The sequence below is a fragment of the Malaya genurostris genome, chromosome 3 (assembly GCF_030247185.1).
Source record: "Malaya genurostris strain Urasoe2022 chromosome 3, Malgen_1.1, whole genome shotgun sequence".
In the NCBI taxonomy this organism is placed as follows: domain Eukaryota; kingdom Metazoa; phylum Arthropoda; class Insecta; order Diptera; family Culicidae; genus Malaya; species Malaya genurostris.
The window spans coordinates 205,976,907-206,265,264 of NC_080572.1; the positions used below are offsets into that span (position 1 = coordinate 205,976,907).

General features: G+C 36.8%; 1 protein-coding gene across 6 annotated transcripts; it reads left to right on the plus strand.

Moving 5' to 3' along the window:
* Positions 1-16,310: 16,310 nt before the first annotated feature.
* Positions 16,311-154,622, plus strand: LOC131434897 (homeotic protein distal-less). 6 transcript variants are annotated; one of them, XM_058602144.1, is made up of 9 exons: positions 16,311-16,425; positions 17,009-18,454; positions 43,276-43,451; positions 70,476-70,666; positions 143,604-143,748; positions 144,302-144,397; positions 144,485-144,686; positions 152,570-152,673; positions 153,045-154,622. In XM_058602144.1, exons 2-8 carry the CDS (start codon positions 18,354-18,356, stop codon positions 152,634-152,636), a joined length of 978 nt encoding a protein of 325 aa, XP_058458127.1. In that variant the 5' UTR covers positions 16,311-16,425; positions 17,009-18,353; the 3' UTR covers positions 152,637-152,673; positions 153,045-154,622. The 6 variants fall into 6 exon arrangements, with proteins under 6 accessions (XP_058458127.1, XP_058458128.1, XP_058458132.1 ...); XM_058602145.1 differs by having other exon boundaries at positions 16,311-18,454; positions 144,302-144,400; positions 144,503-144,686; XM_058602149.1 differs by lacking the exon at positions 152,570-152,673 and having other exon boundaries at positions 16,311-18,454; positions 144,302-144,400; positions 144,503-144,690.
* The last annotated feature ends 133,736 nt before the right edge of the window (positions 154,623-288,358 follow it).

Here is a 288,358-nt window from a genome sequence, read left to right on the forward strand (position 1 = left end):
ATAGAATATCATGAAATTTCAACATCTGTCTTTTAAAGATTAGTATTAACTGAAAACAGAGGTGACTGCAATAAAACTAGCGCCATCTATGTGTTAGGCCCGGGATTTTCAGCCCATGTGTTAGTAGTCTATAGTTTATGTTCAACTAGGACGTACGTTATTTTGTTTAAATCGCGAGAAACATTCATTCCATATCTTATGATTTTTAAGGGAAGTGAATATCGACATAGTTTTGCATCCCAGAACGCGTGTGGATGCATTTGAAAGTGAAATTTCTGGAACATCGTACAAGTTGATAACGACTGTAAGTCGTAACAAATAATACTGAATAAGTTTTTTTTTGCAATGACACAACATATATTGGCGAAGCCAAATGAATGAAAACCTAACAGAAAAGATGATTTATTGGAAAAAGATACGTTCAGAGACAGGACTCGAACCTGCGTTCTTTTGCATTCCGTGCATACGCGCTACCATTTCGCCACTCTGAATCTTGTTTTAGTCACTCTAAAACGCCAGTCAGACGCAGTAGCACGTACATCGAACATGGTCTACGGCTTTACGTCATACCAACTAAAAATTAATAAATCGAATACTGAATAAGTTAATCAAGCTAAAATTATCAGAATTCAGTGTGATCATTTTTTGGTATGTACACGTTATCTTGAAGCCAATTATTAGTCGGCAAGTGATCTATCCATCGTCGTGCGAATTTGTATGATCTGATCGCTGGCATTCTTCTTTCGACTATGAATATTAAACCTGCGTACCTCGTATCGGCTATCAGCTCCAATGGAAAACTGCACTGCCGTGGACCACCCCGGGTACGAAATACAGTGACCTCGGAAAGACCTCCAAAGCAATGTTTGTTAATGTAAACCACTCCGATTGCGTCTGGATCACCACAGCGAGACTATCCGAATTCGTTGATCGGTGTGACTGTATCGGGATCAGCAAAAGAGAAACATAGTTTAATTTCGGGAGGCGTTCCTAGAGGAAGAACTCCAATGGAGACGCACTGTCGGACACGCAAACTCAGTTCAAAGCTGATGCGACTAGTCGGAATAGGATACGATAAAAAACGCGTCTGGCAGGCCGCGCTTTTATCTTATAATATTAATCAAATTAGAGCACCTCTCGGTTTCTTCTCTCGTCTCTCCACTGGCATTTCGATCAGCCGATATTATTTCCGAAGGGTCAATATCGCCGAAAGTGATTTCTTTTTCATTTGTTTGATGCGGGATCCACTACTGTTTCGTTACAGTTGTTATTGATTCAAGGCTAATCCACATGTAGACAGTATCTCGGTTTTCTTTTTTCGATTCATTTCGAGATTTGTCTACCAGAAGCAGCAAAAAATATCGAGACTAGGTTTCTTGATCTCGGACCGCAGATGAAACATTGTTATTATACCTTCCGGGTTCATTCATGCTGCTTCATTTCGTCGAAGATCTCTCGCCAAGATTCCGTCCGGCCAAGAAGAAACCGACTTCAATCGGCGTTTCGAACGGGCGCGATGGTTCGTAATGGTGAATGTGGAATCAAGGTTATCTGAGTTGAAGTTTACTTCGAACTTCCTCGGAGCACGCAAACAAAGCACGCGCTTGCGGTTGTTGTTACTCGCGGGGGCCGAAGCCATTTATTCGTGAAAAACAGGTTTCTCAAGAAGATGCGCACCTACCCCAGTAGCAATGCGCAGTGGGTTTTATTACTTTTTAGAATGACTTTTTTTTTGGTTGATCGTAAAACAGTGAGTAGTTTCAAGTTCAAGAACTGAAACCGCAAGCTACATACGAAAGCATGCCCCGAGGAAACTTTCTGTACTTATAAAAGGCATTAATCATTTCTGTTACCCAGCGAGTTTCGCAGTGTCATAAAATGGAGCTAGCCCGGTTCTGCCGAAAAACGAAACTGCACAAGGAAACCGATACATCAAAAGCAAAAAATAAAAGAAATAATTATTACTTCATCTTGTTAAATAGAGAAACGCCACCAGGAATTAGCCAGAACCGAAAAGAGAGTTCGGGATTCGGTAGAAGATGACTTTGCCCTGGGCGAATGGATTTACACAAAAATTCTATCGTGATGCCGCCTTAAGGCAAAAGTTTTCCTTTTCCTTTATAGTTACAGTTTTGCCGGTGCTGCTGCCACATTCGATGGTCAAATGATATGTTTTTCAGAGTGGTGGTCGCTCAGTTAGTCGAAACATGTTCGTTTACTACATGTTTGGAGTTCTTAGGAAAAGCCAACGTGACGAAGATTATTAAACCGTTATTCGCTAATACTAATAAAAAGAAGCTAGTGTATGTCAATCAATGGTGATTCACAATTTGAATTCATGGTTTTGGAATTTTTTTCACTATTTATTGTTCATATTTTTTTTTGAGTAGCTCGGGATTAACTAGGTGAGGTGAACAGTAATTTTCTTGACCGTAAAAATGACTTATTATCCTATGTTACATTCCCATTCCGGTGGACATGACAAATTTTAGCGCGTTACTGCCATTTGTTTAGTTGTGACCAGTGTTGATAATAAATCAAAATTTCTAGCATCGCGACTGAAATTTTTAACAAGTGATTTTAGACAAAAAATCATCAAGCAAAAAACTCACTGAAGATAAGTACACTACTGATTTTTTGCAAACGCTATTCTCACTGAAGCTGATCTCATATGGCAAAAATCAGTTTTCAAAAGTTCACTAGCGAACATTCTCTCCGATGATATTTTAGAAAAAAAGTTCGCACATTAAATAGAGCTGAACAGAAGATTTTTGTAAAATGAAATTTCATTGCCGTTATAACTCAACCCTATGCAGAATTCATGATGAATAAATTCCTGAAAATGTTCAGTGCGCCTGAGTTGTTTGAAATGAAAAAAATGCTAAATTTTTAGCTTTTGAAATTCAATGCTCTGTTTATAAGTGGATCAATAGTGGTGATGTGTTCGAAATTTATTCAGCAATCACTACGGTGGTGGAGTAATATCATTAAAAAAGCAGCAAGTGATGTGATTAATAAGTGATGTAATGAGAATAAAAACATTAATAAAAAAATAAAGTAACACATGGAACAATAAGTCCCGAGACTAAAGCAGAGATGGCGCTCATAGTAAACCAGTAACCACGTCTTTCTAGAGTACTAACCTTTGCTTGAAACAAGTCACAATTTTAAGTCGATCCGACCAGAAACAGCTGAGTTATCGAGGTTGTAGTAAAGTCGTTTTGAAGTTTGTTTAAAAAAGGGAAAAAAACGAGTTTCGTAAATAAAAAAAAAATTGGAAAAACGGAACCATTTTATCAGGTGATTATGTTCATGAATAAAAAAATTTTTTTTGACAAAAAAATGTTGTTTCCATTGTTAGTCTCGGGACTTATTGATCCATGTGTTATGTTTTGCAGCTGATTAGAAAATAATTGAATATCACACGCAGAAGTAACAGGAGAGCAGGCTATCGCTTCGGCAATTCAAACGTGCCATTGAAACGCTGTGCCTGCTGTGTGTTCGAGACATGCAAAATGCTGCGCCGCTGTTACTCCTTAAACTCATGCTAATTAGCGTTTTATTATATTTAATCTAAATAGTTGCACGAAATCACTCCGAATCACGAACTGAAGCGTAGTGGAAATTCATCATCGAAACATCATCGGAGAATTTTCTTCGTTTCGATTATCTCTTTAGCGATATTTCTGCGGGTTAAAATTCGTCATCAAGTTTTGCTTACACAAAAAATCACTTGTGAACTTCGAGGTTCAGAGTTTTGTGTACGCTTGTTTCATGAATGAATATTTCGGAAGTGATTTTTTTTCAGTCACTTACTTTCCTTTTCAGAAAATCTCTTGAACTGATATTTTCACGAGTGATAATGAAATGCACTTTCTCTGATCAGGATTTTCCCAGCACTGGTTATGACATTATTTTGGAGAAGTAAATCAACGAAGAAAACTAAAGAAAAGATTTCTTCATATTACCCTCAAAACTTCGATAAAGTTATTGAAGATGCGGTTACACAGAAAAATGTAAAAAAAACTGTGAGCAAACGATGCCACAAAGATTAGAGTATACATGTTATGTTCCCGGCGATATACTGCAGATAAAAAATGTTTCCTGCCGCTTGGTGCCGCGCATGCTGACTCCAGACCAACAAATCTTACGCGAGTCCACTTCGGAAGGTTGTTAGGTCTGTTTGTTAGTTATCAGTTCATGAAGCTTCAATATTACATTAAGAGAATGGAATGGGCAATGAACAGAGCTTGACAGAAGTATTCCAAAACGCTCTAAAAAGGCTCGATGGGTCGCGAAAGCTATGGAGCCGATTTTCTGGAACTGTAATGGGATGCTTTTCGTGGATTACCTTGAAAAAGAATAAAAATCTGCTTAATTTATCTAGTGGTGTAATAATGTCTTTATTTTGCCATTTAGAAAGTGTCATTACAGCATTTGTTGACTTTTGATTCAAATATTGGGTCCGTCCAGATTGATATGGGTAGTATCGTGAAGTATCAGCAACCTTGAACTTGATCGTTGGCCTCTGAGAAAATAGAATGCGGATAAAAAAAAGGGCGATATCTTCGGACTCGAATGTGTTCGCCATGAGCCTTGGAAACATATAAAATGTCACACAAGTAGCTTTCAAACGCGTCTCAGATTATCGGAGTGGGTTCAGACATAATCGAAAAAAGTGATTTGTCGGTTACGATGGTAATAAGATTACATCTCCTAAACCCGAAATGTTCGTCAAAGCCATTCCCATCTTGATCAATGACCTCATAGTAAAATTTAAATTAGTTTGCGCAGAGCCATATCCGAGATAATTGACAAGCAGTGAAGAGTGCGGTTTGTAGGTTTTGTCACTTTTACGATTATATACCCAAAATCGAATCTAATATTGGCTTTCAAAAAAGCCTTAAATGGTTAGCCTTAAAATTACGGCATGTTTGAATTTACGCCAAGCGTAATAATTTAATTAGTTTGATTAATTTAATTTTGTCATTTGTTCATTTTCATTTACGCCAAGCGTAATAATTTAATTAGCTTGATCAATTTCATTTTGTCCAAGAGTGTAGTTAAAGGTATAATCATTTTTAATCCAAATATTTTCCCATCCTCGTTATTCGCCTAAATTGGTTACTTCATGAAACTCGAAAATTCTCTTCCTTTGTTTCCGGTTTCTTCCGATATATGGTATTCTATATTTTGGGTCGTTGTTGGTGAAACATAGGTGTCATTTAATTTCGTTGTATTGATCCTCGGAACTGCGTTGACGTTTTTTTCTAGATGGTTCTATCAATTAGCTTCTATCGAACATGAAAGATGTTGGCGTACAAATCAAATTTGAAGCCACCGTTTGCTTGTAGAAGTTTAGGGCGATTGTGCTTTAACACTTCGAACTTGTGAAATGTGGTTTCAAAAGACAGCTACAAGCGATAGTTGTTCGATGAAGACGACACGCAAAAGCAACGAAAGCTTACTCACCAGAACTTGCCCTTGCCGACTATCATCTCTTTTCCTTGTTGGACCACGCACTTTCTCTGACCATCGCTTCGATTCTTACGAAAATTTGGTTATTCACTCAGTGGTTAAGCACCAGTGGTAATGAATTCTATTAGTAAAATTGTGCAGGTAACAATGGAAAATATTTCGGATGAGAAAACTTTATCGATCCCCTTAATGAGTTTTAATTTAAAAAATTTAGGAAATCAATCAGGAGTACATCTAGTACGTGACTGATAAATTTTAATCGGATTCGACTTTGGGTAGCATAGGTAGCATAAGGCGACGTGCGTTAAAGATGCTAAGCATTTCACACTTGTCACATTGAAAACGAAATATTGAAATCGTAACAAGTTTTTAGAACTGTCCCAATATGTAGATTTTGTTAGTTGATGCCATATAAATTTATACAAGCTATATCCGTTCCGGACTTCTTTTCCGGAATTACCGGAACTAGCGGTCAAATATTCTAAAATATAATTTTCATCAATATTGCATATTGACGCTAATGGAATAGGCATCATTGCACCACTAGTAACGCATGTAACGTTTCGTAACGCCTATAAATTACCAAAAGTTAACGTTTCATAACGCTTCGTAACGCCTATAGCTTATTAAAAAGTATCGCATGTAATGCTTCGTAACGCCTATGATTCACAAAAAAGTAACGCATTGTACCGTCTATTCCTTACTAAAAAGTAACGCATGTAACGCTGCGTAACGCCTATGACTCACAAAAAACTAACGCATGTAACGCTTCGTAATGCCTGTAACTCACGAAAAAGTAACGCATATAACACTTCGTAACGCCTTAAACTTACAAAAAGTAACGCATGCAACGCTTCGTAACGCCCAAAACTCACAAAAAAGTAACGCATGTAACGCTTTGTAGCACCTATAACTTACCAAAAAGTAACGTTTCGTAACGCTCCATAATGACTGTAACATACTAAAAAGTAACGCATATAACGCTTTGTAACGCCTATGATTCACAAAAAAGTAACACGTGTAATGCATCATACCGTTCATAACTTAATAAAAAGTAACGTATGTTACTCTTCGTAACGCTTATGACTCACAAAAAATGCATGTAACGCCTATAGCTCACAAAAACTAGCGCATGTAACGCTTGTAGCTTACAAATGAGTAACGCCTGTAGCAACTATAAACGCCTATAACTGACTAAAATGTTACACTTCGTAACATCCATGACTCACAAAAAAGTAACGCGTGTAATGCTTTGTAACGCCTATAACTCACTAAAAAGCAATGCATGCAACGCATCATAATGCCTTACTTACAAAAAGTAACGCACGTAATGTTCCGAAACACTTATAAATTACCAAAAAGTAACTCTTCATAACGCTCCGTTACGCCTATAATTTACTAAGAAGTAACGCTTTGTAACGACTATTACTCACAAAAAAGTAACGCATGTAATTCATAACATCTATAACCTACCAAATTGTAGCGAATGTAACGCGTCGTAACACCTTTCATTCTAAAAAAGTAACGCATGTAAAGCTTCGTAACGCCTATGACTTTAAAAAAAGTAACGCCTGTAACGCTTCGTAACACCTTTAACTTACTAAAAAGTAACGCCTGTAACGCTTCGTAACGCCTATGACTCACAAAAAAGTAACGCATGTAATTCATAACGTCTATAACCTATAAAATTGTAACGAATGTTACGCTTAGTAACGCCTTTAACTTTAAAAAAACGCATGTAATGTTTCGTAACACCTTTAACTTACAAAAGAGCGACGTATATAACAGTCGTAACTCGTTTAATGCAAGAATTTAAACCTTATGGTGGTTTTAACATTCATAATTTCTACAAAATAATTCATGATTTGTAACGTATGCAACGTTTTCAAGCTTTTTTAGCGTAACGCTTGCCATCTCACGATAATATCGAGTGAAACAATTTGTCAAATGGAACATTTTTCCATATTGAGGGCGGATATACCGTGATGGGTAAGTCGATGCCTTTCCCGTAACCCGCCTGGGTTCGATTCCCAACCCCGCACATAGAAAGTTTTTCTAGCCCAAAGGAACTGCAGATTTGTAACCCGAAGGAACAAAAAAAAATCCATAGTACCTCTACTCAGGCGTTGGCTCAGATAGACTTCAAAAAACTTTGTAACGTATATAGCTTTAAACTTACTAAACAACTATTTTATGTTTTTGCCTTTCTCATATAGAAAGGTTATGCAACCACTTGAAAAACCGACTAGTGAAAATGAAAGTGTCATATACCATTCGACTCAGTTCAACGAGCTGAGCAATGTCTTTATGTGTGTATGTGTGTGTGTGCGTGTGTGTATGTGTGTGTGTATGTGTGTGTGTGTGAGTGTGTGTGAGTGTGTGTGAGTGTGTGTGTGTCAAATAATCTCACTAGGTTTTCTCGGAGATGGCTGAACCGAATTTGACAAACTTAGATTCAAATGAATGGTCCCGTGGTCTCATACGGAATTCCTAAATTCAATCGGATCCGACTTCCGGTTCCAGAGTTATAGGGTAAAGTGTGTTCAATATTGTACACCGTCACTTAAATCGGCGAAACAAAAAAACAATCTCTTGGTTTCTTTCAAAAATCGAAGCGAAAAATTTTGAATAGAATACCACAATATTATATGTACATGAGAAAGGCATCATTAAACCACTAGGTGGATTAAAACAGGTTTTATGTATTGTATCAATGACAATGTATCATTGTCATTGTCATACTACTCCTGTTTTATGATCCATTTTATGTGGTTTTGACTCTATTCTACTTCGTAGGGCCTGTCACTGCGTGCTTTATTGGCAGTGGAGTTTTGACCATTACGTAACTCTCAATACCTCTATCTCACGGTGTAATTTACAGGTTCAACAGCCCCATGATATTTCTTAAAGTTTTTTTTTCGTTTCTGTTTTCCCATTAAATATATCTAATATACATCTATTAAATGGAAATAATTTTTGTTTTTGAATGGAATAATTTTTCTTTTTGTATTGATTTAGTTCATTCCACTAACCGCTCGCAAAAGTAATTTTCAATCAATTTACAGATAAATCTGTTACGTTATCTTCTTCATCTGATGTCAGTTATGTTAGCATGACAGGCGGATGATTTCTTAGAACAAATCTTTCGATGCATTTTGCTTCTTTTAACGAAGTTTCTGCAGGAACAACTGTATCAAATGAATCATTCAAATTAATTCGTCTTCTTCTCTTTTTGAAGCATTTCAAGTTGGATGGCAATTTACAAATAATATTATAAAGGAGTCAAAATTCAACAATTATGTTAAATAATTATTTTAAATTCAATTGCTCGATCTTTAAAGTTGAATAAAGGTGAATTTTGTAATTTTCCAAAAATTCACAAAATTCATACATTTCCTTAACCAAATGTTAAATTGAAAAGTGAACCACATTATTGTTGAGTTGACATTTTTGTCCAACGGAAAAAACAAACATCGAATTTTGCCTACAAATAAATATTTTCAAGGGTGATTTTAGAAAACTCGCAATATATCAATTTAATTTTTTTATGATCAGGGACCGAAATGCAAAACATTTTTAGGGGAATTTTAAGCATAATAACCAAAATGAGAAAAAAAATCATAATAAACTTTCTACTGGTTTTTTCCAGTTCCATTTTCAAATAGTCCAACGTGTAGCTCTGTTGTAAAAAACTTATTTACAATTGATCTGGTTCTAACAGATCAAATCCACATTTGTAGCGAACTGATTACTAGTTCAGACTTTGAACTCAGATCATCTTCCAGTTAATTTCAAATGAATCAATAATTAATCCAATTAGGTCCATGTTCAATTATCATAAAGTTCATTGGTTCGAATATAGATCACACATGCAAAATAATGTGAATCATGAAACGGGAAACTCGGCTGACATCAATACAGCAATAAATTAGTTGATTAGTTACATAATTGAAGCTAGGAATCTTTCAGTTCCCAAAGCTTAAACTAAATTCAATTCTCCTGTCATCGATGACAATCTTCAGCTGCTCATTCGTTTGAAGAATGTTCGTCGACAATATCAACGTTCTCGTGACCCTACTATAAAGTCCTTGGCGAAGGATTTACAAAAGGAAATTGAACAAAGGGGTACTCATTTACGGAATAAATATTTAGCTAAAGAAGTTGAACTAATTAAAACTTCCAAACAAACAACGGAAACTAATTCCTGATCTCAAGGAAGGAAATCAAATACAAAACAAACGACGAAAAAGCTCAAAATCTCGCTCAGTAGTTCGAGAGTGAACACAATTTCAATTTGAGCGTTGTTAGTCCTATCGAAAACGAAGTCTCTTTTAAATATGGTCGTATTTCAACTCAAGTATTGTTATAACATTATCAAGACAAATTTGGATGAATGGAATTAATTCAATCATTAAGAAACCTAAAAACATGAAGGCTCCTGGTAATGAGGGAATTTTTAATATTCTTACAGTTTGTTACATAAGAGCGTGATCACGACTACTCGAGATCGGTAAAGTGGAATTGTGTGAGGGGCAGTAGTGTCCTTCATGCAATGCGAGGATAAACCAGCTGACTAATGTTTACAATTTGATCTTAGCATTTTTCCAAAATGAGTACCGCGTACGCTTCGCGTTTCGAAGTAGTTTTTTTGTACTCGCACCCGAAGGGTCCCAAAATAATTCAAGGTGCGGTCATCAATATTTTTCACCTCTTTAAAACGATTCACCCACTTACTCACAAACTGTTTTGATTTTTGCATGTATTGCACCGCGGCACCTTGGATCATTTTGGGAACCTTCGGGTGCGACTACAAAAAAACTACTTCAAAGCGCGAAGCGTACGCGGTACTCATTTTGGAAAAATGCTGAGATCAAATTGTGAACAATAGTCAGCTGATTTATTCTTGCATTGCATGAAGGACACTACTGCCCATTGTGTTAAAAAAATCACACCATTCCACTTTACCGATCACGAGCAGTCGTGGCCACGCTCTTATGAAACAGACTGTTAAAAAATTTCCTGGTGTTGCGTCGAGACTCTTAGTTAAAATTTCGACAACTGTTTTTCATTAGCTTACTTTCCTAAGAGCGAACAGTGTCAAAACTAAATAAAATGGAGGTTGAATCCGGGGTAAAATAAAAGACAATAATAAAAAGACACTAAATTGTATTGGAACAGCGGACAGAAAAAATGTGCGAGCTTGCCATAGTTGGGCAAGATTATAAAGAAGAGAATGATATCCTGCCACTGGATCTAGCATATAATTATTTAGGACTAAAAAGACGAACGCAAGTGCATTTCGAGTACGTGTTTGATAGCATCCACTATTATACGCCGGAGAACAAAATAATTACCCGACAATGGACTGAAGTCACCCTTCAAAGTGGAACGAGCGCCTGGAAGAGAGGCTCAATGGGACGGAGAGATCATGATGCCGGTTTTCTGGGATTGTCATAGTATACTTTTGGAGGAATACCTCAATGCAAGTATTAGCGTGCATTAATGGAGCGATTAAAGACCTAAATTACTATGGCAGGGCCTTATACGAAGCACATGAGCATCGCTACCATCGTTTGGAATTTTAGACTGCTACTTCCGGATCCTGATACCGAAACCTGTATAGACAAGGTAAGTTTGTCAACTAATATGACTTTCAAATTTAGAAGATGTTTTCCGTTCTCCACGAATCGAAGTAAGGGAGCTTTCTCGTATCAATTCTCAAACTCTATCACAAGTCTTGTGGATTTTTGTGTTCTAGAAATGGACATTTAGATGGTCTCATGTGCGACTGCAATGGCATGACAGTAAACTTTAAGGAATGTAATACAATAACCTTCTCTCGGTCACAGTCACTAGCTTTATTCAAATACTTAATAATGATAGTTCCACTGGAAAAGATTAAAGTTTCTGTTAAAACCGCCGGTAAAAGGCGAAAATTATGTAGGGAAGAGTGTTCGGTTACCGGCACCCTTTCCATTTAAACTTATAACTTCTGACTAAGTGAACAATCTGCGGACATATATACATCAATGGAAAGCTGAAGTGCCTGGCTAACAACTGAATAAGATACTAAGTTGATTCAATCGATTGAAAAAACTTCATTATCAATTTAGTAAAGTGATAAATTTTGGCCATTTCAAAACAGGTGTCGGTAACCGGCACCCCAGAAATTTCGCTAAAAATGGAAAAATATAAGTAAAAACTGCAATTATTCAAAAAACAGAATCTATTCTTTTCGGAGGCGTTTCGGACAAAAGTCTTCATTGTCTGATGGTGACTTCACCTTGGTTTTCTTGGCTAATGATTTGGATGGTGACACCTTTGGTGTTGATTAGGCCGGTCTTCTGCTTCGCGGGAATGAATACGTTGCTGCAGTCGAATTTATTGGCTTCTTATCCACCAAGCAACATTTAAAGGTTAATCAGTGAATTCAAATTAATTTTCCTTGACTTGGACGATTTGTTTGAAGTCGCCATGGCTAACAGAACCAGAGAACTTAAGTTTTTACTTATATGACGGATGTATTGAAGCAGTCAAGTTGTCCACGTGTTGCATATCACCCGAGATGCCAGGTAATACAATAAGTTTAGTTAGAAAAAATGAAAAGATGGCTCCAATTTTCAAAAGTCGAATGTCTGCAAACAATCGAATTTTCAAAAGTCTGTAAAAAGTCCTTAGACAAAAAAAGGTTTACATGTCAACTAAGGAATTTGATAATTTACAGACAAATTTGCAGACTTAACATCTCTGCATATCATTGACAATTTTTCACGATTTGTCGAAAAAAATGGGATGCCGGTAACCGAAATCGGTAGACATTTTAAAAATGACGAAAAAAAACTTTGGTTGCGAAAATTTTGATAGCATCCGGTATTAAATCACGAAATTGATCCATTTCATTTCATAAATATTCAATCCACTCACCTTTTCGATGGATGCTTTTCAATTTATGATACTTTAAAAATAGAAATAAAATGTTTTGTACTGGTTTTCACGCAATTAAAATTTTGTTTTAAGCACAGCAAAAAGTACAAGCGTCTGTTGTTGATGAGCTTCCATTTCCCTCCTGCGAGTGTTGAGGGGCACTTTGTTCGTGGCTCGTCTCGTCCTCCATTGCCGCATCGGCGGTTTTGTTGTTGGTTTCCGTCTTCTTTTTGTTTTCCTTGTTGTTCGCAGTCTTGAGCTCGTTGCTAGTTGCTGTAGAAGCGCCTTGTTGTACATTGGTTGCAGTTGTTGGTTGGTTTGATGGTAAAACAGGAGTACTACGCTCACTAGTTTTCGTTGTTGAACGGTTGACCTTGTCTTTGGTGGAAGATGTTCTTTTCGCAGTTTTAGTGCAAGGTTTACTATAGTGTGCAGATTGTTCACAAAACTGACATGTAACCAGCTGATTTTCATAGGTAATCAGCGTTTTACACGGATGTGTCCCACCTTGACCACAAATGATGTAAGATGGAATTGCCTTACGTAGATGCATACGTACCACTCGTACGCCATTCCGGATGCCGGGGAAAAAATTCCGCCATACTTCTCTTTCGATGGAAAGAACTTCACCGTAGTGCGACATGATCTCCCGAACGGACTGATCGGTGGCCTGCGGGGGAAGGTCATGCACGCGTACTTGTATGGCATTGTCCACCATGTGCACAGGAATTTTGTATTTAATGTTGTCACACTCAACGCTGTGCACCTCGTTGTTTACCGAAGCGAATGCAATTGCATCGCTTTCACGTTTAAACATAGTGTACACACAGTTAGGCGCCTTGTTGAATTGAATCTCACTTACATTATTAGCGTCTAGATGCATTCGTTCTTTAAGTAAGATTTCAATTTCATTTGCTGCTGGTCTAACTTTGCAACGCTTGAAATCTATATAAATTGAATTCGGTCTTGCAGGCCAAGTTTCAGGCTTTGTTAAATCGCATTTGACCATTCCGTACACTCTATTGTTCACTGCACTGTATTGTCTTTGTTTCTTTTGCTTCGACCGCAAACGATTTTCGACTGTGTTAGGTGAAATGCGAGGACGAACTGAAATAATTGAATTCTTTGTATTCTCTTATTATGAGAAGTTCTATGCACTGTCTTAAGAACAAATTAATTTAGAAACAAACGTTCAGACCAACCATGCTTTATGCAGTGCCAATTTGGTCAAATTGTTGTTCCACCATGAAGAAAATGCTTCCAATGCGCAGTGGGGAAAATGGACCAAAAACGCGACGATTTTTTTGGAGGCATGATATAGCTGATCACAAAGCACTTTTTTTGGTGTAAAATGGTCAGTAAAATCGATTCCATGAATTTAGAAAGACCGCACGAAACGCTATCATGTTCATTTTACCCCAAGTTCCCTTTTTATACTGCATTGTATTCAAGTTTAACTATATAACATGAAACCGAAGAACTTGCAGAAGAGCGAATAGAGTGTTTCCGATGTAAAAAAGTCTAACAAATCGATTGCATATAGTTTTATTGACAGCAGAAAACTCATTACACCGTTTTACCCCATTTCTTTTCTAGTTATAATATTCAGTTGAAATATGATCTACAATCCAATACGATCTATCAATATTGGTTCATAATACGTGCAAAACAACTGTGATCCAATTAAACACAACGGAAACGACAGTACTAGCCTGTTTAACCCGTTTTACCCCAATTTAATTCATAAATTGGGGTAAAACGGGTTAAACAGGCTAGTACTGTCGTTTCCGTTGTGTTTAATTGGATTCATAAATTGGGGTAAAACGGGTTAAACAGGCTAGTACTGTCGTTTCCGTTGTGTTTAATTGGATCACAGTTGTTTTGCACGTATTATGAACCAATATTGATAGATCGTACTGGATCTTCTTTTGGATTGTAGATCATATTTCAACTGAATATTATAACTAGAAAAAAATGGGGTAAAACGGTGCAACGAGTTTTCTGCTGTCAATAAAACTATATGCAATCGATTTGTTAGACTTTTTTTTACATCGGAAACACTCTATTCGCTCTTCTGCAAGTTCTTCGGTTTCATGTTATATAGTTAAACTTGAATACAATGCAGTATAAAAAGGGAACTTGGGGTAAAATGAACATGATAGCGTTTCGTGCGGTCTTTCTAAATACATGGAATCGATTTTACTGACCATTTTACACCAAAAAAGTTATTTGTGGCCAGCTGTATCATGCCTCCAAAAAACTCGTCGCGTTTTTGGTTCATATTTCCCCACTGTGCAATGATTCAAACCAAAATTCTGAGAATGATCGTGAAGCGATCTCTTTTGTTTACTACAAATGATTTGCACTCACACACAAATATGGAATTATTAGATGTAATGTCACATTGTATTCAAAGGATATTCCAACAAAAATCGATACAATCTTAAATTGAATCGGTTCGCTTTTCTTTAGTAAGTTAGTTCATAAGTAACTTTGCCTCGTTACCCATTACTATTTTCTCTTTAAAAAATAAAAAATTTGCGAATGCAAATAATAATGTCCTCAAGGTAAAAACCAAATCATGTGTATAATAACTAAATCTTAACTTAAATTTTAACGATTTCAATTTAATTCATATTACAATAAAAATACACTAAAAAACTTGCCTTTGAAAAATATGACCGGAGTGCGTCAGATGATATTATTTTTCTAAAGAAAACCCATTAGTTTATGCATCCACTATCGGATTAGTTTGTTTATTTTTTGTACCGATGGAACAATAAAATAATGTTGAGTAAATTCCATTTTTCCTATGTTGAATCAATTTCATGAAAACACCGGTCTTGGTTCAAAGTGCACCAACATTTATGTGTGGTTCAATTTCTTTAATCCTAGTCTTGCCTGGTTATGGATCAAGTTTCATTGCAGTATCTTTGAACACTTTAACACCGAACTCAGGCCCTTCTTTGGCCGCCTATGTCCCGGAGACAGCCAACGGCGGTGACCAGAAAGCTTCACGATTTTCGAACAGCGGTGCAGCAACATCGCATAAACAAAGCTTCCAACCAGACTCGTTCTCTAATACATCTACAACCGACACCGCAAGACGCTGCTACCACCACAAGCATTTTTCGATGAAGCTGTTGTGTGACTGTGCTACCAACCGGTCCTGGTGGAAGTGGGTGGTGGGATGGGTGCTTATGCGCAAAAGAAGGAAGCAAACGAGAATGCATCATGATGTTGTTTCTCTGTTTGCACAAGCGTACTGGACACACACACATCTAGACGCGTCTTACGAATCGTATGTAATGCAACAGTACGATGGTGTTCGTGACGGTCATATGCACAGCCGAAAGGGTTCCGAATGAAGATGTAGATGTGTATTGGTGAAGCGTTGCACAACTTATTTTCGTTATGCCATGTCGGGTTATTCGCTTTGATATGGGCTTCGCTTTGCATTATTACGGCAACAATCGGAGAATATGTTGTTCGTTGCGGTGGTGCAGCTCCGGAAAAAGAAACGCCTACGAGAGCATGTGTTCGGGACAGTGGCGTTCTGTGGGGGGCAAGCCCATTTTCAAAAATTTTTCGATGATCCAAAATGTCATAATTGAACGATTTGTAAACCACGTGTATTCGAAAATTTGACCAAAAATAAAAAAAAAAAGTTTTAGCACTCTAGTCTGTGAGAGGTGGCTTGCACTACGCCTGTGGTGGGACTCATGTTGAATAAATTACGTGCGAAGAGGATGACGAATAAAGGGGCGGAGCTTGCACACAAGGGAACAACCAATCGGGTGCTTCGGGCGCACATAATGATAGTGCCACGCTGTGTGTTTAACGATCGAGCCCAACTGTGTTCGGGTCGTTTCTCAAGTGTGCTCACAGTCACTAGTCTTTAACGCACTTTGTTCGTGGTTGGTCGCGCAACGAGCGTTGCTTTTTTAATAATTCCCTTGGCGCAAAACCCGTCGTTGACGTGACGCACCGAAAGGGACGACGGTGAAGAGAGGAAGATAACGAGTAATAATAATCATATCGTCGGCGGGTTTCGAGCGAAAAAGAGAGCGAGAGTGAGCGGAGGAAGATACCCCACTAATCACACGAAAAAAAAAGAATCTGCTTGTACACAATTTTTCATGTTATTAATGAAAATAGTATTAAACATTAGGCATAATAAAAAGTACGAAACGGATGGGTTAACGTCAGGCGGAGTGAAGAAAAAGCAACATCAACAGAAAACATTAAATAGCAGAAACATAAATACATACATCTTCGCTGGTAGATTACATACAATTTGGAAAACTAATATTATATGCCATTAAAAATCTTAGCGATTCAGCTCGGAATTGTTTTCGATTATACCATTACGGACCTGGAAGATATGTAATTTGGACACCCGTCTGTTTTCGGGGGATCGTTTCTGCTCGGCGACAATTAGTGACAATTGTTGTTTGTGGAGTGTCCCGGAGAACCGCCCGGTGGAAGGGATTTACTCAACACTCAATCGCACATAATAATAATCATAATAATCAATTGTCTGATAGCTGCGATTAGTAGTGATCGTTTGCGCGCGCTCCGACTCTAGCTTTTTTTTTCTTCCCAGCTGTTGGTATGAGTGATAATTTTCACGATTACGTGAAGACAGTGTCAAAACAGTAATTAGTTTAAATTGAAGCGATAAATTAGTGATGTTTATGTGTAGTTTTTGCTTCCTCGCGATTGACCGTACTGTGGTGGTTGTGTGACTCCTACTAAGCACCAGTGATTCGGAACAGACGAACAGCTAGTCCGTGGTCCACGAGTGTGTGTGCCCCGTCATTACCGAAAATTAGGGTTAATGTAATTGATTCTTAGACACCCGGAGCCTTCTTTGACCGGCTTGTGAATGAAATCGGTGGCCGTGAAAATTGTTTCAATTATTGCTACGATAATCACCTCTAATCGGTAGAAGGAAAGGAGAATTTTGCTTTCGTTTTACGCTGGTAGAATCCTGACTAAAACTGCGAGAAGGTAGTAGTGATCCTTAAAGCAGTAACGGGACAGTTTTTTCATAGTAGCGCCCTTCTGGTGTTCCTAATTATTAATTAGTTGTATTGTGATATTAATTTTAATAACCATAAATGAAGAGCGGCTATTCCAAAAACGCGGAGATTTTGTTGACAGATTAGCACACCCACGTTCGGTGCTAATATCAAATCATCACCTTCGAAATTTGATCACCGGGGTGGCGACGGCGAATCGAATCTTGATCTCGACGAAAATAACAAAGCGAACAACAGAGCAGGAACACATAATATCTCCGCAGGGAGTCTCTTGCTTCGTAAGTGCGTGCTTTTGAACCCCAGGAAGTGTGTGAAAATATCAACAAATTCAAACGAAAGAAGAACCCGCAAACAGAGAAAAAAACAAGGGCCAAACAAGCTCAGGGATATCAGAACTCGGTGGTGACCTGGATGGATTAGTGAGAGGAATGAACAAATTCGAGATTCACGCATAAACATACGAGAGGATCCTTGTTGTGTCCCGAGAAGGTTATTTTTTCCGAAGTGCATTCAAGTTTTTTTTTGCATTGAAAGGAAGTGATCGCTGAATGCGCTGTTTCCGAATGGTGTCAGTGTGACAGAGGTTCCTGGAAGAAAACACCCGGATGATCAGTTGACGTACGTGAATAAAAATCAGCATTTAAAGTGCCCAGTAGCAACGGAACAAAACACCGAACAAGTGAAGTGTGGTGAGTTGTGCGTTGGGAGTGCGTGTATGAGAGAGCACCTCGCTGGGTTTGCTTCTCAGGTGCCAGCGACTGCTTGCCGTTGAGTGAACACGGGTGAGTTTACTCCAACGGCATTACGATTCATTTCGAAAAAGTGGCCTCGATCGGTGCCAACACGCTCAACTTCACGGATCTGGGGAGCCCTTACGAGGGCCCCCCTAGTACACCGCAGTCCGGAATGGATGCACCGGATGCACCGCACACGCCAAAGTACCTCGACGGTGGAGCAACACCGGCGGGACCGGGCAAGTCCGCCTTCGTCGAGCTGCAGCAGCACGGGTTAGTGTTACGAACAGATTTGATATTATTTTTATTTTTTTAGTGTAGACTTTTTTGTGCTTAGTCGATCTGATTTCTAAGTTAGGTACAAGCAGTCGTAATCTACTTCAGAAGATACTGCTTTTGGCGCTAATTTGCACAGTTTCCGTAATGCTTCATTTTGTGTTATTAGAAGATTATCGGGAGATTAATTGATATAGAAGTTTGCTTCTTGAAGCTAGCTTACTTCGTTATTCTTCATTCAGTGTACCAAGGTTAGAAAGCTTGGTGCTCGCGAAAATTTAAAAATTTCTGTTTAATTCTCGACGAATGGAAGTGTACTCGTCCTGCTTCGAAAAATAAATAAAATAAAAAAGGGTTGGCAAAGTAGTTTTTTCTTTGATTACATTACTCTTCACATTACTTTTTTATATGCTAAACGAACAAAACTCAACTAAAAACGAAGCTTTTCTGTTACAAACGAACTTTGGATAGTGTAAATAAGAAGCAGAACATTTGGCCTATACAAGATATAAAAAGAGATTTTTTGTATTGTCTCCTCGGAAGAAATTATTTGTAGGGGTATTGTACCAATAATCATCTCACTAGCAAAGCCATCATGTGATAAAATAAGAAACAATCTAGTAGAAATAGTTCAAACGCGACGCGAAAATTTAAAGTAAACGCATTAATTTTCATCTTACTACAACAGAACAATTTTCAGTTTCTTAACAATTATGTTTCAAGTTGTTTGATGTTTTTTTCATGTAGAATTGATGTTTTTTTATGGCGAAAAAGAGTTAAATTGAATCAAACTGTATTCTTGGTGTCAATAGGATCCATAGTACTAACCATGAAATGATTCTGTACACTAAGAATCGGCTGCGAAGTCTATTGAAACAGAAAGGCCAAATTCCACAAAAGGAATGTAATGCCAAGACTTTCCTTTGCTTTACTAAAGGAAGGATTCTTACTAGTATCAGTAGGACCATAGCCCCAGTCTAGCAATAGCTCTATACGCTATGAATCGGTTGCGAGCTCCGTTGAAACGGAAGGTCAAATTCCACAAAAATGAAATGATATACCAAGGCTTTACTTACTGATGAGTCGAAGACTGTACACCTATCACAAACTATGGGGACTATTTTCAACCCCTAAAATACTATGTTCCCTACGACGATGTAACTTGTTTTGGCCGTAAGGTTCGTATGATTCTATTGACGATTTCTTTTATTGGTTAAGACGTAAAGTCGTCTTGAACTTAGTTTAACTTTAATCAGTTACCAAACAGGAAAACACTGACGAAACAAACAGCAGAAATGAAAATGGGCAGAATAAATACTGCTGTCTAGGCAGGACCCGAACCCATAACTTTTCCTATTCAGGGAAGCCACTTTGCCAAATAAACTATCCGGCATGTGAAAAACCACACATAATGCAGTCTAATCGAGCAGAACTTCTGTTAATTATCAGCAATGCCCTTGTGAAGTTCTTTCACAAGCAAACATTCCACACAACGAAATCGTCAATTCAATTCATCATCTGTTCCCGCTCGACATTGATTTGAATTTTTTTCCGTAGTCTCTTCTACCATTTTTTATGGTAGTTTAAAAGGAAGTTCAATACTTCCCCGGATAGGAAAAGTTACGGGTTCGAGTCTTGTCTCGCAAGTATTTATTTCTGCTATTTGTTTCGTCAGCTCGCTTTTGCCATCTGTTTACCCGCTTGGTGCTGATAAAAAAGTGCGGTTGGTTGGCTACGTCACTTCTACGATCTTATCGCCGGAGCCGAAATGGTCAGCTATTTGATCTTCAAATAATCCAAAATTCAGTAGTAGTTGCAAACGTGCTAAAGCCTATTGAAATCGGTTCAGTTACCTCCTAGAAAACTAAGCATTTAGAAAAACGTGAAAATTCACAACGGAGCGTCCGGTTTAGCCCCGGTATCCTTTGTGTTTTTACGAAGAAACAGCTTAAGCAAATTTATTCAAACTTTTTTTCACATTTTAAAGCATCATTTAAAGAATATGTAGTTAAATTTCCGTATATTAATATTGAAAATTGAGGCGGTAACAGAGGATTTCCCAAAACCTCTTTTGAGAATCATGTTGCGCGGTGAACACGATATCTCGGCGTAGAAATATCTGAAATCAAAAATGTTCTAACATTTACTTAAAGTACGAGTTATTTCTCCCTTCCCCGTCGTTCTCAAGTAATTATTTTGATTTTTGAGCAGTTTGTGGCATATTTAAGCAAAAAACGCGATCTTAAGCTAAGTATTCCGCCAATTTTGAGGTGAAAAACTACCAAAATATGGGAATGGATAAATTTCAAAAACGTAGTGGGGAGGCATTTTATATCAAGAAAGTATGTTCCAATTTTGAATAGGATTGGCTCAGTAGATTTTGCAGGATCGTGTTCACAGACTTCGACAAAATGGTTTTCAGAAAAACGCGTTTGAATTTTTTTTCTCAAAAAGTAAGCAAAAGATATTTTTGGTAACTTACACTGAATTTGATTGAATGATTTGAAATTTTGACCCAATTTTTTTGAAATGTTAAACTACAAGAAAATGTAAAAAAAAAAACGATTTTCCGAAACTGTTTTTCCCTAACCCCGTTTTAAGTCAATTATAAAATGGATACTTTCCATTAAACGGCTTTATAATCAGAGCTTTCCAAGTACTTATATAGATATTTCCATTCATATGCAAATTGATAAACATGTTCTGAACTTTCCCCGAAAAAAATTTTTTTGTACTCGCCTGAGCTTAGCCGAACTGTATAGAACGCTATGGGTCCCCGAAGCTCTGATCAAAAGGCCTTTTTTTTGGCAAATTCTATTACCTTTCTAAAGCGGAAGGCAAGAATGATTAACTTATTGATTTATTTTCCAACTTAGCAAAAATTTTAATGTTTGAAAATCATGCTCTTGTCTGACGTAAACCGATGCCTGAACACATTCTATCTCAGTCTGACCCAATTGGGTTTTTATAAGCTCGGGAAATTTTATATGCTTGGGGAACCAAACGATCCAAGTAGGCGTACGCATTGGACGGGAAATATTTATGCTCCCATCAATGCATTTTAGAAGAAAGTTTTATTAATGTAGTTTTTGTGATTGTACTTCTAAGCTAAGTATAAGTAAAATTTAGTTCATATCTATGTTAATTTCAAACAGACGGGCTCATGAAGCCTTTTTACAGGAATGGTATAGTCGGCGAGATTGTTCTAAATTTTATGTAATTTTTTGCATGTAATGATGAAAACATACTTTTCATTCTCGGTTCCAACTTATACCATGGTTGTATCGCAAGTTTAGATTGAATCCCAGACCTCATACCTACCCAAATCTCCAACTCCGCGACATCTATGAAAGAGAATGATGAGTCGTCGTCCTTTCGGAAAGAAGGCAAAGCACCAACTTTTCTTCTTCTTCTTATCCTTCAACCTTCCCTGGGAACGAGGGAGATGGAGGCGGTTGGCAATGATGGCTATCATGCTGTTTGAGTAGAAATGGCATCAATTTCCAATACTATTTTCTAAGCAACTCTTATTTGACAATCAGCAGAAAATATGATGATATCAGTGTGCAATCCGCCACGATCATCGTCACAACGCAACGCTTGGAAAAATGATTTTGAAAAGCGAAATATTGATTAGTGAAATTCACCTCAGATGTTGCATTTCTAGCTAATATTCAGAAAATAAAGATTTCTTTATCTTCATGTTTTCGTTAAGTAAGGAACAGAAACCGATATTGAATGAATAGAACTGTTCTTGTGTTTCAATTTACATTGTACCTGCATAGCAAATGGTGATTGTAGCTTCTAAGACAATTTCGAACCAAAAATTTTAAAAGTACCTTGCTTGAGAACAAAAGTAGCCACTTTCAACCTTTCTAGAAATTCATTAATTGTTAGTTGGTTGGTTTTCACGTCAACGTATGGCATATAAATGAAAATGAATTGAATCGAAACCTCGGATGTTCGAGTTAAGTTGTGTATTTCTGAAATAATGATATTAGAGTTCCTTGTGCTTAACCAAACTGACTAACAATTCATTTAATTTGTATAAAACTTAATTTAAATTCTTCAGTCTAAATTTACCGGAGAAATAACCTAAGTTTATATTGCAATGTATATTTGGCGCATTTTTTTGAACTGTTGGATGATTAGTTTGATTGCCGTATAAAGCCGCCCTTGGAATAGTTTAGCTTCAAATAACTTTACAACGATAAACAGGCTATTAAAGGCCTAAAGGAAATGAAAATTTTCCACAACCGCAACTTTTTCCTATCTGTTTTCTGTTATTTGCTTCAACAATTGAACTACCCTGTGATGAATGTGATGGAGCACAATTAGTTAAACTATTTTCCAACTACTTTACTTACTCAACAAAACGTTACAGATTTTAGGAAACGACGTACAAAACTACATGAGGTTATTATTATCTGTTTTTTTTTAATTTAGAAAAAACAACGGCTAGCGTTTTCATACTGGCCACTCTTTTTCTCTAAGTGGCCACAAATTGAAATTTATTGTAATAATACATTAGCTCACAATTCTTACTTTGTCGCAATTTTTTTCATAGCTTTATTGAGACAAAGCCCTTCTTAATCCACCTAGTGGTGTGATAATGCCCTTCTTTTACCATTTAAATAGTCGCATAATCACATTTATGATACTATACCCTAATCTAATAGTAGCTTTCGAACGTGACTTTCGTCTAAGACTTCCGAGTTCGGTTGGTGCACTGAAATCTACTACGTTTTGTCAGTTAACTCACATACATGATTACATTTCCCGAACCGGGAATGCTTGACATAATTTTCCAAACCTAATCTGATACCACATCGCAGCTTTTGAATAAGCCTAAGTTTATCAAAATTTGTTGATTATCTTCGAGAGGTAGAAGCCGATAAGAAAAGTGCAGTTAGTTGATTACGTCACTTATACCATAACATCTCAAAAAAGAACAGCTTTTTGATATTCAAACTTAAACAATGGCTCAATAGTTGCTTTCAAACAAACCTAAGCTTGTTGAAATCGGTTCAACCATCTTCGAGAAAATTGAGCAGTGAAAGAACAACGCGTTTTATCGGTTACGTCACTAATGGCATTATATCTCCGGAATCAGAAGTCACAGCCATTTGATCTTTGAACTTGATCAATGATCTAATAATAGTTTTCAAACAAACCTAAGCTTGTTGAAATTGTTTCTGCCATTTCTGAGAAAATTGAGTGGTAAACAAATTCGTTGAAAGGTTCACGCAAATACTTAAACATACATACACAGACATTTTCCGATCTCGTTCTAGTTCAGTCGATACTTTGAATCTCCGAGGCTCCGTTCGAATGTTGGTTTTTCCAGTAATTCTATAGTCTTTCTATAGAGAAAGGAGAAACAAATTGATTCTGGATAAAACTGTGAAAATTTCTTATTAAACAAATTTATAACTGATTCTCGTAGTACGTGAAGTAGCATTGCTAGTTAATCGATATGATTCACCCAAAAAGGCATGTCATTTAAATAATGTTGCGCATATTTAGACATTTACAGTCAAGATTCAGACTAAAAATAGGAGTAGAACTTAACCAATGATTAATGGACTCTGTTTCAACGTTATTTTTTCTGTCTACTATCGTAATGTGCCCAGTTGTCCTTACTCTAAAAATCGCAAAGCTGCGGACTGTGATCGACTGTTTCCACAGAACTCGTAGCCGAAAAAATCCAGAAATGAATAACGAATCATCAGACTTCGCTTACTCCGATCTTTGTACACGTTTCTAGTATGACAAACCGTGTACTTTGCAAAGATATATAGACCAATACGACTCACGATTGTTTTTAAGGGTGGATTATTCGAATCGTTGTAGCTCAAAAACTGTTAATTGTGCACTAATGATGTCCAAAAAGAAGTTGTAGGAATTCAATTTGGTACTTTACAAAACTGAAAAAGAAAGTTGAACGTTTTTTAAAGAATCAGATAATATGTTATATTCATATTTTTTACTTTTTCGAACCCGAACCCAACCAGTACCCGTTTAAAATAAAAAAAATTGTCACCCGTACCCGATAGACATTGTTTGAATCGTAAGTTTTATTAAAAACCATCAGCGATGCAGAACTAAATCGGATTGCATTGAATTTTCATAATTTTCATAGAAAATTATATTGAAACGTAAATTTTTCAAATTTAATTTTTTATTTATTTCGTTAAGCAAGTGTAGACTACATATAAACGGTTTACAATGTTTACTTTGATACTACGCCACTACTTGATTGTAGTGGCGTATTATTCGATTGATTGGGCTATATTTTGCATAATTTGTTGTAATGTTTCTTTCTAAAAATAATTTCCTGGTTCGTAATTGACGGCTAGGTATATAAAAATTTAATTGCGATAATAAAGAAGGTGATTGAATGCGTTGAGAAATAATGTCGCTGATAAAATAAAGCATTGCAAGGTCGTGGCGTTCTTTAAGTGTTTGAATATTGATGAGCATGCAGCGTGCTTCATATGGTGGTAGAGGAAATGCTGTCCAGTTTAATTTACGAAGTGCATATAAAAGAAATAGTTTTTGAATAGATTCGATGCGTTCTTCGTGAATAATATTATATGGATTCCATACTAGGCTGCAATATTCCAAAATAGGTCTGACATATGTACTGTATAATAATTTAATTGTGTATGGGTCCTGAAAGTTATGAATGAAGCGTTTAATAAAGCCCAGCATGCTATTTGCTTTATTGATTATGGTATTGTAGTGTTCCACAAAAGTGAGCTTGGAGTCCAAGATTACGCTTAAATCTTTGACAACTTTACATTTTTCTACAAGTTGATTTCCTAGATTTATGTTTATAGATATAGATTCACTTTTCCTGCTGAAAGTTATTGAGTTACATTTTTTTTTACATTGAGTTGGAGTAGACTTTTGCAGCACCAAATGTGGAATAGATTGATTTCGTTCTGGAATATAACAGTGTCGTTGATATTTTCAATGCCCATGAAGAGTTTCATGTCGTCTGCATATATAAGCACTTTTAGATTTTTAAGTATGAAGGAAATGTCGTTTATATGTAAAATGAAGAGGAGAGGCCCTAAGTGAGAACCCTGAGGTACGCTAGAAGTTACAATAATTGGTTCAGACAGTATGTTTTGGAAGCGAACTACCTGTACACGATTCGTTAAGTATGATTTGAGCCATTCCAGAAGATTTATTTTATACCATATTTTTATACCATATTTTATACCATATTTTTGCATTCAGAGTGAATGCCATAAATTCTTAGAGATTTGTTGTAGTTGAGCGGTCTTTAAAAAGCCATGTTGTTTGTTTGTTATTATATTTTTAAGTTGATGAAAAAGTTTTTCGTTTACAATTGTCAAGTAACTTTATGTTGATTGCCTACTCCAAATATATGCATGAAAATTGATGTAAATTAGTAAAATATTTTAATCTGTGTAGTTCTACGATTCCTGTTGCCATTAAGGATCTTTCCAGGTCGAGTTTTGAATTCACAACTGGAATGCGAAACAAGCACCTTAAACTCTGAATCATCGAATTTAGATTTTGAATTCCGTTCAACATTTAAATTTTGCAATGCTGTATTCTCTCGTGTTTTTGGGATTTAGACTGTTTAGTTAATGTCTGAAGATGTTTGATTTTAGCATGAACATTTCATATTTACACGACCTCCAACTTGTTTACATGAGTGACATGAGTACGGTTGCAACTGTACTGATTTATTACACCCATTCATCAATAAATCACAATCGACGTTCGAAATGGACAAGTTCTAGTAAGAATCATCTCAATTTAATAAATAAACAACATTCGATTACAGTACCGCAAAACGTAGCACTAGATTTGTAGCATTCCAGCGAATTCCACCGAACCGTACCGTTTTAATGCAGATATTACCAGGTTACTACGGCTACTCATTTGGCGGCTTCTATGTGTTTTATGTGTTGCTGTTGCCGGTAGGGTAATATTTACAAGTTGCCTTGATCTCGTGCTAGATTAACATCGTTCGAGTGAAGCAGCAGCAAACCCATATTTTATTTGTCTAATAATAATCATTTCAAAGCGCCGCCATTCGCCCGCCCGCCGGGTACTTCGCGTGTGCTTCCTGCGCTTTAATTTGAGGTAATAGATCTGGTTCCACCATTGATCCGATGTTCGAATAATGTTGTGGCAGGGTAATGCGGCGGTGATGCCAACTGGTAATAGTAGAAAACTTAATGTGACTTTACAGCGTGAAAATACTGCCATCACTCTATTGGGTTAAAATAAGAGTGTTGTTCCAATAGAATAGTAATGATTTTATGCGATGTCTAATTCCGAACAAAACCAAACATGAAACCTGATCTGCTAAGGTGAGGCATCGCACAGAATTACACTGGAGTACTTGCTGTTGTTGTCTGTGAGTAAATACTTGGCGGCTTCTGTAGAGCACCTGCTCACAACCGAGAATGTGGATGTGTGTAAGGAGATAAGTGTTTTTGGATTCGTTCGATTGCTTGCTGTCGGTTGTTTAATTGTCAGTTTATTTGTTTTTCTCTTTGCCTGAGGATAAACAAATCCGATACTTTTGCTGGGTCATAAAATCATTTCACGCACTCTGATTCGCTAGTGCAGTCGTAAAATGGAACCCTTCGGCACGGAGTGATACATTGTTGCCATTTTCTGTGTGCGTGTGCGACTGAGACGGATAAATCAAAATGTCTCGCATAATTTTTCCAACTGAATACTCAGACGAGTACCGCCGCATATTTTTTTTTTTCGTTCTTACGACGTTACGTGATTGATTTATGCACACTTGAGGGAGCGGTGAATTCGTTTCGTTTTCTAATCATTATACCTTGTTTTCCTGCTACAGTTATCTATTCGGAAAGCCACGGTTGTAGGGGCTCACTACAGACTGTGCACCGGGAAAACTGCGGAACGCTTCGTACGGTAGTGAAGGAAAGCTCAGTTTTATTGTGCTTGATTTATTTATTTACCCTTTTACTTCAGACCGTCGTGTTAAAGTTAGGTCAAATGCCTGTAAATGGACGATGTTGGCGGAAGAAATACGGTCTCTCTTTTACTCCGGAATGACATTTGTAGCTAGTAATTAGTGCACAATGGTTATTTCAGTTCTTTAGAAAATATATTGCATGATTGATTTATTGCTGGTACCAAACAAAACGAGCTGAAATTCATTCTACTGACTGTTTGTGTTGTATTGCATTTGAGAATGTCTAGTATTGAACGTTGTGTATCATTCAGAATTGAAATTCATTGCTGACTCTAATCTACCGATGAAGATGTTTTGTAGCCCTACTGAAACTTCATGGTTCTATGACAGCATAGGAGCTCATCTGTTGTTTTGCTGGAAGAAATTTCATTGCGATCTTGTAAGCCGATTTTCTGGAAATCTGCACCGCAGAAACTGTTATTGAAAAACACACAAACTATAGAGACGAATAACCAGGATAAAATTTTTTACTTCTATAAATTATGAAGAGTAGTTCCCAAATGGATCACTGAACGTATTCAAATACAAGTGAATATTCCAAGCTTCGAAATCACAAACGTTTTTGCACATTCAATACCAGTTTTCGTAGTTCCATTGTGAATAAATCGTTTGAAATCGTCTAAAAAGTCTAAAAAAATAAAATATTACTATTACATCAATTATTTAATTTCGACTTTAATCTATAATGGTCACATATATTGTCATGGAAAATCAACGAACTAAGCAATGAATCTTAAAGAATAGTGATTCCCATTGATTGGCGGGAAACGGAAATAAATACAATCGCAGTGGACAAGAGCTTGATGCTTTGCTAAAGAAGTAAATGCATCTCGATTTAAAGCATGTGCATTGCTTCAACTGAACAGCATGTGACAAGTTAAAACGGTCATCTAGTGCTGGACCCGATGGAATCCCATCTGTGGTAATAAAAAACTGCTCTGGCAGCCTATTAGTTCCACTATCCATTATATTCAACTGCTCCTTACGTCCAAGAACATTTCCTGAAATATGGAAGAAATCCTATATGTTTCCTGTTTATGAAAAAAGGAAACAAGTGTACAATATCCAACTACCGCGGAATAGCAGCTTTGTGCGCCGTATCTAAGCTGTTTGAAATTAAAGCTCTGGATTTTATAACACATAATTGCTCTAACTACATATCTGAGACTCAACATGGTCAACATCTCAAAGTTAAATAGACTAGGATTTAACGGGTCATTTCTGAATTGGCTTTACTCATATCTTACTGATCGCGAAATGATAGTGAAAATAGGAGACTGTACAACCTTACCATTCGCCATTACCTCTGGAGTTCCTAAAGGAAGTCACCTTGGACCATTTACATTTTTAACTTATCTTAACGATCTAAATTTTTCGATCAAGTGCATGAAACTATCGTTCGCCGATGACTTCAAATTATTTCATGTCATCAAATCCACAGCTGACGCAGAGTTCCTACAATAGCAGTTGAATAATTTGACTAACTGGTGTAATATCAACAGAATGGTTTTGAACGCCTCCAAATGCTCCGTCATCTCTTTTAGTCGCAAACAGTCTATAGTCAGTTACGACTATAATATTTCACAAATTGTTCTGGAACGTACATCGTCTGTGAAGGACCTTGGTGTCCTCCTGGACTCTAAGTTAAATTTCAAGGAACACATTGAGTTTACTATCTTCAAAGCCTCCAAGCTGCTAGGATTCATTTTCTGCGTTACTAAAGAATTCGATGATGTACATTGCTTGAACGCATTATATTGTGCCTTAGTTCGCTCTACGCTCTAATACGCCTCGGTTGTCTGGTCACCGTACTACCAAAACGATATCCAACGCATTGAAGCAATTCAACGGAAATTCGTTCGATTTGCTCTGCGTCGGCTTCCAGATGCAAACTGATTGACCTCGATTTGTTCTCTGTCCTTCGCGACGCCAGCAAGGCTACTACTGATCTCCTCCAATCAAGAATAGACTGCTCCGAGCTCTTACAGCTTTTACAAATAGATGTCCATTGCCGTAATCTTAGAAACTATTCTTTTCTTAGGACCCCCTATGCTAGAACTAATTATGGGTATAACGAGCCTTTTGCCAGAATGTGCCGAATATTCAACCACTGTTCTAATTCATTCGACTTTAATCTATCACGAAACGTTGCCAAGAAATTGTTCCTAGGGTTACTAATTTGTTTTAGTTTTAGTTAGTTTAGAAATGCTATGTTTAAGTGAAATATATCATTTGGATGATTGTAATCTGTTGATGCTAAAGAGGATGAGGTTTTATGCCTGTTGGAGAGCAAGTTTGACAGAAACTAACTCCACCGAGCTTTTCCCTGCTCCAAATGAACAAATAAACAATAGGAATGATGTAGTATGCATGCAATTCTATAAGGAGTGCAAATCAATTGAACTTGCTAAAAAACAATAACAAGAATACACCATATCAGTTTACATGGAAGGTAATGCTATTGAATTATCTGTCCACAACTGCAAGTCGCTTCCCAAATGTGAACTTATAGAAAAAAAAAACGTATAGATAGTTTTCCTATCCGTAGATAATTTTAATAAAACTGCTCCAAAAGTTGATTAGTCAATAGTGGTATATATTTATATAAAAAATTTTGTGTATTAGTGAAATTGTAATTGTTTTTTTTCTTATGAAAAGAAAGCAAACGAACTATAGTCTATGATATACAATTTCAAATCAAATAAGATACGATAATAATATATTACATAAATTTAATCATTTAATCAGAAACAATTGATATAAATGTTCGATATTTTAACTATCCATAGTGTATATCCATATCAAACTAAGCTATTATTATCTTTACGTTTTGTCTTAGAATTATGTCTTAGACAGTTTATGTTGAACTGTTATGCCACCTTGGGTTCAACATAAACCGTTAGATGTGAAATTATTGCTATTTGCAATGAATAACGTAAAAATCCGCTAGGCAGATGTAAAATTATTGCTCACGTCTACGGATATTAACAACGAAAGCCTCCTGTTTCTGAACAGTTAAATAAAAAAATTGATAAATTATTCTAGAAATTTTTAAAAGTTTAAACTTCTTCACGTTTCGCCTTCGGCTCATCAATGCCTAAAGCAGTTCAAATTGAACTATCATCTTCGCCAAACTGTTCAATTTAAACCACTATCGAGGCGTAAAATTTACACTACACTTTTTGAATACTACTTTTGAATGTCTTGGACGTACTTTATAACTGCTCATGAAGAACATATGTACAAGTAACTTTTCTTCACAAATCAGATTTTATTTGGTCTAGGAATGTTTCCGGTGTTCACGAGTTCAGGGTAAAAATGCTTTTTTTAATGTTCTTTTTCGTTTTCCGTCGTTTTTAGATCAAGAACAAATCGAGTCCAACTAGTTCCTGATCGCCACAACATGCGACCGAGCGTTGTCGTGATGATAAATGTAAATGTAGAGGACCTACGTTCTCCGTTGCTCTGTAGAAAGAATCTTTTGGTAATTAAATTCAGTCGCTCTTCGTGTAGTTTTTCAAAGTGAACGTTGCTTACACGACGCGTTCCGATGCCATTTTTTTATGTACACTTGAAAAATGTTTCAAATTAGAGCAAGTACCTACTACGAAATACATGGGGAAGCCGAAGTAGTTCGTAAGCAAGTGTCGATGATTTTCTGAATCACAGGAGTTTCCAAAAAAATGATTTGAATGATGTGTTAGAAAACTATTAGCCAAAACATCATCCGACGGTGTCAAACCAGAATTGAAGCTGGGGACGACTGGGTTTGTTATTGTTGTGGCTCAAGGTATAACATACTATTCGATTAGTGATCTTAGTTTCCGTAGAATCGTAATACTAATCATGAAATTGTCCTAAACACTTACGAATCGGGGGCGAAGTCTTCGTGTATTAACCTCTTTTTTTTTTGGTTTTTTGAATTTACATTTACTTTTTCCTATGCCATTTAAATTGAACGCTTTTTATAATTTGCACGAATATAATCCCTATCGGTGCAGTTTGATTTCCACCAGCTGAGATCCAAATAAAATTGAAGCACATCAAGATCGAGAACAATTCAAAACAGTGCCATTTTGTTCATTTGTCACTTGTCCCGCGGATGGCTTTCTCATAAACACTTTCCATGCTTTGAAATGCACTAAGAATCTAGCACCGAAAAATGTAATGTCATGACTTTATTGTGCTTTAGTGGAATGAGAGTATTTTAATATAATAATGAGAGTCAGAGCCGCTTTTACAGAGGGGCAGCGGGGATCCTTGACGGGACTCAACGAACAAAAAAAAATAATTCAGTTTGTTAGGGACACCCAAATAAATTTGGATCCCGGGCTCATTAATACGTAAAAGCTACGCTGATGAGAGTAGAATAGTTTTTCGGTTTTTTCTGTTCAATCAGCCCATGACCCTATTCAAAGCTGCAGTAGTTTCTTTTCAACTGGTTATTCGAAAATTTCTAAATGAAACGCAGAATTTTATTAAAAAAATTGCATACCAGTTTTTAAGTTTTTTTTGAAAACATCTCATGCCAGGCAATATATTTCGTCCGAGACGGGAAACTGTGGCACTCAAGTAGAATGAACTTTTACGTCTGCTTAGCGGTTCATGTTGGATTTTAATGTACACCAGAAGCTCAATATGAACTGCTAATGCACTTATAATTCGAAGACGAAAAACAAAATAAAATATGATGTTGAGCCGACATGATTTTCGAACTGTTGAATTAAATAAAACCTCATTTTGGTTATTATTGCACGGAAAGACCGAAATCAGCATTTTGGTGAAAAAATTAGTTGATTTTCTGATTTTAGTTAGTTATTTTTTGAGACAACTAAAAAAATTTTAACTTTTGCTAGTTTTGATTTTTTAATTCTAATATCCTTAATAATAATAAAATATTTGTTGAAATTGTTATTTTTTTAGTTGAATTCACCAATTAAACGTGCTTTCATTTCTTAGTTAAGGCACACTTCATATCCATTCAACTAATTTTTTAGTTGAATTAGAGAAATGAAATGTTGTTTTCAACCAACATTAATGGTTGAATTGGTTTCTGCAATTTGCAGCTATATGGCGCTCTGTCACCGAAAAAAAGTTAATAATGACTACTAGCCACTAGATGGCACACTACTACCGAAAAAAAATTCAGTCGCGGTTATCTTTTCTACATTGACAGTTATAAATACGATGTTGTATTGGAGAGAAAGACATAAGCGAAACATAAACTTCTTTTCGAAAATTTTTCTTCTAAATCGCGGTTTTCTTCATTCGACTTCGCGAAATCGAATCTCTCACTGAAAACTTTGAGCACTCTTTCCACTAACAGTTTACGTCATTTTTACATATCGGTTTAGAAATTTGTATATGGATATATCGTAACACATGCGAAAAACATCTAAACAATTTGCAAGCAGTTTAAACAAGACTGTCCCTTTTAGCTTTTTAATGGATTGTTTTGCTTTGACACTTCTCATGAGTCTTTGGTTAATAACCTTGTTAATAAACCCAATTTCATTGTCGTTTTCTTTGTGCTGTCCTTCAATAATGATGGTGATAAATAAATAGAAACAAATTTTCTGATTTTAATAACAAAATTAGTTGTCAATGAGAATTTCGTGTTGGATTGAAATATTGCTGGTTTGTGTCCAGAATATTCGCCAACCAAACACATTCTCTAAAAATAAGAGTTTTTTTTTCAGCAAAGCAAATTCTCAATTTTAACTAATTTTATAGATATTTTGGAAATTTTTATGTTAAAATCAACTAATTCAAAAACAGTAATACGAATTAGGCGCAAAGCTAATTTCGGTCGTTCCGTGTGGGTATAACATTCAGTCATGTGGATCTCAAATTTAATTGATTTGTTTACTATTAATTGAACAATTAAATTAACATCAATCATTGTTTCATTGGTTTCAGAGTTTAATTCCTTAGTGATGTAGCAAAAGGACCTCTGAAAATGAAAAAAAAACTGTCCAGGTTTGGAGTTCTTTTGTTGTTGTTTTTTTTTAGTGCCGTTTTATAATATTTTCCTTGGTATGTGTAAAAACTGAAAACCCTCAGACTCTAGCACTCCTTGAAATTGAAGTATTCATAGTATATTAGAAAACATTTTAGACATTCGAAATATTTAAGTTTTCAAAAAGCTAGTTACTACCGATTCACATCCGCTAATTCTGTTTACAGCACCAGTCCAATTACTGTCGCATGACAGTAGGAACCAATGAATTCAATATTTGTATATTTAAGAAAGAGTTATCACGAAGCATTAAAAGTCTCGATATGTAGAGGAGACCGGGGCTGGTTCGCTAAATTTTGCTTTAGGATTTTTTTACTCATTCTAGTTATACTTTTCGATGAATGGTTTGCGCTGTCTTGAAGATACAACTTTTGAGCGTATTATCAAATAAAAATCAGGGAATAAGTTATTAACAACCAAATGCAGAGAAAAGGTTGGCCGAGTTTGATAAAATATGTGATATACAATCAGAATTCAACAGCTGAGATCTTCTCTCGAATTCCAGTGTGTAATACGCAACGTCCGTTTGGCTGTGGTTCGTACCTTACATATATTTTGTTTTGATGCACGAACAACCGGCTTGCACAGTCACCGGTTGCTTGACTGCCATTTTGTAAAATTTCAGGAATGCCTTCTAATGTAACGCAAAAGATCAGATAACTGACCGACCAACCGACCGACGCAACATTTTCTAATGAAACAATTTTCTATCGGTGAGTAGCTGTCACCGTGCAGGAATTCGCAGTTACTGCGGAATTGATTCGTCATTTTCGCAGTTAACCAATCGGGCATGCAATCAAACGCACGCGAGTGGCTTTTCTCACCAGCAAAATGACGAGATTAGTCGAACCGGTAGGGCCCGAGAAATGCGTGCGTAGTTAGTTTGGGCGTTCGAAGATCGAATTTCTCTATTCCTTCACTATTCTCAAGCTAAACCAAGGAACAATAATGTCGATAATTAGTTGCAGTGGTAAATGTGCACGGTTTGACACACTGATATTCCATTGGTTCGAGCGAAGCCTGATTAGAGCTGATAAGCTGAAACTTGAAATTGTGTGCCGAGCGCAGAGCTGTGCCGAAGTCAGAGAGACGAGTTTTTGCACACATGAATAAATCAAAATGCCGATGATGTGCATCCACTGATTTGGTGTTAATTACCTACAAACCGTATAATTAATTGCTTAATTGGACGGGCATCGATTTTTCAATGAATGATACAATTCTACGGCGGAACTCGTCGTCGTCGTCGGCGGCGGCGTCGTTTGGACACGCTAAGGTGGAATCGGCATCGGCAGGCGTGATTTATAAGGCACTATTGTTACGTGTAACTGCTTGCATTGAGCGAATATGAGGCGGCGGAAATGCCGCAGGTCTCTTCGCGCTGAAGCCAATTGACACATTTTCTCGATTGGTGGTATCTTTAAGCTGCATTTTCCGTGGCTTTAATGAGCGGAATGATATATCGCGTCGTTTTACTTTATATATTTTTTTATTACTGCTCACACACAACAATTTCAGCAAATGATTTTTTAAGGTCAGAATATCTAAGTATCTTATGCTGGGACATCAATATTATATTTAAAATGGACTCAAAAGTGAATAATTAGACACAGATCTCCGCTACGAATATGAATTTTATGGAAACGCATGATCCATAATATTACTAATTTGTAAAAATAACACCTGATGGGTCTGATAGATACAAGGTTCGTTCAGTCTTACTAATTGAAGAAGAAAGTTCGTGTTTCAATTTACATCACAAACTTTAGTCTACGAGCAATTCCAGTTAAACTCGTGGGTATTGTATTGTCAATGCTCGCATATCAGTCCCATATCGATTTTCGCCATTTGGAGTTAGCTTGATGTTTGAAGTCTATAATTTTTGCACTATAATTTTTGTACTAAAATTTTAGCTGAGAAAAAAATGTTTAGTTTTGATTACTTGTGAAGTTTCATAACGAGATATGGTTGACCGGCTGAATGCAGAAGTCGGATAAGTGCAATTTAGTCTAGGAAACTCGGGTAAGTATTTTTAAATACAAAAACCGGATAAAAACAAGGACTGTAAATCCTGGGTTTGGATTTTGTATGGCAAAAGTTGTTTAAAAACATTTTCATTGAAAGAACCGGACAAAAACAGATTCAAAACTTCACCAGTTCTTTCGGATCAAATTATATACTCCATTCGACTCAGTGTGTGTGTATGTGTGTGTATGTATGATACAAAAATGTGCACTCGTTTCTCTCGGCGATGGCTGAACCGATATTCAAATGAAAGGTCTCTTGGTCCCATAGGTTGTTATTGAATTTTACCCGGATTGAACTTCCGGTTCGGGAGTAACGGGGTAAAATATGCAACCAAGTGCAACATGATTTTGCTCAGAGACCGTTCAATCGATTTTCTTCAATTTAGATTCAAAGGATTTATAGCCCCATAGCCAACTATAGAATTTCGTTAGGATCCGACTTCTGGTTCCGGAGTTACGGGGTAAAATATGCAAAATGAACTAAAAAAATACATTTGATTTTCTCAGATACTGCTCATCCAATTTTCATAAGCTTAGGCTCAAATGAAAGACACGACAATGAAATTATGCCAAATACATTCAAATAGCCGTAAAATGCTTCAATCAGGCATGTATGATTAGTTTATGACCAAATACGTTGATTTTGGGTACACCAGAACATCGTTCTAGGCACCGGCAGTACAATAAAAATGCTCGTGTACTCAAAACCGGAAGTCACTCCAATTTCTCAGAAAGTGCCAGACCGATCTTCGCGAATTCAAATTCAAATGAAAAGTATTATGTTTTCATTGGTTGATTAAATTTTATCCAGATTCAGCTTCCGGTTCCGGAAATACAGGGTAGTGTGTATGAAATCGCTACCTGTCATATAGAGCGAAAAAGCAAAAACACGTCAAAATTCTTCTAAGTTTTGTTCAAAACTGTTTCAGTTTAATGGTTATGCTAGTTACTGGCCAAACAAACCGACTCCAGCTGTACCGGCTACCAGCTCCCGGTTCCGGAAGTACCGGAAATAGTGAACGAAAACTCAAAATAGAACCATCATTTAGAGTGAAAATGCGAAAAAACCGTCTCAAAAAATAAGACAATTTCAGAAATGTTTTCTGAAAATCTGCTCTTCAAAGTTAAAGCTGAAAAAATAACCAAAATATTTTTTAAAGTATATATCTTAAACTAGTATACTAAATTTTCGAAAAATTATGAGCATATAGGTAAAAGTTCGATTTTTTACATGAAAATTTCATATTGCATTGTTCATAAGAAAATAAAAGTTTACAATATATCAATAAATTCCTACGTGGTATATTAGACTATGTATTAATAACAGTCTCTTCAAATTTTGGAAACAATCGATAAAGATTTCTAACTGCTGTGAATTCGCCCGATTTTGAAGATCGTGTTTCGAGAAAACACGTTTAAGGTTGTCTCAAGATGCATTAAACGCGGCGCGAGGCGCCTTTTCAAACTGTCGTAAACGACCAGTTTGAGATTCGTTTTGACCACAAGACATTTACTTCTTATTCTAGAGGGCTTTAGGAAAACTTTAAGCTCACAAATTTTTTTTTTGATATTTTGGAAGTTCCATGGTGGCCTTACCCCTTAATTCACCTAGTGGTGTAATGATGCCTTTCTCATATCAATCATACTATCATATATAATACTGTGGTATTCTTCAAAGTAAGAATGAGAAAAGTGAGTGAGATCCATTTGGGAAAATATCACCACTGTTTCTGGCGCCTCCGGAATCGGAAACTGGGAATCAGGATAACCGAAATCAGTTTGTTTTGCCGATAATGACTATCGAATGGAGTAGTTTTCTAAAAGATCGTATACAAGTTTCAACACACTTTACCGTATAATTTCGGAATCGGAATTCAGATCGAGATGATATACATAAGTTTTGTATAGGACCATAAGACCATTCATTTGAATCTGAGTTATCACGCCGTTATTGAGAATCTCTGTCACTCCAATTTCTCAGAAAGGGCCAGCCCGATCTTCGCAAACTCAAATTTTAATGAAAAATATTATTTTTCCATTAGTTGAAGATCTTTTTACCAAATTGAAGTTTAATTTTTCCTTTTCGAAAGAGAGACAATTCAGCAGATTTACATCGGTTTACTATTTGATCTACTGAGAGCTGGTAAAACTGTTTCGTAGAAGCATACTGTTAAAGTGGTAAAATAAAACAACATTTCAAAATTTTCAGACCATGTCAGTGAAATGTATGCAAATGTTAATACGTTGTTTCTTTACAAAAACCGCTAGTTCTTCGACCGTTGATAGTTAATTGGTTAAATTTTACTGTTTTTTTATTTGATACAAATATCTCCTGCTCTAACCTCGTATACAAACGTATACACTAAACTTCGTTCGGTAATTTTTTCATCTTGTGACGAGTTTTAACTACCGAACATTCTTATTCTTCTGATACACCAGCACAAATAAGCATTTGTTGACAGTAGTACATCAAGGAAAAAACCCCTACCGAGATTTGAACTGCTGAGATTGGTAATCTAATTTAAGTGTGTAAAGACAAAATTTCGCTCAACAATTATTACATCTTTTGACTAGGTCTCAATTGCCAAACTGTCGACAATATCACCTCAACCGATGAATCAGCGAAAAGAAACGTTTTTTGACAGCAGTACTAAAAGACAATGCAGTAAGAGAAAGTTATATTTTGCCGATAGTTCGGTTGAAAAATACTTGCCGTGTGTATTGAATTACCCGGGTTGGCGGTTCAATGCATAGGGCACTGGTCTTAGAAACCAGATGTCGTATGTTCGAGCCTCGACCTGAAAGGATTCGTAGTGTCAGTAGAATCGTAGTATCAGCCATGCAATGGTTCTGTACACACTGAATCGGCTGCGAAGTCTGTTGAAACAGAAGGTCAAATCCCACTACAGGAATGTAATACCAAGGCTTACTGTATTGAATTACCGATTAGTATGATTTTGCAGTCATTTAAGAACAAGTAAACACGTGTTGATAACAGTACCTCAAGGTACCGCTGTGATGAAATGTTATTATTTTTTATTTTGAATTTTCGTTTCTACTTTGACTCATCAGTGCACTAGTAGTTCATGTTGAACAGCTAGCGCGACCTGACAGCTCAAAATAAACCGCTAGGCAGACGTAAAGTTAATGCTACTATTATTTTTACTGTAAGCAATATTTAATATCTAACTACTGAGATTTGTAATTCAATTTAATAGTGTAGATTAGTGATTTCCATTTTTTTATGTCCCGGGTTCTCTTGGAACCAGTAATAGCATTTCACCAGAGTGATATACGCTGGTGTAAGATTCTTGACTACACAGGGGATGCAAGAAGCGAAACATCACACAAAAAGGAAAGCACACTTCTTCTCAGTCGAATAGACCGAATTAGAGTGTGCAGCTGGCGCGAGTGAAACACATTCTCTTCGCATGAATCGCTCTCACGCGCTCTCGCCTAAATACAAAATTTTTCGATTTACTTATGGGTGAAAATGTGATTATTTACGTGTTCTCACTAAACAGATGATTAAAAATAGTCCTATATACTTGAAAATCTCGGATGAAATTTGAAATTGCCAATTTACATACAGATTTGATTTGGGTGAAAAATAATGAACAAATAGACGAATAAAATAACCTTTGATCAAAATTTATCGATTAATCTCTAAATCGAACCATAAAAACTAAAAGTTTTCCAAATATGTAAAGGGGGACGGGTATTGCGTAATGGGTTAGTCCGATGCCTTTCACGCAGCCCACCTAGGTTCGATCACCAACCCCGCACATAGGGTTAGAATGCTTTTCTGGCCCGAAGAGGCGAATGACCTTATGATTAAAACCTTTACAATTGAAACAAAAAAACGTGATTAATCCACCTAGCAGTGAGATGATACCTTTTTTTTTATCAATACGCATGTGTTTTTGCATGGATATTCTTAGGTGTTTTAGTTCTCATGACATTATTTTAATTATCGTCGTTTTAAACGGCAAATTGAGATTTTAATCACTCATTACCCTGTAATGCCGAAACTGCAAAACATATCGAATTTCAATCTTAGCGTGTGACAATCGATTGAACATTCCATGAGATGTCGAAGTAAGTTCCACTTTAGAGTTTTTCCTCATTATTTGGGGGTACATTAAAATTTGGGGGTACATTCCGAATCCAAAAACGATTACCGCTCAAACTGAAATAAATTTATTTAGTAATCGACTATCCAAATCTGCAAACCCGATAAACCTGATCAATTTATGTGAAATGGACATCTTTATACTAATTACCCTGCATTTTCTAAACCAGAAGTCGGATCTGACTAAAAAGTAAGAGGTTTTAGGGGACGGGTATAGCGTGATGGGTAAGTCGATGCCTTTCACGCAGCCTGCCTGGGTTCGATTCCCAACCCCGCACATAGGGTCAGAAAGTTTTTCTGTCCCGAAGAGGTGAATGACATTAATGTTAAAAAGCCTCTATAATAGAAACAAAAAAAAGAGGTTTTATAGGATTTTAAGACCTCTCATTTGAATCATAGATGATTCTTAGATTTCATTTGAATCTTAGATCGGTTCAGCCATCTACGAGAAAAATTAATTGCATTATTTTTATTTCGTTTCACATATCATCCTGTGGTTCCGCAATCAGAAGTCGGATCCAAACGTAATTCAGGAACCTTGTTTGGGAGTATACGACTTTTCATATAAATCTGAGTTTGTAGAAAACGGTTTAACCATCTCCGAGAAAATTGAGTGAAATTATTTGCCACACACGCATTTGCTGATCTCGACGAACTGAGTCGTATGGTATATGGAAGCCATGTTCTTCCAGCATTTATTGCTGTAAATAGTTTAAATCAATATAATTATGGAATTACTTCCAACTCGATAATGCTGGTATTATATGGTTTACAAATGCCATATTCGAAAGATTATGTTGCCAAAAATGAACCGTGCTAAAATTGGTCCGAGGCAAATTGTCATAAAAAAGGATGCTGTACACAGTCTTTTTGGTACTTAGAAACAATTATATGTAACAGTATAAAAAATCGTGTTTCATGTTGCTCCCAAGCATTGCTTTTTCATACAGCGCTCAAAATTCCTTCTACTGGAATAAGGCTTACACAAAAATATCGATATCTCCGTTAAAAATGGACGGATTTTAACAATCTATGGCTTGTTGGATAGGTATTACCGAGCGAAATCTAAGTCTGGAAACATATTCTGTTTTCAAGGTCAAATGTGACAGATACTGTCAAAAAACTGAAAATTTTGACATAAAACTTCGTATAACTCAAAAAGTAAACATCCGATCTCAAAACCATTCAATAGCGTTCTGGGTGACGGGGAGACCTTTCATTTGCGACTAGTTTGATCAAAATCGGTCCAGCCATCTCTGAGATCTCGACCTCTTAGTTGACAACACACTTACAGACACACACACATACACACACACACACACACACACACACACACACACACAGACATTTGCTCAGTTCGTCGAGCTGAATCGATTGGTATATGACATTCGGCCCTCCGGGCCTCGGAAAATTTTTCGAAAGTTTGAGCGAATTCTATACCTATTTTTTATATATATAAAAAAAGGTAAAAATGAAAACAGCACCTAACCAAACTTCGTCGAATTTAATATTTCATCTTACGATTTCTCTATGAATATCAGTCAAACATATCTTGGAGACGTACATTATTATTCATGAGAAAAAAATATAACAAACCAGCAATTTTTTCACATCTTTAAGCAAAATCTGAAAATTATCACCAATACTTAGTTCAAAGTTCGCCACTTCAGCAGCGCAGCGATTGTAGAAGAGTTGGCTAGATTCTTCAATAGAGTTACTACACCAATAGTCATCTCATTAGTAGAGTCGTCAAGTTATTTTGCAGGTTACTCGACTCATAATACAAAATCTTCGTTTCGGCTCTAGGAAACAATGTCGCAGAGATAATAATTTGACAATTCTGCAATGCTGTTGTTATAGCAACGCGAAAACTCGAAGCAAATGCATCTATTTCCCTGGTCGCACTGTCTGGCTGTAGGTTGTGTCAGTCTTGTAAGACGTAAATTAATACACTGAAAATCATTTTTACCTATTTTTGAGGAGAGATTACTCATGGTCGAGCTCTTCTATAAGCTACTCAAAATAAGGTCGTTATCTACTCAAACTTTGACTCGATCGTAAAAAATGGATAGCGTGCTTTGTTATGGCATAACACTTTGGGAAACTTGCATTTACCTAAATTTTGAGGTCATCACTCGTTACCAAAAATGATGCAATATATTATATTTTGGGTAGGTTTTGACCCAAAACTAGGTAGCGGCTGGTAAGAGTGTACATTTTTTTCTAGGTGTATCCATAAAAATCGCTTTCATGAATAAGCCACAGGAAATCGGTTGAGCACTCTAAAATAAACACTGGAAAAAAGGTCAATGTTTTACAAGAATTAGAGAAAAAACCAAAGAAATATGTATTGAAAAACTGCACGGGTTCTTAATATTTTTTCAATGTTTTATTTTGAACTTATTATTAAAACCAACTTTTGACGTTAATGAGATTATAATAGTAGTAGCAAACATTGTTCTAGTACTGAATTTATCAACTCTTCTCGCAACGATTATGCGATTTGAAAAGAGCACTTTTCTTGTATGATGTGCAACAAGTTTCTTGTTTCATATGTTTCACAACAGTAATATTTGCTAAGTTGAAACCGGAATTGAAACTGCTCAAATGATCTTGTCGTACAGTTAGTTGAAAAACCGGATGTGGAACTTAATCCATTCAGGTTTTTAAATTGGTTTCACAAGCAGTAATATGAATGAATTTTACATACCCTACAAAAATGTGTTGAATCAATTGTCTAACATATCTAATCTGGAGCAATTGAGAAACATGTCAATTATAACAAGTTTGGATTGTTACTTGGGTAGTGCCATTTTAGCAATGAAAAAGTTATAGTCATAAGAATTTTCCGGAATTTTCAAAATTTTAGATTCTTGATGAAAAATAGTCATTTATTTACTAGTTCTAAATTACATTACGAATTTATTCATAGTGATATTTCTCCTAGAAGTAGCCATTTAAGAGACTTTTATATGAAGTTTAAAGCACTCAGCATTTCGAATGGTTTGATGGCCAAATACGCTGAGATACTGATCCATACGTACCTAAGCTTCAGCAAGTTATTGTTTTTTTTTCCGGTTCACAACAAAACCACACCAAATTTTTGCACCCGAGACCCGAGCCTAAGCTGAATGAGATTTTCCAATTCGAACATTCGGAACGGATGAAATTATTTGCGCAAATTGTATCCAATCTCTCCTGTGTTTTTTTTATGTCTGTGTGATAGTGCTGGTGAGGTGAACAAATTGATTGATTTATTGTGCTCAGTGCGTTTCTTGCTCTTTGTTGTGCGAGTTGCATTTTCCCAAAATCTCACGCATGGTAAGAAAAAAAAATGGCAAGACCTAGTTTCTTTTTCCTTCGCTTGAACTGAACAGCGGACATCGGCTACTGATTCGACTGAAAATTGAAGGCTTTATTCTAAAATTAAGATATTACACAGTGAAAATTAAGCATTTTTCGTTTGCTGGTAAATTGTTTTGAAAAATTGGCTCCAATTTGGAGTTGGATTTTTCTCTGCGCACAATTTTCAAGCCGTAGCATAACGTAGGCGAAATACACCAGACGCGTAGCATTAATTTTTAGATAATTTGAGACGCTCATCTTTTTCATTTTCTCTTTTTCTCTGTTTCTTTTCAGGTATGGTGGCATCCGAAGTGGGTACCAGCATTTCAGTGCACAGGGCGGGCAGGATTCCGGATTTCCGAGTCCGCGAAGTGCGCTAGGCTATCCTTTCCCGCCCATGCACCAAAACTCGTACTCCGGGTATCACTTAGGAAGTTATGCACCTCCCTGCGCTAGTCCACCAAAAGATGGTAAGTGTAAACAAGTTACTAAGATACATTTTCGATAGTTTCCAAGTGACCATAATTCAATTGTGGCTTTTCCCCCTGCCATGGATCAACGTCCGCGTTGAATTTCATCGTGCAACACTGTCGGAAACCTGTCAAGCCGAACGAATAGAACTGACAGTCGTCACGATGACATACGATTGGTGGTGCAGACGTGGAAACCAGCAGAGAAGCACAAAATTCAATTTGCAATTATTTTTCGCACCTTTCTGCATATTGAACCATATCACATGATGGAGGCAAAGTAATCGAAGAGTAAATAAATCATTGATCAAAGGGTAGTGGTAGTGCATGGTATGGAGCAGCCGGAGCTGCTAGGTCTGATCGAACTTGGATACTATGGGAAACGCCGCGGAAAAACTGCGGTGCCAGCAAATTGAAGTTGATTGATTTTTATTAAAATCGATTGACTAGTCGTGTGCCCTGATGTATTGCACAGCTGACCCTCGGGTATTGCTTTTTCGTTAGTGGCGGCCACTGTTCGCCATCTGTTGGCAACGGGTTTTCGGACACGCACACAACTGTTGAACCGGCCTAATTGTAGCGTTATCGTATTTGGTACTCGCCATAAAATATTATTTATAGATGTGATATAAAATTAATTTAAGAGCTCAGCTGCAACGAAGCTCGTCTTTTTTTGTTCCTTCAAGGAACTGATGTACTCAAAAAGAAAGCAACTCGGCACCGTTTTCGCATCCATTCATTCGCATTAGAGTTTGGAGGTGTCAGAGCAAACCTGATTTTGTTTGAAAAGCCAATGCTCAAAACAAAAGCCAATGCTCACCCTTTGTGAGTTGCCAATTTCACGGTATTTCGGCTACGACGCTTCTCGCACAGTTCATGGTTGATGAATGTGTGGAAAATCTCTCAATCGAATTAAATTATGCGAACTTATTTAAATTTTTAATGCAACACGACGAAAATGACGAACTTCGATTCAAACGACAGCGGTGACACTGGTTCGACGTACCACCGATCACATGGATCGAGCCAAATTGAAGGTGCTTCTTTTCCATACAGGTCGTTGCATGCTGTATCAGGCGGTTTTTTGGTTTGGATTTTCATCGTTTTTATCTCTACTGATCCTGGTTGACGTTGTCGGGTTCGTCGCTTGTTTGAGGAACTTGATCTTGTACTGTTCGGTGTCGTTTGTTCGATACGTTTCTGATAAGTTGAAACATAGACGAGCTTTTGACATGAATTGTGATAGGAACTTCTGGGAGACGGAATTTTGAGCATCAGAAAACGATGCATTCGGTAGATTGACTGAATACACCTATGAAATTATTTGAATCTTAAGATTCTTATGAATTATTGCTACAGGGCTTTTTATCGTATTCTTAGAACTGAATATCAAAATTAATAATATCTTTTTTATAGTAAAATATCAAGTGTTTTCATTATTTTTTCAGTCGTTGAATTGTTTCCCGACTTTAAAAATCCTCCGAATTTTTCAGCCATTTTTGCCCTGCACATTTAAAGGTCTTAATGATTTTGGTTTCTCAAATTTTTCAAAATTTCCATCGAAAATTTCCTAAAACCACCCGCGCGCATGGTAGCTGGATGATGGCATTAACTTTAACACTTTAAGCAGTTCAATTCGAACTGCTCCGCACTGACGAATCTAAGGCGAAATGTAACGAAAATTATTCCACATGTGTTTTTTGTGTGAATATTCTTGGAAATTTTTAGTTTTCATGAAATTATTTTAATGAGCGTCGTTTCTAATGACAGTTTGAAATTTTACTCATTCATTGCCTTATGATTTTGGAACTACAAGATGAATCGAAGGTAGAAACTGTATGAAACATTAAAAGTATCCCTTTTAATCTAAACGTATGACAATCGATTAAGCATTCCATCAGATGTAGAAGTGAGTTCTTCTTTAAAACGGAATGGCGAATAAATTAAAATAGTTTTGAGCCCAACTTTGAAGATTTTTTTGATTATCGTCATCTTCTATGACGGTTGAATTTCAAAATTGAAAGACGGAATCACCAATTTTGTATGGGACCATAAGTTTATTTCAATTTGAAATGTTGTTTATTGAACTCGCTTATGCCTTTTTCTAGCTTTTCTATTCTCGAAACTTTCGGAAAAGGTATTCGAAAATCGGTGTAGCCGAAGTCATTTAAATTCGCCAAATGGATTGTAAACCATTTCATTAGATTCGATATTTTTGAAAATAAGTGGAGCCATCTTAAAGAAATCGTAGTGCGTTCCAAATAAAATTCTTGTGTAGTTGTCGTGATCGAAAACCGAATACTGGTAGAACTGAAATAAGTTTATTTGTTCTTCGACTCTCAAAACCTGTGAACCCGATAAAGTCGATAAATTTATGTGAAAATCTTTCATTTGAATGTTAGATGGACGAAATCGGTCCAGTCATCTACGAACAAAATGAGTGACATTATTTTAATTTCATTACATATATCATTCCGTAATTCCGGAACCAGAAGTCGGATCCAAATGAAATTCAGGAATCTTATATGGGAGGATAGGACTGTTCATATGAATCTATGTTTGTAGAACCGTGCTGAAATGGTGCTGTGCATATTTTTTAGTTTAAATTTGAGCGAATTCTATACCTATCGTTAATATTTATAAAAAACCTGTTTTAATCCACCTAGTAGTGTAATGATGCCTTTCTCATATTACTCATAACATCAAAAATATTACTGTGGAATTCGCAAAAACATTGAATAGAACTAGGAAAGTTTGTTCGGACTTAATCTAACGACCTCCACAAATTCTCTTTACCCTGCAGTTCCGAAACCGGAAGAAGTATCCACAACAAATTTAGGAATTCCGTATGAAACTGTAAGACTTTTCCTTTGAACCTATAAGCTTGTGAAAATCGATTTGGCCATCTTGAAGGAAAGTGAGTGAGTGAGTTTTTAATCACCATTTCAAATTCTTCCGAAACCGGGTTTCAGATGACCGGTATAACCGAAGTTAGTTTGTTTGCCAGCAACAAATATGACCTAAAAACTGGAACAGTTTTGAGCCTAGTTTAATCTAGAATTACTATCTCATGCTATATTTCGATTAACCCTGCAGTCGGGTTCGGACCATTTGGTCCAAAAATCGATAGTTATTTAATGATATTTCTTGAACAGTTGCATATATCGATTTCAAATTTCAGCTATGGTTTATTTTTTTGTAAAAGATGATAAATCAAAAATTTGAGTTAAAAAGTTTAATTATTTTTCGATAAAAATAAAAAGTTACATAAAAAAGGTTCGAGGACCATTTGGTCCATAGTATATTTTTCATTGATTTCGCTATAATGAAACTTTTTTTTTTTTGATTGCTTGGAAATTTCGATCACTACAAAGTCAAAGTCAAAGTCCTGGCTTTACATTCCTTTTGTGGAATTTGTCCTTTATATTTCAACAGACTTCGCAGCCTACATCACTCTATCACTACACGCCAAGCAAATCATGTGACGATTATTCTTGCAAACAAATTTATTACAAAAAGCACATTTTATGTCAGTTTTACTATTACAACAACCGCAATGGCCACGTTTTCGGCCGATTTGTGAGGAAGTCGGTGAGTGACTTGCTATATTCGAGCGAACAGTCAATGGAGAATCGGAACGGGATAAAATCGAGCTGGAAGAGGCCATTGATAGCGCTGATGTTGATCGAATATGTGTTAGTAAATCATTTGAAGCTTGTAATCTTGGCGCTCCCGTACGCCGTTTCATATATTCATCGGCCAAAGCAAGTGCGAGTTGTCGAAGAAATGTTGGACGTTTTTTACTTGTATCTCCTGTATACCATGATGGATCGATTTCAGAATATATTATATAGGCGTTCAATGCAGAAACATCTAAAATATTCGCAAATACTACGTTTGGCCACCGATTTGTTTTGCGCTTGACACTGAAGTAGCCTATCATTTGGTCGACCGTATCCACCCCACCTAATGAAAGACAATGAATGACAAGGATATAGTTGGCCAAAAATTAACAAAAACTCAAACCTTTTGTTGCATTGTAATAAGACACGATCTTAGGCTTCTTTTTTTCTCCAGCGTTATCAACATCAGGTGTATTGTGCATCGTACTCAGCAATACGGTTCCTTTATTTTTATGACTGATGTACGAGACTAATGTCGTTGTTTTATTGAAAGCAAATGTAGAAGAGTATAGCGGTTTCTTTTTAAAATCAAGTAATATGGCAGGAATAAATGTTTTATTCTTTCGAACTGTGCCGACCAATGTCATTTTTTTTTGCAACAGTTGTTCTCCGAGCTCTAAAGTTGTGAAAAAATTATCACATGTAACATTTTGTCCCTGCAATCCATCAACCAAATCCAATACAACACGTTGGCCTTGATTGCGTTCTGGATTTGCATTAGCTTCTTTTCCAAGATATGGTTGTATTTTCCAAACATATCCCGTTTTCGAATCAACTGCTAGCCAAAATTTCAAGCCATATTTGGCCGGTTTTGATGGCATAAATTGTCGGAAAGAACATCTTCCTCTATACGCCAACAATTGTTCATCGATTGTCACGTTTTCATGACAATTGTAAAACATTGGAAGGAGTTCTTCCCAGCGGTTCCACAAATCACGAATTGGTGCAAATTTGTCACTACTTTTCATTTGTCTTCGGCTCATCACATCATCGAATCGTAGTGCTCTATTGATCATTTGAAATGTGTCTTCGGACATAATCGCACGGAACAGTGGACGACCAAACATTTTATCGTACATTCCATGTATATCTTCATCTTTGCCACTGTCAATGTACAAACAAAGATATGAAAAATAAAATGTTTATTGAGAATCAAATAAAAATATAGTACGTACCGACTGACACCCGCAAGAATCAGAATGGAAAAAAATGCATGCAATGTGACTTCATCAATATCCCTCCATTTATCATCAAATTTGTTTCGACCATACTTATTTGTGTTCTCAATAATTAGTCTCTCCATTGTCGTTGGAAAAAATAAAGTGAATGAAGACAAAATATCACAGCATCTCGATACTGCAAATCTCGTTACACCTGGATGCGTTGTCATGATGTTATGTGCAGATGTTCCAATTGGCTGCGGAAAAGGAGTTGCACTCCATTGCAATTGATTCTTCGAAACAAACATGGGATCGATAGACAAAGCAACAGTTTGGTTGCTTATATTGTTATCAATTTCTTTTTCAATTTCTGGATCCGAATCAGAATCAGAATTATTTTCATCGGAAATTGTCGGTAAAAATTCAACATCCGATAGATCCAAATCACTTTCTTCTTCTTCAGAATCACGGTTCAATTGAATTTCATTTTCACGATCAGCTATAGTTGTACTTCTTGTTGAATATCTTTTATAACTTGCCATCTTATCGGAAACAAAAATCACGTCAAGAAAAAACAAAACATGAACACAAACTGCCTAGCTGATCCGCAGCTGTCATATGTTGGCGCTCACTTTACACACAGACTCATTTGTTTACATTTGAAAAAGTTATTATTATCAATGTCAACGCGCGTTTCTGGCTGTGCGTGTGTGTTATTTGGGAATATTTGTGTTAGCGAATATATTTCGTGTAACAAAATTATATAAAAAGACAGTAACACAAAAAATACTAAACAGTATAGCGTTTGTTGTGTATTTTCTATGGAAAATACACAACGGACCAAATGGTCCACGAACCTTTTTAATGTAACTTTTTTTTAACCTGACTGCAGGGTTAAATCAATTAAACGAAATCTAACAAACAAAGCGACCCTACGTTTCAGTTACTTCTGCATATGTAAGTCAATCTAAACAGCATGAATCGGCAGTATAAAACATGTAGTAGGATTATTACTCTTATTATTATTATTGACATCATTAACATACACCACCACTAATACTGCACTACCGGATGTGAAAATTTCGTATTTTTCAAATAAATTTGAATTCATTGACACTCATTTATTCTTTTGGTCGTACTGATCATAAATGCTATAATTTTTACTAACCGCAGCACCGTCTTTTACCAATATTACACACTAGTTTTCTTCATGGCGTGTACGAAACAGAACAAAGCACGCATCGTTTGTTTTGTGTTTTCTTCTGCGTTCGGTCTGGTACATATTGTCATTCTATATGGCGATCTGAAAACTTTTACACTTATCGCCCTGTAACTGCGTAACCGGAAGTCGGATCCGGATGAAATTTCACAGTAGATTTAAAGATAATGTGAGCTTTAATTCAAATCAAGATATGTGAAAGTCGGTTCGAACATCGCAGCGAAATTGAAGTGAGTTCTATTTTTTAAGTTTTTCTGCTTCACTTTCGGTGCTTCCGGAACAGGAAAAGGGGGGACCAGTATCGCCGAATTAAGAATTCATCAGATGTTATGGGATTTGTACCTGTTTTTGGGCATCGTTTGTGAAAAAATACTATTGAAATTGGTAATTTTCCTCTTATCACGCTTTAATTCCGGAATCGGAGGTCGGATCTGGAAAAAATGTTCTAGAAATTTTTAAGAAACTTTAAGACCATTTGAATCTTAGTTTGTGAAAATCGGTTGAGCTGTTTCAGAAAAAAATTAATGCACACTTTTTCTCTAATTTTCACATATTACCATGTAACTCCGGAACCGGAAGTCAGATCCAAATGAAATTCAATAGCAGGCTATAGGACCATACGACCTTTTATTTGAATCTTAGCTTGTGAAAATCGGTTCAGTCGGATCGGAAGTCAGATCGGGATGAAATTCAATAGCAGGCTATGGGATCATATCACCTTTCATTTGAATCCGAGAAAAGTGAGTGCATAGTTTTTTTACATACATACACACACATACAGAGAGAGAGAGAGACATTTTCTCAGTTCGTCGAGCTGAGTCGAATGGTATATGACATTCGGCCCTCCGGGCCTCGGTTAAAAAGTCGGTTTTCGCAGTGATTGCATTGCCTTTGCCTTTCTATATGAGAAAGGCAAAAAACTTTCAATGTAAACAACAAGTTACAACTGAAGAAAAATTTTAAAAGTCTTCACAGACCCTAATGGCTGAAGAAAACTCAAAAGTTCGTAACTTTATCATGCAATTTGAAAGAATGTACGTATTTCTCTGCCAGACAAAATGTGAAATGTGAAATTGTATAATAAAATCCTGTATTATTATCCCACCTGAACCACGTCCTAACCGTCGTCATGACCAATCCCGGCTCGATTCGATTGCACTCGCGGGATTCTAAAATGGTGGCATTCAGGATGTCACACTCTTCGATTCAATGGTACGTACGATTTTCAACGGCGCCACCGGATATCCGCTAGTGTTCCAGCGAGTGATGCCATTTGTGAAAGCGAACGGACGGACGACGACGTCATGGTCGGTTGTTGGGAATTGTCAAAAATCGCGCACTTTCCTGGCGTCCTTTTTACTTTTTTTTTTGATATTTTCACTCGTTCTATGTGGGTTCTGGTGTTGAAATGTAAATTTAATTTTCCATTTCAATGCCGCAGTCAGTCGACGCCGCCGCCGCCACCACCACCAACCGGAGGAACGACGCGGGCAACGCCCCTATCGTGCTAGACGCCCCCGGGTTGGCCGAGCTCGACAGGGTGAAATCGTTTGAACTGAGAACGAGGGTGTCGTTTCCCGAAATAAAAGCGCTCTTTTGTCATTTTCGCTTTGCTTTCTTCCGGCTGGATTCATACGGCTGTGCTGGGCGGCGGCAATATCCAAAGCATATGATCGGATATTTGAAATATCGTCGTCCCTGCAATGATGGGGGAATATGTCGCACCGTGCAGGGCTGTTATTAGAGCGGTTATACTCCCATCGAAATTCGTGACATATGTTCAACGGGATAATGCCTGATTATGGGTGCGAGGAGCGTATCTGCTGAGCGCACGCGTTCTCGGGAGGGGCTTGCTGGCATGCCGAAGGGGCATTTTGCGGATTTTGCTGCTTAGGGGGTCGACTGTGATCTGCAGTTTGGTTAACTAATTAGTCTATGAATATCAACTAGCGGCTTAGATTTGACAACACGGAAATGTTCTTGTTATGCGAGCAATTGGTTAATGCTTTTATTCAATTGTAATCTGATGTTTTGACTTGCAAATCAACGAGCTCCGTGGTTGCAATGTTCATCATGTATAATCAAGAATAATCAGGTGAAGTCTTTCAACCATTTAATTTTGAATGTTTATGGTACTTAATGTTCTGTATTTAAAATAAAAGAGATAGTATAATGTAACATATTATGAGAGGGTAGAAGCAAGCTACACACTAAATTTTTGTTCTATAATTTTTGCATATTTTGACAAGTTTTTAACAGCCCGACTACAGAACATTTTCATTCTACTGCTCCGGCAACCAATAAGCACATACTAATGCCGCATTATGAAGCAAATAATCGCTATTGGTATTTCAATCGCACTTGTGACTGAATTAAGGTTGACTTTGGCAAAATATACGACTATTCATAGATAATGCTAATTTATGGCTAGTGTGCATTCTGATAGTTGAATTCGGATTGATTTACAACAAATGAGCTTCCAGATTGCAGATATAGAGCTATGAGAATTTTCGGTGTTCATGAAAGACTATTTTAATGTCATTATTAGTGCTTACTGGTTACCTGTGTGATATATCAGCCCAATTGTTGACAGCAGTACTTCAAGGTACCGCTGTGACGAAACGTCATTTTTACTGAAAAAATCAAATATCGAGATTTGAACAGCTGAGATCGATAATCCAATTTAAATTAAAAAAAATTATTTCGTGAAATTAAGGTGTGGTCACCAAATTTCGCAGTGCAAATATTACTCTGTCGAAAGTTGAACAGCCGAAAATGTCAACTCTGAAGAGAAATCAGCCAAAGCAAACGTTTGTTGGCATCCAGTACTGAGAGGTACTACAGTAAGTAAACGTTTACTGAGAATTCGGTTGAAAATTACTATCCGAAATCAACTGAAATTGACAATTGTAAATGAAAATTATAGAGTACAGGTTGGTAGCGTACACACTTAATTTTGCTAAGTAATTATTACGTTTTTTGATAAGCTCTCAACAGTCGAACTGCTGGAAGTGCCAAGTCTATAGACCAAAAATCGAAAAAAATATTTTTTTACAGCGGTACCTACAGAATTTTTATGTTACACTTTTATGTTCCCGAACCGAAAGTCGGTTGCGGAAGAAATTCAATACCAAGCTATGGAACTATAAGACCTTTTATTTGAGCCTAAGTTTGTGCAAATCGGCCAATCCATCTCCGACAAAGACGAGTAACATTATTTGACACAAACATCATGCTTTTGCTATCAATATTAACTTCTCTTGCAATTATTTTAGCGGAATTTTTTAATGTTTTCTAAGTTTTTGACTTTCTCATATAGAAAGATTATGCAATTACTGTGAAAACCGACTGTCATATACCATTCGACTCAGAACCGGAGGACCGAGTGTCATATACCATTCGACTCAGTTCGTTGAGTACGCAAAATGTCTGTGTGTGTATGTGTGTGTGTATATGTGTGTATGTGCGTATGTGTGTATGTAACGTTTTTTTTGCACTAACTTTTCTCGGAGATGGCTGAACCGATTTTCACAAACTTGGGTTCAAATGAAAGGTCATACAAAATTCCTGAATATTGTTTAGATCCGACTTCCGGTTCCGGAGTTATGGGGTTATGAAAATATGTTTTCTAGCTTTTCTCATAGATGGCGCGACCGATTTTCATAAACTTAGGTTCAAATGAAAGGTCCTGTGATCCCATACGTAATTCCTAAATTTCATCTGGATTTGACTTCTGGATCATGAAATATAAGGTAAAGTGTGTTAAAAATTGTATACCATCACTGAAAAGGGCGAAAAACCGTAAAAAGTTTTCTAAATTGACCTCAAATCTTCTCCAATTAATAGTTTTTATCAGTAGACGGTCAAACAAATCGATTTCGGTTATTCTTTTTAGGAATCGAAGAAAATTATTTTGAAGAATACCACAGTATTATATATGATGGTATGATTGATATGAGAAAGGCATCATTACACCACAAGGTGGATTAAAACAGGTTTTTTTTTATAAGACAAGTGGCCTTGGCCATAATGTAAGATGGTAGAAGCTGTCATTTTCAGATTTGATTTTATGACTTTTCCATTTCGTTGCGCTTTAATTTATTATTTTTCGTACACAGAATTTTAATGCAGAATTTTAATCACCTGAAACAGATTTACAGATCTTGCTCCTAAAAAATGAAGTGGATATATGTGGCTATTTCGCTCGCTATACGAAATTGAACAAAGCACGCTGTGTGCATCGTTCGCAAATGCGGTGGTGTTTTCGCCTACCACACCTGCACGTACCGATGCGTACCGGTTTTGTATCGTCATTTTGTATGACGGTTTGAAAGATTTGACACTCATCGACATATAATTTGGGATCCGGAATGATGAAATTGCGCAGTATATTTTAAGATAACGAAAGCTTTAACTTGAATCAGGATTTAAAAAAATCGGTTCAACTGTTGCTTAGAAATCGAAGTCAGTTCTGTTTTTGGAGCTTTTTTTTTTACTATTATCGGTGCTTTCGGAACCGGAAATCGGGGATTAGTAGTCCAAAAGTAGGTTTATATATTCACCAACTAACAAGATCAACCAACTAGATAAATGTACCAGTTAGTTTTGCACAAATTTGCACCTCGTTTAGCCAGTTTTTGTGAAAAACTTTTGAAGTTAAAAATTTTTCACTTATCGCGCTGTAATATCGGAATCGGAAGTCGGATCTATAAAATAATTTAAATTCGATAAAATGAAGTGCTCATTATCTTATAGATTTGCACAGATTACCTTGTAATTTCGGATAAGGATGAAATTCAATAGGAGGCTATGGAACCATAAGACCTTTCGTTTGTATTTGAGTTTGTGAAAATCGGTTTAGCCATCTTTGAGAAAATTGAGTGACAATATTTGTTACATACACACACAGACATTTTACGTACTTGCCGAACTGAGTCGAATGGTATATGACACTCGGCCCTCCTTACTCAAAAACGGGTAAATGACAGATGTCCTAAATAATATGCGTGATCTGTTCAATTGCTTTTTCTGTTCGATAGCTCACAAATCGGTATACTTTACCTAATGTCGTTATATTTGGTGTATTTTACCGTTAAACGAACGCAAATGGAATGTAGACTAATGCGTCTTCGCCGTGTCGCTAACGTTCGTTTGTAGTTCGGCTTCGCTGCTGTTCTTTCAGACCAAATTAAGTTATAGAAACCGTGTTTCGTAAACTAAACAAACGAGGCGATTACAAGTTTTTGAGTAAAATCATGGATTCAATATTAAATGATTCAATTACTCTCCCCGAAGAAGCCGGTGCTTCTAACGATGGATCACCGATGGCTCTCTCAGTTTTCATCTGTGAAGAATTTGTGAAGATGCCTTGATGAAATTCGGCGATATGGCTCTTGGTGATTTGACCTATTCAGGAAGATGGCTCGCTTTAATTTAATTCATACTTATGGAAATATTCTGCAATTATTTTGGGTCAGTTGAGCATTTCATGTGAGGCAATATTTTGTATATTGAAAGGTATGAACATGTTCATTTTTATATTCATCAAAAATATTTTTAGCTTTGCATGAAATGTACAGTGTTACAAAACTTAAACAAGTGTCATAGCCTTGAAATAAATCATATTTTTCTTACCTTCGACCCTTTGTCAGATGTTCTTTCGAGTTACAAACAATGTACTTGAGCTTGGGAACAGGAAAAAAAAAAACAAATCTATTCCTTAGTTTGAAGGTGGTCAAAGCAGAATTTATAATGCGTCAGAATATTAAATGGCACTTTTGTTGCCGTGTGCCGCTCAGCTACACTCAGTGCACTGCACTGGGACTCGGAACGAGCGCCAACCTCATAACTTATTTTCGCGTGCTTTCGGTCAAACGAGCAGGCGATTTCAGGTGTTGCTGTTCCTCTTCCCGAAACCTTAACGTCATTTGCAGCATATGCTGCCCGGCAACGTCCCGTCAGCTAGTCAGTCAGTCAGTCAGTGCGGAAAGTTTGACATTTCCTCTCCGTGCACCTTTTTCTCATAAATAACATCGGTGCTACCTACTTTGAGTCAATCTAGAGTACGCGGCGAACAAAAACAAAAACCGGTACACACGACTAATTAATTGCCTTTGAAGGAACCGGGGAACACGATGTGAAAAATAGCAAAAACCCTGCTTAGAGTTAGAGCAGTCAGTCGGTCAGTTAGCCGGTCCATTGTGAAATGAATGGAAAAAAATCGCCCAGCAATATTTATGGGTAGTTTGATGACTTGAACAGCAGCCTCTACCTACAGCCCAGCAGTAGCAGGTCGGCCACGCAAAGGAGCGCAATTCTTCATTTCTTATTTACCATCGTCACAAGCGTAATTTGCCATCAAATACGAGGTTCTCCTCCGGCAGAAGGCGAAACGAACCGAAGGAAAATATTTGTCCAGCCGAATGAGGCGCGTTGTATAGTGCACTTGAAAAATCGTATTGAGCTAGTTATTACTCCTCCAGGGGGGGACTATCATTAGGGCAAATAGAACTGCTGATGACTCGGGACGCCTTCAGGAGCGCGTGTGTGTGTAAATTATGTAAAGAGCTTAGCGAATCTCATGGCACCGGTATTTAGGCTTACAGGTTGGGAAACGTTTTGTTAGTTCTGTTTATTATTGCTATTCATTGCCGGCTTACCATGGGCTTCCACGGTCTAAGCTGAGTTAACTCTGAATAATCGGCGCGTTTCGTGGTGGGATCGGTTTACTTTTCTACAAACACAGCTTAGTAAGTGATGAGGTGTTTATTCCACGTAGGGTTATGTTTGATGCATTAGAAGTTTTGTACTCCATGAGGACGGAAATGGAAATCGAGCAGCAACCGAAAGACGACGCTGACAAATTCAAAATTTGCGTGCTGATGAATCAAACAAAGCAAATGGATGAAGATCGTGTAGTTTTGTTTTATTAGATGGCAACATGAACTGATTGTTGAAGAAACACACACTGCATATAAGTTAATCAGGGTTTAGCTTTAGAATCACTTATCTTTGTTAAAATCAACCAATTACTTCAAATATAACTGCATCTTAAAATAATTTGCTGATTTTTATGATTAAACTGGATCCACTTGCTTTTGAAAAGAACAAAGACTTCACAAGAATGGGTAATTTGGTCACTTTTAAAACTCAGAAAAATCTTTCCATGAACAATGTTATAAAAGATTTACAGTTTTTTGAAGCGAATACATTTGTCCAATGTTATTTTACAATCAACATCTCTTATTCTTATCCTCAGTCTGTTTCTCGTTGACAACGTTGGATAGTAATAAAATTGTCTTCACACAAACGCATAAATTAACGTTTGTTTAAAGCATAAATTAACGTTTGTTTACTGCAGTACCTCATTACCTTAATCACGTTACACACCTTTGAAATAGTGCAAATTTACATTTGTTGGGACGTCATTCGTGCTTTGAAAATGACTCATTTTTGTTCAGTTAATCTAACACATATTCAATTCATTTTTTACTGTATTTTTTTAAAACTCGTTATTTTTACTAAAAAACTCAGATCGGTAATCCAATCTAAGTGTGCAAGTTTCAAAACATCGTTTGGAGTTGAATGCTTCTTCGAGAGGTTGAAAATTAACAGAATTAAAAAAAAACGCATTTCTCAGAGACTAACTAATTGATTCAAATGAGAGGCTCTGTAGTCCCATAGCCTGCTATTGAATTTCATCCGGATTCGGTTCCGGAGTAACGGGGTAAAATGTGCAAAAAAAAGTGTACTCGATTTTCTCAAGGACCGCTCAACCAATTTTCACAAGCTTACACGGAACCACCCGCGATCCCATTTCAACCAGAATATTAGTTGATTTTCTGAATTTGATTGGTTAAAATTTGGTACAACTAATCGATTGTTGTTTTAACGAAACTGTCATTTTTGTTTTTCGATTAGTAGAAACGATGGTTGAAACAACTATTAAATAATTGGTTGAAAATGAATGCTGCCAATTAGTGAGGACACATACCTTTCAATTTCAACAAATATTTTAGTTGAAATAACTGGCGTTGTTATTGAAACAAAATTCTGTCAGTTGAAAAACAAATCGGTTTTAGTTGTTTTCGACATTCCTATTAATTGAATCAACTCGAACAATGTTATTGATTTGCGATACTAATCAAAATATACTTACTGATATACGTCATGATCTATTTGAAATAAGTATCGTTGTTCCAATATAAACAGTATTTTATATTGACAAGTAATATTATTAGTTATTAACAGGGCTGGGAAAACTACCGATCACTGCTGATCTTAAGATGACTGATCTCGCACATTAAAAATCACGACTGATTTCATCACAATTGATCTTAACCAAGGAATAAATCATCGTTACGAAATCACAACTGATCTGATCTATGAGTGATTTTGATTTTTGTAAGATTTTTGTAACACCAAATCAGTAAACGTTTTCTAATTTGTCTCCAAACCTTTTTCAGCTCAAACAAGGTTCACTTTATCGCAACACCGCTGTTTGATAAACACTTGTCATGGAATCATAATTTTCTTCAAATCGAACGAACACAATTTTCCCAAACGCTTTAACCATCGATGTTGTTTTCATTGACATTTTGAAGCGACGTGAACAGAGCGATATCGCAATTTTATGATCGGAGGGTTCTCCGTGTAGGTTCAAACGAAATGGCTTATAATCCCAAAGAACCCAATCGATTTTCTTACGGATACTACTTTCTGTTTCGGAATTACTGGTCGATAAGTATAAATATTTCATTTCCAAAAGCATGTTTTTAAACATGAAACTTGAAAATCAAGCCAAATACTTTCAACTAGCCGTACGATTATTCAATTGAACAGGTTGGGTTAGTTTTTGACCAAATACATTGCTTCTGGATCTTCGTTCTAGGTTCAGAAAGTAGCGGAAGAAGTGATCATGTGCTCCAAACCGGAAATCACTCCAATTTCTAATGGAAATCTTCAAATGAAAAGTATTTTGTTTAAGTAGGTGTACAATTTTGTCCGGATCCGACTTCCGGTTCCGGAATTTCAGGATTGTGTGTGTATGGAATGGCAATCCGTCATTTCGAGCGATAATACAAAAAACAAGGAAATATTATTTTAAATTTGGTTCAAAATTGTTTCGAGTTGTAGGTTGTGATAGTTACTGACCAAACGAAACGGTCACAATTATACCCAGTTCCCAGTTCTCGGTTCCGAAAATAGTGGTCGAAAACTAAAAAAAACGGATATCTCTTCATTTCTCTTAGAGACGGTTGAGTAGATTTTCATAAATTCAGACTCAAATGAAAGATTTTACGGTCTCATAGATGGCTATTGACTTTCGTTCGTCATCAAATTCCAATTCCGGTACTAAAGAGTCATATGTGTTTAAAAATTCAAACCGTGTTCAGCGATCATGTAAAATAAAATGAAGAATTACTATGAACTTGGCTCAAAACTGTTTATAAATAGGAAAGGTTATGCTAGTGTATGTACAAACAAACTTTTTTGTTTTTAGTCTACATTCAAAGAAAAGTTTTTTGAAGGATCCCTTAGTAATATTGATGAAAACATGAATTATATGAGAAAGGCGTCATTTAACCACCAGGTGGCTTAAAACCGGTTTTTATTTTTGTAATATTTTTATTTTTAACTTTAATAATTGTTTGTAATTTAATTTAATGTAATATAATGAAATTGTAATTTAATTATTTGTGATTATTTGTTATATTTTGTTGTTAGCTTGATTATTACCTTTTAGAAATAGAAGAATTTTCCGCTAGAACGCTTTAAAACATTTGCTAAACTTCATGATTCTGAGAAAAAATAGACATTTAATTATTTAGGGGTTTTGGTACCGCATAGGTAGTGCACATAACTACTTTCTATTTTTACTTTTCGCCTTCGTCTCATCAGTGCGTCAGCAGCTTGTGTTGAACTGCTAACGACACCTAACGGTTCATGTTTATTTTGAACCGCTAGGTAGCGTTAGCAGTTCAATACTGCACTGATGAGCCGAAGCTGAAACGTAACAATAGTCATTTTATTCTGCAGATCAAATGCCATAGATTTGCTTATAGCAGTCAATATTAAAGGACGTGCTTAGTTCTCAAATGATTCTCAGTTCAAGTATTTTTTTCAATCAATTTCGCGTCATAAAATTTTCCTCTCACACAACATAACATGTTTTACACGCAATTTTGTGTGTACTGCGACGTTACAATTATGTGCATCTTATAAGTTGTAAAATCACATTTTTTTCGAAGTGTGTGGCAGTTTTTGAGATATTCGGAAGTTTAAATAAAAAAGGCGTTTTTTCTGTATAGTAGTACCATTTTTCCTGAGTCCTTTGTACCTCGAAAACTGTTAAATTATATTGGCTTGAATGATTTTGCAATAATTAGAAAACAAATAGAAAATTAAAACGCATCTCTAATTTATTTTGCAATATTTGGCTATATATTGTGTTATGTTTTTAGTATATATATCTTTTTTAAATTAAAAAAATCATTCTATAGGTATTTAAATATCTTCAAATTAGTAATGTTAAATAGTTGTTTAAACAATCAAATAGCGTTCTATAGCTCAAGGACAAGAAATTTGATGGTAATAAACTAGCTTCTAGGAGTTACGGTTCGTGAGATATTTAGGCATGGGTACTCATGTACTCAGATTTTCGTTAAATTGCGGAACTTTTTTAAGCTTTTAAAAATTTTATAATGAATTATTTTTTCATCTTTTTGTAGACTTGTTAAAACGGTTTAACAAAAACCTAAGTTCTTCGAATTTCATGTCTGAATATCTTGAGAGCGGTTATTACTAGAAAAACCTTTTACTTCTTAGGGCATTTTCTTTTTATTTGTATTTTACATCAAGATTTTGAAGTTTTGCATTTGCCTCTAAATTGTTTCAGCGTCTTTCCGTATTGTCTTCAATTTACAAAAAAAAAGCAATAATCAAATTAACGTCTAATGTTGGTTACATTAATATTAAGGTTGAAATAAAAATTTGGCTTAGTTGAGTTTTAATTGAAATATAACTTTGCTTCCGCCGTTTTTTTTCCAAAATTTAAAGCTTTATTGCGAAAAAGTGCTTACAGATGTATTATTCAAAGTATTGTCCGTCGCTAGCGACAACTCCCATCTTTCCGGAAATTTTCGGATCTCGGCTCGAAAAAAGGAGTCCTTTTTTGACGCTATCAATGAAGCAATCCATTTTTCCAACTCTTCGAAGGATTGAAAATGTTGATCTGTCAGGCCGTGTGCCATCGAACGCAATAGGTGGAAGTCAGAAGGGGCGACATCTGGGGAATACGGCGGGTGGGACAAGACTTCCCATTTCAGCGTTTCCAGGTACTTTTTGACCACTTTTGCGACGTGAGGCCGAGCATTGTCGTGTTGGAGAATGACTTCACCATGTCGCTCTTGATACTGTGGCCGCTTTTCTTTAAGCGCGCGACTGAGGCGCATCAGTTGCGTTCGGTAGTGATCTCCTGTGATGGTTTCACCCGGTTTTAAGAGCTCGTAGTAAATTGTTATTCATCTTTGAAAGTTTTTTCTCTCCCACCATCATGTTTGTCTTCGACATCGAAATCACCATTTTTAAGCCGTTGAAACCACTCCCGACACGTTCTTTTACTCAGAGCAGCATCACCGCAAGTTTCTGAAAGCATTCGATGCGCTTCAGTTGCATTTTTTTCGAATTGTAACAGAAAAGTAAAACTTCCCGCAAATGGCGAGATTTGGGCACATGAACAGACATTTTCGAGCGTGAATAATACGAAAACAAGAACAACTGTCACTGAAACGGCGATGACAATTCGTTAGGCACTGTACACACTCACTTTAAAGGCATTATCATCTATGTATTTTAACCAGCCTCATCGGCTGCTTCCGCCGGTACAGCCACCTATCGGAAAACGGCGGAAGCAAAGTTGTACACCTGATAGATACTCCAACCTTGAGATCATTAGTCTCTCGGCTATGAAACGCTCGTCTTTCTGAAACAATGTGCGGGGTTGGGATTCGAACCTAGGTGGGCATCGTGATAGGCATCGACTTACAAATCACTTTATATCCATACCTTTTATAACTGTTTTCTTAAACATAATTTTTATCAAATTAAGAGTTTTTGAGTTACAATGATTTGCTAAAAGTACGATACACCCATCTTAAAATCAGTCTTAAGTCGAATCGGTCTCTCCATTCGATATACTGAAAATACGTACAAAATAAAATAAAATTTCACTGATTCGTTCTAAATAAATGGTAAACTAAATGGAAAACCAAAACTCAGAATCCTGTCAAAAGCAATAGAATAAATAAACCGTACAAAAAACCATGTTCTCAAGATTAAAAAAATGTTAATGAGACTTTTCAACTGCTCCATATTTTATACTGCTAATTTTTTTTTTTATTTATAACTATTTTTATTCAGGCCAATTTGCGTATAGCTTTACGTGGCCGATTTACCCATGTTTTTGTTACACAATATAATTTTTTTATTGTTGGATCTCGTTGTCACCCTTCTTCTAGGGGGAGAGGAGCTTCCATTCCCTTCTAGCGAAGATTGGAGGTCATTTTGTCCGTTGCTCATATCATCCATTGCTACATCGTTGGAATTGTGAGTGGTTTCCGTTTCCTTGTTTTCATTGTTGATCGCAGTCTTGGGTTCATTTGCAGTTGCTGTAGATGCGCTTTGTACATTGATTGCAGTTGATAGTTGGTTAGATGGTGAAGGTGCTTTTGAAACAGGAGCACTGCATTCACTAGTTTCCGTTGTTGGGTGGTTGTCCTTGTTTTTGTTTGTTTTGTTTGTTTTCGCAGTTTCAGTGCAAGGTTTGCCGTAGTGTGCAGGTTGTTCACAAAACTGACATGTAACCAATTGATTTTCATAAGTAATCAACGTTTTACACGGATGTATCCCGTCTTGACCACAAATGATGTAAGATGGAATTGCTTTACGTAGTTGCATACGTACCACTCGCACGCCATTCCGGATACCCGGGAAAAAATTCCGCCATACTTCCTTTTCGATGGAAAGAACTTCACCGTACTGCGACATACATTCCCGAACATACCCCTCGCTGGTCTGCGGGGGAAGGTCATGCACGCGTACTTCTATGGCATTGTCCACCATGTACACAGGGATTTTATATTTAACATTGTCATGATCAATACTGTGCACCCCGTTATTAACCGAAGCAAATGCAATTGCATCTTTTTCACGTTTAAACATAATGTACACACAGTTCGACGCCTTGTTGAATTGAATCTCACTTACATCATTAACGTTTAGATGCATTCGTTCCTTAAGCAAGATTTCAATTTCGGTTGCTGCAGGTCTAACTTTGCAGCGCTTGAAATCAATACAAATTGAATTTGGCCTTGTAGGCCAAGTTTCAGGCTTTGTTAAATCGTATTTGCCCATTTCGTACACTCTATTGTTCACTGCACTGTATTGTCTTTGTTTCTGTCGTCGCGACCGTAAGAAATTTTCGACTGTGTCGTTTGCGATGCGAGCACGAACTGTTATATTGCTAATTGATTAGTACGAAAAACAGTTTGTTATCTTTAACGAAATTAGGCATTCCTATTCCGATAAACATTGTTGCGATCTGCAACAATGTTTTCTCCATGAACTGTATCCGTTAAGCGGTGTTCAAGAGATTAAATCTCAACAAAGCAAAAACACACAGGCCAGCAATAGAAAAAAAGAAAAAATACCCAATGCAAGCTCACCAGACACTAAAACCATATCATCGCCGAGCGTCGCATGACAGCCATCGGGTACGGAACATCACAGCCTACACACTATCAATCAGCAAGTTCACATCGTGATGCCAGCAAAAACTAATTTATTCCGCAAGTTCTCGCACTCACCCGGTTCGTACACTACATGCCAAATCTCATCAACATAAAAAGTGCGGCTCGCGGACTGATGGCAACGCAGATGCAGCAAATACTGGCGAAAAACGGTTTTCACTATGATGTAAGGGCGAGAAGTCGTTCGTAGCAGGCCGGCAGGTTACTGCGCGAACGCTGTCATCAGTTTAGCTCGGCCAGTTGCTTGCTTGCTGGTTGGTGAGTTAGTTGACAGCCGCGAGCGAAACCATCGATGGGCATAGACGCTAGCGGTGAACTTCCCGAAAACCAAAAACGCAGCAACGCAACCCGCTCGAAATGACGGGTGACCGTGCAAACGTGGGAGTGGGCGGACGTGTGGTGACAGCCCCCTCAAGATTATGCGTAACTCAGCTTGGTCGTCTGGTTCTGTTTTATGTATGCGAACGGCTGCGAACCGGTAGCCAGCTCCAAGTGCACGCATGCTGGGAGCGCTAAATCTAAGAGCCACGACGCAGCGGCAGCAGCGAAAAACGGCTGTATGTTGCACATAAATTAACATTTTTGATTAAATACGCTACGTTTATGCATTATATTCATTAAGACAATCGAGCGGAGTCGGTGATTTTTTTTTCTGCTGCTGCTGCCACTACTGCGGCTGCTGCTGCTGCTGCTACTTCACTCTTGTTTCGACGGGCATTGGCACGGTTCTTGTTGGCTACTGTGTGTAAGATTTTTATCATGGAACTTTCATCGAGCAAATCGTTTGCTGCTAATGTTTTATCCAACTACTCAAAAGTGTGTTTGTGCATCTGCTAGTGTAACCCAACCGGTAGCACAATGCTGTTTCGCTGTACGGACATGCCACTGGCTGTCATGTTCACCGTTGCTAAGTAACAAAATGCGTTTCATATCTACTACATGAAGTTGCTGTCGTCAGCATCGATATGCATATAATTACCCTTGAGAAGCGGTTGTGTTTAGCGGCGATCGTGTTTCTGTACGACAAGCTCAACATGCTCGGTATGACCTTCAAACGCTACAACGTGTTTAACACTGGTGTGTTGTTCTTAGAAAAGGCCTTTTCGCGAGACAAAGGAGGGGCACGTCTTCTCTAGACGGAAGATGCTCGAATTTATGGATGTATCGATGTCGATTATTGCAAGGAAATGTTCCCGTGCAGTTTGCAGAAAGCACTAAGAACGAACGATCAAGGATTTTTTTTGCTTCATTACCGCGTCGATTATACTGCGAACATGTCATGGGAACCAATTGGCAGTGTTGATGCACGCTAGAGCAAAACAAAAAAATGCAATAGGAGCTTGTCGAGTGGTGTCTAGAGGAGAAACAAAAGCATGGTTTCTTGATGGATAATGGAGGTCAAGTCAAATTTGAAACATCGTGTGACCGGAATCATGGCCATTACTTAAAACGCGAAAAATTTGTTCAGCAAAAGCATGATTAATTTTGCACCATAATTGAAAATGCATTGAGATGAGCTTTCCAACCAACATTTACTAACAAGGATTCTATCTGAAAATTTTCTTTGATTCAATTTGACAATTTGACGATTTTCTCTTAAAAGATTAGGGGTTAATGTACGAATAGACATCTCATGAGTAGAATCGTCATGTTATTTTAACGATTACCTATTCAACGAATTGTAATAAAATTAGATACAATCGCTTCGTTCCGGAAGAAGCAATATCATTGCTTCTCTAAGAAGCAATACTCCAGAAAATATAGTTCGACAATTGTGCAACACTACTGTTCTAGCGATGCGGAAACTCGAAGTGAATGCAACCTATTTTCATATTACACTTTGAGCCAATGGATCGAACAGAGACAGCAGATCTCATTCTAATTAATGATTTTTTTTTCTAATTAATGATTTTCGTATATGAGTTGAATGGAGATACCTTTACCTTACCAGATAATTTTTAAGGTAAAAATTTTGTTTTTTTTTTGTTTCGACCAGTAAAAATTCTCAAGCTTCATCACTGCCGGAACGGTAAACAAGGAAATTTACCGCGAAGAATACCAAAAGAAGCGTTGTTACCATTCCTACGCAGTCATGATGCTTCCTCACTACTGTTCCGGTTTGATTTGGCATTTAGTCACTATGCCAAAGATGTTTTGGAAGGGTATGAAGCACATAGAGTCCATGTAGTACCGATAGAGGCGAATCCACCTGACTGCCCGGAGTTGCGACCTATCGAGCGGCATTGAGCTCTCGTGAAGAGAGAAAATTCTAACTCAGCTGAATTGTTTGCAGAGAAGTCTGCACAGACACTAATGATTGGAGTGAACTTAAAAGTTCGTAGTTTCTTCGTCCAGCCAAATTCAGTAACGATAATCAGTTTTAAGATGACTAATAATGCACAATTAAGTGAATAAAAATGCATTTTGGATTGTACTAATAGCAAAATTTATTCCATTGCAAATGTTATCTGTGCAGATTTTGTCGCGAACAAACCTTAGCAGTAGTTTGGTGAATGAGCGCTACTTTCTCTTCTTGGATGGACGAGGCATGTTGAAAGCATTGCAACACTTGAACTATTTGTTTTATTTTCTCATCTCTTAACCCCTTAACGCTCATGCAGAAACATTTTTCCCTTCTATAAAAATCGTTATCGATTCTTCAGTTATTATTGAATCAATGTTTTTTTTACTAAATGTTAAAAAAAACTTATTTCCAAGGCAAAATAAAAATAAAAATAAAAATAGAACTGTCAATCTTTATTACACTAAAAAATTACGTATAGAAATAGAACAAATAATAAATGTGTTATGTGCAACAAGTACACGAAATTGTTTCGTAGAATACCATAACTAACATTTTTTTACTATTCTGATTACTAAAGCAATTGAAGCAATAAATTAAATTCGATTACTTTAAGCGGAAACAATGTTTGATATGAAAATTTAAAAAATGTTTTTTTATATAAAAAGTATGAAATTTAAAATTTTTTTGTTCAAGAGTTATTCAGTAGCGTTTGTTTTTTTTTCTTAATTATATCGGAGCGTTATTAATGAATAATAAATCGGTATGCTGTAGCAATTTAGGTTTTTTACCTATTTTTATATATATAAAAAATAGGTATAGAATTCGCTCAAACTTTCGAAAATTTATCCGAGGCCCGGAGGGCCGAATGACATATACCAATCGATTCAGCTCGACGAACTGAGCAAATGTCTGTGTGTGTGTGTGTATGTGTGTGTGTCCGTATGTGTGTTGTCAACTAAGAGGTCGAGATCTCAGAGATGGCTGGACCGATTTTCATCAAACTAGTCGCAAATGAAAGGTCTCCCCGTCACCCAAAACGCTATTGAATGGTTTTGAGATCGGATGTTTACTTTTTGAGTTATACAAAGTTTTATGTCAAAATTTTCAGTTTTTTGACAGTATCTGTCACAATTGACCTTGAAAACAGAATATGTTTTCAGACTTAGATTCCGCACGGTAATACCTATCCAACAAGCCATAGATTGTTAAAATCCGTCCATTTTTAACGGAGATATCGAAATTTTTCTGTAAGCGACTTTTCCCCCTATTCCAGCAGTAGGAGTTTTGAGCGCTGTATGACAAAGAAATGCTTGGGAGCAACGGAAAACACGATTTTTTATACTGTTACATACAATTGTTTCTAAGAACCAAAAGGATTGTGTACAGCATTCTTTTTCATGACATTTAGCCTCGGACCGATTTTGGCACGGCTCGTTTTTGGCAACATAATCGTTCGAATATGACATATATAAACCAGATGATGGCAGAATTTTTTTAAATTATTTTGTTTTAAACTACTTACAGCAATAAATGCTGGAACAACATAACATCCATATACCATTCGAATCAGTTCGTCGAGATCAGCAAATGCCAGTGTGACAAATAACTTCAATTAATTTTCTCGGAAAATTTCTTTTCTACAAATTCAGATTCATACGAAAATTCGTATGCTCCCAAACAAAGTTCCTGCATTATGTTTGGTTCCGACCTCTGGTTTCGGAACTACAGGATGATATGTGAAACGAAATCAAAATTGTGTAACTTATTTTTCTTGAAGATGGCTGAACCGATCTAAGATGCAAATGAAATCTAAGAATCATCTAAGATTCAAATGAAAAGTTTCAAAGTTCTATAAAACATCTTGCTTTTCAGTCAGATCCAACTTCCGGTTTCGGGGATTGTATAAAAATGTCTATTCCACATAATTTAATCAGGTTTATCGGGTTAGCAGATTTGGATAGTCGATAAAAAAATTAACTTTTTTCAGTTTTAGTGGTATTCAGTTGTCGATCAGAAGGCACCTAAAAATTTAATTCGTGCTATGATCTCTCAAAGATGTCTTAACTGATTTTCAAATGTTTTGAAACAAATGTAAAGTGTACAGCTACTCAGGTGAATTTATCTGACTTCGGCCATACCGCTTTTAGAATTCCGGTTCCAGTATAAAATCGTTTCTCAAAGCTCAATCGTTTTCTCAAAAAAAGCCTAATCAAATTTCAGAAACAAAAATTTTAATTAAAACAAACTTATATACAAAAATTAATTATTTTATCCAATTATGACTTCTGGTTCTCGAATTACATGATGATGAATTTTTAAAATTCAAACCGATATAGAAGATGACAATCCCGAAAAGCTTCAAAGTTGAACTCAAAACTGTTGTAATTTATTCGTCATATGGCCATACGAATCGGTTTGGGTTATGCTGGTTCCTGAATACCGGCTCTGGAAGTACCTTAAATTACCGTAAACTCTAGAGTGGAACTTACATATCATGGCATGTTTAATCGATTATCACACTTCTAGATTCAAATTCGATCCGATTTGCAGTTTCGACATTACAGAGTAATGAGTGATTAAAATCTCAAATTGTCGCTTAAAACGAGGGTCATTAAAATAATGTCATGAAAACTTAAACACCGAAGAATATTCATGCAAAAAACACATGCGGATTGATAAAAATAGGTATCATCTCACTGCTAGGTGGATTAAACACGTTTTTAAATTAGCTTTGGCATCACTGGATAGAAATAGTTATCTTTACCAATACTAAAGCACGTTGCGAAATTAAATTACTTTGAAGAGTAATGTATCGAAAGCACAAATATATGTTCAAAGATGTGTTTTTCTAGTAAAATTTTCATAGAAGAAGATAAATTTAGGAATGTTTCAAAAGTACAAAAATGGGTTAATAAGTGTTTATGGCCTTTCTCATATAGAAAGGCTTTGCAATCACTGTGAATCGATGTCTGAGGGCCGAGTATCATATACCATTCGACTTAGTTCATGGAGTATACAAAGTGTCTAAGCCTAAGCAGATGTGAGAAAGATATGCATTCACTTTGCTCCGAGTTGGCTGAACCGATTTTAACAAACTTAGACTCAAATGAAAGGTACTATTGTTTCATAGAAATTTTTTTAAATTTGTTGTGAATCTGACTTCCAGTTCCGAAATTACAGAGTTGTGAGTTAAAGAACTGCAAAGTCAATAATTTGCCTTAGAGAAAAAGATATAAAATTTATCTAAATTTTCAAAAATAGTTAATTAATTCTACTGGTTTAAAGTTCTAGTGAAGTGAAAACCACACAAACTCATATTGATTATGCCGGTTTCGGAAGTACTAGAAATAGTGGTCAAAATCTTCAAAATGGAACTAACCGTTTTCAACAAACTTAGATTGAAATGAAAGGTCTTGCAATACTACAGAATGTTCTTGAATCTTATTTTGATGTGGATTCCGGTTTTGCAATTACAGGGTGATTAGTAAAAAGAATAATTTCACGATTATTTTTATTTGAACTAGCTATATAATGCTTCGATTATGCGTGTGGATTGATGGTCAAAAAATTTTATCTCCCGATACATCGATTCCAGATTCTTGGCTCCGGAAGTACCGGAAACAGTTGTTAAAAACTCTTAAATGTAGCTCACATAATTTTCCCCGGGATGCCTAAGCAGATTTCCTCAAAATTAGGCTCAAATGAAGGGTGGCATAGTTTCACAGATTGCTGTTTAATTTCATCCGAATCTTTATTTATTTAAAATCTAATACCGTCATTTAGAGTTATGAGTCGAATAATTTATTCTAAATTTGGCATAAAATGTTATTAAATTGTAGATTTCGTTAGTTGCTGGCCAAACGAATTGATTTCGACCATATCCGCGTCCTGTCCCTAGTTCCCGAAGCGCCGAAAATAGTAGTCAAAAACTCTGAAGTACCATCATTTCATTTTCTCAGAGACACCTGAATCGATTTTCGTAAACCTGAAAGGTCTTTTGTGATAGAAAAAATTGTTCTAAATTGGGCTCAAAACTCTTTCGGATTTAACTAGAGCTAAATGACTTGGTTTAGGTAAAACTGGAATAACGAGTGAACGGAGACAGATGTGGTTTTACATGGAGGCAGCCATTAAGTCTGCTCTGTTCGAAGAATGGATTTTGCCTGTATTTCCAAAATTTTTACATCAAGCTCTAGTTCAACGACCGTACTCGTGACCTAACGGTATCTTATCTAGATCAAACTGCATAATATTTTTGCAACATGTTATATTTTCATGAAGATGAAATTCCCGCATATTGTCCGTCAGTGAAGGTATTCTGATTGTTTTTGACGTTTTCTCTTTATGTTACGATAAATTATTTCTCATACTCTCTTTTTGATTACTTTTCGAATCCAATCAAATGTTTATGTTCTACTTCATAAAAATTTGATCAAACTACTAGAATTGTCGTTTCCTTTGAATATCAGAGAGAAAGTAAATTCGAATTTCTTGAGTAACACTGCATCTGTTTTTATTTATTTACATTGTCCATATGAAAACGCATTGAATAGTTTATAGCGGAAGTCAATTGCATCAATCAAGTTTCCTATGACCATTCTACGTTTTCTTCAGTCTCTAGACGCCACTAGTCGTGCAACAACATCGTTTTTTTTGTCGAGAAAAACTAGGCCACCTGCCTGTGTTTGATCGATAAAGTATGCAAGAAGCGAAAGCATTATTGCACAGCACATCTACCAAACGTGAACAATTAAAAAACCAATCACTTGGAAATAGAATCGATCCTAGTCTGGTATTATTTAACACTAACCGTACTGTGTCTATTCTTGTTTTTGTTATCAAATTTCAGATTTCCTCTCGGATAAAATCGAGGACACCGGCCTGCGGGTGAACGGCAAGGGTAAAAAAATGCGCAAACCCCGCACCATCTACAGTTCCCTACAGCTGCAGCAGCTCAACCGAAGATTTCAACGAACGCAGTACCTAGCGCTACCTGAGCGGGCGGAACTGGCGGCCAGCCTTGGGCTGACGCAGACGCAAGTAAGTGTCTATCTTCTATCGTTTTTTTTTTGTTTTGTATGCCAACCTGTGACAGAGAATGGGAAATCAATTTCCACCAATCGGTCGATGGAAAATCCATCCACTCTATTTACCCTAGCCTATCTTCGGGCTAAATTGAATTATCAATAATTGTGTTAGACAGAACGCAAATATTTTGGCTGTAGTTTTTAGGGTAACCGGAATTTATTAGATTTATTAGGGCAAAAACCAAAATCGACATAATATGGCCAATTTGCTCCGACTGTTCGTTCGCTGTGGGAAACCGAGATCACCCCCCGCATGGGTTCGGGGCAACCTTTGGCAAGCACGTACCTCGACAGGAAAATATTAAAACGAAAGTTTTCCATTGCTGGCGACCCGGATAGAGATACTACGTTTTACTGAAATAACTTTTCCAAAAGCAAACTTAGGGGCTTATGTAGACCGTATCACTCAATCAATGTCCTGCCGTGACGGGCGAACCGGGCGGGAGTAGCGCACTTTGCAGGGAGTCGATGCGGTAAACAACTGTCGGAGCTCATACACCCCCAGCTGGGATGTGCTGTGCACTTGAGTTTTCCCTTTGGTTTTCCGACATTTTCCATATTGTTTGCGTTAGCCCATTGAAGGGATTTGCGTTTTCGGTGCTGTGAGCTCGCCTTGACTTTTATTTGAATTCAACATGACAATCGGCAGTTGAATGGAGTATTATTCTTTTTTAACTTTTACTTGCACCCCGAGGCTTGACACTGTTGAGAGGGTAGATTGCTAAATGCCACTTTCTGGAGTCTCTTTGATTTGGGGTTTTCCGAATGTTAGTTTTGTGGCCACCAAACCAATTGAACAATTTTGTTTTGTTTCGATGGAGGGAGACATTGAATTGAAATCGTGCATCCGACAGTTTCAAATTTGAATGTTTTCATATTTTTTCTTCTGAAATAGATATTAGTAGTTTGAAATTAGGTTGTGAAATGTGGGAGAATGAAAATACGATTTATGTATCACTGTGCATAAGTGTGTATGATAAATCATCATATTTTTCACGATAAATCATTTACGATTAGATATAAATCTAAATAACACAAAATATTTCCTTCTACCGTTGCATCATAACATCATGTATTCGAACATGTTTCGATAAGGTAATAATTTAGAACTTTCCTAGCCGTTGCCAGAAACGACCATGCGGCGGTATCATTAGGTGCTACATTTCTGCCAGCCGCAGTCGGTTGCCTCCAGTCAGCGCAAATAAACCATCGTTTTTTTTATGTAATCGCTACTGCAGTGGTGAAGTGGAAGACCCATTTAAGGCTTTTCTTCATTTTCAAATCGCTACCGCAATCAAAACTGATGGTATATGAATCTTCACTCGGTTGGAGGGGATTTGAATAGATTTGGACCGGGCTGGGAAAACGAATGAGATTTTCTCACGCTAAAAGCTAAAACAAAGGTGGGCACACATTCCTTATAGGTACAATTTGTGTGCGGAGAGTGCTAGCCTCGATCGCGATGAAAGAAAATGGCGGTAGCTTCCTTCGAAATGTTTCGCACAGAAATATGGTAGCAAGCTACCGAGATAAATTAGACTTGTCATCTTGAACAATCGAGGCAGAATTCGTTCCTTTCTTTTCTTTCCGTTTGCAACGGGTATATACAAGTATCGATCGTTAATTTAAATTAATTTAACCCCACACTCGTCCAGCGAAACACTGCGAGCTCCTTTCGTTTCTTGTGACTGGATTCTTGATTGGGTTAAATTGAATTAGCAGCAAACTTCGAGTGTCACACCGGTACCGCAGTGCGAAGCTGCTGCGTTATGGAACAGACTTACAAAAAACAAACATCGCTGTACCCGCCCACACGTGGGTCTCTATTCGGAGATCCGAACAGATTAAGTGCAGCTATAAATTATTCGAGGGTGCAATGCCACAACAGTACATTTATCATCGGATTAATTTGCGGCACCATTCGCGCGCGTTCAGTTCCACTTGGAACGCGTACAGAGTGAATATGAAAATGGAGAAACCAAGGGATTCAGATGGAAGGAAGACGACCTGCTTTGGTGAAGCCTGTCGCTTGAGACTTTTTTTCCGGTGAGGTGGTGTGGTTCCCTCCAAAATCCAACGACGCTGATGAGCACTGCGACTGGTGTAGTAAATGATTATTCAAATTTCGGAACCATGGTTCCGTCTGCGTTCCGTTCGAAGCAGAGTCAACCGCGCTAACCGGCGAAGAAAGGGCTTTATTCATTTCTTTTGTTTTTAATTTGAATTTATTGGCAGTGGGCGGGATTTTGGTTAATTCAATTTAGTTTGTTGAAGCTGTCAGGTTTCGTGAGCTGTGTGCAGAGTTGGCGGAATGATCAGTAGGAAGGTGCGCATGAACTGGTTGAATGTTTGATGATACTATTCCATAACATAACAACTCTCGGATACCGGATTCGACCGGTTTGGCCGTTTGGTTTAAGTTCTACTACCTTTGGATTCAATTCATACTGTACCCAATTGCCTACTTTTCGGATGATTCATATTGCTTTAAAACGGTTGGCTGAGTAACTTCGAGTGATGTAGTTCCTCCAATTAGTCATTTTCAAACTTTGGTAGTTCCGGCTCTTTTTTCGTTTTCCAAATCAAAATTTCCATTCTTGAACCGTACACACCACGTTCGCTCAGCTAGAGCATGTGAACCATACGATTCTGACCATCTGATTGTCATAGGTAACAAGTGATTTGTACGGGATTCTTGTATCCTGACCGAAAGTCACGTAGGTATAGGTATAGGCTTCTTTAAGCGCATGCGTAATAAACGTACTCCATTTAGAATACCGGGGAAAAAGTTCTTCCACTTTTCTTTTTCGATAGAGAGAATCTCTCCGTACTGGGACATAGTTTTGCGAATATAAGAATCGGTGACGCTTGAGGGGAGATCATGCACACGCACTTTTATAGCATATATACTGGAATGTTGTACTTAATGTTCTCGTGCTCCACATAGTGCACATTGTTATTGTCTTTTGCGAATTGAATTGCAACAACATTATTTGTCTTATTGCGTTGAAGTAAATGCACACGTTTAATGTCAAGATGCATTTGCTCCTTAAGTAAACCTTCAAGTTCTCGTATCGAAGGTCGAATTTTGCACTGCCGGAAGTCAACAATAATTGAATTCTTTCGTACCGGCGGTAGCTTTTGTTCGTTTGATTCACTCATTTCGAAATCGTTCTATTGTTCACTACACAATACTGTACTTTGTTTCTTCCGTCTCGAACGTAAGCGGTTTTGTTTTATGGACTGACTTGGATGAGATGTGAAAGCGAACTGTCGAAATCAGTATTGTTGTTTACGCTTCAGAAACTGCATGGCTATACCTTTCCAAGGCATATTAAGAAAGGTAAATCAATGAAAAGCAAGTTACGCCATCTGCAAGAAAACAGCACAAACTTTTTTATGCAACTTTCTGCTACACACATAGAATCATCATGTTTTGGAGTAATATATAATAATAATAATAAAATAGTCCATGTAGTAATTCAGGATAAACAATATCGATTTTACGTTTGCGTAGGACTTTAAAACGGCAGGAAATCTCTATTTTGTCTAAACAATTATTTTTCAAATACTAAAACTATAGATCAGTCTAAAATAATCTTTTGCGATGAAAGTATTATGTTGTATTATGTTGTTATTCAGGGGATACGTTGCTGTTACATAGTATATCTATAAATGGCAATTCTGAGTGTATAAGGAGAATGACGACAGTTATTTGTTTGGAAGAAACATTGTATGTCAGTGTTATTCTAAAAGAGCATACGTCCCGTCAAATCCAACATAAAGCGTGATAAATTGCCAACAATTCCTATGAAATTTGTTGAGTTGGCGCCAACATTACGTATAAGATGTCGTTAAATCGCTCTCCTCATGGTCCTGTTTAGGTATAGTCTAAAGTATATAATCGCAAAAAAGTATCGCTTGAGTGAACAATTTACTCTCCTTGTTTTTTATAAAAAAAAGGAAAACATCTAAACAAATCATTTTTCAAATCAAAATTTCCATAGAAACATAGCAAATAGGGAGCACACTAATGCTCTCTTCGAATTCGACTACTCTTATCGTCCAGACGCATTCAACAAATTACCATCTCAAATCAAATATGAGCCAATTATGTATCATAGCGACCGGATCTCAGGGTCGAATTACATTAAGCCGACTAGAAGAAGCCTACCAACTGTCAGTTTGTAATGAAGCGAAAAATTCAACTGTCACGCTACACCGGACTCTCGGTTTGCATAAAATATTCACTGACAAATAAATTTCCAAATTCCACTAATTGGTTTAGGGTTAACTCAAAATTAGGTGCACTTGCCTGCGATCTAATTACCGCAGCCCATAGTCAGAGTCAAAGCCCCTATTTCGGAAGGGTTTCGCATGGTGGTGTTGTATGACGCTGAGGAAGCGAAATTGGTCCCCAGCAAAGATATGTTTGGCTACTGGACTTTAAAAATGACCGCCGGCTGGTTCGCAAACTGAATCTATAGTGACCGTGATGGACCCAACCCATGTGCCTTTGTTCATTTTCCATGGTCATTAGTTCCAGTACAAGCTGAGCTACTGCTCCGTCGCAGCCTGTTTTGCTCGATCAACTTCCAGCGTATCGAAGATTAAGAAGGTGGGCAGTGATCTACGTAAAAGGTTTCCAAGAGTTTAGCTAAAATCATTAATGGATGATATTTAACTTGTGACCGTTTGCTACCTGAATTGCCTTGGCGCAAAGCACTTTGCTGCGTTCCCAAGATTTTGAAAGGTGAAAAGCAAATTTCATCGACGCCTCGGATGAGTGAAGCTTTCTTCATGAATGAAGCACCAGAACACGTTTGAATGATTGAAATTATCCATGTCTATAATTTAAAGTTGTCCGTCGACGGAGACTGCGAGTATACCTAACATTGTTCTACCGCTACGGTCTCCAATGCGGCTTGATTTGGAACACAGCGAGAAAGCACAGACGAGTTGTTACACATGAATTATAGTGTCGGTAGACCCGACAGCATCTCCCACTCTACAGAAGCTATCTCTTCCCACCAATGGAGCAGCTAGAATTACTCCCTCTTCCATGTTACCCCAGATTACCCCATCGAACGAGCAAACCAACTCGCCGAGGGTTCGAAAACTTGTTACTACTCCCGGACCGAGTTCTTTATTCCCTCGTTATTTCCAACTTCTACTCCCCACACGATTCTCAATCACATCAAATAAGAAACTTCATGTTCCTATACGCTTTTCATGCACTTCTTTACGCTACATGTACGGCGTAGCTCCCCGCCATGGAGCCTCTCGAATGACACAGCAACTGTTTATTACTTATGGTTTTTTCTCTCTTCAAGGTTTTTTTTTATTTCTGGTACGTTTCTTTCTACTTTGACGGTGGTGTGGTGCTCGGGTGTCTTTCGTTTCTTTTGACAACTCCCCTTCCGTGACTGGTTGTCCAGGCCCAGAACACACGGGCACTGAGTTGGGAGGTTACTTGGCCTCTGTTTTTTTTCTCTCTCTCCCTTCTCTGTTCAGTTCCCCTACCCTCTGCTCCAGTGCTCCGCCGGCTCGATACGAATGAATGTCCAACCAGACCAAGATTGGCAGGAAGAAGCACTGACTTTGAATAAAAATATTGAAATTATAATCGACTGTCAATAATAATTATATTTTTGTTGCTATTATTAACATCTTTTTTTCTGCTTTCCGCATCCCGCGAGGACCGCATGTTCTTGTGCCTTGTTTCGCGTTGTTGATTTTGCGGCCATTGTGTTATGGATGCCTTTGGCCGGCTGCTGACGATGATTGTAACTTCTGTTTAATGATCGTTGGTTTGCTTAGATCTGTAGTTTTGACCCGACTGGGGTCCGTGAATCATGGCTCTGTGGTGACTAGTTCGAGCCTATATTCAACTAAATCCGCTCGGATAAAACTTTTTGGGGGTTTATGCTGGAAGATTTGGTGTAGAGCAAAGTGAATGATTTTTTCTCATGCGGTGATAACTAAAAACCACCCAGCTTGACGTCATAGGGAAGCATTCGATCCTACGTTACTTCGAACAATGAGGAGATATCATAAGATGCGTTGTGAAATACAGAGTCCAATGAAAGTAGCTCGGTTGATTGATTAGAGCGTCTGTGAGGTGTTATTAATGATACCGAGACGCAGCGGGATATTTCCTTGCTGCGCGGCCAGTTCCGGCCTTTTTAAAGATTGAACGCTTCACATTCCGCTACTAATCACCGCGGATGATGGGAATATCGAAAAGATCGTATGCTTGTTATGATATAAAGGTTGCATCGAAAATCTATTGAAATATAACGATTTGTTCGGCAACGAAACTTTCGATTGAAATTGGTTTGCTTAGAGCTCTAATTGTAATCATAGGATATCAGTTATTGTTGAAAAAAGACGAAACAACTATTGTCTCTACATAGCCGCAGCCGTTGCAGTAGAAAAAGCCATAGTCGATCTCATAAAGTTATAGGAAAAACTATCAATTTATTGGGTTTAGAATAAATTAGTTTATAATGTTTCACAACAGATGTCACTATTGAAGTATTCTTTACATTTCTAGTGATGCGAAATATTTTACAGATAAAATTAAGCAAACTACGCCAATTACGAGTAGTGCTACTTTGATTCTGTAATTCGCAAGTCGATTTGTTTTTGTATATCTAGTGTAGAGACCCTGTCCTAAACGCGCGGAGAGGACGTCAAAAGGAACCAAATAAGCTTTCGAATGTTGAACCAAACAAGCAAAGTAAATAAAGATTGTTTGTTGCTGAAAAAAATCGAGATTTATCAGAGCTAAAAAGATAGGCAAAGAATTAAAGTACTGACATGTTATGGAGATTGGTTGTGATCAAATTCATTTGAATTTATTGTTTTCATAATCAAGTAACATGGATCAAGGAACAGGTATTCTGAACCAAAAACCAAAAAAGTAAAATTATTTCTCTGAAGGTAAGCTTCAACTAAACTCAAATAAAAATTTACAATCAATTCACTTGAAAAATAATGTGAAATGTATTCAAATGTCAAACAGAATCATCACCTAAGGTTTACATGAATTGTCCAAACGTCAAACAATCTACGTGAATTTCCGGTGTGAAAAATTCGAGTTTGAAAAAGGACGAACAGTGGTCCTTATATTTTTTTTAATTACAATTTTTTACTACATCGACCAGACCATTCCAGTATGGAAGTTTCTATTTGTTGGACTGGAGCGAGTGCCTGCGTGAGTTTGGAAGTGTGCCCGCGCTTGCCGAATGTTTCAAATAGGCCATTGGTCCACCGAAAAAAGAATTCAAAACCGGCATGAAGCTAGAGGCACTGAACCCACGTATTGTGACCTGGCAGTGTTGTGAGAGTGCTCCGATCTCGACTTCGGCTTCGGCTGGATGGCAGTGACAACAAAATCGATTTCTGGCGGCGTGTCGATTCGAACTTCCACGACGTTATCAGTTGTTTTTTTTCCAACCATTGAAATTCTATGTGAAGTTTGTTAAATAAATGTTTTATTCTACATTTCATGGATTTATATGAAAATCTATGAATTTGAAATAGTAATTCTCTGGTATCTAAATTTCATATGAACACTGCACTACAAATTATCACGAAAACCTAAGTGAAAAGTATGGTGCAAAATATTCACATAACTTTTCACGTAACTGTAATATGATTATTATATTCAGTGTAGGATTGCCTTTAAATATTGGCCATAACCGGAGAGTTTACCAAACCTTTCGGAAGCAATATATAAATCACATGCAGTCAAAAATTTTCTGTTAATTCACCGGAATGAAGTTTACCAAATTTCACCAATTTATGTTTCGAATTTTAAGGTATTTGAATAACAAAAAAAAAACTAATTAAACAGATTAATTAGTTTTGTTGTTGTTGTATTATTAATTAGTTGAGTTCACTAGGGCCTGATTTAAGATGAGCATTATCCTAATAAATAAATGAATAAATATAGGTTTAATCATTTATGGAAAATCGACTTCTTTTCCATTCGCGAGTCTCTTGATCACTACTTGCGTTGTTTTCGAAACTCAAAATTAGCAATCAGAATAATAAAAATTAATCTGGCTGTCAACTAAAAACATTCACAAATTGGAACCATTGGGACAAATTATGGAGATTTCATTAAATTTTTGCATATTTTCCATGTTTGAAATTGGTTTAACTCAACACCCTAAAACTCAGAAAACAAAAGCAGAAAAAGGATAAAATGCAATAATATCCAATGGAAACATACGACCTTTAATATAAATTGTCTAAGTAAGGTTAAAACCGGGTCTAACTAAACGATATGAAAAGTTTAGGTTGTGAAAATCTGTTTAGACATCTCTGAGAAATTGATGTTAATTCCATTCCGGAGACTTTTGTTCATTATTTTCAGTATTTTCGGAATCGGAATTCGGAGACCTGAAAAGTCAAGGTAGACAGACAAAAAAAAAATACTTGCAAATTAAAAAAGTTTTGATACCAATTTTGAAGATTTTGATTTTGAAGGAGCTTTTGTTCTTTTTTGCATCGACACTTTTACGGTTTGATATTATTTATTCAGTCATTCCGGAATCAGAAGCCGGATCGCGTTGAAATCCTAGATATATAAGTTATACCATAAAACCTTCTATTCGAATCTAAGCCATGTCGGAGAATTGGATATGAGTACAATGTTTAAGTTTTTTGACTGGTGCTTTCGGAATCTAAAACCGGGAAACGGTGTAGTCAAAGTAAGTATCAATTTACGTCCTCTAAGACCGACGTATTCGAGCATTAAAATACCATTTTTTAATAGCATATTAAACACAAGTTTTGTTAATATAATATGAAATATATATTTTTCAGCACCTGTGTGAAGAGGCTGACAGATTTAAGCCACTCTTGTAAAACTCAGTTGTGAGTTTTAGCGAGCTACGATCTCACTAATTGGGTCATATGCGGATTTGCATCTGTAGGCTGTGTAAAAATAACGGAATTTCTATGAATTTACAAATCAGTTTTAAGAAATTCGGATCTCTTTAAATCGTTATACATGCAAACATACTTTTGATATTGCAATTATTATTTCATATCTCCCATTAATCCCGGAACCGAAAGTCAGATTCTGATACAATTTAAAGGATTTCTATGAAAGTAAAGCTTGTTTTGTATAAATATAATTAGATGAAAATCGGTTCAGCTATTTTCGAAATTATTTGTTACATACACATATGTATACATACACAACCATTTTGCAATTTCAACAAACCGAGTGGAATGATATATGACACTCATTTTGAGCACACTCGTTTGGAATGATGATTTTCGAAGTGATTGCATCATTAAGAGAGTCAGATAAAGCAATTCTCCTTCCTGCCTCAAAGTAGTTGGATTTGTGCAAAAGGTTGAAAATTGGATGCCATATGAATTGATTGTTCTTCGGATTCTCGGAGTAACATTTTGCATCAAAACTCATAGGTAACAGATAGATATTACTTTCTATATCTCCGGGAATCGTCTCAAATTTTTCATGGAATAAGCAATAAGGTTTTTTTTTTTGGAATCGATTTTTGAAAGCTAATGAAAACACGCATATTTCATGTCTTGGACGAATTTTTATTAGATTTTTCTTTATTAGAATTTTCAGTACATGTTGTTGAAAAACGGTTTTTTTTTGTGAACGCGAAACTTCAATAAATCATTTCTCGAAAATTCCACGTATCATATTGAAATAAAAAATTACGTGCCAAATATTTTTTAACACCTAATCGAAAAAAATAGTTTTATGGAAATCAAAATCCGCCATATTCGCCAAATTCAGTTCTCAGAGACTGAAGTATTTTTCGAAGCTAATGAGAAATCGTTGAATAAAACCGGTGTAGAAATGTTGAAACGCCGTTGGAACAATTGTCTTGCTCTTTCAAGTGGAAGCATTGATGAATAATATCGAAATTTGGAAAAAATAATAGTTTTCTTTTCCAGACTGTGAACCGACGTGGTAAGATTAGTAATATGATTTCAGGCTCGGCTCAAACTTTTCGTATGTTTTACATAAATATTAAATTGATTCGGTTATGATGTGAAAGAATGGCATAAAACTGTGTCGTAGAATAAACTAAATTCAGCATACAACTTTCGCTCTCATCGAAAACATCGAGCACACACAGCAAGAAAACCTGCACAAAACCGCAAATCACCGATTACCGCCAAGGGGTATTTAATCGTGGGGACGAACTTCACCTGCAACGGTCATATCGGTAAACGATATCCATTAGCGGCAAACTGTTATCCCCCTGCGCGAAACCCACTCGATGGCGCCTCGGATGGCATGGCAATAAAACAATTATGGAATTAAATAATTGACATAAATCTTCGATCCTAGCCGCTGTCTGGCACCGAAGCCTGTAACCCTTGAATATCGAGTTCCATAATGTATTGGGAGCGAGCGCAGTAGACCCTGCGCTGCGCCTTGCAACAATTGGTAAACAAAAATTATTCGTTTATGATTATCACAATTACGCCCCATTACACGCAGGAACATGCTACCGCGAAGCGGTAAGGCGGAGCTCGCAGCTTCTGACAGTGGAATGCTGACTGCTTCGGCGGTAGTGCCACCTCACCGGTGGAGTGTTTCGTGGTCCGAAAGTAATGGCAAATTATCGCCTAATGTCTAGTAGCTACGACAGAAACCGTAGTCATCAATTTGTTGAATAATAGACTGGCTGCAATTGTTCGGTCTCGGACAGCTCAGGCGGGGTGCGGTTGGCGAAAATTATAATTCGATTTGCGGAACGCACGACTTGACTAAGGCTCCAACAGACCAGAGGCATTCCGAGTAGAACGAACGGGGAAGAAGGGAGCTTCGGTTTGTCGCACTCATACTTTTCGGTAATTGTTGAACGATGTCGAGTCGATGACAGACACCTACCTACCGATACGATACGGTGTGGCGTCTGGTTCACTCAACGGTAAAGTGGATGATAAATGCACTGCTATTACCGGAACAGTGAAATTAATTGCCAGCGGTATTATCGGCCCAATTAACCAACTGAACCAGCTTCTTTCGGCGGGGAGTGGATGCATGATTGGTTGTCACTGCTCTGGCGTTACGAGTGCGAACTATAATGTAATGATGAGAGTTCATGACAATTTGCAAGCGTGTATGCTGACTGATACCAGGCTTGATAAACGGGTTATAGATGAAGTCAGCTGAACTGTAATGACAATTAGTCGGCTAATCTTCGATTATTTGTTCGATTAATTGCTTTAGAACTACTTTTTTTAGGATTTTGCACGTTTCATTTTGAAGTCACGCTATGGCAAGCTGTCAGGCTGCGCTCCTTGTTTCCAGGCTTTCATGACAAGACCAGGCCGAAACTGTGTTTCAAAATCAATTCATCATCAAATACACTTTGATCTTAGCCTTTAGGCCGAGAAGCGATCAAATATAATTACGTCAATTATAAAGGTATGTTGACGTACGACTTGGGATCTGTTTGTGGTCATGTATTTGTATGTTTGTATCTGTTGTAAACAGATTCAGGTTTGTCCTACCAACGATTGTCTCTGTTCGATTGTATTGGAATTGTGTGCAAAAAGGTGTTCAGTTATCTTGATTTTTTCCAACGCGTTGGCATTGGTAGATCCGGGGTGGTAAGATGAGAAAGGGGATTTTCTGTACTGAAATGTTTTAGGTTCTGTAAACCAACATACCAGTAGTTGAACCATTCAAATACGTTAGAGTTTGCTTCTAAGTTATTGCATTAAATGAATTAGAGTCATGTCCTAATTGTTAGTCTTACTGCTTTCATACAGATTTTTCTTCTAATCTGATTTTACATCCTCTGGCTGTGCTTGACAGTGAGAAAGTAGTGTGGTCGTCTTTCAAGATGAAAACTGAAACAGCAAAGGTTCCGGACATGTCTAAACGGATCCAAATGGTTCTATTCGACTTGTCTGGAAGATTTTTGGCCGGAATAAAGTCCGTTAGTAACCGGTAGGTAAATTATCATGCCGGAAATGATTGTGGCATTGTTGGTGCTGTTGTTAGCCGTAGCGAAAATATCTTATTTTTGTATTTTCCTGTGGTCAATTCTCGTCACAGAAGCGCTGGGGTTGCATGGGGTTGGAGTAAAAAAAATCCAAAAGTTATCCGAAGTCTCTCAATGTCTACCATTGTGAGTAGGCTTTTGACGAATAGTTATGTCGTTTTCTCTTGAGAAAACTTAAACTGATCCAGGGTAGTTTAAATCAAACTAACACATTTCACTGGTTTTGGGTTCGCACTTAGCAACAGGGGGTTTAGCAAACCTGATATAAAACCAAGGTTTGAAACTGTCTAGATTTTCAGTTCAACAACGTTGAAGCTATGAAACTAGCTTCAAACAAACGGTTTGACAGCCGTTAAATTGGAAACTGGGTTAGGTTTCGTATCAAGCGAAAACGGCATTAGTTGACTGGCCTGGCCTGTGATTTGAATTAGAGTTTTTCGGTTTTGAGAACCAAGTAAGAAGGATTTGACTTTTCTAAAGACACGCAGATCTTCAACATAGACGGGTATGCGATACAATCATCGATACTGTAGTGGCTTTGATCAAATCATGTAAGTGAACGAATAAGAAACCTTTAAGGGCTAAATTGAGGCTATACGGCGGAAGATCTATTAATTCGAAATTTTGAACGTTCAGACAGTCATTTGTTTGCAATGTCGTGATTAGTCATAACTTCAGTTTGCCGGTTTGTCTTAATCGGTTTTAAGAAAACTTCTGGTTAACAAATGATTACAAATGTGTTCCGAGTAGGTGATTTTTTGTTGATCTAATGGACCGGTGGTGATATGTGCGGTTTTTTCGAAGAAATTTCTTTGCGTTCGTGCACAATGCGTCCATTAAGTTTAAACAAGATTTCTTGAGATTTTCAAATTTATTATTCGAAGCATTCTCCCTCCGATTTAATACATTTCATACAACGATTCAATAGTGATTCAAATGTTCCAGCTCATTAACTTCAAATTGGAAACAACGAGAAGTCACACGGTACCAAATCAGGTGAATACAGTGGGTGGTCCAACGCACAGACTTGATTTCGGACCACCAACTGACGAACAATGGTTCATTTGTGACTCGGAGCATTGTCGTTCAACAAATACCATTTATCTGGATTGCGATATTCGGGTTGACTACGATGGATTCTGACCATAAAATGTTTTTAAACTTCGATATAAAATGCGCTAGTGACCGTTTGACCAGTTGGAACGAATCGAAAAAAGTGATAAAGATAGTTTTGATTTTTGAAAGAGATTTTCGCGTTTTTTTGCTTGTGATGAATTTTTTTTACTTCCATTCCGAACTTTGGTGCTTAGTTCCTGGATCCTACCGAAAGCACCACATATTTTCGCCAGTAACAATTGATTTCAGGAAATTTGGAACATTTCTCCTCCGTCAGTGTGTGCGGCACAAACTTTCCACAGGGCTTTGTTTTGCCCAAATCCTCGTGAAGAATGAAACGAATCGTTCCTTTGCCGATGTTTTAAGCTTCTTGTATCATTTTTAGACAAGCATTACGATCATTCGCAACATAATCACGAACTTTTTCAATCTTTTCGGATGTGCAAGCTGAAATTGGTCTCCATCCTATCCAAGAAACGTTTTTTGACACAAAAAAAACATTTGCTCGAGACAAACACCGATCGCTGTACACTAGTTGCATCAATTGGAATGTTTCTGATGCACTTTTACAAAGTTTTGCGTAGAATTTAATGATCGCTCTTCGTTCCATGTTTCAAAATTTCAACGTCGAATGTAATAAAATATGACACGTAAATAGAGGAATGTTTAAGCGTTAAAATGCGTGTTCGAACACGTAGATGGCGCTAAGATCTACTGAGATATGATTCGTGTCTCGAAACTTAATGGATGCACTACTGTACAGGTTTGATCGGAATCGGTTCGCCTTGGAACAACCGTACAATCTACACGGTCAACTTGATGCTCCTAGAAATAAATACTAATGTGGCACTGCAAAAGTAAGTAAAAAAATAATCTAAAATTTGATTAAATTTACTGGCAAATACGAGCAAATCACCATCTTATTGATCTTATTTGCCCATAACTGGTTAAAAAGTATCTCAATAATTTACTTAGATTCTGAGTTTATGCACTTTTATTTGATCCTGGGTGCATTCTACTAAGCATCAAATGCACAAACTCATAATCTAGGTAAATTATTGAGATACTTTTAACCAATTATAGGTAAATAAGATCAGCAATATGGTGGTTTGCTCGTATTTGCCAGTAAATTTAATCAAATTCTTAATAATTGTTCTACTAGCTTTCTAAGTATACTACAAAAGTATTTATTTAAAGGTGCATCTAGTTTACCGTGTACTTTTGTTTAGGCACGGACTCATATACCATGATTCGTTGTCCGTAATGCACTTATTGATATCTTTTGAATCACCGTGATTCAACATTTTCGTTGCCAATCGACAAAGCTGTTTGAAAGCAGTATTGATTGTATGGAAGTTGAATTATTACCCTGACATGCCTGAATCTCACGGTAAGTCGTATGTCGATTTTTCAACAGATTAGACTACCAAAATTTTCCAGCACAACTGCGACGTTTCTTACGGGTTTTTGCTGTACGTCAAGACTTATTAAACATCTTTCATAGATACAAATCAGTCTAATGAACATTTTGTAGATGGACAATTTGGTGCGTTGAGGATCGAAATATTTTTCAGAGTTCATAACACTCTTGATTTTCGCCTCGATATTTCTCTACTGATAATTGTCGGCAGTCTCCAGTGGGCTCAATTCGTCAACCACTTTGATTAACGGTGGCAATATTCGTAGTGCTCCTCATCCAGAAACTTCACTGCTTAAGTATTGATCATGCTAAAAATTCATGTAAATATATATAAATGTAATGTAATGTAAAAATTCATGTTAAATTCATGTTATAGTAAGGGAAAAGCCCGTCGAAGCTTGAATTTTCTGTTCTCCTTCTCCAACAGGCATAAAACCATCACATCTTTTGTATCAACACATTACATTTGTCCAAATGATACGTAAACAAATTTTATAATTGCCTTCATTCAATTTACAAAGCTACCTAACAACTATTCATATCGACCAATTATCCTAATAAAACTAGTGGGAAAAAAAATTGTTTTATAAAATTATGAAATAAATTGACATCAAATTTATTAGAGCAAACATCGAAAACGCGACACATACTGGAAAACAAACCATATTTAGTTCTAGCACGAAGAATTCTGAGAAAGGGATTGAACCGCAAACTAAGCCTATGAATGTCAAAACTTAGCTGTTATGGGAGATTTTCACAATCAATTCGAGATTGGAATAGCTCCGCGGCGAAAACAGCTTTTCATGCACCTGGGCGGACAGATAGCAAATCAAGATGGATGAGCCTAAATCGATTATCGTAGCTTAAAAGATTCAATGAATCTCTCTAGGGCAGGCGACGCAAAGCAAAACGAATGAGCCTGAACTGAACAGTTTCAATGCGCAGCTTATCAGTTTGGTAATATGGTACCCAAACTACAACAGCCTACTCTAGTGTCAAGCGAAATAGAGCGCAATATGACGATTTCAAGCAGTATATGTTATCGAATTATTTTGAAATGCAAAAGATGAAACCTAGCATCTTGAATGCTTTGGAGAGTGTATATTCTATATGATCTTTGAAACTAAGTTTTGAATCCAATATCTTCTCCTAGATCCTTGACTGATGTCTCCCGTTTTAGTACTGCTTGCAAAATAGTGTAATCATACGTTATCGTGGTTCGTTTACGTGAGCAGGAGATAACGGAGAATTTGAGGGACTCAGTACCCTTCTGTTAACGTTGCACCGGTTAGAAAGTATATCCAACTGTGACTGTAAGAAATCTAAGTCATTCAGATCTTCGATAAGATGAAACAGCAAATCGGCAAATGATGGCTGCATACATTGCAATGCGAAATTCAGATCGTTTTAATATGGAGAAAATTTGAACGGCCCTAGATGACTTCCCTGAGGAACATACTCCGTCATACTACGACCAGTCAGATTTTCCATCTTATTCAATACTCACTACCATTCAAAATAAAACGCAAATCTCCAAATGATCAAGTGAACGCGCCGCCAGAGCCAATTTTTTCTCTTGGTCCTCAATCTGAACGTCCGTTTTCTGTGACGGCATCCATTTGTACTAATTTAAGTTGCAACAATAGCCACCATAAATGCCTCCAATGTTTGCTCCAAAATGGTCGAGCGTTATTTCAACTGGAACAGTGTCCCCAATGGCTTTCCATTTATCGTCTGTGAGTACAATAACTGGCTGATAACAATAAAAATCGACAGCCACTGTAGGGGCCCGGGCAAAGCTATAGACCGAATAGAAAAAGATGTCACCGCTTCCGGTTTCACAATTAAAATAGTCGCACTCGTTCGGCAGCAGCAGCCGCTGTCCAGCCCTAAAGAACTTTAAATAGTGTTTCTGCTCCGAGCCGAGCGAAGGTTGTGCCAAAGCTACGCACTCACGCAGAGCAACGAATCCCGTGCACTAAACTGGTTTTGATGAATGATCATAAATCATAACAAAACTAATTAAATTTAATACAACTCAATTGTGAATATGCTGGATGTGGTTTGACTGAGACGGGGTGAGTGCAGCGTTTGATTCGCGATCGGTTTGTTTTGGAGCTACAAAATTATGCTCTTAATCATTTACCGTATCGCGCCTTTTGGAAACTTCTGATCGCAATGGTCTCTTCTTGGAGGGGTAACTCTGAAGTCGTGCACTGAAATTGATATATCATTCAATTTTATTATTTTTTATTGCAGGCCAATGCGTATTTGTTTCGAGTCCTTGGGCCATTGAACGAGGGTTTACCTTTCCGATCGGTGCGATCGATCCCCTTGTTCGTTAGTATATTTTATTAATTAGGGTTCGTTGTGTTAATTCAATTTTACTACCGATTATCTGCATCGAATCGGGCTACCGAAGGCGCTCAAGTCCCCCAACAGATCAGAAACAGTAACTGCAATGATTAACACTTTTCTGGTAATTAATTTTTTATGCATATTCACTTCTTACCTTTTCCATTGCATTCCTAGTTTTGCTGCCGTTTCATTCCGGACTTAAATTTTACCGACTATAATTGAAACATTTGTGCCATCATGTGTCTCATTTCCAACGTACTCCTTTTCGTCATGTTTGGGTTTGGCCCGGACGGCACAAGGAGAAGCATACGGTCAGCGGTCACTAGTCCGGTTTCGGTTTTTCGGCACAGTAGAGGGAAAATAAAAAGGATTATTTGCCCCTGCGCCGGTGACCGGACCGTGGAGGTCGTGGATATGCGGAAAAAGGTACAAGCGGACTCATCACCGACTCCAGGTTTTTTTAGCAGGTGGTCGCAGTAAAAATTTACTAATTTGTTTTCATTACCCTTTTGCGAAAGAAAGACTGCTGCTGCTGCTGCTGTTGCAGTCAGCAGTTGGGTTTTTTTTACGATCAGGGACGCTTTGGCGGTCACGACAGATGAATGAATGAATGACGGAATGATGGTTTGGTTTCGGCTACTTTGGGATCACACTTTTTTTATAATTTTTCGACTACAGAGAAATTGAACCGTGTTTTTATTTTACATGTGAACAAAAACACGACAATAATGCTTTATGAACTCCTACTACAAGGAGGGTTGCTATTCATTTGTAAGGTACCATTCTTCTACAATTCCGCTGGTTGGCTGCCTCCGGTACTCAAAAAGCTTCACCGTGGGTTCAAAATTATCAGACGGAAACAGTGAGCAATGTCGATTCGGAGTTTTCACTTCACACTTGCCTGATTTGACCTACAACACGGAGACAATGTGACAAAGTCAGCTTTTTTTCCTCGCTGGCGGATGTTTTTCCATCCAACCAAAACACCATTGTGGGTAATTACGATTCATATATCACGGGATTTGGATGACATTTTTGAAACAGAAACAGGTGAATGGTGAAAAAATACACTATGAGCGAGCGCAACCAGCGTAATTTGGTTAGGAACCGGGGAAATTATTAGTAATTATATTTTCACGGGGTGAAGCGCCCAGGGCTAGCTTCTTCGGGAGAGATCAGCGGGTGTTCGTACGGGGAAAGGTAAATAGTTTTGTTTATTCGGTTGATAATTTTGAATAATCATTTTTGGTGGACGTCATTGTTGACGGCCAGAAAAAGCATTTATCACAGAGCGAAAATCGTTTCCCGTAAAGGTTTGATGTTTGTTGTTCAAGTACGTATGGTTGAACAATGGCGGTACAACGGAAACAAACTACGGTTTTCAATTGCGGTCCGTTCATATTCATATAACTAGTTGTCGTATGTTCGAGCCCCGACCTGGAAGGATTCTTAGTGTTAGTAGGATCCATAGTACTAGCCATGCAATGATTCTGTACACTAAGAATCAGCTGCGAAGTCTGTTGAAACAGAAAGGCCAAATTCCACAAAAGGAATGTAATGCCAAGACTTTGCTTTCATATTCTGAGTTGCACGATCGAAGAGAATAGTAATATTTATTTCGAGAAAAAAATACTCCAAACACGCACATTTCTTGTGGTGTGAGAAACTATGGGTATCCAAAGGCTCAATCAATCCATCCAAGCGATGTCAAACGTGTTACATTATCGGTTCCATGGACAGCTATTCAATCAATAATTCACTTTTCTTGCTAGTCCGATGAGCTAACTATGACGACATGCAAAGGAGCACTGGTAGGACTCGAGTTCTGATAGGTTACGTGTTATTTTCTTTTCCGTGCGTCAATAAATTATGAATAGCCGGAAAAGTGACCCGATTTTCCTGCCCCTTGGAAGCCCCACCCGTTGCAGCAAAATACAACGCAGCGGCTGATTTGTCCCTTTGTTGTACTCGTTGATTATCGGTAGGGATTTCCCGGGAACGATGCCACTATATGACTGCCACTATACTATTTTGTGGCGTTCAATGCGACACACTGGCGTAAAGTGACGAAATCATGTTGGTGCGTAACAATTGAAGAAAAGAATTATTACAAAGCGATTGTCTCGTGAAAATTCGTCGTTTGGCTCGGTTGCTTCCCCGGGGGTGATGGGATCTGATGCATGGTGACAAGGGAACAATGAGTCCGAATGGCAATTGAATGGGTATTGTTCTGATGGAACAACCGAGGTACCCAAATTACATGAAATCGAAAGAAAAAAAATCACATGGATAACTGGGAAGAGATACAGAAGTTGCTAGTCATTTTTGAGAAGAAATCAAACTAAGCCTTGGAAAAGCTTTCAGAACTGTTCGTGTACTAATAATTGTTGTTTAATTGAAACAAATTCGATCTCTTACTACAATTTTGATCTGGTTTGTTTGTTGATTTCTAAAGTTTCTTCTGTTTTTAATCGTGTTTTTACGTTACGAAATCACCCCTATTTTTCATAATGGAGTTGCCTTCATAACTATATCGCTCTCTATTTTCTACTATTGATACCCAAACGTCACTGTCATGCCAACGAAAGCCAGTTCGCCGAAAATGTCATTTCTCAGAGTGTCGTTTCGCATTTTACTTAGAATGAGACAGGTCGCCGTTTCCGATGGCGAGTCGGCGTTCAAATACTACATTGCATTTGCGGTCGTTAAGCGATATTTATGTTCTCTACGATATTTTTATTTCGAAAAAGGTTCTAGACGAAATTATTGTTTCGACGAAATATCCCTTTCGATGTAATGACCCATTTCGTGAATCAACTTCCAGGGAAATTACCTATTCGGTGAAATATTTTTCGGCTAAATGAACCGCTCTTCATACACAACACTTATTCCAATGTTCCCTCTTCATCCGCTTGATAGCATTGAGAGCACTTCTCCTCCATGAAAGAAGATAACAACAAGATATATTTTTTTGTCTTTTATCATTGTCAAATGGTCAAGTTTAGTTAAAGAACAAATGAGCCGAAAAAATTAATAAAAAACTTCAAAGATCAGCCCCATGGGGTTGTTCGAGCCATTGATGTGGAACAAAGCAACCAAAATTTCTAATGATCTACAATCAAACAGTTCAATCAATCGTCACGCTTTTGAATCCCAAATTGCACGAGAGTCTGCCTAGATTGATCTTGATTAGGAACCAACACCGAAATTATAGCCGTTTTATAGCCGACGGAATTACACCAATATCCCAAATGTATGCAATTATGTTATCTATAGTATCTACAGCACGTTTTGGCTATAGATACTCTTCTGATGTTCGTCCAGATTTCGTCGTCTCCGATGAAGTATTAAAAAAAACAGTAAGTGTTTTAATAGAAAAAATTTACTTAAATCCCATCAATCGAATTACGATAATTCATTTCATATAGCGATTGAATTGTGGCATTGTTCCAGCTACCAGTCCCGCTTCATGGCAAAGTTGGCATTGAATAGGTTCAAACGTTAAAAAGAGTCTTTCAAAGCAATTGACGTGTATCTACACAGTGAAAAATTATGAAATTTGCATGTGACGAAAATTTATACAGATCAGGGTCATTTTCCCGAAGGCCGTTTCACCGAAAGTCTTTTGGCACCGAAAGAGCAATTTCGACGAATGACATTTCGCCGAATATCTTTTAACCGAAAGGGTCATTTCGCCGAATCGTACAATTGTCTTAATATCGTAATTGGAATTAATTCAAAATTGAAACAAACGAAAGATCATAGCGTTTACGCCCCTTTTGATGATCTACAAATGTACTTTTGAAATATCTCATATATAAAATAACGGATATATTCATTTCCTCGCGTTCAATCCAGAGAGACTACTTTCTTGATTGAATTTTCCAAATCAATTTATGGTCCACAGAACCGAATTTCTAAGAAATTTGTTAACTTTTATAACAACTAAGTATCAAATCATGTGCTTTGGGTGTATCTACCAGGCAAATGTTCGCGGTGTTTTCCGTTAACTGAGCGCAAATGAAAAAAATATCCAATGCGGATTAGTCACTTTTTCGAAATGGCCGTTTAGGTGAAATGACCGTATCGGAAAAGCAACTTTCGGCGAAACGACCAATTTAGTGAAACGACTTCAGACCGAATGCCCCGCTCACAATCCACAAATGACGCAATTTGTTAAAATTAATAAATAATAGAATTTTACAGGAATGACCTAAATCTGAGCCAAACGAACTCAGTTTTTCATGCATATGGGAACAGTTCTGGAACAATCTGAAATGTGCAAGATTTACTAAAACGCATCAATTTGAACAAACTAATCATTTGGCCAACCATCCCAGAGGGTACTAGAATCGGTTACACAACTTCTGAAAGACTTTTTTGAAAAGACGCAAAAATGTTATCAGGCAAAACAAATTCTATGTTAGAATACTAAATAATCTGGGATGATTGGCCAAATTATTAGTTTATTCAAATTGATGCGTTTTATTAAATCTTGCACATTTCAGATTGTTCCAGAACTGTTCCCATATACATTTTTAGTTTTTTAGATAGAATACCTCAAATGGCAAAACCGACTTACCCCAAGACGATCTGGAATAACACCGGTGTTTTTGGACCATATCAACACCGAATCAGGCAGAATGAAATTAAAGAATACCCGGTTTTTCTGACACCAAATGCATCAAGATAGGTCAATTAATTCAGTAGTTACAAATTTTTGAAATAAAAAATCGATGAAAATCCCAACCGGAGCGTTTGAGTGCTAATGTCGTTTTCGCTTGATGCCAAAACTATCCCAGTTTCCACTCTAATTGCGGTCAAATTATTGTTTGAAGCCAGTTTCGAATTTGATTTGATTGACGATTCGTGTATTAATCGAGTCTGTTTTGAATCTTATTTTTATATCGGGTTTACTCACATACCCGTTGCTAAGTGCGAACCCAACTCAGTTTCGTGAAAAGTGTTTGCTTGACGAGTTTCCCTGAGTCAGTTTCAGTTTTTTCAAGCGAAAACAACATCAGAATCATTCCAGGTCGGAGCTCGAATATACGACAACAGATTTGTAAGAACAGCACCCTGTGTATTAAACCGCCAACCCGGAACCAAGCAATGTGCTTATGTTTAGTTTTACCAGAAAAAATATGTACTAGTGCTTCTTTAATTCGAATCGTAGTTGTTGACTCGGATTACATCGCTGTTCGTTCAAATATCGCAATTTAGTTTAATATTACCGGACCCAAAAATATCTCTCGAAATGTTGTGCTGTTTACTCTCTCCCCATGGAAAAATTTGAAAAATGCTCTGATTTTTCGACAGAGATTAATAAATTATTCGTAGCATCGTACAGCAAATAGCCCCGGCTAGCTATGATCCCGGAAATCAGAGCAGTCTTCCGAGCCGCAGCGATCTGTTGTAATGAGCCGCCTGCCTGCATGACCGGTGGGCATTTCGCCGTAGTTTTTATTTTTCTCTAGCACCTGAAACAGGGGCGTCATCCGGCAGGTTCTCTCTGCACGGGACAACCCCTTTCCTTGTTTTTCCCGCTTCTCTCGAAACATTCGCGGTTCATATGCATGCATAAATTAGAATAAGAAAAGGACCGATTGCCGCTCAAACCGGCCGAAGTAGCAACAAGAAAAAGAAACTGTTATTGGCGCCAACACATAAAACATATTTTTGTTGCTTTTGCCGGTCCGACCAACACAGCGTGGTCGATAAAGTATGCTGCCACTCTGGCCGGCTCCGTTAGAACAAAACTGGCCGCCGGTGCCGCCCCGAAAAAGCAGGCCAACGAAAAACGAATTAATTAAATTGGATTATAAGCAGAAATTTAACGCTCATTCACAACATTCGGAGATCGCCATTGCCATTTGTGGAGTAGTATCGGATTAAGACTCATCGACAACTGGCCACCGAAACCACGATTTTCTGAATGTCAAACAACGTCAATGAGGCGTAGTCAAAACAAAAGCCAGATTCGCAAATAACCGCCGAGAAGTACGTCACTAGAGATTGGTGCATAAAAACTCGATCCCCCTTGGCGGAGCACGTCAATTTCAATATGGGCAAACTATTTTCCAATGGAATTTCTCAGTGCGTGATGAGCGCGGGAAATCAGACAAAAAAACCGGCCGCCGGTGGGTCTTATTTGGCAAACGCCTTTTTCGACGACACAACCAACAACGCAACGAGGACCGTTTTGACAGAACTGAAAATGTATCGGTTTTTTTTATTGGTATCGGGGGACTGCGACGTTTTCGGTAAAGATTATGCAGCGATTATCCGACCAGGACCGTAGTCAGGTACCACGGATTCTCTGACAGTTCAACGGAGATTTCCATTTCAGGTCAAACACGGATGAGACATACGAGACAAGTTATACTGGCCGTAGTTGCGATGATAGTCAATTACGATTGCAATGATGCTACTTTGAATGAAGATATCAGAGCGATGATTAGAGACAGTGACAGCTACACTGAGGTGCCATTATCCACTGCATGTACCGGCTAATGCCCTATTTGGCCTCAACAACAAGTTGCAAACCGGCTTCTAACAGTAAACCCACATGATTAGAGTGCCGGTAGGGCCTCTACCGTCGTCGTGGTCGATCATTGACCGAGCGGAACCCATCACGAGACAGTCGGTGCTGCGTCGCATTGCCATACATACCATAAAGGCTCGCCCCGCCGAAAGTAGGAAGGAAAGTTGAAATGAAATTCTCGAAAATCTATCAGCGAAGGCAGGAACAAAACGTTATGATCGTCGGGGATGGACATCTCGGAAACCGAAAGCAGAAATAATAATCTGCAGAAATATCATCCGAACTCATCATGGGTTGTGTTTTTCGGGGAACGGCGACCATAAACCTCGCGGCTCTTGTTCGGTACAACCGGGCCCTGACTTCGACGACGACGACGACGACGGGTTAAATGAGAGAATTGAAGATCCTTCCAAAGGGGGCAGGCGCCTCGGCATCGATAACCGGCCGGACTAAACAACGCACTTCGGCGGCAGCGGCAGCACCGGACCGCGCACGTTGTGTCGAAAAAGTCCGAAAACGAGAAGATATGATTTTAATTGTTTTTCATCAAAGGGTGGTAACGTGTGGTATCGTCTTTGTGTTCATTATGAGCTGGGCTCTTTCTTTATACATATATATTTTTTTTTTGCTTTGTATCCGGGAGTTTTGAATTCGTGCGGACACTGGGATGCAGCGTGCCGAACGCTGGGAACTGGGAAAGCGAATTATACGCTTGTCCGGTCGCGATGGTCTTTAAACACTTTATTATGATCTCATTATAAGTTTCCTGGGATTCGGGGGAGGATTTCGTAATGGTAATTTGATATGTGGCACGATAACACGATGCTACGGTAGTGTGGTTGAAAACTTTGAAGAATTGGACTGCTTGACAACTAAAACCAACAAGTATGGTAATAAGATCAGTTATTTTCTCGGTCAGTTGATTGAATTGAGTTTTTTAGTTTTTCGGAATGATTTAAATTTTGAATTTGTTGATGAAGCTTAAATTATTGCTCTTTCAAATTTTTGTTTTAAAAACTGTTGCAAAGTTTTCAACACTCGAAGAATTAAATATACATCTTTCTGAGTCAAAATCACACAGAAGCTCCAAATATAAGCAGACCTATGTGAAAAATTTCTTAGTTGATTGTTCAGATATAGAAACTTGTGTTGAATACGGATATAATACTAATGAAAATGTGGAAAACAATTTGTATCAGAAAAGGAATGTTTGTTAACAGCGTTTATAACTTTTAATAGTATACTTTTAAAATGGATTGATTTTTTTCATTCTTGATCACCGAAAATGTTATTTATTAACGAAAAAAGAGGTTCCAAACGAGGTTTTGTTTGCTAAAAAAATTGTCCTCTGAGAATCAGGTTTTTTAAGCCCATTATGGCATGAAATTCAAGATGGCGGCTTTCGGTTTCCGATATTTTTCCAAAATGTTGAATTGGAAAGTTTGGACGTGATTACGTCTTACTTTACTATGGGGTGCATTTTTAAAATTCACTTTGTACAAGAATGGGCAGAACTTAATCGTGAATATCTTTTGTTCTATTTACTGCAGCATTTTTCGGGATAAGCTCATGATAAAATTTTCAGTAGTATGAGTTAATCACAAAATACTCCAATTAAAACCGCATGAATTGAACGAATCATCGTACAAAACCAGTCGAAATACTATTATAATTGATTTTCTCACCTCTAGCGAGATTGTTCATTCTTTGTTACAGACCAAAATTTTTGACATGATGTTTCTCATATAAATGAATTTAAACGTTGCATTTTTAATGTCTAATCGGGTTAGTCCCGTACACAACCCTGTAACTTTTTGCACCCGTGTGTGCCGCCTTATACCGTTGGAATTCTGTAAGTGAACAATTGAAAGTTTTCAAAATTTACACCGTTAATCAGCTAGTACGTACGTGTATCGATATTCGGAAGTGTAAAAAAAAGCACGTCAATTTTATTCGTTTCACGTCATCCAGTTTTGTCTCTTACATTACCCACCCGTTTTTTTTCTTTGCTTTGTATCACATACTGGAATTGATATAGACAGGTCCAGCTTACAGTCCGTATGGAGTTCTGCGGCAAAAAAGTGTTGCCAAGAGTAGATCCACTGAGTTTCTGCTCCCATGTCGTAAAAGGTCACGATTTCAGGAGTTTCTATTTTCCTATTTTTAGTTATTAGAACTATCCGTTGTTCCAACAAGTTGTTTCCATTTATTCTCAATTTTATGAGAGAATGTTTTCTTATCTATTCTTTCGAGCTTTTAGCATAGTCTACTTTGGTAAAATTATATTTCATCATTATATTATTTATTGTTCTTCATACTCTATAGGTTATGGTGAGCTCAAATCATGTGCATTTCTCATCGCTTGTTCTCTTTGCATGATTCGTTAGAGGATCTTTCAATGAAAGTGTTTATTCCTAAGAATTGTTTGTAGTTCTCCCTATTTCATACGCCTCTTTTTCTAACTTAATTTAATTATGAATATTCCTGCATATTCTAAGCTGTCTGGATGGTGGTGAGCCCGATTCGTTCGCGTCTCTCTCTTACTGAAAAGCTGTTTGATGGGGCGGGTAGGGTTTACCACTTTGGAAAAATCATTTAATTTTTTCTTTTTATTTACTCATAGCCAAACATTGCAAGAATAATATGTGAAATTTTCAAGCCTATCGGAACAAAACTCTGGAAGTTATGAGCCTTTACCTTTGCCTATCTCATACTGCGAAGAAGCAAGAGCTTGGCGCACATGCCTAAAAGTTCTGCTTCGATTCACTTAAGAGTTCGACAATTATTGAAATTTATTATGACAAAATACAAAGAAAAAATTAGATTTTTCGAAAGAGTTAGATCCTACGCGATTTCTAGAAAAGAAATTGTTTTCTTCGATTTTCTAGACAACGAACATTAAATGCGTTTTTCTCGAAAGCACATTTGCAATGTTCGTGCCATCGTCATTCGAAAACTATTTCATCAATTTTTTTTTAAATTTTGCACACTTTTTCTACATGTCATCAGTGTTGGTGATTGCCGAAAATTTGACATAAGCTGCTATATTGCTATCTATATTGTATACAACATTTTCAATCCGGTAGAAGATGCTACAAGAACTCGAGTCTCTCAATGCATGAACCGTGAGAGAATTTTGCTACATTTCTTCGCTTCACTTCATACTCTGAGTATTTCACGCCCTTAAAAAAATTTACAGTCTGATAATGATCGTTGCTGTGTGGAATTTCCCTAGAGAGAATCGCAAGTTGACAATTATCGCAGAAAATCGAACCGATGATTCGACTTGATGATTCTCATACTAGGTTGCAATATTTCAAAACCCTTGTGTGGAGCATTCACAGACATTTTTATAGACACAACGTATACAAAGGTTTTATGCACATAGTTAGAATAAGCGGCAATAGTAAAATTATTCTATCGCAATTATCAACTGCCTGTATAGAATCGGATCGCGAAACGAGAATAAACGACCATTTGTTGCTTCAGAGAGGATCCCCGCAGCAGCGTGCTCACTTTTGATTCTCGGAAATGTCATCGAGAGAAATTCGCTCTCGCACTGTTGTCGATTCTATGTTAAATGAGCCATGCCGGGTTTTTGTTGTTGCGATGATTTCCGTTTCTCTTTGATGGCACTGATTCAATCGTGTTAAGAGTTGCCAATGAACGTTCTTTGATACGATAAAAGCCATCCTTGCATGTCATGTAAAATACCTTTTTTTTGATACTTTGAGGAGATTTTATAGTTGCAAATGGCGGGTTTTTCCAGAAAAATCATAGTTTTTACTTAAAGCCACCACCAGAGATTGAAAAAATTAAAAAAAAATGTATGGGTCTAGAAAAACATCTACTTTAACTTCCTGCTTTGATTTGTTGACCCCTGATAAGTCTGCGCTGAGATGCCAAGTGGACACCGCCAATCATGGTTTCTAAGAAGCTTTCTTGGAAATATTCCTTCATCGGCTTATTTCTCAATATTTCTCTACGAAAAAAAAAAACAATTTGAATTTTTTTTAACGATTACTCTGTCTACAATCAACGGATTGTGTTGCATTTGGTCGATGTTACATATTTGCTTCGATCCTAAGAAACAATTCTACTGGAAAAAATAAAAAGAAAAATTGTGCAATACTTCTGTTGTAGTGACGCAAAAGTTTGCAGCTATTTTCATCTTATCCTCGGATACAATGTACTGAACAGAGATGGCATATCTCACTCTAACTAATTGTTTTCCTATATGAGATGAATTATAAAGCTAAGATGATTGAAGAAACAGTTGTCATACATCAGTTTACATATGTAAAGTAATCACTTTTGTTTTTTATTTCGTTACTTCGTGAAGTTACCCGCATATGAATTAAATATTTCATATCTTCAATTCGAATTTATATCAGTTTTAGTCTCTTATTCGTTCGAATTATAAAATGGCTTCACGTTGTTTCAGAACGATTTTCAATTTAGGTCCTTTGATTACCAAAAAATATTAACTGAAACTATAACACCTGTTGGGATTTTGCCAAATTACAATCATCACCATCGCAAACAACACCACCTCCACCACCATCATCTAGCCGGGATGTAAACGTTGCTGATATGGTCACGACGCCACAGCTCTCGGCATTTTGCCAGTGGAGTACATTGTAATCGGCTCGTAAAGCCACAGCTTATTCGCACCAGACGCGGGCACACATCGCATAATTTGTACCGTCCGTTTGTTCGCTAATCGTCTCGCGTTCGAAAGCTCCGATTGTGTAACGCTTTACATAAAACATTGTATTTCATCAATCATACGCGAACTTTTGTACTGTTCCCACCGACGGCGGCGGCGACGGCAACGGCGATGGCGGCGGCCACGGTGAAGATCGTTGCCGGTTGCGGCACGCGGTGCACCGGAGCGGGAGGCAATCGAGGCAAAATAACTCATGTGCATTATTTGTTTACTTTTCCTTGGATGTTATTGAAAAGTACTCGCTGGAAAAGACAGTGCTCAGGTACGTATTAAAAGCGAAACAATGCATAATTCATCGCCACTTCATTGGAGTTTCGTTCTGCCGGTTCGTTGGGGGACACCGCAAGCGGGCAACTTTTCGACCTGAACCGAGAGAGAGCAAACATTCCTCGCACATGTCTGATTGCTGCAAATTTATCAGAAAGGGAAGCTTCATTTCTGCCAGAGTGCAGTGCATTGTGTGTGCAGTGAGTGTAAAGTTTTGAAATATTACCCCACTGCCTAGAACCGTACCGGTGAGATAGGCTGGAAAAAGACTTGGCTTCAAGCCAAACCCGCACGGTATATGATTAATTTCTCCCATTCCCAGCTGAAAGCAGAATTGGAAGTGAAATGAAGCAAATTGTCCTCATTATTCTTGCTTAATTGCTTTTTGTTACAGTGGAAAGGTGTTATTGCTTGAGGCGCAGTGTTGTCAGCACCCCGACGAGGGCTGAGCACATTGTCGACTTGATCGAGTGATGCTCAGGCCGCTCTCCTGGCCGCCCATTGACGACGGTCACGAAGATGACGCCGGCTATTACCGTAGAAATTGGAAGTCAAGGCCACTTCAAGGAATTCTCCGGGGAGTGTGGTTCCACACACGCACCAGCCAGCGATGGCTTTCAAACGAATTTTCGCTGAGTCACCCCGGTTCCTCCTGGTTCGGTCGAACTCGAAGTTTGAAATGTTGATGATGTTATCACGAGAGATGCTGCCAACGAACGACGCTGAAAAATCAAAACTCTCGGAATAATGAAATTAAAACTCCGCAAGCGATTATGATTGACATCCAAATCAAATTGTAAACCGCTTCAAAAGACTTCCTCTTGGCGTGCAGTGAATGAACGTCTCCCCCCACCCGAAGGAGAGGGAACAAAAGTGCGCAGCACTGAAGATTTAATTAACAGAGCTTACCAGCAACGTTTCGGACAATGTTCGGCTCATAGGTGTGCGTTAAGCGTGACGTTCCTGACGCTAAACCTGCGGTGATCGGTTCATTCACAACAACTACCGCCGCCGCCGCTCCGGACACGGGATGCTGCGGGTCGTTCCATTGTAATCGGGCGCTGTCTTCAGCAGCAAACAACAGCAGCCATAACGGAGGCCATTGTTCTTCTCTATTTTGGACGTTTTGAAAAATTATTTCCCAATTTGACAGGTTCGATTGGTTTCGCTTGGATAGCCCAAACCCGAGGTACATGCACATGCCTGGGAAATTCGAAACCGAGGATTTCGCAGTGGGAAACGCTGTGGGCTCGCTGTTCACCTATTCGGTGTCGTTGGGTCATTTATCATCTGCCAGCCAGGGGTGAGGATAGTTTCAAGTGCTTCTGGATAAGTGGTGTTGTGAAGCTTGATTCCGAAGTGAATGAAATTGATAAAACTTGGCAGGTTGTATCCGTAACCGACAGCATTTTCTAACAAGGACTATGAAGGGTGATAGATTAAACATTCGACGTGTCGGATAAGTCAAGTGCTGCTGGTTTCACCTATTCTTTGCTGCACGGGGAAATCTCAGCTCAAGTTTCGGTGTACTGGTGAATATGTTAAGTTCGAAACGAGATCATGAATCATATTTTTTCAAAACTTGGTCGTTAGTCGAGGTGGTTGAAGCATGACGAAGAAAAAAGCCGCTAAACAGCTGATTAACAGAAACCTTCCAAGGAATGAGTTACTACGTAGCCCATAGCAAGTTGATTGATCTTCCGCAAATCGTTTCAGTTCCACGCAACGCAAGGCGTTGTTGATAGGTACATTTTCAGCTCATTTCAAGGTTATACCAAGACTTTCCAACTTGTCCGCTTCGGTCGAAATTTTCGGGAGGTGGGCACTTGCTATATTTGCCCGCTAGGGTTCATCTTCCTTTGCTGCCTTCGCTTTCAGCAAAAGCACCGGTGGTTCTCCGTCAAGATTCAGTCTCATAAGGTCTGGTTTTTTCAAAGAACTCAGTCCATAAAATGAGACCCCGCACTCGGTTTCCGTGCCAGTTTGCTGATAGCGAACCGCTTTCGTTTCGCTGCTGTCCCAGCGTTGACTCATTTAGTTGTAGAGCGCCGAAAATGTGGGCTTGTTTGGGGGTCTGCCGCATTTTTAACATTGCCGAAAACCACGTCTACACGGTCGAAGCGAAATGCTCAAACCATCGGCATTTGCGTGTAGGACAAAACGATCCTGCAGTCATGTGAATTGTGGGAGGTGATTTTAATTACCGCTTGCAACAATGGGTGTTTATTAATTTGTATTTTGTTTATCGATTAAATGCTCAGTGGTTTTATAAGTTGATTAGGTATAACAGCAGCAACGAAAAACCGGTACAACTTGTTCGAACGGCACACTACAAATTTAGTGGTACACGATTCTTCGAGAGTGTTGATTATATGGTGCTATTATTAAAGTAAGTGCACGCGAGCACTGTCAACCCGCTAATTGTTCGATATTGACAGTGTAGCGCGTCATACCAGACGAGGACATGAAGCGATAAGATCCCTCCGAACCATTTCCCGGGTTTCTTTTTGTGTCTACGGATTTCCTTCCCAACCTCTTCGATTTTTATAAGCACAAATAATCATAAAATAATAATAAAAAAATCAAGAAATAAAAACCTTTATGCATACATATGAAACCGTCCACGCCCTTGGCTGTGCTTGAATTGTTCTGCAACTGTTTATACACGGTTCCTCGGAACGGGAGGGAACCCTCCCTTGTTTCGTCTTTCAAGAGACCCGTCTAACGCGCAATGCGTCGTATTGTACCTGGTCTCCGATCGTATAGGTTTCTCGGCGGATACTCGCCAGGGCGACGGCGGCGATAGAGGAAAGTATGCGTTGCTGTTGTACACCCGAGGCCCACGGGTCGTATTATGTTTTCAGCGTCTTGTTCCCCGGTGGTGTGACGCGGTTCATCTCTTCCCGACCGGGCGGCGGGGTTGCCTATGGGAAGTCTACATACGGGTAAGTCTTCTCCGGTTGCTCGTACCGATTTTTTTTATGGCCGATATTTTTCACCGCCTGGCAGGCCTGGCACTACCGAGCCGCGCGCCAACGTTTTGCGCCTTAGCCACGATGATGCGCAGCTCCGGTGTGTGCTTTGATTATACTCTTTAAAGTTTAATAATAATAATCATTTTAGCCGTAATAATAGTAATAAAAATATTGATTTTACTTTAATAATATTATCACCTCTTCAGGTAAATGATGTATTGCGAATTAATGTACAGGTGGGGGGGTTCAAGTACTGTGTTTACTCACGTGACCAGCCACCGAATATGGGCTAACGAGGGCATTGTTAGCGGTGCTCAATGAAAAACGATGATGATGATGATGATGATCCTTAGTACCGAGGATCAGAGGCACTTGATTAGAAATACGAGTTCAAATTTCTCAGTAGGAATTTAGATCACAAAATTGAATTGTGCTACGACGATTTGTTTGATCATTCAATCAATATTCTGTTCGTTAAATTGTTCAATTTTGACAAGTCTACACATACAAAAACAGTTAAACATACGTCCAACTTTAACTAACTGAAACTGTGCCATTCAACAAACAACCTAAGTTCTTCAAATTATCTGCTTAAAAATTTCGAGAACGTCTTCGACTAGGAGGAAGGTTTTTATCAAAAAAAAAATTATTACTCTTGGCCTGTAAAATAATGATTGATGTTTTACATGCTGGACATAAAGTATTTCAATGTGCCGCCAAATTAGTTTAGTTGTAGTTTCTCAATTTCTAAAAGGCACAAATCAAATTTCGGTCAAATGTTGGTTTTAATAAGAAGACGTTTTTTTTGGGTTAATTACCCATTGGAATCCATTCCAGGTCGGTACTAGAACATATGACACCTGATTTTTGAGACTGGTACCCTGTGCATTGAACCGTCAACTATGGGAAAATTTATTGTTTTTAATCATTAAAATAATATTCAAGTGTTTAATCTGCTACTTTGCATAAATTACTTGAAGGTATTCAAAAAATGAGCAGAGTAATATCTAATTGAGGTATTTCCAATACCAAAAAAATAACACAATATAGAATGGTGTGACTAAACTTAAAACGCATTTGAATTATTTTTGAGGGAATACGATTGACGGTTTCGAAAATTATATTTCTTTTGTTGATATTGCTTTTGTTTATTGCTTTTAATCATTAAAATAATATTCAAGCTTGCTTGCTTCTTTGTTGAAAAAGCACTAATCTAATTATTGTTCAATGTTTTTGGTGTGGAATGTTATTTGAAAACAAAACTGAAACTTTAAAAATTAGAGAGGCTCGATAATGTCTCGTAGTATATTAACTAAACTCCAATTTTTCAAAGAGTCCGTAGTTTTATCATTATTATTTCAGATGCTTTTCGTCACGAATGATCCACTGCAAATGCCATAAGTGCATATGGCCTGCCATATCAAGTATTTTGAAGCGAGTTTGAACAGTTGTTTCTGTTTGTAACAAATGTTCATTGATAATTCATCTTGCAATATTCTTATATCAACAATCATTTATTAATCAGCATTCGGCATGTGATACCTTAGAATGATACGTGAGGGAGAACAAAATCTCTGCCAATTGGTCAACTAATTTTGTTTCATCGCAGCCGAAACCTCCTCTGACAGCTGCACAATTGAGCGCAACAATGCACTCTAAAGCGAAACAATGTCATACTGGTTTTTGTGTGGATTCACTTATTCAGTAGAGGAAAAACTTCGCATAATCCTTTGAGAATATTTTAATGATCCTAAAATGAACCGATTTGCGGAATTAATGCGAAATTAACTGTCTAACTGTTGAGTCTTTAATTTTACGTTTCGTCTTTGACTCATCAGTGCGTAGCAGTTTATATTGAGCCGCCAGGTAGCGCTAGCAGTTCAATAGAAACTGCTACGCACTGATGAGTCAAGGACGAAACGTAAAATTAATGTTGAAATAGGTATGTGCACCTAGCATAAACTTAGGGGTAAAGAATTTTTTTTCCTTTCTCCTTCAAATTACCACAATCTGTACACAAGTGTTTTGCAAATTGCATTAACCTCAAATTTTTTCAATCCTTTCCCTTCAAATTACCAACTTCATTTATTTATCTACACGAGGACCAAAACTCTGGACCAGGATTCCGGAATTAGATTCAAGAAATAAATTCGAAATATGGAACAGCTTCAGAATTCAGTTGCAAAAATCTGATTCGGAATTTTGATCAAGAATTCATTTTGTGGATTTAGTTCTAGAATTATGAAACTGAACTCATTTTCAGAACCAAGGTTCCGAATAAAATTCTAGAGTTGAACTATGAATTCCAATTCTGAACCTGAATAAAGGAACTGAATTCAGTTCCAAAATGAGTGATTTTTTGCTGGTATCTTTTTGGAAACACTGTTTTTGGCAGATCACGCGTGAATCGTGTCTTGTGTCACTGTCAAACTTGTTCAGTTTGGTTTACAATTCAGTCATGAATGGGCGCTGGGAATGTTGGAGGAAGATCTACTTTTTTATCGAAAAATTGTGCTCAGCGACGAAACTCATTTCTGGTTGGATGGATACGTCAACAAGCGAAATTGCCGTATCTAGAATGAAGACCAGTCAAAAGCATTTCGAAAGCTACCAATGCACCCCAATGGTGTGGGTTATGAGCCGGTGGCATTATTCGTGAAATACTGGCCGATATGAGTGTGCCAAAATTGGACCTTGCGCATGTGCTATCTAAAGTGGAGCCGCGGAAATTTCCATTTGCATGAAATCATCTTCTAACATCAAATTTTATTGATCGTTTTATCGATTCCAATAAAGATTCCATAAATTTGCTCAGTTTTTTTTTGTGTTTTTTTTAAATTCCGAATTTAATTCCATCCTCCAGATTCTGAATTCGCAAAATGAATTCTGAAACCAAATTTAAGAATTAAATTCTAAAACTTACTGTAGGCAATAAATTATGAAACGGAATTCAGGAATCAACGTCTGGCGTAGAAGTTCGTTTCAAAATTTAGGATTACATCTAACATTTCGAATCCAGATTTAAAACTCATATCCCGAATTTTACTTCACAATTCCTAAATCATAACTTTGGATTCATGTTCCCAACATAAATTAAGGAACAAAATTCAGTTCCAATATCTTGTCAAGAAACTAGTTCCAGAATTAGGATTCAGTTCAGGAGTCATAGGTTTTATTTCGAAGCCGGTAATTCTGAAACTGAATTCTGAAACTAAATTCTAACCCTGAAGTTAAGTTCATAATTCAGGTGGACCAGAATTCAGATTCTGAATTCAATTTCGAAAGTCAGTTTCAGGATTTTGTTTGCATTCAAGGCTTTCAATCACGAAAATGTTCTGTTAGATGGAAGGTCCTCACAAGGATGTCCAGTTCCATGTGAAGATGTTGTTACCAAAAATGTGAGAAAACAGAAATTTTCGAGTTACGTGTTGTTTAAAATATAATCACAAAATGCTAATCATGTTGCTGATAGCATGGAGAAAAAAATATGTTGTTAGGCTTAGTAGAACTCGAGATATTCAAGATTAACAAACAATAATTGTGAATTATTCACAACAAAATTGAAATGTAGAATACAGTGACTAAACTTAAAACGCATTTGATTTTTTTTAGGGAATACGACTGACGTTTTCGAAAGGATATTTCTTTTGTTAATACATACCACATGAATGACACAATAAAATAAAACGATGAATAACTATTTTATTATGTTTGTATATTTTATCATTCAATATTTTGATACCACACAAAACTGGAGTTTTTCTTGCATTTTTACTAAATTCACTGGAAATTACAAAAAACTTCTCTTGATGTAATCAAAGTTTTCTAACAATTTATTAAATACATACGTTGGTCTTATACCTCAATTATCCCTAAATTGCGGAGTACTAACAAAACAAGCTATTATACCAAATTGAAGCATTATTTATTCGGGCAATACTGCTTCTCTTTTGTGAGGTGGTTTGTGTTCGGGTCTGACTTGTGCTCAGAATTGCATGAATTCCAAATTCATCAGTCACGTCGAATGACCTTGAGAGATTGACTGAAATCATCGTCAGCTGTAATCTGTACTGTAAAAGTGATTGTCAAATGAGATACTCAAGAGTTCTATGACCAAGTAGAAGTATACTCAGTCAAAAACAGGCGACTCTTTTTGTTTTCTCATTCATTTTTCGACATTCTTTCGGTTTTTCGACCTTTTTAGTGATGGTATAAAATTTTTAACACATTTTACCCTATATTTCCGGAAGTCGGATCCGAACGTAATGCAGTAATTCCGTATGGGACCGCAGGACCTTTCATTTGAACATAAGTTTGTGAAAATCGGTCGCACCATCTATGAGAAAAGTTAGAACACATATTTTCATTTTTTGTACATTTTACCCCATAACTCCGGAATCGGAAGTCAAATCCAAATGAAATTAAGGAATTTAGTATGGGATCTAAAGAGCTTTCATTTGAATCTAAGTTTGTGAAAATCGGTTCAGCCATTTCCGAGAAAAGTTAGTGCAAAAAACGTTACATACACACATACACACACAGAGACATTTTGCGTACTCGACGAACTGAGTCGAATGGTATATGACACTCGGCCTCGGTTCGAAAGTCGGTTTTCACAATGATTGCATAACCTTTCTATATGAGAAGTTAATTGGAGTAAGTGAATATACGTTTCAATATTTATGCAGTTCGATTATTATTTAGTCACATCGTATCAAGCAGGGAGCAAATTGAAGGAGCCGGAGAAATGAAGTAATATCAGTTGCATCGGCAAATAATGAGCGTCCTGACGAGTGAAATATCGAGAGAATTTTAGGTTTGACAACCCGGATCTTAGACACTGAATACATGGTGATTTGTAGAGCCTGGTTGGCAGCTGTCCAGTGACATCCAATCTTCATCGTACACTGTCGCTAGTTGATAGTGACAGATATAAGCTGTTGTGCTTGTGCTGGTCAATAAGTGGTGAGATCGTTAGATGTAAGTTGGAGGATGATACATCAACCTTGACGATTCTCGGTGCAATTTGTTTCTTTTCCAGATAAGTATTAAATCATCTAGCGTATTTAGATAAATATACAAGACCTTATATGGTACCATATTTTGTTGTTTTTCGTATCAACATTTTCAAGTCTTTAGTTGTACACTTTATGCGCTTGCATGCTGCTGGTTTGACATTCGTGCTTCAATCACAGTTTTTTTGTTAGTTGTGTTTCGCAACACGCACATTGCTCTGATTATATATGGAAACTACAAGACATTTGATTGTGATGAGAAAAGTTTCTAAAGTGTTCTTGGACTTGGACAAACAATTCAAAAGCAAAGGTTTATCTAATAAATCTCACACACTGAATATACAGTGAATGATATATTTTGTGTTTATCAAACACGGCTGTTTGTCGATCTGTTAATGTGCCGCAGTACGTTAGAATGCCAAACTGCAAGCCACACATGACATTGAAAGGTTGTCACGAAACAAACCGTTCGCCACACGCAGCCGCGATTTGCGTGATTCCGCCGCCACCCCGTGACCGTGGCGGGATCCATCAATGCCGCTTCCTAATAGGTGCCCGGTTCGTAATACACTTTCCTGCCCTGCCGGGACCAATTTTCAGCAATGACACGCAAAACCTTTACACGTACCCATTCTGGCGGCAGAACCTGATCTTACTTCGCAGAAACCGTGTGCGATGCAAATTTTTCACGATCACGATTTCCTGCCGCCCTGGCCCGGGAACCAGTTTTGCCCTTCATCTTCTGCGGCAGCCAGTTGACTGATAGGTGATGATCAATCGTTTCGCAGCCGTGCCAATTTCCATAGCTAATTGACGTTCTATTTACAAATGAGTCCTTATCGGAGATGCCAGCGGATAAGAAAACAGAAAAAAACGATGGCTTGTCTGCTTGTGGGCTAAGAGTCTCGAATTTCCACCCATCGCTAACGAGGCTAACGAGTGGAAAATTGTAGCCTCCTAGAAGATAGTCATCTGGGCCAGATCATTGTTTGTAGTTGGTAGCTGGTAGGCTCCGTTGAAAACTGGTTACGCGAAAGTGAAACCCATCGGGATCGATGGTTCGGACGGTGAGGATTAAAAATCCGCTTGGCGAAATATATTCACCAGATAACTTTATTTTCTCCCACATTAGTTATTCATTGGATCGGATAGGTCTTTTTTCTGCATGCCTGCCGGCTATTCCGCAATGTGTGTCGACGCCGTGACGAGAAAAATCAGGTGTTTTTCCAGCAATCGCTTCAAGCTGGCCCGCATAAGATTCCAACCGAATGATTCAATTGCCGCACCGCCGTCGCGATTGATGAAGGTAAGAAATTTGCCCCTTTCGAAGCAAAAAGTGTTAGATCGGAATGACGAGCGCTATGGAAGGGCCCCCTTGATGGGAAAAAAAATCTATTGCATAGTTCGTTCGGTATTTGCAATGTTGATTCCGTTCGAATGGAGAGTCAAGGTTTTTCCGACGTGTGACTTTTGTTGGTGATCGATTGATCGATTTGTGCACCGTGTCACCATCCACGCAAAAAGAAAAAAATGTTCGCTACAAAGGTTAATGCCAAAGTGACATTTATATTGAACTACCGGCGGCTTGAACCGGCCGACGAGATTACAATACTTACCTCCGAGAGCGGTTTTCTGCTGTCGGCAGTGGATGTGATTTCCAATCAATCCACCTGACTTGCGGAGACTGCTGCATTAATTAATACTGATGAGTGATAGAGAAGACTAGATTGTTGATGAGTTGGCTGGTATATTTATTGCTTTTCGCCGGGTATGTAGTTCGCTCAGTACGGATTATTAATGCAGTTTTGCCTCCGGGGGCGTTTTGGATAGCTGGCTAGCATGAGCATTTTCCGCAGCATGCGTAGTTTACGTAAGCACTAGCGAAGTCGCTTCTAGGATCAGAGCAATATTCTTCAAGGTTCACCTGAAATTCTTCACGTACTTCAAAACATGTCACTAATCTCCGCTGCATTTGAAGCCGCCAACGTTCTCGAGCAACCTGTTACCGACAAAATAAGAACGAAATCACACGCGTACTCTTACAATCTTTACGATACAGACTCTCGCAAGAGGCCAAACAGCAACAATTTTCAATTAAATTCCACTCACATAATAAAGGACATTTCTGCAAGAGTTCGACTTGAACAAAAACTGACGTTCACCGCTAGCACACCATCGCCGCCGCCGCCACCGTCATGAAACGGAGCAGATTCCGAAGGACATGAAGAAATAAAATTGTTTCCTCGTCGAGATCTACACTCTCTCGTTCTCGCACCGAAACCTGCTAACAAAAAATTATATTTATAACAATACCCCGCTTCCCACCGACCGTTCTCCGGTAAGCATCCACCGCTTACTCCATAACGTGATATATAAGGCAGCGAACAAATTCCGATAGGACATAGTTCGGCAACAGATAAAAAGGAGAGCCTTCAGCTTCTGCTTTCTGCCTTACGGTTTGCGTTACACTTGATCCCTGGCTGACGTGATCTTTAAACGAAGGCGACGACGACGACGATCGAAACCGGAAAGAAAACTATCCGTGGAATCGACGTGAGGAGAAGAGAAAAACGTTGTTCAGGAAAATATGCGATATTGGTCGATGCAATGACGGCTGGATTCCCGGTTGATGCTGGGAAACTGAGGACAGTTCTGGGGAAGGTACCGAGACAAAAAAAACAATTGAACTGCTGAAGTAGCAGGAGCAGCAGCAACAGTGGTAGTAGCAGTTTCGGCGGTGCGCATCAAAGCCCCGCGAGCCCGGGATTTCATTACGATTTTCACGGCTGAAACCAGAAATGTAGAAATTTTTCTGCGTTTGTTCAATAAGGCCTGTTCGGCGTTCTGTTTCATTGTTGCTGTTATTGGTAGTGTTGCTGCAGTGACCGCCGTTGACGGTTCGTCCGGTAACGTGCTTGGTACAGTTCTGAAAGATGCAGGGTGCGTGAGTGGGGTCGATGGCGAGCAGGTTGATCTAAGATGTGGAGTAAGGTGTGCGCACAGTTAATTCCGGTCAAAGAAAAACTCGTAGTATAACTTTATTTTTATTTATTTATTTTTATTTTAATTCAAAGATGTCACCATAACATAAGGTGAACTAGCTGTTCATTTACATCAAAATATTCTTCTTAAGACTCGTTAAATCCGTATTCTCTAACTTTGCGTTTGATTCCACCCATTAAGTTTTGCTCAATGTCCTCAGTCGCGTGGCAACATTTTTGCATTTTTAACAAAATCTTCCTCATCATTCACCTGTCCTTTCGATTTTCCAAGTTTTCTCTTCACAATGAAAATATTTCTTATTGAATGAAATTTTCAGAGAGAAATAATGAAATTTACACGACATGTAAATCAATAGTAACATGTAATAGACACACAACAATAAAAGTTTTATTTTATAGGTAACTTAATTCATAAAGACCTCATTTGTCAAATGACGGAAAATTTCCTTTGTAACTGTAATGTTAGATTAGCTTGAATTTTACTGGTTCTGACTGTAACTTGCATTCTATTAGCAGGAGCGACTGCATGAATTTAAATGCACCTTCTACCAGTCAAGATGCATGCTTCTGTGACTCAGTCAATCAACATACGTGCTTGCGATACAACGATTCTCGGTTCAAATCGCGGCGGTTGCTATCAGTGTTATTTTTACATTTAAATGAATTTCATGTCATGAAGTTTTAGACACAATATCAAATGTTGTTCCACGTAAATTAGCGTGAACTGCGACGCTCCATTTATGTGTATCTAATAAGATGTAAAATCACAGGGTTTTTTCAAGTGCGCATGAGTTGAATCGAAATATTGATTGAAAACCATCATCGATGCGAAACTAAATTGGATTGCATTGAATTTGCAATAAAAGGAACTGTATTTTTCAATTAACGCTTAGTTTTACGATTGAGTTATATTGAAATGTACAGAATTGAAAACTAATTGTATGTTGAATTACCTGCTCCAAATATGTGCATGAAAACAGATGTAAATTCACAAAATATTTTTATCTCTGCAGTTCTTTGGTACAATGTTCATGCTTTGGTACAATGACAAAATGCCAAATCAAGTACAGCTTGCGATCGCAAAACAACTAAAATATTAGTTGTTTTTCTGATTTTGTTTGTTTAAAATTTGGTACAACTAATCGACTGTTGTTTTACTAATCTGTCATTTTTTATTTATCGTGCTGGAAGCTTAGCAACGACACCCAACAAAGACACGCACCACAAACAAGTAATGGAACGTTTCAGTTGAGCAATTCCAAATACCCTGAGCGAGGTGTCACTCTTGCAATTGAGCAAAGACACAATCCCAGCAAAGTTACTTGTATGCATAAAAGCAAAAAAAAATGTCTCAGTTGTTTCAACCAATCATTCAGTTATTTGAACTTAAGACGCCAATTGCAATAAATATTTTTTACTGTTACCCTCTTCGGGGGGCAGCTGCTTGAACAACGAAATTTTACCTAATTAACTGCTTATATCTTTATCACTAAACTCACAAAAGATATATAAATGCACCAAAAGATTACAATTCTCAAAAGGGAACTCATCAGAGAAATGGTCACAGGGAATTAGGAAATTTTTTCTTCACTTGCAGAATGGCTCGCTGGTAAATTTAATGCTACAGGTACAAATTAAAATATTTATACTGTAGGAATATCTATTTATCACATGGAAAACTTGTTTTACAATTAACTGTTATATTCTTCTGCATACTTTCACTTACATAAAACGACCACTACGTAACTAACATAAATGACGTTCATTTACCATCAAAAATTTTCAATATGAAACGCTTCTGGTGAAATGAAGAGGTTTTTTGTTCTGCGTTTTGCAGTCTTCGTTCTCCGCCAAGTGACAGCATTTGAATACAACAATTTCGGTTATCTGAATGGTTATGACAAAATCAACAGATATGTTAGATAAATCAACAACATTTTAGTTGAAACAACCAGGGCGTGAAACAACAACTGCAATATTGTAATTTTGTGATCTGCGGGTTCTCCGTGTAGTAGTCTTTACACGTTGACGTAAATCCTATAGTTATGAAGTTATTGCTCTCTAAACCACAACTTCAAATTGAATACCAAACCAGAGTTCCCTAGAAAGTAAATCAGAAACGTTTTGGCTGTCAAATGATCATCTATCTTGTCACGTTATAATGTGGACCTGGAAGCTGCTTGAATTCTGTTTTGACATTTGTTACATCATCCTACTTCTCGTTTTTACTTCGGTATTGCTTTTCTCTACACACTTCGAAAAAAACCTTGCGATTTTACGTCTTATAAAATGTACATAAATAGAACATCGCAGTTCACGCAAATTTACGTGCAAGAACATGTAATATTGTGTGATTTGAAAACGACTTGAACCGAGAATCATTGGATCACAAACTACGCTTGGTTGCATAGAAAAAAATATTGAAATTTGCACGATATGTAGATCAATAGCACTATGGACTAGCCATCAGTTGAATCGAAAATCTGATTTTAAACCACGATCGATGTAAAATCGGAATGCATTGATTCTCCAAATAACAAGACTGTATATTTCGAAAAACGCTTAGTTTTGCTGTCAAAGTGTATTAAAAAATTTATAACTGCCGACCTGTGATTTTACATCTTATTTGATGCACATAAATGAAGCGTCACAATTCACGCAAATTTACGTGGAAGAACATTCAATATTGTGTCTTAAACTCCATGACATGAAAGTCATCGAAATAAAAAAATAAACACTGATTGCGATCGCCGCGCGACTTGAACCGATAATCATTGGATCACAAAGTACGGCTGTTAATCGACTGAGCCATATAAGCACACATCTGCTTGGTTGGTAAAAGGTGCATTTAAATTCATACAGTTGCACCTGCTAACATAATTCAAGTTACAGTCAAAACCAGTAAAATTCAAGCTCATCTAACTTTAAGTCATTACAAATGAAATTTTCCGTTATTTGACAAATGAAAGTCTTTATGAATTACATTGTATGAGGGAATTTCAAAACTTTTTGGTGTGTATATAAAAAATCTTCTCATTCAATAGCCTGCTGCAAATATGTGCATGAATATTGATGTAAATTCACAACATATTTTTATCTGTGTGGTAGATGGTGCATTTAAATACAATCGCATTTGCTAGCCGAATGAAAATTACAGTTGGAGCCAATAAAATTCAATTTTCTTTTGGGTGTATAGAAAGTGTACAGTATTTCCGGGGGAAATCCACCTTCGGCCGGAGTCCCGAAGATCCTGAGCTCGATGAGTTCGCAAAATGACTGTGTGTGTGTACTTTTTAAAGATTTCTCTCTCCATACAGTTTTCTCGAAACCGATTTCAACAAGCTTAGACTCATTTGCAAGCTACTATTGGTTTATTGAAAAAATCGAAGTACAATTGACTATCGCTTCCGATTCCGGAGATATAATGGTATGAGTGACGTAACGGACAGAAACGCAGAAGTGACGTAACGGAGATAGTTAAACAATCGTAAAATCGTTCGGATGCTACTATCGGATCATCGATCAAGTTTGAAGCTGGAATAGTTGTCAGTTTGGATTCCGGCGATATGGTGGTAAAAGTGACGTAACCGTCAAAATACACTTTTTTCTTTCCGCTCAATTTCCACGGAGATAGCTTAACCGATTGCATCAAGGCTTAGGTTCAGCTGGAAGCTACTTTAAGGCTGTGAATCGTGTTTGAAGATCAAATGGCTGATACTTATGGTTCCGATAATATAATCGTAGAAGTGACTTAATCGACAAACCACACTTTTTCTATACACGCAATTTTCTCGAAGATGACCGAATCGATTTTAGCACTGTTGGGCTCATCTGAATGTTACTATCGGTTTATTGAACATATTCGTCATTCAAATGGCTGTCATTCTAAAAGCAAAGCAAAGTATTATTGGTATTACATTCCTTTTATGGAATTTTACCTTTCCCAGGTAGATGTAAATAGCAAACAAAGAACAAAATAATGACAAATTTTACCATCATATCTTGTCTTGATGTTTCTGTGCTGTGCTGTGCTGATATTTCATCAAATGAACCAATAAATAAAAATTATTTATTATATATTATTTAGTTATTGATGAGATATTTCAATTTAATTAAGTACAATTACAATATCAAATAGCTGAAACATTCGTCTTTTATGAATATTTTGTTCTTGCTTTGATATTACAATGACATAATTTGATATTGATATTGGTTTTGATATTTTAACTCTAATTTTAAACTAAATAATATTAATTTATAACATTGAGATGTTTGGTTTTAATAATAAAGTTTGTTATTGGTTTGCAATCACTTCTACCCGGGAATTCTATTTGGACAGACTTCGCTGTGAATTTATAGCGTACAGATTCATTGCATGGCTAGTACTACAATCCTACTGGCACTAAGAATCCTTCCAGATCAGAACTCGAACATACGACAACTGACTCGTAAGACCAGTGCTTTATGCGTTGAATCGCCAACCCAGAACATGCTGACTGTCACTACAGTTCCGGAGATAAAATGATATAAGTGACTTAACCGACTGAACGCACTTAACGTATATACTTTTATTTCTAGTCATTTTTTCCAGGCATGGCTGAACTGATTCCAACAATGCAAGGCCTGTACGTGACTAATCTTACGTTGTGGATCAGGTTCGAAGATCGTATGACCAACACTTCCGGTTCAGAAGATTCTTTTTTTCAATACGCTCATCTTTCTCGACGGTGGCTGAACCGACTTGAACAAAATTTGGGCTCGTTTGAAAGCTATTTTAAAAGCTTATGGCTCCGGTGATATTATCGTATATGTAACGTAACCGACAAAGGCCCCTTTTTTATTCGCATTTTCCATAACGAGACCAATAATCAAGTTGAAGAGTATTATTGCTGATACTTTTGGTTCTGGGAATGCTACCGAATACGCTATGTAAGCATTGAAGCACTCTTTCGTAAGCTTCCCAAATCAATCTGAATGAATATGTGTTAAAAATTCGTGTTTCAAAAAAATCCTAATATAAAAACTGAGACCTTGCTGTTTCAAAGACAAGTCGCAAGGTTGATAAGAAAGAGGTTATGCCTACTTAAATTCTACCATTTTGTTCACTTTTTGAATGATAAAAAATAGGATGTTTTGAGCTTTTTAGTCAAATCTTGGAAGGAAAGGTTCGAATTGCCCTTAATCAGTCTAAGCACTGCATTCCGGTAGAATTTGAAGTCGTCGTTCTACTTGCCATCAGATGCTGGTTTCTGATCGAGAATCAGCCGGTCCCGGAAGTGTTTCAAAATGCTATATACTATTGTAAGAGAGACTCTGAGTGAATTTGTTATGTCATGGTGAGACATGGGCAAATTTTCATATATTTGTGCATTGTTTTTTTCATGCACTTGTTATTTTGTTGGCTCCGTTTTCAATACAATGGGTTTGTGTCGCAAACCACATGTCAAAACGATCACACAAACAACGACGTTGCGTTAGAGGTGTTGGTTATATCTTTACGTCGATGAAAAAAGAGTTGTCGTTAATAAAGCTTGTGACAAGATTTTGCTGTGCGCAAATCTGATGGTAGAAACAAAAATCACCTTCATCAATCTACAATGAGAAACTCGTGCTGATAAATTGAAAAAAAGTTGCACAATCTGAATCACACGAAAACAACACAGATTACACTAATCGATAAGCGATCTAACGTATCATTGTTGTGATATCTGATACTCCACTAGAATCAAGCTGGGAACAGTTGGATGAGTTTTGCAAAATGCAGTCAGTTGAGGTTTTGACTGAGTGGGCAGCAGGCAAATATCCATCGTGGACCTCCCATTGATTACATTACTCGAATTATCAAACCGGCTGACTGTTCTCATGATTCATGCATATTTGAAGCGTTGCCTTCGCAACAATCCTGCTGAATGGCGAAATCAGGTGGAATAGATCGCTGCATGATTTCGCAACAATGCCGAGATTGCACAACGACTGGACGACAACATTCTCGTATCTTGGTTGTTGCTTTGGAAGCTTTTTTTTGTTGTTGTCGATCACCTGTCGCATTCGCCTCTTCGCTTACTCTTGTTAAATAATGTCTTACAAGACAACATCCAACACGGTCGGCCGGCCGGACACTTGGCAGTTTTTTGACTGACAGTTTTCCCTGCCGGAGACTCTCCAATATTCCGGACTGCATTGTAGTCATCCCCCCGACGGACGTGCTACTCACGGAGCAGATGGATAGACGGGTTGTATAGAGTGACGTTTGCATTTTTCAGGTGTGGTTCCGCCCACCGCTCATTCATCAGCTAAAGCCCTGACTGGTTCCGCTAGTTGCGGCATAGTATTTGTGTAGGCGAAAGTTTATCTCGACGTGAACTCCGCTGCGAGTTGTATCAACACAAAGTCCATTGATGATGTTTTCGAAAAATCTTGCCAAAAAAAAAAGTGAATAAAGGGCGCCTTTTCTACGAGCGTTATCGCACCGCAAACTACGCTATTCAACAAGCCTTAAGATTCCTTTCGGCTAGCACCAGTATGGACATACTGCAATTGAGTTCCCCTTGGGCACCTGACATGACAACAATTCCGTAATTAATTGTCTATTTACCGCATAAAAACGGCACATAGAAAACCAACATAGAGCCTGCTCGTTTGCCGTCAGGTTTACCGCATGGACAATCCAGTCTTCGATGTTTAGTCACTCTGACGCCTGGCTCTCGAACCGTTCAGTCAGTCACGGCAAGCGTGCAAAAAGGTGAGGTTACGTTTGACCTTAACCTTAGCTTGTAAGCTTTGTTTTATCTCGCTTTCTGGCGTTGCGGCGCATCATCATCATCATCATCATCATCATCATTATCAACGTCGGTATTCGTAATAGTGTGCCCGGTTTTCGCGTTGAAAAGCTGAGAGCGAGAACGTCACCTTCACTTCCGCCTTGGACCGAGGGCACGGTTGACCGGGAACCACGCGCTCGCGCACACTCACAGATGAATGATGATGGAGGTCGTTTTGTTTTGAAATTTTGAAAGTTTACGTCCGAACTGACTGGACGCTGGCTCGAGTGGTCGCCACCACTAAAACAGTTTCTTCCTAAACGCGTAAAACTTAATTGCTATAAATTACCTTCTTCTTATTGCCTGCCGCGGCATCATCATCATCATCAGCAACATTGTCCTGGTAGGCAGGGACGCGATGGTGGCGGCGGCTGTGCGGCGGTGGTTGGGGTCGCGTTGGTGTTCGAGCACGCGTGATGCTGTTTCAGATCTGGTGGCGAGCATAATTTTTGCCAGCCTGAAACATACGACGATGAGCTTGTCCCGAGCTTGTTGTATAGTGTGGTTTGCAGGTTTTGATACAGTGGAAGTTGTGTTGATGATGTTGTAAATCGATCTACAACTAGTTTCGCACCGATGGACGTCATTTCGCTCATAGGGTTCCAAGATTCATTCATCAATTTCCGGGCGGTCAACGACGGCGGTTGTAGGTGATGAAAGTTTTGTACATTTTAGTTTATTTTTGTTTTTCAGTTTTGCGAACAGAGCATGATGATTCATTGAAACAGGAATTGACATATGCAACCGAGCAGCGAGACTAGCAGTTCATAAGCGATGAAGTAACCAGTACCTACTGTTAACTTTCAATCGAATTCGAGAAGGGCGTGATTGATAGATATGATACCTTTCAGGGCGGAAGCGGGAAACGAAGAGGAGAAATAATTGGATCATGGAAATGAGATAAAATTGCAGCAGATGTTCTGCATAGCCCCAGCCGACTTACCCTGATCTTAAGGTGTGATCGGAATGCCCAGTGGGTGAAGTGGAACAAGACATAGTCGCAACGTAGATCAGCTACTGGTTTTTTTCCGAAGCGGAACAGATTGCAATGATGGCGACTGGTGATTATAGGTTCAGAAATATGCATGATAACAACCAGAGGACTGAGCTGGTTACTCGTTGTGCTTGGCGATGTCGCTGATGTTGTTAACGGAATCAGCTGTGTATGCGTTACAAGGGAACATTTCCTTGAAGCTTGTTGATTGCGCCGCTTCGTTGGAGAAACTGGATTATTTGTGAATGTTCTGCGTGTTTTTGCATTTGACAGAAATAAAAAAAACGCAGATTTTCGGATTCACTTATTTCTGTTCCAATATTCAAGTACCTAACGAAGGCAAATTGTAAATGGATTGCATTGTGTCAATACGCTCTCTCATATCAGAAAACGATTGCATACCGAGGAATGTGAATATTAATCTTTCTGATAGCTTCTGCTGACCGAAGCCGAGAACAAATAATGTCAGAAGACAAATCAAATTTTCATTTGAGCAATTCCAGAGATGGTTAGCCAATCATAAGACTTCACATACGTCGATCTGGACGGTTCCAGGTAATAAACTAAGCATTTCGCACGGATTTCACTGTTTTGAATTAGAAACGCAATTCATAGGTACTTGGAGTTCTGAAAATACCATTGAATTGTTTTAGCAGGTACACTTCAATTGTTTCAAAGACAATCATCAAATTCTCGCAAAATAGAATATGCACTTTATTGCATTCGTGGCAAGTGTGTGTTGTATTGTGAAAAGTTTCGTTTATTGAATAATGCTGATTCGCGAAACTAAAAAATGTTCAAACGTCGGATATTGTGAATTTACCGTCCAAAATTAAACTATGTCAACCAATCGAAGCGTCATCTGCATATCGAATTTCGTATTTTATTAGAAAGCCCATGTTAATATAAAACGCGATAAAATTGCAACGTATTCTCGGTAGCCGACTACCCAGAGTATTAAACACATGGTAATATTATTCGAAACATATAATCCCTCCCTGTGATGCATGTGGAAATGCAGAAGATTCCTCACGTTCTAGTAACCATATGCATTGAACTAACAATCCATTCTCCCAAAGTAGATCTGCATTCTGACGTAACCGACGTATGCAGGAATCGGTGCAGTTTACACAATGTGAAACTACGTGCTACTGCTGGACTCTAACGCTAATGCTAATTCTTGAAAAATCATTCAACTTCTAATTACCTACAGCTTCTACAACCTTCTAATTGCCTACAGCTTCTACTTGGACAATTATTTTTTGCACAAGTAACAATTTGTAAGTTACGATAATTTGAAGAAAATCCATGCGATAAGGTCATTCTTTAAAAATCAGCTTTGAGTTGAATCGGTCTCTCTAACCGAGCAAAATTAGTGGTTTGCATACTGAAAACATGTACAAAATTTAATCCAAATCGGAGATAATCGATCTTGACTTTGTCGCTTATTTTGCTCTTAATTTATGGAATTGTTTAATACAATTTTCTTGACATGAATACATTTTAGTTTAGTATCGAGCGTCTTTGCAAAATTTGCTCTCTGACAGAATGATAAGTATTTGATCGTCTGTGCAACCAAACGTAACAACAGATTATCCTTGATAGAAAGCATATTAAGAAAAAAAATCTTCTTCCATTGTAGAAAATAGGCCAAAAATAATCCCAAACAGGACATGTTATTACATTTCAATGACGGTAACTTATACGAAACAAATTAATGGAATAAGTTGCAGACATTGCAACGTACATTATAACTGCTATGCAACCTGAACACCAAAAGAGGCGGAGCTTGTGCGACTTACCGAGGGTTTCCAAACAAGTTCTCAGTAACGATTATTTGAATTGGTCTAGTGTGTACATTTGTCACCAGGAAATAGAAAAACCTATTTTAATCCACCTAGTGCACCACTCCAGTGGTGCAATTATGCCTTTCTCTTATAACTCATGTTTTCATTAATATTACTAAAGGATTCTTCAAAGAACTTTTCTTTGAATATTGATTAGGTCAAACCAATCTAAAATAGTTTTAACCCAAGTAAATCGGAATTATTCGTGAAGATTTGAAATTTTAAACACATTCCACCCTGTTGTTCCGGAACCGGAAGTGAGATCCGAACAAAGGTTAAAAGCTGTCTATTATTTATACCTCATGATCAAAAAAGAACCGGAATTTTCATTTTAAAATTCCCGCGCTTGTCCAATCGGTAAACTTTTATTCTCTCAACGTTGGCAACACTTTTATACACATTCTGTCAAATTTTAACGCATATCGTACGATTAGTTTTTCTTTGGCGTCTATACAAAGAAGCAGAAAAAATTTCGTGTGGCGATTTTTATAATGGATGAAAATTTAGAACAACGTGCGTGCTTCAAATTTTGTGTTGCAAACGAATTTAAGTGTTCCGAAACGTTGAAAATGTTAGAAAAGGCCTTTGGTGAATCGTGTCTAGGAAAAACACAGGCATAAGAGTGGTATAAACGCTTCAAAGGTGGTCGTACAAGCTTGGATCATGATGAGATCCCTGGCCGCCCAACAACATCTGTTACTGAAGAAAACATTGAATCGGTGTAGCAAATCGTGTTGCAAAATCGTTCTGTACCGATTAGAGAGATTGCTGTGTTGTTGGGCATCTCTTATGGATCAGCCGAACACATTTTAACTGATGTTTTGGGTTTGAAACGCGTCGCTTCTCGGCTGGTGCCAAAAAAGCTGAATTTCATTCAAAAACAGCGTCGTGTTGATGTGGCCAAAGAGATAATTTCCAACGCAGATAGTGACTCCACATTCATCGAATGCATCATAACTGGTGATGAGGTGTGGATCTATGAATATGACGTCGAAACCGCACAACAATCGACCGAATGGCGCTTCGAAGGCGAGCCGTTGTTCTAAATTTTCATCCATTATAAAAATCGCCACACGAAAATTTTTCATCTTCTTTGTATAGACGCCAAACAAAAACTAATCGTACGATATGCGTCAAAATTTGACAGAATGTGTATACAAGCGTTGCCAACGTTGAGTGAATAAAAGTTTACCGATTGGACAAGCGCGGGAATTTTAAAATGAAAATTCTGGTTCTTTTTTTATCATAAGGTATGTTGGCTGTTTTATTTGAGTCAAAGTTATTGACTTAACTGTTTGTGAAAAAATGAAGAGTTCCGTGTATGAGCTTTCGATGACTATTTCCAGTACTTTTGGAATCGTGAGCTGGGAGCCGGCATAGCTGAAATCAATTCGTTTGGCCAGCAACTAGCACAACCTAAATCTAGAACAGTTAAGCTTTTGGTATTATCGATTTATATGACAGATTCCAATTTCATACATACTACCCTGTATTTCCGGAAGCGGAAGCCGGATGTGGATAAAATTCTACATTAACCTATGGAAACATAATACCTTATATTTAAATATTAGTTAGCGATGATCGGTTCAGCCGTTTCTGAGAAATAGGAGTGATTTCCGGTTTGGAGCACATGAGCACTTTTCCAGTACTTGCGGAAGTAGGTATACTCAAAGCCAATGTATTTGATCATAAATTAACCATACCTGCCTAATTGAAGAGTTATACGGCTATTTGAATGTATTTGGCTTGATTATTCCATGTCATGTAGAAAAACACGCTACTGAAAATGGATTTTTTATACTCATCAGCCTCTAATTTCGGAACCGAAATTCGTTTCCGGGTAAAATTTGGTAGTGTTATATGAGGTTGTGAGACTTTTCATTTGAATCTTAGCTTGTGAAACTTGGTTGAGCGGTCTCTAAGAAACTTGAGTGCACTTTTTTAGTACATTTTGCACATTTTACCCCGTAACTCCAGAATCGGAAGTTAAATCCTGATGAAATTTAATAGCACGTTATGGGACTACGAAGCTTTTAATTTGAATCTTAAACGAAGAAAGTAGGCTAAGCGATCTCTGAGAAAATCGTGTGGTGTTCTTTTCATGTTTTTGCAAAATTTTTGTGAAATTCAATAGCAACCTATGGGACCAAGAGACCTTTCATTTGAAACTAATGGCGTTTTTCATTAAAGAACTTGGTGTTTTTCAATGAAAATCGGCATAAGTTTGTGAAAATCGGTCTGGCCAACTCCAAGAAAATCGAAAGAAACTTTTTGGTTACATACACACGTACATCCACACACATACAGACACACACAGACATTTGTTCAGTTCGTTGAGCTGAGTCGAATGGTATATGATATTCAAAAGTTGATTTTCACAGCGATTGTATAGCCTTTCTATATTAGAAAGGCGAAAAAACGTTTTTGTCAGATTACAATTTGTTTGTGTTTTTTTTTCATTTCCGGGTTAAGAATTAAATCTGCTCGATTTAGTTATGGCTATAATGAATCTTTTTCCAGTATGTGTCGTCTATTCAATCGATGTTTTTTTTTCATTTGATTATGTACTGCTTCTCAACGCAGTAAAAAGTTAGTTTTTAAATTCAATTCCATTTACACAATACAAGTAGATACACAATCTTCCCTACACCAAATCACCAATCACATAATTTCGGAAGCAAATGATGTCTTAATAACCAATTCATGTATATAATAAGGCTGAAAAGTCACCACTTGTGGATGAACACCCAATTTAAATATTAATATTTCAATGAATATTTATTCTAAAAAAAAAAACAATTTCATGCAGTTTTTCCAACGCCAGTAATTAAATGCTAGGTTTAGTATTAGGGTGGGTTTTGATACTTAGTATTAATTATTCGACAATAGTATTCCAACAGATATTGTAATTTGTTGATGTAAAAGATGAGGATGTTTTATGCCTGCTGGATACAGAGAGAGAGAGAGAGATTATGAATTTCAGCTCCATGCTTCCAAATAAACAAATTTTATTCAGAGATTCTCACTTTATCATTTATCCGTTGCATCTTAAGCCATGTTATTTTCAACGCCATGTTGTTAACGTTCTGTTGTGAACACGAAGCGAGAAAGTATACAATAATAACCGTTTATTTATATTGTTCCTTCCTGATGTACTGAATCGAATGTAATGATGATAATTTTTATTGTTTGTGGACATTTTTTGAATTCGCAATTATTAAACCATATTTGAATAGAAATTTCCCATAAATTCCACTGTGGAGAATTTTTAACTATTTCCTTATAATATTTACGTAATAGTGACAGACACATACCAGTGTTTCGAATGCTATTTGGATTTTTTCCTAAACTGATACACTGAGAATGAATTCGAATAGCATTTGAAATACTGGTATCTCTCTGTCACTATTACGTTAATATTATAAGGTAATGGTTAAAAATTCTTCACAGTGGAATTTAGGGGAACTTTTCAAAAACGGTTTAGTTTCATTTCACTAACCGCGCAAATCCCAAACATTGTTCGTTCTTATTATTTTTGTCAAGTAACAAAGAGAAACCTTTCTCAAGAACAAGAACTCTGTGGTATTGGTTTAAATTAGCTTTTAAAAACCATGAGCTGAGCAGTAGGAACTTATATGGAAACAGTGGAACCATATGGAAACAGTGATGTTTTCTGCAATAGATAATTTATTTTAATTATTTGTTTAGGAAATTTAATTTGAACTGGAGGTGTGTTCCTGTATGTATCTACTTTAAGTAACTTTCGATTTTTAATTGCGCCACTTAAACTATGCCCTGCGATACAAAGAATGTAAAATCTGGTAAAAAAATATTTTTTTAAATAATACCCTAAATGAGAAATAGTTTGAAAAAGATAGATATATGAAATAAAGACTGTCCCAGAAAGTATAGACGCAACCAAAAACCGCTGCCATTTCGCAATGGTTCAGAATATGTCAATTTTTATGGCTGCGTCCTGTTGTTTATACTCTTCTCTAACCACTTGTGCAGTTGTTTATTCGTTTTCATTAGTTTGTTTCGAAATGCGTGGACTTTCAGCAGAACAACGTCGAAAAATTGTGTACAAATGGTGCACAGAACGCGGACTGACACTAAGAATGGAGCAAAAGAATAGCAAAAATGCAATCAGGAAGTTCGGTGAGGATAACACCTTTAAGGATAAACCGAAAACGGGTCGAAAAAAAGGTCCTGCTAACCCTCAGTTGGATAAACATATACTGAAGGCGTTCGAGCAAAAAAAGGAGGTTTTAGTTCGGGATGTGACCAAAAAAGTGAGCACTTCGAAGTCAAATGTTCTTCGTGCTAAAGAACGTTCGAATCTTCGAACCTATTAGAAACAGAAACAACCAAAACGTAGTCCGAAACAAGAAGCATTGATCAAGCCGAGGGTTCGAAAGCTGTACAATACGATTCTTGCTGGAAATTTGAACTGGATAATTATGAACGACGAAACCTACGTGAAACTCGATTACAAATCCTTGCCGGACCACAATATTATACGGTGCGAGAAGGGCAAGTGTTAAACCAGTCCGAAACATCGATTGAAGTCGAAAAATTTGGTATGAAGCTATGGTCTGGCAAGCAATTTGTAGCTGCGGTAAGATTTCGAAACCCTTCATCACCACCATGTTTCAATGAACAGCGAAATATACATCAAGGAATGTTTACAAAAACGACTTCTACCCATGCTTTGAAGCCACAAGAATCCTGTTGTCTTCTAGTCAGATCTTGTTTGTTACCACTACTCGAAATCAACGGTAGAATGGTATACTATAAAAAATGTCACTTTCGTCCCAAGAGACATGAATCCACCAAATTGCTCACAACTTCGACCAATTGAGGAATTTTGGGCATTAACGAAGGCACATCTTAGGAAACATGTCTCGGCAACCGAAACCATTCAACAGTTCGAAAAAGATTGGAAAAAAGTGTCAAAACTTGTCGCCAAGAAGTCTGTACGGAATTTAATGAGGAACGTTCGCACAAAGGTGCGCCAGCTAGTCCACAATGGCTAAGTAGCAAATGTTGAGAATAATATTCTGTTGTTGTAATCTAATATTATCAGTATATCGAATAAAATTTGAATATCTAACACTTGTGAATTATTTACAGCGAAATCAAAGTGCGTCCATACTTTCTAGGACAGTCTTTAGCATCAAATTTCTCAAACTTATGGAACTGCTCTGCCGATTGAGTTCCTCTGGAGAAATCTCATCTCAGCCCTGATTCGATAAGCAGCGTGCCGCATAAAAATTGTGAAGTTTACCTGCGAGGAGAATATAAAGTAATTTTTCCTCAACTGGCTGTTTCCCGATTCAATGCAAAATATGCTATTCCAATTACGGCTACAAGTTACATCTATTCATCCAGAGAAAAAGTTTGAACTAATCAGCCATGAAAAATTAGCGTATTGCGAACCTTTACCCTTTCGGATACGATATAGAAACTGGTTGTTGAATAGCACAAACGCCTATCATTGCGCCTACTCGACGAGTGACCCTAGGTATTCTTTTTTTCGCTAGGACTGTTGACTCCCTTGAATTTCGAACCTGTCCAATGTTTTTGCAACGCCCCTGGGTGATGTGCAACAACGAGCCTTCGACGTCTCGTACGCCTCGGTTGACCGGTCGATCTTGCTCACCTACATTTGCGCGATGGTACCGCGTGGTATGCGCCTTTCCACAAGGGTTGCTTTGTTCGGTTGTTGGTTTGGATGGCGGAGATTGACGCCAGCTTGTAGGTAAACTGCAGCGCACCAGCTTGCTCGCAGCTGATCTCAACCGGAGTGCCAGCGTTCACCAACCAGTAGATGACTGATATGATCAAGCTACAAGCACGGCTCTGAATGTAAACAAGGGCTGTCCGCGGACTGGCCGGTCGAGTTTTCCTCCGAGGCAAGTTTTCCGAGCTACTCGCACGTAATGCACACCTTCACCACCGCCACCTACCGGTAGCACCCGAGCGACTCATTTGTATTCCACACTATCAGCATCAGTCAATATTGTTGCCAGTCAGTGTGTAGCTGACGAACGAGGGCCGACTTTTTGCCGTGATATCCAGCACCGAAGAGGCCGATATTACTACATCTTTTTGTTCGCCGGTTGGGTACAAATGAGTTCAGCACTTGATGACAGCAGGAGTTGTTGAGGGGATCGAAGTGTGGTATAATCTACAAGACCATCAGAAGGTCCCACCGGCAGCTGACCATATGCTCAAGTATTGAGCTACCAGCCCGAATCGTATTTGACAGTTCCTGGGTGCGACAATTTTATTAGAGAGTCACGCGACCATCGTAAACTATAGTCACCACTTGCGTTTTCAGTCTCCCACAACGGCAAACAAAAAACGCATTCGCAGTTCAAAGAACATCAACCGTTCGGGGGAAAGGAACGATCAATAGTGCAAAAATTTATCATGCGAATTGATACATTTTATTTATCTTCTCCTTTTCCAGCAACCGTTCCGGGACGGGAGCACGGAGGCTTTCGCGAATACAATCGAGACATAAATCTAACCTTGTTTCCCTCCCAACGCATCGCTCCGTGTGTGTGTGTCGGAATCATCGCGTCAGAAGCACAAAAAGACACATGATGCGCGAAGATGCTTTCTCGATTGCGTTTGCCAATTATGGGGACTTTTATCTTCGCCTTTATCGATACCGACTCGGATTCCACCGCGACTGAATGGCTACTGGGACCATGTGGAGATCGGTGAAGGAATTGGAAATGGGCTACTGGTTTTCAGAAGAGACCGATCAACAGTGCGTTCCCGTTTCATACCCTAAACCATGCTGATGCTGCGGGTTGTCTCATTGTCCGATGCTGTTTCGATTGTAACACTGTTTCGCAGCAGTCTCGTTGGCACAAAAAAGGAACATATGATTTATGGTTATGTCAGTTTTATTGATTTTAAATTAGTTAATGTTTTCATCTTTTCGCGATGTCCAATTCTCGGCAGCTACATGAACTTGTGTTGCTTATCTTGCCACGATCTTGTTACCATCGCTGTGGTCGTTTGTCCGTTTGTCAGCTCGATGGCAAGTGTGTCGCCCGGTTCGGTTTCAATTTAATTTATATCGATGAGTTGATTAAATAAATTTGTATTACTGCTTAGTGATAGCGATCGAGCCCCCGAACGAGGAAATGATTGATTGTGAGAGTTCAGCGAGTGGTTTTGCTTTTTAGGTAATCGCAAGCGCGTGCTGATGCTCGGTACTCTGTGATCTAACTGCAGTTTTTACTGGGAACAATGTGTGATCAGAAAAACTCGAAACAGTAGAATAATATCAGTTGTGACATCGGTACAAGGAGACGACCGTACGTACGTACCGCTTCCAAATCATTGTCTCTCGGAATCCCCATTCTGTAGCAAAGGGAAACATGTTTATAATGTTATTATTGTGTCGTCTGTTGTTTCTGCTGGGTTGATTCCCGCCCAGCCCCGGGTTCCCCGGGCTACGTTGACGAACTCGGGAAACCTCCGCCTTTGTTACGGTTCGCGAAACACCTAACGCGTTCTAAAGTATACACTTGTGTGAGATCTGTCTTCCGCGTGGTCCGTTCGTTGCGGCTCCTTCTCTCGTCTGCCATGGAACGTTGCACACGTTGTGATATGTAAACTTCAATTTGTTGACCCCGTTTCCCGATGTTCGCAGGAGCTCTTCTCCCGCTGCCCCACCGCACCGATTGTAACCGATTTCGAGAATAAGAACCAGTCTCAGGTGTGTGTGGGAATCTACGAGGATAGTTTCCGTTCCGATGTGATCCGGTCAAGCGTGAAAATTTAATGTAGTCCCAGTGTGGAATATTTGATGTTTGGAAAGCAGAAAAATGAAAATAAAATGATTTACGATCGCAAATGTTGATATACGGTCTTGGTTGCTACTGTACTCTCGCATAGCTCTTCGTTGAAGATTGATCAATATTGGAAAATCTTAATCATACGCGACTTTTATCTTCTGAATCAAAGATTCCTAAAGTGGTTTGTTGTCGAAATTGAAAAATCAATTTGGAAGTCGACGAACTCAGCAAACTCCGCACAATATTTCCAAATTTGAATAACACATTTTGTCACAGGCTACTAGATGACTGTTACATTACCCGGCTAGTTCAAACAAACGAGCGTTACAATTGCAACAATCGCCTTCTAGATCTTTGCTTCGCCAGTTAGGAGCTTTGGATTTTCTGCTTAGCAGGTGCAGTACCTACTTGTTAAAAAAAGTTGTTACCATCTGTCTCCCCGATCAGATGGTAATAACAGAATTATAACAACTGAAGCAAATTATTTCAGAAATATTTTGTAACAAATTTTGAAATATTTTTGGGAGGTAAGCTGTTAAAATAACAAAAATCATAACAAAAAAGACTCTAGCGGGAACAAAATCGTAACGGATTTTGAAACATTTGTATCATAATTATTATTGAATTTGATATAACTACAGAAGTCCGAAAGCAGAAACTTCTGACAATAGTTGTAATAAATTAGAAAGCAAATTGAACACAGAAAAGCTATATCACAGCCAACTTTTAGTATCGTTTCAAACCAAAATTGTTGAATGATTTTTTTCATTAAATGAATTATTTATTAAGTGATCTAGTTTCTTCTTTTAGTTTTTTGAAATTCTGATCATTATATTTCGATATAAAGCAACGGAAGGACTAATTTTTCCAATAAATGAACGTTATCATGAGTCTTGCAAATGGAAAAAAACATCATAACTGATTTTGTTATTATATTGTTATCATAAGTTTTAACTTTCAACTGTTTTCATTTGTTAAATATCTCAAAATAACACAAATTGTTGTACATATCAACTGTTGATATACTTGTGTATGATTTTGTTATGTGCATCTGATCGGGTCTCTATAGTAGCATAAGAAGCATAAGGAATGCTTTATTTCAAAAGAATGTGTATCTTCTACGAAAACTCATGCATCGATCACATTACAAATATAGCAGCAATTAAAATAAACGAGAAAACAGTAGTGAAACTTAAGAAAATTAATACGTAATCTAAAAAAAGAATTGATGTTTACAAAAGCATGACAAACATAATTTCTAATGACTAAATTTCACATTTGATTTTCAAAGTATTCGTGGAATAATTCTACGTGTGAATAAATTATAATTCTAAATACTGTTTTGATCGTTCGTCTATTTGTGAAAAGAAAATTGACTGCTTTTTTATGGTGAAACATGTATTTGTACGCCTAAAATGATGTTACAATAGTAACTGGGTGCTATTGGACGTCTTTCTAGATTTATAACGGTGCTGAGATTTACTCAAAAATTGCATCGAACAAGATTTTCGAAAGCTATTTTATGCTTAAAGCAAAATGATTCATATTATGAACAGTAATTCATCTCACATGAAAATTTTCATGATCTAAATCATTTTGTTCATGAAATCATCAATAATAGGCATGATTTCATGAGTTTAGTTGTGCCATGGTTCCATGATTTATTAATATGTTACCACCTCGGATGCATCTCTCGCCCGGCAGCAATTTTATTTGAGGATAAATCATGGCATAAAATTACGACGAATTTAGATATCTTCCTCTGTGTAGTGAAATAAAAGAAATAACCTTAACAAAACAAGTATTTTTTGATTTTTTAAATATGTATAGGATGCAATATATCTCAATCTTTATCTACTGTTCTTCCGACTTCACGAATTTGAAACGCCGCATACTTCAAATATTGGTGTACAGTTAATACAGACTGTCAGTTTTTTATGAACATTATTCCGTTCTAGAGCAAGTTCAAAAAGAGTTTCACGGAAACAATTATATATTTTTCTAATTGGAAAACAATTTGTAGAGAAGAATAAATTTGTGCTATCTCGAATAACAGACGGTGTCTGCAAAGACAATCCTTATCACTTATTTAAAAAAAATGTACCGCTGTTTCATTAATAGCTCTAACTTTCTGTCAATACGGTTACAAATTTACACATAAGTTTGTAAAAATGAGTTGTGCACCATTAATAGAGTGTAAAAATTGATAAATGCTATTCATAAAAATAATAATAATTCAAAGTAGCGTATTGTGAAATTATTCCTAGAAAGAGATGACTCAGTAAGCAAATAATTGGAATAAGTGCAAAAATATACATATTGAACAAGAATCCAAAGATATTTGCCCTTGTCTTATATTGTCAATGGCAGAAGGAGATATGCGAATCTTATAAGGATAAGCCTGGTTGCAATATAGAATATAGAGGCACAAGATTACATTTCTGAATTCCGTATTTTAAGTGAACCATAGTGAAATTGGAAGAGCAGTTCCAGAAATTTCAGGAGAAGATTAGGAGTTCCAAGTCCTATCTCCGAGGAAAACTTTTTCATTCTTTTCTATCCCAACTCATCATCATTTCTTTGGAAGCTGATTAATAGTTTGATTTCACGTTTCATTTTCGACTCATCAGCGCGTAGCAGTTTTAGTTGAACTGATTCAACAATGACCGCTAGGCAGACGTAAAGTTAATGCTATTGTGTAGTGTAATATTTAAACCAGAGCTGCCAAGTTTTTTTCAAAAATCTGTATTCGATGGAAAAATCTATCTGTATAATATCTATCTCGAAAAATCAAAAATCGATTTTGCGAGAATACTGATTTTGCAAGCAAAAAAAAACGGTCGCTAAACCTGGTTAAACCCTATGGAACCAAGCACACAAATTGAAAATCGGTATTTATCTGTATGGAAATTGATTTATCGGTATTTTAAGAGAGCATATCTGTATTCCTGTATCGAGTCTAAAATGCGGTATAGTTGGCAGCGCTGGTTTAAACTGACGTCTCGGGCGAAATTTTATTAATAATTCAGCGTCTTTAGTTGAAACTATATGAATCTTTAAAAGTTGTTGGTCGCCCTGCGGCACTGCAGATTTCTGGCAGCTTGTCTGGTTGCTAGTTCAAGGCCCGCCCACTGTCAAGCAAGTGCCTCCGTGCAGGTAGTAAGTAAAAGTTTATCTTGGAGAGCGTTGTAATGAAGTTTGTAGTAAGTATTTTTTTTACTTGTTGACATATACGGCTTACTTTACTATAAGGAATCATTTTCGACATTCACCATACAGGAGAAGGATACTTTGTTAATCACGAAAATTCGGGTTAAATCAAAGATCGTTTTTTCTCCACGCCGTCGGTAATGTGGAACGCCCTATATGATTCAAATTTAATCAGAGTTAAATAACCACGAATAACTAAAAATTAGGGTTTCTCAATTTTTTTAATCAAGAAGGAAAACTCATCGTGCTTGCTTGTCTATCTTGCTCTCGGACAATGGTTTCATTGTTGTAAGATGCATCCATCAATCCAGCTGTTCAACGAGATAAAGGACCAGTGGTTTTACACATTCAATCGCCAGCAGGATTAACAACATTGTTATTCTCCACTCGAACTTAGCAGCAGTAGCTTGGTATTCAAGCAAAAAGCACTTGAACTTGTTTGAAATGGAAGAAACTTTACAATCCTTGTCATCTGAAAGCCACAAATAAATCCCAATAAATTATTTGATATTTTCTTCTGTTGAAATGTTTGCGTCTTCATTAACTTGATTCTCGCCGTTTGCAGTTCTGCGGTCAGGCATTTTTTGCTCTCGTTAGTCCCGTCTTACAGGGTGTAAACATATTATGATGCAGTATTTAAAAATAGTCTACCCATTCAGTTCATTTAGTTCTTATTTCATTGATTCGAATATGTTTGATGTGGATAAGGAGTATTTAAACATAGATGTACCTTCACAGATCCGAAAGCGGATAAGTGAAAGTTTTCATTATTCACACAATCAATAAGAACGATTACTGATATTCGGAAGTATGAAGAAAAAGGAATCAGTTTTATTCGTATTCCGTCATCCAATTATGTCTCTGACATTAGCTACCTACCCTTTTTTGGTATTTGTTTGGGAATTGATATAATGTATTTTTCATTCTAATTTTTCAATTGATTTCGTAATTCTGATTGGAATACAATTACAATAGCGGTCGAAGAACCGAGCCAATCCCAGTGAAAAGAAGTCCAAAGAAAAGAAAAACACATACACCGCAGAACCGTTGGTGATCAAACTTTAACGACTGCTTCGTAATGATTGCAATTGTTCCCATTTCGATATGGTTTCGTCTATAATTTATGACCACTGGAAGACGCTGACAATCTTTTCCGATTCCAAAAGTTTGACGTTGAAAAATGCATCGTTTTGTGTGTGTGTGGCACGTTGACTGAAAGTGCCCCTACCCTACCCTTTTGATAATGGTCATGCTAGATTTGTCAAGCGTAAAATATTCATACGTGGACAAGTGGCGGTGGGTGACGGGTGGTGCCGGCCCATTTTCCCTGACAAAGCTGTACAGTGCAAGATGTTGGCCCACCGGTTTGCCGTCCGATCTGAATGAATGACAACGGAAGAAGGTACTTGTGCGGTTACGTTACGTTCGACTGGCGCGATGGATTGTGGGTGAGCCGCCGCGTAGTTTGAAGAGAGTGCGCCCGGGGAGGGGAAACTTTTCACAGTTCGGCGATTGATCGAGCAGGAAGAGTCCCTTGTCAAACTTGGTTGAGAACAAGCACAAACTAGGCTGCATCAGCAGAAAACGTTGACCAAGAAGTGCCTTCAATTCCTCGTTTCATTTAATTGTTGAAAATTAATTCAAAAAGTTTTTCTTTGCGGTTTTGCCGTCGCCCGTTTTCTCCGGTATACTGGAGTTTATTTTTAATAAAGTGGTTTTTCTCACTCGTGGAATGCCGGAACATCTTTTGCGGTTATATTTTTTCTCATAATTCAATAATTTTAATTAAATTGAGTGTCGTTCGGCTCGGTTTGCGTCGACGGCCAGAACGCAGGAGAAAAAAAAAAGATACTCGCAACACTTGGATGTGCGGTAATGAAATGCGAACTTGGTTGTTGTTTTTTTTTGCATTACGTGCCGATTCAAAGCTTAATGAGCATAATTGGGACCACATTGAGAATGACATTCGTTTGGGAAAGCAGAGGAAGTAGGAAGCAACTGTGCTGTTTGTGTGACCTTAGAGAATGAGTTTTTTTTTCAGAAATTGACATTATTTTGATGAAAAGATGGCATGTTTAATGGTTCATTTAGTGACGGATATTAACAGTACATGTTATTGTTATTGTTATTTATTCAACAAGATCTATTCGTACCTCGTCATGGAAGGTGACTGTTTTCATGATGGACAGTTCATAACGATTCCCAGATTTTCCACGAAACGCACTATTTCGAAGGAATGTTTTTCTTATGTCATTTGTCTTGATGCAAAAATTTATTTTACACCCTAACTGCCTGTTTCGAGCCTAGTTTCAATGCCATTGAACTGAAATTCGAGTCAGTTTTAAACCTGATTCTTATATCAGTTTCAGTTTCAGTTGTCTCATGCGAAAATGACATTCGTCGCCTCTGACTCAAATTTTTCAATATACTTCAAAAGAAAAGTTGAGCGTAAATTATAATCTACAGTCTCGTTCACTACAAAATCAATACATTCCAGTTTAGTAATACATAGATGATGGTTTTCAATCAAAATTTCAGTTCAATTGTTGTCGTGTAAATTTCATTACTTTTTCTGTTTGGATAAAAATTAAATGAAATGAAACTCAAAAAAGCGGAAGCATCTGCGCGACTTGAACCGATAATCATTAGATCGTAAATTACGCCCGTTAGCCGGTTGAGTCAAGGAAGCACATACCTGTTGGACAGATAATTGGTACATATAAATTCATACTGTGGCGTGCGAAGCTTGTAAAATTCATTCTGAAGCGGTATTCTCTATTCCACTAAATGAACACACTACGAAAAAAATATGTTAACTCACGTCTCGATAGATGACATAAAAGGAGTGTCGCAAGTTTCTTAAATTTACAACCAAAATCGTGTAAAAATCCGTCATTAACTTAGCTTCTAATTTATCTAAATTCGAATCTCTAAAAAACAAACTTAAATTTTACATGTTAATTTATATTATACGCTGTTATCACGTGAAAAAATACGGCATACTTGGATTTATATCATGTGTAATTTCAATTTTTTATAGGAATGAAACCTTCACAAAAAAAATGATAATATTTATACGACCTGGAAATCAATAGTACTAGGAAATGGAAATCAGTTAAATCGAAAATACGATTAAAATCAAGATCAATTTATATTTAAATTGGAATGCATTGATTTTTCAGGCCGCATATTTAAAAAAAAAAAAAACGATAAGTTTCGCTTTCAAAATATATTGAAAAATGAACAACTATGAAGTAACTTTCCATTCAACAGCCTGCCTCAAATATGTGCATGAAAATTGATGTAAATTCATAAAATATCTTCATCTGTGGTTAACTTTTTTTTTAAAGTTTGTATTGTTTTTAGACTGCTAAATCTTAGGCACACAGTTCGAAAAATTATTGTGATTCTACATTCTACATCTTATAAGATGCACATAAATGGAGCGTCATATTTCATACGAATTTATATTCAAGAAAATGTAAAATTTTGGAACTTGAAAACTTGAAAAAATCCAAACAGCGGCACTTGGTAGCCGAGTGTAAATTACACTCGAAGCCAGCAAAATTCTGAACGAATGGAATATTGCGTCCTTTGACAAGTCAAGTAGCTATGAATTTTTTGTAGAATTATGTCATATGTAAAATTCATAATTTCTTTCTGTAAGCCAATGTTGTAACAGCTCCTGATTTGCAATGATTTTAATGAAGTTCAGCAAACATTACTCCGCTCTTTCTAAAATAATTATATTTATTTCTTCATCCATGCAAAACAAATTGTTTACTATACTTGAGACGTATGTGAAGTTTCATTTTAATTGAAGTATGTGTAGCCTGGAGAAATTAAATTTACTTTATATCTGAGTTGATCGATGGATATATAGTTGTTTCATCGTCACAATGAAAAGAAAAATTCTGCCACAATTTTACGAAACCTATCGCTCAAGTTGAAGTGAAGCCAAACACTCCCTAAGTAGACTAAGTAGACATGCCACAATGTCACTCAACGAAAACTCAGCTTTGGCTCTTGTATTCGAACTCGAAATGACACCGGGTAGCAGGTTTCGCACCCCGCACCCGTTCTTTGGAAATTATTATTTCTTTCGCTCGCAACATGTTTCTAGAATTGCGTGACTGTCATCGTGACTGATTGTAATCGGGAAGTCTTCCACAATGTGCCGTGGCGTGCCAAATGAACTCTCCGAGAAAAGTTGTCGTCTCGACGAAGCACAAGCGTTGTTGTAGCTCCCAATGAATGGATTAGGTAACATGCAACAGAAAAAAATAGGGGGTGGCTTCGGCGAAATGACAAATTAGACCCACGGAGATCCCACGGCCACGTCATGCGGGGAATGACATTCCCCGTTCAAGGTTAGGCGGGTTGATGAACACAGCCGCAAACCGGGAACGGTCGAATTGATCTTCAACCGACAGAGCGAAATTCTCAGATTCGCCGATATGCGATTCTAAGAGATTTAAATTCGAATTGATGAGGTTTACTGGATGGAGTTGTGTTTTTGGTAAATTGGGCTTTATCGATCTATAGATGTTCCATTTCAAAATAACATAATGAACTTTGATATGAATGTATTTAATGGGATCCGAAACTACCCATTCGAATAACTTCAAATTCATATCAAACTTGCTATTCCTGCAAAGTATTTAACACTACTGCTCGACATATTAGCAATGAAGTACTCCACTTTTTACTACATGGAATGAAAACCGAAATGACGTGAATAATTTCGGGGCCTCTTACCGAAAAGACGTGAATAATTTCGAACCGTGTATATTTTTGTTGAGAACGAGCCTTTAGGTGGCTCAATACCAAATTTCATGACAATATGACAATTTCCACTAGTGTTTGAAAAACTGCTGATCATCTCAGATGAGTTCTATTTTTCATCAAGCTATGGAAAAAGACACACTAGCTCATTTATACATAAAATCAACGCTGAAATTGAATGATTTGTGGTACGGATTGGCCACCATCCCCCGTATTCTCCATGCCTGGTCCCCAGCAACTATTATCTATTTCCAAACTTGAAAAGGTGTCTCCAAAGAAAGAAATTTTTCTCGAATGCTCAGGTTATTGCAGAAACGGAAGCCTATTTTGAAGGCCTCTTTGTAGGCCGCTTTAGAAGAAAAAATTCTTTTTCTCGAAGGGCATCAAAATGTAGGAGGACCGAGAAGAAACGCGGACCGCGAGAAACGCGGCACCGAATTTAGACACTTTTTTTCCGATATTCAGGTGCTCATGTTGAATTGTGAATACACTTTCTTTGGTTTGCGTGAAACAGAGCTCGGATAATGCTTGTCAAGCAATTTGTTTGTTTGCACAGTATTTATATTTTATTCATAAAAAACTATTTTTCGGTTCCTCAACGATATCGAACTAACTACGGATCGTAAGAGGAGAAAGAATATAAAAATTTTGGAGCCATAGTACTCAAGAAAGAGCAAAGTGCGAAAAAAATGAGGTGCCGGTAACCGAAATCGGTTGACATTTTGAAAATGACAAAACAAATCTTTGGTTGCGAAAATTTTGATAGCATCTGGTATTGCAACACGAAATAGATCAATTTCACCTCATAAAAATTCAATCCACTCAACTTTCCGATTGAAGCTTTCCAATTTATGATTCTATAAAAAAAAGTCAGAAAAAACTTTTGTGTTGATTTTCACGCAATTAAAATTTGTTTGGAACGCAGCAAAAAGTCTGTTTGCTTCGGTATTCGGTACAAAAAGAACGTGCTGCTATTACACACATGAAATTTGTCGGAATGACGCTATCTGCTTTATGTCAAAAGTTACGGTGGGATGCCGGCAACCGAACACCTTCCCCTTCTTTCACTCCATTGTGTCTAATTTTACAAAAATTGAAAGAACAATAATAAACCGAACACGCTCGCTCAACGTTACTCTATTGTGAGTAATTCGTACTCAGTTTTGCTTATTTTATATAAATGTCAAAAAGTGAATAAGATTGATTTAGAAAACTGAATAGGTTCTGCTCTGTTTCCAAATTAACAACAATTTTTACTCACCGCTTTTTGAGAACGTTTTGAAAATTTTTGCTCATTTCCGCATTTTTATTGAAAACGTATTTGAATGAAAATGGAGCAGGTTATAGCCGCGAAACATGAAGACGTCTATCGAAAATTAAAAGGTGAGATAATTATATTTTCTAATACGAATAATTGGTGCTGCCTTTTACGATTGAAAGTTTTCGCTGCCACATATATGCAACCTTCGTTTCGGGATACGTGGAAGAGTTAAAAGCTCATTTTCAACCAATTCTTAAATTAAACTCGAGTAAAATGAAGAACTGCACTTTAAATGTTCGGAATGTGGAATTCTATATAGGAGTTTTAAGGTTCTGCAGCGGCATATAATGAACTCACATCCGTTGGAAAATGATATCGAAGACATTTCCGAGGTAGAAAGTTTTCGACAAGACGTGATACGGATCCGGAGCACGCATTTCTGTACAAAACGAATAATTCCTTAGGCAATTCAAATGAAACTGAGTAGCATTTACTCATTCGAGCTAATTTTCCCTTTTCTTGCCCTGAGTAAATGTTATTCAGAATTTGGCAAATTCCATCCATACTCAAAAGTGAGTAAATATAACTTTACTCACTACAGAGTAGTTCCACTTTTAGCGAAAGTGAGTGAAACTCTACTCACTTTTGAGTAACATTGAGCGAGCGTGAGTGTTGTGAAATTGTGACAGATGACATCAGATGTCTCTATTGAACGCTAGAGTGTTTTTTAATTAGTGTCGCCATCTGTCTTTCATACCGGGGATTAATTGATCGACATGTTGAGTGACACTAAAAACCTTTTCAGGTTGGAAATCTAACATACGTAAACTGGCTTGTGCGATTAGTGCCCTGTGTATTGAACCGCAAACCTGGGAAATTTCAGCAATGGGAACTTACATTTCCCAATGTTTTTTTTCTAATCTTTTTTGTATTCACTCAGATAAAATCGAAATCTTAGCTGCCACAGAGAACGAGTTCTTCTGTGAATCTAACAAAATATGAGCACACGATCGTCCATTGGCAATCTAACACAAAACTACTCTTACCTGACGCGCCATCTAAGTTTCATTAAGTTTCATGTTTTTACAAGGGGAAATTGGTTTTCCCTTGTATTTTGACAGGTAAACTTGCAATCGTCATCCTCGCACACGTACGCCTCTAGCTGTGAAACACAACGTTAGATAGCTCATAGATATTCTGCAGTCTGCAAACTGCAACTTTACACTTGCTAATATTCTGATAAGCAAAGAGAAAAAAACGCAACGGAATATACCACGTGGTTTTCGCTCCGAACTGCGGGAATAAATTCATCATTTTAATTGGAATATTATTGAAATTAGGCACCTTCGCGCACTGGTTAAGATACCACACGGTTGAGCTGTATCTCTATGCACACTAGTTTCTGTTCTTGATTTCATTATAATAATATGATAGTACCTTCAACATCCCAGCGATTGATGAATTCGTATGCGATCCGGTTTCGGTACGCAACCACGTTTCCTTCGTGGTCGCCCGGATTGACAGCGCACTCGCTACCAGGCCAAACCTCGAATAAATTAATCGTACCGCACCGAATTAGTGTTTATTAAAATTGATCTCAGTTCCATCAGCCGCGCGTCCTTCGAGGCGCGCTCATCGGTGCAAAGTCGGCCAGCGTCGGAAATTCTCCCATGGCTTGTTAGCATCAATTTATTTCTTTGTTTTCCAACAAGGCTTGCTCCACGCGACACGACACGGCTGGGAATTGCGCGCACTCTCTTTCACTTAATCTGCGTGTCCTCGAGCGGCCAAGCCGAGATTTGAGCAGATGAATTTATGATGGTGCTCCTCTATGTGACTCGCATCCAACATCCGACTAACTAACGCACAAGGGGCCAGTATGTCTCAGTTCCGCGCTTTATGGTATGCATTGCGCCCCGGAGTGGACTCCGATGCAGACATAAACACAAATTAAAACTGATAAACTGCGATTAATGAAGTACTTCCGCCGAGATTGCGTACGACGATGGTTGTTACTCTTAGAAAAATAAATGCTTGTACGGAAAATGAGTAAAGTAATTCAACTTGAATTGATTTCAAATTTGGGATTATTTATCAACTAGTTATTGAAGGAAATTCAGGCCTCGACACCTATTTCGTTCGTGAATATTTTATTCTACGACTAGACGATATCCGGTAGTCACCAGCAAAAGTATCTGCTAAAAGTCGCTCGTTGTACCGGCCGTATTGACCACCGCGACTGTCCTCCTCCGGGCACTTCCATGAGGCTGCTGTTTTATTTTTTGTGCTGAACAGCTTATTTCTTCACGCTACCGCTCGGTAATATTTTATGCCGCATAAAATATTTAGTCTCTGGGCTCATGTATTCTTTCTCATCGCTTGTATTGTATTGTCGATGTCGATGTTGTCGGTAACGAAGAAACCCCCGAAGAAACATGTTGATCAATGTTTTACTGACGTTTTATGCTGATGTCCGTTTTGTTTCTTGTGAACTGTTTCGATGTGTAGCGCGCGTGGAAACCTTCCCGCGCGGTTAGCTTCTGTGCTTTTGTGCCATTCAAGGAAGGAAGCGCCCTCTCCCCCTCCCAAAACAAAAACCTATATCAAGGTCTTTGCCTAGCGGCAGTTTCAGGAAAAAAAAAGTACTAGAATAGAGAGTGAAGGCAGATTTATTTTGGCGCAACATTAAAAGTTTGCTGGCAGCGCAAAAAGAGACCATGAATGCACGGTAGATTGATAGTAAGCCATTACCACCTTATTTGGATTTTATTACCTTGTCGGGCGCAGAAGATGAGGGTGAATATTCAGGATTTTTTTTAAACACGGTGATTATACGAATTTGAAACCATTTTTTGTGTAAATATTCTAAAGAACGGCAATAGATAACACCATAGATCCGTGCAGTAATGACGAACTGTAGAATGGATCCTTGGAGGAAAGAAACAATCATTTATTTTCCTCTAATCCAATTTCCTCTGCCATGAGGGATGACTCAAGAACGGATAAAATGAAACTATACTACAATTATTGACAATATATTTTACCTTTTTGTGAAGTATCATTTCGGGAAACATATCGAATAAGAAGAGGGTTTCTTTAGCAGGGCCAGAAATTGAAGAACAGAATTCTTCAATCTGAGTTACTGAGCTAATAAGGTAAAATCACATATAATATTACGGAGTTCAACACGGAGAGCTCTTCTTTAAAAAAAATTGTATGATTTTTTTATTGAGTAAAATAAATATCAATTGCCGGAAATGGAAACGAACAACCAAAATATTCATGATGGAATTAAATACAATGGTATTTGGAGCTTTTGATCGCAAATGTTCGTTGCATTTTAGATAATTACTCTAATTAAAGGGTACTGTTATTGGAATCGACAGAACGATCAATGTAATTTAATGTTTGAAGATGATTTCATGCAAATGTTGGCCGCGGCTCCGCTCCATATGGCACATGGGGTCCAATTTTGGAATACTCTCTCCAACATATCGGCCGGTATTTCACGAATAATGCCACCAGCCCATAATCCATACCAAACAGTGATTTTTTGGGATGCATTCCTAGCTCATGCAATGCTTCTGGCTGGTCTTTACTCCAGATGCGACAATTTTGCTTGTTGACGTATGCATTCAACCAGAAATAAGCTTCGTCACTCAACACAATTTTTCGATAATAATGAGGATCTTCCCCCAACTTTGTTAGTGTCCATTCATGATTAAATTATAGAACAAATGACGATTCAAGATTAAATTATAGACCAAACTGAGCAAGTTGGACAATGACACAAGACACGATTCACGTGTGATCTCTTAAAAACAGTGTTACCAAAAAGATACCCGCAAAACAATCTCCCTTCATTTTATAAACAAAGGAAAACCTATTCAATGCTAGGATAATAGAGGTATTTTGGCCCACGTAGTGAAACTAACAACATTTTACTTGTTTGATTATTTGCTGTAATCACTGTTACTACTCATAACTAAAATGTTTTGAGATTGTTGTCAGTACGTACACACTAAACTCAATAATTTTAACATCTTTTTATGAGTTTTGAACAGACAGTGCGTAAACATTATTTGAATAATTTAGGGGGTTTTGATTAAAAACCCATTTTTGTGCTGTGCCGATTTCAACATTTCCTTACGTTTCGTCTTAGACTCGTCAGTGCAGAGCAGTTCAAATTGAACTGCCCAATACAAAACTCAAGCCGCCTGTTAAACTTACGTCTTAACTTTACGTCTGCTTAGCGGTTCAATTTGAACTGCCAAGTTATGCATTGAGCAGTTCAATTTGAACTACTCTGCACTGACGAATCTAAGACGAAACGTAAAGAAAGACTATTTAAATAGTTCCTGAAAAGGTTTAACACAGTAAAAAACTAATACATTTGCGGGTACATATAACAAAATTCAAAATGACGCAATTCGTCAAGTGTCTGAATTTTACAAGAAAGTCTTGAATCTGTGCAACAAATTCAGCCTTTCAGGCAGGCTCGTAAAATGACTTGTTTCAGCGCTTGAAAATATATTGGAATGCTTGAAAAATGTGTTAAATCAACTGTGAAACTGTTTCGCTGGTTTCAGAAGACGAAAATTTATACAATTTTCGCCAAGTGTGTGTCAAAAATACTAAAATCTATCGAAACTATAAATACACTTGTTCGCCCTATCAAATACTTTAAAAGTTGTTAGGCATCGAAAAAGATTATTTGATTGATCCTTTTTAGAACAAAAAATCGACCTAGAGATCCGATTCCGATATTTTTTACTTTGAAATAAAAAAATCGGACACGAAATAGTCCATCAAGAGACAGTTTATTTTGCGTTTTCCTTTAAAAAATTAACATTTAATCTGCCCGAGTACGAAAAAATTGTTTTTAATATCATTTAGAGATTCCGGTTACTCAAAGGCTCGTATTGAAGGCACATGACTATTTTCATTTGTATTCTACGTTGCTTGAGCAAACGAGAACTTATGCTGACGTTTCAACATAGCAGAATTATAATTACTGAAACCAGGTCAACAATAAATTTGTTTGAAAAGTGACAAATATCGTGGTTTATGAAAGACTCGACCCGTAGACAACGTCTGATTTATCACAAATATTTTCTCGAACTCATCTCTAAAAAACGTAATCTCTTTTCTCAACTTCGTTTTTTACTCATCGGAGCCTTAGCAGTTCGCCGTAAGCTGTTTATGCCTCTTTGTCGCTCAATTACTTGCGAAACACTATTCATTTTTGGGTTGAAGCTCATTGATGACCAGAACGATGACAACTGACAACAATAGGGCATTGATGAATAGTTAATTATTTTGATGATTACTTTACGTCGTTTCAAACCAAATGAAACAAATCATTCAAGTCTGATTAATTGGGAGTCAAAGTTTAACCTCTTTTAACTCTTTGAAAATAAGTACTTTTCTGAACTGGGTAAAGCTCTGGCATTTCGGAGAGTCAACTTCTTCAATTCAAGGATGGGCGCACATAATGGCAATCCTATCCTATCCTAGCGTAATGCTCAATTCTTGTGAAACAATTCAATGTGCCCATGGATGGTGCCAAAGGCGAAACATGGCTGTCACGTTTTACCGCAACCACAGTTCACCTACAAAACAAGGAACGTATTGGAGAACTCGGAACAGAACAGTTACGAATCGAATTATTTCTGGCTCATTTGAGACGGTATGGGATTTTTTTTTAAATTACTGATTATTTATGATCAAATACGATAAGTAAAAAAATGTTTTTGAGTCTATTTCGAAGCACCTTCGGGTAAAATTAAGATCATTTTCTTCGAAAACAGACCACAAATTACTTCTCCTTCTTTTTCCGACATCACATCGAATCGACAGTTTTCACCTTTTTGAAACGATCCATCAACTTACTTATAAACTGTTTTGACTTTTGCATCTATTTCGAAGTAGCCGCTTGGAAGCGATCACAAAAAATGCTTCAAAGTGCGAATCTGAGATTGAGTCGAAATTTTCCTAAAATTTCCACTTCCAGTTCCAGTTCGAAATTCCACTTCCATAGATTGTTTATGGTTTTCCGGAGTGTACAAATGCAATGTTTTATAATATTAGTATTTATTTGCATAATTCTATACCTTTACTTCATGTAACGTTTCACATAACGAAAAAAAAATAACGCAATTTACGTCTGGCGAAATGAACATAAGAGGAGCATCTCAATCGATTAAATAAAATAATGTTCAAATACGTATTACGGTAAATAAAGCTGACTCTGAAACAAACACGATATTTTATTAAATGATATATGAGTCAGAAAATACGCTTTTTAAGTGTTTTTTTCTGTTTGTTAGTTTCATTACTACTAGGTTAAAGCAACAGTTTGTGCTAAATTTGAGTGAGTTGAGCCAATCAATAGTACCTTCACGATGATTAAAAGCTATAAATTGTTGTTTTATTTCTCTTTTATTGTAACAAACTGTACACACATGATTCATAATTAGGTTAAAGCCGGGGTAAAATAAATGATATTAATAATAATAATGATTCATAACCAGCCCCGTTCTCTGTCACACTACGAACTGCATTTAATTACAGCGGTACCCCGCTGTACTGAATGTGATAATGTTGCGCGACACAAACCGCACTCGGCGAATGTTGCAACACTGGTAACTAATGTGCTCTCTTTCTCTCCTTTCGTTGTCTCTTTATTCGTCCATTCTCGCAGGTGAAGATTTGGTTTCAAAACCGACGATCGAAGTACAAGAAAATGATGAAGGCAGCACAGGCACCCGGCGTCGGGGGAGGACTTCCATTGGGCGCGCCAAACCAAGGTGGTCACAGTCCGTCGCAGCATCAAAACATGCATCAAGGTGAGTGTCTCCTCCTTTTCAGCACGATTTCAGTGTACCCTCTGTCACGCATACATTCGTGAGCATAATCATCGCGACAACCTCATCCATCAAGTTTGTGGCTGCTACTAATACCATTACTACTACTACTACTACTACTACTACTACTACTACTACTAGCACCACCACCGTGCGAAGGGATGCTTCCTACCGCTACACTGCACTTCGCCCGGTCGACAAACCGGCGTCGCAGTTCTCGCCATTGCCCTTCACAATTTAATAATTTTTATTGCCAGTCGCGGCGCTTCCTAAACAACCCGTGAACCATGAATATCGATGGACTACTGTCTAAAATAGAAATAAATTAGGATATAATTAGAGGGTTGCGCGGACGGAATAATAATCGGTTCGGATCACGTGCAGCGTTTGTTTGCAGACGCCGGTCCGAACTTCTTCGGTAGACAACCTATCAAACCCATGAAAATAACAATAATAATAATAATAATAATGAAATAAATATACAAGTTACCAGCTGCCGACCACTGACTTTTCCTCCTATTTTCTTTTATTCCAGCACCCGGCGGTGGCTCCAGCAGTGGCTCGCCATCGCACTTCCTACCTCCCGGACACAGTCCTACGCCGTCGAGTACACCGGTCTCGGAATTGTCACCTGGTAAGTCTAATATCCCAAAATGCTTCCAGCCACCGTACCTTGGGAATCCGTTGATCACTAATAGCGTTTTCGTTTTTGACCTTACTGCCGATCGAATTCCAGGCCTCAGTCCGCCCTCGCAAGCGCCCTGGGAACAGAAACCCCCGCCGCACTGGGGCGACCACAAACCACCGCAGATGGCACCGCAGACGAACCACGCACCTCCACAGCCGACCCATGCGCCCCAGATGGGCGGTTACGTACCTCAGTACTGGTATCAGCCGGAAACGAATCCATCACTATTAACGTAGGTAGTTGAAGGTTCTGTTCGTTTTTTTTTTCGTTTGTTAGCTATCCGTTTGTTTCGTTTGTACTTTTTTTTTCTCCATGCCTTACATGCTCGTCTACTGGATCTTGTTGCCATTTTTCTGTCTCTCGAGCGTAAGCGCGCTATCGAACCGAAGCCTTTCCTGTTTGTGAGTTTTTTTTCGGGAATTTTGGGTTTGGTTATAGGCTAATTACTGCCCGGGAGATGTGGGTGCAAAGACTGCACACAGAGCCCGTTGCTGCTGATGGAATTTCCGCACCAGCTGGGGGATGATGAGGTAGATTTTGAGCGGATGGGAAGAAACTGGCCAGTTGATCGGTGGCAATTTCGTGCTAGAGCCGAAATAATTTTCTTGTTTACTCATTTAATTGTGTTCAGCATTAAAGTTTCGACTACTGTACACACGAGATAGCGTGATTTGTGGCGGTGAGAGTTGCCGGGACGATGCAGAAACTGGTGATCGTGATTATGTGGATTCGAAACGTAATTACTCGACGGCATGAAATGGAAATAAACTTTAGAATACTTTTATTTTTTGGCAGAAAAACTTTTCTTGCATTTCCCTAGTGAAGATGTGCTTCAATTTCATAGTTTCCTAAGCTTAGCACAGGGTTATTTTCTTGAATATAAAAACTGCTGAAGTTGTTGAAATGCTTGCTGGATAGTGAGCATTTGAAAACAAAAAGAAATCCTATTTTTATTCACCTATGAAGTTTACACAGACATCATTAATTACTATAACAGCCATTTTAAACAATTGAGTTGGTTAAGTAAGGATGCTAAGTTAAACGAGCACGAATTCAGAAAAACAAAAAAAAACACCTATATTACAGCAGCTATTGATATGATAGTTGTCAGAGTAACTTTCAAGCTGACACAAACTTTTATAAAAAAGCTGTGTAAAGCATGCAAAAAGAAACTCGTCAAAAATCACCATTGCTTACGATTTTGCACACATGCATTGTATGCAAGATCGAGCCCAAGAGCCCACAAGCGATTTTTGGCTGCTAGAAGCGCTTCCATAGGCGAATTGCTACTTGGTAATCACTTTGCCAAACAACCGTTAAATTTCTTATACACATTAAAATGTTTACATGGATGTCTGTTCTATTCTATGTTGTTAATGTTCTGAAAAAAACTAAGAGTAAGTAATGTCAGAGACATAACCGCGAGATTGACGTAGGACTACATTCGAGATGTGTATAGATATTAATTTATTTGATACCGTTTAACCGTTTAAGATTTCGTAGGGCTTAAAAGAACAATTTGGTTTCCAATGATTGCGTTTGTATTTTAGTAAACAAGTTCTTTGTGTTACTTTTGGAGTCCTGAAAATGACCATTAGTGGCTTTGGAGTTCTGTAAAGGCTATTTGGTTACAGATGAATACGTTTGTATTCCAGGAAGTAGGGCGCCATTGCAAATCATTTGCAAGTTTGAACCTAGATGATCGTACCACAAGTTGTACAACCGTTCATATGTTTCAATATTTCATACATCTCAATATTTGCGTGAAAAAAACTATCAAAATGCTATATGAGATTTATTTCTGGCATTAGGAGGCCCAAATTGTGGAATTCTCCATGGTATTAAACACTGTTCGGAACAATTCTATCCAATGCGATGCAGTCAAATACTAACATTATTTGCATTCGTTTGGTGCGAATTTTGAACAGCGAAAAGTGTACAAAGCTAATCAAATTATTCTAGTTTTGAATTAAACTGATGATTTTTACCTTCGATTTGCAAAGAAAAGATTGTTTCTATTCTTTAGATAACATTTAGCGCCATTAGAACGGCTCATTTTGAGCAATGCTCCCCATCGTTGTCCACTTTAATGTTGTTCGCTTTAACGTTTATCATGCAAAATAACGTAGAAAAAGACGGATGAATGAAAAAGCAGATACGAAATTTATAAAATAGTATCACAACGGTCGTGAAAATTCAGGGTACTAAATACTAATGCGGAAATTGAGTAAGTGTACATGAATATTGCATGACCAGTGCTATGGTTCTACGAACACTAAAAACAATGTCAAGCCAGAGTTTCAACATACGACATCAGACTTGTCAGACCAGTACCTTATGATCTGAATTGCCGATCCGGGTTGATCCGGACTTTTGGGTTGTGTTTCATCACATCCAAAATTATTCAAATGGCTGAACGATTTCTCCGGGCTCGAGATTATTGCAAATTTGAATCCTGTCTGTTTGATTCAACAATTCATTTTCACCATTTTTTCCATGGCCTACTAATAAAAGTTCGGTTTTCATGAGATTTTAAGCAATCCGTAAAGTTGTAACAAAGAATAATAGTAAATTCGCTTATTGTTATTTATATTTATTATGACGTAACATAGAAATGAAAATAAATATTGTATAATTTTAATGCAGAAACTGGGTTCAAGTATTTAAGTTTTGTAAATCACTAAGCGTCAACACTCGAATACTAGTCATTAATTCACCGGGTAGAATGTAAACTCAACGAAAAAAATATCTACATAAAAGAACATTGAAAATAAGCACGACATACAAAAAAAATAATATCAATGGTAAATAAAATTTAAAATTACTGATAGTGGAGAATATAATCAGGATTCCATGATTTTTATATTGTTAAGACTGTAATGTCAAGTCTACGCGAGACTGAATTCCCACCTAAAACCTTCTTATGATCTCAGTGAAAAATGATACTCAGAAAAAATTATGAACTTTACAGGTGATATAGTTCTTCAAAGGACTGATTCATAACTATTTAACTTATCAAATGACGCAATATTTCATTCGTGCAGAATTTTACGGGTTCTGAGTCATGTAATTTTCAAATCACACAATTTCACATGTTCTTGAATATAAATTTGTGTAAAATACGATGCTTTTGTGCATCTTATGAGATGTAAAATCACAAGATTTTTTCGATCTGTGTATCATTGATGCACGATGAAACAATAAAACGAATTACTAGTTTAATTTGTTCGAATTCTCGACAATTCAGAAAGTTACACCGATATACGTTTTGGTAGGGCGTTTAACAGCAATCGATCATTCTACCGAAACCAGTATATGAAAAAATTTAATTTATCGAAAATCTCGTCTAACACCCTGAAAATTTCGGTGAATCATCAAAGTTGCCATTTTGATCAAGCACAAAAATGAGTGACGCTATTGAAGATTGCTTTCATAGTTGGATTTCTGGTGCATTTCCTTAACCATGTATTTTTCTTAAACAAGCATGGCTGCTAAATAAATGTTGATTAAAACAATAAAAAACTTTAAGCGAGCATATCAACGGAACTGGTAGCACTGCTCCCAAATTGAAAACAAGCTAAAAAGAAACAAAAGCGGCCCTTACACGTGATAATATTATTGTCAATCCAAAGTATTGTTATTACCGTCAAACCAATTGGCTTGGCAACTTGTGTCCGCATTTTTTGAAAAAATCTAGTGCTTTAGATCTTCAAATATTGCAACTGAATATTGTAACATTTAGAGAATAGTTTATTGCTCATATTGCACGCTAAAACAAAAATAAATGCATCATGTTTTCATTTACGGACGTCAACGTTCTGTCAGTTCAGAGCAGTTGCAATTTTGATCACAAGTTTAATGAGCAATTCGATTTGGTGTGAGCTGGTCAATAATAAGTGCAATTTTCCAACACTGCTTGGGATAAAAACCAGTGACTTTGCTCGTATGTGGGTTCAGTTTCAACATTAAATCGCGTTCGAATAGAGTAAAACATAAGGTAAAAATTGATTTTCTGTTGTGTTTGACCGCTTTTTCGATGATAAGAATCTCACCGGAAGACAGACAGTAAAATAAAACGGTGAATTATCACAGGAAAAAAGTATTAGGTAAATTGAACTTAACAAAATTGGCAAAGTTAAAGATATGTTTCAATTATTATGGAGGTGAATCGATGGTATCTTTCAGACTATTTGAGGTTTCGACAAAATTATTCAATTTGGCTTTATTTAAAACGTTACCAAATTTACGCCTTCGTATTTCGTAAACTGAAAAGTTAGATTTGACACTTTTGGAGTATGAGTGATTGCTTGAAATGAATTTTGTATTTTGTTTCTGAGCTCTGAGCAACTTGGGTAAAAACTTACTGCATTATAAGAACAAATCGTTCATATTAATGATAAGAAATCCAAGCACAACGAAATGAAATAGTCTTAAGAATCCAAATTTAAAGACATAAAAAATTTTCTCCGTGTGAATTTTATGATGTTGTAGATGAAAAAACTTTGGGACTGCTTTTTGCGTTTGAGCGTCCCGAAATAATGGTTTGATGAAAAGCATTTAAAATCCCATTTATTTCGTGGATTGAGATATAATGTAATTGCTTTTTTATTACTGTTTGATGCGGATGCGACCAGTTAATGTTGTTTTAAATAAAGAGATGGCTTTTTGGTCAATTGGTTTCTCGTCAAAACATTTATTTTTCGTTAAAGGCCAACGTTTCGAAGGTTATACCTTCATCTTCAGGCCAAAACGACTACAAATATTTTTCGTCAAGTATGGTGTAACATTTATAATAGTTGATTGAAAAACGGCTACTCTACAACAAGCACTTCCCACGCACATCGACTTCGATTGAGCACTGATGTCGCAGTCTATGTGCGTGGGAAGTGCTTGTTGTAGAGTAGCCGTTTTTCAATCAACTATTATAAATGTTACACCATACTTGACGAAAAATATTTGTAGTCGTTTTGCCCTGAAGATGAAGGTATAACCTTCGAAACGTTGCCCTTTAACGAAAAATAAATGTTTTGACGAGAAACCAATTGACCAAAAAGCCATCTCTTTTTTTATTACTTTACATTATAACCGAGGCCATCATCTTTACATCTTATCAAAAGATATTTTTGACAGCATAGGGAATTACGCTACACCAATTGCAAGAAAAAGTAAACATAGAAAAATATTCTCTTTTATATAAGTTCCATCCTCTTTTTGGATTCAACACAAAACCAGGATAATGGTTTTAGTTCGAGAAATATAGCACCAATTTCAATTTTAAATTCACGCTATCAAAAATCTGTAAAATCTGTATTTCGAAAATCTGTAATCTGCATATAAAGACTGTTCCAGAAAGTATGGACGCACTTTGATTTCGCAGTAAATAATTCACAAGTGTTAGATATTCAAATTTTATTCGATATACTGATAATATTAGACTACAACAACAGAATATTATTCTCAACATTTGCTACTTAGCCATTGTGGACTAGTTGGTGCATTTTCTTGCGAACGTTCCTCATTAAATTCCGTACAGACTTTTTGGCGACAAGTTTTGACACTTTTCCAAAATTTTTCGAACTGTTTATTTCGAGTAGTGTAAAGAAGCAAGATCTAGCCAGAAGACAGCAGGATCTTTGTGGCTTCGAATCATGAGTAGAAGTCGTTTTTGTAAACATTCCTTGATGTATATTTCACTGTTCATTGCAGCAACGGTGATGAAGGGTTTCGAAATCTTACCGCAGCTACAAATTGCTTGTCAGACCATAGCTTTCTTACCAAATTTTTCGACTTCAATCGATGTCACGGACTGGTTTAACACTTGCCCTTCTCGCACCGTATAATATTGTGGTCCCGGCAAGGATTTGTAATCGAGAATCGTATTGTACAGCTTTCGAGCCCTCGGCCTGATCGATGCTTCTTGTTTCGGACTACGTTTTGGTTGTTTCTGCTTCTTATAGGTTCGAAGATTCAAACGTTCTTTAGCACGAAGAACATTTGACTTCGAAGTGCCCACTTTTTTGGCCACATCCAGAACTGAAACCTCCTTCTTTTGCTTGAACGCCTTCAGTATACGTTTATCCAACTGAGGGTTAGCAGGACCTTTTCTTCGACTCGTTTTAGGTTTATCATCAGAGGTGTTATCCTCACCGAACTTCCTGATTGCATTTCGCACGGCTTTTTCTCTTACTCCTTCCATTTTTGCTATCTTTCTCTGTGACAATCCGCGTTCTGTGCACCATTTGTACACAAATTTTCGACGTTGTTCTGCTGAAAGTCCACGCATTTCGAAACAAACTAATGAAAACGAATAAACAACTGCAAAAGTGGTTAGAGAAGAGTGTAAACAACAGGACGCAACCATAAAAATTGACAGATTCTGAACCATTGCGAAATGGCAGCGGTTTTTTGGTTGCGTCCATACTTTCTGGGACAGTCTTTACCGAATGTTGATACAAATTTATCTAAGAAATCTGCAAAATACAGAATAATATGTATATGTGGCAATGCTACGACCAGGGTTGCAAACGGTACTGGAGAATGACACGAAACAGCAGACATTCAAACTGCCCAAATGACAGCAGTCGCCGATTGTACTTCGCCACGACTGCAGGAGATGAAAAATGTCATAGGTCTCATGACATTTTTTCTCGTGAATGTCGCCATTTGCTCTCATCGATAGCTGTTCTAATCTTTTCAATCTGAGAATGGCTAGCCACAATAAACAGTAGCTCCTTCCAAATTCAACAACTTTCGATAGGCAGTCGCCAACAAGGCTTAACTTTGAAATTCGTTTTATGTCGATTCTCATGAGGTGTAGGGGGACATGCACAAGAGTCTTGCTTTCCAATGCAGACGGTTTTTTTGTGTATCCTTACGTGTTTTGTTTCTCTGCAATCCCGTTGGAAGGAAGCGGTTCAGTGAGAAAAGCAAAGTAAATGCTTTGACTTCCAGAATTTGGATGCACTTTTTCGATCAAACAATTGAAGCCCGTTTAGCATGAACAAGAATTCTAGAAGTAATAGGAGCGCAAAACTTATTCTCTCTGCTGTAAGATTTCTTGCCTTTGCGTCATATTAGAAAGGCAAAAGCTGCGCTCCTGATACTTCGTGTATGAAATTTGTGTAAATAATTGTAATATTTTTGAAACATCTGCATGAACAAGCTTTGTGATTGAATTTTTTCGAAACTGAAATTGAACCGATAATAAAAACACCGCCGGTCGCATTAAATTTATCGCCACAGATCAATCACAGCGGATATAACAGTCCCGTTATGAAAATGTCATGACATTTTGAGCTCGTGACATTCTCGAAACCCGTGACCAAAAATGAACAAAGCAGCTACTTATCCAGTATGTACCTACACTACCACAAAGCGAACGCTGTGGCTTTGACTGCTGTGAGAGAGTGCGACAAAATTAACTGCTCTCAATATTGCTGTCGTGTGTCGTGGCTCTCATGATTGCGCCAAGCTCTCTTGTCATTGCGAGTTGGCTACTGTTGAACGTAGCAGCTGCGCATATCGTTGGCAGTGACTGTCTTATGCTTGGCAACAGTATAAAAAAATGTCAAATTTTCGCACCCCTGGCTACGACTATCAGCTGCAGTGCTGCTAGTAATACTGAAAAAAATGCGCTAATTGTCGTCTGTTTATTCATTCAATAGCATCTTTGGGTAAAAAATACATTGACTGATGTTTTTATTCTACAGGAATTGTGTTGTAAAAATAAGATTCTTAATCAAAAATTACTTGAAAAGATGATTTATTCATATTAAATCATGTACAAATTCAAAATCATTGGGGCAAAAAGATAGTTTTACCGATTTATTTGTTATGAACATGAAATCTTTGAAAATCAGAACAAATCGCTTCTGTGCTCATTTTATATCGTCACACTCAGTAAAAGCCATTGCTTACCGTATCAACATTATTCCGCTCGCCGAAAGTTGTGCCGGAATCCCGAAAATGTCAATTTATGTTTTCCTGTAGAGTATTTCTTGATGATTTGTTACCCATAATTTCGGATACAGTAAATTGCTGACCGTGCTGCATTGCTGCTACCTGGACATGCATGACATTATAGATATTTTTCTTTCATTTTTCCTCAATTTTTAGCATGTGTCCGGAATACGATGCAGCACGGTACTGGTACCGAAAAAACCATAACTCCGTGCTCTCTTAACCACTTTTCGAAAATTCGACTGTTTCGGAACCGTCAGGTGAGTTGATAAAAAAAAATCGGCAAATAGTTCATCCATTGTCGGTCGGTTTAACGAAAGCGACGGGATATTTAGTTTTAGGTTTGTTTTATTGAATAAAGACGTCTGGATCTTTCAATGCGTTTTATCCCTTTTTGTAAATGATTATCTACGGGATTGAATAAATGCTAGTCATGCAAGGCTTCAATTTTTTTTTTTGAGCATGGATCACTTGGGCATTATGCTTGATTAAAGAAAAGTAACAATCCGTTCTCGAAAAGAATTACTTTCACAAATAATGGAATCTTTCTCGTAAAACTCTTAATAAGCAACCGACACGTTTCTATGATTGTTCTATTGACTTACTGATATTCTTTTCTCTTTTGTTACAGAGTGTGGCCGGCCGTTTAACAGAACGAGAATGTGAATTATAATTTTAATTATTCCTAGTGGTAAATAGAGAAAAGTTTAGAACGCCCGGATTTAGAGCTGAAGGCGAAACAAAATGAAACAACAAAAAAAAAATTGAAACACACATACAAACAAGCTGAACAGTGATCTGATTATCGATAATTATACATATTAGTGAAAATTGCAAAATAATTCCCGGGAAGGTGATGCGATGGGTGCAGATCTTCGGTGAAAAATGCAGTGGAGTTCCTGAAGTACAGTATTGATTACCGTCGGATGTCCGTGCATCGATCCGAGTGCTCGGGTTCAGGGAACCGCAGACCAGTATTAAGCACTGGAACTTAACTTATTCTCGCGGATCCATTGTATCGGAGCCGTTGATCAGACGGGCTGAGAGAAATAATAGCTTTGTGCAATATTTGTAAGTGTTAATCGTAATGCAACTTTTCTTTCATTTTTCATTCTGTTTTCAAAATAGCACAAGTAGTGAGATTTGAATTTTCTGGAGAAAAAAAAAATCAACATATTTAAAATTATCAAAAAATTTTGACTGTGCTCTTTCGTTTGAAATTTGAAACTCCAATCAAATCATTCCTTTTCAACAAAATACCAGATAAAGTCATGCGATAAAACATTCCGTAGAATATGATGCATTTGGACACAGGACAGTTACATGTTGGCATTTCAAGTAAGCTGCATTGTTTTATTTTTTTCCTATAACACATTTTTGCTGCCATTGAGACAAACAGACGTAGAGCTTCGAATGCAATATGAAGAAAGTATTTAAAAAAAATCCAACCGAATAGAACAGCACCAGCAGAAGCGAAATAGCCTGCGATAGAAGCAGAAAATCAAATTAATAGCGGTTTTTTGAAAGGAACAGTTTTAAGCGATTACATTAAATAGTGTAAATAAGGCAATCGACGGCGATGCAAGTGACGTTGATGCAGGGAGGGACTTGATTTTTTTTCATTGAATCTGATCGAATGAAGGAGCGTGCAAGGAGCGAATGGCGTCAAGTTGTTTGTTTCGTCAAAGTACTACTAAAATAGTTTGGACACGAAAGTGATGATTGTGATTAGCAGGTAATTTAATTAAACGCGACGCAAACAGTTTAAAGCAAATTTGTACATAGTACTTCACAGTAGTGATGAAACAGTACGAGAATGGAAGTAAGTTAAACATTGTATTAAAATATTTAAATGATTTGTATGTAAGCAGACAAGGTAGAAAGATAAAACATATTTAGTGAGGAATTCAATTGATTGAATAGGAATTTTGGTTTTATAAATTTTATTGAATAAAAGATCAAAAAGCGGATGCAAAAAGGAATGACACTTGTAATCGAATTTCGATAAAGAAATTGTGACAACAAATTTCTAAAAAAAAATGCAACTAGCGGGTGTAGTTCCGCTTTAGATATGTTTCTTCTGCAGGCAACTCAGACGTGGCTAGACGTTAAGAATTGTTTATTATTATATTTTAATGATATAATGTAATAAAAATTATATTATAAAAGATCTGTAACGATTGTGAATGTAAATTGCAAAATTCGAAAAGGCGGTATTAAAATATTATTATAAAAATTTAGAAAATGCTTCTCATTGTTTTCCGTGTATCCGAAACTTCATCTCGTATTTTGCCTATACTCTTTTTTTTACTGTCTACTGTATATTTTCTTAAACTACCCTGAAAGCTTCCCTGGCGAACTGTCTGGGGTTGGAGGGTAGCAAAAATTGAAACCGTACATACATTCAGAAGCTATTATAAAGGGATTTAAATGCGAGTGCCGCCCAACTGTCCTAACATTTGTAGCAGTTTTCAGCTTTTCATCTTCGACTGTCTGTGTGAAATGAATTAGCATTCTTTGTTCCAGAACGTGGGAAAGTGCGCGCGTGTCAAATGGTAAGTATGCCAGGAGAAACATAATGTCGTATCAGCAGGACATGATTTCAAAGCCCAGTTTTGTCTCCCTCGAATCGCTTCAGTTGTTTCTTTTTTTCACGAATAATAGATTGGAAAAGCATTTGAATCCGTATAGTGGCAAAACCAATTGTTTTACATTTATTTTGAATGATTTTTGTACTTAACAATAATAGAAAATGACTAACAATGGTAGTTGTTTCTATGAAATCAATGATGAACTCAACTTGAGATACCAAAGAGAAGTACTTTTACTTTTTAGTCATTCGCCTACTCTTATTAACGAGGAAAAGTAGAAGCTCGTAATCTACGTAATATCATAATCGAGTAATTATTAAAATCAAATCTTTGAGGAGAAAATATATTCCATTTAATTCCACTGTATTGAAGTTCGATTAACTGAACAAATGTCCGGGTGTGTTGTTCACAAAGAGGTCAAGATCTCAGAGATGACTGGAATGAGTTTAATCAAACTAGTCCTCATCAGCCTGAATCGCTATTGAATGCTTATTTTTCCAGTTATACGAAGTTTTATGTCGAAATTTTCAGTTTTTTTAACAATATCTGTCACAATTTTTCAGTAATTGTCCAATTGCAAACGATTACTTATTATTGAGCCTTAGCATTCAGTGTGTTAAGTTTGACTCTTGACCTTGATCGCAAGGGTTGTTTGGTAATTTAAGGAATAGATTCGGGAAACTAATTGGGATCGACAGTTGTTGACGGAATTGAGCTTGGCTCTGCCAATCCGCATTCTCGTTACTCCATCGTAGCTGATGTTTGCAGCGATGAACTGGTCCGGCGGGAGGGGCCAGGTGAATTACTGTCCGATACTGGTAGAGATGTCGGGCTCGATTCCTGATGTGATCAAGAATCTTCCCGGGTTGGAAATTTTCTTGATTAACCCTGGATAGTAAATCCCAAATATTTGAATGTTATTTTGTGGTCAGTCGTTCTTTTGAAGAAAAATCTATACCTGCTAGATTAATCAGATCGTTTTTGCTCACACTTTTGTAGGGGTATGAGGTGGGACCAACATCATCATCATTGTTATGTTTTAAATTTTAGATTTAGCTGTCCAACAAGTCATAGATTGTTAAAATCTATTTCTTCATTTTTTAAAGGAGATATCGGTATTTTTGTGTAAGCGACTTTTTGCCCTATTCCAGCAGTAGCAGTTTTGAGCGCTGTATGATAAAGCGATGCTTGAGATCAAAGTTAAACACGATTTTTAATACTGTTATATGTAATTCTTTCTAAACAACAAATAAACTGTTCACAGCATCTTTTTGCCTTTCTCATATAGAAACGTAATGCAATCACTGTAAAAACCGACTTTTTCACCGAGGCTCGAAGAGCCGAATGTCATATACCATTCGAATCAGCTCGACGAACTGATCAAATGTCTCTGTGTGTGTATCTGTATGTGTGTATGTATGTGTTTGTGTATGTATGTGTGTATATAACAAAATGTGCATTCGATTTTCTCGGATATGGCTGGACCGATTTTCACAAACTCAGATTGAAATGAAAGTTCTCTTGGTCCCATAGGGTGCTATTGAATTTCACCCGGATCGAACTTCCGGTTTGGAAGTAACGGCGTAAAAATTTCAAAAAATGAATAAAAAGTGCACTCGGTTTTCTTCAACTAAGACTTGATTTAAATTAAAGGCCTATTAGGTTGCTGTTGAGTTTTATCTGGATCCGAATTCTAGTTCGCGAGTTACAGGGTAAAATGTGCAAAATGAACTTAAAAACGTGTAATTGAAATCACTCCAATTTCTTATAAACGTCTGAACCGGTTTTTATAATCTTAGATTCGAATGAAAAGTCTCTTGGTCCATAGCCAGTTCATGAATATTATCCAGGTTAAATTTTCGGCTCGAAAGTAACAGGATAAAATGTGCAAAAAAATGAAAAAGTGCACTCGTATCTCTAGGAGACCAGTCAACCGATTTAGTCTTGAATTACTATGGGGGGCCTTTTCAAGATTTACCCTTCTAGAGAGTATTTAATATTCGACCGTGAATATCTCTTGTTGTTTGTTACCGACTTTTGAACTGAGGCCCGTAGGCCCGAGTGTCATTTTCTATTCGACTAAGTTCGTCGAGCAACAAAATATCGGTGTGTGTATGTGGTTATGTAACGTTTTTTTGTATTAACTTTTCTTATAGATGGCTGAACCGATTTTCACAAGCTTAAATTTAAATGAAAGGTCTTGAATTGGGCGGATATGTAAGTAGAGTTACTTACTTGTATTTCGCGGGAAAAAAGATGCTCTTCCAACCAATAATACAATATAATATAATATAATATAATATAATATAATATAATATAATATAATATAATATAATACAATATAGTATAATATATTATTAAACAATATACAAAATAACAGTTAATGTAGAGTGTCAGTTATGATCTTCTATCTTCGCAATACTGCAGGAAGTAGAATGTTTCTCTTCTAATAGTAATAATAATATAAACATCTATAAAAATAATATGTAATATTATTATTGATGACAAATTAATATTAAAAAGCAATTTAATATAGTACAATGAAATATATAATAAATAATATAATGAAAAAAAAATTTGCTATATGCTATGATATATATTACTATGTATAATGGGCTTGAATTTATATGCCATTTCGCATCCTCTCATTCTGCCATCAACGCATTCCATCGACCAACTGTTACCACAGACACACATGACATGGCATGAGACAGGCACCTGTGAGGACCAAGCTCACCTTGTGATGACCTTGATATTTAGTTAAAAGATTACTTTAAAAGTGATGACTTATAAAGAAAACATATTTATATGTTGCGCAGTGGTACATGGTACTACTCCTATAATGCAATGCAGTATAATATCATACAAAAGCCGATGTCCAGCCAGCGACTGGCACCATTAAAGAAGGTGACAATGATTATAAATACACTCTCCTACTCAATGCTTGATCGGAGAAATAGGTATAAAGCGAGAAGACTAGTGTTTGATGGACTGAGAAGATGTTTGGATGTAAGGTATCAGTCGGGTGACGGCCAGGAAGTAAACCATGTTCGATGTACGTTCTACTATGTCTGACTGGCGCTTTAGAGTGACTAAAAAAAGATTCAGAGTGGCGAAATGGTAGCGCGTATGCACGGAATGCATAAGAATGCATGTTCGAGTCCTGTCTCTGAGCGTATCTTTTTCCAAAAAATCATCTTTTCTGTTAGTTTTTCATTCATTTGGCTTCTCCAATATATTTTTCCGCTCAGTCATTGCAAAAACTACAATATAACAGCTAATAATAATAATAATAATAATAATAATAATAATAATAATAATAATAATAATAATAATAATAATAATAATAATAATAATAATAATAAAAAAAAAATAATAATAATAATAAAAATAATAATAATAATAATAATAATAATAATAATAATAATAATAATAATAATAATAATAATAATAATAATTGGGGACGGGTATAGCGTGATGGGTTAGTCGATGCTTCTCACGCAGCCCATATGGGTTCGATTCCCAACCCCGTACATAGAGTTAGAAAGTTTTTCTGGCTCGAAGAGGCGAATGACATTATGGTTAAAACCTCTATAATCAAAACAAAAAAAAAATAATAATAATAATAATAATAATGATACATGATGTAATAAACGACAGAACTATATGTTGTGATATACTATGATAAACATTGCAATTTAGGATAGGCTTTAACTTATAAGTCATTCCGCACCATCTCATTCTGCTACTAACCCAGTCGACGCCGTTCTATTGACCAAATATCATCATAGACACACGGGGAGGCATGAGATAGGAACTTGTGAGGACTTAGTTATCTCATTATTTGACTCAAATATCTCACCATTTGACTCAGTCCTCACAAGTTCCTATCTCATTCAATAGAACGGCGTCGACTGGGTGCTATCGCCTTCTGCGTTAGTAGCAGAATGAGAGGGTGCGAAATGACTTATAGGCTAAAGTCCATTCTAAAGAGTAATGTTTATCATAGTATATTACAACATACATTTCTGTTGTTTATTGATATGAGAGAGGCATCTTTACACCATTAGGTAAATTAAAATAGGTTTTCATGACATTTTACTTCGTTTCAATTTTAGCATGGTTCGTTCTTATCAACATAGTGGTTCGAATAAGAGTTGCAGTATTTTCGAATTCAGAACAATTTCATATTTATATTGATGCTTATCGCAATAATTGCTGGAGGAAAATAACTTCTTATAAACTTATACCATTCTAATCAGTTCGAGATCAGCAAAAGTGTGAAACAAATAATTGCACTAAATTTTATCGGAGAAAAAAATATTTGAATAAAACTGTGTCCCAAGATAGGTGATTATGATCCCTTTTTACATGCCATCAGAAATGTGATCAGCAATTTGTGATTAAATTTTCATGTGTGATATAACCATAAATTTCTCAGAAACTAATTTATTTAATCTTTTGGCAACAATGAGGAAAACTCATCACGTTTACTATTCAGGCACATATCAGTCCCTATGTTCTACTGGATTAGTATACAAGGCAAACTTTGGTCGCAAATCGATCATTTCTGCTAGTTGGTCTGACGGAACTGGACGTCGTGATTTGAATCTTCCAACAACATCACTAACAACAAATTCTCTGCGTGGTTTAGAGCCTTAAACGCTCATGTCGTGCGTTCATCCTATTTTGGACGTCGTGGCGAATACTCGACTTTAACCGATAGCAGCAGAGAACTGAATTTTTATTTAGATTCTAGAACTGAAATCAGAACTTCTGGAATTCTGGTTCAGAATTTAGATTCAGATTTCAGTTTCAGAATTAAGTTCCTGATTAAAGGATCAGAATTAAAAGCTATGAATCCGAAACTGAATCCTAATTCTGGAAATTGTTTCTTGACTGAATTTTGGAACTGAACTCGGCTTATGTTCAGGATTCTCATCCAGAATAATGATTTTTTTATCTGGATTCTGAAACAAAATATTAGATCTGACTCCGAACCAAAATTTTAGAACTGACTTCTAAACCATCGACTAATTTCTGAATTTAGTTTCGGAATCTAATTACTAAATTCAATTTCCGAATTCATTTCCAGAACTCAGAACCTGCATGCTGAAACTAAACTCGGAATATGGATTTTAGAGCTAGATGTTGGAACTGAATTCAGTTCCTTAAGGTTCTTGAGCTAAATTCGGAACCATTGGTTTCTGAAAATGAGTTCAGTTCAGCGCCGTTGGTCCCGGGAGCGAGATTTATTTGTATGCTCCTAATAACTAAATGGCTTAAAAAATGAATATGTTAGTTTTATTTACTTTCTCCAGTTATGGCTGTGACATTACCCACTCGTTTTTTTAAAAAACTGTACTGATTTTGAGAAAATCACTAGCACTAGGTTTTTATACGACATGTCATTTTTCGACAATAACTTTTTGAAAAAGAAATGATTTAAAAAAGTTAAATTTTCGAAAAACAAAGTTTTCAAAGTGACTTTTCGTGACAAAGTCTACATGTCCAGGAAATTTCTGTACATGTTAGCCTACTTCGAGTTCGATTTATCGCGAAAATTGTCAGAAGAGAAATCGTAAATAGCTTTGCTACTGCCATTAAACGTATGAAGTTTGATGTCAAAAAAATAGAATGAAGTTTGATGTCAAAAAAAAAAACTTTCACCCGATTTCAATTTTTTTCTGTTATCATAAACAAAACTGAAATGAAACAAAAAAAAACTGTCGAGAGCTTTGGATAGTTCCCCATATTAAATTTCTATGATCAATGTTATTCCTAAGAATAGTCTCGAACTTGGAAAGCTTTATTTATCATCCTCTGTTGAAGTGAGGATTCTTCTATTTAAACCGTACCGTATATATCTGAGTGCAGTGAAATGTGTTCGATTTGAAACTCAATATGACTTTTGTCAGAAAATTCTCATAAGTAGTAGTATCTGGTCAAAAAATTTATTGTTATTATTGACTATTCGATTTTAGAACATATTCGATTTGAAATGAACTGTGCTTGGGGTAGAATGAGCTAGAATGACAAGAGAAATGAAAATATTCGAATCTTCGATTTCTGAAATTCGATGAAGTTGATAAATTGTTTCATTAAGCTGTGCTTTTGTCGAATAGTTTGATAAATAAAAAACTGCACTTCAAGGAAACTATATCCATTTCTAAATGTTTTTTCTACGCGCATGTTATGTTTTCGCCAGGTCAACTGATCTGAAAGGATTTTTCAGAAAAAAAACCAGCGATATATTTTGTTATTATAATAACATTATACTTGTTCGATAATAGCACTAAATGATTATTTACAGTATAGAATTGTTAATGCTTATACATTTTTATTGACACTTTAGAATCATAACTATTATGCTACTTTACTGTTTTGTTTTTCTGCTTTAAGATTTCAAATATGTGTCTTAATAAAAATTTATGTCGTACTAGTGTTGATTTCAAGCCTGCTCAGTGCTACCACCTAATACTTATGGTTACTCGGAATATTCGAAATTTCTGTTTCAGAAAGGTAAGAATGATAGCAACATTCAAATTTTGTTTTGATTGCAATAAAATGAAATCAATTTGAAACTGCCTATCATCCTGCCTAATGAACTCGGTTTGCACAATTAGTCTGAATATGAAAGAATAGAACCACTTATATTGCACGCATTTCGCACTCAGTGTAGCTTGTCGATTGCGCATGCGCAATCACCTGTTATTTTAACACAGATACTCGCAGCTAGATGTCGCGAAAATTCAGTTCAAATTGACAGTTTGTGTTCTTATAGGAAGCTTTCGTCTGCTGATAGAGAGAGAGAGAGAGAGAGAAAGAGAGAGAGTTGGCATCACTGGGAGTACGATGCGGTGTTTAAGTGCTGCTCTAAAAAAGTCTAATTTCAATGTGTTGTTTGATACGTATAGTAGAAACTTTGGTCGGAACAGTTAGTTTGAGTGATAGTGCAGGTGTGGCAAGTGTTTGTTTAGTAGGGAGAGTGATATTTATTGAATAATGTTGATTCGCAAAACTAAAAATGCTCAAGCGGAGGTAATCGCGGTCTCTAGATACAACGAGCTCCGGATTAACATTCCTTCCTTCTCCTTAGTAGTTGAAAAGTTAGTTCATTTTCTTGATTCATTGTAGATTTCCACTCATTCGGTCAATCATGAAGTGCTACTACGGGCGATCTACTTCAGCTCAGTTCAGCTTATAGAAAGCTTTCGTCTGCTGACAATCTTACTGTTTTGTCGGACTTTGTAAGTAACAGGCTGTAATTTTGCCACTGGAAACGGAATTTCGATATAGGTTGAATTAGATAATCAGATTTTGGTTTCAAGGTAGTAAACATTGCGGCTACATCGACGATAAACAGCTCAATTCGTCTGTAGCGCCTTGGTTGCTCTTGGTAATGGTATTTCTATAATTCTAACGGTCCATTATTTCTTATGTTTAATTTTCGTTTTTTTCATAAATACGTTTATTAAATAGGCAATATACATAAGTTTTTCTTCCCTGTAGCATCCACAATACATAGTACTTTAAGCTTAATACATTTCGAATATCATATTAGTATGTTGGTATTCATTAGTTAATCTAAACACTGTTTTTATCAAGCGATATGCTATTGTTAATTACATAAAATAAAATACATTTATTTTGTACATGTTTTTATAACTATTTTAGGTTTGTTTGTATCAGTTCATCACTTTTATTCAATAAAAGATAGCTGGCTATTGGTTGAACCCATGGAAGAGAAAGGAGTCTAACAGAAAGTAACATTTAAATTGGAGCTTCAATGGACTCAATGAAATGATAAAGAAGTTTCATGTACGAAAGGTCACGACAAGCAAGAATATTGCGAGCTGAGACATTGGATAGTCTATCTTGGGTATGCAAGGAACTTATTAGTTGAGATCTGACTTCACGATACTCCTTACCTTACCTTACCAAACAGCTATAGGCCTGGGGTGTCCTTTGCTGTATCAAGCATACGTCTCCACATAACTCGGTCTATGGCTGCTCGTCGCCAGCCACACAAGGCACGGATGCTTCTGAGATCACCCTCCACTTGATCGATCCACCTTGCTCGCTGCGCTCCTGTTTTTCTTGTACCAGTCGGATTAGATTCAAGAACCATTTTCACTGGGCTGTCGTCCGACATCCTTATGACATGCCCAACCCATCGTAGATGTCCGATTTTAGCTGTCCGTACGATGGGTGGTTCTCCTAGAAACTGTTGCAATTCGTGATTCATACGCCGTCTCCACGTTCCGTCTTCCATCTGCACTCCGTAATAGATGGTCCTCAGTGCCTTTCTTTCGAAAACACTGAGGGCGCGTTGGTCCTCTGCCAGCATAGTCCAGGTCTCGTGGCCATAGAGAACAACCGGTCTAATGAGCGTTTTGTAGATGGTCAATTTCGTGCGGTTGCGTACTTTTCTCGATCGGAGGGTTTTTCTGAGTCCAAAGTACGCACGATTCCCTGCCAAAATACGTCTATGAATTTCTCTGCTGGTGTCATTATCGGCGGTCACCAGTGAGCCCAAATACACGAACTCGTCAACCACCTCGATATCGTCACCGTCTATCAATATTCGTGGTGGGAGGCGTAGTGTTTTTTCTCTAGAGCCTCTTCCTCTCATGTATTTGGTTTTCGACGCATTTATAGCCAGTCCGATACGCCTAGCTTCAGCTTTCAGTCCGATGTAGGTTTCCGTCATCTTCTCAAGGTTACGTGTCACAATATCAATATCGTCAGCGAAGCCAAAAAGTTGTACGGACATTCGGAAGATCGTGCCACTCGTGTCGATCCTCGCTTTTCGAATCACACCTTCCAGGGCAATATTGAACAAGATACAAGACCGAAAAAAATCAACAAACAACCATAATTGAACAAAGTTGCGGTGACCAGAACAAAAAAAAAAAAAAAAAAAAAAAAAGATGATACAAGAAAGTCCATCACCTTGACGTAGCCCTCTCCGAAACTCGAAGGGACTCGAGAGCGTCCCAGATACTCGGACGTAGCACATCACTCTATCCATCGTTGCTTTGACCAATCGCGTCAGTTTATCCGGGAAACCGTATTCGTGCATTATCTGCCATAGGTGTTCTCGATCGATTGTGTCGTATGCCGCTTTGAAGTCAATGAATAGGTGATGCGTGGGTACGTTGTATTCACGACACTTCTGGAATACTTGTCTTATCGCGAATATGTGATCCGTAGTGACGCGGGCTCCAGTAAATCCCGCTTGGTACGGCCCTACGAATTCCTTAGCTATTAGTGATAGACGACGACAAAGGATTTGGGAGAGTACCTTGTAGGCGGCGTTCAGCAATGTGATTGCGCGGTAATTGCAACAGTCTAGCTTATCGCCCTTTTTGTAGACGGGACATACCACTCCATCCATCCATTCCTGCGGTAGAATCTCCTCCTCCCAAATCCTAGAAATCGTCCAGTGCAGCGCTATAGCCAGTGCATCTCCTCCATGTTTGAGCAGCTCGCCTGGCAACTGGTCATTAACCGCGGCTTTGTTGTTCCTCAGCTTGCCGATCTCCTCACTTATCTCCGACAGATCAGAGGCTGAGAATCTGTCGTCGGCAGAGCGTGCACCCAGATTGATTCCTGTACCGTTCTCTGTTCCTTGTGCTTCGCCATTCAGATGCTCGTCATAGTACTGCTTCCACCTGTCGATCACCTCACGTTCGTTCGTGAGAAGGTTACCACTGGTATCTCTGCACATTTCGGCCTGTGGCGTGTGTCTTCTACGTGAGCGATTCACCTTCTCATAGAACCTCCGTGCGTAATTTGCGCGGTACAGCTGTTCCATCGCTTCGTGATCTTGGTCTTCCTGGTGGCGCTTTTTCCTCCGGAAAACCGTGTTCTGTTTGTTCCGCGCCTGTCTGTATCGTTTCTCGTTCGCTCTCGTGCGGTGTTGCAGCATCCTCGCCAGGCGCGTACCCAGAAAAAAATTTCGGGGGGTGTTTCAGAACATGTTGATCAATTTCCATACAAATGGAACATTTTATATAATTATTTGAATTTTTTTTATTGTGGAGTCGTTTGTTGAAAATTATTCATTTTATTTTTTACTTATTTGAAAAAAAGAGTTTACATAATATCATACTTTTTTGAGTTTCGGAGGGGGTTTGAACCCCTAAAACACCCCCCTGTATACGCGCCTGATCCTCGCCCTTGCTGCATTCTTCTCTTCGACCAACTGCTGACATTCGCCGTCAAACCAGTCATTTCCTCGATTCGATAACCTCGTACCTAGAACGGTTGCAGCAGTGCTACTCACGGCGACTTTATGTTCCTCTAGCCGTCTTCAAGAGTCGCCGCGCGAAGCTGCTCTTCCGTTGATAGCACTAGCTCCAGTTTTTGCGCGTATTCCTTTGCAGTACGAATGCTACTTAGCTGCTCGAGATTGAGTCCCGGCGTTTCTGTGCGACGACTGTTGTGCACCGTCGATAGTTTTGAGCGCATACAAACCGCGACAAGGTAGTGGTCAGAATCAATATTGGCACTGCGGTAGGTGCGGACATTGATGACGTCGGAGAAGAATCGCCCGTCGATGGTAACGTGGTCGATTTGATTTTCCGTATGTTGATCAGGTGATCTCCAGGTGGCTTTGTGGATATCTTTGTGGGGGAAGAAGGTGCTTCGAACTACCATTCTTCGGGAGGCTGCAAAGTTTACGCATCGTTGACCGTTGTCGTTTGTTACCGCAGTGCAGGCTCTCCAGCCCGATCACGGGTCTGTACATTGCCTCCCGGCCTACCTGAGCATTCATGTCGCCGATGACGATTTTTACATCCCGCTGTGGGTAGCTGTCGTAGGTTTGTTCCAGCTGCGCGTAGAATGCTTCCTTCTCGTCATCGGGTCTCGTCTCATGTGGGCAGTGCACGTTGATGATGCTGTAATTGAAGAAACGGCCCTTGATCTTCAATACGCACATCCTATCACTGATAGGCGGCTACCCAATCACGCGCTGACGCATCTTGCCCAACACTATAAATCCCGTTCCTAGAACGCTGGTTGTGCCACAGCTCTGGTGAAAGGTAGCCGCTCGATGCCCACTTTTCCACACCTTCTGTCCCGTACAACGAAGTTTCTGCAGTGCTACGACATCGAAGCCGCGGATTAGAAGCTCATCATGCAGCATTCACGATACTCCACGCATGCCCAAACGACATGATCAATATCGCGATAACCTTCGCCACAATGATTGGTCTCGGAAAGTCCAATTCGAAGGAGTTATGCATCTAACGTGTAGTGATTGGACATGAGTCTGAACATCACACGAATGAAATCCCTACTCACATCCAGTTCCCTGAACCATGCCTTTGTCGATATTTTAGGAACAATTGAGTGCATCCATCGACCTAGATCATTTTTATCCCAAAAAGCTTGCAAGCTGGCAAGTGTTTTTTGGCGAGACGCGCTATAGAATTCGTTGAAAGAAATCGGTCTCTCATAAATTTCACTCTCGATAGCATCACGTTTGGCTAGAATATCGGCTCTTTCATTGCCTGGAATGGAGCAATGCCGGCACCCAGACTATAATGACTTGATAATTATTATTCAATATGTCGCTCAGGTATTGTTTTATTTTGCCCAAGAAAAAAGGGTAATTTTCGATTTTCCTATAATAACTATAGATTATTTTCAATTGTTATTTTGTTACCAATAATAATTAATGAACAATTTTATTGTTTACTTCTAATTTTTTCTTGTTTAACTTAATACATACTTCAACCCAATCAGTGATAGTTATTGATGGATATGAGTTAGCTTCTCACAGCAATCTGTCGCGTGCTTAAGATAATGTCGTTATCGAGCGCACCGCTGACACATTTTGGTAGTTACGATTCATGTTACGAAAAAACCATGTGTATGTCTTCACGTGTGATATCACCAGCCAGCATTAAACTTTTTTTTAGAAACATAGGTGCAGTTTATACTTTGTGCTTTTGCTATCCCATATCTATATACAATAGCGACGGTAGCAACACACGACAGCATGTAATTATGACGGTGTTACTGCATGTTTTGACGGTTTCGACAAACTCTTTCATATTTCGTCCGACTCTCTCCTGAGGTCTGCGTCGGCTCCTACATTGACATTCGTACGGGGGCACAATGCATCTCGTTCTTGTTTGGCTCGATTTCTCAACGTACATCGCAGCTTTTGCTTTGCATTCATCGTCCGGGAAACATGTCAATTCAGACAGATGTCTTTCAGGCTAACGGGAATTCAATGTTAATAAATGTCGGGTGCTCTATAATTATTCTTTCGTGGGCTAGTCCCGTACAAATGGTGCATAGTAGGGTTTATGTTGTTACATTTCACTGTAGCCAGACGCTACTTTTACTGTTTTAGTTTTAATCGTGTGACAAATAGTAATGGTTTCACCTACTCCTTGCTCGGAAATAATCCACAGAATCCACTTATTGTTGCAATGAAAATTTTCTTCGTCCATATCGCGAATCAAAAACAAATCTAATTGGGATGCTTTTCTGATGCACAATCAATCGTGAATAGATGTAATCACATGGCATACAGAAATGGGTGGCGGCCTGTTTGCCACTTTTAGTCGGAACACAAGCTGTTTGAGTGTTTCCAAATCAGGATTCCGTTGTTCAACTTGATTGTCAGTCTGATGGCGATCTGATGCAAGGGAACGGGATCTGCGTGGTTTTATGGAATAAGAGCGGCGTGTCTCTGAATTAGCATTTTTAACGCATGTATATTTAGCACCGTGTCGTGACTTTCTGGAGCACTTCGGAGCCTTTGATAGGCTACTGTGCGGCAGTGTTTACATGGTTCATTGATTGCCTTCTTCAAAGCCGTATCACGGGTCGCCGTTTTCTAAATAAGCAATTCACGCTGATTAAAAGGACAAACCAATAAAAACCACTTCGGATAAGGAACCGCCACTCGGGTTGTAATTTGTGGCGTGAGGAACAAAAGAACGAGAAATCAGTAACATTCTGTCAAGAGGGCTCTTCAGCTGGTTAGGTACGTGTGGTGGCTGCCGTAGGTACTCGAGGTTTAAAATCAAGCACAAGCCAAATCGAATGAGCATAATAGAGAGAGCGTGGCACGCCACGGCAATACGACTGCGAAGCGAAAATTCGATTGAGTGTTTTTCTTCGTGTCGCGTCGTCGACATTTCATTGTAACACCTTTTTCCTTTGCCATCGTTTCTTGTTTCCATCACGGGATTCATTGAAACGGGAAGTAATCCTTTTATTTCTTTCATTGCGCAATCGGGCGTTGCAGTAAAATATTTAATTTCAATATCATCCCATATCTCGAAAGGACCCTTCAGAGCAATCATTCAGTTTTCATCCCGACGAGGTTCTTGAAGTTCGCCAGTGTGTGCCATTAGGGTGTAGTGCTTGAGGATGTACAGTACTACCCGGATAAAGTGAGCACTTTCGAAAGTTTATCACCCCTAACTGGTTAACCGTGATTCGTTATATATGTATTTTTTAAGGTCGTCCTTTTTGAGGTTCTACTTACAATCTTAGGAGAAACAGTCGTTGTTAAAAACCGCAAGGCAGTTTACTCCGCTACCTCTCGATGAAACTTGAAGAAACAACATCAGTTTATTTAGAAAAATGAACCATACAAACTGATATTTCTCCTTTGAATTTCCGCTCAAAGACACTGCGTTTGTGTTTTGAGTCGATGAGCTGGAATCACTGGGAGTACGAAGCGGTGCCCATGTGCTGCTCTCCAGAAAGTCTAATTTCAATATGTATTATACAACTCATGGTAAAGTAATTGGTCGAAACGGCAATTTGGAGTGATAGTGCAGTTGTGGCAAGTGTGTGTTGATTGGTGAAAAAGATTAAAAGTGTTATTCATTGAATAATGCTGATTCGCGAAGCTGAAAACTGTTCAAGCGATGGAAACTGCGAAGTTTCCACCCAAAATTAAACGAAGTCAACCGATCGAAGTTATCAGATTTATATGGAATTTTGTGAAAATTTACAAGTTAATCGTGTGATTCAAGCTGAAAACCTAAAATTGGTACTTTTAGTTATTTAGTTCAGATGTCAGAAAGTGAGTAATATTGATTTAGAAAACTGAGTAATTTTTACTCTATTTCTATATTGATAACAAATTTCACTCACCGTGCATTGAACGTTGTTCGAGAAAATTGTGGGAATTTTGTTAACGAATATTTAAAAAACTTCTTGTAAGTGTCGGACCACGCCCAGTTATTCTCACCGCTATTGTAATGGACGATTCCCTTTCTTCAAAGGTAAGTTTGAAGTTGTTTTTTTATAATAAAATTTTTATTCTGGCCTTTTTGCGTTAAAGCTTTACGTGGCCGATTGGCTTACATTTTTGTTACTTAAGTTTTTTTTTTGCTATTGGATCTCGTTGTCACCCTTTTTCTAGAGGAAGATGAGTTTCCATTTCCATCCAACGAGGATCGGGGATCACTTTGTCCGCGGCTTATCCCATCATCCATTGCTTCATCGTCGGTGTTGTGTGTGATTTCCGTTTTATGTTCGTTTTCCTTGTTGATCGTAGTCTTGGGCTCGTTGAGAGTTGCCGTAGATGCGCCTTGTTGTACATTGGTTGTTGTACAGCTGGTGTACTTTGTGCTATAGGGGATACTGATGGTTTCGTTGAAGGGGGTGCTTCATTGTTGTTGGTGGCTGTTACAAGTGTACAGGGGTTGCTTGGGGTTGGTGTGAAAGAAGCACCATTCTCCTTTGGTGTGGTTGTCTCCTTGTCCAGTTTATCACATGGCTTACCGTAGTGAACAGCTTTTTGGCAATATTGACATGTGGCCATCTGATTGTCATAGGTAACAATCAGCACGGCAGTCTTGTATCTTGACCGAAAATCACATAAGAAGGTATAGGCTTCTTCAAGTGTATGCGTAATAAACGTACGCCATTTAGAATACTGGGGAAAAATTCTTCCACTTTTCTTTTTCCAGAGAGAGAATCTCTTCGTATTGGGACATAGTTTTGCGAGTATATGAATCGGCAACGCTTGAGGGAAGATCATGCACACGCACTTCTATAGCACTATCTTCCATATATCCTGGAATGTTGTACTTAATGTTCTCGTGCTCCACATAGTGCACATTGTTATTGTCTTTTGCGAATTGAATTGCATCCAACTCTTTATAAAACTGGATGTAAACAACATTATTTGTCTTATTGCATTGAAGTAAATGCACACGTTTAATGTCAAGATGCATTTACTCCTTAAGCAAACCTTCAAGTTCTCGTATTGAAGGTAGAATTTTGCACTGTCTGAAGTCAACAACATTTGTATTTTTCGTGTCGGCGGTAGCTTTTGTTCGTTTGGTTCACTCATTTCGAGGTCGTTCTATTGTTCACTACACAATACTGTACTTGGTATCTTCTGTCCCGAACGTAAGCGGTTTTGTTATATAAACTGACTTGGATGAGATATACGAGCGAACTGGAGTTTGAAGTTGTTCTTTTCCGTCGAAGTAAGTTTGAAGTTGTTCGATGAAAATTGTAAGTATGTTTGATCGTATTTTAATATTATTAGGAATTATCATTAGAGCCATATTGTGTCTGTTGATTGATTGTAAATACATAAATAATGTGATAAACATAGATTTAAGTTGCTCATAAAAGCTTTTGCTTTCTAAAACTGAGTAAATGTTACTCAGAATTTGACAAATACCGTCTTTACTCGAAAGTGAGTAAATCTAACTTTACTCACTATACAGTATACTATATAGTATAGTATAGAAACAGGATACTGGACACTCGAGCGGTCTTCAACAGCCACGTGCACAGAAGGTGGTTCCCCAGGACCCTGGCCCCTCCCGAAATCAGAAACAGAAGCAAAAAAAAAGTTTGAGAAATATCATGGGGTTGTTGATCCTGTAGATTACACGTGAGAGTTACGTGATGGTCAAAACTCCACTGCCAATAAAGCACGCAGCGGCAGGCCCTACGAAACAGAACAGAGTAAAAACTAAAACCAAAATGGAAAAATGTTCCATTTGACAAAGCGTTTCACTCGATATTTATGGTGAGATAGGAAGCGTTACGTTAAGAAGCTAGAATGCGTTGCATACGATAATTTTCTTAAATTGAAGATTACAAATTATATGAGTTATTTTGTGGAAAATATGAATGTTAAAAACCGTATAAGGGTTAGATTCTTGTGGTAAACGAGTTACGACGCGTTACTTTCAAGGAAGTTATAGGTGTTACGAAGTGTTATATACGTCGCTCTTATGTAAGTTATAGGCGTTGCGAGGCGATACATGCGTTATTTTTTAGTAAGTTATAAACATTACGAATCGTTACATGCGATATTTTTTTGTAAGCTATAGGCTTTACGAAGCGTTAAATGACTTATTTTGTTGCAAGTTGTTATGGAGCGTTACATGCGTTACTTTTTAGTAAGCTATAGACATTACGGAGCGTTCCATGCGTTACTATTTTGTAAACTATAGGCGTTACGAAGCGTTACATGCATTACTTTTTTGTAGGTTATGGGCATTACGAAGCGTTACATGACTTACTTTTTTGTGAGTTATAATAGATGAGAAGCGTTACATGCGTAGCTTTTAAGGAAGCTATAGACGTTACGGAGTGTTACATGCGTTACTTTTTTGTAAGTTATGTGCGTTACGGAGCGTTGCATGCCTCATTTTTTGTAGGTTATAGTTGTTACGGAGCGTTACATGCGTTATATGAGTTACTTGTTTTGTGAGTTATAGGTGTTAAGAAGCATTACATGCATTACTTATTAGTAAGTTATAGACGTTACGGTGTTTGTAAGTTATAATTGTTACGGAGCGTTACATGTATTATATGCGTTACTTTTTGGTGAATTTAAGGCATTGTGAAGCGTTACATGCGTTACTTTTAAGGAAGTTATAGACGTTAAGGAGCGTTACTTGCATTACTTTTTTGTAAGTTATAGACGTTACGGAGCGTTACATGCGTTATTTTTTTGTAGGTTATAGTTGTTACGGAGTGTGACTTCTATGAGTTACTTGTTTTGTGAGTTCTAGGCGTTAAGAAGCGTTACATGCATTACTTATTGGTAAGTTATAGACATAACGGAGCGTTACTTTTTTGTAAGTTATAGGCGTTACGAAGTGTTACATGCGTTACTTTTTTGTAAGTTAAAGGCGTTACGAAGCGTTACATGCGTTATTTTTTATGAGCCATAGACGTTACAAAGCATTACAAACATTACTTTCTAGTAAGTTGTAGGCGTTACGAAGCGTTAGAACCGTTACTCGTTTGTAAGTAATTTATAAACGTTGCATTGTAACTTACAAACGTTGCAGACATTACATTACTTTGGTGTACTACGGAGCGTTACATGGGTTACTTTTCATGAGTTATAGACGTTACGAAGCGTTACAAGCGTTACTTCTTTGTGAGATACAAGAGTTACGATGCGTTTCTTTTTATAAGTTTTGGGCGTTACAAGCCTTACTTTTTATGAGTTATAGACGTTATGAAGTGTTACAAGCGTTACTCCTTTGTGAGTTACAAGCACTACGATACGTTACATGCGCTACTTTTCGGTTAGCTTTTGTGAGTTGTACGCGTTACATCCCTCTTAGAAAAAAACGTTCAACGGTGGTCTTTCATTTGTCCAATACGTTGAATCATTGGCCCAATGAACGTCCAATCAATCGTTCAACGGGAGGCCAACACGGGACCTTTGTTTGCCGATTTTGAAACAGACCGTTGAACCGAATGCCATTTTTTTTTGGTTCAACAAACCCGGCAGACAGAGCTCCATTGTTGAGCCATTTTTGATATGAGGAATTGGAGCCCCGTTGGACTAGTTTTACTGAACAATTTCCGAAGTTTTTCCATTTATTTTTTCAAACTAACACTACGTACCTGTACAACACTTCTACTTCACGAAGAATAACAACAAATCTTCTTTCTATATGAAGGTAACACCTAATTTCAACAATATTTTTGCAAGAGAAAAAACAACCACAAAGCGTTCCAGCAAACTGAACTAATATTTCGTGCAGTATGTCGTTCTACAAGGGATCATAGACAAAATAGAGCCGCCTGCTAAGAGGGATGCGTAGCTCTTATGTGGATTACAGGCGTTACGAAATGTTAGTTTTTTGTAAATTAGAGGTGTTACGAAGCGTTGCAATCGTTACTTTGAATAAGTTATAGGAGTTACTGCGTAACTTTTTTATCAGATTTAGGTATTATAAAATGTTACATTTTTAGAAGGTACAAGTATTACAAGGCGTGTTACATTCGTTACGCTTTTGTAATTTGTGTGTGTGCCTGTGTTAGGAAGCATTATATGTGTTACTTTTAGTGTGTTATAGGTGTTAAAAGCGTTACAAGAGTTTTGACATCCCAATTTGAACATATTGAAGAGTCACTTATTTGCAAAATCTACTCAAGAAATGTCAAAATTATGAAATGATTAGATATGATCGTTCAACGACATGGAATACACTCATCAAAATTAGTACGATGGCATGTCTTATCGAAACGAAAACTTGTATCTAATTTTGAAGGAAAATGAGCATTAATATCATTCAAGTTCTAGTTCTATTCTATTCATGAAGGAATCATTTGTTCTTCTCTTGATATGAGAGTAAATTGAAATGTTTTTTCACGTGATTCAACGATTTCAATATTTTAAATGTTACCGACAAAGTACTTTTCGGAAAGATGATTCTTGATCTTATTAAAAAAAACCTTTTTATTTAATAAGTTCAAGATACGGTATTTCGTTTTTAAATTATTCTGTAATGTTGACAGCCAAACAATTTTTTTTGATATTATCAGATAGTTATTGTATTTCAATTTCTTATGATTCGTAATAAAATTTCACTTGATAACCCACTCACGATAATTTGAAGTTATTAATTCTATTTTCTGTCTATTCAATGATGTAATCACAATTGGTGAAGGAGCGAGATAACACGGAACAAAATCCTTGCATAGGGGAATTGTTATTAGAACAGTTTTACTTACAACACGTAGGCATGAGCATTTATTCAAAGGAGAGCAATTCATAAGAACCTATGCATAACAAGGATCGGTTGCAAAGTCCGTCAGAAAAATAAAAATCTGTTTAGTTGTCTAGCTATTTCCATCGTTAGCTTTTTTCATCGGTACTTCGGTAGAAACACTTTCGACAGTAAGATTGTTGTTTCGTATGGAGAAGAGGACCGATCTCTTAAATCTATCATTAGTGTATAGTTGTTGAAGGAAGATGTGTTTCAATATTTGACTCGTGTGCTTACCCTAGGCTTTAATTTAGCCAATAAAGGTGAGCAGAATACACGTTGTTCTGTTTCGTGAACTGAGTGAAGCTATAAATTAACATTACCCTGATTGTTCTTTATTAGCACTTTATAAAATGAAATTCCACGACGTCCAAATCGGAATGTTGCTACAATTTCGTATCTTCTGTAGACCATTTCGGAAAATCGACTCTGATCGTATTTTTTGTTGATTAAATCTATATCATACAAAGTAAATGAGGCTGTTCTAATCTCATTCCACGGCAGTAGATACACGCACGGATTTATCATCAATAAGAAGCAGGTAAATATAAAACGGATTGTGGCTGGTTGAACATGTAGCACGAATGCCGTAGAGCGGGTCACTCCGATTGAAATACGCTGTCATTAATCTAGTTGAGAATTTAAACACAATAAGTTATTCAGAATTCTCTAATGACAGTGATCTTAAAATATCACATCATCTCGTACGCGATTGAATGTTATTAGATTTAGTCCGGTTTCAACTATGCAGGTTCTACTGTCCCGCAGTAAGCTGAGATTTTTTAGTCTCGCAGCACAAATATCTCAACAACGCCCTCAAAAAAAAAAAACGGGTCCTTCTCGTCTGCACCTAGTGGAGTCTGCAGCGGGCTAGATGTTCAGCAACTTTTATTTCACGGCAGTCGTCTCGTTTTCCGCCTCCGTTCAGTCGATTTTCTGCCAGGATAAGCAGCGGCTAACTTCCTTCTTTTTGCTGATGATGCCAGCTAGTGCAACTTCTAGGTTTTTCACCCACCGCTTGCGCTCGGATTCGAATCAAACATAATACTCGCTATTCCGTTACATTCGGAACAATGAGTAACAAAAGGAAACGGGCGGTCGAACCGTCAGTAGCGGGGATAGAAAGGTACAGAAAAAAAATACTTCAGAATGCAGGAGAGAATGAATTGAAAAACGGGCGATGAATGATGTTTTGTTCACAATTGAAATAAAAAACGATTTTGTATTTAAATGTCCGTTTTTGATAGAAGGGAGTTTGATGCCAACAATTCGGTTGAATGAGCCAATACGATCGTTTGCACTCGCGTCAATTTAAGAAGGATGTTACGTATAGCAAAGAATTTGAAGGGTACTGCTTCGATTACAATACTTGAGCAAATTGCGTGAAGATTGTTCAATTGCACTCATGCGTCAAATCATTGCTGTTGCTGGCGTTTGTAACATTCGAATTATTGGTTAATTAGCGATAAAGTCATCCTCTCGAAATTCGTTCATTGCTAGGAAATTACAACCTAATAGTAAAATTTAGATACCTTGTAAACTTTAATCATACTTCAATTAGGCGCGCGCACACACGCAGAATGTTTGAAATTATACAATGTGCCGCCAACTAATATCGAATACCGTGTATAATTCAAGTTTATTGAATTTTGTATTAAAGCTTGAGGCATGAGCTACATGCCGATAGGGTGATGGGATAGTTACAAGCATCGTCATGTTGCTCTTTATCAGCAATAGTTGATTTCTGTAGCACATAAAAACCGTTCAAAGTTCGAGTCCGGTTTCCCGGTACGAGTGCAGCTCAAAAATAGTAATTACTTATGTAGATGAGTTGTAATACGACCATAAGCACAACCAACTCACGCATATGCATCTGCTCGTAGAGATGTTTTAATTCGTATTATTGCTGTTCAAGTGCGCCTCTTTCGGTTTGCTTTGATTATTTTCGCATCAAAAAAAATAAAAGACTCCCCCCGGAACAGCCTTTTAATCAGACTCGTGGTAGTACATCGCTGTTCACAGTGAGACAAAACGCATTAGGGTAAAACGAGAACAATTATAAACGCTAGAAGTACATCAGACAAGATTACACGACCGTTCCCATTGTGGAAAAGTTTGACACGCACATCGTGCGGTCGCTCGCCTGTCTGGTTGACTTGACTGTTGCACATTTGAATGAGATGCGCAAATGCTATTGGCATTTTGTCGTTTCGTTTATGACCGCACTTCGGAGATATGCGAGCCCATTCATGTTCCGCGGAGCAGTCTGTAATCAGACTCTGCACTGCACGTTAGCTATCAAACTGCGATCCTCTGGTCGACGCAGAAATAACTCGGAAATTTACATATCAAAATGTAATACTGCATCAATAAAAACGCATCATTATGCTAAACAGTATACGCACTGCATATGTATGTATTCGGTACGTGTTCGTGCGTTGCATACAATGCGGTAGAACGCATTTTGTTACGTTCGCAGAATGATGGAATGGCCTTTGCTCAACTAGATTGACTGCCATCACTGCCACATCAACAGCAACCTTGTCATTATAATCATTACAGTCGACACTCCGAATGGAACGAAAAGTCTCACGTCCGGTTCTGAGAAATTCTCCAAGGAAGTTTTACAACTCTATTCTACCATACAATGCGCTGAAATTTCTTTGTTTGAGTTGAATCCACAAAAAAAAATAGCCTGGCGAACGCAAACGGGTGAACAACACACATCGCGTGATCGGACTTGTCAGTGTACGATGCTAAGATCCATCTTTCTTTTGAATGTCGTTTCGTTGCATCCGTTGCAACAGATCATGGTGGTTACCACTTTGGTTGTTCCCACCAAATAATGCGATTCTCCAGTCTATAATTTAAAATTTTAATGTCTAATATCAAAGATCAACGATCTTCAAATTGTAGGGATATTTCCGAGGAAATTCGGAATCTGTGAAACATTACATTCTGTTTCATTGTCATGAAAAATAAAATATTTGAAAATTTGAAACCACTAATACTTCAAGGGGGACGGGTATAGCGTGATGGGTTAGTCGATGTCTTTAACGCAGTCCATCTGGGTTCGATCCCCAAACCGCACATAGGGTCATAAAGCTTTTCTGGTTCGAAGAGGCGAATGACCTTAAGGTAAAAACCTCTACAATTGAAACAAAAAAACTTGTATTTGTCGTTCGCGAGAATTGATATCATGCTTTATAAAAGTACAGTTTCAGTTTCAGCGAGCCAATGTTATTCGTATCCACGTCAATCCGGTTATGTCTCTGACATTACCCACTCGCCATTATTGTGAGCATAATATCTAAAAATAGTACGCGAGAACAATTTAAAAGATATTCTAAGCTGCAGCATTACTGAACAATAGCATTATTTGTATTGTATGTAGTAGTAGCAATCAGATAAAAACTATTGTGAAGTAGTGGCATATACGAGTGAAACGATGCTGATATTTTTGGTTTCGCGGATGAATGACTCATTCACAAATCCCACTTTCTAGCGTACATACTACAAAAAATTTTGATGTAATTTAGGGCTTAGTTTTACAAAAAAGGATTGATACATCTTATTTTACTTGTTTTTAAGCGATTTTATACGCGACTTTTTTGACGCGGATTTCCGAAGTTTCGTGTTTTTTTTTACGCAGATTTCCGAAGTTTTCCGGTTTTCTTGTTTTGTCTTAGAAATGCATGAAACGTCGAGATCTGAAGTTATTCCGAAATTCTTTTAAAGTCAACTCTTACACTTAGTAAAATTTCGATTATTTTCAAAAACAATTTTTCGACGACGTTTCATGCATTTCTAAGACATATGGCTTCAAAAAAAATTCTTAAGTTTTGCGTATTTTTTCTACGCGGATTTCCGAAGTTACGCGGTCTCAAATTCTCCAAGTCCCAAAGTCGATTAATTTAGAAAAAAACAGATAGATAACGCCATATCTCAACATTTCATGCATTTCTAAGACATTTGACATCAATAAAAATTACTGGACGTTCCATGCATTCCTTAGATATTTCACATTTCGTGCATTTCTAAGATATTTGTCATCAAAAAAGATTCTTTAGTTTTCCGTTTTTTTTTGCCGAAGTTACGCAATTTTTTACGCGAATTTCTGGAGCTACGCGATTTTTTGGCGCGATTTTTAATGCAGTGAATTTCATAGAAAAATTGATTGGTTTTGACTAGAAACTGTACTATTTGTTTATAAATACGTTGAAACTTTGTGATTTCAGAGAAACGAATAGAAAAAGTCGCGAGAGCGTTCTAGCCATAGATGATATTTCATTTATTTATTTATTTATATATTTATTTATTTATTTATTTATTTATTTATTTATTTATTTATTCATTTATTTATTTATTTATTTATTCATTTATCTATTTATTTATTTATTTATTTATTTATTTATTTGTTTATTTATTTATTTATTTATTTATTTATTTATTTATTTATTTATTCATTTATTTATTTATTTATTTATTTATTTATTTATTTATTTATTTATTTATTTATTTATTTATTTATTTATTTATTTATTTATTTATTTATTTATTTATTTATTCATTCATTTATTTATTTATTTATTTACTTATTTATATATTCATCATTGTTATGTCCATTGGATATGAAAGTCTGAATGGACGAGGATGGGAAAAATCCAATTTAAGTAGCCAATCAAATGTGCGCTGAAACCATCGTCTTTTGAAACAGAAATATAAATAATAATAATTACAATACGAGAATAAAAATTATCACAAATTAATATATCACCCCGGTGAACGACCGCAACTAGGTTAAAACCGGGTATAAATAAACGATATAATAATAATAATAACAAAATAATATACATATGATATATAACATCAAAACAAAGATCATAAAATAGATATTCAAAGTACAACAGATCTTTTAATTTTCCTACTAAAGCTACTAGATGAATCTCCAAACTCGAAATAATTTTCCATAGAAGTAAACGTTCACTATATTGATTTTGATTGGTTCTTTTTGGCAAGCATTAACTGAGAGAGACGAAATATATGAAATGAAAATATATTTTCAGTCACTGGCCATATACACAAATATAGATATTTTCAGTTGCTGGCCATATAAACCGACCTCGGTTATACGAGTCTCCAAATTCCAATTCAGAAGGTACCAAAGATCTTGCTCGAAAATGACTTGACCGATCTTCATAAAGTTAGATTCGAATGAAAGATTCTACGGTCCTATACGGAATTCCTAAATTTTGTCCAGACCCGACTTCCGGTTCCGGAATTAAAGTGTAATGAATGTTTAAAATTTTAAATCTTCGTTTCGAGCGGCTATGTACAACATGGACAAATTGTTCTAAATTGGACTCAAAACTGGTAGTATTCATGTCATGTTAGTTTTTGGTCATACGAATCGAATTTTGTTATTCCGATCCCCAGATTCCGATTCCGGAGCTAGCGGAAATAGTGGCCAAAACCTCTAAAGTGGAAAACACTCATTTTTCTCGAAAACGACTTACTCAATGTTTACAAATTCATATTAAGGTATTATGGTCACATACTCAATTCCAGAATTTCGTTTGGATTCAACATCGGGTTCCGGAACTACTTAAAGCGAAGATGCATAAATGGTAAAATTATTTTGAATTTGGCTTTCCTTTTTCTATTAAAAGAACAATTCTCTGAAAAACGTCACAGTGATATTTGTGAGGATATGAGCAAAACGAGATCACAAAGTTTGCTTGCTTTGGCATTCTACATTCATTAGAAAATGATACAGTTTTGGTACCTAATTTCTCATGAAGTACTATAGCAATAACATGTGGTCTTTGAAATATTTAGCCTTATTTGAAATATTAGAAACTTTTGTGCGAATTAAATATTTATGAGACCTACCAGGAGAAATCGCTGTTAAAAAATTACTGCAAATTTTTATGTAAGTCTGGTTCTAGTATCTCTGAGAAATAGATGTAAACTCCGTTTCAGCAGGTTTTGTCTGCCGCTGCTGTATAAGAAATGAAACTCCAATCCTACTAATGGGACTTTGATTGGTCATTGAACGTTAGGCATTGAAAATATGAATGATTTAACATCATAAACTTTTCTGTCCAGTAATTTAAATGGGCATTATGAATTCACTACATTTTGTGATCCGGGTAATATTCGATAGCTACGTTTGGGAACACGTGACCTTTCATTTGATTCTTAATTTGTCAAAATGACTTGTGACTAATTTTGTTACATATACACAAATACATACCAACGTACACTCACACTCTTCTATAAACATATACAAAAATTCTTTTATCTCAACGAACTGATTTGAATGGTCTGTAACACTCGCCCATACATACATACGTTTAACTTTAATGGTGCACATCCCGTCTTCGAAACATGACCGAACGAATTGTAGATTTCCAGGATACTCGATCTTGAGCCGCCGTTTTCCAGTCGCTCTGTACTCCCGCTGCGCGTGTATCCTCTTCTATTGCGCACAGCCAGCGAGTGCGAGATTTACCCCGCAGTCGACGACCTCTCCCAGGTTCTCTGCTGAACATTACGTATGCCAGTCTCTCTTCCGGCATTCTTGCTACATGTTCAGCCCACTGTAGTCTGCAGTGTTTTATAAGCCTTCCAATGTCCGCATCTTTGTATACTTGGTACAGCTGATGGTTCATGCGTCTGCACCATTCTCCATTCTCTTCTTTGCTTTTCTTTTTCTCTTAAAGACGTCGAGTACTTGAACATCTGCTTCCTTCAACGACCATGCTTCGTGGGCGTATAGGAGAACAGGTAGTATCAGCGACTTGTATAGAGCAAGTTTGGTGCGTGTGTGCAAGCTACGAGACTTCAGCTGGTTACGGAGCCCGTAAAAAGCCCTATTAGCAGCTGCAACACGCCTTTTTACTTCGCGGCTAATATCATTATCGCATATCACTAGTGTTCCAAGATATATGAACTCGTCAACAACCTCGTATTGTACCCTTTCTATTTCCATCTCGGATCCTACACAGTTTGGGCTGCCTCTTTCTCTACCAGCCACCATGTACTTAGTCTTGTTAGAGTTTATCGTCAACCCTATTCTCGCTGCTTTTTTCTTGAAGGGCACAAAAGCCTCTTCCACAGCTCTACGATCCACACCAATAAAATCAATGTCGTCCGCAAAACCAAGAAGCATGTGAGACTTATTGATGATGGTACCGTTTCTTTGCACGCCGGATCTTCGTATGGCACCTTCGAGTGCTACAACAGGCTTGAGAGCGCCTATTACAGCCATACATATTTATGCACGGAACGACCGAAATTAGCTCTGCGCCTAATTCGTATTACTGTTTTTGAATTAGTTGATTTTAACAACAAAGTTTCCAAAATAACTATAAAATTAGTTAAAATTGAGAACTTACTTTGCTGAAAAAACTCTTATTTTTAGAGAATGTGTTTAGTTGGTGAATATCCTGGACACAAACCAGCAATATTTCAATCCAACACGAAATTCTCATTGACAACTAATTTTGTTATTAAAATCAGAAAATTTGTTTCTATTTATCTATCACCATCATTACTGAAAGACAGCACAAAGAAAACAAAACTGAAATGGGTATTATTAACAAGTTTATTAGCCAAAACCTCATGAGAAGTGTCAAAGCAAAACAATCCATTAAAAAGCTAAAAAGGACAGTCTTGTTGAAACTGCTTGCAAATTGTTTAGATGTTTTTCGCATGTGTTACGATATATCCATATATAAACTCTTAGTGGAAAGTGTATTTATTCAGAATTTGTGCACATTTGAAGCGATTGTGCGTAATAATGTTTTTACGCGGAACAGTGAAGTGGATTTCGAATGTTTCACTCTAATTGTGATGAAGTTTTTTTGTATCTTCAAATCTTCCGAGCTGCGCCGTCTGGTGTACTACTTGTATTCGGTTTTTGTTTTCCGAGTGCTCAAAGTTTTCAGTGAGAATGAAGAAAACAGTGATTTAGAAGAAAAAAAATTCAAAAAGATGTTTATGTTTCGTTTATGTCTTTTTCTTAAATACAACATCGTATTTATACCTGCCAATATGGAAAAGACAACCGCGTCTGAAATTTTTTCGCAGTAGTGTACCATCTAGTGGCTAGTAGTCATTACGGTGTTACCGTTTCGGTGACAGGGCGCCATACAGCTGCAGATTGCAGAAGCCAATTCAACCATTCATATTGGTTGAAAACAACATTTTATTTCTTTGATTCAACTAAAAAATTAGTTGAATGGAAATGAAATGTGCCTTAGCTAAGAAATGACAGCACGTTTAATTTGTGAATTCAACTAAAAAAAATAGTCATTTCAACAAATATTTTATTATTATTAAGGGAATGAGAATAAAAAATCTAAATTAGCAAAAGTAAGAATTTTTTAGTTGTCTCAAAAAATAACTAACTAAAATCAGCAAATCAACTAAATTTTTCGCGAAAATGCTGATTTCGGTCGTTCCGTGTGTTAATATCAATGATCAATTGAAAGACCCTTAAAGCATTACACAAATTTCATCCAATTCTAGGCTAAATTTACAAAGATGATTTATTCAATTTTCCACTGATAGAATATTCTATGATAATGTTTTTATAAAAGTCTTGATAATAAACTAAAACTTGTCGAAGAGCTCATTGAGTTCACCTGAGTCCCATAATAATGTGATTCCTGGTATACGTGCGGCCTATTGGACACATTAATCTCGTTTTCAAAATATATTCGCTATTCATATTCTTCAACTCATATAGTAGTTGAAGATTTCATACCAGTATCATTTATGACAAAGTACGTAATCTAGTGAATGTTTTCACGACTAAACTATTCTGCTTCTCGTTCGATTAAGATTCAAAATAAACGTACAGTTAGAAAAAGAATATAATATAATATAATATGCTAATAAAGAGAATGAGAATGAAAATAAAACATTAATTCATCCATGCTTTATAGTCTCATTCAACCGAAAACTTCTGAATTATATGCGTATTGCCTTCATCATTTAAGTTTGTATTCCACAAACGTAAGACTCGGTTAATGCCATGCTAACTATGATATGGATAGCTCGCTTAGTTTCAAATTCCAACATAAGTTCTGTTAACGAAGGAACATACCGTTTATTAAGCAAATAGGCTCCCACTAAGCGTTGTGTTCCAAATCAAACTCCTTTCGCTTCAACTAACATCAAATCCCAACCCCACTCCAAATCAATTTGCTGACCGCAAACCGAATGCGCCTTACGACCTACTAACTATATTAGCTGTATCAACTCCAAATTGAATTTTCTACGCTTGTCGGCAGTTTGTTTCTCTATCCACTTGCGGAATGAACTTATCGAGCTGAAAAAAACAGCTATTCTCTTGACGACCCGGAGGCTAGAAACTGGAAAGCCGGAAGAATAAATTAAGTCCAATTTGATTCAATCACGCACTGAAATCACTTTATGCTCTTAATCACCGCTAGAGCAATGTGAACCAGTTGTTTGAGATATGTGGAGATGCAAATGCTGCTACTGGACGACGGCATGGCAATGGCAGTAATGCTGGCCTTCGAGCAGTAATGCTGGTCCCTTACTTTCTGTCCGACTCTGCAACACCGCCCGCAACTCTTGAAGATGATGGAGTTAAAACATATGCATCAAGATCGATGTTTGGTGTGGCATGTGACATAATTTCGATAGATCACGCCGTTCGTTTAAAAATAATATTTGGATGATTTATTTCAATATTCGCCAAAATTCGACCGTTTCTGATTATGAAGAAGATAATACACAGGTAACCCCTCAGTGGCACTATTTCACAGGATTTATTCATCGTAATAATTTCCAACGCAGATGAGTACTTTATGAGTGAGCATAAAACTAACAGTAGCTCATTACACGAACCGTGAGAATTTTGCTAATGCAGTTCAAGACTAGTTCCCTAATCCCGCACCGAAACTCCTCCCCGATTTGTCAGAACGAAAGCCAGAGGTAAACAAATACAACCTTTTGATGCTATTATATTTCGACAGCATTTAGTATGCTAATCCCCGCTGTGATGATGGCTCTTTTATGATACGCTACACGCTATTTTGACAAGTGAGCACTTTGAAAAGATCCTATTCACATTCAGACGAAGCATATAAATATCGGCAGCGAGCTTCATTGCCCTACATTTAACGCTCGAAATCTCGATAATCTCCTTTTGTGGCTGTTGTTGTTGTCCATCGGGGTGCACGGAATGTTTCCGTAAACAGCTTCTGTCGGTGAGCATAAAGCATCTGACGTGTTGGCTTCGGTTATTCCAATCGATTTTTTTTTCTTTCAGTAGCCCACATCAGGGCTACGCATATCAGCATTTGAATGGGATGACAAAAAGCGGAAATGCCCTTTGCTGGTTGGTAGTGTTTCGGGTCTGTAACTGAGAAAATTTCGTACAAATACCGGGCATAGTTCGTACCGAAACGGCAAGCGAGGCGTGAAATTTCCTTTTTGTTCCATTATGGAAGTACCAGCAAAGAAACAGATCCACTCTGAGCGTTGATCAGAAAGGTTAAACATTTTTCGACTTATTATTTAAAATTAAGAATTTGATTTATTCATTACTTATGTTGAACCTATTCTAAAAAATACACTGCTATTGCACACCAAGAACCTACATAACATAAGAGATAGTTATAGTTGTTCGATTTCTGAAGTTCATATACTGTCAGCCGTATTTTCTTTCCCATTATAATTTTAATGTTTTCCAAATACTCAACGAGAAAAGGATTGAGCACAAATAGTGGAATGAACTAGCGAAAGAATGAAAAGAAAAAAAGGAAAACCTTAAACTAACCATTTTCTCTAATTCGTAGATCTGATCTAACATTGAGCTACCCTGAAAAGTATTGATTTTTGAAATCACATATCATAAGCGACAAAAAAAACACGTACCATCACACATATACTCTGCTTTGATTCGTTCACTTCTGATTAATTTTCGCTGAGATACAGTGGACATCGCAAATCATGATTTCTAAGAAGGGTCCTCAAAAATACTCTTTCGCCGCTCTACTTCTTATTATTTTTCCACGAAAAAATTACTAAATGTTGTTCGAATGATGCTTTTTATTATGCGAATTATTTAAATTACTGTGGTGTTCTTAAAAAAATTTAATTGAATCTTAAAGAAAACCAAGAAAGTTTGTGCGGACGTAAACTAGTACAAACTACAAATTGGAACTGTTTCGAACCTAGATTAGTTGAATTTATCTCTTTTTTTGCATCATTACTCTATATCCCGGATTGAAATTTTAAGTACCCTTTACTCTGTAATTTCGGAACCGCAAATTCAATAGTTTTCTTAAGGATTGTAAGAGTTTTCAATTGAATTTAAACTTGTGAAAATCGGTTCAGCAATATCTGAGAAAATCGAGTGCATATTTTTTGAAAATTTATGCACTTATGGACATGTAACTCCGGAAATCGCATCCGGATAAAAATCAATAATTGTATATACAGGGATTTTTATTCGTCCTATCGTTGGTCCTATATACATCCTATTAATTGCACTATTGCATCTTCAAAAACGTGCTTAATCCACCTAGTAGTGAGATGATACCTTTTTTCAATCCGCATGTGCTTTTTGCATGAATATAAATATATTAAGCGGCAATTTGAGATTTTAATCACTCATTGTTCTGTAATGTCGAACCTGCAAATCGGATCGAATTTGAATATAAAAGTGTGACAATCGATTGAACATTCCATGATATGTCGAAGTAAGTTCCACTTTGGAGTTTACGTATCCGTACTGTATTTCACAGTATTGTACTGTATTTTCGATCCAAATACTGCGTACTGTTTTTTACCCTTATGTGTACAGTATTCAAATTTGTACTGTATTTTCTCATTAAAATGTACTGTATTTTTCCAATCAAAAGATTAAAACACAATTTTAAATCTTTAACGCATCGAATTTCGATTCGTCGCAATACGAACAGTGACAACACATAGCGAATATAAATAGGGGAGACCGGGACCAGTCTTTTAACAAGCGTAAATTGTTTTCCTGAGCCAGACCGTGAATTAGATTATGAGTGGAACGTTTTTTATTCACTTAACTATGACCTTCCGTTCACTTTTCGCCTGTACATACTGCTTTATCTTAGTCCCAGAAAATAATTTATATAAATAAGGGGTAAAATCACTTTATAGAAAAACCGCTAGAAAGGATATATGGAAATTATATTAAATCGTTAAAACCCTTAGAATAAAATATAAACGTTCTCAATTAGATTAAAATAAAATATATTTATTTACAAGTATAATAAGCTAACTAGACGGCGCAACGAACATTTCAAACAAAATAATCTCTACACACGTTAGGCATTATATTCAGTTTGTACAACCCTACACGCCACAATCACCTACAGACCCCAGTCATTCGACGTCCACTGAACTGAAATTGGTAACGGTAACGACAATCGTACGAAGGCGAACTTAGTATCAAGGTTCCGGGGAACTCGGATACAGGGAAAGACTTCACTTGGTCTTACAACAGCGAATAGAGCGAATGTGTTTTTTACAACGGCTAAACGATAACGTTCAAGCAACCATTGAACTAACGAACAATTATTGGAGACTCTATCGGAATGGAACCATCAAAACCATTCGGTTTGGCCTTGGCCGTGCTGTAAGCAATTCTCAAGAAACGGGAAAGTTGTCATCGTGTGAGCAACGAATCGGTGGCTAACCGAAAACTCACATCAACCAACACGTGTTCAGCGTTTCTTCGGAGACCCGTAAGCCATTTCGATCCAGCACCCGAGTTCCCGGTTCATCCCCTGCAACTACACGGCGACGATAAGTGGGGAGCATCCGAGTTCCAGAACACCGCAACCGTACGATCCAGGACCGAATCTGATAGTAGCCGGAGGTGCGCAACGGGCCCTACACTCGACACATTTTCATTTGAAACGTAAGTGCATCAAACAAATTGTAAATTAGTAGGGTATTAGGGACGTTAGAGACCATAAGGACAAAGCGCCGAATAAACGATTGTTAGGAGTAATAAAAAAGTGATTTTCCCCCTTTCATACTAAGAAACCTCGGCGAGGATTGTGCCGACCCTGGGACTGGGCAGAGTATTGTGTGACTGAGCGGGCGGTAATGAGAGAAAGTTACATAACTCAAAGACAATTGCTAACGCCACCTAACGGTTCAACATAAACCGCTAAGCAAAAACCCCAAAATAACTAGTCATTTTAAGATGCAATCAAAAATAGCCATTTTCACCCCGGTTTTCCCTACAAGCAAACAGTAAATGGATTTGTCTCCTTCTCTTCTTTTCATCATAATTTTTCATTATTCATTTTTGCTTATTTATTTCGCTACATGATGTTGATTTAAAACTAAAAAAGATCTCCACCAAAAACAAACAATACAATAAATCAAAATCATCGTCAAAAATATAACTGTTTCCTAAAAAAATAACTGAATTTTTGTGCATAAAAAGTTCGATGATTAAGTTGTGGATTTTTTTAGTTTATGTTGAACTCAAAAATACCTTTGAATGAAAATAAAAAGAAAAACTATTGAGATTATGAAAATAAGACTTCTGTTATTAATTTTCTTTCGTTTTTATTAACTATTGTTAGATAAAATGTGTACTGTTTTTTCAGAACCTATGTACTGTATTTTTTTGATTTCTACGCAAAATGTACTGTTTTTCGTGAAAAAAAATATACGAGCGATGATCATAACCCAAACCGATTCGTATTCAAAAAAAATATGACGAATAAATTACAATAGTTTCGAGTCCAATTTGAAGCTTTTTGGAATTATCATTTTCTATATCGATTTGAATTTTTTAAAACTCACCACCTTGTAATTCCAGAATCGGAAGTAAGAGTCCAATTAAATTAATTTATTTTGTATGGGACCATTAATCCTTTAATTTGACCTTTTCTTTTTGAAATTCGATTTTGTCTTTTTTTAAGAAAACGATTGAGCTTTGGGAAACGATTCGATACTGGAACCGGAATTCGAAAGTCGGTTTAACCGAAGTCAGTTAAATTCCATCTAAATACAACCTTGTCCCACCCTAATGCACACACATATGTATCCAGAATAATAAGGTGTATTGTCTTTGAAAGTTCCGGCATTCCGAGCAACGATGCAAAAAAAATCAATCTTTTTAATTTGATTCAAAATTGTTTCGATTTGTAGGCTATGCTATGCTACAATTTGAATTACCATTTAATTTCAACCGAACGTTTTCATACTTTCGGGTCCAGAACTTTTAACCTTGGTGTCGGTCATTCGCCTCTCGGATAACATACATTTTCTGAGCCTTTGTGCGTGGATGTGAATTGAAGCTGGGGTAAAATAAACAATACACTATCATATTGTACAAATTGTGATGTAACTGTTTTGTTTATCTGAATAAGTTTTAAACAGTATTAAACAATTATAGCATTAAAAGTTACTGAAAGCGAGTTTGAATAAAATCAAAACATACCCAACTGCAAGAAAAATAAAAATTCTCACGCACCAAGACACTTTCCTTCTAACCCTGTCATGCCGCAGTATGATCTCGATACTGTTTTATAGAAGGATGGGCAATAAACATTTATTAAGCTTTATTGTTTTTGACCTTATCATACCAGTCAAGGAGCTGCTTTCTTTTCCAACTGTCGTTCCGTGCATCTTTGTCCTACGGAGGTTCGCATAGTGATCTCGCTGAATCGCGTTAAGTGGCGCGGGAAGAGTGAGAATCCCCTCAGCATGTCTGGGTGGTGATTTCAGCTCATCTTGATATCATATTTATCCTGAACCCAGAATGAACACCTTCCAATTAGTGCGAACCAAGCCGTAGGCACTATGTCAAATTGAATTGTCTCGCTAATGAGGATCAGCTATCACACACGCACGAGGCTGCAAAATGAAACCTACTTTTAATCCCTAGTAACCCCATTGTCGGAATGAACGCAAATTGAACACATGACTTCTGCGGACTTGAAAGACGATTCGCCCTTACTGTAAAACCATCAACCCTCTCAATCAACCCTAACTTGTGTCAACATGTGTGAAGGTTCGAAACACAGCATCTCGCAAACACGCAGATCTTGAACGCATTAACAGTCGGGGCGAGTTTTTTTATTTCGTTACAATGCTCCTACGATTTCCCATTACTTACATTTTATTGATTGCTAGCAGACGATTGCAATTACGTAATCACCCATTTAGGGCAAGGCTGGCTCGTGCCTAAATTTGCTGTCCTCTTGTGCGAGACTCGTGCGAACCTCGTGAATAACCGTTGGAAGTCGCCAACTCCAGAGGTGCAGCGAGGGACTCGTGCTGTCGACGAATCAAATCAAACATAATTGTAATTGAGACACTATTATTTCATCATTCATTGTCATCGACGCGGGCCGTCCGTGATTGCGGCGATTTGTTGGCGCATTTATGCATTATTGTAATGCGATTTAGTTGGATCTGCGAATTGAAGGGTTCCCTCGATTGAAGTATGTAGCATTACGTGGAGCTCGGTATAATGTCACGGGCTGAACAACACATCCATGCGCAAAACATGCAATGCGTCGTTTAGCTCCGTATTTTATGTGCTCTATTGAATTCCACGAGAGTTTTAAGTTTTACCACGGACATTCGTTAATTTAGTCCAAGTTAATAAGTACTTGTATGGAATATGCACTTTTGAACTAACTCTCAGTCAAATAAATACTAAAATACGTACAAAATAACTACTATCTGTACCTGTGTTTGGACAAGCGGAGCATTTACGTATATACTTACTATTGTGTGATTTTTTTTGCGTTTCGTTTGATTAACTCGTTCAAACATCAGTCTGTTCAATTCAATTTATTATAAGTACTTCTTAGAAAGAACAAATACTTTTGCTATGCTTGTTTGGGTTGAACGCTTCTAACTAGGTGACTTGAAGATGGATTTATATTATTTCTCGATGAACATTAGATTAGGTCCTAAGTGAATTGCTCAGAGTATAATAAATGAAGGGGGAAGTAAACAAAGATCTGTCATTTACAGTTAGAACCTAATCTAATGTTCATCGAAAAATATTATAATTCTATCTTCAAATCCCCTGGTGAGAAGTGCCTCGAATTAGGTCCAAAAAATCTATCGCCGAAAGTTCTGAATTGGCCTGCTAGTTCCTGTAGAATCAACAACTGTTCACTAATCACTACTGAAGCGAACACGGCGTGCAGAAGATGGAAGAAAATGACACACCAAAAAAGTAAGTTTAGATTAAAGTTAAAATTGTAAGATTGTGTATATTTATAGACTCCCTTTTGTGCGAACGTTCAAGCGATGCAGAAAGGAGTGACACTTTTTCTTGCATGATGTAAAGCCTATACCAAACGAAGAAGATTTGCTACTATGAAATTTTAGGTGCAAACCTACGATTGAAACTGTCGGCCGTGCACGAAAAATCAATAGGATAATATCATTTACCCTGCTGTGATTGGTTAGTGAAACCATATGCAACTGAAATAATGAAACTACGTTAAATGCTTCCGTATCGATTGGTAGTTAAATTATATGAATCCATCCACAGATCACTGAGTTATTAGCATTCTAAATTATAAAGTTATAGTCTTACTCTAGACTAAAAATTTGACCCAAATAGTATAATCATAATTTTTATGGCTGGGTAAGGTCTAACACATTTGAAAAAAAGATTTTTTTTCTTTATATTTTCCTATAGAGCAATTCCAGGAATGAGTAGACGAAAAAGTGACAAAATCAGATTCGACCTTCTCCGATTTGGATGAAACTTTGCACATGGCTTCAGTAGGGCAAACCATAAGTTTTGAATCGATTGAGAGGTCAATCCGACTCACGACTGATTTTTTAAAAAGGGCGTATGTATTTTTGCATTTAACAAAAATAACCTTTTCCAAATCGTTGTAATTCGAAAACCGTTAATTGTACAAAAATGGCGTTCAGGAAGAAGTTGTATAAACCGAAAAAGTTAAATAATAAAAAGCATGGTTTTATTTTTTTTTTGATAATTTTTATTTTAAAGCTCTTATTAAAACTTACAGATTGATGGCTATCCCATCCGTGCCTTTTGAAAAATAAAATATTTGAAGTTACAACTGATACAATTTACAGATATATTCGAAATTTCAAGTTCTCGTTGAAAGATAATCATTTAAACAGTAGAATATTATTCTACAGGTTAAAGGCAATAAATTTGTTCATGACATCTTTTCTTCTAAAAGTAGCTGTTCTTGAGATACTTGGATATTTAATTATGACACCATTTTTAATATTTCCATGAATTATCAATTTGCTTGCTATATCTACAATTATTACATGTACATGAATAATTCTTAATTTATTTAAGGCTTAAAGTTTTTGAAAATTGTATGAGTACTACGTGCATTGTCACTCGAATACAGTCTTGTGACGATTGTGGTTTCTGAAATCGGAACGAAAGAATGGTATTTCTGTGTGCCTGGAATCATTTTGGTATCTTTATAAACACTACTCCACTCGCCCTATTAATTCCCTACAACTTCTTCCTGGACGCCATTTTTGCACGATGAACGGTTTCCAATTTACAACGAGACCCGTAAACTGTTTTAGCTGTAACTTCTTAATTTTTCAAAAGGCACGGATGGGATAGCCATCAATCTGTAGGTTTTAATAACAGCTTTAAAATAAAAATAATCAAAAAAAAAATTTAAACCATGCTTTTTTATTTAACTTTTTCGGATTACCCTGGATAGTAAATCCGAAATATTTGAATGTTATTTTGTGGTCGGTCGTTCTTTTGAAGAAGAATCCATACCTGCTAGATTAATCAGATCGTTTTCTTTTGTTTACTGGTTAAGATATGTGCAAAAATATTACACGGGCAAAATTCCGATTCTAGAAATGAGCAAAACGAGTCATGATTTGGAGAAAAGAGTATATTTTCATGTTATGATAATACACCATGATTAAAGGTCTCGGATCACGATCCATTTGGACTGATTTCGCTGAAATTTAAGCGTAAGGCATTTGACGTTGATGGGTATAACTTCAGGCGTGTTTCTGCTACGATGGTAATCTTCGTAACATAAATTCTGTCGTTATGTTTAAAAATATGAAAATTAAATTAAATGGAATGGTGTGATGAACGTATTTTTTGGGCGATTTTAACTAATATCTCAAATGATATACGTTTGAACAGCCAAACAGTGAAAAGCACGACAAATTTCTTCTAATCAGAATCATTAACAATTAAAATATTATGTTTTTGAAAAACGACGACGCCTAAAATAACGTGTTCACTTGCGTTCATTGCTTCAGTTTTGATTTTTTGTTTCAGAATTCAATCACTCAAACGAACTGCAAGAAAAAACAAGAGTGAATCAACCCTCTTAAAAACAAACTCTATGTCGAATTCTTGCAAATACCGCGGAATGATTTTGCTTTTTTTTTTCTTCGAAACATCATTTGCAAAATCGTCTTATTTAAAATATTTAGGTGAATCAATACAGCTTGTGTTGTTGGATCTATGAAACAAATTTTTCAAAGTGGATGAAATTTTTTTTTCTTATTTTCGTTGGATGGTTCCGAATTCATAGTCGAATTTATTTTTCGGTTTACGCTAGCTCTCGAATATTATTCTAACAACAGTCACATTAAATATGTTAGAATACATTCAGATGTATTCATACTAAATGTAACGTGTTTAGTCTCTAATAATGCAAATTTTCGGTTCATTATCTTTATGTAAACATTTTCAGTACTTCTTGCTTTTCGATGTCTGCTTTTTGCCTTAATCTATTAAGCAATCCATCACATCATTTGAGGCAGAGGGTTCAAAGTGATCTCCGGGTAGAACATTGGAGTTACGAGCTTCGACATAAATAGATTCCTAAAGTAACGCATTTTTGGACCGTGATTAATTTTCATGGGAGAAGCCTTTTTGCTCATGGTTTCATGAGAAAAAAAATTATTGGCTCATGATTTTATAATCATGACATCAGTAACGGATTTGTTTCCGTGTAATTATCATCATCATCATTGTTTTGTAATTATTGAAAAAAAAAATCAAATTTTTTTTCAGTTTATATTTTTTTAGTGTGCCCAATTGATTCCCTACAACTTCTTCCTGAACACCATTTTTGTACAATTAACGGTTTCCGAGTTACAACGATTTGAAAAAATGCAAAAATACATACGCCCTTTTCAAGAATCAGTCGTGAGTCGGATTGACCTCTCCATCGGTTCAAAACTTATGATTTGCCATACTGAAGCCATCAAAATCGGAGAAGGTCGAGTCTGATGATCTGCTAGGCATTTCTGGAATTGCTCTATAGTAAAACATTTCAAGTATATTCTGTGAAATTTTCAAGCCTATCGGCACATAACTCTGGAAGTTATGGGCCTTTATCTTTAATTATCTCATACTTCGAAGAGGCAAGATGTCGGCGCTTCGATTGACCCAAAAGCTTGGCAAAACATTCTTGAAATATTTTTTTGGATTTTTGAAAGTGTTAGACTTCACAAATACCGAAGAAAAAGAAATTGTTTCCTTCGATTTTATAGGCAATAAGCTTTCAACGCGTTTTTCTCGAATGCAGGTTTTGAAAGTCCGTGTCCATCGACATTCAAAAACTACTTCACCATTATTTTTCAAATTTTCAAACACATTTTCTACTTGGAAAATACCAGACCCCAAGGCAAACAAAATTTAAAAAAAATCAAGTCTGCGCTGATATGCAGTGGACACCGCAAATCATGATATCTAAGAAGAGTACGGAAAAATATTCCTTCATCGGCTTATTTCTCAATATTTTTCCACCAAAAAATTACAAAATATTGTTCGAATACCGCTTTGTATTATGCAAAACATTCTAATTTATTTTTTTGAACGATAGTGCCTTTATTCGTCCGATAGACCCTCTTGCAATATTTGTGGAATTGCGCTCCATCTTCTACTAAATGTTGTACCTCGTAATCTGTTAATTTCTCATTATTCTGCTCTAGAAGCACTTGTCGGAAATCGGGAACCCTTGAACACGTATACACTATAAATCAGGGGCGGCAAATTCTATTAAATATTGGGGGGGCACAAAAAATATTACCACAAATCATTAAACTTTGCCTTATATAGAACATTTTTATAAAGAGAACGGAGTGGTGAGAGCAAATAAAAAGCAACCAAGTAAGAAAATTTATTTTCTCTTCCGAATGTTTTGACACGATCACAACAAACATTTTCATTACTATTCCAGTAATAACCAATATTCGAAAGTGGTAAAGTATAGAACTTTTCACATTGTAGTAAATTAGTTAAGAAATATGAACAATTACGGAGACGAACTACGTGGATAACAGAAAAAAGTGTTATATCAAAAGACATTTCTAGCAAATTCTCAAATATTTATTCCAGTTGCCAAAATATTGGGGGGCTAGCCACTCCAACAAATCTTGTCTCTCTCCCCTCCATAGTTGCCACGCCTACTATAAATATATGTCGAATACATTTTCAAGAATTAGAATATCAATCAAATATCAAATCTCAAAAATCTTCATCTGAATTGTTTTAATTCAAACTTAAATATAAGGTTCTCATTTATAGCTAATTTGATTAGTGTCAAATGAATTGTAAAGAAGTTTCAGCAGGAATCATTTCTAGGCATTTTTCACCATTACGTTCCTGACGAAAAACAGACACTTGAATACTAGAATATGACAATAAATTAAATATACATAATAAGCAATGAATTTACTCATAGTCTTCCTCTTAGAATGAGCCGTTTTCGAGATATCGATCGATTTCCCTGTACTCCTTTCTCAACATCATGTTTGACAAATAACAGTTTCTGAGCTACAGTGATATGAAAAAAGTACATGAAAAAATAATTCGCCCGTCTTAAAAGTTACTCATGAGCTGGATCGTTTTAAAAGTTACTCTTGAGTTAGGATTAATGGTTTGGTATCTTGAATACGTGTGGAAAATGGGCCTGATGATATACCCGCTGTTGTTTTGTTTCGTTACATTACTGCTCCGGCTGGACCCTTGAGCACAATTTTGACTCGATCATTCGAACAAGGAAAATTTCCGAATGTATGGAAGCAATCATTTATGTGCCCTGTATTCAAGAATGGTGATAGGCGAAACGTGGTGAATTATCGTGGAATAACCAGTGTCTCTGCTTGTACGAAACTTTTCGAAATTATTGTCAGTAGAACTATATTGGACCGAACAAAAACGTCACGTCACATCGGAATGTATCGCTTGAATGGAAAATTGTCCGGAATATTCTTGAAAGGCATCAGTGGTTTGGTTGCCTTACAAAATTTCGTGGAATTTACGAATTAAAAGAGTCGATCGAAAAATCAATGCGTCGTTATTCAGAATAAGGGTGAATAATTCAAGAGTGTTGCTTTAAAATGGATATTAATTAGGCAGTAAGCTCAAAGGATTAGATTGTTCAAGAAGTTAAAATGGATTACACTTCCGGTTTCGGAGAAATAATTGCATAAATGACGTAACAAATCACCAATTTCAATGTTACCAATTTTAACAAGCTCGCTTGAAAGCTGATTTCGGGTTCTAATTCTAGTTCGAAGGTCAATTGGTAGTCTCTTCTGATTCCGGAGATATAATTGTATAAGTGACGTAATCGACAAAACCCAATTTTTCCTTCCACACAATTTTTTCCAAGATGGCTAAACCGATATCAACAGTCCTAGGTTCGTTTGAAAGCTACCATTAAATCATTGATCAAGTTCGAAGATCAAATTTCAGATATTTTCGAAGATGACCAATGCTCAAGTTGAAATGTGCTATTGCTGATCAGGGAAAATTCGGGACCGGGGGGACTGCAATATTACGGACCCCTTAGCATGAGAATTTAAAAAGATTGTGAGCATGGGAATATAATCGAATTTGTTTCGATTTTTGATAATTTGTCAAACCTGTCAAACCTAACCCAGTTGCCACCTTAGCTGCTGTCAAACCATTTGTTTGAAGCCAGTTTCGAACCTAGTTTGAACATTGTTGAATTGAAATTAGAATCTGTTTCGAACCTGATTTTAATATCAAGTTTGCTCAAACCCCCGTTGCTAAGTGCGAACCCAAGACAGTTTAATGAAAAGTGTTTGTTTAAGGAAACTACCCTGGGTCAGTTTCAATTTTCGCAAGCGAAATCGACATAAGGATGATAAAACAACTTTGAATTTCAAATTTCCCGCCCTGTTGCTTTTATTTTTGGCTACAAGAATGTCGTCAGATATGCAAAGCAAGCGCTGAAAGCCTTTAGTTCCTTTTGAATTTTGCACCTGAACAAAACATTTAGCTATTGAAAACAAATCCAATATCTCCGAGCCTACAGTCTAACATAAATTTTCCCTATCTTATCTTATTACTATAGAGTTAGTTAGCTAGGGTTAGTTTTAATCGATAGTATTAAGTACATACATGTATCTGTTGGTTTGTTGTAATCTGTTGATATAAACTATGATGAGGTTTTATGCCTGCTGGAGTGAGAGATTGTAATATTTCAGCTCCATTGGGTTATTTCATGCTCCAAATAAATAAATGAATAAATGAAGTTCTTATGATTACGGTCAAATCCAGCTGTAATGATTCTTGTATGAATAATTTGTTCGGCGTGGCTCCAAATAATGTTGTCACAGTAAGTTCAATAAAATATTTCCGGAGATTTTTCATTACCCCATTCCAATAGACAAAAGACAACCACGCTTATCCTCAGTATTCTCGAGTTTTTAAGAAACCTAGCTTTTGATTGAAATTTCATTGCGTTTTAAGGCTCTGAGAGCTGGCTCTAAATCCAACATTTCGTCTCTATTCTATGGTGTAAACTTCAACCAACCTTTATCAAATATAATCGCCAAAAAATCAACAGGAAACATATCTTCAGACAGCTACACACGATTTCGGCAGCTTCTACCTTGTTTAAATGCTTCCTAAGAACATCTAAAATATGACATAAAAATTACACCTTTGTGACCACTTTTTCCTTGTTCCGTTTCCTCATCAAATTCATTGCCTCTATTATCTTTGTGTCTGACCAATTCCACCAACAGCGCATGCCGCCGTCCCCTCCTACGTGTTTTTTTTTTCGAAACCACCAGCTAAATCTCTTGATTGAGTAAGCGAATGACCATCGGCTGAGCTCCAAGGTGTCCGAATACGACCGGATCATTCATAAAAATTAGAAACATTTCATATCGCCACGGCCGGGTCCAAGGTGGACCATCCCTGGATATCATTAATGAAACACAAGTCACAAGTGGTGTGTGTGTACGCAATCGGGAACGGCTAACTTCTTCGGGAGGCATTTGGCGGCCTTTTTGGTCATCAACCGCGTTCTTCATTGCCTCTGCTTCTGCGTAGCCCATTCCGGTGATACCCGCCTTTAAGTCCCATCCGTCAAATTCTGTGTAGCTGTCGTCCCTTTTCCGGTTGAACCACGAATGGTATCAAAGTTAGGTAGGTGACTGGTCACTCTTGTTGATTGATTACAGTGGCCTGTAGCGCTTTTCGGGGGATGGATCAAATTTATCTCGCACGGTACAGGCCTGTACTATTAGCAAACTTATGTTAATGACAGTCAAACTTACAGGAACAGCATACTATATTAAACACAAGCTGGCAGCTTGGAGAACTTGATCAATAAATAATGTTGTTCGAAGAGTGCAACACCGGATCTTCTATTAGTACTCTATGGTGGAATCCAATAGCGTTTCCTTTGAATAGTACTACTCACTTTGATAATAACGGTCCACTGGTAAGAGTTCATTATTTCAAATCATTGTATATGTAACAAATCAGAAACGCTTCCAAATGTCCCAATGACAAACAAATCAGGACAATTTCAAAAAGTATAGGATAGACCGGGGTGGAAATGGTCACTTTTTGTCCTGTGTAAAAATAGTTCGGTAAATATTATTTTCACTCGGAATATTATTTCATGTTCGAAAGCTACAACCTTCAGTTACAAAGCGCATTTGTTTTGAAATACATATCTCAGCTCATATCAACGTAATCTGGTTCGTAGTGCACCAACCATGAAATCGAAAATCTCAAAATAGGTGCGGTGAAAATGGCCAGTCACAGTTTGAGGCAGGAAACTATCACACATTACCAAATATTGTGTGTAAATGAAATTGTTTGGCCTTATTGATATCTTTTAACTGTTTCGCACAAGAAAAATAATATTTCACCTTCAAATGACTGGTTTTGTTATATAAATTTGAAGATGATGGAAAAATAATATGTGAAATTAAATGCAATTGTTTTTGAGTTAAGACCAAATTTTAATTCAATAAAAAAACGTTTTAATCATAATCTGATTCATTCTTTGTTTCTGCGAAGCAATTCACGCATGTAAAACTGTTGTCAAATCCGGGTGATTATTGAGTAGTTTGTCCCAGTAGACTCAGGATTTGGTATCTAACAATTTTGGCAGTATTTTACTTACTGTATTCCATGAGCGGAACAAAATAGCACCATAATTTTTTATCATAATATTTTCCTAAACATTATGGTGAAAAATCGATCTTATACACGTCGTCGTCGTTGAAAAACTTTCCTTCCTTTTTGTAAGTATGCTATAACAGTTAATTGATGGACAATTGACAATTAAGCCTGCCAGTTCGTGAAAAAATGTACGACTTAAAAATAGTACCACTCTACCTAAAACACTGTTCGGACCTAGCTATGACTGATTTTTGTTTGGATATTTGTCGACAAATATCAAAACAAATGACGAAATGGAAAAAATTAGAAATGAGATACTAGACCGTTTTCGGGGGAACCTGACCTAAACTGAAAAGCGTAAATTACACTATTCCAGTTTCACAAAGAAATACTTCACCTGGTCTGAAGAAATAAAATGTACTCTTTTATGGTGAAAAGAAGTTTAGCCTGGATGAAACAGTAACTCTTCAAAGAAGATCAATTGCGTCATTCTGCTGCTGGTCGTTTGCAATGGATCAAATTACAACGATTGGGAACATTACGCAAAATCAGCTCTTCTAAAAACCCGAAATGTTATCTAAAGAACAATAAAGATTGCTTCAGAAAGTAAAGCAATAAAAGTTTCTAAATTCACATAACCTATTAATACGAACGATTATCTATATTCGGAAGTGTGAAAGAAGCATGTCAGCTTTATTCGTACTCACGTCCTGTGACATTATGTGACATTACCCACCCGCCTTTTTTTTTATAAAATATTCATAATGTTGAACGAAATAATCGTTATGAACTAAAACAAAATGAAATGCTTACAATGCGAGTATATTCTACTACCAAATTATGTTATTTTTAGCTTGTTATAGGGTGAGGGCTCCCTATTTCATCTCATTCGTAAGGTTACCTAAAAAACCTGATTCACATTCCTTGGGAATTAAAATAATATTCAAAAAATTTGTTAAAAACACTTCTAAGTTCACTACTATGCTCCTAATGTTATCTCAAAGGATTTTTATTTATGCTATCGTTGGTCCCTTTATTCATCCTATTAATTAGCAATGGCGACTGCAATCAAAACAAAACATTTCACTATTACACTATCAGGTTCAAAATGTCAGAATACTTCTCAAAAAGGGCATAATGCCAACTATAGGACAACACACGATATTTTTAGAACCAGTTATGAATCATTTCGACGTTTAGAAGTTTTTGGGTCGTTTTCGTTACCTTTCGTTTTAAATTTAAAATTTCACTGTGCAGTTAATTTGGTAAACATGAAAAAAAAAGAATTGTTACTATGTAGGCAAAAGTCCTTCTAAAACCAAAATGCAGAGCCAGTGCTACCATTTATATAGATTTATCTGTATTTTATAGATTTTTGCGTTCGCATACTGATATAAGTCAGAGTACAGATTTTATACAGATTTCCTAAATTTAATACAGATCTGAACAGGTTCATAAAAAGTGAGAAGTAAAAAGTTAGACTTTTCTCTCTGAGTATCTATTAGTATATGATAGCAGTGATTCTTTAAAAGTCAACGGACAAATCACAGTTTCAAACGGAAATATTTTGTGCAGATATTTGGTGATGAACACGGACAAACATTTATATGAATATTTATTTGATTTAATTTAATGGCCCTTATTACCGGTGTCACTACACGGCGAAAACCAAGTGAAGTGACTGTGACCCTTATTATGGGTATCACTTCACGGTGGAAATCAAGTGAAGTGAATGTAGGTCCTTATTACGAAAGTCGCTTCTGTGACAAAAGTAATTACTTGAATGAACTGGATGTCATTATGAACATCACGCCACCAACATTTTGTTGAAAAAATTAGTTTTTTCCACCACAGTGATCACTTCACTATGCGTGATACTGGTAATAGGTAAAATCAAGTGAAGTGACATGTAAGTGAAGTGAATGTGAAAGTGGAGTGAAAGAGAACGGTAATAAGAGCCAATATTAATATTTATGTATATAAAACTGATGTTGTTGATTAAAAAAACTTTGTTGAATATTCTAATGAGTGCGGCAATGACTTACGGAGGTATGAATAATTTTCTTTTAACATCATAGAGCAGATGTACACTTTTTATGCAAAGCAATACATATTTTCTATGAAAATATCTGGCATCTCTGTGCACAACCGATGAAAAACACACACTTAACAGTGTTATGCTGACATATAGCGGAATGAAACCAGAGAGTAATAGATTTGCCATAATGTTTATTTCATTAGTATTTAACACGCTCTTTCTGGTAATATTCGAGCCGAAACAGTTTTATTGAAATATAAATATCAATAATATAATAGAACTAATGGATACCAAAAAAATACTTGTGGATGATAATTTGAAGAAGAATAAGGCGGGTGGGTAATGTCAGAGACATAACTGGATCTCGTGAATACGAAAACAACTGACATGTTCCTTAACACTTCCGAATATCAATTAGTTGATCAATTGTATGAATTATGCAAGCATTCCCCTTTTTCACATTTTTCGCAAAAACAAAGAAGGCTTCATTTGATTTCGATTACTGTGAACTTCACACAGCGAAAAGTGCACAAATCTAATCAAACTGTTCTAGATTTGCACTAAACTGAGGATATTTCCTTTCGATTTGCGAACACCAAATCCTAATAGTTCTTTAGAAAACTTTTAGAGCCATTAGAATGGCTGATTTTGTGTAATGCTCTCCACCGTTGCTTTTTCGCCAATGCAAATGACTGGCAGCTGTGACGTAATCGCCCTTGTCGGAAGCGAAACTAACTTTGCAAACGACACAAAATACATCTTCTCGCCATGGCGATAGAATCCAAACTGATCCAATTTTTGTTGAGAGGCTTGTTTTTACATGATTTCGTTTGTAGCTTTTTCACTAATGGGCCTAACGGCTATAAAAATAGTAGCATAGAGAATTTTAATTTCGATATCTCATTTCGGATTTGCATTTCATTGAAAGAAACTATCCGAATGCTGTACGGGATTCATTCCTGCCTTTCAGAAGGACCAAATTGAGGAACTCACTACGATATTCACCACTTTTCGGAACATTTTTCTCGAACGATTTGTTGTACAGCAGCAGATATTTTGTTCTCTTCCTCAGAACGCGTTATGATCGGCTGGTGTTGACATGGGTCAAATGAGACAGGTTTTTCAATAGTGTACTATTGAAATTCAAGGCTTTTTCTTTACACGCTTAAGTTGAAAAATTTTCGATTCTCTTGGTAGTTAGATTATATAAATCCTTTCACAGATCACTGAGCTATGAGCTTTAAAAATACGAGAAAAGCAAACGCGCCTTATGAATTATTCTCTTTGATACTCGTTTATACCAAACATTTCAGAAAAGTTTAATTTTGAATTTTTTGAGATTATGTCACACAACTGAATATTTTATCATAAAATTGTGATCATATTTCCGATGACATGTAGCAACAACATATAACAAGAGATATTCACGATCAAAAACGTATCACTCTCTCAGAGGGTAAATTTTGAAAAGACACCCCATAGTAAAGTAAGTCGTATTCACGACAAAACAACGAAAACGTTTTCGATGATGGTGATGACGGATCTATGGACAAAATAGCGACTAGTTAACCAATTCTTCCCAAACTCCGCTGGATGATAAGCTGATAAAATACTACGAACAACAAGATAAAACAAGATGTCGAATAAAATCCAAAGCTACGATTCTGTATCAAGATACTGGTTCCGTAATGTACCATTGTAAGATTAAAACCGGGTTTACAATACTGATGTTCTGAGAATCTTTAATATATTCACCAATTAAATTGATTATCATATTTAGCCTTTTGATTTACGAAGAACCCAATTTATTTATATATCAACACTAAATAATCCCGAGTTGGCGGTTCAATGTGTGAGGTGTGTGTCTTACCAGTCGGTTGTCATGTGTTTAAGCCCCTAAGCTAGAAAGATTGTTTGTGTCAATAGTATCGTAACAGTAGCCATGCAATGGTTTGCAGTACTTTGCTTTGTATTGACAGTGTCAAACATACTGCAGAGGTTGTCGCAAGTTAAAAATAATAGAAAGTATGCTTTTCGGGAGGTCGAACGTTTCATTCGTGACTTTGGTCGACCAATCCATTACCAAGGTTTCCTTTCATCAAAAGAGTGCTATGTTGGGACCAAATATCAAATGGGACGAGAATTTTGATTCTTGCCTTTTCGATTGCATGGAACTCCATCGTTATTTTTTTGTGCGATATCCGTCGAAAATACGAAATTGCACCCTTTGGCTTCGCCACGCCCGTTATATGTTTCGCGGGGATCTGACAAAAAAGGAATGCACTGACTTAAAAATATACACCACACCGAGAGCTGCATACATCGGAGCAAAAGTCAGTCGGGACGGGGGGTTCTCATGTTTATTCATATTTATTCCAGTGGATTTCCAACATGGACTCAACTTTACGGAGGTTGTCGAAGTGCCGAGCTGTTGGTCTGGCGGAGCTTAGCCACTAAATAACTGATAGACATGTCGGTCCTGCGGTTGCATAGCACTGCGGCCCAACCTTTGTCGACTTCGAGGCGAGCAATGGAAAGCAGCAGCAGCAGCATGTTTCCTTTTCCTGGGCCATTTTTTTTTTGTTTCTTGTGGTGAAACTTCATCATTCCCGGTCTGTTCGTGTGGTTAAGCTAAAAACCAAAGCGTCCGACTTGCTCGTACATATGAAGGCTTCGGCAGCAACAAGGAAATCAACATCAGATAGGCGGCATGGAGAGCTGAATGCTGAAAGCGTCTGTTCTGTTTCTTCCTTTTGCATCGTTTGTTTCTTTTACCACGGTTATGCAGTCATATTCATATGACGAGTATGACGAACGCCATTTTGGAAATTTACAGTAAGGAGAAGGCTTGATGCTAAACAAAAAGAGGAACACACAATTGAGCACCGAAAGCTGGGAACAAGAATTTAAATTTGAGATGTTGAAAATACCAAAACTTATGTGGAAATCGAAATTTTCAAATTCAAGACTAATTGAACAATGCTGCAAAATTGGCAATACTGCATCACAATCAATGCTAAACGACAAACAATTAATGAAAACTTATTCCATGAAGTTTCTGGAGCCACACATAATTATGGTTATTTATTTCATTACATAGAATTATTTACACCCTAGTGATTTAATCTAATTTAATTATATATCCATTACGAGCTGTTTTCAAACCCTGATGAAACGAACGGATACAAACAAACAAAACATGAATGATGTATTGTAAGCCAGCCGTGATACACCATGAAAGTGAAAACGCTGAATAGAACATAATATTTGCGTTCACAGGTTGTTCGGTCAAAAATTATCTTTTTCTTGAGTAATTCCAGAAATTATCAGCAAAAAGAAGCAAATCTAGGATCAACTTACACTGATTTGGATGAAAATGTTCACACTCCTTCAGCATGGTAAATCATAGATTTTGCATGGATGTACAGACCGATTCAATTCAAGACTGGTTTTATAAAAGGGTGAATGCTTTTTTCAAATCGTTGTAACTCAAAAACTGCTACTTTGATTACTACTAACTACTACTAATTACTACTAACGGGAAAATTAGTTTGGGCATGGTTTGAAGTCAGTTTGGAAAAAGACTGATAGGACTCAAACTCGTATTTTTCTCCTATCCAGATATCAGTGTCTGGTGGCAGAAGCGTAGGTTGAAACTGACTGGTGATGAGATATTAGAATAGATCTCTGGTGGGAAGGATATCGTTGAGATATGACTAATATCAGACCCTGTCAGCTTGGAGCGATCTCAATCTTCAGTTCAGCAACGCCATCGCACGGCGTCTCATTCAACATGTCATGTCAATTGTATGGGTGCACAGCCCTGCTATTTTGGCGCGCACGAATTTGACATTTCTCTCCTCTACTTCTATGTATGAGATTCGATGCGGACTCACCTGAGGCGACATGCTCGCAAAAAAGGATGTTGCCAATGATTTGTTCGGGAAATGTGAGAGCTGGATATCTTGTTAATATGATGTCTTTGCTAATATTGAGCTGTGAAAGTTAATTCAGGAAAAAACTACCAATTTACCGTTTTCGATGTGTTTTACAATATGAATGATTGTCTAAAGATACTAGCAAACATGCAATTAGATGCGTTTGTAGTTTTTTAACTTTTGATTAGTATAACGTTTACAGAAAATTAATTAATACGGAAAAAGTTATAGTGAAATTAAATTTGGGGTAATTCCCTGGTCAGTATAACAAAGGAAGAAGCCCTATGTCAAAAACCGTTGGCTGGTACAGTGCACAGGATTTGGATTTTGTTCGAACAATAATGTTCTAAAAATTAACGCAGATTAAACCGAGTTATCGAAACAGTGCACATAATATAAATATAATAATGGTTAAAATAATAATAATATTGTGAAGTTATTCAACTAAACGCTCATGTGACAAATTAGGGCAAAATCCTGCTTTCGTCCACCTACTAGTGTAATTACGCCTTTCTCAAATTAATCATATTCTCATAAATATTACTGTGGTTTTCTTGGAAAACCTTTTCATTAAACACAAACAGAAAAGTTTGTTCGAGTCTAAACTAGCATAATCTGACACATGGGCTGAAAAGTCCCGAGCCTAACACATAGATGGCGCTAGTTTTATTGCAGTCATCTTTAAAAGACAGCTGTAAAAATTTCTTGATATTCCATTCATTAGTTTGTAAGTTATTGTGCTGAGAGTGACGCTACTTTTGTTATTTTCAGAACAATGGATCAAAAACAATACCGTACAAGCGAAGCAAAGTGTTGAAAAGTGTTATGGAGACTTCGCTTCATCAGAAACAACTATAAACGTTAGTTTGCTGACTTCAAACGTGGTCGTAGAGACACCAATGACGCAGAACGTAGTTGACGTCGAAATGAGGCGGTAACATCAGAAAACATAGAAAAATCCACAAAATTCGTTTTGAATGATCGAAAAGTGAAGTTGCGTGAGTTGGCTCACATCGTAAAGATATCAAAAGAACGTGTTGGCTTTATATTGCATGAGCATTTGACTATGAGAAAGCTCTGTTCAAAGTGGGTGCCGCGTTTGCCCACTGTTGACCAAAAACGAGAACGAGTTGATGATTCTGAGCAGTGTTTGGCCATGTTTAAACGTAACAAATCGGAATTTTAGCGTCGATATGTGACAATGGATGAAACATGGATTTGTCACTTCACTCCGGAATCAAAACGATCATTAGCTGAGTGGACAGCAACTGGTGACCCTCGTCCAAAGCGCACAACAATCGCCTGGAAAAGCTATGGCCTCGGTAGTTTCAGATAGCTGAAATATCAAATCGAAATAGTTTTGAGCCAAAATTGAACAGATTTTTCCAGTCGACGGTCCAAATGATGCTTTGAAACTTTAAACACACTACATCCTGAAGCTCCGAAATACCTTTTACTTATGACTAAACTTCGGTTGTGTCATCTTTACGATTTTTGAATGGCCAACCATTAACATTACCTATAAATTGGAAAAGTGTGGAGCCCAGTTTAGATTCTGGGTATGGTTATCAACTTACGAGTCTGTAAAAAGTGAAATTTATCTACTATTTTTGAGAAATTAGTTGATATTTAAGTCTTCTTTTTTATAAAAATAAACTTTTAAATTTGCAGTTCACTCATTGCCATGTAATTCCGGAACTCGAAATCTATATGGATCTATATGAAATTTTTAAAAATGGATCAAGAGTGTTTTTTATTTTTAAAACCGGTTCAGCCATCTGGTAGAAAAGAGAGTGCATAGTTTTGTGACATACGTACACACTTATACACACAGCCATTTTTTAAATTCGACGTACTTATTATATGATAGGGTAAACCCGGGAGATATGTCACATTTTTTTTAAATTCGAAACTGTCCACTGATCGATTCAGGTTTGGTCATTAAGGTGAAATGTAGTCCCAAAAAATGCGCCCAAGCTTCAATCGCTTGAGTTGAATTAATCGTCGCAAAACCGACACATAGAAACCAGGAATATTTTCAGTGATTGAGCGCAGTAGGCTTACCACACGTTTTGTTGGCTTGTAACAACAAAACTTTGATTGATTCGCAATGGAATTTTGAATATTTGACGATTTGAATTTGTCATGATTCAATCTTTATTGTTATTGACTATGAACCAGAATTGACTAACATGAGTTTACATTTATATGTATTGACTAATGTTGTTTTCGCTTGAGAAAACTGAAACTGACCCAGGGTAGTTTAACAAAACAAACACTTTTAACGAAACTGTGTTGGTTTCGCACTTAGCAACGGGGGCTTTAGCAAACCTGATATAAAAATCAGGGTCGAAACTGACTCGATTTTCAGCTCTACAACTTCAAAACAGGTTCGAAACTGGCTTCAAACGAACGGTTTGACAGCAGTTAGAGTGGAAACTGGGTTAGGTTTGGCATCAAGCGAAAACGACATGACATATTTACAATGTATATGCTTAAGTTTAGTATATATTCTCATTCTAAAGAACGGTTGAAAACCAGAAAACAATCAATTATTTCCGGTACCTTTAGTAGCACAAAATAGTAATTCACTGCATAAGGTCGAATTTCATTATCGATTAAAAACAGTTAATCTAAACTACTAAAAATCACTAGACAAAGAAATAAACCAAATAAATACATTTTCCATAAACGAATATATTTTTGAATGAACGATATTAAGGAGTGTATCGATAAGTAGTTAGCAACATTCAAACAGTTATTACTCTGAACTGGCTTAATTTTTTGCAGCGTGTTTTGCGGAGACATGTTTGTTTACATGTCAATAACAGCTGCGCAATCGATTGGTTTCGGTACAGTTTACCGTTTCAATGATGAGTCGAATTGATCCGGAAACGTGAAAGAAAATTCTGCACACTTGCTGCTCAGAAAGTGGTGTCAAGTACAACGAAATTGCAAAACGGGTGAAAGTGCACCACACCAGTGTCAAAAATATTATCGAGAAGGTAGGAAAACGGGTCCCAGCCAACCCGGCCGGGACTTAAAAGTGGTTGAGTACACCAGGAAAAACCCATCGGCGTCGACGCGGGATTTTGCCAAGCAGTTCAACACCAGCATCGGGATCATTCAACGGATCAAAGTTCGGAACTCCCTGAAAACGTACAAGAAACAGAAGGTGCCGAAAAAGTCCCTGGTACAGCAAGTTCAGGCCAAAACAAGAGCGTGAAACCCGTATAACCGGATTCTACAGAATAAAGACGGATGCATCCTGATCGACGACGAAATCTACGCCAAGGAACACTCTCGAGCGCTGCCCGGTCCACAATATTATACGAAATCGGCGTACCAGGACCTGAACGACGCTGTCACCACGGTGGTAATGGAAAAGTTTGGGCAAAATATGTTGATCTGGTAAGCAATTTGTACCTGTGGTTTGCGGTCGTCGATTTTCTTCACGAAGGGCACAATTAACGCCAAGGTGTAAGAGGAAGAATGTTTGAAGAATAGAATGCTGCCACTGTACAGTAAGCATAAGGCTCTTCCTCTATTCTGGTTGGATTTGGCTTCAGCCCACTACGCCAACTTCGTTCTACAGTGGTTGTCAAAAAATAATGTACAATTCGTGGAAAAGCACATCAATCCACCGAACTGCCCGGATCTTCGGCCAATTGAAAGGTATTATTGGGCAATTGCCAAGCGGCACTTTCGGAAGGATGGTACAGTGTCCCAAAACATGATGGTGTTAAAAAAAACTGGACAGCTGCCACCAGGAAAGTCACAAAAGTAACTGTGCAGAATTTAATGAAGAATGTCAAGTCCAAAGTGCTAGCGTTTTACAGAAACTTGGATTTTCTTCAATATAATCAGTGAAATGCATAAAAATGTGATTTTTCTACAATATATCGAAAACTGATGTCAAAATATGTTTTTTACGCTTTTTTATTCAATAATCAATGTTGCTCACTACTTTTCGATACACTCCTTACTTGTATTCATCTTATTCAGTAGCCTGTCTATGTTTAATTTTTAGTGTTGCTACAATCGGAAGTAATATCTATTGTATTATACTATATTATATTATATTATATTATATTTTATTATATTATATTATATTATTTTATATTATATTATATTATATTATATTATATTATATTATATTATATTATATTATATTATATTATATTATATTATATTATATTATATTATATTATATTATATTATATTATATTATATTATATTATATTATATTATATTATATTATATTATATTATATTGTATTATATTATATTATATTATATTATATTATATTGTATTATATTATATTATTATCACACAACAAAGTAACATCAATGCATTTAGCTAAACAGAGTTAGACGTTTCTAGCTTTATGAACGTCAGTTACCTTAGAAAATGAACGATTTCTTATAACACCCGTTTTATTGTATTCAACTCGTTGTTATTTCAACACAAAGCAAAGCAAAGTCTAGGCATTACATTCCTTTTGTGGAATTTTGCCTTCTTGTTTAAACAGACTTCGCCGCCTATTTATAGTGTACAGGATCATTGAATGGCAAGTACTACTGACACTAAAAATCCTTTCAGGTCGGGACTCGAACATACGACCACTGGCTTGCAAGACCAGCGCTCTATGCATTGAACAGCCAACCCGGGCATTTCAACACAAAACCCAATGCATTAATTCGTGTCATTTTTATATGTAGTTTTTGTTCGCGGTATAATACCATCGAACCCACTGTGCATTTCTCACACCACCACCATATGAAACCGCAGCGCGCAAGCAATATAGAAAATGATGAAAAATTTAAGAAATTCACTTTTTCGAATTTCAGTTATTTCGGCTAAAGTTTTATAATTTTGAGCTGCCTTTTCCGATTCTTTGTGAAATTTTGCTTCAAACACTATATTTCAGTTCTAGAATCATCCTCATTTATATATTTCATAAACCAATTACGGCTCGGTAAAGAAAATTTTTAAGAATACCTAGCTGTGATAAATTTAATAGCGAAAAGTTACACAGCTCGAAAAAATCTTGTGATTTTACATCTTATAAGATGCACATAATCGGAGCGTCATATTTCACACAAATTTTTATTCAAGAACATGTAAAATTATGTGATTTGAAAATTACATGGCTTGAAACGAAATAAAAAACAAATGTTCGTTAGCAGCATCGCGACTTGAACCTAGAAACATTAGATCACAAGCACATCGGTTACTCGACTAAACCACGGAGCTCATATTGGTTCGTTGAATAATTGATACATATAAATCCAAACAATGGCACTTGGTAGCCGAGTGCAATTTACATTTGGAGCTTGTAAAATTTTGTGCGAGTGGAATATTGCGTCATTTGAAAAATTAAGTAGTTATGAATTGTATCGTTTGTAGAATTCTGTCGCCAGTAAAATTCATGATTTTTTTCTGTGTAAGATTAAGTTTTGGTTTTTCGAAATTTCGTTCAGTTTTTAAATAATTGACCAAAAAACGCGATGCACGCACTCCGTTTCATTTCACTTTAAGGGTTAGCCTGATTTTGTACCATGACGTCACTATAGCAAAATTGAATCGACTTGGTTTTGGTACAAACGTCTTTCGATGGATACAATCATATCTCAGAAGTCGTCATCTTGTGGTTAAAATTGACGATTGTGTTTCGGAAAAAATTTTTGCAACATATGGAACTTCGCAGGGGAACCATCTCGGTTCTTTGATCTTCTTGCTGTACTTTAACGACGTTAATTTTTCTCTAAAAGGACCGCGGATATTTTTCGCAGATGACCTCAAGATCTACCATGTTATTCGCAGCTCAGAGGATGCGACGTTTCTTCAGCGACAAATGGCAATCTTTTCGGATTGGTGCAAATTGAGTCACATGACCGTTAATGCAGACAAATGCTCGATCATTACGTTTTCGAGGGATTGAGAGATTCATGATTGATAGTAGGGATGGGTATCGAGAGGTAAAGTATCGATACTTGGTATCGCGATACCGTTTTGTTATTTCAGGTATCGGTATCGATACTATAAGAAAAAGTATCGATACTTATTATCGGTATCGGTATCGATCGAAAATGCAAGCTAGGCCGATTTTGTTGATTAAACTAGTCTTTAAATAATGACCTCCCCAAATAACCAAAACGCTGTTGATTGGTTTTGAGATCCTTTGTTCACCTTTTGAGTTAAAGACAATTTCAGTTATTTGAGAATATCTTTTGCAATTGATCAAGAACTTTTTTTTATATTTCAATACCTCGCGAGAATACCTTTCCAACGAGATAAGGATGAGTTTTATCAAACAAGTTCGCGCTTGCGGAGTTATTAAAAACGGTATCATCTCACTTCTTAGTTGATTGAGTCTGTTTCTTCTATGAAAACCAAAATTCGTTACCCAAACTGGATAAGAACGCTAATTGAAAGTGAAAGTGAAAGACGTCAAACAACTTTTGTCGCACATTATCCTACTGGCTAATGGAAATAGGCGTTCGGATGGTACTGAGGTCCCCAGTACTGAAGTATTTTTTTTTTGCTAATTGATATTAATGAGGAAACTGATGGCAAATCGATTCCCATGTATGCAGAGGGTAGCAAGTTCTTGGTACCGGGTTTCTGTTAAAAAAACCTTCATTCAAATTATATGTTTTAATAGTTAGGTCGATTATTTTATATTATATGCTCTTACAGAACTTCGATACATACTTACATCAGAAATCATTCGAACAATGGGAATGATCTTACTAAGAGTTGTATACTTTTCTTTGGACATTTCTTTGGTTGCCAGACAGAATGGGTGCTTTTGGTGTCGCTGGTTGCTCTTTGATTGACTATTAGAGTGGGATCTAGATCATGTTTACTTTAAGCTAGTATCGACAGGTATCGACAATGAAAATATCGATACCACGCGATACCACTTTGCACGGTATCGATCCTAAAAAATCGATACTTTAGGCTCAAGTATCGATACCTTGAAGTATCGCAGTATCGATACCCATCCCTAATTGATAGATCGACGTGTATCAAGGAGCTTTGCGTTTTTTACTGCTTGAAATCCCTATACTGTTCACTCGTTCGCTCTACTCTAGAATATTGTTCAGTTATTTGGAAACCTCACTACGGTTATTGGCGGTGAAAGAATCGAGTCGATTTAACGAAAATTCGTTCGATTTGCTGTTCGCCGTTTACATTGGACTAATCCTCTTCAACTACCTATCTATGAAAGTCGCGGATTGCTAATTGGTCTTAGGTTGCTGTCAGAGTGAAAGCGTCACGCGAAGCGATTTACTGTTTTTGCATCGGATTCACTCTGACAGGTTTGCTTTGATTAAATAGAACTATCTCGCAGGCGCGTCATGACGCGCCGAGACTCAATCGAGTGTCATCAGAGTTCGACCACAATCTTTCACGAAATAAAACAAGGTCCAACTTCTTACTTAGTTTTAGAATTAAAGACTAGGACCACATTGAATGATTAAATAAATAAATAACAACATCTCAACAGATACTCAATATGTCTGTCATTTGATTTTAGTTTTCACTTGAAACTATTTTTTCTCGACCTTAAGGGCCGGGCAGGGTTAAATACAATATTTACGGTTTTTTGCAGCTATCCTTTAAAACACCTAACCAAATGTTTTGCAAAATGCAATGAATTATTCGAACAACACTTTGTATATTTTTCGAAGAAAAATATTGAGAAATAAGTTCACCGGCTTGTAAGTGTGCACCAAATTTGAAAAGAACGCTTTGGTGTGGAATTTGACCTTCCATTTCAACTGACTTCGCAGCCGATTCATAGAATCCTTCCAGGTCGGAGTTCGAACACACGGCAACTGGTTTAAAAGACAAGTTCCGTATGCATTGAACCACTAATCTGGGCTCAAAGAAATTTGTTAAGTAGTTTTTAAATGACGATGGGCACGAACTATTAGAACGTGTTTTCGATAGAAACGCGTTTAAAGTTGAGTCTCTTTAAAATTGAAGGAAATAATTTCTTTAACTCTCTGTGAAACAACGATTCAGGCTACATAAAATACATTACCTGCAGGAACTTTGTTGTCTTCCGCTTCTGTTTTTTTTTTTCAAATCTCCGTCTTCTTCTCTTTTTCTCTCTGTCCCGCTTGCCTTTTCGCAGTATGAGATCAGAGGGTAAAAGGCCCATAAATGCACTGTTTTGCTTAATTTGCTTGAAAATCTGACAAAACATTCTTAAAATGTTATACTGTAAGAAAATACAAAGAAAAAATCTTTTTCAAAAGTATCACACCTCCCGTCCTTAAACTTTCACCCACGGATATTGGAATTTTTACAACTGTACTAAAATTTACCTTTTCCTCTTATGTTCCATTGACCCCTATGAGTGGCCAATTCAAGATGATCTCGCCCACTCCTCACCAAGGATTATTGTTGAAAGCAGGTTACTGACAGAATAAAATGTGGACACGAAATTATTATAATTATTGCAGTATCCATTAACATTTATTTTATTCAAAAATCATTAATTAAAAAAAACAGCATATTTACTTGCTTACATTATTCCTTGTTTTCCACTTGTGTTGGTGCCACAAAATTAATAGGTACTAGCAAACATTTTCATCTCTTCAATTACCTGCAGCAATCTTATTTGATCCTTATGAGGTGTGTGAGCTGTATGCATTCACACCCAAAGTGGATTGGCAGGTTTGATCCACCCGGGAATGCATGCGTTTTGATATGATGGAATAAAGTGTGCTCGATTTGCAGAGTGAGCCGTTGGTGAATCAGAGGTAGGCTGAGCGAATGCAGGAAACAGGGGAAAAATGGCGTCAAGCGGTACACCCAAAGTCTATAATTTGTGACCATTTATATGGAAATTTTATACGCGAAGTGCATAAAAGTTGGCAAGCAAGTTTTACTAGTTTCCGAGGGCAATGCTGATACTATTTTTTTGCGCTCATTGCTATGCATGAAAGTTTCCATCATCGACGCGAGTTGACTGGCTCGCGGGATTTCACGGCGTGTTCTCCCGTGGGTGCCAATGTGAATCCGGGGAAAGTACGGAGTACATAGTTTTTTTGCCGATTAGGATGTTTGGCGCATGCATAATGTGCACGATTGTTTGATGGAGACGTCATATCTGATAAAGGCGTAGGTTGCCTAGAATGGTGAAGGTTGCATTGCAATTCAGCAAACTACTCCTACAGTACAAAGCCTTTTTTCCCTCTAAGATTGATGACAGTATTCAAAATATTCATGAAATATGCATATTTATTGTCATAAATGTAGCAAAAGCATGTTATTAAATCTTGTAAAAATAAATTTATTTTAAAAGCCTGTTCTGTTCAACACGATATAACCTTTTCGAATCAACATTATTCCTTCAATTGAAAAATTTCATACTTTTCGGCGGTTTGTTAGAGTTTTTGCTTATCATTTCAGTAGATATGGCAAAAAAAAATATAAACGATACAATAAATTGTTTTTTAATAATAGTTTTGGCAGTAGTGTTTTTTAGCAAAATTTTCTATTAAAGATTTACTAGCGATTTACAAAGTGTCTCCCTTAATCTTCTAGTATGTGGTTAATTAGAAGTGTATTACATATTGCTTATTATGTGGTTAAGTTTGCAGAAGCCATGTGCCGCAAATGGATAACATGTTTCCCAAAATTTTGTTACATAATGTCAAGCTGCTTACTTCCCAAGAAGGGTTAAAAAATGTAACCTCTTTTGGAAAGTGAGAAGCTCACATTTTGCATAGGTCGTTTTTTTTTCAAGATAATTTTTACAGAATGACATTCAAAATTCTGTGAAAAACTTTGTACCTATTGATGTTCAACCTCAAAGCTATTGCCAATGTCAGTTTTATTGCCTGTGAGAGTAAGAAAAATGGAAGAAACTTGCTGCATTATTTGTATCGTTAACTACATCTCCATATGAACGGACACAAGGGAAAATCTTTTTGCAATTTTCAATTACTAAAATTTGAATTCAATTTGATTGTATTGAGTTCAATAGTGTAAAACTTTTCAACGGGAAATGTTTCCAATGATTTTCCTTCAGATTAATTGGCGTGCTTATATCCGTCCGTTCTGCTATCAAAAGTTCTCATTTTAATGCAATAATACATATTGTTTATTAAATTGTTTAATTATGAAATACCTGTTTAAATCCTCCTAGTGGTGTAATTATTCCTTTTTCATATTTCACATATTCTCATATATTAATATATTTTTCATTGAATCTTGAAAAACGTGATTAATCCACCTAGCAGTGAGATGATACCTTTTTTTATCAATACGCATGTGTTTTTGCATGGATATTCTTAGGTGTTTTAGTTCTCATGACATTATTTTAATTATCGTCGTTTTAAACGGCAAATTGAGATTTTAATCACTCATTACCCTGTAATGCCGAAACTGCAAAACATATCGAATTTCAATCTTAGCGTGCGACAATCGATTGAACATTCCATGAGATGTCGAAGAAAGTTCCACTTTAGAGTTTTTCGTCATCATTGTTGGTACTTCCAGAGCCGGTATTCAGGAATTAGCATAGCCCAAAATGATTCGAATGGCCATAAATTATTACGCCAAACAATTTACATGAAATTTATAAACTCATCATCTGTAATTCCAGAATCGGATAAAATTCACCAATTTTGTATGGGACCTTAAGTCCTGTAATATATGTTTTTGAAGTTCGATTTGGTCTTTTTTGAGAAAATGATTGAGCTTTGAGAATCGATTCGATACTGGAACCGGAATTCTAAAATCGGTGTAGCCGAAATCAGTTAAATTCACCTGAGCAGTGTGTAGACATCTTTGAGAAATTGTAGTGCGAATTAAAATTTGAGGGTACATTCCGAATCCAAAACCGAATACCGCTCAAACTGAAATAAATTTATTTGGTAATCGACTATCCAAATCTGCAAACCCGATAAACCTGATTAATTTATGTGAAATGGACATTTTTATACTAATCACCCTGCATTTTCTAAACCAGAAGTCGGATCTGACTAAAAAGTAAGAGGTTTTATAGGATTTTAAGACCTCTCATTTGAATCATAGATGATTCTTAGATTTCATTTGAATCTTAGATCGGTTCAGCCATCTACGAGAAAAATTAATTGCATTATTTTAATTTCGTTTCACATATCATCCTGTGGTTCCGCAATCAGAAGTCGGATCCAAACGTAATTCAGGAACCTTGTTTGGGAGTATACGACTTTTCATATGAATCTGAGTTTGTAGAAAACGGTTTAACCATCTCCGAGAAAATTGAGTGAAATTATTTGTCACACACGCATTTGCTGATCTCGACGAACTGAGTCGTATTGTATATGGAAGTCATGTTCTTCCAGCATTTATTGCTGTAAATAGTTTAAATCAATATAATTATGGAATTACTTCCAACTCGGTAATGCTGGTATCATCTGGTTTACATATGCCATATTCGAAAGATTATGTTGCCAAAAATGAACCGTGCTAAAATTGGTCCGAGGCAAATTGTCATAAAAAAGGATGCTGTACACAGTCTTTTTGGTACTTAGAAACAATTATATGTAACAGTATAATAATCGTGTTTCATGTTGTTCCCAAGCATTGCTTTTTCATACAGCGCTCAAAATTCCTTCTACTGAAATAAGGCTTACACAAAAATATCGATATCTCCGTTAAAAATGGACGGATTTTAACAATCTATGGCTTGTTGGATAGGTATTACCGAGCGAAATCTAAGTCTGGAAACATATTCTGTTTTCAAGGTCAAATGTGACAGATACTGTCAAAAAACTGAAAATTTTGACATAAAACTTCGTATAACTCAAAAAGTAAATATCCGATCTCAAAACCATTCAATAGCGTTCTGGGTGACGGGGGGACCTTTCATTTGCGACTAGTTTGATCAAAATCGGTCCAGCCATCTCTGAGATCTCGACCTCTTAGTTGACAACACACATACAGACACACACACATACACACACACACACACACAGACATTTGCTCAGTTCGTCGAGCTGAATCGATTGGTATATGACATTCGGCCCTCCGGGCCTCGGAAAATTTTTCGAAAGTTTGAGCGAATTCTATACCTATTTTTTATATATATAAAAAAAGGTAAAACAAAACTAATATAAACTATATAGTGAAAAAGTACTCATGTCGGTTAGGTCATCTCAAAGAAAACGAAAAAAGGTACTTCCGAAATCGGAATCTGGGAGCCGGTATAATCGAATTTGGTTCGTGACTGGGATTTTGAGTCTATGGCTACAATCTTCGATCGTTCATCAAAACCCCAAGAACAAGGAAAACCAAATTAATGTTTGGCCGTCTACTGACAACGAATACCGATTGGAATAGTTTTGAGACAAGTTTAGAAGTAATTTTACTTTTTATTTCCGGTGCTTCCGGAATAAGAAACCGAGAACCAGCATAGCCGGAATCGGGTTGTTTGGTTGTCTATTGACCATGGCTACCGATTGGAATAGTTTCGAGGCAAGTGAAGATTTTGTCGTGAATACGACTTACTTTACTATGGGGTGCCTTTTCAAAATTTACCCTCTGAGAGAGTGATAAGTTTTTGATCGTGAATATCTCTAGTTGTATCTAACGAATCAACATAATTTTTGCTACATGCCATCGGAAATATGATCACAATTTTATGATAAAATTTTCAGTTGTGTGACATAATCTCAAATAGTTCAAAATTCAACTTTTCTTAAATGTTTGGTATAAACGAGTATCAAAGAGGATAATTCATAAGGCGCGTTTGCCTTTCTCGTATTTTGAAAGCTCATATCTCAGTGATATGTGGAAAGATTTATATAATCTAACTACCATTAGAATCGAAATTTTGCAACTTAAACGTGTATAGCAAAAGCATTGAAGTATTTCAATAGTACACTATTGAAAAACCTATCTCATTTGACCCATGTCAACACCAGCCAATCAGAACGCGTTCTGAGGAAGAGAACAAAATATCATCTGCTGTACAACAAATCGTTCGCGAAAAATGTTCCGAAAAGTGGTGAAAATCGTAGTGAGTTCCTCAATTTGGTCCTTCTGAATGCTAGAAACGAATCCCTACAGCATATTGATAGTTTCTTTCAATAAATTATGCAAATCCGAAATGAAATAATCGACATTAAAATCCTGTATGCGGCTATTTTTATAGCCGTTAGGACCACCCGTTAGTGAAAAAGCTACAAACGAAATCACGTAAAAGAAAGCTCCCAACAAAAATTGAATCAGTTTCGATTCTATCGCCAATGCGAGCAGATGTGTTTTGTGTCATCTGCACAGCTAGTTTCGCTTTCGACAAGAGCGATTACGTCACAGCTGCCAGTCATGTGCATTGATGAAAAAACAACGGTGGAGAGCATTACACAAAATCAGCCATTCTAATGGCTCTAAAAGTTTTCTAAAGAACTATTAGGATTTGTTGTTCGCAAATCGAAAGGAAATCTTTGTTTTTGCGAAAAATGTGAAAAAGGGGAATGCTTGCATAATTCATACAATTGATCAACTAATTGATATTCGGAAGTGTTAAGGAACATGTCAGTTGTTTTCGTATTCACGACATCCAGTTATGTCTCTGACATTACCCACCCGCCTTTTTTTTACATGTTTTTTTTCGCCGCCTCAAGTGACGGTATCCAACTTTTAACACATTTCACCATATAATTCCGGAACCGGATGAAATTTGGAAGTTTTGTATAGGACTATGAAACCTTTCATTTGATTAATTAATTGTTTTTTACTAATTACCCTCTAAATCCGGAACCAAAAGTCGGATCAAAATAAAATTCAGGATTTTTATATGGGACAATTGTACCTTTCATTTGAATCTAAGTTTATGAGAATCGGCTAAGCCGTCTCTGAGAAAAATAAGTGCATTTATTTTCATTTTTTTGCACATATCACACTGTAATTCCGGAACCGGAAACCGTATTCGAATAAAGTTCAGGAACTTTGTGTAGGGTTACAAAATCTCTCATTTAAATCTAAGCTTATGAAAATCGGATCAGCCATCCCCGAGAAAAGTAAGTGCAAAAAATGTTACATACACACACACGCACACGCACATGTACACACATACAGACATTTTGCGTACTCGTCGAACTTAGTCGAATGGTATATGACAATCGGCCTTCTGTGAATCGCTTCTAAAGTTGGTTTTCACAGTGATTGCTTATCCTTTCTATATGAGAAAGGCAAAAAGTAAATAAAGTTGTTAAATGTTATATAAATTACTGATCAATGTAATTGAGCGTGTCGATTAATTTAGCGGCTGATTGAAAGACTTTGTTTACCGAACTGTCTGCTACTGTCGCATATATTTGTCGAATTTTCTAGAAAATGTTTTAATTTTAGTTCATATTATTTCTATTATATTTGCTATACCAGAAAACCCAATACGAATTAGAGCATTTTTTAAATATTCAGTAAAACCTTTTTATAAATAACGTAAATAAATGAAGCCTTAACCTTTACCTTTACATGCCGTTCTCTCCATATCTTGCCACTTCTGACTATTCTATATATATATTTATATATATATATATATATATATATATATATATATATATATATATATATATATATATATATATATATATATATATATATATATATATATATATATATATATATATATATATATATATATATATATATATAATTAATTATATATAATTTATATATTGGGTTCAAATCTAACAGTCGAATAGTTGTTGTTGACAGAAATGCTCGAGAGCACTTGACAGTTCGATAGTTATTTTCGACGCAGTAAAAAACTTAGCTAAAAATTCTAATTTCAAATCATTAGTACAAATTATTTCAATACTTTTAGTAAAAGAAAATACTCCGATGAAAAGTTTAGTAAATCATCAATCGAGGTACGTTTTTCCCTAAGCTCTTATTAGGTTGTCTGTATCGCATCTCTTGTTAAAATTTTATTTTCAGTGCAAAATAAACCCAAATAACTTTCCATCTGTCAAACTTTTAATGCGCTATAGTTTTGGTTAAATGAAACTACACGATAAAAAATAACTATGATCGAAATGTCAAATTTTAAATAAAAGTCAAAATCATTCGCGAAAAGGTTCACAGCCTTAGCAGCACAGCTCAAATGTTTATAAGACAACATGGTTGAATATAAGGCAAAGTTAATCGGAACTCGATTTCCAAGTCCATGGTCACAATAAAAATCTTTGTAACGGTTAGACGCTCTCTGTTTCTCATTCAAGTACAATTGCACTAAAGTTTTCGAAAAACTCGATATATTCTGATTTCTTCTCGCACGTGTCTATAATCACAAGCCAATCTGAAGATGAGTACAGTGATGACAAATGATAATTTTACGGAGTGAAAATAACAACTTTCAAAAACATATACTCTTCTATTTGTGCATAACTAAGACTCACTTAACTAGCACATCAAAAATCCGTATAAAACACGTGAAAAATAGCATTCCATATATAAATCGCCTCTCGTTTGAATTGGCATGTGAAAAAAAACAACCCAAATGAGTACGATAGTGGAGTTATTTCGTGCTCGAAATTTCGTTACCATTGACAGCATGCTCCACCGTGCTTCGTCATTGGCACAAATCTGTTGATATTCAAACACAATAGCCTTAATCAAATTGCACGTTTCCATTAGCAACTTGTGACGCCGGGTTGCTCACCAAAATGCCCTCATGGCAGGCATGACAAGATATTCCTCTATCGCCACCCAATCGAATCAGTACGGGACCGTCTACGCAGTGATCCGAAACAGGGAGGCGACTGACGCCTTTATGGTAGCTCGTTGGTGGCGTTGAATTCAAAAGTAGCTTCGGTCTTTCGTGGTGTTATGACGGTTTCGAGATGGTCGATGATTCAAATGTTCCGTGTGTGTTGTTGACTGTCTGAACAGTATCCTGGCTCGGTGAAAGCTAACGAGGGACACGTGTCAACCGTTTCGTAGTAGGCGTTTGGCCTAGTGACAGGGAAGACACGCAAATATTGTACTAAAATTATAAACAATGTTTACCTAGGATTTCAAAAGAAATTCATTCGAAAAACAGTTTCAAAAGTGCTGAATGTACGTCGAACAGCATCATCGATATAGTGTTGAAACTGCGTCAATGTTTTTAAAATTTTCTAGCTTTGCTACAAATTAATGAATGCAAAAATCGGATAACTGCAACATAGTTTGGAAAACCCGTTCAGGTATTTTTTAAATACCAAAAACGGTTAAAACATTATATCAAAAAGCCGGATACGGGTTTTGCAATGTAAAAGTCATTTGAAAACATCTTTTTTTTGCAAGAACCAAAGGACAAAACAACTTTGAATGCAAAAACCGAATTGAAACTTAGCCGGATATTCCGAAACAATAATTTTTATCCGGTTCTTGCATTCAATGCTAACCATGCCTCGTCTGCTGCGGCAATCGGCAAAAAATCTTTGATTGCAAGAACCGAATAAAGACATTTGTTTAGTAAGAACTGGCTAAGTTTTATCTGAATTTTTAACTCAAACTTATTTAAATATGAATAAAAATACTTGTTTACCAAATAAGCTACAAAGCAAAGCAAAGACTAGATACTACATTCATTTTGTGGAATTTCATCATCTGTTTCAACAGTCAATTCATCATTCAGGTCAAGACTCGAACATACGACAACTTGCTTGTAAGACCAGTGCGCGTACTATTGGTATGTCAGATACATCGGGATTTTTGTTAGAAAGTTTCGATGCATCCACATTATATTTCGGATGGCACCAAACGATTATCATTTATTTTTTGCATTGCAAAACATTTTTAATGATAAAAACACGGTTATAACTCGAAAGGTTCGGAAAGTCCGGAACACGTAAAAATAATTGATTTCTTTTTCCTTAAACTGATATTCCGATTTTGAAAGCAGCTCTGCAAATTCGTGCTTTAACTCTCTCATGTAAAATTATTCACTTGAGTAATCCCCGGATCGGAAAATTGCTATGTTCCTGTTGTTGTTGTTGACTATTCCAATTTCAACTAATAGATTAAATATTGTGTTCGTTAGTTTTTTAAAAATCATCTATCTAATTTATACCACTCCAAAACATATCTCGAGTAAGAAGTTTAAGTAGACGCATTTGAAGGCATTTCTTTATGTGTATCTGCTCGTTGCTGCTATCTACATAAGCAAATTGCTTGCCAAATAATGTATTTTTGGAAAACTTTGGCATCTTATACTTCATAGCGCCTTCTGGGACACCAAACATATGATGAGCAGTGGAAAAACGAGAAGTCAATTTTCACGTGCGTCTTGTCATCTATACTGAAACAATGGGATTTTGTCGATGTCCGTGGACGTGATTTTCCCACTGTATTCTGCTGTTCATTGCGATTCGGAAATTCCTACGTGCTCTTCACGTTTTTTCGCGTCTTGCACGAAAGTTTTCACGACTACAGTTTTATCAACACGTCTCTTACAGAACTGTTTGGATTCCTTCGAATGCTTGAACTACGTTACATGCTTCTTTTTCACTATATGAAGATTCATTTTTTCAGCTTGAACAACAGTTAAGCGTTCATTGTACCGATTTAAAACACGAAATACCGTGAGAGAGATCCGAATTTTCAAGATTTGTGAGAAAAAGTACCTTTCGCCGTTTCTATTTTTCTGACTCCATCACCGCAATGATTACAAAACAACAACATTGAACTAGTTCTACCAAAAATTTCAATTTAAAATACCCAATGGGTGAAAAGTGACAGCCATTTGAAAATGTTGCAATTTCATTTACCTGTTTTATATTGGTATTTTCGGAGCGGATTTGTTAAGGGGTTACACCACTGTATAAAAAAAGAAAAGGACTTTTTTGGGGAATTATTTTGGGGTCCAAAAAAATGGAGTAATCCGAATTTTGCATAAAGCACTTTTTAATATGTATATTTAAGTACAAAAAAATTATCAGTTTTAAAAATTGTAAAACAAAATGGCGGCTTGGTGGCATTTCCGCGAAAGTGCTGCATTTTTTTACGGCCGGAAACATAAGTCAAGTAAATCTTGACCAATCGATTCAAAAATTTTACAGAATATTCTCGATAGTTATCTCCATAGAGGTACGTAGGGGTTTTTGAAAATTATGAATACTTTTTTATGAACAATTTTGAGACGAAAAAATGCGGTTTTATTTTCAAAGGGCTGCCATTTTACAAAAAATCAATTGATTAAAAAACTTGTCTACCAAAATAAGCTACAAAGTAAAGTAAAGTCTAGAAATTACATTCATTTTGTAAAATTTCATCATCTGTTTGGTATGTCAGATACATCGGGATTTTTTTTGGAAAGTTTCGATGTATCCACCTTATATTCCGGATGGCACCAAACGACTATCATTTATTTTTTGCATTGCAAAAGTTTTTTAATGATAAAAACACGGTTACAACCCGAAAGGTGGCTACAAATTATGAATACAAACGATGCGTATTTGACCTAAATCGGACAGTCCGGAATACGTAAAATTGATAAATAATAAATAATTGATTTCTTTTTCCTTAAACTGATATTCCGATTTTGAAAACAGCTCTGCATTTCTGACGGATTCGTGCTTTAACTCTCTCTCATGTAAAATTTTTCACTTGAGTAATCCCCGGATCACAAAATAAATAATGTATTTGTAAGTTTTTTAAAAATAATGTATTTGTAAGTTTTTTAAAAATCATCTATTTAATTTATACCATTCCAAAACATCTTTCGAGTAACCGTAACGATTACGAAACTACTACATTGAACTTGTTCCACCAAAAATTTTTAATTGAAAATACCCAATGGGTGAAAAGTGACAGCCATTTGAAAATGATTCAATTTCGTTTACCTTTTTTATATTGGTATTTTCGGAGCGGATTTGTTAAATTTAAAAAGTTAATATCGCAAATGGATGTTAAAAGTCGAGGTTGAATCTAATATTTTCTGGAATTTCTTCAAATCTGTGGATATTTTCGAAACAAATTTGTAAAGGTGATGCCAAAATAAACAACGATTTGAGCCTCCAAAGTTACCACTTTTTGTCACGATAGCTTATTTGTGAATAGTTTTCAACACAAAATTTGAGTGATTGTTATTAACATCTAACCACTAGTGTTACTCAAAAAGCGCAGTTTTGACTAGTGACTACCAACATATTGGAAACCACAAACCCAAAAATTAGAACCTTAGAGCAAATTCAGCAGCTAGAAGTTCTATATGGAAGATCTATAATAGAGTAGAAACTGGAACAAATGTATCCCCAACAAGCCGTTCTAGTTTTATTTATTCTGTTAAATTTAAAACTAGTCTACGATGCTGTTCTATTTTTCCTATATTTGAAACACGAGTAAAACACTGCTGGGGTTGCCAATTTTTCTTGTTATGAAATTCAGATTTAAATTTTGTAACTGACATAAATTATGCATCTAGAGCTAGAATACTACTGAATATGTCCTTACAGGTGACATAATTTCTCACACGGTGTATTTCATAGAGACCTAATTTGTCAAATGACGGAAAATTTCATTTGTTATGACTCAATGGTAGATTAGCATGCATTGAACTGGTTTCGACTGTAACTGCAATGTATGCGAATTTAGGGGAGAGTGTTCGGTTACCAGCACCCTTTACTTTTAAGCTTATAACTTCTGACTAAGTGCACATTATGCGGACATATGTACATAAATGGAAAGCTAAAGTCCCTAGCTAACAACTGAATTAGAAACTAGTTGATACAATCGATTGAAAAAAATTATTATCAATTTAGTAAAGTGATAAATTTTGGCCATTTCAAAAAAGGTGTTCGGTTACCGGCATCCCAAGAAATTTCGCTAAAAATGGAAAAATATAAGCAAAGACTACAATTATTCAAAGAAAAACCGGAATTTATTCTTCTCTGAGGCGTTTTGGACCAAAGTCTTCATTGTCTGATGGTGACTTCGCCTTGGCTCTCTTGGCCGATGATTTGGATGGTGTTTGGTGTTGATTTTTTGGTCGTTCTTCCACCGGCTTCGCGGGATTGAATACGTTGCTGCAGTCGAATTTATTGGCTTCTTATTCACTAAGCAACGTTTAATGGTATTAAACAATGCATTAAAGTTCATTTTCCGTGACTTGGACGATTTATTTGAAGTTTTTATTTATACGACGGATGTATTGAAGACGTCAATTTGTCCACGTGTGTGCATATCACCAGAGATGCCAGGTAATATAATAAGGTAATTAGCTAGCCAAAAGGAAAGATCGCCCCAATTTTCGAAAGTCTGTAATATCCGATAAATGTCTGCAAACGATGCAAAGTTTCAAAAGCCTGTAAAAAGTCTTTAGACGAAAAAGGTTTTACATGTCAACTACGAAATTTGATAATTTACAGACAAATTTGCAGACTTGGCATCTCTGCATATCACTGACAATTTTTGTCGAAAAAAACGGGATGCCGGTAACAGAACACCTTGGGGTGCCGGTAATCGAAATCGGTAGATATTTTGAAAAAGACGAAAAAAAAACTTCGGTTGCGAAAATTTTGATAGCATTTGGTATTAGATCTCGAAATAGATCGATTCCACCTCATAAATATTCATTCCACTCACCTTTTCGATTGATGCTTTTCAATTTATGATACCATAAAAAAGTCATAAAAAACTTTTGTGTTGATTTTCACGAAATTAAAATTTGTTTTGAGCTCAACAAAAAGTACAAGCGTCTGTTTGCTCTGGTATTCGGCACAAAAAGAACGTGCTGCTATTACACACACATGATATTTGTCGGAATGACGCTATCTGCTTTCTGTCAAAAGTTACGGTGGGATGCCGGCAACCGAACATCTTCTCCTATGCATTTAAATGCACCTATCTCCAACCAAGCAGATGTGTGTTTCTGTGGCTCAGTCGATTAACAGCCGTACTTTGTAATCCAATGATTCTCGGTTCAAGTCGCGGCGGTCGCTATCAGTATTCATTTGTTTATTTCAATAAATTTTCATGTCATGAAATTTAAGACACAATATTTAAAGTTCTTCTACGTAAATGTGCGTGAACTGCGACGCTTCATTTATGTGCATTTAATAAGATATAAAATCACTGCGTTTTTTCTCAGTGTGCTGTTAAAACTTTTTAATTTTTTCGTTACGTTGCAATGTCATGCTGAAATAACGCGTCTTCTCATACCAAGGAAAAAAACTTATTTACTATTAATCTAGTAAAAACTTAGTCACCAACGACAATGTAAACATTGAATGAATCCAGAACGCTTTCCTATCAACAATAAATTTATGACATTTCTCCGAAAGCCATTTCGCCGAATGCCATTTCACCGAAAGAGTCATTTCGCAAAACGTCATTTCTCCGAAAAGGTCGTTTCACCGAAATCTTCATTAGTCTTAATATCGTGATTGGAATTGACTTAAGAAATACAGTGGGCACCGCATATCATGGTTTTGAAGAAGAGTCGTCAAAAATACTTATTCACCGACTTATTTATCAATATTTTACCTGAAAAAAATCAAAAACTGTTTGTTTTCTATTATGCAAAACATTTGAATTTATTTTGTTGAACGGTAGTTCTAAAAAAATTCGCAAAAATGATGTTTCTTTTTCATCAGTTAGACCCTATCCATCTTTAAACGAATACTGCTACATATTACGGTATGGAATATTGATATCGTGGTGGTCGAAACTCGATTGACGATTAAGTTTACAAGTCCATAAGTCCAATGTCCTAAAATTTCCATGCAATGGTCGTCGGCCTACCGAAAATTGAAGCTACGCCAGCTGGCAGATGCAATGAGGACTAGTAATGAATGTACATGCCACGTTGAGCCCGCAAGCTGACCCGAACCAAAAACCAGAACGCGAGCGCACGTCGGAAGCGCATTTGATCATGCTGATGCGGATTCAAACGGACTTCTGTTGTTGATTGGTAACTTGATGAAACCTAGATTCAATGTTACACGCCAAGAAATAGTATGAATGGCCGACCAAGGATTGGAACCGGGGACTCAATGGATCGAAAAAGTCTTGACATCGATTTTCTGGGATTGTCATGGGATACTTCTGTCTCGTAAAAAGAAAAAGCATGTGCATTGAGTATTTTGTGTAATATTAGAGAGTGTATTTACGGCCAATATCTCTGCGACTTGACCTCACATGGATCAAAAAATTATTTCCATTGTAAATATGGATATAACCTATGATTTGACGAGCCAATTGTCTCTCCATCCAATTGTTTTGCTCGATTTCGCTTCTTATGACATTTTCTTGACTAATACCATCTCCTCTAACTAGTCTACTTACAACTTTAAAGTGGTGAAAATCTCAGAATCAACAACTACATTAATTATTTAAGCTCAAAGAACTGCTTAGAGTGGCCATTGCTGATTGCAAAATAATAACAGCAACTGTTCAGTTGAACGAAACATGAGCGCAATTAATTCAGAAAATAACTAAAATTTGTTTAGTTTGCTGTGCAGGTTCTCTCAAAAATGAAATGTGGAAATAGTCTGTTATTTTTGATATGCTGAAAAATCTTCAAGTGAATTATGAATTATAAAACTTCAGAATATCTATTCACCATCTGTGTCAATTTTTGCATAGTAAAAATAAAATTGTACACGAAGCCTGATCCCAACATTTACAAGGGTTGAAGTATTTCTCGTTGGCTTTATTGGATCATATATTTCATGTTCCACCCATTTAGTTCACCATATTTTTTCGCGTTCTGCGTTTATAGCCTTTTTTCGTGTTCTCACTCATATTCATATTTCATTATTCCTTCTGCAGACGTTACCTCTTCCGTCTTCGGTGCGTCGGCCGTTCGACGGAGCGCAATAACATATTCATAAACATGTGTACCTGCATCAGTATGCACCTTGGAGCGGTTGGTGTTTCACTGGCCTCTGGATGCACGATGGCAGAATCCAAAACGCCATTCAAACCGTAGTTCGACAGGAATAAAACAACACATTGAAAAAAAAAAATATATCCGTAGGTAGGCATATGCCGCCATGGTTCCCGTTCCACCATCGGACATCCACCGCAACACCAGCACCCCGAACTGCACTTATTATATGGCTCTCCGGAGAAAACCGCATTCTGGAATATGAATGCTGTATATGCTGTATCGGCAAAGCAAGCCATGGTGTGTTATTAAATATGGCGCGGTGAATGAAAAATAAAACATCATAAAGGTAAGCGTACGAGAGTGCAGGGTTGATCGGTTCTGCACGACAGTTACCTACAATTCCTTTTTAGCGTTTCGAACTGTTCTCGTAATTTTACAAACTGGCTAACAAGAGAATGTTTCGGTGACAAAAAATAATAATGAAACTGTGTTTTATAGGCTGATAATTTATAATAAAACATTGTTATATGTGTTTTGATACCAACAATCCCTTGGAACGTGTTAACTATGGTCATTCCTAAATGGAATCCGATGAACGACCTATAAGGTTAAAGCTGGCGTAAAATAAATGATATAATAATAATAATTATAATAATTGATCGGGTCAGTGAAAAAAGTTCGAATCAATTGAAGCAAGTTTCAATCAAAATGTGAATGAATTTACAAGAATTTATAGACACACAACTTCGATAGATCACGAGTATTCCAATTGTATTTCAACGACATGAGACAATTACAATTTCCGTGGCAAGTAGTTATAGATATTAGGAAAGTACTGTGCCAATGAAGAGTTGGAGAAATATTGAAATCAAGGTGTGTCTAGAATACTTCGTAGTTGATAATATATTTTGATCGCTGAGTATATATTCTAACTAACGGACTGAAAATGTGTGCAAATGTAGTAGCAGATTGAAATTACGTTTGTTTAAACAAGTCGAGCAGCAGGTACTCAAAAGAACTCTTATGGTTTAATCGGGATAAACGTGACAAGAAACTCTGCCACTGGATTGAATATACGAATGTGCGAAAAATTTGTTCACGACCCAGAATGCGATTATATTCAGAAGAAAATCAGTATAAAGGCGACAAAAACGTTCTAGTTGAGAGTGTAATGCGGTCAAGTGATTATACACGGATAAAAATCCATTGCCGGTACTATAATTAGGAAATCATGAAACATGCCTTCTCGTGAGATCATATTAATGATATTATGAACAAAATGATTTAAATCGTGAACATTTTTACGGGAGATTATTGCTTATGATACCAATTTTTTCTCATAAAATCATCAGTAAAAGCCATGATCACATGAGCAGACAAGGCTCAGGATTTTCTAATCCTGGTACCGGCATTGGGTTTGTATCCGTGTAGAGATGGGTTCCAAACAAGAAGTCCTTCAGCATTAAAAAACCCGTTCCGAAAATGTTTCGTTAGAAAAGGGTCTAAATTTACGAAGAAGTTCTTGATGTAGCAGGTAATCTGTGAGTGCCTCAACAACATGCGCCTGCTGTCCTTCCTTCGGTACCATGGTGATGATATTCTGGTTTGGCCACATTTAACATCGTACCGTAGGGTGAGGCCTACGTTGTTTTTGTATTGAACGAGACAAATCCGACAAACTCGCCAGAACTTAGAACAATTCTGGGCGATAATAAAGTACTTGCTTCGAAAAACTGAGAATGTCTTCAAAAATGGCTAATATTTGTAGAGCGAGTTAATATATTTATAAGAAAGAGGGTGAAAGTGTTGTTCAGAATTTGAAGGCCATAACATTCGAAGAATATTATGTATAAATTTCATGAAGAAATATTGAAAGTAACTATCGAAATTTCCAAAGAAGTTCCTGATCTGGTAGGGTTATTGGATGTGGTGAAATAAGCACTCCCTTAATCATTCCCTGAACAATCACGATGCGATTTAAACAGAAGAGTGCCTTGAAAATCGTCGTCATTCATAATAAAGTAGGGAAAGGTGTTCGGTTGCCGGAACCCCACCGTAACCATTGACAGAAAGCAGATAGCGTCATTACGACAAATGTCGTGTGTGTGTGTAATAGCAGCACATTCTTTTTGTGCCAAATACCGAAGCCAACAAACGCTTGTACTTTTTGTTGCGTTCAAAACAAATTTTAATTGCGTGAAAATCAACACAAAAGTTTTTTCTGACTTTTCTATAGCATCATAAATTGAAGAGCATCAATCGGAAAGGTGAGTGGATATTTATTAGGTGAAATCGATCTATTTCGTGATTTGATACCAGATGCTATCAAGATTTTCGCAACCAAAGATTTGTTTTGTCATTTTCAAAATGTCTACCGATTTCGGTTACCGGCACCCCATTTTTCCGGCAAATCGTGAAAAAATGTCAGTGATATGCAGGCTGTTGTCGAGACAAAGCAAGCCAAAGTTTTGGCCAAACATCTAGCTGCTCATACAGCAGATGCTCAAACAAAGGAATCAGCTGTTAGCTGGGGACTTTAGATTTCGAGTGATGTATAGATGTCCGCATAATGTGCACTAAGTCAGAAGTTATGAGCTTAAAATAAAAGGGTGCCGGTAACCGAACACTCTCCCTTACAAAGGGCCAACTCTGTTTTTGTCTGCTCTAGCATTCTGCCACTACACTCGAACGCGTTGAAGTAGTGTTACGCTCAATTGAAAAATATGTAAGCAGTTATGAAGATGGAGCTTCGGAAACATTCCTAAACTATCAAAACAGAGCTGAAATTGAAGAAAAATTTTGTAAAAACAACTGAAACACGAGAAAAATTGGTGGTAAAAAATTGATTAGTGAGATGGGAAGGAAGGTGCGGCATTCGGCATGGGAGACGAAATTGAGTAGAAAAAATTTGGTAAATCAAAGTACATTAGCACAATTGAATCAAAATTAAAAAAAAATGATTGTCGTAGAATTTTTGTGAGTAAATACGTGTGTGTTTTCCCTTTCTCATATAGAAAGGTTGTACAATCACTGTGAATACCGACTTTTGAACCTAGACCCGGAGGGCCGAATGTCATATATCATTCGACCCAGCTCGACGAACTGAACAAAAGCCTGTGTGTGTATGTGACAAATAATGTCACCCGCTTTTTTTAGAGATGGCGTGACCGATTTTCACAAACTTAGATTCAAACGGAAGATATTATGGTTTTATAGCTCGCTATAGAATTTTATCCCGAATCGACTTCCGCTTCCGGAATCACTAGGCAATATGTGCAAATCTATTAGAAAATGCGCACTCAGTTTTCTCGGAAATTTCCTAACCGATTTTTACAAACTAAGATGCAAATGAAAGGTCTTGAAACTTTTTAAAACGTCCCCCAAAAGTTGATCCAGGTCCAACTTTCGGTTTGGGTATTACAGCGCGATAAGTGAAATTTTTTCGATTGCATAAGGATTTTTTTAAATGTGATGGCGAAACGAGGTGCAAATTTTTATAAAACTTTTTGGTGAAGCGAACAGCAACAAGAGCCCGGAAATTGTATTCGCGTCTTTTGCAATGTCCGGATACATGCGTTTTGATGGACGATGAGACTTATGTAAAGGAGAACTCAAAAACCCTTCCAGGTCCACAATACTTTACCCAAGTAGCAAATGTAACTTATTGAAATTTCAAGAGGTTTTACAATTGTTTTAGAATTGCTTTCTTATGTTAGATAAGTTCAGGAAGATTTTTAAATATATTAAAATCGGTTGTGCAATTTATCACTGTTAAGTTTTACAATACTACCGAAAAAATCACTACAGAACAATTTAAGGTACATCTAAAACAATTGTGCAGCAAATCACCAACTTGCCAACGTTGCACTATCAGTTATAGAAGCTCTGCAAAAATTTTCACATCGTCATGTAGAAACGAAGTAACTAAAACAATTGTTCAACTTATGATTTCCAAATGGCTGTCATAATTGTATCGGATTCAATATATGCTGAATTGGCTGTATATCTTTTGTGAAGAAAAAAATAGTGAAATTATGCTCTTCGCAAGGCAAAACCTGATAAACCGAATTGAAAACCTCGCAGTAAGAACTATTTTGTTACTGAGTTCGCATTGTCTTGACTGCTTCATGAAATTTTAAGTCAGTGTGTGCAGTTTTCTTCATTTTTAGAAAAACAATTCGAAACTTGCAAATAAGTTGTATCAGATTTATCTGCTTGAAATGAACGTAAAACTTACCGGCATGAGAATATTATCATAAAAGTTAAAAAAAACAGCATTACATACGCATTGAAAACAAAAATCAATTCAGATAATTTATATTCGGTTTTCATCTCGCGAAAAAATGAACAGATCTGACATCACTTTTCGAAGATATTGAACGAAAAGTTGAGTTCACCATAGTTACTCTCATAGTTACATATTACCGCTTGAGCAACTTGTTTTTGCAACTAAATCACATGGGCTCACTAAAATAATACCTACAGTGTGTATCACAAATTCGGGTTCACTAAGATGAATTACTAAACTGTATTGTTGTTTAAGTCAACTAGTTTGATAAAAATAAAAACAAAAATGTCTCTTTCCAATATTTACATTTTTATATTTCCTTTTATTTAGGTAATATAAATCATTACATTAGGTGAACCATTTTCTTTTCAACACTCTGTTACACTCGATATGGAAAATATTGAAGAAAAATTCATTTCAAGATTTTTCAGATTATTAGAAACATCAATATGATTAAAATCGTCTGAAAGGTGTATGCATGTTTGATAAATTTTTTATACATATTTTAAACACTCTCCCGATCATATTCATTGAAAAGAATAGATTGTAATTTTCATAAAAATTGATGTGCAATCTTCAAAACACGTACATTCAAAGGAGCTTGAAAATTTCAGGCGTACGAAGTCATGTTTCACCATAAAAATGCAGTTCGTTGTCGATTTTCTATTTACTAAAGTATAAAATATCAATTCTACAATATGTAGTATTACCATTTATTTATGTGCAGAATATTTTTAAACTTCATTGTTTGTGTTACGGGCAGTTATATTGAAAATCTAATGTGAAACTTATTCATTAGAAATTAAGTTAGCATGTTTTTGTAAACGTCATTCCATCTATTGTTTACATTACGTAATAGTTCTCACGAGTTTCACAATTGTTTTTTCACTGATTTTATTACTGCCTTTTTGATGGGATCGACGCATGAGTTTTTGTATCAGTTGCACAATCGTTGTGAATAAATGTTTATAATAACGGATGAACTTGAAAGTATGTTGCACAACACAGAATAATTGCGCTTTTTCCATAACACAACAGTTACTAGAATAGTGATATAAACTAACTTGATAAATTGCACAATCTGTAGAAAAATACAGGACAGCAAGTTAACATGCTACTTGGGTACTGTCGTTGTTGGGGAGGATGTGAGCGATGCGGACAGATCGATTCAAATGAAGAAATTCACTTCGAAAGGTACTGGTATGGCAAGCAATATGATCCTGTGGTTTGAAGTCAACCATTTTTTACACTACCGGAACTATAAATGCAGAAATCCATCGATCTGAGTGTCTCCAGAAGAGATTGCTGCCTTTATATAAGAAGCATAGTACACCTCCACTGTTTTGGCCGGATTTAGCGTCGTCTCACTATGTCAAAACCGCTCTCAATTGGCTTGCGGAAAAGGATATAAATTTCGTTGAGAAAAATATCAATCCACCAAATTGCCCTCAGCTTCGAACCATCCAACGTTACTGGCAATCGTGAAAAGGGTCTTCAAGAAGACTGGTAAGGCAGCTGGAAACATGCGAGAGTTCAAAAAAATTTGGGCTCAAGCGTCCAAAAAATGCGCTGCAACACTTGTCCGGAACTTGATGAAGAGCGTTCGATCAAAAGTGCGAAAATTTGTGAAGGAATAATTTAAATTTCATCCGATTTTCATTATGCTAAAGTTCAACCTCGTACAATAAAGGATCAATTTTTAGTTTGAATAAAATATCGTTTTTTATCATAATTTGAAAGAAAAATTTGTGGATAGCTTATTTTCGATACACTCCTTAGCACTAAACTGGCATGAAATCCGCTTTAATATTACATGAAAGTATTCTGTTGTATTAAGATGACATTTAAGTCAAGTATTAGAATTATATTTAGTCACTTGATAAAAATGGTTTTGCCTTGTAACTCTTAAAAAGGTTATATTTGCGATGTAGAAGCATTGAATAGACCATAGGAAAGGCTATTTTCACTATATTCTAATAAAGAATGCTTCTATTTTTGAATTGTTAATTCCATCTTTAAACAACCACCACAAGACGAATTCAGAATTATTTTTAAAAGTAGTTCTCAATCCGGCATTGAATCGTTCATTTAAGCTGACACTTAGAATCCTTCCAGGTCGGAGCTGGAACACATTACACGGTTTTCTTCCATAATACGGTTTTCTTCCATAATACGATTTATTTACAAGTTATGATTTAGTGAATGTCATCATATTCTTATTGAGGCATGCCATTTGAGCCATAGCTCAAACATGGTTCATTTTTCATACCAATTGCAATCATCTCTGAAACTTTGGAATGAAATGTGAAAAAAATCAACAATAAGACAGATTTTTTGATATCATCTTATCCTTGTTTACGCCCAAAAAGCTGTACCAAGAGAATAAATGCACAAAACAAAACACAAATAATGACCAGTTTCTCTCCAAATTACTTCCGACTTCGGTCCAGGTCAAATTTGTAGACGCATCATTATAATAATTATATAACCACGATTATCATCGGATTTTACCTTCTTTTTCCTCCCATGCAGCCAGCCACGGTCGCCGCCAGTCCCGCCAGCTCTATTCCTAGCGCAAGACTACCTCGGTGTGGTTCTGATGGCTCTCCGAACTGAACAACCAGAGCATTCTGTGTTCTGCAATTCGTCGCCGCTGCCACTGCCATTGCCACCGCCTGGAAGCCCACAGCGGTCCCTTTTCGCAGTTCGTGATGTCATTCCATTCAGCAAACCAACGGAAAGACAACAGTGTAACTGCCAAAGCCATCACTTTCCACTTGCAATGTCCGTTCTGGAGATGATTCGCTGTCGGTTGAGCCGAACTACGCGGGCGGGCAAACAAGGCGACGGCTGCGGCATTAACGTTCCGACTCCCTGTCGGACCGGGGTGTGTAATTTACTATTTCGTATCTGTTGCACTCCTCATTTAGGTGCGCTCGCCGAGCATTTGAGTTTTCCTTTCGACCTTGTCACATCCGTCTATCCCGGACTGATTGGCAGTGATGACTGATGGGTGATGGGCAGTATCGTATACCCAATCTCCGCGGGATTAGTTGCATCGGCAGATGCACATACAAAGCAAAACAGGATATGTTATGCGGTCTACGGTTCATATGTAGGATTTGAACTATAATCAATGCTTATTTTCTTTTTTTTATAGCTGCTCGTATAAGACAGTGATTCCGTTTCTTGTTCTCTGATCTTTGTCATACAACGGATACAGGTAGGCCACTGTGAATATTAATAATACATTTTAAAATTTCATAAAGCGGTATTCATAGAAAATAAAGATTCTGTGGATTATAAAAATAAAAATAAAATGAAAATTTGATTTCTGAAGCTACAAATTATCATATTCCGTTTTTTATGTTATGATAACATCACGGATACAAATCATGAGATCATGTCTGTTACTCATAATTTTTAACTGCTTTTTACTGTATTCATTAGTTCACACCAACGAACTTATGAAACATATACATATATATTGTTGAAGAATACAAAAGTAGTTCGGAATTGGTAATTTTATTGTAATTATTACACCTTAGTGGAAGTGTAGTGACGTGACAGTGAACAATAGAAGTTAATAGTTACAAAGAAAGTGAAATTTGTTCGTAATGATAGGTTTAAAGCACGATTGTTTAAAATGACCTCGAAAATAGCAGGGTAGGTTTTTGAAAATTTATGCATGCAGACTATTACCAATGTTTGTAAAGTTTGTTACAAGATATCTGGAAGCCAAAATTGCACTGATCAGAAAATTAACCATGTTTCACCAATTTAGTTTGTATGAACTCAATATGGAACTGAAGATCATATAAATACTGGTCTGTGAATTATATTGTTACGATTTTTAATTTAAGTTATTACTAATGCAATGCTCTTAAATGTCTTATGGGACCACCAAAGTGTCAAATTATTTCCGTTAACTTATCTGACAAAATGACTTTGAAGAACAACACTACAATTTGAACATGTCCTACAGAAATGCCCCCACGTAGAATATCGACATCAAAATAACGGTATTCGATATGAATATTTTAGAAGAACGTAGACTAAAATCGGGATACAACATGAAACAAAAATAACATATTACATATCACTGAACTTCCGCATTCCGTTTGATGAATAGGACATAAGTGATTTGATGCGAATTCATCAGTTATTCCAATAATTTGTATGGCTGTATGTAACTAAAATAAAATTAGAGAGTGTTTGAGTTTAATTATCAAGCCCGGGTTGGCGGTTCAACGCATAAGACGCTGGTCTTACAAGCCAGTTGTCGTATGTTCGAGCCCCGACCTGGAAGGATTCTTAGTGTCAGTAGGATCCATAGTACTAGCCATGCAATGATTATGTAGGCTAAGAATTGGCTGCGAAGTCTGTTGAAACAGAAAGGCCAAATTCCACAAAAGGAATGTAATGCCAAGACTTTGCTTTGCTTGAGTTTAATGAAACTGGCTCAAACGAAGTACTGAGTTCAATTATCAAATGTAATGAATTTGGAATGAAATGCGAATAGCTTAGGTCTTTTTTATAATTCTGCAGTCTGAATATGATTTAAATTCGAATGAATTCATAATTGCAAGAAATAGAGACAAAGTTCTTCGAAACAGCTAGTAATGAATAAACTATCATTAAATTAATTATTTGGATGCAGGATTAGATCTTTGTTTTCAATATTGGGACGCAGATTCAAAATACGGAAAAAAAACAATCGTACAAACAATGGTCATATTTTGAACAATTACAGCTCGATTAGATAAAACTACATACCTTAGAAAATTTGATTTCGAAATTTAAATTACTTACGAATAATGTCTCATATTCTCAGTTTCCTATGCCATTATCATTTACGACAGTTTCGTATACACAGGTTCAGGATATTCATAGGAATTCCACTATTCTACGAACCGATTAGCATTCTGTGTGTAATGTCGTGGAGAACGTTACAGTGCACATCAGATAGTGGACCTAAAGCAAAGTCTTGGCATTACATTCCTTTTGTGGAATTTGGCCTTTCTGTTCCAACAGACTTCGCAGCCGATTCTTAGTGTACAGAATTATTGCATGGCTAGTACTATGGATCCTACTGACACTAAGAACCCTTCCAGGTCGGGGCTCGAACATACGACAACTGGCTTGTAAGACCAGCGTCCTATGCACTAAACCGCCAACCCGGGACGTGGACCTTGTGCAGGTCTATAGACCTTGTGCAGGTCTATTTTATGCACCGTTCACCTCTCACGTAACCGCATTTTTCTTCCCGGATAACATAGTAAACCTTCTAAATCAAGTAATGATGAAATTAATTGTGTGATAAATTATTTGAATGGTAAAAATCAGAACTAGTAATATTAGCACTCATCAAAACAATTTCGGCATTAAAAATACCTTAATTCTCACTATACAGGCCGGATATCAATTAAAAGTTTCAAAAATAGCTGCGCAACCTTTTTCTGTCATAATTTTGAACGATAATAACTTATTCATTTGTTGATAGATTGCTATCATTTAACAACCAATCTATTCGGAGACATTTAACTTAAACATGTATGGAAACGTCGTTTCACTATTTCAATAGCATACTATTGAAAAATTGGTTTGAGTCGACCTATGTTTTCACGAACCAATCACAGTATGCCATCATGATGTCATTCATTTGATTTTTCTCACACGGCCGACGGTTTCGATCGTTGCTTCACTTCTTGAATTTCGTTTCAGTAGTAGTTCTGCTTCGGTTGTCATAGAGAGGCTTCGCGTCATGCATAAAATAATACCGCATTGTTCTAGACCACACAGAAAGAAAAGATGAAACTCACACGACATGTAAACCGATAGTTCTATGAAATAGACATAAGTTGAAACGAAAATCTGATTCAAACCCATGATTGATGTAAAATTACATTAATATTTATTTAGTTTTTCATTGAACAAGATTATATATTTACAAACCGCTTCGTTTTGTAATATAAATTTCCAAATCACAAAATATTTTTATCTGTGCAGTGATTCCCAAAGTGGTCCCTACAGTCCACCAGTAAGCACTAGCTCATTTTTAGCGAGTAGTAAACTCAAAATTGTCAACAGATGGGCATTGAGTCGTAAATAGTGGGCCTCGCCACTTAAAAATGTTTCTGAGTTTATATAGACATATGGGAAACTTTGCAATCTATCATTGCTAAATACGATCCAGGATCAAGCCAATCTATTAGTTGCAAAAATGATGTGTATAGTGAATCTTCCATTCTTGTGAGATTTCTGAGGAATAAATTGAAACTAAGCAAATGGAAAGTTTACTGGTGCTACGATCAAAAATTAGCCAAATAAGAATGAGTGTGAATAGTTTAAATGTTTCATTAGAAATTCAGTTCAGTCATGTTTTGTATAGTCTCCTCGTCAGAGAACGCCAGTTTGCCTGGAACTGCAGTTCACTGACAATAGTCTATTGCTTTTTATGGAGTTTACGCTAGGCAATGTCCCAATTTATTTCTATTTGGCGGAGCTATGACGTCTTGCGAAGGCTCCTCTCATCTAGTGACCGTAGAATATTGCTGCTCATAAAGCTGTTTGAAACCTGAAAGTCTTGATGAATATTTCATAACCCAGTACCCTGTACTCAAATTTTATCAGCTTCTTGCGCTTACAACCGACTTGATTTGCTTATCGCAAAATTCATAGTCAACAAATTCTTGTAAGTCCTGTTAGATTTTTAGTTCGATGCGCGACATTGCTTGGATGAAGAATTTGAGTTTGTGATAGATAATCGTCGTTTTTGCGACATTCCACTTTTGATTCTCTCCCAATCTGGACTTACTGGCTGTGAACAAACGACCTTCTAGTTTCTTTATTACAAAAAAAATTGAGCATATTAATCTATTTCGATAACTTTGCGAGCGAATAGTAGGAATTTTCGCGATGCACAAGCAAAAATTTGACGGCCATTTCCACAACCGAGAAGCAAATATCAAATTGTCGAGGTGAATGAGACTTAGCGTACTCAACGAATTGGTACTCTAATTTCAATAAATGAATTAGGAGAACAACTTTTGAGATTTGGTTGCAATTTTTTGAAGGTTGAACACAATAAGACCTCCCAAAAGTTTACACATTCTCCGTATCTCGTCCAACGACGGGCAAAAGAATGAGATCTGTAGGAATCATGCGCTCATTTAAAATTTAATTTTCGTCCTAATTTTCCCTTTAGAAGACTGCAAGTCGCAAATATACTGTTCTATTTCAAATGTTTTTGTTTTTGTCACTCACACAAGAAATAAAATCAGCAACCTTCTCCTATCCGGGGATTGGATTCTGCCAACTGAGCTACTGTGAATGTAAAGAAACACAACTCAGAAGACAGTTCGCATTCACATCTCATCCAAGTCAGTTGATAAAACGAAACCGCTTACGTTCGGGACAGAAGAAACCAAGTACAGTATTGTGTATTGAACAATAGAACGACCTCGAAATGAGTGAACCAAACGAACAAAAGCTACCGCCGACACGAAAGAATACAATTGTTGTTGACTTCAGGCAGTGCAAAGTTCGACCTTCGATACGAGAACTTGAAGGTTTGCTTAAAGAGCAAATGCATCTTGACATTAAACGTGTGCATTTACTTCAATGCAATAAGACCAATAATGTTGTTGATATCCAGTTCTATAAAGAGTTGGATGCAATTCAGTTCGCTAAAGACAATAATAGTGTGCACTATGTTTAGCTTGAAAATATCAAGTACAACATTCCAGTATATATGGAAGATAGTTCTATAGAAGTGCGTGTGCATGATCTTCCCTCAAGCGTCATCGATCCTTATATTCGCAAAACTATGTCCCAATACGGAGAGGTTCTCTCTTTCGATAAAGAAAAGTGGAAGAACTTTTTCCCCAGTATTCTAAATGGCGTACGTTTGTTACGTATGCGCTTGAAGAGGCCTATACCTTCTTATGTGACATTCGGTCAGGATACAAGAATCCCGTGCAAATCTCTTGTTACCTATGACAATCCGATGGCCACATGTCAATATTGCCAAAAAGCTGTTCACTACGGTAAGCCATGTGATAAACTGGACAAGGAGACAACTACACCAAAGGACAACGGTGCTTCCTTCACACCAACCCCAGTACACCTGTGACAGTCACCAACAACAGTGAAGCATCCCCTTCAACGAAACCCTCCAATGTATCCCCTATAGAACAAAGTACACCAGCTGCAGTTAACAACTTACCATTCAACCAACCAGCAACTGCAAACAATGTACAACAAGACAATGGCATGGAATGCGGCAATGAATAACGAGACGAACCGCGAACAAACTGCCCCTCAATCCTCGCGGAGGAAAATGGAAGCTCCTCTCCCTCTAGAAAAAGGTTGGCGACGAGATCCAATACAAAAAAAATTATCTAAAAACTCAGCTAATCGGCCACGTAAAGCTTGTACGCAAATTGGCCTGAATAAAATACCTTTTAAATGAAAAAAAAACTCAGAAGACTTCTTGGAAGAAAAGAACTTGATATTTAATTTGATTGCGTATTTTGCCTACCCAATATTTGCTCGATAGGATCTCGAATTTACTTTTAACTTCTACCATGTAGGATTGGGAAGAAAATTATAATTTGTACCATTTCTATATATTTTTTATTTGAATCTCAAGTATACTGCAAAAATGATAAATCGATTGCCCGAGCAATTTTAATTTTTGTTTTCAACTTGGTGGGCAGTAGAACAAATAATATATTCAAAATGTTCTAGACAGTATGAACTTTTGCACACCGAAAAATCTATGAACATATGCCATTTTACAATTCTTACTTTAGTTTGTGGGTGCCTGTCAACGAAACAGCTAGCTTGTCTAATGAGTCGATGACAACCTGAGTTTCATCCATTCGCTCGCTGGATACTCACTGGTGTGCTTTGTGTGTGTGGATGCCATTTGCCGTCTGCTGTACACTGTGTTCGCTTGAGTATGTGGAATACCGATCAGCTGTAGATTTTACGGTAAATAGCAGGCCAAATAGTTTTAATTTATTAATTCATTGTCTTCGATTAGAGTAAAAACTATCGCACAGACTTATTATTATCTATTTAGACAAAAACATCAATTTAACAATATATTCGATTTAAATGTGTCTTTGTTCATAGTAAAATCAAACAGATGATAAACTCTATTGAATTGATTACAGCAAACATCCATTGGATTATTTTGTCCATACTGTGTGCGATGAGCTGATCGTCCTATGAAGTCAATTCTTCGCAAAGATCTTCCCGGAACATTGATCTGAATCCTTGTCAGAAGTGTGGGGCAGTTGATGAGTTGATGTTATTATTGAGCAAATCAAAAACGAAAAGTCGTTGATAAAAAAATCCGCCGGTTTTGCAGCGTGGGTAAGTTGGTGAAAACACAGCGATCTTCGTAACGTGGTAACTGAAGCCGATTAAGCCAAGGAATTCTTCGAAGCGTGAGTCGGACAAAACATTTCTGCACTCGTTTGATCCGGTCGATGTGAACGTTGTGGTATGGAGCCCAGATTACAACTCCGAATTCTAGAATACTGCGCACTAGAACAGCCTTGAGACAATAAACGTCGTTAAAGTCTTTAGTGTTGCGTTTGATAAGTCCCAGGACGGCAAAAGCTTTAGCAAGTAACCATCGAAAGCTGTTCGTTGAAGCGTAACTTACGGTCGAGAAATACGCCTAAATCTTTTACAGAAGAAACTCTTTTGCCTGGATTCGCCATCATTGAGTATTCAAATAAAATTGGAGACTGAAAATTTTATTTGAATACTCAATGATGGCGTGAAAATGTTATGGTATTAAATTTATTGACATTAACACTCATGGCGTTTCTATCACACCAATCTATGACACATTCAATGTCCATTTCTAGTGCACAACAATCTACAAGGCTTGTGATGATTCGGTAAATTTTTAAATCGTCGGCATACATTACTTTCAACGACGACAGTTCATTGCAAAGATCATTCACAAATAGCACAAACAGAAGTGGTCCGAGATGACTCCCTTGCGGAACACCTGATGTAATATCGAACTATCGGCGTAATATTTTTTGAACCTAATTCGAAGCGTTCGTATCTCGGTGATTTGTTGATGGATTTGCTACATCTAACTTGATTCAAAGCGTCACTTCAATATCGTGAACTTAAAAATGGATTGATTTGTCAAATGCGTAGGTTATATCAGAAACACCAATCTGTTGTGGACTTCAACGTTACCCAATAACATGCATCAAACATAGCCTACAAATCACCGGTTGCACTTGTCGTAAAAATAAATCTCTATTTATGAACGGAAGCGGAAGTTTGCAAAAAAAAACTTCTGTTTTGAATACTATTATAAATACTTCTTGAACGCACTATATCAGTAACTGAAGGTTTTAACTTTCTTAAATTAGCTTTAGAATCACAGACAGTTAAAATCAAGTGTAATTTGGTGATGAGAGAGTTTTGAATTACTTTTTAAATGTCATTATGATTGGTCGTGTGCGTGTCCCGTACACAACCTTGTATTTTGATATTGAGAATTCATTGTGTTTTATTATAATTTTTTTAAATTTGTTTTATCCGACTTGTTCTACAACATAATCTGTAGTTATTTGTGGTGAAGTTGTTTATAGTACGTTGTAATGCAACTGCTCAAAAAATAAAGTGTGTGAATGGATCAAGTTCTTGATTAAAAAATAGAATTAGAAAAAATAAATGAAAAACATTCACTCAAGCTCCCCTTTTCGCAAATACGAATCACAGAGACTTTTGAAATATAATACCACTCGTGTCGATACTCGCACTTCGAATCACTCTTTCAAAAGCAATATTTAAAAAACCTATTTCAATCCACCTAGTGATGTAATGATGCCTTTCTCATATTACTCATTACATCATAAATATAATCGTGAGATTCGCAAAAACAACTGTTTATTGAATGGAAATAGGATAATTTGTTCGGATCTAATCTCACAAACTCTATAAAACCTGTTTACCCTGTAGTTCCGGAACCGAAAGTAGTATCCACAACATATTAAGGAATTCCGTATGAAACTGTAAGACTTTTCTTTTGAACCTATAAGTTTGTGAAAATCGATTTGGCCATCTCCAAGAAAAGTAAGTGAGATTCTTTTTGCAGTTTTAGATCACTATTTCCAATTCTTCCTAAACCGGATTCAGATAAACGGAATAGCCGAAGTTGGTTCGTTTACTACCAACAAATATGACAGTTTTGAATGTAGTTAAACCTATACTTACTATCTCATGCTCTATTTCGATTAAACCAATTAAACGAAATCTAACAAACAAAACGAACCCTTCTTTCTGTTACTTCTGCATATGTAAGTCAAGCTAAACAGCATGAATCAGCAGCATAAAACATGTAGTAGGATGATTATTATTGTTATAATTATTATTATCGTTATTATTATTATTATTATTATTATTATTATTATTATTATTATTATTATTATTATTATTATTATTATTATTATTATTATTATTATTATTATTATTATTATTATTATTATTATTATTATTATTATTATTATTATTATTATTATTATTATTATTATTATTATTATTATTATTATTATTATTATTATTATTATTATTATTATTATTATTATTATTATTATTATTATTATTATTGGCATCACTACACAACGTGTACGAAATAAAACAAAGCACGCCTTGTTCGTTTTGTGTTTTCTTCTTCTTTCGGTGTTGTACATATTGGCACTCTATATGGCGATTATAAAATTTTGACACTCATCGCCCTGTAACTGCGGAATCGGAAGTCGGATCCGTATGAAATTTCACAGTAGCTTTAAAAAGAGTATGAACTTTAATTCAAATCAAGATTTGTGAAAATCGGTTCAAGCATCGCAGAGAAATCGAAGTGAATTTATTTTTAGGAGTTTTTCTTCTCCACTCTCGGAACAGAAAAAGAGGGGACCAGTAGTGCCGAATTAAGTTTTCATGCCCACAAACTAACAAGCTCTGCAAACTAGAAGAATTTATCGGACAGTTTTATGGAATTTGTACCTGTTTTTAACCATCGTTCGTGGAAAAATACTAATAAAATTGGTAATTTTCCACTTATCACGCTTAAGTTCCGAAACCGGAAGTCGGATCCTGATAAAGTGATATTATAAGACCTTTCATTTGAATCCCCCAAATTTTTAGGATATTATAAGACCTTTCATTTGAATCTTAGTTTGCAAAAATCGGTTGAGTTGTTCCAGAGAAAATTGAGTGTAAAATTTTTCTCAAATTTTCACATATTACCATATAACTCCGGAACCAGAAGTCACATTCAAATGAAATTCAATAGCAATAATACCTTTTATTCGAATTTTAGTTTGTGAAAATCGGTTCAGCCATCTCTGAAAAAAGTGAGTGCATATTTTTTTCACTTATTTGGTATATATCATCCTATATCTCCGGAACCGGAAGTCGGATCGGAATGAAATTCAATAGCAGGCTATGGGACTATAAGACCTTTTATTTGAATCTTTGTTTGTGAAAATCGGTTTGGCCATCTCTGTGAAAAGTGAGTGCATATTTTTGTTACACACACACACACACACACACACACACACACAGACATTTGCTCAGTTCGTCAAGCTGAGTCGAATGGTATATGACCTTCGGCCCTCCGGGCCTCGGTTAAAAAGTCATTTCCTTGGCGTCGGCGTAACGTAACAAACCACTCTTTTCATCATTACTATCACCAATCGCTTCAGTTTGTATGCAAACTGCGGAACTAGAATATCTAATACCTTTATTGAATCGAACGAAATTATTATGATAATCAAGGAGCTGTAATACTAATATTAAGTCGAACAAACGATTACGTTTCATGCTAAACATACGAAAAGTTTTTTTCCTCATTACTTTTAAATGCATCTTATCACACTCCTGTGAACACCTAAAATGACATGATAATGACATTTATCTCCATTTTAAAATAAATGGGCAAAGCGTGCAATTTTCGATGTGTTGTAATTGTATGTCTGAATGTTATATTTTTTAAATGCTCTATTTAAGTAACTCTCAACACAAATTCGTTTACTTTGGCTGCAATCAAATGGTTCATTAAAAGTTATTCAGCCCCATCCAAATGCATTTTATTGTTTTCCGGTAGACACGCACATCCATCATTGTCACGTGACGTCGAAGCTTTTTCTTCAACTGCCCTTGTTCTCGTTTATTCGCTTTTTTCAGTTTCCGCTCACTGATAAGAACAATGCTCCCTAGGAAACATTGGTGGAAAGGATTTTTTTTTGTTGGCCTGACTTCTAAACGGAAATGTCGAGACGTCGTGAGACATGACGAGTGAAACAACGCGATTGTGCTTGAGAAATCGGATTTCCTCAACCATCTTTCTCCCCAGTTCGGTTGGTACCTAACGGTGGAGAATTTCCACTTCCGTTCATTTTGCCACCCGTCCCCGAACTACACCATCGCCGTCCGGTCGCATTCCTCACTGCCGCGTCGAATGGGTGTGGCATTCTTTGCTTTCTTTCCGCACTGTCGCTCGTATCCCACATTAGGCAGACTGCTTTGGAGTTTGCGCCTTAAAACCACATCAAACAGTACAAAGCGTCGGCGGTAATGTTGGCTCGAAAACGGCACCAATGCTCGACACTGATTGCGATCGTATGCTCCGGAGGGGGTGCGATTAAACATTAATGCAGAAGTGTGCTGATTGAAACGTTTCAGGTAAAGTATTTCCAAATGTATGCATATACATGAACATTAAGCGCGTTTAAAGTGAAATATTTATCTAATCTTTAACCGATCAGAATGACCAGAATTTTAAAATTTACCTAAAATAGTGCTTGCATTAGCACAGTTGAACGTAAAAAAAGGACTTTCTAATATTTTTTATTAAATGCTGTATCCGTGACTGATAATGTTACTGATATAACTTCTCGGTCTGACAAAAAAGTAACAACAAATTGTATTTGATTCATCAATATGTTTTTCTTGAAGAGCAAACAAAATGGTTCCAACCGCGTTCCAACATTTCTACACCACTTTTCTCTAAGCCTTAAAAAACCGCATCATTTGATGCAAATCTCTTTCCAACAACCTCCTTTTTTATCAAACGTAGTCTCATTGAAGACACAATAACACACTAATGAAACGAATGACATGAAATTTTGGCAGATGATATCTAAACACGCTTAAAAATAGTTACTCAAAATTGAGTAAGATCCCACTCATCTATAGAAAAAGTGGAACAACTCTAATTTTGAGTAACTCCTTAGTTACTCAAATTTGAGTTCTTCCACTGGAAACGATTTTTGGGTAAAATCTACTCATTTACTGAGTAATGCTTAATTTGCCCATGTGCCAAAAATAGAGTAATTAGTTAAACTCTGAATGAAATGTTAATTCCACATATACCAAATTTGCGTAAAATTGCTCCTTTTTTGAATTGTATTGTATTAAAATATTTAGTAATTGACACGCAACACATAAAATAATCATACTGTGTTTATTTATTATTCCGTTTACAATTAATTTCTAACTTCGAGATATCATATCAAGCGGCGATCGCTTGGAGTAGTGTGTCAATCGTAGCTTAACACACATGTCAGTACTGCTCAGACAACAAATCAGACACTTGTTCCTCATAAATGCCACACTTGAGCACATTTGTTTCCATTCTGAAGCACAGTACGGATCCCTTCTGGACACAATAACTGCGTCGATGGCACTACCAAGAGGACAGTCCAAAAATTGTGGTTTTTGCAGACACAACACCGTTTGTGTTAAGCGACTCACTTTTGAAATACGCGATCTCACTAACAAAAAATAGAACCTGTTGCTACAAATGGTTACTACAACTTTTAGACTGATCTTGCGAATAGTGACATAAAAACGAGTTTTTGCGTTAAACTCAAATTTAGAGTAAGAGTTACTCATTATTATTTTTTTTTTTTCATATAATATATTTATTAAGGCACAATGCGTTAGCTCTATTATGCCAAAGGCATTTTGTAATAATAAGAATTGTGTAGGTGCTGGCCTCTCATGTTTTACTGGTGACGTTTCTACTCAATGGTAGTGGCCGTATGCTTGTCCGTATGGGTCCACGGAAGACACCCCCGAGTCAAAGACCCGGCCAGTGGCCCGCGTGCTAGTCGACAGGAGTGGTCCTCCGTTCTTGGAATCAGCCAGGTGACGTGAAAATGTATCAAAAATTGCTGCATCCTTCAGTGGGTCCGCGGAAAACACCCCCAGGCTGCAAAGACCTGGCGGGTGGCCCGCATGTGAATCATCGACTGGAGCGGCTTTCCGTGGCAATGATGGTGATGTTGCCGAATGGTATGAAGAAAAAAAAATAGAGAAGTAATTGTTGTGGAAAACGGATTGTTAAAGGGGGGTATGGGAACGAAATAACTAATAACTACAAATATTTAGTTAGTTGACATCGAGATGGTGAAGAGACTGGGGAAAGGGGAGCGAAAAGTTAGTAACAGCAAAAAGATCTTGTTAGTATCGATAAAGATGGTAGACAGACCGGGGATTGGGAGAATCGGGCGGATGTTAGTGTCGAACCTATAGGTGAAGAGTAACTCATTATTATTGATGGTAACTACTCAATTTTTGACGTTTCCATGTATCATTTGAAAATGAGTAACTAATACTCAAACTCTGAGTAACTTTTTCTAAGCGTGAAGGTTGTCTCTATTGGAAGGTTGTCTCTATTGGGATTCTCAACTAGTGACGCCATCTGTCTGTCAGACCGGAGACTTATTGACCGACGAGTTGAGCGCATAGTTTGCGAAGTTTAACAAACAATCACGTCGTTATCACACTCAGCCGAGTTCCGAAACAAATAATCAGCGTACCTAATTCTTTCTAAGAGGTTCGAACGTCAAATGGAGAAGGCGGATACATGATACGTAATAGTTTTTTTTATAATTTATTGCTGTGCAGCTAGTCTTAATGAGATTCTAGCACATTTACAGGTAAAAAATTTGCTAGGGTGCCGGTAAATCAATCATCTCATACTCTCGAACCATAAGCTAAAGTACATTGGCTCTAGGGTAAGATGAAAATATCACATCTAGTAATAAGATCACGAACAGTTTATACAAAAATAAATGTTATTTTTTCTTTTATGTAATTTATAGCAGATAATATTTTGATAAAAACAGTGTTTTCGAGTAGATTAACTAGTGAATACCGAAATACTAATATAATATTTAAGGCTAGTTTCCTTAAATATGTTTTATTAAATAGTAACCGTTGTGACTGTATTCGAAATATATTAGGTTTAAAGTAGGTTCTATATATGGTGGATGCTACGGCGAATAAAAACTAATGTTTAAATTATTGATTGGCGTGTGGGTAGCCAATCATGAAAATAGTATCTATAGTTCCTTCAAAAATTCATGAGGAATGATAAAATATTGTTCACTTATATACTGATATGATATGCACATTACAACCTAGATATTTTTTTGAACATCTTACAAGCCCGTTGTAATTCCATATAAAAAAGATCTTGTTTGAATATTATTTAGTTCTTTTATATAATGATGCATAGTTGGAATCAGCAAAGTATTCCATTATTCCAAAGGCCAATTTCGCAAAAGGCAAAAACCAGTTATAAGAGAATTTTTGTTATGCATTGAATGACTAAATACTCATGGTGTGCAAGGATGGCTTTTATCGTATCGAAGAACGCTCACTCGCAACTCTTCCACGATTGAATCAGTGCCATCAAAAAGAAACGGAAATCATCGCAACAACAAAAAAAACCGGCATGGTACATTTAACATAGAATAGACACTAGTGCGAGAGCGAATTTCTCTCGGTGAACCGTCTGAGAATCAACGGCTAGCATGCTGCTGTAGGGATTCTCTCTGAAGCAACAAACGGTCGCTTATTCTCGTTTCGCGATCCGATTCTGTATGGGCAGTGGATAATTGCGATAGAATCATTTTACTATTGCCGCTTATTCTAACTATGTGCATATAACCTTTGTATAATTTGTGTCTATGAAAATGTATGTTGTAATGCTCCACACAAGTGTTTTTAAATATTGCAACCTAGTATGAGAATCATCAAGTCGAATCATCGATTCGATTTTCTGCGATAATTGTCAACTTGCGATTCTCTCTTGGTAAATTCCACACAGCGGCGATCATTATCAGACTGAAATTTTTTTAAGGACCATGAAATACTCAGAGTATGAAGTGGAGCGAAGAAATGTAGAAAAATTCTCTCGAGGTTCATGCATTGAGAGACTCGAATTCTTGTAGCATCTTCTACTGGATTGAAAATGTTGTATCATTGTCAAACTTGTTCAGTTTGGTCTATAATTTAATCATGAATCGACTAACGAACGAACAACGTTTGCAAATTATTGAATTTTACTATCAAAATATGAAGCGGAGCCGCGGTCAACATTTGCATGAAATAATCTTTGAACATTATATTATATTGATCGTTATATCGATTCCAATAAAGATTTCATCAATTTCCTCAAACTTTTTGAAAATCAAATCTCATACCACTTAAAAAATTACCCTTTACACAGTTAGTGTTTGTTTCACTAGCAAACAAAAGGTGTCGTTTTTGCACGATACGCTTTGTGCGATGATTCGTTCAATTCATGCGGTTAAAATTTTTCGCGTTTTATTTTGGGATTGAATTACACCTTAATGCTCTTTTATTCCAATCATTTTAGAAAATTTCACATTTGAGTTATTTGTTGTTATATCATACTACAGAAAATTTTATAATGAATTGCTGACCATATTTCCGATGACATGAAAAATAAGTTATGTTGCTGCATTTAATACAACAAGAGATACTTGCGATTAAGTTCTATCCATTCTTGTAAAAGCTAAGTCTTGGCGTTACATTCCTTTTGTGAAATTTGACTTTTCTGTTTAAACAGACTTCTCAGACGATTCATACTACGATCCCACTAATACTATCCATTCTTGTAGTGAGTGAATTTTGAAAAGGCGCCCCGTAGTAAAGTAACACATATTAACGTCAAAAAACGATTGTTCATAGAAACGAACGCACCTTGGATCACAAATAAAATAAATCTAGATTTCACACACAGATTTTTACTAAGATACTTGACTATCACTCCCGGTTTCGGAGATGTAAAAGCATATGTGAGTTAACCGACAAAACTCATATATTTCCTCAATTTTCTGAGAGATGACCAAGTCTATTTTAACATGTTTAGGCTCGTTTGAAAGTTGTGAATCATGTTCGAATATCAATTGGCTATTGGCAAACTCGGGTTCGTTTAAAGGCTACTATTGGGTTGTGAATCGAGTTCGAATATCAATTTAATTTGTATTTATGTTTTCGGGTTTGAATTTCGTAAAAAGAGTAAATCGATTTCGATTAGGGTAAATTGATTTCAGAACCCATGCATAGAAATGTTTATCGTTTCTAAGATGCTGTGTTCTACTACCTTCATATGGGAATTTTGAATTCACTACGTGGGCGTGTTTGCACAGAGCAGTGGCCATATTCACAAAAGATTTTTTCGAATGGACAATTTGATATCGCAGAAAATTTTTCTATGAAATTAGAAAATTTATACAAATGAAGATGGATATTTTGTTGGAAATAAGATATTTGTTGATTCACAGTAAATAAAAATAATCAGCATTATCTTTTCATATCACATATTTATTGTATATATTATAATGAATTTTGAGATGAATGCCTTTTGATAAGATAAATTTTGGTTTTACATATAATTTAAAAATGTCTTCATCGTTATTAGTATCACTGTCTGATTCGGAATCAACATTTCAACAAAGTTAGGATCGTTTTAATGTTACTCTGTGTTCATTAAGGAGCAAGACACTTTGCAAGCGTATGAGTAATGTCAACCATGTGTGCGTAAAAACAAATTCCTGCGCTTTTTCTCATGATTTTAATCAATAAATCTTCCGTATGGTTGAAAAATAAACCAAACAGTTCATTTTGCTTAAAATGCAATTCAAGAAAAGCGAAAATTTTAGTCTAAAACTCTTCCGTTTTTCTAAAAACTGCTCGAGAAAAATTATTTCAATTTCAGCTTGTTTCCGCTAACACGTTTGATTAGCAACACTCACATTAATATATGGATTCTCTCTTGCAGAAATAATTGTGAAAAAAAGATTTACTTACCTTCTTTTAGTAATTCTTTTATTTTACCACGCGAAAGACAATGGATATGGACGGTTGTCGTAAAACTATTTACTTATTCGGAAAACTTTTTTTTAACAGAAAATATTTAGTTTTGTTTATTTTGCGTAGCATGATCTACACTGAGCTAAAATTCTCATTTTCACATTATATGATATTCTAATATATTTGCACTATTGGCATTTCCAATGATTGTTACATGGTGAATCAATATCATGTCAAAAATGTGAGATAATCATATGAAACAAAAAACAATTTTTAAAGTAATTTTCATTAGATTTTCATATAGCGAATGGAATTTCCAGATTTAATTAAATTTATTAGAGCCCCTTATAACAACTATTACATAATTACACAACATACATTGGGACAATTTATGAAGTGTATATTGTATTCAAATCGAAATTATATAGATAGGTTCATGTAGAATTGTTTTATAACATTTATATATAACGTTTAATGGAGGTCGTTCTAGTTCCATATACTAGTAATGTATAGATCAAATGTTTATTATTCAATTGAATCACTTGATGCGAATATGCTACATTATTCAAAACAACGACCGTATTATATGTGGAGGAATCAAAAATCGTCAAAAAAAAAGCGTGACGTCTTTTATAAACAGGGGCTGTCCATAACATACGAAAAATATAACAAGTTTTTAATATATTATATTTATTGTTTTTGATTCCATTATCCCAGTACATTAATTAATTTGAATCTTATATGTATCACTTTTTCAATAAAATAGCAATAATTTTATCTATATATAACTGCTATATAGAACTGAGATAACCTCCATCAAAAATTATATATAAATTTTATGAAACTAGTCATATGGTATAGATCAACCTATCTATATTAATTCGAAATTAATATAATATGCGCTTCATAAATTGTTTCCATGTGTGTTGTGTGGATATCTAGTAATGGTTATAGGGGCGCGCCCATAAATTTGACTCAGACTATGGAAATTTCATTCGTTATATGAAAATCTTGTAAAAATAACGTTACGAAGAGTTTTATGTTTCATAAGATTATCTTATATATTTGACATGATGTTGAAAACACTTTGTAGCTATGAATGGAAATGCTAATAGTGAAAAATCGTTAGAATATCATATAATGTGAAAATGAGAATTTAGCTCAGTGTACGTAATACACAAATTACCAACACAAGTAAAAATAGTTCACATTGAATCCTTAAACAGGTTTGAAGTTCGAATGGTTGTCACTTACGGTTCCGGTAATATAATGGTATAAGTGACGTAATCGTCAAAACTGATTACCGCTCAATTTTCCTCGGTCGGTCACGAAATGCCATGTTTCGTATTTGAAATTTATTCAGTGATACCGTGAAAACAGCTATTAATATTAACATACATGCTGCGATGAATAATAGTAATAATGATAAGAAAAACATACCCAATCACATAGCGTGCTATGCAGCTGATTATTATTACATTATTTAGCTGGAATATCATACACAAAAGTAACAGGAGACAGGATTTTGCGCGAACGAGTTTTTGTGAGGGCAGCTAAAACTCCTCGCCTGCGCATGGTTGTCTACTAATGTCGTTTTCGCTTGATGCCAAACCCAACCCAGTTTCCACCCTAACTGCTGTCAAACCGTTTGTTTGAAGCTAGTTTCGAACCTAGTTTTAACGTTGTTGAACTGAAAATCGAGTCAGTTTCGAACCTGGTTGTTATATCAGGTTTGCTCTAACCACCGTTGCTAAGTGCGAAATCAACACAGTTTCGTGAAAAGTGTTTGTTTGATGAAACTACCCTGGGTCAGTTTCAGTTTTCTCAACCGAAAACGACATAAGAATGAGAGCAAGTTTGTCTCAGCGCAATGAGAAGAGTGCGTAGGCATAAGGTCTGCTGCTACTCTGTATAATATACAGTTCCTACAATTTAAAAAAAATAATCGCAATTTTAGTTTAGAGCCTAATCTTGTTACAATTGGTTTCGTCATCTCCGAGAATATTGAGCGGAGAGAAAAATCTTTGAAAGGAGAACACACACACACACACAGAAATATTCTGATCTCGTGGAGCTGAATCGAATGGTATATAGCTTAAGGCGTTTCCGGAGATCCGTTCAAAAGTCGGATTTATCCAGCAATTCTATTACCTTTCTATTGAAAATGGCAAAACGAAACCCAAGAACCAACAGTTAACATCATAAGAAGCTCGTATCATTGAAGCTCGCTACAACCGAAAAAAACACCCATCGACGAAGCGTATTGGTTAGTCAAATTGTAGTTCCATTGAACATATCCTTTCACAAAATGAACAGTCTTGTAAGTGCGGAAAGCGGAAACTTCAGTATCAGCCGCGGACTCACTTGCGAGCATCACCCGGCATCGTGTCGGCTCACATGCTAGTATTTTGACAAAAAAAAAGATCTCGTTGTGGCACACTAGAATAGTTTATATTGACAACTGCAGGTGGGCCATGCTTATCAATACGAATACCACAATAGGTTTTTATAATTGTAAACTAGTTTGATCGAAATTGAATATTTAATTTTTTTTCTTTCGAAAACTTTTTCAATTGTGAACAATTTCATTTCATTTGGTTTCACTGTGAGCTGCAACATTTCTAACGGTGAATCTAGGCCTAATCTTTATCCTTGTAGAGTCCATCAATTGCTGCAAATGATGAAGCTTAATGTTTGAACCACGACTAGCTGCGTGGAATGAGAGAAATCAGAATGGATAGTAAAATGCATGTTTTCTGTTGGTAAAAGTGCACGGAGATACGTTCATTCATCGGACGAATCGCTGCAAAAAAAACCTTCATTTCAATGATCAAATAGCGAGAACCTAAATGGCCTGGTAGTGAGGTCCGTGCACAAAATGTGCAAAGTGCACTGGCAACGGCACGAAGCTCGCATTTCGATTGGGCTGTACTCTTGGTTCGATTTCCGCCGCGACGGCTTGACCAAACCCCCAGTCTCGTTTAGTCGGAAAACCACTAGGATACCCTTTTGATCTGCAACCCCATGTTTTCCGCGCTTGCATTGGAGTGGATCTGACAGACGAAACACTCCACTAGGACTAGAGTCTCGGTGGACCACCCCAGCGTGTTGAAAGAACTGCGGTTTAGCCCACCGAATCTTCCGGAGTGGAGTGAGAGAGATTGATGGAAGACTGACGTTGCATATCTCGGCGAATGCTTTATGCAATGGTTGTGCATTTTCAGTGGTTTTTCTGATTTTTTTTTGCAACTCTGATCGGTTGCAGTGCTGCTGCAATGGGTCGACTGTGGATCACGGAGTGGTCATACAGGAATGGGAGCAATAGGGGGGGGGGATTATTTTTTTGTGTGAAGCCAGCATCCACTTGCACTTGAATCCACAGATGGACGCTCGATGCGGCTCGTTGAATTCGTGTGACCGTTCTTTTGCCCTGACCGACCCACAACCGCAGTGCTCCGACTCGTGTGCATGTGCACTATTTCGTTGGGATGCAGCATTGTTTGTTTGTTGTTCGCTTCCCTTTAATGAATGTCGTTCAGAAATAGTTGACGGTATATACATATTTGCAGATTGCAGGTCGCTGCCGTTCGTTGCTTTTTTTCCTTGGACCTGGTACGTGAACCTTTCATTTGTCTACAAAGAGTTCTCATTTGGGGCATGTTTTGGACCCTGGATAGCAGAACAATCCTATTTCACATGCGTTCTCATACCTAGTGTTGGCACAAAAGCCGGGCCGTAGATTGAATCGGGAGGATCGTGGCAATTGAAAATAGAGGATGTTTTTGTGCAGTTTACCTAAATTGCAATGCGATGTTGAGCACTTGTTTTCAACGTACGGTGCACAATAGCTTGTGTGTGTTCGACATGAAAATTCCAGGGTAAGGAATATGGCTGAAACCGTGGACAATAAATTGGCGTTTTCATTGAATCGTTATGTGCCTTTCATTGGATTCGACGTCGGTGTCTAGCCAGCCATTGTGTGATGGCGTTCTGTTTGTGCAAAAAGCTGTGAAAATATTCAGAATGCTTGGAAATTGTGACAGTATGCCGGAACAGCAAAATAATTCCATTTCGCTTTAAGACTAAATTTGTTTGACTCCTTTACATTTTGTAAGTTGTCTGAGGTACAGCAAAAATGTACAAATTGAATTTTCCGGGAATACGTCAGTCTGCCGTTCTAAAACCTAATTGTGTAACATGTTCTTTTCCAGTAACAAATTAAGATCATTGAAAATGACCAGTGTTGACAGTATTGATATTTTTAACTGACCACAGAATAGTGGTCTGTTAAAAATGTTTTTCTCCAACAAAACAAGAAAATTAGTGAGAACTTTTCTGTTCACAATAAAAGAACATCATCGTATATAAAATAAATAATAAATTTAACTCGATGTGCAAAATTCACAACAATCTCTCTCAACGACAGGAAGCTGGGAATTGCACAATTTACGGTATCTCGTGTTTTAAATCGATACAATGAACGTTTAGCTGTTGATTGGAAGCAAAAAAGGGACCAAAATGGATTTCCGTATAGTGAAAGGAATTACAGGCGGGTAGTTGAAGCTTTTAAGAGGAATCCAAACAGTTCGGTAAAAGATGTGACAAAAACTGCATTAGAGTAAAACTTTCGTGCAAGACACGAAAAAAAACGGGAAGTTTAGCAATCACGTGCTCGGAAGCTCTACATCGTCCAAACGACCTTATGAGTTGTGTTAAACGGAAGGCTCGCGCATGTGGTACCCAGGATTTCGTTTCGGGAGGGGCCCACAGATGAAAAATAAAACATCTAGCTGATGATTCGTTATGTGTCTAATTTTAGGTGTGACTTTAATCAAGAATGTGAGACGATGCAAAAAGGACCAAATACTTTTAAACAATTCAGTAAACTCTTCTAGTTTGAAGATTTGATGGATTATAGCAGTTTCGGAGGCAGCAGAAAAAGCGGTCAAAAATTTCAAAATATAACTCACGTCAATTTCTCAGAGATGGCTGAACCAATTTTGATAAGATTATACTCAAATAAAGAGTTCTAGTCCAAGCCAAATATGGTCATATTTCTTTTAATCGACATTCAACTTCCGGGTCTGGAAATACTGGCAGACGAGTATTGAAAATTTCAATTCGTCGTCAGAAGTGACGATGAACAACAGGAAAATCTTCTTAGTAGCGGTCTAATACTCCAAAATTGATCTTACATAGAATTCTCAGAAATGACAAGGACGATTTTCATAAATGAAAGAATAAATTAAATTGAACGGTCTTTAGGTTTCAAAGATTTCTATGCTGTTTCAACAGAATCCGACTTCCAATTTCGGAACAGGATAATGAGTGCTCCATATTTTAAAGTAAAGCTTGCTTCATTTAAAATTGGAACAAACTTTTGCTCATATTGTGGCGCTCCTGGTGGACGGATTTGGAAGTTCTTAGCGCCCACGTATCGGGAATTTTGTCAGCTTCACGTATGATTTTTGACATTCCGTAAATCGAATGTACTTTGTGAACAATCAACATGGAAGCTGAAAGAAGGGAAAAAAATGTGCACTATTATTTGGAAAATCCATTGTGGTCTGCATCTAGGATAGCTAAACCGCATGGCGCGTTATCAAACGGTATAAGGAAACATTGACGACGATTCGGAAGCCTGAAGCCAATCGCCGGAGTGGAACTGTCGACCGGAAACTGAGTGGTAAGACTTTGAAGACGATTGAGAGGAATCCTAATCTGTCGGACCGTGATTTGGCCAGAAAATTCGGTGTTGCGCATAGTACCGTGAGGAGAACTCGACTCCGGGAAGGAATCAAGTCGTATCTAGCAAACAGCCAAATCGGACCATAAAACAGAATAGTGTGGTCAAAATTCGTGCTCGGAAACTATATGAACAGGTGCTGACAAAGTTCGACGGGTGTCTTTTGATGGACGATGAAACCTATGCCAAGGCTGACTTCGGGTAAATCCCAGGTCAAAAATTTTACTTGGCAACGGCTCGGGGAGATGTTTCAGCCAAATTTAAATTTGTTTAAACTAACTAGAGATTATAAGAAGAGAAAGAATATGAAATTATAGAGCCATAGTACTCAAGGAAGAGCAAGGATGTGAAGAATAAAGTGCGGAAAAGTGAGATGTGACAAGGGTCATTTTAAGGAAGCAGAAGGCTTACTCGGATACTCAGAGACTCGGATGACTCGTATCGCTAAGATGCCTAAGTTCGATTCCTCTGGTAGAAGGTAAAAGTTTCGATACGAGAAGCCTTCTTAACCATACGTCACAGGAAATCAACCCCTGAGAATTTTTTTTTGTATGTATATTTTTATTCATCATACATTAAAAATCATATCATAAAAGAAATTATTTGAAAGAAAAATTGACCCAAATCACTTAACATTACATACTGAGTCGGATAATGGTTTTAAAATGTAAATTTACCCACGCAAACCACTGTGTATCCACATCGACTCTGCAGTAATGCATCTGGCATTGCCCGCCATTAGTGTTTTCCCTTTGCTAAATTGTTGTTAATTTATAGTGTATAATTATAGTGTTACAAATACGATCCATTAGCGTGGTTGTTCTCCAGTAAGCATTTTTCAGCTAAAAAATATCCTAGATTTTATCAACTCATTATAAATCGATGTTCTTCATTGCTGTGCATGTTTTTAATTTCATATAAATGTTACGAATGGAAAATTTGTTTATGACTCGAAACGAAAACAATTGAACGCCCGTTTACATATTAGACCCAGTAATCTGCTCGTAATTTTTGGTTGAGCATCATAAAATTACATTTCTATGATACGCGCACAATCGACTTCTTCACGTTTCGCCTTCAACTCTTCAGTGCTTAAAACAGTTCAAATTGATCTGCCATCTTTGCCTAGCAGGTTAAGGATATTGACTATTTCAAGTTTGAATCCACCTAGTAGGGTGTACCTTTGTCACGTCATCCAAATAATCTCCATACTTTTTTTTCGAGCTAATATTCAACACATATTTAGGAACAATAATTTCTATGTTGGTTTGGGTAATCCACAAAACTGTGCTTTAACCAGTGTTGGTGATTTCCGAAAATTTGACAGGAGCTGCTATATTGCTATCTATATTGTATACAACATTTTCAATCCGGTAGAAGATGCTACAAGTCTCTACTCTGAGTATTTCAAGCCCTTAAAAAAATTACAGTCTGATAATGATCGTTGCTGTGTGGAATTTCCCAAGAGAGAATCGCAAGTTGACAATCAAATCGATGATTCAACTTGATGATTCTCATACCAGGTTGCAATATTTCAAACCCCTTGTCTGGAGCATTCACAGACATTTTCATAGACACAACTTATACAAAGTTTATATGCACATAGTTAGAATAAGCGGAAATAGTAAAATTATTCTATCGCAATTATCCACTGCCCATGCAGAATCGGATCGCGAAACGAGAATAAGCGACCGTTTGTTGCTTCAGAGAGGATCCCCACAGCAACGTGCTAACCTTTGATTCTCAGAAATGTCATCGAGAGAAATTCTCTCTCGCACTGGTGTCGAGTCTATGTTAAATGAGCCAATCGTGTGAAGAGTTGCCAGTGAGCCTTCTTTGAAACGATAAAAGCCATCCTTGGCTCTAACACTAAATATACAAACACTTAAGGGAGTACTCTAGTGTGACGGCCGTTTTCAAATGCTTTTGAGGTACTTTTTGTTGAAAAAAAAAACGTGAGAACAAAAACGATTATGTTTGATATCTGCTTGGAATACATTTAAACAAACTTTGGAAAATTGTTAAAGCCATCACACGGAATATTTGCGGAGGTACATAGATCAACAGGAACAAATATAAAAGTAGAGGTGCTTCACTGCTGTCATTATCCCGGGTGCTCTGATTGTCAGAAATCCAAAAAAAACCATGCGCTATTTTATTGGCGACGCTTTAGACTTTGCACAGAACTAAAATAAAAAAAACCTATTTTAATTCACCTAGTGGTGTAATGATACCTTTCTCATTAACGTTTATATGATGAATCGATGTGATTTTCAATGCAATTTTGTTCATTATTGGACTTTCAAAACCAGAAAAAACGAGGCCCGATATAGTCGAAGGTATCAGCATCAGCTAACAAGGTCAAGAAATCAGAATAATTTTGGAGATCAGCTCCTCTTGTGTTTGGCTCAGATCTTCATCTAGTAACGACTCCAACTGTTTGTCTACGATTTTTATTGGTTGTCCAGAGCGAGGCCTGTCTTAAACGCTGAAATCTTCATTCTTAAAACGTCGAAACCCTTCTCTACACGACTTATAAGTTGGATATTAAAATTTTAACATAAAAATAAAACAGAAAACGAAAACTTCCCGCAAATTCTGCTTAGTTAACACAAAATTGCTCATAATTAACACAGTGAAAAAGAAGGTTTTTTTTAAACTAAATATTAATGACAGATTTCTTACCGCTTGAAGCTATCGGCAACAGCTGCCATCTTTTAAAAACGTCTTTTGAAAAAGTACCGAACTAACTTGTACTCCCAATATAATTCATGTCATTCTAATTATTTCGATCACTCAAAAAATTAAGATTACTAAATTAACCGACTTTATACTTGTCTTCTTTCCACAAACTGTATGGAAAGCTTCTGTATGAATTCATAGCTAAATTCAATTCGTATAATGATTTGTATTTGAAATAAGTAATATTAGAGCAGTACACCTGTGACAGTCACCAACAACAGTGAAGCATCCTCTTCAACGAAACCATCCAATGTATCCCCTATAGAACAAAGTACACCAGCTGCAGTTAACAGTTTACCATCCAACCAACCAGCAACTGCAAACAATGTACAACAAAGCGCATCTACAGCAACCAGCAACGAAATCAACAACAATACCACCGATGCGGCAATGGATGACGAGACGAACCACGAACGAAGTGCCCCTCTATCCTCGCAGGAGGGAAATGGAAGCTCCTCTCCCCCTAGAAAAAGGGTGACAACGAGATCCAATACAAAAAAAATCTTTTATTTAAAAACTCAGCTAAATCGGCCACGTAAAGCTTGTACGCAAATAGGCCTGAATAAAATATCTTTTAAATAAAAAAAAGTAATATTAGAGTAAAACTAATGATCAATGATTTTGAATTAATGGGACTTCAATTCTCGTGAAGTCATAACAACTGTTCTACACAATTATTTTTCTGGCGCTTAACACAGAATGATTCAGTCATCGACATCCGAACGAGTCAGTCGTCAGATAATACAATTCAAAGCAATACTTGAAACGTCATGATTTGCAAATGCTCGAAAATGTTCCACGAAGAAAAAACTAACTCGTTTCAACACCTTACAACTGCCATCTGCCCTCCACCGTTCGGAGTTCGGACTCTTCCAGCAATGGAATTTCGTTATTGTTTTCGCTCACGGAATTCTCTGATTCCAACTTCGCATGCATCAGCATCTGTTTGCTGGTTGACATACAAAATCGATGCATATTTTCGCATTCGTCTTTTGTTCTCCCCGAAAGAACATTTTTCGTTTCCTTGTTCTGCAACGACAAACATTTTCCGGCTTTGTTTGATATATGGTCCGAAAGAGGCACCGCTGCTGAAAAGTTGACGAAATACGGTCCCATTCTCGGTTGTGAGTTGTCTTTGATGTCGTAGTTTCGGGGATTGGATTGTCGGGTAAATGAGAACCGCAGAATTCCAACTATCTCCGCATTAATAACTTTGTTAAGCGAGTATCCTGCGACATTACAAAGGCTCCTTGCGGGTTTAATTTTCCGCATCTCGATTTCTCGAAACTTCAACCGGCAAGAAGCAACAGAAATGCGTCATGGCTCGTTTGGTTCTGACAGATTATCCTGTCCGAAGCTGTAATCCTTTGGTATCAAACGAATTCATTACCTGCACGAATGTTAGATTTTCAAACAGACAGCAATAAAGAAGTACCCATCATTTAGTAAGGAAATTACCATTCAGTTCTTTTGAATTGCGTGATGAAGCTGGCATACGAATGAAATTTACTTACAGGTTTGTTTCATACATCAAGCAAAAAAGTCAGTGCGATAAGTACTGAGATGTACTTTTGCACCTGCTATCAGTATTTTTTTCCTTCTGACAGTGTTTTTTTTTTTCATAAATACGTTTATTTCTTAAGGCAGTTTACATAAGTTTTTCTTCGCCGTAGCATCACTTTTACATAATATTCTTATCCTAATTTAATTCTAACATAGTCACAACGTTTTGCATTTATTGAAACATATTCTCTTATTACTTAAATATCATCTTAGGTAACTCGTCATTAATTATGAAATCTACTCGGAAATATTATTTGAACCAAACGATTAACTTCTATAAATTATAAAATAAGCTGTTATTTTCAGACATTTTGTTGATAATTTCATAAACTGTTTCGAGTTTGTTTGTATCATTACATTATTTTTATTCTAATTTAGCTATTGGTTAAACTCATGGACGCAGCTGGGATCAGAACTAAGTCTTGAAAGGGGCCTTTATTAAATTGAAACTCCAGTTTTCTTTATGAAATGATAAATAAGTTTCATGTATGAAAGGTCACGACAAGCAAGAATGTCTCGAACTGGGATATTGGATAGTCTACCTTGGGTACGCAAAGAATTTATTAGTTGAGATCTGACATCACGATACTCCACGCATGTCCAAACGACATGATCAATATCTCGATAACCTTCGCCACAAGCACAATGATTAGTCTCGGAGAGCCCAATTCGAAGGAGATGTGCATCTAACGTGTAGTGATTGGACATGAGTCTAGACATCACACGAATGAAATCTCTACTCACATCCAGTCCCCTGAACCATGCCTTTGTCGATATTTTCGGAATAATTGAGTGCATCCACCGACCCAGATCATTTTTATCCCAAGAAGCTTGCCAGCTGGCAAGTGTTCTTTGGCGAGACGAGCTATAGAATTCGTTGAAAGCAATTGGTCTCTCATAAATTTCACCCTCAATAGCACCACGTTTGGCTAAAATATCGGCTCTTTCATTGCCAGGAATGGAGCAATGAGCCGGGACCCAGACTATAGTGATTAGATAATTATTGTTCAATATGTCGTTCAGGCACTGTTTTATTTTGCCCAGGAAAAACGGTTCAGTCTTGCCAGTCATGTTTGAGCGAATGGCTTCAATTGCACTCAGACTATCTGTGAAGAGGAAATAATGGTTTGGAATTAATGTGACGATTACACTCAAACTATATTGAACTGCTGCTAGCTCTGCTATATAAACAGATGCAGGTTCTTGAAGCCTAAATGAGGCCGAAACATTATTGTTGAACATACCAAACCCTGTCGCTTCTTCAATTCGCGATCCGTCCGTGTAAAACATTTTCTCAGAGTCAATATGCCTGAACTTACTTGAAAATATTTTTGGGATTTCCGTCGAACGTAGATGATCCGGGATTCCACGCACTTCGCGCTGCATGGATGTATCGAAAAATAAAGTTGAGTCAGGGACATTTAGGAGGCTGACACGGATAGGAATATATCTTGAAGGGTTGATTTCCTGTGACATATGGTTAAAATATACTGTCATGAATTTTGTTTGAGATCGAAGCTCGACTAGTCGTTCGAAATTATTAATTACCATGGGATTCAGCACCTCACATCTTATTAGCAGGCGTGATGAAAGCTCCCAAAATCGATCTTTTAATGGAAGAACTCCCGCCAGAACTTCAAGACTCATTGTATGTGTCGAATGCATGCACCCTAAAGCAATTCGCAAACAACGATACTGAATTCGCTCCAGTTTGATAATATGAGAGTTTGCAGCGGAACGAAAGCAAACGCATCCATATTCCATCACTGAAAGTATCGTTGTCTGATACAATTTTATTAGATCTTCCGGATGAGCACCCCACCAAGATCCTGTTATTGTTCGAAGAAAATTTACTCTTTGTTGGCATTTTGTTATCAGAAACCTAATGTGTCCTCCCCACGTGCATTTGGAATCGAACCACACCCCGAGGTATTTAAAAGTTAAAACCTGTTGGATCATTCTTCCCATCATATGGAGCTGAAGCTGCGCGGGATCATGCTTTCTTGAAAAGACGACTAACTCTGTTTTCTCCGCAGAGAATTCGATACCAAGATGAACAGCCCAATCGGACAAGTTATCTAAGGTATCTTGCAATGGTTTATGCAGATCAATAGCTTTGGGTCCAGTAACTGAAACCACACCATCATCTGCCAATTGTCTTAGTGTACATGGGGTTACTAGACAGCTGTCAATGTCATTTACGTAAAAATTATAGAGGAGCGGACTGAGGCATGAGCCTTGCGGGAGACCCATGTAACTATTTCTGAGTGTTGCCAAATCGCCATGTGAAAAATGCATGTGTTTCTCTGACAAAAGGTTGTGCAAATAATTATTTATAACCGCTGGGAGTCCATTTTGGTGAAGCTTGTCTGAAAGAACATCAATGGAAACTGAATCAAATGCTCCTTTAATGTCTAAAAATACAGATGCCATTTGTTGCTTTTGAGCGAAGGCAATTTGGATGTCAGACGAAAGTAATGCAAGGCAATCATTCGTCCCTTTATTTTTACGGAAGCCAAACTGAGTATCTGACAACAAACCGTTCGTCTCGACCCAAGTGTCGAGACGTCGTAGAATAATTTTTTCGAACAATTTTCTGATGCAGGACAACATCGCAATGGGTCTATATGAGTTGTGATTGGAAGCTGGTTTCCCCGGTTTTTGAATGGCGATAACTTTCACTTGTCTCCAGTCAGGTGGAACAATATTTTGCTCAAGAAACTTGTTGAACAATTCCAACAAACGTCTTTTTGCGAGGTTGGGCAGATTCTTCACCAAGTTGAATTTAATTCTGTCCAACCCTGGAGCGTTATTGTTACAAGACGAGAGTGCTATAGAAAATTCCATCATTGAAAATGGGTTATTAATAAAACCATTATTTGGAGGAGATTCCCGTATAATGCTCTGCGTAGGAACAGAATCTGGGCAAACTTTCCTAGCAAAGTCAAATATCCATCGGTTCGAGTATTCATCACTCTCATTGCCCACGGTACGATTCCTCATTCGTCTGGCCGTGTTCCAAAGAGTGCTCATTGAGGTATCTCTTGACAAACCTTCGACAAAATGTCTCCAATAGCTACATTTTTTGGCTCGAAGTATGCTCTTGTACTTGGTTTCTAAAACCATAAGTTTTTCAAAACTCTGAGGAGTTCCTCCTCCCCGTTTTAGAAACGTCTTGCAAGCATTTTGTTTTGCGAGTTTAGCCTCTGAGCACTCTTTGTCCCACCAGGGGTTGGGAGGCCTTCTGTTAGTCGTTGGCCCAGGAAAGCGTTTAGTTTGGGATTGTTCTGCTGCCTCCAGAATCGAACAAATGAGGAAGTCATATTCTTCAAGTGGAGGGAGCTCTTCCATTGAATTCAAAATACTAGAGATTCTACTTTGGTATTTAATCCAGTCGATATTTTTTGTCAAATCATATGGAATACTAGCGGAAGTAGCAATGCAATTGCTACTGCTAATTGAGATGATGATTGGTAAATGATCGCTACCGTGTAAATCAGGCAGTATTTTCCAGGTGCAATCTAGTCGAATTGATGTTGAGCAAAGAGATAGATCTAATGCACTTGGGCGTGCTGGAGGTCTTGGGATCCGTGTCATGCTACCCATATTTAATACCGTCATGCTAAAATTGTCACAAATGTTTTGTATTAAAGATGATCTGCTATCATTGTAAACGGAACCCCACATAATACCGTGCGAATTTAAATCCCCCAGAATCAATCGTGGTGCAGGAAGGGCTTCAACCATTTCATTAAGCTGTTGCTGTCCAACTTGTGCTTTTGGAGGAATATAAACCGAAGCTATGCAAATATCTTTGCCTTTAATGTTTATTTGGCAAGCAACAACTTCTATACTAGAAGTTGAAGGGATGTTTAATCTATAAAAGGAATAGCATTTCTTAATTCCCAAAAGCACTCCACCATACGGAGAGTCTCTATCGAGACGTATAATGTTAAAATCATTAAAATTTAAAGCTATGTTTGAAGTAAGCCATGTTTCGCATAAAGCAAATACATCACATTTTTGACTATGCAATAATATTTTAAATGAATCAAGTTTTGGCATGATGCTTCGACAATTCCACTGCAGGACAGTGATTGTATCATTTGCGACGGGTGATAAATTATCCATCAAAAGATACAAAACCTGAGACAATTGGCCATTGAGCTGATAACTGCTTCAAAAAGGTTCTAGCTATTGGAAGGAATGCCATTATGAGGGTCTTTAAGGGTTCAGATATATTGAATGCTGAGAAAATCCATTCAACAATTTCCGAAAACTTCAGTAATCCTGTTGGTGGCTGTGAAATGGAGCCCACTGGATTATTATCTTTTTCTGTACTAGATCCTGGATTGGTTTGTGAATTTGACAAACCAGGAGGCACAGTCTTTGGTTTTGACTTTTTTTGTTTAACACGGGGATCTTTTTTTGAAGATGAAATTTTAGGTGTCTTTTTTGGTGATTTGGAGGAAGACTTCTTTCTCTTAACTGACCCTTGGGTAGTGATAAACGAATTACCTTCACTATTTTCGTCAGAGTCAGAGTCCTCTGGTTCCTCTAGATTTGAAAACCCGTTTTCGGTTTCCAAAGGAGGGACATCAATGACCGTTTTAAGCATTTCTGCATATGTGCGCTTAGACCGTGCTTTTAAAGAAAGCTTAATTTTGTCTTTGTGCACTTTAAATGCAGTGCATACTGAAATATCATCATGAGGACTATTCCCACAATAAATACATTTTTCAATTTCCTTGTTGCAATCATTATCTTTATGAGGCCCTTCACACTTAATACATTTTGGTTTATTACTACAGTAAGTAGCTGTGTGGCCGAATTTTTTGCAGTTCGTACAATTCATTACATTTGGAACAAAAAGCCGAACAGGGAGGCGAATTTTATCGACATAGACATGGGACGGCAACGCAGACCCGGCAAATGTCACTCGAAACGAGTCTGATGGGCGATAAACTTTTTTTTCCTCTTCATGAACTACTGAGTACAGTTGTTTGCACTCCAGTATTTTCACACCCTCAAGCATAGAGTTCTTGAAACGACCAACACCATGCTTGAGTAAATCATCTACCGAAAGACTCGCTTCGGTAACAACACCGTCAATTTCGACATCTTTGGAGGGTATGTAAACTTTATACTCTTTATTGAAATGTTCCGAAGAGACAATATCATTCGCGTGTTTCAAATTATTTACCACAACACGAATTTTATCGTTATTTACTTTTATGATCTCTTTGATTGAAGAGTATCGTGATGTCAAACCTTTATTAATTTGAAAAATGTTTAATGGCTTTGATATACGTCTAAAAAAGACTATCCAAGGCCCAGAAGAGCTCTCCTGATATTTTTTCGTTCGTGGGGGTATCGGATTCATGCTAGGATTTACGTCCATGGATTCATCCATTACATTAAAATTTTTAACTAAACTTTAAAATAAAATTTGAAACCAACACTACACAGTACTCAATCAAAAGGAAAAGAAAAAACTTCTACCTTGAAATTGTTGTCTATCTCCGTTGCACTGCCGTGTAGATCCTCGTTGCTCTAGATGTTCTTGTTGGATGTATCTGGACGTTGATACAATGCTGAAGCTCACTGTAGCGATAGAATATGATGTGATGCTACTGCTACCTGACATCCAGCACCACTCGAATTCCGATTTGCTTTCGTCTTCGCCAGCTGTAACCAGCGCAGGTCACCGGTGTATACCTGCGTGTTGTATGGCAGTGGAAAGACCGAGTTGTCTTGTCTCCTTCTTCCTAGTGCTCCGCACCGATATGCTTCTGCACCGAAGTGCCTTCGCACCGGTGTGCCTTTGCACTCTCCTGCTTCTATGTGCCTTTGCACTCTTCCTCTTCGATGTGCCTTTGCACTCTCCTGCTCAGCACTTGTGGCTGTATATTGCGGCCTGGGTAGAGTTTGGGAAACGCCCTTTGTTGTTTCCTTCACCAGCTTGGCCCAGCACTAGGGCTCTCTTATGCAGCACTACTATACGTTTTAACGGCTGCTGCCAACAGGTTTCTACCTGTAGTTCAACCGTTGTCGTATTTAACGCGTGTAAACCAACCAGCGTTATTAAACTGTACGCTTCTATACACAACCTTCTCGGTTGAACGGCTATTACTGAAATAATTCTGACAGTGTTAAAATGCTGTTATTTATATGAAATGAAACATTTGCTATCCATTTCCAGGTTTGCAATTCCAATGAAGAGAAGATCACGAAAGAACATTTTAGTGATGCAATGGCTGCTCATAAATATTTTCCCTTTTCCGCTTTGCTACAAATTGTTAAAAAGAAAATATTCTAAATGATGCCAAGGAATATTATAGCTGTTATTTATATTATTAAACGTGCAATCACCAATCTAATTTACCTTCTGTCCGCTCTCTAGATATCTAGATTTTAGTGTATCTCTTTTCAGTGTTTGAATGCTCCAGTTTTTACGAACATAATCACCTTAGTAGCCCGATTTGGCGGTTCCTAGTGGCAGTAAAATTGTAGTACTATCCATGGAATGATTCTCTACGCTATGAATCGGCTGAGAAGTCTAAATTTCAATTCCCACAAAAGGAATGTAATAAAAAGATTTTGATTTGCTTTTGGAGTTTAGTTGCGACTTGATACCTATGTTTTGCACAATACAAAGAATGATGAAATCCTCATTGGTTTTAAGTTTTGTCTTTTATTTGTTAGAACGTATAAGTTGTCTTGAATTAATCTTGACTTCTATTAGAAATCAATAGTAATGAATAGGCAACCCGATTTCTCCGTTTAAGAAAATTTTAAAATAAAAGTTCTGTCTCTATTGTATTTTTCTTCGCAAGTTTTTATTTCTACGTTTTCAGTCATCAGCCTTCCAGTCTGTTCTCTCGTTGGAAAATGATAAAATTTGATTGTTTTGAGAGAGGAACTGGTGCTTAAATATGCTAGAATCTATACTCGGTATTATCTCATATACCACTACATTTTAAGTCACAAATAAGTCCAAATAGTTCAGAAAGTACACACTTATAATATACTGTAGTACTTCCATTGTCGATATTTTAACAGCATAATGTTCGGTAGAATTTGCAGTTTTTTGATTTTTGCGATAGAACTAATTATTTTTCAATACAACCAATATGGTTTTTGATTTGCATATTTTCAAGTAGTTGAAAAATGTGTTGTTTTGAAATCTGTCAAATTTCGGAGACAGCAGAAAGCAAAAGAAAAATCGTAATATATTTTTTTTATGCGAAGTTAAAGAGTTATGCGAATTTTCAGAGTAATGCGGTTTCCCTTCTGCTTTTTTTTTTCATGCGAAGTTTCAGAGTTATGCAGGTTTTTTTGAGAAGTTCAGAGTTATGCGGTTTTTTATGCGAATTTTCAGAGTTATGCGGTTTGTTTTTTATGCGATACGTAAATTCGCTTAAAAAAGACTTCAGTGTATTTAGACATTTGTTCGCGTTGCTTCAAATTGTCAATGAAAACCGGAAAAATGACAAGTTACACATGTATCAATAAGTCCCGAGACTAACAATGGAAACAACATTTTTTTTGCAATATTTTTTCTATTCATCAAGAATAAAGACAATGGTTCCAACGTTTTTCCAATTTTTCAATAGCATATTTATAAAAAAAATTATCTTTCGCTTCAAAATAAGCTTCAGTTTCAGCGATGACCTCCTCATTTGAGCCAAATCTTTTTCCCTGGAGCATTTTTTTAAGATCAGCAAAGAGCCAGTAGTCACTGGGGGCTAAATCTGGCGAGTCTGGGGGTGGGGAAGCAGATCAAAGCCCAATTCGTTCAATTTCGCCATTGTTTTCATCGACTTGTGGCAGGGTGCATTGTCTTGATGAAAAAGGATTTTTTTCTCTGCATGCGCGATCGTTTTTTTGCGATTTCCTCCTTCAAACGCACCAGTAAGTCAATATAATAATCACTGTTGATCGATTTACCTTTTTCGAGGTAGTCAATGAAAATCACGCCATGCGTATCCCAAAAAACTGACGCCATGACTTTGCCAGCTGACTGCTGCGTTTTCGGACGCTTCGGACGGCTTTCACCAGCTGTGCGCCACTCAGATGACTGCCGCTTCGACTATGGAGTGTAGTGATGTATCCATGTTTCGTCCATGGTCGCGTAACGACGCAAGAAATCTTTTTTGTTGCGAGTAAATAGCGATAAACTGCTTTCTGAATCATCGACTCGTTGCTGTTTTTCATGAAGGATAGTAAATACACTTCCATATGATATCTGTGTCATCTCAGCAATCTCACGGAGCTTCACTTTACGATCTTTCATTATAATTTTTGTCACCTCACTCACATTTTCCGGTGTAACGGCTTCCACAGGTCTACCCGAGCGTTCCGCGTCATTTTTGTCGGTACGACCACGTTTAAACTCGATGAACCACCGACAAATCGATGGACAAGAGTCCGGATAACATTTTTCAATCCATTGTTTCGCTTGCACGGTGTTTTTACCCATTAAAAACAATGTTTTTTCAAAACACGAAACTCGGTTTTTCCATTTTTTAAACAAACTACAAAACGACTTTACTCCAACCTCGATAACTCAGCTGTTTCTGGTCGGATCGACTTAAAATTTTGACCCGTTTCAAGCAAAGGTTAGTACTCTAGAAAGACGTGGTTACTGGTTTACTACGAGCGCCATCTCTGCTTTAGTCTTGGGACTTATTGATCCATGTGTTAATGTAGCGTCCTTTCAGTTTTATAAGAAAATACATAATTTTTTATTTTCTCTTTTTCCGATGGACCTCTTACGACCGAAACGTCGAAAGAAGGGAAAATAAAATCCACCTAGCGGTGTAATGATAGCTTGCTCACATAACTCATTAATACTACTAAGAATCTAAAAACTATACTTTGAATATTGAATGAGAACAAAAAAGTTTGTTTGGGCATACACTAGCATAACCAATTTTGAACAGGTTTGGCCCAAATGAATAGAATTTCTTCGTTTTAGTCTTTGCATTTTCGCTCTAAATGACGGTTCAAAGTTTTAAACACATTGCACTCTCTTGTTCCGGTACCGGAAGTGCGATCTGAACAGAAGTCAATAGCAGTTTATTTTGACTTACTTTACTATAGTACACCATTTCAAAATTTAGCCCGTGCAGGTAGCAACTAACATATCCAAAAATAACTTAAAGTTGAAGCTTACAAAAATGTTTGATATGAACGAGCATCAAGGTGAAATTCAGTGCCAAAATAAGGCGCACAAAATTCCAAACACATGAATTGAACAAATCATCGCACAAAGTGTATCGTGCACTACCGACACAAAGAAATACGGAACATTTTCAGTAATTAAGTTCTTTGGGCTTACGACACGTTTTGTTTGCTGGTAAAACAAACACTAACTATGGATGGTTATACACGATTTGTGGTTTTAATTGACTCATATGAGGGAGACATATTAGTGCATGTTGTGTAAGACAGTCAGTTTAGTCATTCAATGTTTAACCAAAATGCTCTTATAATTTATTCTCGCCTACAGCAAAATTGTTCATTCTTTGTTATAGATCAAAATCTTTTGGCATGAGCAATGTACTGCTCATTCGATTCATAAGTGAGATATGTGCATGCTGAGTGTTATACTTCATGTGGTCGATTTTTGACCTACATATCTATATAATTCATACAAAATTCTTTTAAACAATAGGACTAGTTTAAATTTGGCTACTCATAACAATACATTACAACTTTATGTGTAGACGAATTCGATCAGTTATTATGAATCTCACAAAAGGCATTTTTAAATATTATTATGAATTTCGAGTTTCCAAATTCAAACAACCATAACCGAACAGATTCTAAGGATTTTTTTTTTCTCGCATCCTCTTATTTTTAATTTATGATTCATATATTGCTCTATGTTTCAGATACAACAATTTACCAAAAATGTTTTAACACTTCCCAAAAGGTACACCTAAAAATACAAAAATACGAATATTGTGGGTTATAAATTAAAAATATTTGGTTTCATTTGATTTTTTACATGTTATACGTCGGTCGTCGCCACTATTTTTCTTAAAGTATCATAAAGAATGCAATTATTAAAAATATTTGTTAAATTCGACATAAATGTATTTCTGTATAAATAGGTATAGGTATAAATAGCCATACTCAGGGAGCGGGTCATTTCGCCGAAAGCCATTTCGCCAAAAGTCCAAATGACCATTTCGGCGAAATGATTTTTGGCGAAACGGCTTTCGGTGAAATGGCTTTCAGCGAAATGATCCTGATCCCTATACTCAAGGTAAAGAAAAGATTTCCGAAGTGTGGATAAGCATATTTGTATTCACGTCATCCAGTTATGCCTGACATTACCCACCAGTATTTTTATAGACGTTGATCTTTTTATTTGAGTCAAAGTTAGTGAAAATCGACCCATCTGTTTCTGAGAAAATGAAGAGAGTTCTGTTTTTTTGAGTTTTCTTTCACTACATTTGATACTTTCAGCAACTAGCATAACCTATAAATTGAAACAGTTTTCAACCAAATTTAGAAGATTTTTTTCGTTTTTTGCATTATGGCTCTATACAATTTCAAACACACTACCCTGTATTTCCGGAACCGGAAGCCGGAACTGGAAAAAATTCGACATTACCTTATAGAAACGTAATACTTTTCATTTGATATTTGATTTGGCGAAGACCGGTTCAGCCGTTTCTGAGAAATTAGAATGATTTCCGGTTTAGTGCACACGAGCACACGGTTCAAAAGTCGGTTTTCACAGTGGTTGCATAGCTTTTCTGGATGAGAAAGGCAAAAATGTCACTAATTTTGCTCGAAGTTTACTGAACCGATTTCCACAAGTTTAGACTCAAATAAAGGCTGTCAAAATTTCATACAAAGTTCCTGAATTTCATTTGAATTTGAGGGTGATATTGGGTAAAAATAATAATTATGTCACTTACTTCGCTCAAATATGGCTCAGCCATCTCTGATTCAACTGAAGAATGTCATAGGAAATTCCGCTTTTTATTCAGCTTGAAACTTTCAGTTTAGGAAATGAAAGGTGCTTAGTGTAAAAATGTAAATTTTTAGTCTTTAGGTTCTTCTGCTTTTCATTGGTCAATTTCAGCTCACTTTCTTTTGTGTATAACTTTTTATCGATTGGGTGAAATTTCATGAAATTGTGGATAAAACTAATTCAAAGTGTAATGTTTTCAGTGAATTTCTTCACAATCTGTCGAGTGATTATGAAATATGTTTCGTCAAAACCATTGGGCGAGGTCGTGAAAAAGAAGGTTAACGTCTGGTTCGTATAACCGACCACGACGCGAACCAGACTTCATGTATTTATGATAAAGAAGTCTTCAAGGTACGATGGCTAAATACCGCGGTGCCGCATCGCGGGACGTTAGTTCAACCGAAATGCATCGTAATTTAAGCGGGCGTCAATAGATCCCTAGTCTCGAGTTTTTCTTCGGCATATCCCACCTAAATGTTCCGAAAAAGTTCTGCATGAATAATGCCGATAAACTTGCCAAGAAGTACTTGATTTGGCAGGCGATATGTGGGTGCGTAAAAATTCTGCAAGTCACACGTATCGATCGGTTCCATCAATGATCCTCCGATTCCCCGATAATTTCACAAATATCCGACTTAAAATGAGTTTTTAATGATCATTATTATCGGTTGAATTTTGTCGAGTACAATTTACTTTATTAATAATAATTTTTAATGATTATTCACGGCTTTCTCAGTCACTTATCAATTTCCAAAAAGAAAGCCGTCAATAATCATTAAAAATTATTTTCCAGTCGTTACAATCACCTCACTTTAATAATAATAACTAATAACTTCATAGTGGAATTTAAGGGAAATTAATTTTTATTTCCTAACACAATTTAGTATCATTCCACTAACCGCTCAACCGGCCGAATTTTGCGGTGCGCTCTGAAAGGTTTCCAAATAAAATGTCAGACCAATGAAATATGATTTGTTTAACTCGGCCGTTAAAATTCTATCAAATACGTTTTAAAAATGCGAGTGTTTGCTCCCGTGTTCAAAAAGATATACTGGAAAGTCATTATATGCACCATCAAAATAGAAATAGAAAGACTATTTTTAATCCTAGTGGCGTAATAATGCCTTTCTATTATCATTCAAGTAAAGTTTTGGTAATAATTCTCCGAGAGAGCGGATGAAAATATGTTTCAAAAGTGTTCACACTTTTATACACCCATCACACACAAAGTTTCCGATCTTGTCAAGCTGAGTCATAAGGTGAACGGGTTTTCCAGTTATTCTGTATCATTTCTTTAGAAAAAGGCAAAAATTTATTTTATTTTTGCCTTTTTCTTTTTATTATCTATTCAGTAGATTCTGTGAAATGTATTCCCAAAATCCTAAAACACCACACAATTCCATGTCTTCAGAGCAAAGCGCCCTCTCAACGATGTAATTTAACATTTCCTCAAACTTGGAGGCACCGCCAGCTTCGTGTTCACATTTATTAGTCTGGTCCTTGTCAGTCAACTCAGTTACTTTTGTGTAAACTTGTAGGCACTGTCACACACAATCGAAATATATAAATATCATCATAAATATATGATGACTAACTTGGTAAAGCATTGCTTTATCCCTATTTGATTAGTATGATAAAACAATTATGTCACATATAAACTAAATGTTAAGCGTCACGTTCAGGAGTGCCTATTTGAAAAATACATATTTGAAATAAATATACAGACTAGACAGTAACGAAGTTTTTTCGGAACACATCACGGTCTTCCGTCGAACTGGCAACAATCATGTTGAACTGGCAGCGCGGCTGAGTTCCCAAATTATTTGGCACGATAGGCCTAGGCAGGTGACGAGCAGACTGTTGTGAAACACGAATCATTTACACCCAAACCTCCGTTTACGAACACTTTTTATACGTTACTTCTATTTACGTAACTCTTTTTACGAACCAAATCCCAAGTAACGTAATATTTTTTTACGAACCAAATCCCAATTAACGTAAACTTTTTTTACGAAACTACTTCGTAAAAAGAGGTTTAAGCATTCATCGAAAGCGATTTTCGACTCATTTATATTCCATGGAAACTACTACAATATGGGTATTTTTGAAACAGGTTTAAAGAGTACATTCAGGAAAATGTTGTTTGAGGTATTTATCAAATTCAAGATAACGACTTCCGGTTGATTGATATTCCTCGAAAACCCTTACAATATGGGTATTTTTGGAATGGAATTGATGAGTAGATGCCGAAAAATGATGTTTGAGATGGTTCTAAAATTCAAGATGGTGACTTCCGGTTTATCGATATTCCTTGAAAACCTTTAGAATATGGGTATTTTTGGAAAGTATTTAATAAACAGATGCCGCAAAACTATGTTTGGTGTCGTCTCGAATTCCTATATAACATCCTCCGGTTTATCGATATACCTTAAAAACCCTTAAAATTTCCGAAACATATTGGATACCAATAAACGATGTTTGAGCTCGTTTCAAAATTCAATGAGGTGACTTTCGGTATAGTATTTTCAAGGAATACGGCAAAATCTTTCATAAAAATACTAATACACCGGAAGTCATTGTTTTGCATTTCAAAACCACCTCAAATATCGTTTTCCGATATCTACTTTTCAATCTCGTTCCGAAAATACCCATATTGTAAGGGGTTTCAAGAAATATCAACAAACCGGAAGTCACCATCTTGGATTTAAGAACCACGTCAAACATTATTTTCTGACATCTACCCATCAAGCCCGTTCCGAAAATACCCTTATTGTAAGGGTTTTCAAGAAATATCAACAAACCGGAAGTCGCCATCCTGAATTTCAGAACTACCTCAAACATCGTTTTGCGACATCTACTCAATTCCGTTCCGAAGATACCCATATTGTTAGGAATTTTAAGCAAAAAAATTCATTACACAAAACTTCGTTTACGAACCAAATCCCAAATAACGTTAACTTTTTTACGAACTACCTCTTTTTACGAACCCCCGTTTAGTTCGTGAATGGAGGTTTCGGTGTATTGAAATTTAATAATTGCAGTGGCCTGAAGCAATTCAAAACGTAAGTGTAAGAAGTGAAAATCCCGAAGAATTTCTAATAACCATTATTTTGTTTTCGATTTTGTTACGAGTTACCAAAGATTTTTTTTATGTATCATTTATTCTAATATGAGTTAAAATAAAATTAATCATATTTAAATTGGGTGTTCAGCCACAATTGGTGCCTTTTCAGCTCGATTATATACGTGATTTGGTTATTACCAATAAGACATTATTTGCTTCCGCAGTTCTGCGATTTTTGTATAGCGGAAACTGTAAACTTTCTTGTATTGTGTAATGGGGAAAAGACATTTATTTACTAACTTACTAGCTAATACAGAGAGCGAGTCGATTAAATTGAAGATTGTATCGATTTTTGTCGGAATTTGCTTATAATATTATGTGACATTACACCTAATGGTTCTATAGTTGTGAGTCTGTGTAACTCATTTGTACTAAACCAGGGAGGACGCTTCAAAATCATTTTCTAAAATTTTATTCTGATTCCTTTGAAGCGTATTCTTTAGTTGGAACAATAACCAAATTGGTACTGCATAGAGCATGGCTGGTCTGCAAATTTGTTTATAAATTAACAATTTGTTTTTTAGACAGAGCTCAAAATTTCTGTTTGTAAGTAGAAATAAAAAATTAATATATTTATTAAACTTTACCTGGATTCCTTCAATGTGATCCTTAAAAGTGAGATTTTTGTAAAGATCGTAGATAAAATCCAGCATCTCGCGTCTTCATATCAATAGCATTTTAGTTCAGAAGATTATGCATCGTGAAATATGCATATTTATAGCAGATGAAGACTCCCAGCTGCTTGAACTAACATTTAATGGATTGTTCGATACAATTCATGTAACAGATCGGCTGAAAAGTTCGTATCGTTTCTATGAGAGGGCGCCACTAGAATTAAATCCATACCATTTTCAGTTAGTACCAACCTTCAAAAGATACGTGTATAAATTTGACAGCTGTCTGATTATTAGTTTGTGAGATATTGCATTTTGAGTGAAGCTATTTTTGTTATTATGAAAAAAAATGGAAAAAAAGGAATTTCGTGTGTAGATGAAACACTACTTTTTGATGAAAAAAAGTGCCGCCGATACCAAAAAATGGCTTGATGAGTGTTATCCAGACTCTGCACCGGGCGAAGCAACAATTCGTAAGTGGTTTGCAAAATTTCGTACTGGTCATATGAGCACCGAAGACGATGAACGCAGTGGACGTCCAAAAGAGGCTGTTACCGATGAAAACGTGAAAAAAATCCACAAAATGATTTTCAATGACCGTAAAGTGAAGTTGATCGAGATAGCTGACACCCTAAAGATATCAAAGGAACGTGTTGGACATATTATTCACGAATATTTGGATATGACATAGCTTTGTGCAAAATGGGTTCCGCGTGAGCTCACAATCGATCAAAAACAACAACGAAAAACCATGCTGAAATTGAACGAATTAGGCTTCGAATTGCTCCCTCATCCACCGTATTCTCCAGATTTGGCCCCCAGTGACTTTTTCCTGTTCTCAGACCTCATGAGAATGCTCGCTGGTAAAAAATTTAGAAGCAATGAAGAGGTAATCGCTGAAACTGAGGCCTATTTTGAGGCAAAGGACAAATCGTACTACAAAAATGGTATCGAAAAGTTGGAAGATCGCTATAATCGCTGTATCGCCTCTGATGGCAATTATGTTGAATAATAAAAAAGAAATTTTGGTAAAAAAGTGTGTGTTTCTATTAAACGATACGAACTTTTCAGCCGAACTGTTACGTTACTTTATAAAGGAATGCTTGGAAGAGTTCGAATCATAGAATTTTAACAATTGACAAATCATAAATGCTTCATCTACCATATCTAAAATCAAGAAACATTTATCTCGTGGGAACTGGTTTTTAATAAAATTTACATAGTTTTTACAGAATAAATTTTACTTATTTTTGGACTGTCGATAATGTACAGATAATATTGTTATGGTCTTTTTGGTTGCTCACGATAATAAGTAATAATCAGATAAAGCAAGGCCTTGGTATAATATTCCTTTGTGAAATTCATTCTTCTGCTTTCTCCCATCGATAGGCCATAAATCCTGTATACGGAGTTAAAAGGCTTATGCATATATTAGAATGAGCTTTTGTTTTAACATAGAGCTTTTTCTTAGCGCATAAAACCATTGAATGGCTAGTGCAACTTACAGTAGTTTTTGAAAGACTTCCTCCATGGGAGCATCTCCAGTTCCCTTCGATGTGCGTTCGTAAAGAAGGCTTAGTAATCAAACAACTCACCAAGACATATTTTGTCAGATAAATTAGCTCAATGAACTATAAATAATCTCCACTATTCACTTTGATGTTCAAAAATTGACTGACTGGAAGCAGTAAATTTTGACGCGATGCTCGCTTAAAATGGTCTGCAGTCAGTGAAATTTGTTTTTGGAAATATTCGTAGAGCTTTACCTCGAAATCAACAATTTCAACTAGTGTAATAGATTCGAACGTATTCAATGTATGCAGCGAATTCTGATTCACTTTGTCTTTGTCAGTTGTTTGTTTTGTTTTGGCGTTTGCCGAGACTAGACTTGCCTTATGCACTTACAATACACTTTTTACCTCAAAAAACACCCGCCTAGAGCGCTGCCGGGTGGTGAATTCGGTGATTATCCGTTGTGAATCATTTTTTTTCGGCAGTTATTCGGTACCGTCATGTCTTATTATTTGTCTTTGGGAGCATCCAGCGAGGGAAACATGAACAATATTGTTAGCACTACCAAAATTATATAAAATGATCGTATATTAGTTAACCAATAAAAATCTCATCCACAAACAACACTGATTTGAATTTGGTGGAAAATGCCTCAGATCCGGTTTGAATTTTAAGAAAACAAAGCACTGCATTGGCTTGTACTACACTTCAATAGCTAACCTAATATAAATATTTCACATCAACGTAGATTCGAACTCTAAACGTCAGTACTTCAATGGGAATTATCGATTATATTTATAGACAAGTAACGTGCTGCATGCCATCATGTAAGACATAATTTATTCAGATGCAAGATAAGCTTCCCTCTGCCGGTCTCCGGTGTTGTGACGTAAACCGATGCCAATATTTGAATGCCAACCTTCCGTTACTATGATTAAACTCAGAAAGTCATTGTTTTTACAGCAGTATGCATTTATCAGAGCACATGAGTCAGTTAGTATCTGTAAGCAATCATCTCTGTTTTCAAGTTCTACAATCATCTAAAATTCTTCGAATCAAGCTGTATCGACAACTTATCATCTCGGTGCACCCCCTAGGAAATGCATTGCGTTCAGCTGCAGATCCCGCCCTGAATTGCATGAGCTCGCTGCGATTGAGTACGTGTTTAGTTTTAAGCTGCAGTGAGGTAACAAACCGTAACCGTAGGGCTGACGGTAAGCGTGAGCCGACGAGTTGAATGTCGCTGATTCGATTTTTTCGATTTCCGGAATTAATATATATTCGTAAATATATATTCCTTGCTAATTAGTAAAGAAACCAAAGTAATATCATTGAGTGATTTGATGATATTAATAATCGAACAATAATCGGCAAATTTTAAGTACAGGGCGCTAAGCTAAACACAAGACAAGATTTCTGAAAGACATTTATAGACAGACGCTTGCATTATTGGGGTGAAATAGTGAAGCTTGAATGGGAAAGTAATATAACGCGCCCAATCTAAGTATAACACCCGCTTCCCATTTGAGGAATTCAGCATTTTTTACGTACGACTACGTTTTTATTTTCTAATTAGTTTTCTACATAGAGGTGCGAGTGCAGAATTTAGAGAATAAAATCGTATTAACATTGGTTAGGTTTCAAACATCTCAACCGATTTTCAACAGAGTTTTGATATCATTTCTCCAAATACTTGAAAATATTTATTCATAGAGTAGATAAAACTGTATAGTTTAAATAGTTGATGTTCGAAATTTGAATTAATAACGATTGCTTTGCTCGAGAAACATTTTTATCGTTATTCTACAGTACCTTTGCAATCGAGAAGAATGCTGGATAATCGTGAAGTTCTAATAGTTATCTAATCTAATAGTTAAGCAGTCCGACGTCAACAGTTCGAACATCTACATAGGACTGACCCTTGTAGTTTTTTTTTTCTTAGAGAGCAAAGCATCGCCAGTGAATGTGAGTACAATCGAATTTATTCGACCGTTTTTCCTTTGTAATAATACCACGTGCGATTAGGTTGTGATCCACACCTCTAGTTTCAAAATGACCATAACATAATATATAAGTCTTAAGCAAAAAATACATTCTTCACGCAGAAAAACGGAGTTAGCTTTTGAGCAAAACAGTTAGTAGATTTTTGAATTTGATTTATGTTAATTTCTAGCTAGAATATGATTGATTCAAACAAATTTTCAATTTTAACTTCAACATTGATATCTGTTTGATGTGAATCAAATTTTGGTCTAGCCAAGCGAAGAAAAATCCTTTTCCAGATGATTTCAGTATTAGAATAAACTGCTTATTATTTGCTTATCAACAAAAGTTGATTTAATTTTATTGGCAATATCTAAGTTGATTCAATTCCAATTTATCATAATGTAAAAAATATTCTTTTATCTATGATCTTATTTGTATAATGATACAAGAAAGTTTATTGTTTAAATGAACCGTATCAGTTTCATTTCTTATAAACCAGAGAATTTTTTTTCGTCTGTGAATGAACAGAAAAGTTTGCAAGCATTTCAAAAAGTGAAACTTCATCTGCACATTTCTTTGTCTTGGGGTATTTAAATAATCCATGCCTTTAGTATTGATAATTTATATTATTAGAAACTTTATAATATTACATAACACGTTTTTTCTACAAAAAAAACATTTGTTGCAAGATATCTCTATTTTGACCGATCTGCAAGAGCATCGAGCCATTGGAAACTATAAAAAATAATATACTAGGACTTGATTGTGGTTAGTAAATAATTAGAATTTTATAAATGTAAGTAATTAAATTTGCTACAGTAAAGTAAATCGTAAATCAAGTAAATCAAAAACAACCCTCCAAATTATTTGGAAAGAAATCATTTTACTCTTTAAAATAAAAAAAAGGTTTCAAGAAACAAAAACGTAAGTAGAAATTATAATCATTTTAGATTTATATCTTAAAATTTATTTCAACTTATAAATAAAATAAATATAAATTTATAAGTTCATACATTTAAAGCATTATAAATATTATTTTTATCTAAAGTTAGTTAATTTTAAACTTATTTTCCAAGTTTAATTTACTATGAAATTGTTTGTCGAAAAATTTACAGGAATGTAAAAGTAAAATATTTGATATTTTTATCAAAATATTTATTGAAACAAACAAATTTTCTGAGACAAATCAAATATCTAGTTTTGTAGTTTCCAGCAACAATATTTGCTGTATTAAACCAAATTTTCTTTTGTCACTATTTCAAAAAATTGAATTATTTACGGTGCGCTAATGCTATCTACAACGCACTTATTTTACACTAAATGTGCAATGTCTATTCTGACGTACCGAAAGTAACGAAACCAATTGACGGCAATGCTGGCCGCTAACAGATAGTAGTCATTTGGGGGTTTGGAACCTCTTGGGTTTCAGTTTGTGCTGAAGTGCACATGACTAAATTGAATTATTTACGTTTCGCATTCAGCTCATCATCAGTTTGGTGTCGCTATTTTCGGCACGTCAGAATAGACATTGCACATTTAGTGTAAAATAAGTACGTTGTAAATAGCATTGTCGTTACGTCTGCTTAGCGGATTATGTTGATCCGCGAAGTGGCATTAGTAGATCAACATAATCTGCTCATGCACTGATGAGCTGAATGCGAAACGTAAATAATTCAATTTAGTCGTGTGCACTTTAGCCAAGACGTTCCAAACCTCCAAATGACTTAAATAAATCGTTTCTAAAAACCAAAATTTAGTTACTTTTACAATATTTGTCTCTATGTGTTAATTTGAATTATTGCTCCGATTTCAAAGAAAATATGAAATATTCCATTCCCTTGACGTCAAGTGACTAATCGTTTTATATTGTTACGAATACGATGAAATTTGAATGATAAATTGTTGTTTTTCAAGTATATTTCCTATTTTATTTCATTTGTTATAGAAATAGGTGATGTGCTATGCTTTTTTATCTACTGTCCGATTCAATTGAATGAGCCAATATCTTCCGTTAATTTAACAGGAGCGGAAACAATTTTATTTCGAAATTTCGTTCTGAAATCAAAATTGTTTTCGATGCTAGAATGATTTTATACTCCAGAATTCTATTAAATGATTAGTATGCTAGATTGGGCCATCTCGGAAACGTTTCAGATCATTATCAGAGCTATGGGAAAAAGTGCACACTGCATAACGTTTTTTTTTATTTTGAAGAAGATTCTCATAATCTAATTCACTCAAATAATCGAACATTAGTGGAGATCAGGGTTAGACCGGGCACGGGGTTAAACCGGTCAGCTTAAATATCTTACAAACCAGCAATTATTTCGATCCATGAATTGATTTTGTAAACGCACTTTCATGAGACAAATAGACGTCAATTAGCTGGATGCCGCTAAGTCAATTCAGTTTGGTGTCAATCGTGTTAGTGTTAAAATGTGTACGTTTTTAACTGAATTATTTTTTAAATTTCTGATTTTTTGGGTATACTTGATTTCTGTGCATTGCAATGACGGTCTGATTAGTGCTTTCAAATGTTCATTTCGTGCTGATTTTAGTGATTATTGAATAATTTCGGTTACGATGGAAATAAAATTATCATTGCATTTTGAAAATGAATTGTTGTTTTTTAGTTTGAAATTCTTAACGAACTCTTGAAACATATAATAATATTTTTATCTATATATTTGTTCTACTTATAATCACTTATTTAAACTAGATTTACCACAAATTTAAGCAAAACGTTAATTATAAATAGCGAGACAAAATTATACAGTCTTCAATAAAGACACTTAAGTCAGTTTCAACATCAACTATTTGGTACTGTAGGGCGTGAATTTCCCAAACTATACTTAAATTCTCACCGAGCAGGATTCATTTTTCTTGCGTTTATTAAGTTATCCTAAGATTTGGTGCCTTTTTGTTCTTTACTTTTGTGTGAAACTTTTTAGTCCGGTTTAGCCCCACGGTTCCTAAATTTTGGATTTTGGGTTGGTGTTTGCATCGTGACTTGGTACAAAAACTATGAATGTTTTTTTAAGTCACAATTTGGGGATGGTAGCGGTAGGTTGAAGCTACACCACTGTAGAGATAAATTGGGTAAAAACCTAGACCTAATGGGTGTTTTTTATTTTCCATTTTTCAAGAAGTGTACGGTTCCACCCCGTACGGTGTTATGTTTAGCTCCCCATTTTTAGAAAACTGGGATCACAGATAACAGATATACAGGCAAACATATTAACTGTGAGTAAAATTTGCTCAATCGGCGTGGCGAACACTTGCAGATGTCACCACGATCGACAGAAGGTGCCACCACGATTTGGGTGCCGCTTTCGCATGAGCCACTTTTTTGGGTACAACATTCACTTCACGCTGGATTTTTGTTTTGCTGTTGGTTGAAATGGCAAGTTTATTTCTGTTTCATTCCGACCGAATCTTCGTGTGATATAAAATTGCGATATGGAAATAAAGTTGTTTTTAACACTCAAGGAAATCGTGTGATAAGTGTTAAAATTGTTGTAGTAGGAATATTTACAGGGCAGGGCGGGAGGATTTTGTTGTCGTTCCGGAACGTAGTGGAACGTTTTGAAAAATTGAATAGGTGGCAGTAGTGTTTCCAACGTATACCAAATCTGAAATTTACACATGATTTTGAAAAGTTTTGTTCGAGCCTGTATATCTGTTATCTGTGCTTGGTCACTTCGTTTCGACTTTTTACAGAACCACAAATTCGGAATTGTAACTGAAGGTTGAAGCTAAACAAAGATAAAGATAACTTGTGTAAAACCCAGTAGTAATGAATACTCTTTTCAGTTTCCTAAAAGTGTCTGCTCTAGCCCCGGTATTCCCTAGATTTTTTCATGCATTGTATCGGAAAACCGACTAGATGTATTTTTTTGTAAGTGAAGTCAAATAATTAATTAACAAAAAAGTTTTTTTTTTAAATTGTGGTGGAATTTGGAAAAAATGTAATATAGAAAGACTTTTCATTCATTATGAAAACTGATTTTTGAACCGAAACCCAGAGGGCCATAAACCATTCGACTCGATTCTTCGATGTCGCAAGATGTATGTGGCTGTATGTGTATTTGTTTTTCTATGCCTATATCATCACCGTGAAAACCAACTTTCTAACCGAAATCCGTTTCCGGAAGTACCGGAAATAGTGGTCAAAAACCTACAAAACGGAACTCACTTGCTTTTCTCCGAGATGTCTTAATCGATTTCCTTGAACGAGAACTTGAAAAAAATGAAAAGTCATACGGTCTTTTACAAATTTACTACATTTTGTCCGGATATGATTTCTCGATTCCGGAATTAAAGGGTGAAATTCCTAGTCGTCGAATAGAGTGACGATGGAAAATAGGAAAAAAACTCCCAAATAGGACTCAAAATTGTTCCTATATACGAACCAACTTTGGCTCTACCGGTCTTCGGAATGCGGCTCCGGAAGTACCGAAAATAGGACTCATAATCTCTAAAACGGAGCTCACTCAATTTTCTTAGAGATAGCTCAACTGATTTTCACATACAAATGGTCAGAAAAAGGTATTCCGGAACTACATGGAAAAGTGTGTTTAAAATTTCAAACCGTCATTTACACCGCTACTTGAAAACAAAAATTAAATAAATTTTACTTGCTTTTTTACTCAAATCTATTTAGATTTTCAGGCTATGCTAGTTTACGACCCAACAAACTTCCTTTTTTCTATTCAATAAGCAGTCTTTTCAAGAATGCCACAGTAATATTTCTGATACTGCAAGTCACATGGGAAAGGCATCATCATATCCAGGCACGTACCCAGAGGTGGGGCCCGACGGACCCTGACCCCTCCCGAAATCAGAAACAGAAACAAATAAAATGTTTTATTTGAAATTGAGGTTAAATCCGGGGCAAAAAAACGACAATAATATAATGACACTAAATTGTACTGGATGACCGGAGAGAGAAAGTGTGCGAGCTTACCATAGTTAGGCAAGATTCTGCAGATGAGAAAGTTATCCTGCCGCTGGATACCGCACATACTTATTTAAGACTTTAAAAAAAAGAACGCAAGTGCACTTCGAGTACATGTTTGGCTAGATCCATTATTATACGCCAAAATGACAATGGAATGGAGTCGTGCTTTGAAGCGGCACGAGTGCCTGGCAGGGAGGCTCAATAAGTCGGAAAGGTCATGATGTCGGTTTGTTGTTTGGGATTGTTATCGTATACTTTAGGAGAACTATCTCAATGCAAGTATTAGCGTGCATTAATGGAGCGATTAAAGGCTGAAATCGCTTGTGAATGAATCTTACATGAAGCACATGAGCATCACTACCATGGTTAAAATCAGCGGTTTAGGGTTCTGATTACCTTGTTCACCTGATTTTACCTCCTCGAACTATTTTCTGTTTCCAAACCTTATGTCCCCACAAGTCATCTCTGAGAATCGATGTGATTTTCGTTCTTGAGTTTTAGACCGCTACTACCGGAACCTGATACCGAAACATATATAGCCACGGTAAGTTTGTGTGGCCATCAACTTATATGAACTACAAATTTAGAAGATATTTTCCGTTCTCCACTGATCGAAATTAGGGAGCTATTTTGGACCACTTCTCAAAATCTATTACAGTCTTCTGGATTGTTGTGCTCGAGAAATGGACATTCGGAAAATTTTAGACATGTGCGACTGAAATGGCTTGACAGTAAATACCTAAAAATGATAGTGGAAAAGATTGAACTGTTTGTTAAAAACGTCGGTAAAAGGTGCACCGAAAATTATGTGCATAAGCAATCTTTAGTAACATTATTCTTCTATCTGTGGGCCCCTCCCGAAACGAAATACTGGATATGGGCCTGATCATACCATCAGGTGGATTAAAACGAGTTTTTCTGAGAATGTAGGTATTTCTTACTTCAATGTTTGTAATAATTCTGTAATATAGCAATTTTTCAAGATTTCACTCGACTGTGGTTGTCGTTATGTTTCACAACGACTTAGAAAGAGACGACTAAAGAGTAAATATGAATAATGAATTCGACATAAATTATGAAAACCAAAATCAATACGATTGTCATGCTTTGTATTTTTAAAACCGATTTTCTAGTTTTATAGCCTAGGGAAATTCAAAGTTGATGAAATATATTCGTACATCCTCCATGACTGTTTATGGAAAACTATGAAGCTGTTCGGGTAAATCAGGCGATATCAAAGCAGATTATTTTCAGACACAATATTGTAAATACTGTTTAACATCGAAACAAATCACAAATCATAGTTGAGAGCAAAGGTTGTAATAGAAACCATTTGAATCAATTCCCACAGGTTCCGTTTTTATGGAATTCTCAATTAAATGGTTAGAACCTGACTCGACTAAACAAACAAACCATTTTTCGTACCGCGTCGGACAGCATGAAAAATGGGGCCGTCTCTTCAATAATAATAGTGATCGCATTTATTTGCGCTTGCTTTTAATTAATATTGTTTTGAGCTACAGCAAAAGTTTGAATTGGATGGGTCTGACGAGAATTAAATCGCTATACAGTTAAAAAAGGTTGTTGACAAGGGGTATAGAGGTCAAAATGACTGTACCATTAGCATTAAATTAAAGTTTCGATTTCATTCCGTCTTGGTTAGCTGTGTTAGCTGTTCTTTTTTTTCTGCTTTTCATTATTACCTCCATGCGGCCATCTTTCCGCTTACCAGCCGAATGAAAAGTAGTGCTTTTTTATGAAGTCTCAATCTTTACGAGTGTTCGTTTCCCCCCTTCGGCGGCAACAGCCGCATGTTGTATGTCGTGGAAGATAGCTGCAAAAAACATGGGAAGAATAATTTGTTTAGTTCATGCTCCATGTTTTTCTTTTTTTTATAGTTTCCTTCTGTAGCGTCTCGTTGTAACTGCGGTTCCAATGCTCGACTGATGGTAGGCGATCACCTCTACAGGTAAAACATCCAAGATTTTAGTACTGTGTTCACATGACGGCAAAAGTTTATGCTGAAAGCTTCACGATGACTCTAAAAGTTGTTTGTGGTAGTTATGCTGCGGTTCGTTATGTATGTATTAAATATGTTGTGTAGGACCATTTCGGTAGGACCATTTCGTACAGCGAGAGCCATCTGTGAGGGAATAGAATAACTGAGGTCGATAATGTAGATTGCATTTACGCTAGCTAGATATAAGGCGGGAAAATTCTTGCAAAAATTGTATCATCAAAAATTTGAAGGTATTTCGATTGAAAATTTTGCAATCGTTCAAAAATGCTTCTTGTCATTTTCCGAAATTAAAAGCTAATATAATAATAAATTTCAATGCTGAATAATATGATTAAATTATTAAACTCTCATCATATAGTTCATATGACATGTAAATATATAAGTAAACCGAATTTGTTATAATAAAATATAGCCAAATTATCATTCAGTAAGTTTCCGTTTGTGTAAAACAGTGCAGAACGGCTATATTTTTACTTCCTTAAATAAGGTTAAGGTGTGCTATAGCACTGTATTGCAATATGTCTCACAAAAATAAGATTGAAACAAAAATAGACACAGAAATTATCATTGAAGTGTCAATATAAAAATATCAATCGTTCAATCCGGAATAATCACCGCATGCTAGTTGTATAAATATTAGAGCTAGTAATGATTAGTTTCTTACTGCAGAGCTTATTTTTAAAAGCAGAATGGAAATTTTCTCACTTCTTTATTATTGCGACGGCAAGGTACTGAACAATCCTGCTCTTGGTTTTAAACTTTGAAATGCTAATACACTACAGGAGTTGAATTTCTACTGTATGACAAACATATGAACTGCACAGTTAGAAAAAATCTTGTAAATTCACGCCTCTATAGATCCACGTAAAAAGAGCGTCGCAATTCACCTAAATTAACATCACAAAGCAGGTAAAAATGATTCATATTACTACCTTCACAGCTTGTTTAGCTGAAGTTGACATCGAAGCAGACACAATATTTATTTTTACATGTTAAAAGATGTAATACACTGTCATAAGGAAACATCTATGACATGCTTGTATTCATGTCAAATGTAAGATTCTTTTCTCTTAGTGTGTGTGTAAAACTTGTTCATTCAGCGTGGCGAATAATTGCAGATGTCACCGCGATCGACACTATTTTGGGAGCAGTATTCATATCGCGAAATATGTTTATCTATGTAACTGACTTCGGCTACACCGGTTTTCGTATCGCGGTTCCGAGAGTGTCGAGAATAGACAACCTTGAATTTTATGAACAACAATACTGAACTTTTGCTGACTCTGACTTCCGATTCTAGAATTTGTTTGGGTGCTTGGTTTTTGTTTTTTTGTTGGTTATTATTCTGATTGTCAGTTTATTATTCCGATCGAATTCTCGTGCTATTTATATGACAAGAAAATCAAGTTGACTTTTACACTGAGTGAAATTGTGTGAGAAGTGTCCAAAATATTGTAATTGGATTTTGTCATCGTTTCCGAACGTAGTCGAAGGTTTAGAAAAATCGTGGCAAATAGTTGACAGTAGTGTTTCTAACGTATAGCAAAATTGAAAATTTACACAGGATTTTTAAAAATTTTGCTCGAGCCTATAAATCTGTTTACTATGATGATACATTATTTAATGTTCATTTTTTGTAATGTTTCTAATTCGTCGGTAGCAATTATTGATTGTTATATTTTCTTTATAATCAAATAATGTTTTCAAGATTACATAACTTTAAATAATGGTGACTAATGTGCTACAGCATTTTCGTAGTTCAACTCTCATCACGTTGAAAAAAAACGCGTAGTTCAACAGTATTTTCGAGTAACAGAAGGATACACGGATAATAATCCATTGCCGGTACTATGATTTAGAAATCGTGAAAATCATGGAACATTACTGCTTTGTTTTTGATTTCAATGTAACCAGCTTATGGTAGCGTTTTAGGTTTCTAGTCCTAGATCATACCGGTAACGGTTGAAATGAGTGTCTTATTTACACCTATATTTGATCGAATGTAATCGGTGCTACACAAGTGTAGCATTACTTGAAAAATGATAAATCAAATTAATTCGAAGCAGTCACGTACCCAGAGGAGGGGGCCCGAGGGGCCCTGGCCCCTCCCGAAATCTAAAACATTTTGTTAGTTAGAATGTCTCAGACATGTGTTACAGAAATAACCAGACAGTAAACGTAATGAAATGTAATACAATATCAGTTCCAGTGGAAATGTTTAAAGTGTATGTTAAAAACAGCCGTAAAAGCCGAGAATTATGTAGATTAAGCAATCTTCAGTAACATTATTTTTTTATCTTTGGGCCCCTCTAGAAATGAAATCCTGGGTACGGGC

Bases quoted from the DNA above. Each gene is read 5' to 3' on its own strand.
- LOC131434897 (XM_058602144.1), top strand. From the start codon at position 18,354: ATGGATGCACCGGATGCACCGCACACGCCAAAGTACCTCGACGGTGGA. The intron at 43,452-70,475 runs GTAAGTGTAAAC...ATCAAATTTCAG, and splicing joins CGCTAGTCCACCAAAAGATG to ATTTCCTCTCGGATAAAATC. The intron at 70,667-143,603 runs GTAAGTGTCTAT...CCATTCTCGCAG, and splicing joins TTGGGCTGACGCAGACGCAA to GTGAAGATTTGGTTTCAAAA.